The sequence below is a fragment of the Cheilinus undulatus genome, linkage group 15 (genome assembly GCF_018320785.1).
Source record: "Cheilinus undulatus linkage group 15, ASM1832078v1, whole genome shotgun sequence".
NCBI lineage: Eukaryota > Metazoa > Chordata > Actinopteri > Labriformes > Labridae > Cheilinus > Cheilinus undulatus.
In genome coordinates, this window is record NC_054879.1 from 34,448,022 (window position 1) to 34,733,614 (window position 285,593).

At 39.1% G+C, this 285,593-nt stretch overlaps 7 protein-coding genes, 2 long non-coding RNA genes and 1 pseudogene across 16 annotated transcripts; 5 read left to right on the top strand and 5 right to left on the bottom strand.

Moving 5' to 3' along the window:
• The first annotated feature begins 952 nt into the window (after positions 1–952).
• Positions 953–2,788, top strand: LOC121523078. The gene is made up of 3 exons (XR_005993019.1): positions 953–1,106; positions 1,759–1,848; positions 2,185–2,788. It is a non-coding gene; the product is annotated as an uncharacterized LOC121523078 (long non-coding RNA).
• A 3,894-nt stretch (positions 2,789–6,682) lies between these two features.
• Positions 6,683–36,131, top strand: senp7 (SUMO specific peptidase 7). 3 transcript variants are annotated; one of them, XM_041806875.1, is made up of 24 exons: positions 6,683–6,853; positions 7,327–7,421; positions 8,812–8,832; positions 9,936–10,001; positions 10,125–10,225; positions 12,141–12,398; positions 13,918–14,042; positions 14,657–14,775; positions 15,157–15,472; positions 18,122–18,291; positions 20,939–21,073; positions 21,180–21,213; positions 24,912–25,139; positions 27,066–27,514; positions 27,799–27,926; positions 29,093–29,209; positions 29,308–29,424; positions 29,549–29,644; positions 29,741–29,955; positions 30,060–30,106; positions 30,199–30,242; positions 30,415–30,483; positions 31,867–32,017; positions 32,919–36,131. In XM_041806875.1, the coding sequence occupies exons 2-24, from the start codon at positions 7,365–7,367 to the stop codon at positions 33,054–33,056; spliced, it is 3,201 nt and encodes a 1,066-aa protein (XP_041662809.1). In that variant the 5' UTR covers positions 6,683–6,853; positions 7,327–7,364; the 3' UTR covers positions 33,057–36,131. The 3 variants fall into 3 exon arrangements, with proteins under 3 accessions (XP_041662809.1, XP_041662810.1, XP_041662811.1); XM_041806876.1 differs by lacking the exon at positions 8,812–8,832; XM_041806877.1 differs by lacking the exons at positions 8,812–8,832; positions 9,936–10,001.
• Positions 36,132–38,629: 2,498 nt separating this feature from the next.
• On the top strand, positions 38,630–71,819 carry impg2a (interphotoreceptor matrix proteoglycan 2a). The gene is made up of 22 exons (XM_041806373.1): positions 38,630–38,654; positions 40,176–40,406; positions 41,046–41,096; positions 44,232–44,398; positions 44,495–44,520; positions 44,648–44,680; positions 46,896–46,942; positions 47,186–47,277; positions 48,027–48,182; positions 49,106–49,164; positions 49,251–49,271; positions 51,783–51,994; positions 55,116–55,171; positions 57,476–57,656; positions 57,838–58,520; positions 60,323–60,610; positions 60,709–60,928; positions 64,034–64,244; positions 65,454–65,642; positions 68,789–68,990; positions 71,246–71,325; positions 71,757–71,819. Exons 1-22 carry the CDS (start codon positions 38,630–38,632, stop codon positions 71,809–71,811), a joined length of 3,285 nt encoding a protein of 1,094 aa, XP_041662307.1. The 3' UTR covers positions 71,812–71,819.
• A 1,515-nt stretch (positions 71,820–73,334) lies between these two features.
• Positions 73,335–174,101, bottom strand: LOC121522134. The gene is made up of 4 exons (XR_005992951.1): positions 173,789–174,101; positions 154,252–154,333; positions 111,384–111,508; positions 73,335–74,110 (listed from the first exon to the last, which is right to left on the bottom strand). It is a non-coding gene; the product is annotated as an uncharacterized LOC121522134 (long non-coding RNA).
• LOC121522133 (target of Nesh-SH3) lies at positions 125,789–171,405 on the top strand. Of its 3 annotated transcripts, XM_041806247.1 has the most exons (24): positions 125,789–126,061; positions 139,541–139,720; positions 140,584–140,652; positions 140,750–140,882; positions 142,298–142,488; positions 145,425–145,468; positions 146,231–146,279; positions 146,543–146,587; positions 148,225–148,290; positions 148,486–148,608; positions 149,813–152,512; positions 152,872–152,949; positions 153,338–153,526; positions 154,268–154,336; positions 161,471–161,533; positions 162,641–162,763; positions 163,143–163,232; positions 163,374–163,583; positions 165,624–165,729; positions 167,728–167,807; positions 168,392–168,421; positions 168,530–168,688; positions 170,082–170,204; positions 170,297–171,405. In XM_041806247.1, exons 1-24 carry the CDS (start codon positions 125,959–125,961, stop codon positions 170,410–170,412), a joined length of 5,139 nt encoding a protein of 1,712 aa, XP_041662181.1. In that variant the 5' UTR covers positions 125,789–125,958; the 3' UTR covers positions 170,413–171,405. The 3 variants fall into 3 exon arrangements, with proteins under 3 accessions (XP_041662181.1, XP_041662182.1, XP_041662183.1); XM_041806248.1 differs by lacking the exon at positions 146,543–146,587; XM_041806249.1 differs by lacking the exons at positions 149,813–152,512; positions 152,872–152,949.
• A 1,463-nt stretch (positions 174,102–175,564) lies between the features above and the next one.
• On the bottom strand, positions 175,565–201,524 carry tfg (trafficking from ER to golgi regulator). Its single transcript, XM_041807493.1, has 8 exons — positions 201,389–201,524; positions 198,312–198,525; positions 198,112–198,195; positions 191,835–191,981; positions 189,289–189,456; positions 189,046–189,192; positions 176,909–177,001; positions 175,565–176,814 (listed from the first exon to the last, which is right to left on the bottom strand). Exons 2-8 carry the CDS (start codon positions 198,493–198,495, stop codon positions 176,408–176,410), a joined length of 1,230 nt encoding a protein of 409 aa, XP_041663427.1. The 5' UTR covers positions 198,496–198,525; positions 201,389–201,524; the 3' UTR covers positions 175,565–176,407.
• Positions 201,525–202,549: 1,025 nt separating this feature from the next.
• On the bottom strand, positions 202,550–205,380 carry jagn1a (jagunal homolog 1a). Of its 3 annotated transcripts, none has more exons than XM_041807543.1 (3): positions 205,280–205,380; positions 203,597–203,697; positions 202,550–203,477 (listed from the first exon to the last, which is right to left on the bottom strand). In XM_041807543.1, exons 2-3 carry the CDS (start codon positions 203,683–203,685, stop codon positions 203,015–203,017), a joined length of 552 nt encoding a protein of 183 aa, XP_041663477.1. In that variant the 5' UTR covers positions 203,686–203,697; positions 205,280–205,380; the 3' UTR covers positions 202,550–203,014. The 3 variants fall into 3 exon arrangements, with proteins under 3 accessions (XP_041663477.1, XP_041663478.1, XP_041663479.1); XM_041807544.1 differs by having other exon boundaries at positions 203,597–203,700; positions 205,280–205,369; XM_041807545.1 differs by lacking the exon at positions 205,280–205,380 and adding an exon at positions 205,192–205,260 and having other exon boundaries at positions 203,597–203,700.
• Positions 205,381–207,762: 2,382 nt separating this feature from the next.
• On the top strand, positions 207,763–210,961 carry LOC121522284 (gastrula zinc finger protein XlCGF49.1-like). 2 transcript variants are annotated; one of them, XR_005992960.1, is made up of 2 exons: positions 207,763–208,014; positions 209,981–210,116. XR_005992960.1 is itself a non-coding variant. In XM_041806479.1 (2 exons), exons 1-2 carry the CDS (start codon positions 208,936–208,938, stop codon positions 210,724–210,726), a joined length of 765 nt encoding a protein of 254 aa, XP_041662413.1. In that variant the 5' UTR covers positions 208,873–208,935; the 3' UTR covers positions 210,727–210,961. The 2 variants fall into 2 exon arrangements, 1 of the variants encoding a protein (XP_041662413.1); XM_041806479.1 differs by lacking the exon at positions 207,763–208,014 and adding an exon at positions 208,873–208,954 and having other exon boundaries at positions 209,981–210,961.
• A 5,225-nt stretch (positions 210,962–216,186) lies between these two features.
• On the bottom strand, positions 216,187–218,599 carry LOC121522222 (annotated as a pseudogene).
• A 14,513-nt stretch (positions 218,600–233,112) lies between these two features.
• col8a1a (collagen, type VIII, alpha 1a) lies at positions 233,113–235,670 on the bottom strand. Its single transcript, XM_041807649.1, has 2 exons — positions 235,370–235,670; positions 233,113–235,040 (listed from the first exon to the last, which is right to left on the bottom strand). The coding sequence occupies exons 1-2, from the start codon at positions 235,659–235,661 to the stop codon at positions 233,113–233,115; spliced, it is 2,220 nt and encodes a 739-aa protein (XP_041663583.1). The 5' UTR covers positions 235,662–235,670.
• Between the last annotated feature and the right edge of the window lie 49,923 nt (positions 235,671–285,593).

The window sequence follows — 285,593 nt, forward strand, 5'->3', positions numbered from 1 at the left end:
TTTTTGACAGACACTTTCAAATGAACTAAATTGAATACATACTTTGGCCTAATTAAAATATTATTGATTTATTATTTGTATTTCCTTCCATTTTTATGCATTAACAATAAGATCAGCCCCTGCAACCTATACTATACTGCAGTGAGCTAGAAGGAAGCAACTGAGATATTGTAGCTCCATATTTCTGGAGGTTTCTATGTTGTATATCACTGGGTTTGGCAATGATGGCTAATGATGGCTAAGAGATGGATTTCTGTAAAATGGGTTAAACATAAGTCATTCCTGATAAAACAGTTTAAATATGATAATTTTTGAGTGGGTTTAATAGCTTTAGGAATAGAAATCACAAGTTTTCTGAATTTAATAGTCTTTTGGGGACTGTATGGGAAGCTTTGGGGGGCTTGATATGGTCCCAGGGCTGCCGGGTCATGATCATACCACATAGGATTAGACAAAACAGCCAGAATTAAGCATGGACAATCAAAATACCCCAATAACAAACATTTTTATGTGAGTAGAGGAGGCCATACATGAGCATTTCTACATCACAAAGCTTAAATATTAAATGCAGTTCAGTGAGCACACAATGTCAGAAGGGCAATACAAGGCAAAGGTAAGACGGTGAGTTCTTCATCAGTAACTGCAAGTACTTAGTACAAAGTAAAAAAAACTGAATAACACTTATGGTACTTTAAATTGATCTGAAAATTATTGTCCAATTTTATAATTTTCCTCTTCAAAATAAGATTGTATTTGTTGTATATATATATGTTTCTAAATAGCATTATTTTCATGGAGAAACTTCCGTCCCTTTTTCCATTGATTAATCATTTTTCTCGCTTAAAACTTGTGTCTGGTAAGCCACCTCGTTACGTAGTGCCTGCATGCGTTACAGCTCAGCCAATCAGCAACTAGCACGGAGCTACAAGTCCCGCCCCTCGTTTACTGTAGATGTAGACACATTTTGTAACTTCCGGGTTTGCTTTTGTAACAGTTCGAGTGTTGATATTGAAGAACGCAGAACGCTCATAGAGCTTACAGCCAACGACATTATCAGACGGATAGACTAAAGCGGGAAACAACCATGGTGTGACTGCTAATAAAAGGTAAGGTTTTTATTTTGTTTTTGCGTCTAAAAGCCTGAACCCATGCACTGTGAGATACACGGATGTTAATGCTGTCTTTATGTTTCCTTTCTAGCCATCTAGCCCATCTATCTACTTTCATGTAATCTGATTTGTTTTGTGGGAAAAATTGTATCTAATGGCTGCTGAAACTCTGTTTAACCTCTGCCTCCCAACATTGTGGTGGGAGATGTAGTCTATTTTCATTGTATTGTATTTTCATTATTATTGTGTAATACGTCTACATTTAGTCACTAGTTTAAATTTGAGAATCACTTATAATAAACTAAGCCACTGGTGAATTATGTTGGCTTATTCTGAGTTAAGCCAGTGGTTTTAATTTTTTTTTTTTTTTACCCACAGAACACCTTAAATCAAGCCAAAATCTCAAGTTACACTGTATTCACCATCATGTAAAATATCCTCTTTAACATGTGTACCAGTAAATAGAAGGACAGTTTTAATAACATGGTATGGTTACAGCTAGACTTGCCTCAAGGCACACTCATGCCTTAGCTATTGCAGTATTTATCTAAGCTTTTAACTTAATGAAACAGACGTACATGTTTTTGAGGGTTTGCGTGATAAACAACCTTGTTGTAATGTTTCTTACTGTTTCTGTTTCAAATCCCAGCTAGCATCTATGTGGTAAGGAAGATCCGGGCTGCCATTGCTGAGGGGGAGCAAGTGGAAAAGCCCATTATTACACCATGTAGTGCTATAGGTAAGACTGCTACTATTCATACAAAGTTAACAGAAAGACCTCAGAGTTCAAACTCAGGTTGAAAGAGTTAATCCTGTTGGCTTAGAAGAACATGGTTCACTGCTAATATGTTTTGATTGTCATTTACATGTATTTGCATTGTCAGACAACTGTTGAGGTTTTAGAACTATCAGCCACACAACTAAGACAATCACTTTCCATAGCATTATGTCATGCAGCATGACCATGTGATTAGGGGTATTACAGGTAGAGGAGGAGTGCACACGTAAGATTATGAAGAGGCTTTTTACTACTGCACATGTCCCTGACTGACATGGGTTTCTCTTTTCTACTTAGCTGGAATGAAAGCGGGGCATGAGTCAAATGGAAATGCCCAGGCCATCATGCTGAACTCAGGTCCTGATGGAGCTGCAGTTGTAGCAGCAGGCTCGGGGATGTCCTCAGAGACTGCTGTGCAGAAATGCGGCTCCTGACGCTAGAGACCTGGCTGGACACTGGAACTGTGGTCACCTTGGTGGAGAAATACATCACACTTTGCATTTTTACATTTCAGGACAATAATCCTGGATAATTCCATCTATAAATAGGGCAATGTACAGTACATACATGAATCATTATATGTCATACACACATTTTACAGACCCCATTCTACTGCATTCTGGTGTCCATCTGTTACTCAGTAACAAGGGTCCTGCTCCCATTTTTTTATGTGAGCCTACTTCACAGAGAATGCTTTCTGGCAATTCTATTGTCACCTCCGTTTATTGGAGATGCCCATGGCATTAAGATCTTCTTGTAGGTCAGCAACTTCTCTGTTAAAAGGGCCTTTTTTCATGTACCGCAGTTAATGAAGGCTGACTCGTAAACCTCTTTCCAGGGGCTGAGCAGGCCGGATGTCTCTGCTGCCATGTCAATGAAATAAAAAGAGAAATAAAAATCATGTTTGTGTTACCTTTTTTTACCTGCCTAAGAATGTGGTAAGAAGTCTGTAATAAACAACCAAGAAAGATAACCAGTTGATTTTTAAAGGTTTTAGTTGACTAGCATCTTTATTACAAGTAGTAAGAAAATCACAGTTGTTACTTAAAACAGTGATGGCTTAAAGAGTCATGAAAAACACTAGTGCTTTTTACTACAAAGGCAAGTCATATTATTTGCTATATTTTGAGTGTATTTATTTAATATATGAACACTGTCTTTATGTTCATAACAAGTTTTGTTTCCACATATCTGTAAGTCAAAGTAGTAGTAGATCAATATCCAGGTGATGCAAGGATGAACAAAAAGGAACGGCTACTTTTTGTCTACAATAACACAACGCTTCATTTTTTTTCCACATTTTATGTTACAGCCTCATTCCAAAATAGAATAAATTCATTTTTTCCCTCAAAATTCTACACACAACACCCCATAATGACAATGTGAAAAAGTTTTATTTCTAATTTTTGCAAATTTATTAAAAATAAGAAATTAAGACACCACATGCATATAAGTATTCACAGCCTTTGCCACAAAGCTCAAAATTGAGCTCAGGTGCATCCTGTTTCCACTGATCATCCTTGAGATGTTCCTACAGCTTAATTGGAGTCCACCTGGGGTAAATTCAGTTGATTGGACATAATTTGGAAAGGCACACACCTGTCTATATAAGGTCCCACAGGTGACAGTGCATGTCAGAGCACAAACCAAGTATGAAGTCAAAGGAATTGTCTGTAGACCTCCCAGACAGGATTGTATTGAGGCACAAATCTGGGGAAGGGTACAGAAACATTTCTGCTGCTTTGAAGGTCCCAATGAGCACAGTGGCCTCCATCAAGTTTGCCAAAAGGCACGTGAAGGACTTTCAGACCATGAGAACAACATTCTCTGGTCTGATAAGACAAAGATTGAAGTCTTTGTCGTGAATGCCAGGCGTCATGTTTGGAGGAACCCAGGCACCGCTCATCACCAGGTCAATACCACCATCCCTACAGTGAAACATGGTGGTGGCAGCATCATGCTGTGGGGATTTTTTTCAGCGGCAGGAACTGGGAGACTAGTCAGGATTGAGGGAAAGATGAATGCAGCAATGTACAGAGACATCCTGGATGAAAACCTGCTCCAGAGCGCTTTTGACCTCAGACTGAGGCGATGGTTCATCTTTCAGCAGAACAACGACCCTAAGCACACAGCCAAGATATCAAAGGAGTGTCTTCAGGACAACTCTGTGAATGTCCTTGAGTGGCCCAGCCAGAGCCCGGACTTGAATCTGATCGAACATCTCTGGAGAGATCTGAAAACGGCTGTGCACCGACGCTCCCCATCCAACGTGATGGAGCTTGAGAGGTTCTGCAAAGAGGAATGGGTGAAACTGCCCAAAGATAGCTTGTGGTGTCATACTCAAAAAGACTTGAGGCTGTAATTGCTGCTAAAGGTGCATCAACACAGTAGTGAGCAAAGGCTGTGAATACTTATGTACATGTGATGTTTTAGTTTCTTATTTTTAATACATTTGCATAAAAAAAAATAATAATCATATTGTCATTATGGGGTGTTGTGTGTAGAATTTTGAGGAAAGAAATGAATTGATTCCATTTTGGAATGAGGCTGTAACATAAGAAAATGTGGAAAAAGTGAAGCGTTGTGAATACTTTCCAGATGCACTGTATATACATATCCCTTTTTACTGATTGGTCCGATGTAATAAATTATTATTATTACTAATAATGTAATATTTTGAGGTCCTCTTTTTAAACTTTTATTAGCTGTAAGCCACGATCACCAATTTATATATATTTTTTCTAATTAAATTTTCCACAAAATTCTAGAATGAAAGCATGATTTACAGACAGAACAGTGCCATGGGGTGGTACACACGTAAGGCATAAACTTAGTGGTTCATGTCTTGGCTGATGCCACACCATGAGGGGCCATAGTCAGATATCAGTTGTCAGTCACACTAGTAGGCTACTGCTCATCTCCCTGTTTAGTATACAGTATGCAAATTAATACCATTGATCTTTCTTAATAGCAGGTACACTGATGTGAATGAAATCATTTTCTCTTTGCAGACAATATGAAAATTAATTTATACTTTTGGCTTTGCCTGTTTTTCATGTATATTTGAAGTTTGTCTTTTATTTGTTTGGTATCTCCTTGATATGGGCTGGCTTATCCAAGGGGGACTGTGGACACAGGCCCAGGAGCCCATGGGGCCCATATGAGAAACTGAGAAAAAAAAGTTTTTTCAACTTGGACACAGCACAGGCTATGGGATTCAGCCATGCAGGGGACTGATTCAGTTCAGACTATGTGCATGTTTTGCTGCATGCAACTGCTGCACACGTCAGCTCTGGCTTGTGCAGTCAGATTTTATATCAGGTGTGTGTATGCTGCGTGCTGGCTGCATCTCCATGCTGTCACAACTCTGTCTTTCATCATAGTTTTACCTCAATTAATTTCCTTCCTTGATTCATTGTATAGTCGAAATGAGCTGAGAAATGTTCAGAATAAAATAATTCTGTATGAATGTAGCAGGTTTATCCACAGAAATGCTTAACCGGGTTTTTGCTTTGAAACGTTAAAACTGGAAGTGTACTTGTACTGTGTTCCTGTTGCCTGGTATATTCTACTGATGTGGAAACAGAGCATCAGCATTAGCCCAAGTTTAGAGAACAACTTTATTATCCTGGTCCTTTTGTGCTTGTGGTCTTCCGGGTCATCAAGAAACACTTTGCAAACATATTCTACAGATGTGAACCTACAGTATACATCTGTCAGAACAAACTGTGGCTCTGTAACATTTTCCTGTTTATTCTGGCCAGGGAACACATGACTCATGAGAAAATTTGACAAGCCTTCTAGTCTCTAGATCTTGCAGCTGTAAATTTAGAATTTCCCCTTTGTGGGACCAATAAAGAAATATCTTATCATAGATCCAATGATCCTCACGTTTTTTAAACTGGCAAAGAATTTCCTTTCTTAAGACCCCTTAGAAGAAAGCTGCTTCTGTAGGTTGCATTAATATTTTTGATACTGTTCTAAAACACAAATTTTCATAAAATAGCAAAGTATCAAAATCCTGGCAACCTCAAAGAATATACAAATGATCTCTAAGGTTTTTCTAGTAATTTCTAACAGTAATATTTTTCATATTTATGTGTTTTAGAATAACTTGGGATAAAAGTGACTTCTCACGAGTGCAAAAGTTTTTTTGGTTTTGCTCTTGCAGATTATTTCAATCAACAACTGCGAATAGGGTTAACAAAACTGAAATGTGCAGGCAAAAATATACATTTCAGCATCAATTTAAAAACAAGTTTTTGTCCAGCCATACGTCATTTCTACAACTACACAACAGCTAAAGAGACTGTGAGTTATGTTAAAGAGGCTGTACGGATGTGAATATGTTTTGATTTTGGCTTGATCTTAGGCTTACCTCGAAGAAAAAAGTTTGAAAACGACTGGTCTACATAACAGCTCAACGTCTCTGTCATGATTCATTGATACATTTTTTTAAATACAGTCATCCTAAAGGCACAATTCAACCTCGTGACTTAAACATTACGATCTAATAGTGTCTATTTATGGTTTATGTTCAATACTAAATGTGGATGTGCCATGCAAACTTATGGTGTTACACGTTTTGACATATAGGTCTATGAAACGGGGTAACTTAGCTTTGTATGATCCTGTTATGAATTTGAATACTGCACCTATTTCAGTCATTCATTTTACACATATGCATTTTGACTTTAAAATAATAACTTCAGCTACAGCCGATTGTCCAAATTTAACTAGGAACCAATTAACTCCAACTTTTCCCCTTCGATGTATTTTGCTGATGCACGTCCGGTGTCCATCGGATGTTGCTTGGAATATTGAAGCGCCTGTAAAGTACAGAATGGATTCCTCATAAAATGTGTTTCTGTTATGTTTGCAATGCACTGAAGAAAGCGTTTCTTGGGAAATAGCTGTCTAAAACCCTGGTGTCCTGTTTTATTGCAAAGTGAAGCTTTGAAGAAGGGTAAGCATTAGCTCTTCAGTGGTTAGCTAGCATCATGGACAATGTAGCATCGACTAGCTCTGCTAGCTAACGCTAGCGCTCGCGGACCAGGCTTTTCTTCACTTTCTGTTATGTGCAGCCCTTTTACAAAAATTATACTTCATATACAACAAGTTGGACGTCAAAGTGGTGCAACTGAAAACGTTTATACGTGCATGATATCCTGATATCAACAGCCTGCCTTTTGTATTATTATTCAATTCATGAACATTCTGCAGAACTAAATGTTGTATTTTTAAGGATTCATATGAGGGGCTGCGGGTTATGTCCAAGAGTTTGAAGTTCGAGTTTACATCTTCACAAAACTGCATATCATGCCATATTGTTTACATGTCTTTTTTACCAATGATTTGTCACAGCTGGTGAAATACCTACTGCCATTCCTCTTGTTGACTGTTGTCATAACAAAAGCCTTTTTGTAATGTTTTTTGCAGTGTCCACTCCCTGCTGTGCCTTTTCACACCTTTGGATCATGATGGAGCGAAGAAAAGCCTTAACTCTTCCTTTAACTGTTGACAAGGATAACCTGGTAAATCTGAAGGTTTTATTTCTAGTTCAGATTCATGTCATAAATTTTAACTCGTGAGATTTTACTGTGCAGCTTTAATTGCTGGCTTTATTGCTGCCTAGGGATGTAACTATACTCTCCACACCACAGGTTACAGTATACTGGCTTCACAATTCAGTTTTATAAGTATTTTATAATTATTCTTTTGCTTTAAAATCTTTGATAATCAACAAGGTAAACAACAGTTTTCCTTTTAGTTCTCTGTTAATATTCAGAAAACATTTCATATTTGAGGTAAATAATACACATTTTTCTTCTTAAAAGGGACACAGATGATGTCTTTCAAAATCACCTTTTGATTTTTTTATGCTTAAAATATAAGGACTCTAAAAGAAACCCCAGATAAAACTAGTTTCTTTTAAATAAGTTCAACATTAAGGTCTTTATAGTTATGTTGCACAGACAAACATATTTCTTAGAAATGCATGATATTGGATTTTTGCTGATATCCGATATGCTGATTTTACTATATAATTTCTGCCAATAACAATACCGATATTGAAATTATGGCTGAATGATTTGGGAAAAATGTCTAATTGTGACACACCCCACACACACACACACACACACCCCCCCCCCCACACACACACACACACACACACACACACATATTGAGATTAAAATTTGATATACAATTATTTTAAAGTTCTTCATCTTATGTATGTATTTCTCTACCAACAAGCAATAAATCATTCTATATTATAACCAACACAATATTTGGTTGATTAAACTAAGGTGGAACAATTTTGGAAAAAAAAATCTAATTGCTATAATAGTGGATCTTTCTCACTTTAAATGAGAAAAACATATACAAAAACAAGAAAAGTAGGATTTTTGCAAACTAGTCCAGAAAAAAAAGACCCTAGAAAGTCTGCATAATGTGTACAGCCCTAACCAAAATATTGGCAGAAATGTTTATATCTGCTGATACTATTAACTCATTTTTTAAGCTAACATCTGCTTACACAGATATTATGCAAAAAATATCATACAGCCCTAATATTTCTGCATTTTGAATGAATTTAAAGAATAGATTTTCATGTAAGCCTTCATTTTTGTGCAAGCACCATGGGTTGTGATGCCAATTGCTTTTCTAGTCGCATCTTTTCCTATGAAGTGTTATCCTTCTAGCCTTTTTAATTTAACCTGAGTACAGTTTTAGTAAAGAGGACAACAAGGAAGAAGGCACTGATGTGTCACAAGATGACTACAATCAGAAAGATCCAATAAAAAGAACAATGAAATCACAGCATGAAGTTGATTACATGAAAATTGGCTGCCTACATGTAAATCTTTTTTTCCTGATATTTTGAAAAGAAACAAATTTAGTGTTTTCTTGTGTGACATACAGGTAAAAGACACCAGTGTTGAGGTTAGTATGCCTAAATTTGTTGATTTAATTAAATAGGTTTTTAATTGAGTTGCGTGGTATTGTTACATCCCTATTGCTGCCATCATAAACTCTGTGTGATCCAGCTTTGCACCATGGTTGCTTACATGCCAGCCTCCTGCCTGCTGTGTTACTAACGTGTGTTTATTATTGCGCGCTTCATTCTTGAAAAATCATGGCTGCACCATGAGCAGCAACTTGCATATTTCACGTAATCAAACCTGCTACCAGAGAAATGCCTTGCTACAGCCTACTAAAAAAGCTGCTGCAATGCCTACAGTTGTTCTTCTGATTTTTTTCTTTAATCAGCTTCACAGTTGTGAGGCTACTGTGCAGTCTGAAAAAGCACCCAAGTTGATGTTTTTTTATATTGTTGTGTCTGTGCAGTAGTCCCAAACTATAGATATTAAATTTAAATCAACTGAGGAATAGGAATAAAAGAATACCTGAAGCAGTGTTTGGGCACTAGAGTAGCTCAGGGGTTAGGGCAGGCCCTCAAATGCACTGGCTGCAGGATATTCTCTCTCCCCATGTTTCCTCTCTTCAGCTGTCCTATCAAATACAGGCAAAATGCGCCAAAATAAGCTTTAAAATTAGAGGAGATAGTGTTCAAAATAGTTTCTAAATTATTCTAAATTATTACTTCAATTGCCCTTTTCAGTTAATTTTGTATAATGTAGTTTAGCAGCAATAGATAAGCATTTTAGAAACCGCTTACAGCTTCTAATATTAGTACTCCTTGTTTTACTCTTTAAGTATTCTTATTAAGTCTTTTTTTTTTAATGTTGTCTTTTAAGCAGTTGCAAAGGAGAGACCAAAAAAAGATTTTTTCTTTTCTTTTCTTTTCTTTTCTTTTCTTTTCTTTTCTTTTCTTTTCTTTTCTTTTCTTTTCTTTTCCTGTTTGGCTAAGCAGCTGCCCTGCCGCACTTGTGCTTGCAAACACATGGAAAAATAACCTCCACATAGTAAATTACGGATCAGGGACAAGCTTTGCTATCTGCATGTGCTTTATCTTCGCTTACAGCTGTTGTTTTTAGTTCATTTATTTATACAAGCATGGTCACTAACCATCTTATGGATTGTAGATGGAAAACCCACTCAAAATCCCCGTCCAAAGTCTGTCATCAAACTGTGGAAAATTAGAAAGACAGGTACACAAAGTCCTTGCTCTTTGTCTGACAACATGAAACCCAATGTCCTATTGTGGAATAAACAGGGCTTCCTTCTCTGGGTTGTTCTTAACAATTCTCATGCAGCTACATTTCTTCAAACAGGTTTCCTGGACTGCATTTGCGGGATATAAACTCAGACAATGGGATTCACCACATAAAAATGGATCCAAGCTGTTTGAAAACAGCATCGCTGCCATGGAAAGGTAAGTAGGAGAGTTTTAATGAATTAACCTTCTAAGGCTGTTGATTGTAGATTTCCACTCCCAGTCATAAGAATCAGAATTTTCATTTATTGACAAGTATGTTTCAGGGTTCCCACAGATCCTTAAAAGTTCTAAAAAGCATTGATATAGATAAAAACATAAAGGGTGTAAAATCTCTTTAAAAGTCTCATTTTTTACCAGGGGGCTTGAATTTAGGGTATTCTTTGTTTCAGATGTGTCTGAACCACTTACTTTACACTGACTAGTCAGCATCAAATGATATTTGGTGGATTTGTTTGTTCGGGCAACTATTTGCAGCATTTTCCGATGAAAAAGTAGATGGGTAAATGCAGGTTTAAGGATATGTAGCTGCAAGATGAAAATGATACAGGGAATAGTTGGTGAAGGCAAATAAAGATTATCATGAGCTCCATAAATAAAACCACAGTTGGAGCGTTTTTCAAGATTTTTAGCTAATGTCTTTTGTATGTTGTGTGGTCAGTAGAGGTCAGTAGAGCTACAGGATACCAGGATTGTTAAATTTGATATGATACTAGTTAAATTCAAACCTGTTTTGAGTTAATGGCAACAGAAAATGATCTCCTGGACACCAGACTGCTGTGAAGCAGTCATCAGTCCACAGGTCAGGGGACTTAAAGGGGACATATTTTACCCTTTTACGACAAGTTTATATTGTTCTCAGAGGTCCCCAAAACATGCCTGTTAAGTTTGTTGCCCCTGACCACACCCCTCTCAGGAAATGGATGTGGCATTCGGAGTCCTGATGTTACATTCTTACAGACGCTTTTATCCAAAGTTTAGGACCTGACTGGGATTCGAACCATCAATCTCCCAGAGAAAAGTCAGCAGGGTAACCCATTGAGCTATCCAGCATCTCAGCTGGAAGCTGAGAGGAAGATCACGATAGGAGTGTGGAACTTTCTTCCAAGCGGGGAGGGCCAACCAACCCTGGGGGCAGGTGCTAACTACCCATTTGACATCATGAGGGTAAACTCTGAGAGCGGCTTGTTTTAGCACACATTTTCTGAAAGGTGGAGAAAGAGAGGGTTGAAGGGAATGGATTTTTCTGGTATTTGAGGGGATTGTGGACAGGTCAGGGGCACATGTTTTTGTTAGAAAAGCCTGAAAAAGTAATTTTTCCATAATATGTCCCCTTCAAAGAAAACTTGAGGGACCAGGAGACATTGCTGTCTCGCTCATCTGCTCTCTTTCTAACATAGCCTAATGTTTACAAATTCTTACTTAAAAGATGCTCAAGAGAGTTAATAATATTGTGTTTGCTGCCTAGTGAATTAAAGTGTTGGCTGAGCGGAGAGAGGCATGCAGCAGGCAAAAACACACATGAGGTTTAAATATCCTTTCATGTCTGTGGAGAGGTGTTGGTATGTTTCAAACTTCTTTGGAGAGGAACAGCTGTGAAACCGCAACACTGCTTTGTATTACTGACCAGCACTCCCTCTCTTTTGATTGCCCACTGCTGTGCTATCTCTCTCCACTCACAGCAGTTTTGGCTTAAAACTACAAATGCATATCAAGACTTCGGTACTTTCAAATGTAAAGATAATGGATATTTTATTGCTGAAAGCATGGGATATTGAGAAAGTATTAAAATTTTGACAGCCCTAGTGGTCAGTATTTGTTTTGCTCTGCTATTTAAATTGTGTTACTTAAAGGAAGCATTGCTGATAAGCACCAAGGGGAAGCTTATCATTACTATACACATGTCTTATCTTCACTAGGGGGCTTGTTTACCCCTCCCTCTTAATCGGCTGCTTTGAGTAAAGTTTGACCTGCGTTGACAGAGCAGCTGTTAGTCGTAGAAGAATTTAATGTTGCATAAAAGACGCAGTTATAAGAAGGTTGTGAACGGCTGCTTCCCTGTTTTGTCCTTTAGGAGGAAGCCCCGTATCATCCTGAAAGATGTCCTCAAGACAGAACTGGGAAAGGATCATTTAGAAAAGATGAAACGGAGAAGAAAGTTGGAAATTTATGAACCCCAGTCGAGTGTAAGGAGAGAGAGCGGACACAGCAAAGAGAAACCCCTGGCCAGCAGAGAAACAAGGTCCTTTCAGAAGTCTGAGGTCAGGACTCCTAAAAACAACATTTTAACCCCTAAATGCAACAAGAAGACTCCCCCTTCATCATCTCAAAGGTAGGAATACACTCTTAATGAAATGTTAAGAACAACACTTTTTTTTTTACTATGTTCCTAAGAGAAAGACGCTTAGCTTTGCTTAGCTTAGCTTAGCTTAGCTTAGAAGGGCGGCAGTAGCTCATCCTGCAAGGACTTGGTTCATGTCCCAGTCAGACCAAGTCTGGAAATTGTTCTGGTAGCTGGAGATGTGTCAGTTCACTTTCTGAGCATTACTGAGAAGCCTTTGAGCAAGGTACAGAACCCCCAACTACTGGGGTGCTCCTTCATGTCCTGCAGCACCTCACTCTGACATCTCTTCATAAGTGCATGACCAAAGGATTCTGTTTGTGCATGTAAAGGTATTTCAGCCTATGTGTGAAGTATGGTCAATAAAAGAGTATAAGAGTTGAATTTCCCCATTTAGGGATTTATAAAGGATATCTTTTCTTTTTAGAGAACAGGGACGGTGACAGAATATACTTGTGACAGTATAAATTTCACAGAGCTAGGGTTTAAAAACAAAAAAGGCTGCCATTTTTGCAGTTGTTAATGTGCAGGATTAAGCTTGGCCAGAACCAAAGGGCACCAAACCAAACCCCTCCATATTTCTTCTTTGAAGGCCGTCTCAGACGACACGAATTCTGCCAGATATTGGCCCGACTGCAACGTCACAGCTCATCATCAAACAGCCAGTCCAATTATGTGCATCGTGAACGAAAAGCAGTCCTTAAGACGCCCCATGACCATAACTCAACAATCATGTTAGAATTTTTCTTGCATTGCTGTCTAGTTTGACATCCTTACCAATGTTAATGACATGTATCTTGATGCTCACCAATAGGAGAGCATTTGCTCCTTATCTTTCTGTCATCATTTACCAGAGTCATTTACCCACTCTGTCCGTAACAGTTAGTACTTCTGTATCTGTGTCCTGCTGGATTCACGTAAAAGAGGCACCATCTGGCTTGTTGTTGATCCCAGAGGGAAACAAAGTTAAATTTGAGAACAAAAGAACACAGATAGAAGAGGTACAGCCGAGGAGGTACAATATAGATACTTATGCTATCCTCCCCTCCAGGCTCCTGTACAACGTGAAGGCCAAGGTCCCGAGTACCGGGAAGGTGCATGTGTTGGGAGGAGTCAGGAGGAGGGGTAATCATTAGAATGGTGTGATTTTACTTGATGTAATGATGATGATGTGTTCTGAGTGTCTGAGAGTTTGTGATTCTTTATCTCTGTGGAACTCTTTCTGTAGAGCTTGTGTGCGCTGTATGATTGACTTCTCTCTTGCAAGACAATGAATCTTCACAAAGACATTGCTTGACTCAAGATCATTCATTGATCCTCTACTTTTGGTTAAATATCCAGGACAGCAGAAAACTTATTTTTATTTGGAATAATGTACAGTTGTGTTTTAGATGTTGATGTTTTATTATCTAAAAATTCAAACTTTTAAAATGCCTTCAGAGTGTGCTGTAAATGAGTACCAATCTGTGGTGATGAATATGGACATGCTGTTTTTCTTTTCTGTCCTCAGGTCAAGAGTTAGTAGAAGGTCACAGAAAGCTGATGGAGAAGAGGATGGAGATGAAAACAGAGAAATTGAAGGGGTGATGAAAAGCACGGACAATGGGGAGGATGAGAAGTTTGCTGAAGTTGTTGGTATGTAAACATGAAATACAGACACAATAGCTGATCAAATGCTGTGCTCCGTCTTAAATATTTAAAAAATGTTTATTTCACAATGCAGCTTTAAGTTGTCATAGTTAAGGTGGAGAAAATGTCCTAGATAATATATACTTGATATAAATGCTGAAAGAGGGGGTATTATACTTTTCCGATTTTTAAAACATAGATATAAAGTCACAACGTTGGGTTAAAGAGACAGCAGCGAAAACGAAGCGTTTCAGACGGAGGTTAAAATAAGGGTTTTTCAGGACGCCAGTGTGAGAAACGAGAAGTTTTTTGAGCTGTAAACCATGTAAAGCTACTACGTGGGTATCAGAGAGATGATGTAAAGCCTTGAAAAAAGGCATAATACCCCCAGTTTAATTTTTCACAAAAAGCAGCAAACTAAATACTTCATTAAAGGCTTTGGGAGTTTGCAAAAAGATCTGGTTTAGGTGCCTAGTAAGTGCTTTAGGGTTGCTTTGACGTTTTCATTTATGTGACACTTTGAAAGCAGCACGCTGTTACTGTCATGCTTTCCTAGAAGTTGTCTAACTTAAAGGTTCTTTTAGAGAGATTGATGGTAACTGTTGTTCTGTCTTGTACAGACTGCGGGTTGTCGCTAAGCTGGAAGCCTTCAGAGAATCGAGAAACATGTGATGAGTTCTCCCCTGCAAGCATCAAGGACAGGTTAACTGATCCAGAGAAAGAAGGACAACACAGTTTGGTGAGCACAGTACACATCACAGAGAATAAAAAAAACCTAACATCAGGGATTATTGCAAAAAAGCTTCAACAAAACCCATAAACCAATGCCGTTTGTAAACATGGCTGTAACTTTTATTCTTAGTTTTGTGTTTAAGATAAACTAGTCACTTTTCCATGTTATCCAGAATGGTAGTTTCACTAGGTAAGTGAGGTACAGTAGCTCGAAGAAGCTCTGCTTCAACACTGTACACATTTTTTTTTTCTAAAAGCTCATGAAGGATTTCTAAAGAGATGTATATTAGGTACACATCATCACATAATACATAGCCTGCTGGTGAGGTATGAGATGTAAAAAGAACTCACGAAATTCTGTGTGCTGTCCTCTTTGCTGTTTCAATAGAGGAGGAAAAGGAAAGAACCGCTGACCCAGTGCAACGGAACAACCAGCCCAAAACGCCACCGTGAGAGCGTGCTTCGCCTCTCTGGAGAAGATGGAAGAAATCGAGGAATGGGGTCTACACAAATCCGTGCTGAAGAAGAAAGCACAGAAAGCAGAGATCTCGAGAGCGTGGATCAAACTATTGTTCAGTTCACTGTGGGAGGAGAAGATCCGTCAGAAGTTGTGCCCCCGATTGTGACTTGTAATTTGGAGGCCGGAGACATACTTGCAACTACAAACCAGGACAGCGCAACAAAAACCAAGCCTTCTGAACCCAGTGAGTCCTCTTTCAAACACATTAACATTACTTTTCATGCCTTGGATGTTTTGGTAGCTTTTGGGACAGTTAGTTTATCAGGAAATGAAATCGTGTTTATCATGGTTAAATTTTAAGAGATACACTGTGTCATTATGTTGGAAATACATGAGAAGCATCAACATTTTATCAAGTATGCCCAGTGAAACCAGTTTATTAAGAAACATGTAAAAATAATGCAGTCATTTTCTGCGTCTCTCCTTTCACACAGCAGCAGTACCAATCAATCAAGAAATCAGTCAATCTCTATTTGTAAAGCGCCCAAGTTATCCTAAGACACTTTACAAAGAGGGGAGGTCTGGACCGTACTCTTTGATGTTTAAGCTGATTATAGCGTTTTTTCCCATCATTCTATGAGTGTTAATCATCACTTCTCATTATTTTACTCTGATAGAAACAGACCATCTTTTTTAAACTGTATACACATCATATTCACACACTTAAACAGTAAAATTAGGGATGCATGTTTCTTGATTTTTTCATATATTTGATACAAGAATATTTTCAAATTCATTTTAGCTGATACCAATACTGATATACAAATGTAGTTCAGAGCTAAAACTTCAGACCTTAAAACAAACTATAAAATTTCTGGAAGGAAAATGAACAAAGAGAAACAGAATTTTGGAAGAGTCCTGTTTGTGCCAAACTCTATCTGAGAATCATGGAGGCCACTGTGCTCTTGGGAACCTTCAGCGCAGTAGAAATATTTTTTTAGCCTTCTATAGAGATGTATGTCTTTCCAAATCATGCCAAATAAATTTAATTTTACACAATGGGACTCCAACGAGGGTGATGAAACAACAAATAAATAGAAATGGAGGCATCTGAGCTAAATTGCAAGTGTTTTGCAAAGGGTCTGAATACTTCTGGAAAGGGTAGGGTTCAGCAGTGTTTTATTTTCATGCAGCACTCCTTGCAAACCTCATGTGTCATGTCCATGTCATTCGTGCCCTGCTTGGATTTCTAATGTCCTTTCCCTGGTACTGCCATGTTTGTTGTACTTACTTTATCCTGTTCAATGACTGTCACCTGTGCAGACCTCACTGGATGAACAATTGTCCGAATAATTGATTTTATTTTTCCAGTATCATAGACTTAAGTTCATATTAGCAAATAATTTGAAAAAAATGGATACTTGGCAGATGTGAATCGATATAATATTACCATGCAAAATATCCCGAGGTGCTGCATTGATTTTTTTCTCCCACTCCTTGTAAACATGTATACAAAAGTTCTTATTGAAACGCATCATTAGTACACAGGAAAATACCCTGACAAATAATGACCTTATATATCCATATTGTTTGTTTTTAAGAACACCACTTTCCACGTTATTATGCAAATGACATTTTCTCTTATTTTCCTAAATATTACTGCAAATGACAGATTATTTTTTAAGTCATCAGCCGTTACAACATAATTCAGATGTTTTTGAATAAACTTCATAATGATAACCATTATTTAAAAAAAAATAAAAACCTCAAAATGCACTGTTCCACATTATTATGCAAAACAGAGTTTTAAAAGACTTTATAGGTTGTAAAGAACCGAAAATGGTCATTCATTGAATTTGCAGCATTAGGTCATTTTTACTGAAATCAAAAGCTATTTCAATCAAAAACATCTTAACAGGCAAAGTTACATGTTAACATAGGACCCCTTATTTGAATTCACCTTCAATGCTCTTGCATCCATTGAACTTGTGAGTTCTTTACAACCTATAAAATCTTTTAAAACTCTGTTTTGCATAATAATGTGGAACAGTGCATTTTGAGGTTTTTTATTTAAAAAAGAAATGTTATTATTATGAAGTTTGTTCAAAAACATTTGAATTATGCTCTAATGGCTGATGACTTTAAAAAATATTCTTTCATTTGCATTAATATTTAGGGAAAAAAAGAGAAAAAAGTCATTTGCGTAGTAATGTGGAAAGCGATGTACACATACATATATATATATATATATATATATATATATATATATATATATATATATATATATATATATATATATGTTTATATAATATGCATTTATCTATCAGTGTTAATGAGTTTGACCACATCTTGTTAAAAATTAAATGAGGTCATTACCTTGGCTGGCGCTGCACACTTCCACCATGGTACATAGATATGGGGCTAGTAGTTTTCCAGTAATCCTACTAACAAACATACAGCTTGGCAGACAGACAAACAAATATAAACAAAAACAGATCCTAGTAGCGATGCCTCCTGTATGTTTGACCTTATTAACTAGCAGTGAGTGGATTTTTCCAGACCATATGACTCCAGCATTGTGTTTCTGCCCTTGACCGTATGTTTTCTTAGTGGTGTTGGTTTGTTTTGAACCTTTTGTTTTGACTGGTTGTGGGACTGTCCTGCATCTTAGTTCCTATTGTGTTTCCTCTTCAGACACTACCAGATTGTCTTTCCCAGGATTACAACTGCCCTTACTTGCCTTCAAAGCCCATTATACCCCTTTCATGCTGTGTTAATTAATTAAGCACATGCGAGTTCTCAGTAGTGTGCCTGTGTTTAAAAGGAAAAACAAATGCGATTCTTATCCTAAATTTTCACTTAGCCTGATGTGCTCTTCTTGTCTTTGTTTCAGTTGTGCTGTCCAGTGATGATGAGGAGGGCAACGAGGTCCGCCAGCGCCGCAGCTCCACAGTACACACACTGGTCTCTATGAAGGACTCAGTAATGCAGCGACAAACCTCTAAAGAAGCTGTGATGAAACAGCAAGAAGATTCAGAGTTACCTGGCATGCCAGACATGCAGGTTTGCAGAACATGTGCTTTATTTATATTTAATTTTACAAAACGAATTCAGGAATACTTTTGCACTTAACATCTTAGCTGGTGTATTTGTCTTATTTCTGGTTAAAATATCTGTTTACATCTAGAATAAGCCCCGTTCAAAGGACAAGTCCAGATAAACATTTTATTTCAAGATGTTACAAAAAAAACAACTGACTTGCCTGTAATGATTAAAATTGTCAACATAGAAGTTAAAAAAGTATGTTTTTTAAGCAAGATGGATCACATTTTCAAATCATACAAACGTATGTATTTGAATAGACTCAATAACATTAATATTGTAGTATTAGGCAACCTCATTTCTTGTTTTGCTTTGTGTAGTATGTGGTTTTTTTTTTTTTTTTACTGTTTTTGCTCTTAAAGAGTATAACTGGTTGCCAGTGAAGCAAGGAAAAATTAAGTTTCTTGAGATAAGACATTACTGGTACAACTTATTTTAACAAAGCTGGCAAATTAATTTTGCCTGCTGCACTGAAAGACAGTTTTGTTATTACAAGCAACTCAGACCTTAAATTTTCTTGTAGTAATAAGATTTTTATCTAGATTTGTCAGATGAATGTGGCTTATATTAAGTTTATAAAACTGGAAAAATACACTTGCTTGGATTTAAACTTCTTAAGTGTGATCCTCACCATTTAACTGCCTTACATCTTGCATTCTAACACTTCAGTAGTTATACCTGTTCAGCTGCTCATCAGTGAAAAGATTTAATCAGCCAGTCACATGGCAGCGAGCACTGTGTTTAGGCATGTAGACATGGTCTGCATGAATCAAGCATGGGAAGAAGGGTGATTTAAGTGACAGGGTGCTACCTCTGTTTGCTAAAAAGTGGAAAATAAGGCTACAATTTACACAGGTTCAATGGAAGACTAAAAATGTTGCTTGGACTCATGAGTCTTGATATCTTTGAATGATTGAGTCAGAATTTGGTTGAAACAACAGGAAAGACTGCCAGACTGCTAAGAGCCAGAGGTGGAAAGTACACAACTACTGTACTGAAGTAAAAGTGCAGTTATTCTGGTTAAAATTACTTAAGTAGAAGTAAGTCAGGTAAAGACACACCTCTATAATCAAGCAAAATACACAGCAAAATTGCCAGTGTTCATTAAACTCATAAATAGTTAAATTCAAACTGTGAAAGTGTCTTTATTGGTTTACACTACATGAAATTGAACAATACTTTTGAAACAAATATTTTACAATATTACCAGAGCTGCTATAACTATAGAAAATCTGTTGCAAAGAGGGTCTCCTCTGGCAAGACTATAGCAGAGTCATCCTCATAGCAAGCATACTGATGAAGAATACTCACTTTGCATCCCTTAAGGACATCTAAAGTCCAAGGCAGAAACTCTAACTCAGTGGATAACTTCATTCATGGTGCAAATGTGTCTAAAACCAAAAACAACAACAACAATCCCCCAGAAACACTTGACCAAAAAAAATCCCAGTAGTCACCAGCTGTTTTTGAATGTGATGTGTAATCACTGTCAACAGAGGTGGAAAAAGTGCAAGAGTATTGTACTCTGAATAAAAGTCACTTAAGTAAAAGTACTGCTTTCAAAATGTATTCAAATCAGTACACGTGCACAAAAAGCTACTAAATTACAGAAATTTCAGTAAATGCAATTAGTTACTTTCCACACGCTCACAACCATGGTACATTCAAAGTCACTTATATAACCTTTCTTTTACTTTCTGATGCTCACTTTGAACTTCAGATTAAACATATCGACACACTTAAATGCTTTGATTGCTGCCATGTGAAGATATTTACATTAATGAGCAGCTTAGTGGTATATTTAATGAAGTGGATGGTGAATGTTTTTATTAGTAGTATTAAGAAATTGCATCTTGTTATCATAAAATCATCATATCATCATAGTATCATCAATCATCGAGTAATTTGGTGACTTTGATTCTATTTAAATATTAAAAATCGTACATATTGTTTCAACCAACCTATCAGAATGATGTCATTTTTGGTGACTACATTGGTGGTACTCTAAAATCTCTTAAATTTTGAAATGACAAGTTCTGATTGTTGTAAAGTTTAACAGGTGATCAAAAAAAATCTTGGTTATTGTAACAGTAAATGTACCCTCATAAGAGCCGTTATTAAAGCCCTTTGAAAAAAAATGTATGTAAGATTATTCTGGGGGCTAGATGGCAGACACTTGAGTTAAGAGGAGGTTTACACAGGCTTGAACTTACAGGAGCTGAAACAATAAAGTTATTTTAAAAAACAGAACTATTCACCTTTTTCCTGCATCTATCATGATACTGGAAAAACAGATGTTTATACTAAAAGATGCTTTTTTTTGTACAAACAGGCTGCTGGGTCCAGTGCAGTCACCTAAAGTGTAATTCTCAGTGCCACCACTTGATGGCACCAAAGTAGAGAGTTTCAAGTCCTGCACAAATCACCTGGCCATAGCTGCTGCTAATTTAGAAATTAACCAGATAGTTGTAGCTACAGTTTCCATCATATTTCTTGAACTGATTGGTGTCACTCGAGGCCATTGTGCTTTTGTTACCATCTTTATTATGCCTACATTTCCCTGTGTTACTGTCACCCTACACTGTGGCTGTGTTTGTTTGTGTTGCAGGTGCTGAGTGTAATAGTTGACGATCCTCCCGGTTCAGTCTCTGTCACCCCACCTCATGGCCTCTCCCTAATGAATGTGAGCTTCTCCACCCTGCACTGTGGAGGTTACATGGGGAAATCCAATGGAGATGTTATGGTAAGCTGTGTAAACCACACAAAGACACATTTTATTAAAGGTGTCACATTGTGCATTAATATTGCTGCCATCTGTAAACACTTATTTCTTTTTATTTTTTCAACAGATAACAGAGCACAACATCATCCTCCCCCTGACAGGTAATGCACATGCAGTTTGTAACTTTTGTGATGTTCACTCACATATAATCACATTGTTTGTGGAGCGCCTTTGGCCTGTCTTTGACCTTTGGTCTGGGTTGTATTTACTCCGTCCCAAGAGGAAGCCATCTCATCTTGTTTTGGTGATGCAGTCTGCACACCATCCACTCACAGATTACTGGTCTATTTAAGATACTCAAGAGTGTGTGTGTGTTCCTGGATTAGGCCCTCAAGGCTCTGATGCACTTTCACCTCAAGCCCGTGAAATCTCCCCCTCAGGAATCTAAGCTGGTTGTTCTCTGAGATTTGATCTTTGCTGTGTGAGTTGAAATTAGTTGGTTTAGAAATGTCTAGCTTTATCATTTTATACTAAACATTGATTGAAACTTTGCGAAACAGGCTTGAGAAGATGCATGGTTTTGATGCAAGCCTGTCTCTGCAAACTAATCATGAATGAGAAATGCAGGAAGACTTCAGCATTGAGTCTTCATGTTTGAATATTCAAGCAGATATATATCATGTAACTTCACCTTTGGGTAAGATAAGCATGGCGATTGTACAAGCTTGGCATGACAAGGGAGGCTAAGACATGAAAAAAATAAGCGAGTGAGAGACAGAGAGAGGCGTCTCTGACAAACTTCTGTAGTACTTTCGTGCAAACAGGGATATGAATAACCAGGTTTCTCTGTGTGCATGTAAACACAGTATCCCGAATATCATAAAAACCAGGATATGACTCATAACCGGGATACTCAAGTCCATGTAAACACAGTCACTATACCAATAACAAAACTGAATTTTTACAGAAAGTCTCATGTAAAAGTAAAAATGTCAGGATCCTTTTTGCCCAAATTTTCATGAATGAATCCTTTTGTGTTCTTACATTAACAGTAAGGCTATCCAACAATTAGAATTTTAATTGTGAATCATGATTAATCTCGTAATGTATTTTGTTAATCACAGTTAATCTCCCCATTTTGAAATTCCACTCTTTTGCATTTGAAAATATTTTAGTTTCATTGTGGATTCATTGTCTTAAACTAAGAGTAACTGACTTAATGTTTTGATACAGACGTGCTTCTATTTTGGGAAAAAAAATGATAATAATAATAAGAAACTTCAGGTAGCTTGAAGATTATGGTATAAAATTATCCACAGAAAAAGAAACTTGTTATGGATTGATGAGGACATAAGGTAAGGTAAATGTTTGATATCTTAAGGTGTAGATGGCATTTGACTGGATCACTGGGTTGTCTGTGAGTTTTTTTTTTTTTTTTTAAGTAAAATTTGATATTAAGGGGCAGAAGAGGACTGATTTTGTATCACTGTGGCTGCATGGAGACCCTGCAGTGGCCTAACCACAGAGTACTTAAAGGGACAATAAAGCATGTGATTCATTACGATCAAATAGAATTAATGCACTAATTATGGATATTAATTAGTTGCAATTGATGCATTAACTCTAGCAGTCCTGATTGAAATGTGTTCTCTCCATCTCAAAGATAATCTTTACCATATCAATTTTCATCTACTGGGCATATCTTTTTTTTTTTTTTTTTTTTTTTTTTTTTTTAGCCATTTCCTGGTTAAAGAGTCACTAAACTCCAGAGTTTCAACTGAGGTGCATCTACCCTAAAGTAAAAAAAATGTCTTTAGAAGGAAAGGTCTGGGAAGGAGGGAGGATAGAAATGGCAACTCTTTTCTTCCTGCTGTCCCTTATCAGCCACAGCATGTTTTACTTCATACTGCTTTGTAGATTTGATAAGTGGCCAAAACCATTCAAGGCAGACTTACCACAAGTGTGAAACCGTGACGTATAGGCATGTAGAAGACACAACTTTGTATGTTATTAACCAGGGATCGACAGATACTAGTTTTTCAGGGTTGACTGATTGAATGTGGAAAAAGTAAAATTGCACGATTAAAAAAAAAAAAAAAAGAATAGAAATGAACTATTAAGCCTTATCTCTGTCGGCATGAGAAATACCACAGAGCAACAAAGTAGCAGCAGGAACACAGAAAGTGATTCCCTACACTTACTGTGTCAGTGGCATCCTGGCTTAAGTGCTGATTGGCTGGTATTCATGTGAAACCTAGCCAATCAGATTATTCTGTATAAAGGACATTTGATGAGATTGTGGAGAGTGAAAATAAAGCCAGAGGGGAAGACACACCTTGTAGTGGAGCAAAGGTAGCACACTTTTTGATGGATTCAGTTGATTAATTTTTGGTCAAATAAAGTGCAGATACATATAATCTGTTGACCCCTATTATCAGCCTTGTCTGTAGAAAAATGTGGTTTATTTGTGCAACATTACCCATGATCCTAGAGTGTAACAGTGATATCTCTTATCGGCTGATCCTGCCTTTACACGTGAAACTGTCGCGTTCTGTCCATTTCTAGCACTATTAGTGAATTCAGTTGTCGTTTTTCAACCAAAGGCAGTTTAGAAGGGGTCACAAAGATATATAATCACGACCAAGACAAGCAAGTATATTGTAAACCTTGTATTAATAGGGTTTATTTTCTGATCTCAGTCAACAGCATAACATTACCCACGATCCTAGTGTGACAGCAATGTCACTGATTAGCTGATCCTGTCTTTGTGTGAAACTTTCACGGTCCATCCGTACCACTTGTAGTGAATTTAATGGTCCTTTTTCAACAAGTGACAGCTTCAGTGGGGTAACAAGTTATATGATCATGTAGAAAACTTAAACAAGGACTTTTTACATGCCACTAATAATATTCTTTTCAGACATTTATACAAATTTACAGGAATTGGTCTGTCAAGCTCTGCAGACCAACATGCAAAGCAAAATTGTTATTAATATTTTCAACTGAAGTAGGAACACCACTTTATAAATGTTAATGGCTGCTGCTATTCCAACACTTTCATCAAAACCAAATTTCCTTATAAGCCTCAGAATTGATTGTCATAGTATTTGTATCATACACTCTAATGAATATGCTTCAAATAATTTTATATGAACATTACATTGAGTTGTCAAATCTTGTGTTGTATCCTTAAACACCCATATGTCCCAAGGTTGGTGTTACCTTGTATCTCTTGGGGATTACAAAATTATTTTTTTCTTGTAACTGCAGATATTCTTAGAAGCCTCAGATATATCTAACCCTGTTTGTTGTACTAATTGGCAAATGTCAGAAAGCTAAAAAGGGATAAGGGAGAAGAATTCCAACTAGGGTGAACAGTAAAGCCAATCAATCAACGGTCAGTCAGTCAATGGGTCTGTTAATCAGTAAGTCAGTCATTCAATCAGTCTTGAATCGGTCAATCAATCAAACATGCTTAACTTAAATACTAGTAAACTTTGACTGCCAAAGATCTGAGCCTTTCATCCATTTATCTCATCAAAACCTGTATTAAACCTGTATTCTAGAGGCCCTGTCAACCTCATTCCTAGAGTCCGGTTACTTAAGTTGCTTAAGGATATTTTAGGTGTGCCCTGGCATTTCTGACCTTTAAGAAGAAAAAAAATGTTTGTAAGATAAACAGAAAAATGTTTGTAAGATGAACATCACTTGGTTTGGCATACTCTGAAACTGTATTTTAGCTATCCAACAACTGGAGGTCAAGTAGAGAGGAATCAGTCTGTAGTCAGTGAGACTGAATTTGGGATTTGATACCCATTTTCTGATTTTCTGTGCTAACCTGGCATCCTTTTCTCTCCAGACACCAGTGAACAGGTTGAGTTGATGCTGATGTTTAAGCGTGACGATCTGAAGAGGTACAGCATTTGGGAGCACCAAGAACTAGAAGTTGAGGGGCTTTACTTTAGTGATGGAGAAGACCCCTTTCCTGCTGCTTTCCTTCTGTTTTGTGTGTCAGAGAACAGTGCCTCTGATATACAGAGGGACCTCGTCCGGCTGGGTGTCAAACAAGATGGAAACGGAAACAGTGGTGAGAAGACTGACATGCTTTGATTAAAAAAAGGCTTTTTAGTTGAGACTAGTGCACACAAAATTATTTTTAAATCTAAACAGACTTTGAAAGACACAGCACAAGCTAAATGTTGCTAGCTGTTTGCTACCTGCTACATCTATTGCAAGTGCAATTTCAGTCCAACCCCTCTCATTGTCATTTTGATTGTTATGTTTTACAGTTCACAATATATAAACATTTTAGCCGTTGCCACAGCAACTCCTTTGTAACCCTCCATTGTTGACATCCATCTAACCTTTTGCGTCACATGTACTGTTGTTGCATTGCTGTGTTTGTTGTGCTTCCTTATTTTTCTGTTAGCTTGCTTCCTGATCAGTGATTGCTTCAGTCCAATTAACAGTCTACAGAGTGCATGCTCATCTGTCCTCTGTGTTCCCCCAGAACAACAGGATTTCTGATTGTAAATATAAAACGTTTAATTCTAGGAAGCACAATTTGCCCATATTTGATATGCTGATATTCGCAAATTAGTTTTAGCCTATACTGATTTCAGTGATGATATTTTAATGTAGTTCAGACTTAGAAATTCAGTCCTTAAACACACTATTTAAAATTTATTTATTAATTTATTTATATATTTTTTGTTTAACATAACATTGTTAACACTAAACACAATACAAAGACAGAAGCAAAAAGAAAAATAGAAATAAAGAAATACTGTATGGGAGACAGCGTTTTCAATTGCCTCATATTTGTCAGCATAACTTGTAGCATTCTACTTTTTTATTCTTGGACAAGTCTGCCTTATGGTGTACTCTTGATCACCCTATGTGAATAGGTATGAAAACATAGACTGGTGATATATAGCAGAAACCACAAATTAAAAAGTAATTAAGAAGATAAAATAAATAAAATAACTTAAGACTAAATAAATAATAAGAAGGAAAAAGAAAAAAATAGATAAATAAGATAAAAGATAAAAATAAAATAAATAAATAGATAAAAATTAAATTAAAATATATATATATATTACAAAAAAAAAAAACAAAAAAAAACAATGATAGACAAAATAAGAAACTATTTAAAATTTAAGGGTGGATGAATTTCAGTCCTTAAATCACGCTTTAAAGTTAAGGAATGATGGTGAATCAAGAAAAAGACTTCAGCTTATGTAGATTTCTTGCTCCTGAAAAAAAAAAAAAAACTCCAGTAACTTAATAGTTTGTACAGCCAATATTTACAGCTGATATAGGCAGATGTTTATTGCAGAAATATTGGTTGTACATATTAGCAGAAATCTTTATATCTGCAGATGCTGATAATTTACTTTCTTGGATAACATCTGTTGATACCAATAAAATGCGGATTATATCGTGCATCCTTATTTAATTCTTACAAATCTAATTAGGGTGGCCACAATTTTTCCGAGCAGATCAAGGATCACTCTCAAAACACTACACACAACAGAGAAACCTGGACAAATAATCTTAAGAACCATCAGATAATCAGGTCTGATCACATTGTGGTTGAAATTTTGGAATGAGAGACCAAATCAGCCCATTTATCTTGTTGTGTGTTCCTCAGTTTGTGACTTTAATGTAATAGTTGTAGATTTCTCGTACCCAAATTACTGATGTTAAAATCTCAGATTTATTTTTGTGTGTCTTTATTTCAAGTGTTTCCTCTTTAAAAATTCTGTACGTTTTTCCTTGATTATAACCCTCCTCCTCCAGCTCAGCTACTTTTCCTGTATCCTCCAATAAGCTGCCAGACACAATATTTGTCTTTTTGTACAAAATACATTCCCTTTGATCTACTTTAATTTTTTATTTATATTGACACATTTTTTGACATTGCTAAGATTTTTTGACATTTTTCAAAAAGTTCTCAATGGATATATGCTTGAAACGTGATATTGGTATTTCAATTTGTGTATTCCAATAGGTAAGGCGAGTCCCTTCATCCTGATTACTCTCAGAGACCCTCTGGAGGGAATCAAGGAAGCTTTATTGCGGTCTTTCTTGGAAATGGACTGTCTCAAGGGTCTTACAGATCTAAAACCAGTTGTTCCTCAGAGTATAGAGAGCTTCACTGATGACTTTCAGACTCCTGCTCTCACTCTGGATGAAAGCATAGAACTGATTAGTAGGACTGGTCGTGACTCTTACCTGCTCTCTCTGCTGGGTCTGGAGAGCAATGACCCCGGTCTCAACACAGACCGGGATGTTTCACATTGTGATGTGGCTGAAAGCATAGCACAAGTAATCCAGCTGGAGGACAGTTCACAGAAAGAGGAAGCACCAGAGCTGGACACAGTGGCGGACAGCATCACAGGGACAGAACTTAAACCAGAGGAGGAACAGAAGGATCCAGAGCCGGCATCTCCCTCTGATGTAAGTGTTTAACCTTTTGCCTTAGGCACTATATTCCATGGATATGTTTGATGAAGAAGAGTTTCCTTGTTGCCACTGAGTCATATGTTGGCCCAGAAACGTTAAAACTTGTTTTTTTCCAAAGAACAAGAGCAACACTAGAAAATAGTCTGTATATATACATCTGAGGGTAGCACAAACCTCATCTTGAGATCCCTTGAATGTTAATTTTCGTTCTTAGGGTCTTGGTTAGTTTAAAATATCTGGCAACTAAAAATTATGGCAATGAAAATTGTCCTCCACAGAAGAAAAAGGAGAACACCACTCCTGTATACACTCTGTGCCATCGAAGAACCACAGGATCCTACTCCGTGTCTCTTTGTCGACCGGACCCCAGCTGGACTAAATATAAACATCAGGGCATTGCTCGCAGGTATTTACCCTTCATTACCATTTAAGTCTCCTTTCATGCAGCACAGCTGCAATATGGCTCCCACTGTAAATTTATTTCAGCCAATTCACTCAAAATTTAAAATATAATGATGCTCTAATTTAAGTTCATGCCACTGACTGGTTCCCTCCCCAAAACTAAAAAAAAAAAAAAAATAATAAAATAAAAGATCTTTGCAGGGAAAGGTTTGGCACATTTGGTGGCTGCAGCTCAGCAGTAGAGTCAGTTGTTTTTCAACTGGACAGTCCCAGGCTCCAGCAGTCACATACTGTAATGTCCTTGGGCAAGACACAACCCCAAATTGCTCCCACTGTTGCGTCAGTGGTGTGTGTATGTGTATGAATAGGATTAGCTAATACTAGGGGTGTGACAAGACACTTAGCTCATCATATGAGACAAGACGGGATTTGGGTTCATGTGAGTGAGGTAAGGCAAGATATTACACTATTTCCAATCTGGACAACAAATATATGGATATAAAACTAGAATTTTATTCAGTTGAAAATCACTAAAGGCAAAACAACGCAGATCCATTTTGAAATGATTTAGTTGGTAATCCTCTTGCATTGAATCTGCTGAATAGAACTTGAGTTAAATTCCTGATTCCATCTGTTTATCCTATATTGCTGATTAAAAACACACTTGTAGCTCATCTTCACAAATGTATTTCTGACAGTTTCTCATTAAAACTGATTTTTTTTCTCTTGACGTCACATTGGGGCGTTTGATTTACATTCTCAGTTGTCATTTCACTGAACCTTTGCTTCCCTTTAACACATCATAATATAACCTTCTGTCTGCTTAAGTGAGCTAATTAACTTTTATTCTACTGATTTCAACATGGAGTGAAATATTGGCTAAATATCCTCAACTAAGGCTGGCCTTACACCAGAGGACTTTGCTAAAACTTTTGAAAGACTAAAAGACTGACATCTGAGACCCTCTCATTTTGCAAAGACTGTGGGTCACTAACTACAAGACTGCAATATGATTCCTTTTGAGATTATTTCCCATCATGCATCTGGTGGAAATTGCTGGCCAATTTGATGTCCGAATTGAGCTGTTTAGCCAGCTGACTATGCACATCCCTTAAAAGAAGTCTCACCTGTTATGTAAACTGGCTCATTCTTTTTCCCTCTTATGCCAAGGTTGATCCAGTTTCCTCCTCCGCCATTAAAGGGTGGGATCACTGTGACAATGGAGGACCTGCAGTGCCTTGACAGTGGACAGTTCCTCAATGATGTCATCATTGATTTTTACCTCAAGTGAGTTGTACACTGGTAAAGAAAAGGCTTCTTAGATTTAATTCCCTCAAAGTGGAGAAGGGATACAGTTTTGAGCTGACCGTGTGTTTTTTAATTAGATACCTCCTCCAAAACTCCTCTGAGGCTTTAGCTGAGCGCTGCCACATCTTCAGTAGCTTCTTCTACAAACAGCTGACCCGGAGGGACAATGCAAGTGAGGGCGTCACCAATGATACGTAAGTGGAAATTAAAACTACTCCTTCTCTTTTATTTTTTAAATTGCTATTTACTGGAACAACTTAAGGTGTATGTATATAGATGACATGAGAAACACCAGCTTTTGTTTTTGTATGCACCTAGATGTCAGAGACAGAGGCGACACCAACGCGTAAAAACATGGACACGACATGTAGATATCTTCAAAAAGGACTTCTTGTTTGTGCCTGTCAATCAGGAGTGAGTAACACTAAAAGGGATGTGCTGCTGTTATGTTTTTGTTATTCATCAGTAAAATTCACTTCACTTTGTCACTTTGCCCTGTCATCTCTTTAGGGCTCATTGGTATTTAGTCGTCATTTGCTTTCCTGGACTAGAGGAGCCAAAATTGGAGGCATGGAACAGTCTAAACACAAACAATGGAAGTAGCAATGGTGTGGCTGGAGAGTTACAGGACCAAGAGCAGGCTCATGGATCTAAAAGCTTAAATGAAAACAACACAGAGAATCCTCCTACACCGGGCAGCAATGACACTAAGGACACAGGGACAGGTATGTTTGACTGATATCTGTTTACTTTGTTTTCTAACTGATGTACGGTCTGTATTTACTACTTGTTTGCAAATCTGTAGGTAAAAGTTTGTTGATGTTTTTAGAAAAAGCTCCAGAAGAATCCACCAAAGATCAGCCACCTGGTCCAGTGGTAAGAGAGAGATCAGTTCTGTACTCATGAAGAATAAGAACAACGTATTTGAACAGCTTTGTCTCAATTTTATATGTTTGGTTTGTTTAAAGGATTGCACAGAGAAGACCTGCCAGAAGAAAACTGTTTGTAAGAGGTGAGTTAAGCATCAAATCTCAAAGATTGTGTCCATAGCTATTCTTCATGTCAAGATTGAGTCTGTACGCAAAAGGATATTTTACTAAATTAATCTTTAGAAAAACGATTCTTCCTGTGCAATTTATCTGCATGTTCATGCTGATTCATAGTGTACGTTGATGTCTCTACAGGCCGTGTATTCTTATCATGGATTCCCTTAAACTTTCTCTCCATGAACGAGTCTTCAAACTATTAAGAGAGTAAGTACGATACAATCAATCCATCTTTCTGTTGCTGTGTGTAGTTTTTATAAATATGTAAAAATCTTAAAGTGTGAACAGTATCTTGCAGAGGAGTGCAATAATGAGTGGTTCAATAGAAGGATCTACAGACTGTGCAGCATTGACTTCACAGTCTGCATTATACAATGGCTATAAATAGTCTTAACACCTCTCTAAATGGCCCCATTTTTGTGATATTAACGGTGATTCCAAGATATTTGTCTCAGAACTTTTTCTACCTTTAATTCAACCTATTACCTAGACAATTCAAACAAAAATATTGAAGGAGGGATTAATAATAAACGAAAATTAGATAAAAACCAGGTTGCATAAATCTGCACAATCTTGGCTAAAACCTTATTGAAGCACTTTTTAATTTTCCTACTGTATTCAATAGGAATGGGAATCGAGAACCAGTTCCCGTTGAGAATCTGTTTCAATTGGTTCAATCCATCAACATAATTTACATTTTATCTAAACAATGCCCTTATCAATGCCTTACTTGCACATGCCATGAAAACAGTCTCACATGAGGCAGTCAGTGAACAAGAACAGCGAAGTCAAGGACATGAAAAAACATATACTAGGGTATACAGTATTGCAAGGTGTTTAAAAGCACTTGTCGGCGTGCACGCATAAGCACAGCGAGTGGAGCGCACGCCTCTACAGCGCTTAATCTAATACTTTATCAATATGCTTCGAGATCAGATGAGTTTTCTCTCTTTTCTCCATCAGTGACACAGGTGTGCACTCTTTTCCTCCCTCCTCTTCTCCCAGAGGTAGTACGAGAAGTAAGAATCCCAAACTAATATCAGAGGATCTGGGATTGTGAAGCAATGTGCCATTTGCTTTTAAACAGATGACGATTGGACTTGAATATTTTTTATTTTCACGTTGTGCCTCAATGGTGAGTTTCGTCCTGCTGATATTTAACTTTACGACGGGCTTTATAAAAAGTTACAGAATACTGAAGCGCCTAAAACAACCAACAGTCACTGGTTAATTTCATCTACTTTCCCATTAAATGGGTAAATGGGTTCTATTATCACTTTTAAAGCGTGTATTACCACCCATTCCAAGTGGCCAGTCTAAACAGACTAAAACTGTCAAAAGTGTCGCCTCATTTCTCAAAAAAATGATGCACACTGGGCGCAGGTGGCGTAGTGGTTTAAGGTGTGCCCATGTACATGGTCGGCCCCAGGTTCAAATCTGGCCAGTGGCAGTTTCCCCAGCTCGCTCACCCCTTTTTCTGATTCTATCCACTGTCCTCCACTATCAATAAAGGCATAAAAATGTATGCTTACCTAGAAGAAGCACCTAATAAAGGCATTCTTTTAAAGCTCACTTGTATTTGTCCCTCAGATACTTGCAGTCAGAATGGGAAGTACGTCGTGGTTCATCACGTGAATTTGGTCCTGACCAGATGCAAAGCTCACACTGCAAAGTTCCCCTTCAGGACAACAGCAGCGACTGTGGCCTCTACCTTCTGCAGTATGTCGAGAGTTTTTTGAAGGTAAGGAGCTTAATTAGTTATTGCATCTCATCAAAACCCTTCCAGCAGTTGCAGAAGGACTTTCATCTTTCTTCAACACACTTTATTGATGTCTTTTAATTATAAGATATCTGAACTTGCTGCAGCTTATGAGTGTATAGATATGGTGATAACTAAAAATAACTGGGAAAGGGATGATCAGATTTTGGTGTTGTACGATGCAAAAAAATAATGCTTGGTCAGACAAATAACAACAAACGAAATGTAAGATATCACATAAATTATATGTAACTCTGAAATCTGAAGTGAATTTGACAGTTTATGCTCTGCAACATCTGTCAGAAATGTCCTAAACCATTAATGTGGGGTCAGACACTGATGATATTCTGGTCCTCTGTTCTAAGAAAAATGAACAGTTTGTAAGCATTGAAGTAGATCAAAAACCTTGCACTCTGGGGTGCAGGTGGCCGAGTGGTTAAGGCGCGCGCCCCATGTACGCGGACGGCCCGGGCTCGAATCCGGCCCGAGGCTCTTCACTACATGTCTCTCCCCTGCTCTCACCCCTGTTTCCGACTCTATCCACCATCCTCCTCTATCAAATAAAGGCCCAAAAATAAACCTTAAAAAAAAACAAAAAACAAAAAAAACCTTGTACTCTAGTGTTAGCTCTAGGTCTGATCATAAAGCAAAATTGCTCCGTATAATGTATGTGGCATGCCTCTCAATTCTGCATGTTTGGCTTGATGTACATTTATTTATTGTCTGTGTATCACCAATATTAGAGAGGTTACCCAGTGTACTGCAAGGTTAGATAAATTTGTAAGACTGGCTGCTCTTAACTTGTTTTTGTTAATGATCGGTCAGCTATAAGCTTTTTTAAAAATGTGCATAGTAATCGGAAGTTGTCTTCTTCTGCCTCTAGGACCCCGTGGTGCATTTTGACCTCCCTCTACATCTAGAACGCTGGTTCCCACGGCAGCAGGTGCGGAGGAAAAGGGACGATATTAGAGATCTGATACTTCATCTCTTCAGAAAACAAAACCTGAATGCTAACAGATAAACGCACGAAGACACTCTGTTCAGTGCATCACATTCCTGTAGCCATTATAAATCTGCTCATACTGAGTGACGGACATTTCAGAGTGAAATGAAAATACTTCCTTTATACAAGATGCTGTTGTCTATTACCTTAGGGAAATATGTAAACTCTCACCATTCTGTGGGTTCTGTGAGTGAAGAAGAAATTATAGATTGTAATTAACAGGGTGGACTCCTTTCGATAAGAAAGAGTCCCGGATTAGATCAAAACTAGACATGTTGTACACCTCATGTACAATGTTTGTACACCCTCTGGCTTTTTACTGATTGTTTTAATGCTATAATATTTTATAAAAGCATTTTTGTATTTAATTTTTTTTTTACATTGATGTGGAAGAAAAATAATTTAAGCATAAAACAGTAAAACCTAGTTTGAACAGCAGATTGTAAATTGATAAATTGCTTCAGTGGTTTAATTGCTTTGCTAACATTTCAAATTATGTGAGATTGAAAAGTTCAGTCTCATTTAAGGGTTTTCCATTCAAAAGTGGCTTTTAATGCCTCAAATAAATACTCCTTTTTTGGAATTACTAAATCCCTAAAACACTTCATCTTTAACAAAGCCGCATGATGGAGTTTTTTTCTTTAATGACAATGACACCATAAAGTTTTGAAGCTAACATACTTATCGTTAAGCTGTGATTTTCCAGAGTACCAAATTATGGGGGTTAAAGCAGAAAACTTGACTTTTTTTTTTCACCTTTTAAGCCTGGAGATTTTTCAAATTTTAAGAGAAAACCACGCATGATGACAAAATTAACCATTTTGTTCTTATAGTGTGTGGTAGGGAACAAGATAATAAGCACAGCACATCACAAACTAAGAATGCAGCCCCGCTGAACATGTCCAAACTGCAATCAGACGGAACATCCCATCTCTGTTGTCTTCAATTTTTACTTAATTTAGGTGTCTTTTCATTAACAAGTGAACTTCACAAAGTGTAGGTACTAAACAGCAAACCAACATTTAATTTTTGTGGATGTACTTCACATATTGAGAGCAGAAAAGCTGTTTTTTTTGGAAGATTATTTTATGGCTTTATTTAGATTGGACAGCTGAAGCGGGACAGGAAATATGGGGAGAGAGTGGTGGGAAGACATGCACCAAATGATGCAGGGACTGGGAATCAATCCTGCAACCAGTGTTTTGAGGACTGCAGCCTCAATGGGTGCCTACTCTACCCACTGAGCAAAACCAGAGCCCAGAAAAGCTGTTTTAAAAGTGCACATATTCTGGCTTGTGCCTCTGATGCAAGCTATAGGGTGCGAGGCCAGACGTTGTCCACACACATTTTCAAATTAATACACAAAAATGAAACGCTGGTTTGCTGTATAGTGCCTAAACTTTATGGAATTCAGTGTTATAGAAAAAACTCAACAAGTAAGCAATGGAGTTGGGCGGAGCACAGGGCTCCGTCAAATTGCCACTTGGACTTATTCAGTTGGGCTCCACTCTCAAAACTCCAAATCCCACACAGTCAAATACAACTTTAGGGTGAAGAAGCTAGATGTGGCTAGCTGTTAGCTACCTACATCCATTCTGGTAGCAATTTCATCCCGCTCCCACCTTTGTCAATTTGAGTAAAGTATGCTATGCACTAAACATTGTGTTGCCACAAACCAACAAGTTGGTCTGCTTTTCTGACGTCCATTTAACTTCTGCCTCTTGTTTACTATCATGGCTGTGTTTGTTGTGCTTCCTCCTTTGGTCTGATAGGTTATCACTCCGTTCCACCTAACAGTCCTGCTTGTGTCCTCAGAGTTCCACAAGTTTTCTGATTGTAAATATTGGACATGTGAATCATTGAGGATCTCAAATCCATTTCTGCGTCCTCCTAGAAGATCAGAGGGGGAAATACCACTCTTAACACATCACACTCTTTTGGAAAACCTGGAGGGATATTCTTTAGAAACATGCGATACCTGGGCCTTTGCTGTCTTTGGTTTGCAGGGGGGAATCTGACCCAAAATTGCACGATTATCAATGCCAGGCTTAACACTGAAAAGGATTGAAAAAATCTACAGGTAAAAGTTAAGCCAGTCCAATATAATCTAAAAAACATTAAGTGCAGTTTGACAGAGGCTTGTGTTAGCACTTAACATATTGCTAGATAGTATATGTATATGTATAGATATGATGGAACCCCTGAGAGGACGTAAATCCGTTAATTGTATTTTACTCTGTTTTCTCGGGATGAGCTATTTCTGTTATTTTCTCAAGATTCAGTTTTTTAAAAATCTCATTATCTCAGCATAGTAACACTGCATTTCCCTTGTTAAGTTATTTTCAGATCTTTTCTCAGAATTTCAAGAAGGACACTCATTATTGGGAAAACCAGAGTTCTCAGACCAAGACGACGAGATAAACAATTTAAAACTGACATAATGAAATAAAAGAATGGATCAATGTCTACTCAGGACTTCCACAGGATATAAAAATGTGCCTAAACAAGTAAGTATTCCAGTGCCAGATAGGAGACATGATTATGGCTTCCAGTCATTAGTTTTTACACCAATTTGACCTGTTTGCGTTATTTTACTTTCAAATCATGTATCCATGCCTCATATTTCCAAACACCTGATATTAACTGCCTGCTCAAGTAAGCAGAAGACTGAATCACAATATAAGACTAATAAAAGAGTTGGAAGACATTTATTGCCATTTTTATAATGCATATTCTTGCTATTTCTTCTGATGCCAGTTTGGCACTAGGTTTTTTTGTATTTTTGGCATAGCCATTTGTTCGTCCATATTTGACATACTGACATGTAAAAGTTAAGGGGTGCACATGCATTAAGTATATGTACCAATCTGACCTCAAGTTTAAAGCCTGCTTATTGAAGACACATTACAGTCTGTAACTACTGTTGCCTAGGTTTGCTCAGCAAAGATAAATAGCTTTGTAGTTTTTTTCCCTCTTTGTTCATGTTTGTATGTCTTTTTAAACATTTTATGTTTGGAATGTTTTTTAGACATTGTGTTGGACAAATGTACAGGAGCTGAATCCAAAATATCTTTGGTTTCAATGTTGTAATAAATCTTGTAGATCAAATAGCACTTGTTTTTAGTTTTATTTTCACATGGAACCACAAATCTTGATTGTTTCATTATTAAAGCTCAGTACATTTTCTTAAATTTATTACATGATAAATGCCAACTGGACAATACTTTGGGTTGTCCTGACTCTTGACATGCTGACCTAGATGTTTTCATAACAAGATGTGGATTAGAAGTTGGTTACTAAAACAGAGACTGGATGTATGTTGTAAATCAGCAGATTTATTCAGTTTTATGTATTACAAAGTTTTCCTTGGCTGCTCTTCTAAAAACCTTTTTACTACCCTACTGTAAATAATTCTCTCCCTGACCAGAGCAGCCAACTTTCCTCTTTTGGAGCCAAAGGGCTTCATTTGGAAATACTTGTAGTGCACAAAACAATGCTTCTCTGTGTAATCGGTTCAGAGTGTTACATGGTCGGCTTACGTGTGTTTACAGTCTCTGTCTGTCAGATCACCTCACTGTCTGACTGAAAGTAGCCATCCCCCTACCCCCTGCCGGGCGGAAGCTGTTTGAGAACACTCCCACTCACTTGCCAGTTGATTAGGTACACCTAGCCATAATACCTACATTCATTTATATCAGTGAGGGTAGGCTGAGTAAAACAAACATCTCCATAACAGGAACAGCACTGAAGCCTACTCAAAGGGAAAATTACTTATATGAATGTCTCCTTTTAAATATTATTGGAGGAACTTTTATAACGGTTTGTATGATTTAGGTGTACAGCACCTTAAAGAACATCAGTCAGTTGTATATTAACAGTTCCTGTGACATTATAGTAGTTTCTGACATTGTAGGAGAGGAAGGGTATGTATAGAGTGAGGGCTAAACCACTGCCCTCAAGGCTTACTTGGCTTCCCTGTAAAGTGTTCATGATATCAAGGTGCAGGTTAAAGGGATCTTTGCAACTTACAAAGTTGACCTATTCTCACCATCTGCTATGCCCAGGTATTAGGGTCACAATCCTGCACAATATAAAGGGCTGTTAGTATAAGACGTAATTAAAATGACTGGATTTATTTTCTAGCTTCAGTCTGAGCGAGAACTGGTTTATCTTTCCTCTGTCTTTTTCCAGGGATGGCAACATGTCTGTCAATCAAAACATATTTTCAATCATTATATTATATTAAGAAGTTAATTGTCCCCAGAAAATAAATCATAAGGACTACAGTAAGCCCCTGATATTTCTTATAGCGTCAAATAAGGATTGATATGAACTTTTGCTTCTAGACTCACCATGAGATTTTAACTCAGATTTTGAGTGAAACATCATTAGAGAGATGTGAATTGCATTAAATGTTATGACAGTTCTGCTCCTCAGTGGATGCATCTTAACGATTTTCTGCACTAACCTTTAACACTAATTAATTATTTGAATTAAATCAAATGGGATTTTTTTAAAGATATATATATATATATATATTTTATGCCTTTAATTGATAGAACCACTAGGCTATCCGTGCCCAATTTTTTTTCAAGAATGTTTTTGAATAATTTGCAATCAAAAAATATAAATTATGCAAACTATTACCAGATATTCAGTGAATACTTATTTAAGCTGAGGTATGATTTAAATTGCTGGTTTTATTCCCTATCCTTGGTTTGATTTAGCACTGGCTGGCCCCGAAGTGACTTCCTCAAAAAATGGCAAAGACTCTCTTTTGATCCAAACTGAAATTTCTCACTACTAGAACATTCATTCACTTAGACCAGGGGTCGACCGATAATCACCTTGGCTAAATACTGAGGCTGATATTTATCATTTGGCTGATTATCAGTATCTACTTCCTATTTTGCTGATCATTGATAAAACCAAAAAGTGCTTTACTCTGACTCCACTGCAAAGTGGGTCTTCTCCTCTGGCTCGGTTTTCACTCTCCAAGGTCTCACCAAATGACCTGCCCACAACACTATCTGCTGGCTAGATGTCACAGGGGGTGGTGGCCAATCCACACTACAGCCTAGACGGCTCTGATGCAGTGAGTGTATGGCATCACTTCCTGTTTTCCTGCTGCCACTGTTTTGCTCTTGCTGACACAGCTAGTGCTAAATTGTTCATTTTATTTCTTCCTTTTTGATCATGCAAACTTTCTTTTGTCACATTAAGTACATTGGATCATAATAAATACATACTAATTCTAAATATGTCAGGAGAGTCTTTATACGAGTTTAACAATGATGTATACTACAAGTTCAGACATGTTTGAAATTGGGAGATGCCTTCAGTGAATAGACTCAATTGTGGCATTTTTATGAACTTGACGTGGTAGTGAGGTGGACAGCGGGATAGGATACCCCCTATGGAGTCTAGACACTGGTGGTGGTGATGGAAGGAACAGGTTAAGATGATGAATTGACTTCTAAGGAGCAGATTTTTGAAAAGCTTGACCCAGACACCAATGAGAGAACTTGGAAGGAGTGATGAAGGGATACAGGATGCACTGAGAAGCTGGACCTGTACACGGATGAGATGTAATGGAGGTGGCTAGGGTGGATGAAGGTAGCAGTTTTGTTTGCACTGAAACTGACTGCGGAGGAGAAGAGAATTTAAGTTAACAGATGCTGATATCCTGATAACTTTGGCTATTCCCTTTAGTTCAACAAAACCCTTAATTACATCAGTTTATCCAAGCCCATTTCTGGTTTGTTACGGCCAAAAACTGCTGTCATTTTGCAGATTAAATTGTAATATGTCTATAGTGTTTAAAATGTTTATTCTGCACAGGGTCTTAGTCTGTTAAAGTTAAGAAATATCTACAAATGCATCACCACACTACTAATACCAAGAATAAGATGATGATGATATCACTTATTCAGTCAGTTTAATGAACCCTAAGGTTGTTAACCCTCATTACATCCTCCCTTCCTCTCTCTGCCTCTGCTGGTATGTGAAGCATCTACTTAAAGATAAGAACAGAAAGATTTCCCTTTTAAAAACAGGATAAACCGCATAGGGAGTGTTTGGGGTCAGAGGTCGGCTCCACACTAAGCTCTGTGACTCTCACTGTTGTTAATATATGCAAACTGAGAGGATTTCAGTTGCTGCTCCTTAGCTCATCGCTTCGGCTACTGGACCAGCCTGTGTGTAGGATGGGAGGGGAGGGGGCTGGGGGGACTGTGTGTTGGAGATTTCTACAAAATAGCATCAGACATTTTTAAGAAGCTTTCTAGATTATGGAAAGTTATTTGAGCTCATGGGAGCTGCAGGCACATGGGACCACTCATAAACACCCAAAACTGGATGTTTGATACCTTTTTTTGTCAAATTTTGTTGGAAGTTATTTTAATAATTCAACAGGATGAGGACCACATCTTAACTAAATGGCAAATATTTGATTTGCTTGCAGAAAAATGCATGAAAAATATTAAATACTAAATTTTTACTGTCTTAATGCATTACTTTTCTTGTGGTTGAATCTGAGGCCTTTTTTTGCGCCACTCCATCCTTGCATCTTCCACACTAAGCACCCTCTTTTCCCACTGTTGCTCCAGTAACTTCTTGGCGAGCTCTTCTAAAAGGCTTAGAGTAAACAGGATTACAGAGCATTAAAAAATCCCCTACTCTCCGAGAGCCATCTGCCTATCTACCTGACCGAAGAGCTGTCCTTTCAGCACCATGGGATACACCTCCATTCTGCTGCAGAGGAAAGCAGGAAACCAGCATGTTGTAGTTTTGTTAAATAATTTCTGCAAAGGCTTGTGTTGTTTTTTTGCACCTGGAGACTTCTGAACTATGCAAACTTGTAAGAAGCTGTTTGGGTTGCTTTTACATGACTTGAAAGGAAATACCTACCTACTTGATCCTTTTCCAAGTTCTCGGAATTGAGCACAATCACGGATTTAACATGAGGATCGCTTCTTGGAGATGTTTTTTGTACTCTGTTTTGTTTAGTTTTGTGGTAATATTTTTGGACATTAGGACAGGTATGTATAAACTCATACGCTTTGTGCACACAACTCAGTACAATAAAAGTAACATTACAAATCTCAAATTTGCTGTTTTTGTGTTGTGGTATTCCAGATGCAACACAGGAAGGTTCAGCAATGGGTTACCTGAGTCTGCCTTATAGTCAAGAGCAGGAGTTGTATCCAGGTTTTGATCCTGCATCTGATGACAAGATATTCAGTGATGACCTTGCAGTCATCCCCAGACGAAAACGTAACATCTTTTTCCCAAGTGGAATCAAGCTTTGTGCACAAGAGACCGCTGAGCAAGTGGCTGCAAATCATCTGAGCTACTTTTACCTTAGAGGTAAGACTACACTAAGATCTCTGCACATTTAGAAGCATTTATAAAGCAGGAAGTGTTTTCAGCTACAATAAAACATACATGGGTTCATTTAGTGATATTGCCTCTATCTGACCCCTTCTGTGTCACCAGTGTACATGGAATTGCTTTCTCAATTGGCAGTGTCAACCTTTGTTACAAATTACCCCTAAAGGTCCAAGAGCATGTCAGCCGACATCTGTGTGGACACTTGTGACAATTAAGCATTATGAGATTGACTTTTTAAACAGACTGGGGTCGCTTCCAGAGTGATAGATGTTCATCCTTATCCAGGTCAGTTCATATTAATAACAAAAACGTGTAGTCTGAATAACTGATATCTACAGATACGCAAATATTTTGCAGATATTCTATTTATGTTTGGGTGTTCAGATACTTGCCCTAAGAGTGAGAACAGAGCTGATTCCACTGCTATCTTTCGAGGCAAACAGATCGATTGTGAACATTTTTAACAAGTGTAAAAATTAATACAGAAAAAAAGCTGTACTTTCCTCCCCTGCATTCATGTTTACCGTCACGTCATCGGGGCCTACATTTCCCACAATGCACGTGGAACGTTGGTTCTGATGTACGTCAGGTGCGTTATTATGGTTATTATGCTAGTAGTGGCTAATGTAGCTGTTAGCCGGCTAAAGCAGAGGGTGAGCGTCGAGGGTGAGCTAAGTTCTCCCAGCCTTAAAACTTTGCAAAATTGAAATACAGAAAACTGAAGTTACCTTTAATGTAGTCGGGGGGTTTTGTAGCTCCTTCGTGAGCAAGAAAAGGATTTAAACAATAACTTTAAAACCACGTGTAAGCAGGAATTGCTATTATTCTAAATTATTAGCTTTTTTTTTTTTATTTGTTCTACAAAAATTATCACCAATAAGCCTTTTATGCATATATCTGCATTACCTTTTCTTTTTAAAATTGTGGTTTCAAATTAGACCATACATAATTTAAGAATGATTTTTGTTCCTACCTTTGGACTTACTGGAAACTGAATTTAGGCTACATTACATACATTGTCTGTACTTCTTATCACTTTTATCAGGGTTGGAAACAAACAGACAAACATGTAGTCCAATAAATGTAACTGAGTAGCTTTTCTGTATACTTGCACTTTTTTAAAATTCATTTCCGATTCCTTAATTTTACAGGGTTCATGGAGATCCTTAAAAGTAGGACTGTCATGATTAATTGCATTAATCGTGATAAACCACAAGTTAATCTAATAATTAGTGCACCAGTTTTTACAAAAGGGTCTGTAGGTCTGTGCCCAACCAGGGAGTCAAACTTTAGTTTAAGACAGTAGAAAATGATAAAATGACACAAGAACAGTTTAATTGCAAAATAATGGAATATTACAATGCAATATAAAGAGTGTCATTAATCGCAAATAACTGAAACCCTGATAATAATTGCAAATAACGTTTAAATCTTTAAATGTCTTAAATTGGACTTTTTAACTTTAATGCTATAGGTCTTTTTTCAAATGAACTGTTTTACTTAGATGTGTCGTTATCCAGTCTTTGTTCTCTATCTATATGTATTTTTTTGGAGTATATGCTTGTTGATGTAATATAATAAATAACACTATACCGTATATCAGTGATGGGAAACTGGCAGTGTATGGGCCAAATGCGGCCCTCCCCTTCATGCATTGTGGCCCTTAAGGTAATATCAAATATCTAGAAATTGTAGGAATGCAGAAAACATCAAATCTACCATTGAAACATGAAATAATAGACACACTTCTATAATTATGTGTGATTACTGGTGTATGTTAGCAAGAAATTAAAAATATTGTTGGCTTTCATTGTCACTGTTTTTGTATGCATTATTAAATGCACTATAAAAATCTAGATATGTAAAGAAGTTAATCAAATAAATTAAGATATCCACTAACATTTTTCTTCATTGCACCAAAAAAAACCAAACATTATTTTTGCGTCAATTCTGTGTTATGAGGATTAAATTAAGCATTACTAGTGGCATTTGTATGATGAGAGTTTCTTTTGTGAAATTTAAAGTAATTATAAATGTTAAATTGGGAGTATCCCACAGTTTATAACAATTTGACCCTCTGGCAGTGATAATAAAAATAATGTGCCCCTCTTAGTAATCAAAGTGGCCCATTCCTTCCATGTATGATAGAAAAGAGGCATTAAATGTGCCCTAGAACCATCAGGTTTGGTTGGTTATGGCCAAAAAAATGTCTTTGTCCTGTATTAATTGACAGTTCCTCAACAGTGCATTGAACCAGACAATTCAGATCAGTCTGGTGTACAGAGAAATCTCATATGCCTTTCATTATTTACCAAGTGCCTAAAAAAATGTATTAATTTTTCTCAGCTCAGCTGTCTTAAAAAGTCTCAAATTTAGCTAATTGTTAAAAATGTGTAGGAACCCTAATTTTACTTTTACTTTAGTATATTTTTGGGATTGTATTGTTCTTCACTACATTTTAAAAAGCGTCAACTACTGAGTAAAAAATAAGCACTAAAGCCAAAATGAGGAGGCCCAGGCTTTCTGCCAATAACATAAAACTGGTAGTTCAGCTTTGCTAACACATGACGGTCAGTTGCACATTTAGAGAGAATTACTGCACATTTTGTCTCAAAACAGCTGTTGCATTTTACTTTTGGTTGAGTCACACCATATGATGAACAACCTTGTTGGAGATTCATATTCTCTTGTTATTGCACATAAAGGAAAGATCGTATTTAACTTTATGAAATCCTTGGGTATAAATACATTTGGAGTGATCTACTTTTTACCTTTACTTGAATAGAGTTATGGACCCGTACTTTTACTTTTTCTTAAATCAGTTTCAACTGAAGTAACTGAACTTTTACTAGAGTACAGCAGTCTTGTACATCTTCTGACTCTAATTGTTATAGTCTAACCAATAACAAATTAAGAGTATTATAACTTAGTGATACTGCTTTTACATAAGGGTGGAACCTATAGATTTCTTCCCCACCATTAATGATCTTAAGCCTCTCGAGGTTTGTGGTCAGTCTACAAGTGGGCTAGAGTAGTATAAACCTGTTCAAAACAATGTAGTCTCTTGCAAGTAAAAAGCATTACAATTGTGCCCGAGTTGGCAGAAATCATGGTCTCATTCCTGAGCAGCCTAATTTAGACAAAGACTGTTGTTGGTGCCAAGAGACAGTCTGACCTTTTGTCTGCGGAAAGTTGAGGTTTGTTATGTAAGCTAGAGTTGGATTTGGAGGTGACCCCCCCAGTGACTCAGCCTTGATTAGAGGACAAGATTTAGGCGTACCGTGTCTGGGGGTGCTGACGGGATTCACTAAGGACATGCCCTATGTGCAAGGGCCATTGTCCTCAAAGAGGACGGCCTGGGATTTGGTCCAGCCTTTGGCTCATTTCCCAATATCATGTCATTACAAATTTATTTATCCCTGTTTCGGACTCTGTCCACTGCCCTCTATAATAAAGACTTTAAAAGCTACAAAATAAATCCCATCAAAAAAGAAAACCATCGCTTTTCTTCGTCTTTGGATCAAGGCCCAGCAGGCTGACTCAGGACAGGGTTATGTCATGAGGTTAATATGGCAATGGAAGTTCTTCCAACCTCCAGCTATTAATACTAAAGTCTTCTTAAAATTGTTTGTGTTGATTAAGGGTTATGCAATCCCCCTGCTGAAGGTCAAAAAGTTTTTTTTCATAAAAGACGACATTGAATTTGACTCCTCTCTTTAGAGGTTAAATGTCATTCTCAAACCCGTTAGGTTCACCGGGTTTGTATTCTAAGTCGATGGTGTCTTTCTCTGGCTTATTTAGTGTGCCAGGAAACCATATGGGAGGCTTTCAAGATCTTCTGGGACCGCCTGCCAGAGCAAGATGAGTACCAAAGCTGGATGAGCAAGTGCCAGGAGGGTGCAGTCACGGCACAAGATGTTGGCACCTACTTCAGCCAATCAGAGGAGCATCAAGCTCTGGTTAAAAAGGTTAGTGGAGGAATGAAGAATCTGTGAACAGATCCTGATATACTTCGCTGCAGGTGGCCAAGACTGAAACTCACCTGATGTTTTTTCTGTTCTCAGAGAACGGCAGCAGCAGGGTCACGCAGGTAAAAGAAACAAACTGGCACTTTCCTCCAGTGTTTATCCACCATTTTAATCATAAAGTTATGATCTTGTCATTAAGCCTGTGTTTTGTAAATGCGTCACATGGGTCATCTTTCCCACTGTCTGTAGTGAGCCCACCAGGTCATGGCAACATATGTGCAGGTGAGGTTGCCAAAGCTCTCCAACCTTACCTGTTCATATCACGACTTCAGAGTCGTACAGTCATTTGTTTCCTTTGGTTTTTTGGTATATTTTTGTTTTTTAGATTAGAGTTTTACTGTAAACTTGCTTTCAGTCTTTCTAAGTGTAAAAAAACTTGTAATTTCCTTATTTTCTTATTTTCAACAAATCCCATAAAAGGAGAGGCAAAACCAATCACCAACACTGGCCACAGGTTCAGGAATAATGTTACCTTTATTGCAAGTCTGATCAATTACATTAAAATCAGGCGTGTAGAAATACCCCTGATGGCCCTACAAATAACGAGCAATCAAAGCTTCATGTCAAAGGTAACAAAATGTAGCTGGATTGATACTGCAGACTTGTTGCTGCCATCTATAATAATATGATAATATGCAACATTTTATCATTGATATAGAAGATATTAGATATATCCTAATGTATCACTGAGTTATGACTTTCCTCAGTCCTTCAGCCTGTTTATGTTTCATTCTGAGGCTTAAACATGTACTTGGGGACAGTGGAGGTTGGGCCAAAAAAAATTTTGTTTTGGTCTAAGAGAATGGTGTACATCTACCAGTCACTTGCTCTGAAAGTTGCATATTATAGCTTTAAAAGACCAACAGGAGCTAGAAACCTCTAGAATTTAGATCTAATCAATCACAAATTAAAACAGAACTTTGTTTTTCAAATGTGGTTATTCCTTCTCTTGGTGAAAGTTGGATAAAATAGATAAATTTGGAGATATTACTAGCATTTATGTCATTATCGATGGCGTCGTGCCAAAACCTCGTAGCTCCACTATTTGTTCTTTTTTTGTTGTTTTTTTTTAATTGATCAGTGCTATTGGTCACCCTTTTCACCTTGCAGTGGGTTTTAATAAATGTTAAAGCAATAACAAGTGTAAAAATGATGTTGACTATGACCATTCAGTTCTGAATTATTTGTAAAATATGTTTTTCTCATTCCCTGAAAAAGTGGTTATTTTGGAGATAGGAGGTTTTGACGCCAGCATTATTATAGCTTAGCCTAAAAGACAGAAACAGCTAGCTTGGCTTTGTTAAATTCTGGCTCTGCCGGTGAGCTGGCAACCACTAGCCACAAGCATCATAAACAACTTCATTATGTTTTTATAGGGTCAAAAAATACAGTGCGCTTACTACTATGTTTTAAAAGTTATGGTAGGTGGATTTGTTTTATTTTCAGAAAGAACCAAGCTAGCTGTTTTGGCTTGTTCCCAGTCTGTTATCTAATTGGCTGTAGCTTTAATTAGAGAACACAAAAAGTGCTTTAAATCTGATCATCTAACCTTCATGTAGAGAATGGAAAAACACATTTCCAAACCATTCCTTGATGGACAGAAATGCTTTTCACTGACGCTGGGGGAGCTTTATGTGCTTTGGTCAAGTACAACGATGATTGGTTTTGGTATGTTTAGGGGATTTGTTCAGGAAGTAAGAAAACAAAATCCTTCATGTACACTGTAAAACTGGACAAGTTGAAAATACTCAAAATTTTTGTTGAAACTGATTATGTCAAAGTTTTTATGCAGTGGAAACAAGTTTGAGTAATCATTACTTGTACATTTATGTTGGGTTAACTTGACTTTTTAAGCTATCTGTTCTGTGGAAATATCCTACACTTAAAAATTCTGTTCAAATCCAACTCAAAACCTGTTTAAGTAATTTTCATAAAGCTACATTTTCCTCATCCAAAGAAAGCCATATTAAGTGACAGAAACAGAAAGGTGCACACTGAACCAGGAAGTCCTCTTCCATCATGTTCAGTATACCATCCTTTGTATAATATATATGATAGTTGCCCCCACAGGTGAGATTTCTCTGACTGAGTCAATAACTTCACTTATGGTGCAAATGCCCAAAGGCATTCTGGGAATCTCTGCAGATTTAGGGATGACTGTTAAATAATTTGAGTGCAGTTTCCAAAAATATTTAAAGTTACAGAGTGCTGTTTAGTTAAAAGGAAAAATGTGTTCTGTTAACGCAGAAAAATAGAGCTGAAATAGCTGTTTCAGATTTTTTTAGTTAACACACCTCATTTTAACAACCTTCAACTGTTTGGTCTTACAATGTATTTGATGTTCATAATCCTTAAAGCCTGTATGCTCTTTGTTCTCGTGAGAAAGTAGACCTATTTTAAAACCAACATTGTTTAATGTTTTTTTCCTGTCCCTCAGCACTCCAGCACCTGAGGCAGCAAAAACTATTGAGGCCCCTGAGCTTGGTCAGTGTCACACATAAAATATTGTTTAGTTGTCCTTGCATTATCTATATGTTTCCATGGTCACACTCTTACAGTATTCATGTGTCCGTTTGTGCTATAATTAAGGCATTTAAAAAAAAAAGAATCTAATGCGTGAACTTGGTGTGGCCGAATTCTACCTGTGATTTAATTTGGACAACACCAGGAAGCGTAGCATGTGCCAAATGTTAAAGCTCATAACACGTCCTTTTTTCTTTTACCCAGAACCCAAAAAAGAAAAAGAGCTAGAGGATGTCTCAAAGGAGGAAATGGGCGAGCAAGCAAACGACATTGTCCCTGTCCTGGAGGAGAGCTCAGTAGGTGTAATCACAGGTTCTTTAGAGATTGGGAATAGAATATGAGGACTAGTATATTGGTAAATATCTTTTCCAGTTGATCTGATGCTGGCCTCGATATGCCTAAAATATACTTTTAGGAATCGTCTTGTATGGCAGTTAACACACATATTTGATTAAGTAATTTGATAGCCCTCCAACACCCAAGTTTGGTTTGTTTCTTCTCCACATAAATGGCTTTCACAATAATAGTATTAATTGCGTATGGAATGGCTGCCACTAGGGACTACTGTCTAGCAGCCAAAAATATCATTTTGTTGTTAGCTAAGAGTTGAACTTTAGTCAGAGGTAGTGTAAAATAGTGTATTTTAAGTCTGAACTTTTTGAAGTAAAAGGCCAAATGATTTAAGATGTTAAAAACAAAATTTAATTTCAAGAATAAGTGTTTTTTTTTTTTTTTTTTTGCTCTTTGGAAAAAATCAGGATGCTAGCAGTGACTGTGTGTCAAGCTACTGCTGTTGGCTTAGCCTGTTTTTAGGTGTTTGGCTTGGTTTCACATTAGGCTTTCTTTTGTCAGCTGAGTCATGTCATAGATGATGGCAATCAAAGAAGTCCATACATGGCTGGTTATATAGTCTTTAGCTGTAAAATGCGTATATGTAACTTTTATTGCTCTATTTTCAGAGGATTCTTGCTTGCTGGGTCTAAATGTTGCAATCAGTATGAGGAAAAAAACAGTATGAGAACTCTGATATATTTTCTTTGCTTAGCTGGACAATGATATTGCCATACAGCCTCCCACTCCTGCTGCATTGGAGCAGGTGGTGAAGCTCAGCATCCTCCTGACAGGAGAGGTATTCAACAACAACCTGGACGACCCAAGCAGCACCCAGTACCAAACACTCAGCTCACAGCTCGGTGAAAAGGTTTGTCTCTGGCTCCTCCTGCCTCTGTCTGTCTCTCTTTATGGCTCCCTTTAGTGCTACTGTTTCTTGGCTCCAGTCTGTTCTCACTATATCCCCTGGTTTATGGTCTGTGATGGATGCATTGTTAGCTTTTATAACACGCACTTTAGCAGCAGCAGTTAAATCCAAACTGTTGGGCAGGACTTCAGAAACACAGGTTTATGGTATGCATAATGCGTTATAATGTGTCTTGGGGATAGGCAAAGTCTGCCTCATGCACAGGTACTCACTTTTGGAGGCAGCTTAAGGGGTTTTACAGGAACTTGGAAAATTCAGTAAATTTCTGGAGGTACTTTTTTCTGCAAGCGAACTCAACACATGGTTATGGCAGGGCAAAAAGGCACTCAGATAACTTGTAGATAACAACAAGAATATATAACTTTTGTCTATAAAGGAAGACCTCTCTGAATTGTTGGAGGAATATGCTATATGAAAAAAATCGCTATACCTTGAATTACTGTTACACACAAACTCTTGTGCCTTGAAGAGGGTACAAGTCATTGAGGAGGAAGTGAAGCCAAAGGGAGGACAGGAACTGAAGATTCAGGGGTACAGAAGAGGAAGTTGGATGACAAGCTGGGAGGCTAAAGGCCCTGGGGACCACTTTTAATTCTCTAGCTCTAATGGAGTAAACAAACTCGGTCAGGGATTGTCCAAGGCAGGGTACAGGCTATTTATCTGTACTTTACAGTAGCAAAAGTTGACCACAGAGCGTTCGTTGTCCTCTGAATATACAGAGCTTAGCCATAGTGGCTGATAAAAAAAATACTGTAAAAAAAATCTGGGTCCTTTAAAAACAATAATTTAATTGAAATTCCTTGAAAATACAAAACAAAATTGAAGCGGAGAGTAATTTGTAATGCTTGGTTATTTTTTTCTTGCAGATAACAGATGCTTTGGAGGAGCTTCCTGGATTTAAGAGTGTAACGGTGCTCAGCTTTAGGTGAGTCTGATCAAACATCAGGCTTCACACTATAGGTAAAACTGCCTCAGCTTTTTACATTAACACATGCCATCCCTCCTCTTCAGACCTGAGACGGACGTCCAAGGGTGAGTCAAAAGTTCAGTCCTTCAGTGATAATTTGACCTTGAGTAGTTCTCCTAGCCTGCCTTGTAGTTAAATCCTCAGATCCCTATCATCCATTGTTTACATAGACATGTAGGAGTGTGTGTGGTGTCACCTTCATCTCCCACCATGTTTCCCTGCGAGTGTGGGCACGTGCAAAGATGTGTCTCTTGCCTGTGTTAATGGACTTAGTGTGGTCACTCACCTGGTAAGTGGGATCAGGATGGGTTCATCGAGTGAGCAGGTGCTCTTCTATAGAGACGATTATCTGGGCTTTACGACCTCACAGGAGGGATAGAGGAAGAGATGCTGTATGTGTCAGGAGAGCAAAAGAGCAGAATTAAAGAAGTGTAACTAAACGGAGGTGGAGAGGTTAGTGGAGAATGATGTGTTTTTCCTGCCATGCACGACAGGAGTTGGAGGTAGAATTCAAATCCTTAAATTAAGCGAGACCCAGAAGTACTCACAAGTCTTCATTTACATTTTTACGCAGGTTTTATAATTTAAGGAGATGCACTTGATGCTTTCAGGCTGAGTTAAATGAGAAGATTCCAGGTTATCAGAGGACAGACATAGCTTAAAGCCTTGCTTGGTCACTCAAATTGGCCTATCAGCTCTTCTTAAAGTCCATGTAAAGTGATAAAAAAAATCTTTACTTTAAGTTTGTTGTATGACAGGTCACTGTGTTATGAACCACCAGGCCAAATTTCAGTAATGAAAAACATTTCTAAGTTTATAAAATTAAGCCTCAAAATCATAAAAAATGAGGCAGGACGGTGTGGGCATGTCTGTTAAATGAGCTAAAGCCACACCCACTCATGAGAAATATGATCCTCTCAAAAAAAAAAAAAAAACTTCTGATCAGAGCGGAGCTGCCTGGCTCTGTGCTCGAGAAGAGACAGAAGCTCAGGATTCCATGTCATGGGCTCCTATATAAAACCAAGCCAGGAAAGAGGTGAAAGACTTTGTAACGGTTTAAATCCAAAACTCAGTCGCACATAGATCTCAGTGTTTTCACATGTTTACAGCAACCTTATTCCAGCATATCTTGTGTGTTAACACACAAAGTTTGGATTTCACTTTACAGGGACTTTAAGTGTTTAAATGTTGTAGCTGTCTGCTGAAGAGCAAAAGTGATGAAGGTAACTCCATATTGGGCAGTTTAATCTCAAAGATTTATCACATTTTGTAAGATGATAACAAATTTCATATGCAAGGAATTTATCTGCTCAGAATCTGTTTTCTACAGCTGTGGGCTGAATCTTCTTTAAATGCTTCTAATGAAATAAATGGAAATAATCTACTGTAGAAGACAATCAGGGGACACAATTTATCAAATTTATACTAAAGTAGCAGCTGTAGTAAATACGCTTAAATTACAATCCATAGATGCATGCTAAAAGTAATAATAAAGGAGATATTTAAACACATATCCTTTTTGTGTAATTTAACAAACCTTATATACTACATGAATAATTGGTGTGCTGCTTCTAACCACAAATCATGGGACACCACAAAAGTAGAGCTCCATTGTCTGCCACTGTTTATCTGTGAAACTAAATGGGGAAAAATTTGGATCTTAATGAAGCTGACTGTGAGCCGGCATGTGCTCAGTAGTCTGCCAGAAACCCAACAAACTAGGTCAGAGTGGAGGGCTCCCAGCAGTCAAATTTAGGCTGATAAATTGCTTTTTCCATGGCCTGGAATCTGTTGTGAGGTTTTCCATGTTTATTATGATGATATTGATCACTCTGCTGACTCTGCCATTTTTTGGCCTATACAGTGGAGCTCCTGCGTTCCAAGCAGGAGTAAATCTCTTAAGTCATCAGTCATCTGTGAATGCTCAACAATGTTTTTTCAACAGGTTTGACGTTAAATCACATTAAGGCCTCAGTGATTTTCATCGTCTGGGAGAACTAGTTTCTGATCCAGGACTCTATATTTCCTTCATTCTGACTCACACATGTCCACAAGACAAATGTAAAATCTTGTTTAGGTCTGAGTGTGTTGACTAAGAAAAATATCCCCAAATGTGGGTTAGAAAAATTAAGTAGAAACAAGTGTTTCATTGCTCTTGTGGAGCTGCACAGTGACCATAAACAGAAGATAGGAAAAAAGTTATTTTACATGGCTTTTCTCCTTTAATCAATTACTTATTTAGTATTTCATATTTCAGAACAGTGTTTTTGAGAGCAACATTTAACCCATAAAATAATGTTTTTTTTATTATGAGGTGGCAGTGGGGCGGCGGGAAGGATAGGGTGAGACACACTGTGATGTGGCCTCTGTATGTGCCACTGTGTTTGTTTTTTTAAATCAGTGTATGTTGCAAACAAATCTATGATGAAGTTGCAAACAGATAATAGATTGTGTTTTAATAGAACCATTGTCCCAAATGTGACATTTGCAGAGCACTATTTTTATTACATATTATTGCATAAGTATGCCTTTTAAATAACCCAAAGAGTGTAACTTGTTTGTTTGTGTTTATACAGGCAAGATGGTGTGATGGTAGATTTTGCTGTCTCATTGGTGGTGGATGGAAATGGAGCATCCAACGAACAGATGGACTACTTAACACTGCAGTCCAACCTGGTGGAGAATTCCTACCGTGAGGTCATGGAGCTAAAGCGTCCTACAGTCTACACCATAAGCGAGATCAAAAACTTTGTCACTGAAGCCATGCAGCCACCCGAGCTGGAAAGCGGTAAGATGATGGCCAGAGCAGGACTGTCGAATCTTAAAATATTCCCGACACTGTAACAGAACGCACTCATGCCACCATGAGAGCTATTTATTTAATTGGCATGGCAGTGAAGTCATTGGGAAAGCATTGGCAGAGGTAGTGCGTGCAGTGCAGGGAAAACCTCCAAATGTCATATCAAATAGAGACACATTAGATACAGCATTGATATTATTACATGCGCTACACCACTTGAGAAAACATTCCAGGGTTTTAATAGGCTCATCTGTTTCTTATTCGTCTGCTCTTTCTGTCAAAGAGGACAGAGACATATTGATAAAAAGTATCATCTCAAAAGTGGGCCATTTCTAATGGACAAATTACAGAATCATCAGTTATAGGAGCTGTGTATTTATTCAGTGCCACAGCTTAATCCTCAACATTAAATGGTCTGCAGAAGAGACCTGAGAGAAAAGGATATTTGAAATTCAACCTTTTTTAAACTTAACTTTATTCCATACTTTGGCTTAGACCCAGTGGATCTTAGGTAGCGACAGAGAAGAAATTTGATCAGTGATGAGCCAGCAGGATGGGACAGGGTTATGTGTGTGTGGGTTTAATGCTGTTGTATTATACATCACTTCTTATCCTGGTTGGCTGGTCTTATCAATCACAAACCAGGGCAGTGAAATATAAGCAGTGGAATCTCTGTAAAAAACAGATGAGCCACTGAGACTAAAAAAGTATGTTTAAAAAATGATGCAACAGCATCAAAAAACAGAGATCAGGAGCAGTCTACTTAGATTAGGTCAACTTGCAAAAAGTTCTGTCAACCTTACCTTACAATACGATACAATTCAATAAGATGTGATGCTGTACAATACAAGGCAAAATGGTGCGATAAGATATGATCCTATACGATACTATAGGATACCATATGATATGACACAGTGCTTTGTGATAGGCAGTTATGCTATACAGTTGATGTGATACGGTAAGATGTGATGCTGTACAATGCAATGCGATATGGTATGAAATAATACTGTACGATACGGTGTATTGTAAATCACTGCACTATGGTATGGTACGATATTGTACCGTACAATACGATACAATACAGTATGATTCAGTAAGATGTGAATGTTATGATACAATACACCACGGTTAGATACGATATTATACAATACAACACTAGACAGTATGATGTTATGCTGAACAGTCTGATGCAATATGGTATTACACCAATATTACAACAAGATGCTGTACATTATGATGCTGTACAAAGCGATACGATGTGATGCGATCCAGTATGATATGATGTGATGCAATAGGATGCTGTTGTGATAGGATGCTGCTGTATCGCAACATTGATGGGATGGGATTTATACGATGCAATATGATAAAGTGCGATACAATTCGATTCTACACAATATTATGCGATACTATTTGATTCTATACGAAACGATGCAACAGGATTTAATGCCATATGATGCAATGCTACACAACTTAAAACTGCAATATGATGCGATACGATTTGATGCTGTATGATATGATGTGATATGATACAATGCAATGCAATACAATGCTATAGGATACGGTATGGTATGAAACGATGTGATACAATATGATAAGGTACAATACAAGGCTATACAATGTGATATAAGATACTATATGATATGATTCTATACAATATGATTCTATAAGATATGCTGGGATGCAATACGATGTGATATGATAGGATATGATGTTATAAGCTAGGATATGATATGATACAATATATGGTATGATATGATAAGATACTGTAGGAAACAACACATTTCAATGTGATTTAAAACGATTGATATGTCATGATATGTACATTACAATGGTATGCAATATTGTAGTCTTTGTTTAGACCCGAAAATCACTGAGGGCGAGCAGATAAAGGAAAAATGCATGATGAAAAATAAAGAATATAACAAATAAATCAAACATTCTAAAGATATAAAGTACAGTAACAGATAAAAAAGACATTATTCCAATCAGAAATAGATAATCAAAGTCAATCAATACAGGTGAATGATGTGAAACAAAAAGCAATACAAAGTTATTCAGTCTGATGAAAAACAATACAACACACCGATGCAATGCAATACTATGCCATACAAAATCATATGATATTAAACAATATACAGTTCTATTACACAAAACAATATGACACAATATGGTACATTAGGATGCTATAATGGAATAGGATGCAATGTGAAGTGATGTGATGTGATGAGGTGTGGTGCAACATGATATGATACAACAGAATAAAATACTATACCATAGGATACAGTAATATTAAATGCAATAAGATACTATATGATGCAATGCATGCATGTAATGCATACAGTAATATTAAATGCAATAAGATACTATATGATGCAATGCATCATGATTCAGTACAATATAATTCAAAACAATGAATATGATATCATACAAAGCAATGCACTGTGGTATGATATATGATGGAGGTGGAGTTCCCCATTATCTCACAGTCATTTTAGACCCATCATTACACACACTCAAATGTTCCAATAGGGAGCTATGAATCCTTACATCTCTTGGATCACCTGGCTCTATATAGTTGGATAGCTAGTCTTATGCTAGCCCAGGGTTTTCCTCAAAAAGTAAAGAAAATATGGATATAATAATGTCTTGGTTTCTCTTTTCCCTCTGAGATTTTTCTGTCTGCTTGTGGCTATGAGACAATGTGCATCATTGAGTTATGGAGTTTGTGAGCTTTCCTGGATATCAATGCCAGCTGATGCTTTCATTAATGATGGGCTTGGACAAATGATGGCTAAACACTCTCATATGCCTGTCATGTGTGGCTGCAGGGTTACTTAAAGCCACATCTTGTCCTTGTTTTCCCTCTTTGGTGGTGATAGAGAAATTGCCTTGGCCTACAGCGAGCTGCTAATATTCTCTCCAGATTTTGCACTGATTTGTAGATATTTACCCCTAAAGGTGATCCTGTCAAAATGAAGTCAGAGCTGAAAATGTTAACGATTAAAGGGATTCGGTAGACTCCTGCAGGCATGATTGTTTTAGCCATTTGGCTTGTTTGCCTTTTATATGTCAGTTTGAATTAATATTTGTTTCTCGCCTGGTTCCACAGTGTCTGAGGTCCCCGAGTCTTTTAACACCGCAGGAGGAGAAGGGGGAGAAGCTGTGGTGAGTAACAAGTTACCTCCAAAGCACATGACAACAGTCCCTCTCCAGGGCATCCAGCTGCTTTGAGCTCCACTAAGTTGATAATTCACTCATGTTTAAAAAAAGCTGGCAGTTTTAATTTGACTGATGTTGCAATAATGTGTAACTGGCTTGTGATGTTCTCCAGACCCACCTTGATGCAGGTAGAGGATGAGCTCACCAGCTAGGATGAAAGGAGACTTTGAGGATTAGTGTGGCTCTTGCTATAATAATCCACTGCTATTTTGGGTAAAAAGCTACTGGACACTTCGTCTCAGATAGTAAAGGAGAGAGACGGCACATATGAGTTTATGCAGACGAGCAATATCAGCTGACGTCTGTCTTAACGTGTGGGTGTTCTTGTGGTAAACCAAGCTCTTTGATATTAATCAGTGTTTTGGTTGCATTAAATGTGTCTGCTGGTTCACTTCAGTGCTCGCCTTGCTTAAAGATTAATATGACTCATTATTTTTGTTGGGAGGGCTTGGCAAACCTCTCATTAGTAATTGATTTACAGGCAGGAGCTCACAGCTACTATATTTTGGGGAATTTTAAGATTTACTTGGTGTTTGTTCAAGCTTTTATTGAATTGACATTAGAGAAACACAGCCTGTGGTAAGCTGACAACATTATTATAGATTTACAAGTAATTTAAAAAGCCACTATGGTTTTTTTAACCTAGTTTGGACTCATATGATTCATTGATAAACTCAAAAATAATTTTTTCTCACTATGCATATGCGGTGTGGGTACATCTACACAGTAAGCTAATACACTTCTGGAAATTATATCTTGTTTGCAGATGCACAATAGTTTGTGAACGTGGTTTCAGCTTTTCTGCACCTATGACTATGCTGGTAGTGGTTGCTGTAGCAACAGAGTATTTCTCAGACACAATTTGTTAGCAGCAAATTAGTACACAAATAAGGCAGATTATAATTTGATTTCCTTAGCGTGTCTATAAAGAGTAGCTGACAGCACTTGATAGGATTATACCTGCTGTCGTCTTGTAGGTTAACGTCTCAGGTGTTGTCAGGACACTGTGAATTCACTGCTGGGTATGAATAACAATGAATAACAATAGTAGGGATGCACGATATTATTGGTTTGGTATCGGCAGATATTAGCTTAAAAAGGCAAGTATCGGTATTGGCAGATATCAAAATTTCTGCCAATATTTACATCCGATATTTTGCCTGTGTATTTCAGCATACATCAACTGTAAATTTTGTCTATATATACTGGTAAATGAGAGGAGTTTTAGGCTGAACTAATAGACCTATGCCAGTTGAGGTCTTTTTCTTTATTTATCCTCCTTTAAACTTTAAAGTGTTTTAAATGAATAAAGTTTGTTTCCATGGTCATCCTCAAACCTTAAATTGTGTCAAAAGGACTAAAATTTCTTGTCTGAAAGCATAATTAAATATCGTTATTGATATCGGTTAAAATCAACTCTGAAATGTTTAACATTGAGAATTCAACAGTCCAGTTTCTGCTATGTATCAATAAGCAGTAATGATCTGTTTTGGGTTTACAGTATAGTACAGGTAAACTGGTATAAATGTACTAGCAGGGATAAGCTTTCCCTTCTTGCTCAGTAAGTTTTTTTTTTTTTTTTTTTTTTTTTTTAACGCTACTTACAGATAGTCTTACATTTTAGTGGAACCTTGAGTAGCAGGCTTAAAAATGATTTCATCCTCCTACATTCATGTCAGTAGTGAAGATGAGTGATGGTTGGCATGGTATGCCCTCTTAATCTTTTGATCAATTAGGCCAAAATCATTTGGTCTAAAGGTCACTAACTTTGGTCCAGTACCCAAAACTAAGCCTTAAAGACTACAGAGATGCTAAGAAACTAACTTAAAGACTCGAGGAACAGTCTGTTTTACTTAACATTAAGTATTTGTGCTTCCCTGGTGAAAAATAGCCATCAGCATCCACTGACCAAGTCAGCTATTATGAAAGAAAAAGAAGCCCCGATGCTACATAGCTGCATCCTAATAAGCGACCAGTGAAAGTAAATTTGTTGGACTTATAATTGTTTTCATATGTGACTGCTTATCATAATCTGCATTAAAGTCATTTGTTCTTTGCTTTTACATTTTGATAAATGTTTATGTAAAGCATCTTCTTAAAATCATGTCAAACCTGCAGAGCTCTGGCAGGAGTTTTAATTGGCCTGACCTGCAAACTTAAAATAGTGGCACAATAAAAACTCCTGTACCTCAGCTTACTGTGGGAATATTGTGCAAACAGATTAGACAGCAAAGCCTCATTGTAATACAGGTTAAAGCTGCAGATGAGCCACAAGAGGTCATGATCATTAAAGAGGACAACGAAGATGTAAACAAGGAGGATGTCCTCAGGACTCTGCAGGCGACGGCAGAAAATGATGTCATTGTCCTGGAGGAGAGTACAGTGGTGTCTCCTGCTCCTGTCCTGACTACGGCTGCACCGGAAGTTCGCAGTGAGTTGATCTGAAGCACAAGCCACATTCACATGTGAAATTTATACCCCTATGATGGATTAATTGGATTCATTCTTCACAAATGTTTGTCCAGCTCGTAGGCCCTAGATAAAGGTAACAAGTTTATGTAAGAGGACCAGCAAAGAATGACTCGATTCTTCTGTTGCATTTGTTTTTCAAGGTATTGCAGAAGAGGGTCTTTTACTAAAGGAAGGTGTGAATTCCCCTCCAACCAAGGAGATCCCAGATGTGCTCCTGCCCAAACCGCCACTGGAGGTCGAGTCCTCTGGTTCAGGCACAGATGACCTGGTGGCTACCACGGTTGCAAGTACAATCTCTGAAGCAGCAACGGAGAGCGTTGAGATTATTGCTGTGTTAGAAGAGCCAACCGCTGCATTATCAGATGGCGAGGACGAAAATGAGATTGATGAAGAGGAGGCAGAGAATCCTGAAGAGCTTGAGACCATAGAAGAAGGCCTTCCTGCTGTGGTTCCACCTCCTGAGGCTGTAGATGTGGTGAGTGAAGCGCCAGAGCTGAAGCCGCACAGTGAAGTACCTGTCATTGAAGAGAGCGGCATAGACGAAATTACTCACAGGGAAGAAGTAAAGGAAGAGTCTGTACCTGAAGCTCCAGCAGAAGAAGAAAAGGCTGCAGAGGCTCCAGCAATCTCAACAGAGGATCTTACAGAGGATGAGATCATTCTGGTCAACAGTGAGAATACTGAGGTACAAGTGGCAGGCGCTCCAAACCCTCCTCAACCGACTGCGCTTTCTCCAGAGAAAGAGTCACCTTTCACCCGTATCTCTGATGTAAAGCCAATCCCAGAGGGGCAGCCTGACATCATCATCCCTTCAGGGGTGGAGGTAATGGAAACTTTTGTAAGATAGAAGAAAATATGTCAAGTAATACCAAGTCAAACTGAATATTTTATATTCAGTAATGATTAAAAACAAAAGTTAAAGTGAAATACAGCTTTTTTTCAATTTAAGATTTTTGGTACAGGTTTTAGGAGAAGTTACTATGATGCTGAGGTTTGCCATATTAACTCTGGATGTAGCCCTAGCTGCTTAGCAAGTTTTAGCACTACCGCTGTTTGTAGAACATGGACTCCCCTGAACACAAAATAATTCTAAATGACAGAGGTGTTATTTATTATTTCTTTTTTTTAACCACGAAGTCTTTATATTTCACATTTCAATGTCTCTCCTGTTTTGTCTACCATAGTTGATGTCTCTGTCACCATCTAGTTGCATTTACTTGGGGATTAAGTGTTGTTTTTTTTTTAGCTGGACATTCATCTGATTGGCTAACATATCTAGGGCTCTTAATTGGTCAAATGATGCGTGCCAACAAAGTGCATGACTCATGTTTGTAATTACTCTAATTTTAATTTAAATTAATTGCTTCTCAGACAGCCATTATGATAAGTTCATTAGGGACAAGCTTTTTAAATTAGCAATTGCTATAAACTCTGCAGCTCATCAAACTTTTTAAAACTGCCTTGCCCCAATTAGATTAAACTAAATTCAGTTCAGTCACTCATTTTCATATCCTCATTTAGATGAAAATGCAGTTATCCTCATAGCCCTATTGTATAGGTTAATGAGTAAATAAAGTATGGGGGGAAGAGTATGGAAACATCTCATCAGGGCCTAAGCTATAGACATCTGGAGCCTGTGTTTTATGGTAGCAATTGTCTGTCAGCATTTTCATCTTTAGGAGCACCTACTCACAGCAAAAAAAAAAAAAAAAAAATGCTGGATGTCTTTCCAGCTTTTGCCACACAGTGGTTGTTTCACTTCCAGATCAGAAGGGGATCTAGTAATCCCAGCATATGAATATTATCACTGAATCTACAGCACTGAATTTTCTGTTTTTATTACCGTCATAGTAAAAGCAAAGTAAGTAGGTGGTCTTCACCTCCAGTGCTACATTTGTCCTACATTATACATACTTTTTAAAGACTATGTTTTGGATTTTTTGCCTTCATTGGGACAGGACAGCTGGAGATAGACAGGAAATATGGGGAGAGAAAGTGGGGGAAGACATGCGGTAAACATGCACCTGGGCCAGGAATCAACTCTGTGACCCATGTGCCGAGGGCCGCATCCTCTGCACATGTGCACCTGCTCTACCAACCAAGCCAAACCAACACTCTTCCTACATGACAAAATTGAGCAGGTTTACTTAAGATTCACTGGTCTAAATGCAGCATCAAAAGTTTCACATATTCATTCATAAAATATAGTGTAAATGCAAAACTTGACAAAGTTTGCACAAACCTCCCTAACTGCCTCTGTGGTTGCTGAAGTTGAAAATATTACTAATATTTTTAGTGCCCACCCAAACTAATATATTGGTGATAAAAATTACAAACAAGTCAGTCCAGATATGAAGCATTAATGTAATCTGCAATGTATCTGTAGGAAATAAATTAACAATACAATTCTATCATTCTTTTTCTGGGATTGCAGTTTTGACTGAATACTCACACAAGTCAAGACAAAAAAAAGAATAAAGTGATTTATGAGTTTAAACAAATGGAAACATTAGTTTGACTTTGAATGTCTTGTGTTTTAAAGTAGCCCAGAAAGTCAGTTCTGTTGTACCTTTGTTAAAAGTGAACCAAAACATCTAAAATTTGACCCTTTGTTTTATCCCACAGATTCAGACTATTAATGAAATACCTGACGATGCCACTGCAGGAGATCAGGAGTTTGATTTGATTCAGTATGGCTATGGTTTGATTAACCACACAGAGGATGGCAGCACTAGCTTCCCGTTTGGTGTGGCACACGGCACAGATCAAGTCAGTATCGCCATGCCTGCAAACCCTGGACGGGCACTGATGGTTTTCTTCAGCCTAAGGGTGACCAACATGATCTTTTCTGAGGACCTCTTCAACAAGAGCTCTCCAGAATATAAAGCTCTGGAACAACGCTTCTTAGAGCTGGTAAACTCATGCATTATGAACGCAACTTTTAGTACTTTGATTGTGAGGAAGGCTCTAAATTGTAACACCTAAGTCTGACTTTTGTCATTTTCCCTCAGCTCGTTCCCTACCTGCAGTCCAACCTGAGCAACTTTGAGAACCTGGAGATCTTAAACTTCAGGAATGGAAGCATTGTGGTCAACAGTCGGATGAAATTTGGCAAACCTGTGCAACAAGGTGTTACTAGCACTGTTTATCTGATCCTGGAGGACTTCTGTAACACAGCTTACCAGACCATGAACCTGGCCATAGATAAATACTCACTGGATGTGGAGTCAGGTGGGTGCTCTGCCCTTTATGTTTGAAGCTAATTTCTCACATGTCTCAAAAGAATTGTTTGATATTTTGGTACTATGTTGTCACTCCTGGGACTGCGGAAACCTTCTACATCATATGTTTTATTCCTCCAAGTCCAGACATCCTCTAAAATTTATTGAAACACTGACTATGGACTGTTGACCAGATTAATGTAAAATGCATCCCATGCAATGGATAATTGAGACAGTCTGTCTGGTGTGTCTGGTTAGAAACTTGGGATAGTTGATGTTAACTTTAACTAGCAAAGAGACTGTAACTAGGGAAAAAGAACTAGCCTGATTCCATGGATAGATAAAAATAAAATAAGGTAAGAACCCATTGGATTCTAATTTAAACTAAAGGTACAGATGTTAGTGTAGTTTTACTCTTTTCATCTTGATCTTCATGTAAAAGTACTTTTTGGTATAAGTATATACTGACTTTTACCTTGAACAGTGTGAGCAAAGAGCAGTGCTTTGCAAAGAAGCCTGATCAAGTCAGTATCAAAAACGTGAGTGTGTGAAAAGGCTGAGGAAAGCAGCTGTTGAATCCCTCTCGTGACACTTCTCAGTCTTAAGAGGCAAACGGCACGGTCACATCATTAAAGGCTGAGTTAATCATGGCTTCCATGGACAGAGGCCAAGCTAGCATATACCGTTAACCACACTTGGAACTAGCCAGCTGACTGCCGTGTTCAGCTTTGGTTTGACAAAGTTTCTGTTTTTTTGTTATCACTAGAAACATGGATCAGCTGTGGTCCTAACAGGATATATTTTGTGTACTTTATCTATCTTCTTATGTGAGAGAAAGCTTTGCTATATTAGTCAGCTTGTAGTCAGAATTAGAAGATTTAGAGAGATCTATGTTGGTGTTCATAATAATGGCTGGGTTGTCAGAGTCAGACAAAGTTACAGCTAAAACACCATGGTTGGCCACATTAGTGCTACATTTGGTTGGATAGAGGCCTTTGTCTGTTTTTCTGCTTATTTGTATTCGAAAATTCCAAAAAATACTCAATGCATACTATTATTATTGGCAAATATTCATGCTACATGCGTAGATGCTCTAAGTTTATCTTAATGTAATTGATACATACATGCTATTACACTGACATACTCACCTCAAAAGTCAAAAATCTAGAACCTCTTAAATCACTGTTTACCTACATTAGAAATTAAATTAAACATTAAATTTAATAATTTTTCCAAGACACTCGTCATACATTTTGAGAATCTATTGCATTTTCAATCTCCAACCCATTACATAAACACAGTTTAAAAAGGTGCCAACAAAGTCAAGAAAATGCTTGTAGTAGTTCTTATTATGATATGCAAATTAGGTTTATTTGGAATATTTTTAGCCTAGACTAAAAGGAAAAAAAAACCCTGATACCATAAGATAGCTGACACTTGAAGATCTTATCTTTAACTTAAGCTACCTAAAAGTAGTTGTATGGAATGCAGTTAAAGCTATACAGTAGAACAGCTTATATTTAGATTTTAAGAACAAAAATACAAGGTATAATTGCCCATGTTAGGATACTAATATTACTCTTTAATTCTGATTTTAAAGCATAAAACCTCTAAGGTTACTTAACTTAAGACCTTACAGTCTTGCATTTAAGACTTTTTAATACTTTTTAAAAGCCTTGACTAAAATTGACTGATCAACTTTAGTGCTTTTAAAGACCCCACTAATACCCTGTACATGTCTTTTTATTTTTAGCATTTACATACCTGAAAATTATAGTGTATTTTTTGTGGTTTAAGGTACCGGGGGAAATGGCTTACCCTCAGGAATGACTAGGCTTCTGAAAGATTCAGCTAACAGGCCCTCCCTAAATCAGATTTATTCATATTAATGCATGTAACTAATAGAGACGCACAGATACTGATACCAAGTCTAAGTACTGTACTCTAACTCATAAAAGCTGCAGGAACTGTAATCAGGATTATCAGTGAGTACCCAAATATATGTGGTATCAGTATTTGTACATCCCTAAATATGCTCTACATTGACAAATACATGTCTGGCTGTTTAAAAATAGGCAGTCACACACACACATATCACCTACTAGTGCTTTTACAATATTCTTTTTCCACATAGCTAGTCTGGTAGTTAAGGACATGTGTGGATAACTCACAGTTCTTACCTTTTTCAAATGAGGACAATTTCCCTTATGAAGCTGGCTACATTTGATGTAAGCAGCAGTTAATACTGGTGAAATCTGTCGTAAGTTTCAGTGTGCACTAATGTAGTTTTCCATTACTTATATGTAGGATCAACAAGGTTATTACTGACTGTTACAGGCCCTCCTCAGCAGCTGGGCCCCTGAAAACTTTCCCCTTTCCCCACTCTTATGGGCGGCCTCAGATAAACCAAGCAGTGATAGAGTACAGCCTTATATTTAATGTGCAAACATGAAAGTGATGGTTTTTTTAATCTAAACTTGGCAGAAAACATGGAGAGGGAAGTAACAGTTGTTGATTCTTGGTCCAAGCCCCAACCTTGGAGCAAGGACCCTGTTGAAATGCAAGGCATGATTACTTTTAATATTATTTTGTTTTTATATAAACAAACATATTTAACTTATAAATATGAACTGCTCATTTAATGTGTCTCTCTTTAATATATTGATAAAGTTAAGCCCTTTTTCCTTGACTTGACCCCTCATCCTCACCACCCAATTATCTTTAAACCATTTCCCGTGCACATGCACACATGATTACACATAGCCTTTCAAAACCTTCATCACACAAAATATATCGTTAGTCCCTGCCTGTGTTTGTCCTTTCTTGTTTTGTTGTCTAAATTGTTTCCACATTCTTGTTGTGTCATCCTGATGTGTGACTCTGTTGACTGTCATATTAGTCACTTGTCCCGTAATGTTTTGCAACACAAAATTTTAAAAAAGGAACAACAAAACAACTTGGCAGAAATAAAAAGTACTTTTACCTACATTTTGATTTATTCCTAATTAATTACTTGGCATTTTTGAGCTAGGTGTCACATAACTTTGGCAAAAACAAACATTTTCTGCAATTTATCTTAATACTCTAGATTTACACTCCTGTTTTTTCCTTCCAGGTGACAAGGCTGACCCCTGTAAGTTCCAGGCGTGTAACGAGTATGCCGAGTGTAAAGTGAACAAGTGGTCTGGGGAGGCAGAGTGTGTCTGTAACGCCGGCTACTTCAGCATGGACGGCCTTCCCTGTCAGAGTATCTGTGAGCTGCAGACAGACTTTTGCCTCAATGACGGCAAGTGTGACATCATCCCAGGCCAGGGAGCCATCTGCAGGTGGGTAGGGATTAAGGGAAATGATAAGCGTGTGTGTGGGAAGAATGAGTTTGCAGGTTTGCAAGGGAAGTACTTCCCAGAAGACCAAGCAGATTTTCAAACGCATGATTACAGCACATGCAAGAGGCGAGATCTCTAGCCTTGTGTGCTAAAGTGATGTTGCTTAGCTGGATATTAATAAGAGATGCCCAGCTCCATCCAAAACTATTTAAGTTTTGCTTGGCATGATCATTGAGAGTTTTGGGAGTTTTTGCACTATGAATTATAATCACATCCAGCTGCATGGGATAATATATTGCTTTATACCTAGTTTAAGACAAATGAAAAACTAACCATCATAAAATGTTTATTTTTTTGGCCAGTCCAAATATCTCTGGCAGTTGACTATTTTAATTTAATCTATCCCTTTGGCAGTAAATATCCATAATTGAAAACAATGAACGTCGTCTGGGGAGGTTTAATTTATTTGTATTGTGATATATATTGATTTAAGCCCCAGGAAGCATATTATCACATTTTTGTTCAGTGAGATAAAGTTCATTATGTTATGTTGTAGCTCTGTTGAACTCCTTTTATATTGAAAAAGTGCAAAGGCATAATTTTAACTATTTTCTTGTGCATGTTTATTTATCTGTTTTGATGTTCAAACAGACATTTGTCTGAGTAAATCTATAAAATGTGTATAAAAAGATTAGCCAATAATCTAAATAGGACAAGGCTTGTGCTCTGGCTTTGTTACGTGTGGTGCTCTTTGAATGAAATGATTAATGCACAAACGGGAACATGAGCCAAACCACGACAAGCAGTAACCTTTTTTTCACACCCAGAAAACATCTAAATACGTGCAGGCAGCTCCACATGCTCGTAAACTCTTGTTTATTTCACATTGTGAAACTTAAGAGTACGTGATTGCTCCATAGAGACGGGAAAGAAACATCTTAAATGTATTGCACTTATTCCCAAACAAGGATTTTATTTAATGACTGATGCAGAGCATCATCATAAAACATATGTTTTGATTAAGTCAAAAAGAGGATTTTGTAATTTTAAACTCCCTGAATTAATTCAGCACAGAAGACAAGTGATGTAATTTCTCCTAAATATTTAAAAGTGTGTTTTCACAAAAGAATGTTTTTTTGGTCTGTGTACAAGTTTTGAGTGGAATTTGTTTGAAGATATGGCTAATTTTTCTATAATGTGTTGCCTCAGGTGTCGAGTCGGAGAGAACTGGTGGTACAGAGGAGAGCACTGTGAGGAGTATGTTTCTGAGCCACTGGTGGTCGGTATAGCGATCGCCTCTGTGGCTGGATTCCTATTGGTGGCCTCTGGAGTAATCTTCTTCCTTGCAAGGACACTACGGGATCAGTATGACAAGGATGAGTCAGAGGACCCCATAAGGTAACAGCCTAAGAACCAGCTGATACTTTAATATGTAAGTCATAGAAATGAATTACATAATCCAAGAGTCGTCGTGTTAACAGCACAGTATTGAAGACATACCAGTAAGTATACTTGAATTGCAGGTATTGAGGGCATTTAATTTTACTTTTTACCAATAATAAGAGTTTACCAGGTAATATACCACTTAATATAATTCCATCGTTTTTTTAATTCTATTCTTTAGTTACCAGTGAGTGAATGGCATAGTGATACATGAAAAGGAGCATACTAGTTGTTGTTTTCATGACAATTTGTTGTACAGAGAGAAACACTCCCAATATTTTAACATTTTAAACACTGATAAGCTACTTCATTAATCTTTACCTATGAATGCAGATTGGCAAAGGTTTGCTTCAAGAACCTAAGGCATCAAAATTCTGAGCAATCTCTTTTTATCATCAAAGATAATATACATGATCTCCAAGTCATGTATGTTTACAAAAATAAACCACAGAAGACCAGGAATTAGAAAATGCTATCAACAGAAATCTTCTTTGTGAGTTTACCTATTATCTCTAACAGCAGTGGGATTAGTTCTCCTGTGGTTATAAAAAATACACAAGTCAAATGAGGAAAATTTTGAATATATATATATTTTTTTTACCAAAAGGCCACAATAATGTCATCCTCTTTCGTTTGCAACCCAAGTTTGTTCCTGCCACATTAACAACAAGAAAAGCCACTGTATTCATTTGAAAGACAACAGGGGCATAGCTAGGGATTCTGGGCCACCATAAAGGAAATTACACAGGGCCCCCCCTTAGAAAGACAGCCAAACAAAAAATGTGTCATTTTACAAATATCTTTGCATTTCAATGTATTCTTTAACTATAATTTCCCTGTATTAATCAGCAATATTTTTACTGTGGTAAATTTTACTAGTATTATTTCCTTTATGTCAGTCTGTGTTAATCAGCCTATTCCCAAAGTATATACCATTTTAGCTTTCTAACCCCCACATTGGAGAAATGATTATAATACTGTGTATGTATTCCTTCATCACTAATGGTTCTTTATACACCTTACACTGATGTTCTTTACAAGGTAGTCTGCAGAAACCTGCCTCTCTTTATCAGTGAGCTTTTTTGGCCATAATCCTGGGTTGACTGGCAAAAATTTATCTGCACTGCCCCTACTGTCCTTATCTCCATCTTCTGTCCTCTCCTTCTCTCCACAAACTCAGAAAACTTTAATTTTCCCTGCTTTCCTCTCTTCCAACATCCTCTTCTTGGTCTCTGTCCCTACCTTCTTCTCCATCGTCCTCAGCCATGGACTAAACCACTGTGTGCATTCGCCTCTCTTTGAAGTTTCTCTTCAAAGTTACTCTTTGAGTTTTTTTCCCCTAAATCTGCCTCCTTTCTCTTTCTTTTGGGCACCTGAAGTGTTCAGGCGGCATCACTCAGGCAATTTAAAGTCCCTTTTGTTTTATTTTATTCTATTTGACACAAATTTCAGTATGTTAACCAACTATTTTAATCGCTTTTTATTCAATAATGACATTATAAGAAAAAAATCCTTCCAGGTTTCTCAAGCCCCCCCCCCCCCCCTTTACTGTGGGCCCTGGTAATCAATACCCTGAAAGCACTGTTTACTAACTATTAAATAACTGATCAAATTATATATTCCAGTTACAGTATAAAGCATGATTTTTTATGACTGTTTAGATGCAAGACTGTTATTTTATTCATAGCATTAATTTTATTTCAGGTCAGCTAAGCCAAGCTTTACATTTGAAGTAAATTCAAAGTAATACAACATTTAAAAATGCTTTCAAAATCATTAATTAAATAAAGGAAATAGATCAATAAAGAATACACACAACATACACCAGAATCAGTCATTACCCAGAGTTCATGTCCATAGGTGAGGGTTGAAACAAAGATCGACCATTAAATTGAGAACTTTGCCTTCAGGCTCAGCTCCTTCTTCACCATAATGGTCCGGTGCAACGTCTGTAGACACGGCTTAAATCCACCTGTCAATCTCACAGGCCATTCTACCACTACTTATGAACAAGACACTTAAATACTTGAACTCCTTCACTTGAGGCAAGGGATCACTCCCCACCCAGATGGAGCAATCCACCGTTTTCTGGTAGAGAACCATGACCTTTGACTTGGAGGTGCTGACCCTCATCCTGACCACTTCACACTCAGTGACAAACTTCTACAATGCCTGTTGGAGGTCCCCAGCTGAAGAAGCCAACAGAACCACATCATCAGCAAAAAGCAGAGATGATGTGGTTCTGAGGTCCCAGAGCAGGTCTAAAATGTACTCTTTGTTATATTATTTATAAATACCCAACGTTAGTCCAGTATACTTGGCAACATTTAGCAACGTTACAATGGAAAGGAAAAGCTGCCTTTAAACAGGCAGAAAACTCAAGCAGAACCAGACTTATGTTGAACAGCCATGTGCTGAGACTGCTGGGCTTGTAAAATGGCCAGAGAGAGAGATGCAGAAAAAAAGAGTTGGACATAGACAAATGAAACAACACAACAGTAAATAATACAGATTAACAGCTGCAGTGCCAGATAGGTCATTCCTATATTAACATGTTTAACAATAACAACAATAAAATGAGGAGGCATGATACCTTTTCTCTTCTAGTGTAAACAGAAACAATTTAATGCTTTCTGTGTTTGAAGTTTTCTCTTCTCCACAGACTTATTTTTAGATCTGAGGGTCTGGCTGTTTTCTTTGGAAAAGAATGAGTCGAAACATCCCATGACTTTATCCTCAGTGTCTCCTGCAGATGTACAGCAGTGGTGCCACCCCCTCCGTCTGTCCGTCCCCTTAAACCTCCCACTATGATCCTCTCTTTCCTTTTTCCTCTTCTTTCTGCAGACATTAACACACAAAGTAGCTGCTCATTATCCGGCTGTGTGTGCGTGTGGCGTATTTCCAGGAGCACCATGTGGAGAAACACTTTGCTAACTTCAGCTCATTAACTGATCAGAAATGGTGCTAATCTGTTCCCAAAAAGCCTTTAACACCCAAACTATATAGGCTGATGGATCCGAGTCTGAATCCGTGCAGAAGAGCACGGATGCAGCCGAGGGTAATCAGTGTTAACGAGGTAATATTTTGGTGTTGCTTTGCAGGCGAGCCGAGAGTCTACCATCACTGGAGAGGGCAACCAAATACAACCCAATGTATGAGAGTGAGGCTACCACAGGCTACAGCCACTACTACCGCCGCTACCCTGAAGCGCCGGTGTACAGCAGTGCAAGTGCCGAGGCCTCCACTGACTTCAGCAGCGAGGAGATACGACACATCTATGAGAACAGTGAACTGACCAAGGAGGTATGCATCAGCTTGAATACACTGAATGATTCAGTTGGGATGTTTCAGCATTTTAACTCCATTACTTATAAGGGATAACTCAACCCCAGTTGCAGCTGGAGTGCACCCACCTGGAATTAAAAAAAAAAATACCAATAGAACATAAATGTATCAGCATGTACTGCCATCTATGCAACACATAAACTGATTAGCATATTAAGCTAGGCTATTTAGCCATATACAATGACCTGAGAAGAAGCAATGGCACTTCATTACAAGAAGTAGAGGACTTCTTTCCTTCAGAACCTCCTACAGGCCACAACCACTGCATTAAAAGCTGTTCCATTTGAAGGGTTATTAGTGGCAGGATGTGCTGTGGCAGTTAATGCTGTGGACATGGATGAGGTGGGGAAGGATGCCCCTATGGGACATAGAGTACGATTATAATCAAAACACTTCATCTACTGTTAGTTATATTCAATCTAGGCAATTCTGTCACTACAGTTTTCTGAGTTGGTAGACATAGGTTTTATAGGACTGGGTGACAAAGCTGGTACCACATAAGTCATCTGCCTCCACATCAGTTAGTAGAAAAACTGTATTAATACTGTACTGTAATTGCAATACAAAATACTTTGTACACAAATAGCAAGATTTGGACCCAAATTGATAAACAATTCTTAATAACCACTAGCATGGGTTTTTAGCAGAAAAAATGTTTTGGGGTTAAGTTACTCTTAAAAATAACATGGATGCACAATATTTGATTTTTGCCGATATCTCAAATGCAACATTTTCAGATAAATTTATGCCAATACGGATACTGATACCAATATTTAAATGTAGTTCAGACCAAAAACTTCAGTCTTTAAAACCTACTATTCAAAGTTTGAGAATGAACAAATGAACAAAATTCAGTCCTTCAAACAGACTTTAAAGTGAAAGGAATGATGATGAATAAAGAAGACTTCAGCTGACGTGAGTATGTTGGTCCAGCCTAAAAGTCTTACTTATTTGCTCATATGGCCAATATTTACAGCTGATGTTACCTGATTTTTATAGCAAAAATATTGGTTGTAAATAACAGCAGAAATTTTAATAACTACCGATACGATAATTCACTTTCTAAGTTAATATGTGCCAATATTGTGCATCCCTAAGACATAACACCTAAAATTGTCAATAAGTCTGTGTTTGTCAGGTTACGGGGCTAATATAGTGATAAAATCATGAATTAATAAAAGAAGTGATGTCTGACCTAAATCAGTATAAAATGATCATGAATAAGCAAGTCATTTAAGCAAACGGCGACATATAGCATTGGAAATTAAAGTAGGAGAGGAAAAAACTGTTGTTCCTTTAGAGACCACTTGAGGCTGCTTCAAAAACCAAGGAATTCTCACAGAGCAGATTTTAACATGCCCAAATTATATCAGAAATAATTATGTTTAAAGCCTGGTTAGAAAATTATCTTGATCTGAACAGCTAACTTCTTTATGTATGGAGGGAGTTTCTTTTTATAACTCTTACTTTTTGATTGTATCAGGACACGATTTACCAGGAGAGAAGACTTGACTGTAGTTAAATCTTGTTACCAGCCTTGAATGTCAGTCATTCAGTACACCTCTGCATCACGATAAGCCATAAGTTAAAGGAGGCTAAATAAAACAAACATAAAATGACATAACTTAGAGTACGTCCATATTTTATTCAGTCTACGGTCTAAAATGAATGCATTCCATCAATAGGTACATTAGTGTATTATTTTGCCTCATGTTATCATGTAAGATGCATTTAGTATAGAGGTAACCCTGTCAGTCATTTTAATCTATGCTCCACAGCAATGAAGCATTGCATCAGGATCATCATGAGTGACAAATATTAGTTTTTGTAAGGTTTTCAGAGACCTTCTCTTTGGTCTGGCACAATTTGTAACTCCACTCCACAATACACCCCAGTTTTTGCAAACTTATGAGATCAACGTTCCTGAATTTATTAGAAATTTTGTCTCTCATTTAACATAAAGAGCCATAAAGTTCCAAAATGTATTTTTTATGAAAAAGACATGTAAAATTACTCATATCTCCCGCAAATCAATTTTAACTGATATGAATCGTAATCAAGACATTTCAGGATGTAAACTTGAGCCATCATCAGCTGGCATTAGAAAGTCTGTGTATTTACTTGGTGGGTTAAATGATGTCAGCCTTTAGTGTACTGTTAATCTGTAAGTGATGTAATGCTCCTAACCCAACTGCTATCATGTGTTTTTGCAGGAAATCCAGGACAGGATACGTATTATTGAACTTTACGCCAAGGACCGGCAGTTTGCAGATTTCGTACGGCAACATCAAGCGTGAGTGCCTTTTTATTTTTTTTCTTTATACTAATAAGATATAAACACCTGCCAAAGAAACCAGGAGATGAGGAAGGAGGGAAATAAGTTGGAGATACAGAATTCTGGCAATAAAAACGGTGTGGAAACAGATTTATCATCATCTTATATCTTCACCAGAAGGGCCAGGGGTTCACACTGAGACAGGAACCATTAGAGAGAAACAGACATTACTTTGTCTGCCAACTCTTTCTGCCAGCAGTAGCGGTGTGTTTGTATGTGGTGCTTTTTAAGTTGTATCTCACTGTGGATCACCTCTCCAAGTGCCAAGGAGGTCTTTAGTGCCAGACAGACCTGGGTTAAATTGTGTGTTGTTGTTTGTTGAGTAAATAAAGAAACTAATTCACTTAGAAAGATGAAATCCCATTTGTATTTGTTTGTTTGTTGTGCAGCGCCTTGGATACCCGCAGAGAGAGCTCCTCAACACAGGGAGGAACTCTCCAGTGAACAACAAGGTATTAATCTTCTTTAAGCAGTTTGTAGCAAGGCACCAAGAGGGGTTTAGATCTTACAATTCTGAGCCCTCAACCATAACTTAAGTACATAATAAGCACTAAATACAAAGAAATTCAGTGTGAAATGTCATGCATGTTAAAACAACAATAAGCAAGGAATGTCTAACTAGTTATAGAAACCCATGGCAGAAGGTGAACACTGAGCAAAAGGTTAACACTGAGCATAAAAATTCAGCTAATTCAGCTACATTTGCAGAAGGCAGGTGAGGTTATAAACTGTTTTGACTCATAATTTCATGGGAATGAAGTAATATAGAGTAAAAAGACAACCAACATGACAGCTTTATGAAATTAAAAGGAGGGCAAGAATTGTAAGAGCTTTTTATTCTCCTGTCTGTACATTGATTTTAAAGCTACAAGTGGAGAACGTCTAGCAAAGGTTAGAGACTTCAGACAGGTAGAAAAAAACTTTGTAAATTCAAAAAAATCAACATGTAGCCCCTGATTTTCAGCACATTAAATGTTCTTTTAAAAAATAAAATGTTGGTGCCATTTCTTAAGGGCATTGGGCTATTTTTTTTTGGGCATGGATAACTTGAGGTTTTTCAGAGGGTTATTAGGGAAGTCACTGCCAATAATCAAGAAAAAATAATGTGCCAACTCCTTGTAGGGTTACTGTGGTTTTCATGCAAATTGTGTTAGATCTGTCATCGGCAGAGCCAAGTTTTCACCAATTGTGAAAATTGCAGATACCAACATTGATGTTTAAAATAACCTCTTAGTCGTTAGCAGTTACTGAAGCAAAGGTTTTCTCAATATTTCTTCACATAAGGACATTTCCACTCATGTTTGACCACGAAAGCAGATTAGTTTGTCAAACACATCTTAAGTATTTTTTTCATTGTACTCAAAGTATTTGACAATCATCCCTTAAATCTGCATTCCCAGTATGCCTTTGGGCATTAGACACTTTTGTACCAGTTTTTGTCAGTGTTAATTTTGTCTACTAAAACTATGACTAAAAATGCTCACCGACAGTCTTTTTTCCATGACAAAAAATAGACTAACAAAAAAAAGATCTGTGATGACCAAAACTGACAAAAATAAGCTTAGTTTTCATCAAGATGACAACTAGACTAAAATGTAATGTAGTTTTCATCGGACATTCAAAATCCATTTTATTTCTCCACTGTAAATCTGTTGAAAAACAATGTTTTTCAACAGATTTAGAATTTGAATAAATAAATTTCAACATAAGTAAATAAGTAAATTTCAACAGATTTTCAACAGATTGTTTTTCAAAACAAACATCTATAGCTATTCTGCCTCTCAGCTGTAGAAAGCAGGGACCCCAGTATTGGCAGAGTGCATAGAACACAGTACCATCATTTGGTACCAGATTTAGGTAAGAAAATAAATGCTTGGAGTAAAACTAGACTAAAATGTTTTTGCTTTTTTGTCGACTAAAACTAGACAAAAACTAAAAAGAGTAGAAATAACTAAAATGGGACTAAAACTAAATACATTTCATCTAAAGACTAAGACTAAGAGTAAAATTAAAAATAGCTGCCAAAATTAACACTGGACCCTGTGTGGTCTTCTGCTCCTCTATCTACTTCACACGTTGTGCATTCAGAGATGTTTTTCTGCATATACCTTGGTTATTAGTGGTTATTTGAGTTACTGTTGTCTTTCTATGAGCTCAGATCAGTCTTGTCATTGTTTTCTGACATCCAACTACAACTCTAGAGATGGTTGAGCGGAAATCCCAGTAGATCAGCAGTTTGTTAAATACCCAACCCAACAACCATGGCACGTTTGGCATCACTTCAGTCACCTTTCTCCCCTGTTCTGATGCTTTGTTTGAACTTGAGCAGATCATCTTGACCATGTCTATGTGCCTAAATGCATCATTGCTGACAGAAAGTATTTGTGTGAGGTTTTAGGTGGGGAGTTGCTGGGTATTAAGACAAAGTGAAGTCTTTCATCTATAACTAATTAGCAAATGTTGAGAAAGAAGACAATGTAATGATGTTCTGCATACTGACACACTTTTTCTGCTTCACAGAAAAATAACCCTGTATTGTAAAGGTGAAGCTCCTGGTCAAGACTCTCCTCTTGCTCTTGAAACACTCAGAAGTGTTTGCGTTGGACTTGAATGTTGAGCAGACTTTTTATTGCTCCAGACCAACGACCCCTCTCAGTGTCTGGGTTCGTCCCTGCCTGTGTGGGCCGGAGTACTGACGATTCTTCCTCCTTCCTCGGTGCCTTCTCTTGACTGGGTGAGCCCCCTGCAACATCAAGAGACACGTTCACTGTTGTCATATAACGGAAGACTCCCTTTGTAGGGAAAACTGGACCGTATCCTGTTACTTGAAAAGTTGTCAAGACACTTTGAACCAGTCTACAGTAGAACTCATCTTTAGGAGAATCATCAGAACATGTCATAACTGTCTGAACTTTAAATGAAAGAACTTAAGACTGTGAATATGTATATAGTATTACTGTTGGGATGTTTGCTAGGTAAGTTATCCTAAACAGTTTCTTCTACTTATTTTGTCTCTAAGCAGCTCAAATTTACTCTTTAGGTCTTTCCATAGGGACAGTTGGGAGGGCTCCCTTTTAGTCAATGGTGCTATCTTAATTTCAAACACTCTTTGAAATCTAGTTGTAAGTAAATTAAAATTTAAAAGCATTACAGATCAATTTTAAGTATGCTACTTTACATTACTAGACAATTTCAAAGTTGAAGAGAAAATTAGCATTACTTTGCTCATGGAGGGTTGGATGAGAAGATGAATTGAAGTTGTTTTTTCTGTCAGTCAGATCAGATGTGAAGCTATTTTTCAGGAGCATAGCACAGCACCAAGTTGTAGCCTCTGTGGTTAAAAAGTAAAGCCAATGTAGAAATGTGAAAACCGCAGCTCCTCAAGTGTCCACTTGAGGCTTGCTACAGAAGCATGCTAAAATGCCCATTTATCAGCAGTAACCAGCATGTTTACAGCCTGGTTCAAAAAATGATGCAACTTGTTTGGGTTTTAAGAAAGATAAGAGTTATGGATTTTAAAAGGTGTAGATGATAAGAGAGGCTGTTTGTAAAAACAACCAACATGACAGCTTTGTCACTTTTGTCTGTTACTTGATTAGTTTGATACGGAGTTTTCAGTATGGTGGTCTCTGCTGATAAAAAGCCACCTTTACGAACCAAATGGCAATGCCACTTAGACTTCACCCAATACTTTCTAAAGTCTGTGCACAGAGACTGTGAACAGGGTGAATAATCAAATGTCAGCCTGTCAAAAATGAACGAATGTAGTGTGTTCAAGTACACTTCACCAACTTTACTCTTACGTTTCCTTTCAGATTTCTTTCTCCTGTCAACCTGTTGCTTTTGAGCCCCCCCACTTGTATATAAGAAAATTTGAGCCCCTCCAGGACTGACCTGCAGAAAAAAATTCATACATTGCAGTCAAAAAATGACATCAATCTGAATTCTTTTTGTTTATGACAAAACAGCCCTGAACACAAATGTTCCTACCCAAGACCTCTGTATGAAGAAGTCACAAGTGTTTAACTATGATTGTAGTTAGTATGTGCACATCTTAGTGTAACGGTTTAGAGCTGGCAGGGTATCTCACCCCTCTCCCAAATCTCTGGTGCCCCCTAAAGGGGTTCGGGACCCCAGGTTGGAAAGCAAGGCACTAAGAACACTGCATGGAGACATTACATGCGCTCAAATAACTTATTAAAATTAATCCCTCAGTAAAAGTGAACACTTGAACATAAATAAACATGATAAGAACTATACTGACAGAAACCGTGTTAGCAAATAATTTAAAGTTTGACCCACTCTAATTCGGTCAAGATGGAAGATGTGTTTCAACTCTCACTACTGTACATAAAATTATAAAAATAGAAAAGTTTACTGCTTTACTCTCTTCAGCTGAAATAGTTTTACCTCCTGTAGAAGTTTTCCACACACGCTGGGTATAGTTATGTGTGCAACATAACATTACTGTTGAGCTCTCAAGCTGACCAGTAATTCTCATATTATTTAAATAATGCTAGCATAAATGAAACAGCAATGCAATATGTTGTCATGTCAGCTACACTGACAGTCTATGGTACTGACAAATTGACAACAATAATTAAGTGTTAACCACAATGACACTGAAGAGAAAAGGCTTATAGTCCAGTCTTCCATGATATATAGTTGTGTAGATGCAGCTACTGTATACTGTATGTGCTGTTTTACAGCTAGCAGCTTTTCCCATAATCCTTCAGACAAACAAACAGCATCACAGACAGAGCCTCCTAGGTGAAAGTAATTAGAGAGCGTCAGAGCTTTAGGGGCCAAAGCAGACTAATTACAGATTTAACAGATTAATTACGGAGAGTGGGCATATTTGGAAACTTCTAGACAGAGCTTGGCTTGCTGCTTCAGCATGTTTACAGTCTTTGCACTTAGCCAAGCCAAACAGCCATATATAAAATGTAATTCACACATTTAAAAGCAGCATTAACACCTCTATTTAAACCCCTGCCAGAAATAAACAAAAAGGTCACATGTGTCCTCTAAGATGGCCATTTCTAAAGCAGGCATACTCTTCTCATGTATATAAGGGCAGCCTTTCTTGATCCAAACACTGAGTGGGATGTCATTTTTGCTGTCTACTGACATGAAGATGATTTTTTTCCAGCATTTTAAGGTTTTAACCAATCACAAGCTTTTGTTTTGATTTGTAAATAAGAGGTGTCGTAGATGTGAGAAAGTGGAAGCAGTGGAGATGGAGCCAGACAGAGAGCCTGAACTCACTATAAGCTCCTGGATCCTGAAATAAGTGGAAACATGTTTCAATGGAAAATACTGTTGGCCAAGCGTCCTGTGTTTGATCAAATAATCTGAAGTTAAATGTATGTAATTAGATGAAAAGGACAGAAAAAGCAAGATGATGGGAAGACAGCCTCACACCATGTCTCTTGTTGAAAATAAAGTTTACAAGTTATTCTTGAGAAGTGATCCACCCTGTAACTACTTCTTTGGCTGTGATCCTGCTCCTCTGTGTGGAATCTGGAGGGACAAACTGATGTTTTGTTTGGTATCTCATATGTTCATGATCCATGGCCTGCACAGCTGCAGCTAATCTGATCTGTCCTTTGTGTCGGCTAGTTTGACCATTAGAGGTCAGAATCAGACCTGTAGTGCACATCACGTCCTAGCTTCTTGTTTACATTACTACTACTTTGTCTCTGCTCTTCTTTTAGACGTCTAAACAAGTGAAAACCACCAGTGAAGCAGACTCCTGTGACAGTGTTATGCCTTTGCTGTCTGCATATTGAATTTTGTTTTCTATGTACATGTTTTTTTTTTAAATTTCTGCAAGCACTTCTGTTACAAAATTCAATCTGCCACCAAAAGTGGGGGCCAATCTTCCCAAACAGTGTTCTGTCATCATGTAAATACCATTCTAGTTACTACCAGTTGTAGAGTGTAAATTGTGTGTCTGAATTGTTTAAATCCGTGAAAACATCCTTTTTATACTGATAACTGTCATCATTTAACAGTGTTGATATACTGTGCAGCTGTGTATATTACTACTATAAAATGTAATGTGAATAAAGATTAAATGTTTTGTATAAAATACATAGCCTTGTCAAGTGTTGTTTACATTTATTTATGAAGCACTGCAGTGAAATACAATCATATGATACTTCAATGATCAGCCCTCACATTTTATGAATTTAGACTAAGTGTATACTACCTTGATAAGATACAACAGTCAATAAATTTATTGGTATAACACTATGAACATGCTAATAAACTGTAACTGGTTGATTTATTTCTGAATTTTACTTGATTGTTTTAATTTCTATACTTTATAGAAAGCGAGATTCAAAGGTCACATATTTTACATCTTTAAGACAAGTTTATATTAACTTGCATGTGAAGTTTGTTGCTGTAAAAAAACACTCCAGTATTGGATTTTTGCATGTCTAAAAACCCTCCTGTTTCAGCCCTGCTCAGAACGAGCTGTTTCTGTGTGTGTTGCTTTTAATGTTAATGAGCTGTGTGACTCCGCCTCTCTCAGGAAACGGCTTCATGGATGTGGAAAGTGGAACTTTCTTCCAAGCAGGATCTTGGGAACAAGTTAAGCCAACACTGTTGTATGGTGAAATGTCGTAACACTGTTCAATTTCTGTTTGTTCTGTTTGTTTTTAAGAGAAGGACTCTTACTTTAATAGCAACATCATATGTCAAGGTATTCTCCATATGAAGAGTATGTAACATTTTTCTTCACATCGATAAATACTTAAGCATAGATTGTGTTAAAGTTCCTTTTAAGACCTTCTTGTTAACATTGTATTTTGGCCCCCCTTGTGTTCAAGGATGAACCTTTAACTGTGCTTAACTTTACTTGTAAATGCGTAAGTAGTGTTTTCTGACTGAAATTTCATCCCACAGTTAGGAAATAGTTAGTCATTAGAATTTCTGCAATGAAAAATGTGACAATGCATTAAAAACAGGCATGGCACAGTAGTGAAAATCACTGTATGGGCTCAGGAACACTTCCAGAAATTGTCTGTCAACACAGTTTGCCATGCCATCCACAAACACATCTTAGGGCTGTATCATGCAAAAAAAGAAGCCATATGTAAACAGGAATGCCATCTTCTCTGGCCCAAAGCTCATTTAAAATGGATGGAGGCAAAATGGAAAACTGTTCAGTGGTCAGTCAAACTTTGAAATTCTTTTTGGACACCATTGATGATGTGTCCTGCAGACTAAAGAGGACAGGGACCATCCAGCTTGTTGTCAACGTTCATAGCCTGCATCTCTGATGGTATGGGGTTGCATTAGTGCCTATGGCATGGGCAGCTTACACATGTGGAAGGCACAATCACTACTTTGGAAATCATTGCACTCTGTTTTTATTAACATTTTACACGGCGCCCCAACTTTTTTTGAATCGGGGTTGTAGGTAAGACTCCTCATAGGAGCTTTAAGTATTAAAAAAGGGAATCCCTCCACTTCTGCTCACCTTATAATTGACAGACTTGCTCTCACACGGAAATATTGGCTTTTTTCATCTTGGCGTTGGGCCAAGTGTTTAGCCTTGTGCGGATAATCCAAAAAGCAGATTAGCCTCGGCTGTGGATTAGAGGTATGTCTGCGTCCATGGTAGTTACTAAAAGAGTGTAGCCTATATGAGTAATCAGCCTGACTCACTAGTCTCACTAGTCTCACTAGACTCGAATTGGCTGTGTTATTTTACACTTATGCACCGGTGCGATGACATTTTGTAAACATAGCATTGGGCTAATCAAACACAGCGTGCACTTGTACAGAAATAAACTGGATCCAGATGCTGGTTTTATTGTTTGGTATGAGCATTGTTCCAGAGGTTTGGATTATGTTTGCTGTGGTTTGGTGAGGTCACTGGGTGTGCTGGTTGGCCAATGGTTGTGCCATTAAGTGAAATGTAATAGTAGAAAAATCTAAACTGACATGATGGAGCTGGAGGGTGTGCCTGATGGAGGGATTAAAGGAAAATGAAGAGTGACAGCAGCAGCAGCAAGTGGCTGAGTTTGGATCCTGCATGTGTGTGGAGAAAATTCTAACTGTGTATCTCACACAGTGATGTTTTCAGTGTGGAGAAAATTAAAGGGATCCAAGGGGTGGAGGTCATTTTGGACTTGATGGGTTGATGTTTGGAAGGCTGAAAACACTCACAGCTTCAGATTCCCACTTAGAAAACTGGGTGTGCTAATGACATCACAACTGTGTGCAAGCTGCCAGTAAAAAAAGTGAAAACCAATTTATTTGCCGCATACATAGTCAACACACAAGCTGCGACCAATGTTCCCTGTAATTTTTAAGACTCCTGAGCAGAAATTCAACTCCCTGAGCACCTACTTCAGCAACTGTGGGTGACATCATCACCATCAATTTTAGTCCTGTACTGTTCTGACCACCTGATGGCCAACCTCCAGGCCTCTGCCAGTTTCATGTCTAGGCATAGGAATCAAGAACCAGTTCCAGGTGAGAACCAGTTCCAATCAGTTCAATCCATCTACATCATTTAAATTCATCAATGTCTTTCTTTCGTGTGCCTTGAAAAACACAGTCTTGCCAGAGGCAGTCAGCGCAAACAAGAACAGAAAAGACGAGGAACGAGAACGTTAATGTGGCAGACAGTCACAAAACAGGCTACAGGAGCTGAAAATGTAGCTTCATTTCACAAAAAAAATTACACAAAGCCCAACGTGCAACGACTGTCGAACAGTGATTTCATGCAAGCTGCGCATCTTTCACATTGCATTTATTTTTATAAGTCCGATTTAGCCTACTTTTTCCAAAGGAGAATTCACAGGAAGGAATCAATAAGGGAATTAATAAGAAGAATCGACAATGGTATCAATATCAATAAAATCTTATTAATTCCTATCCCTACCCATGCCCCATCTCTCCAGATATCCTTGAAGCTGATGTCTCCATGCAGTCGCCCCCAGCGTCTGGACCAGCCCATCTGGTGCTGGGCACCCAGTCTGCGGGCATGGGAAAGTGTGCCAGGTGCCTGTAAAAGTAAAGCTACAGTTCCCGTATCATGCAGCTGACCATTCCCATCCCCACTTTCCTGGGCATGTCAGCATGAGACACAAGGTCTCACCAATGATATCCAAAAACTAACAAAGAGAAGTCAGTGTTTTCCATACATTAACTTATTTGTGGTGGGCCGCCACAAATAAATTAGGCCCGCCACAAATAGATTCTGGTGCTACCTGTTCACCCTCACTCTGTGAATGTAGCGTGTCGTTAAAATGATTACATGGCGAATATCCTAGTATAAAATATGTGGAAGTTTTGAGCTGCCAGGGTACATTTCTCGCTGGAGTTTCATTTCTCCCATTGTCCCTGAATGCATCTCTCACAGCGGAGAGCTGTCTTTTTCTCCTCTGCCCATCCAGAAAACTCCTGCACATGCAGCCGTGTGTTTTTTTTATATCAGCGGCGAGAGAAGCAAGGGAGAATATGGTAAACAGAGCGGCGTGGCGAGTTAGAGGCCAGTTAGATGCCTTTTAAGATGGACATCGACAACTAGCGCTGGGTCTGCAGTGATGAGCAGTCATTCAACTTTGAAAAGGAAGAGGTCGAACTCATGCGGTATTCGATAGAATACGCCGCAAGATGACTCCGAGATAACGGCAGCGGTAACACAACATGTTGCTAAAGACAGTGTTGTCGAAAAGCCAGGATTTAAAAATCTCATAAAGACATTTAACCGAGAACACAAGATTTGCCTGGGCGTGAACATTTTGCTGAAAACTCCCTGCCAGAGTCGTACAAGTCAGAGAGAAGATGGCCCAGCAGCGGACAAATGTGATCCACTTCTCCACAGCAACGGAGACTTATCTCAGCCTTACAGTTCAAAACACTGACAAGTAGTCAAAATGTTCCCAACTCCAGAGAAGCTTTTCCCCCTATGATCACACAGGAAAGTTTATTGAATAAGGTCTAAAGACGCTCTCGTGTCATGAACTTGTCAGAAACTGGTCCAGCGTTCATCAGCACAGATAACAGATTAATATAATCACAGCTGTGCCTGAATGGTGGACTAGACTGCAGGATTTTGGCCTTTGGCGGCATGCAGGAGTGGTGAGTTTTGTGTAGGTTTGCTTCACCCTTAATGACAGAATAACCATTTTTTTAATCATCAATAGTACACATAACACAGAAAACATCTCAGGACTTTCCATACACTGTAAAAGACAGAGTATTTCATGATTTATGTATTTTTGATTTATCAGTAAAATATTGAGAAAAGTTCATTCAAAACAAAACTGCTAAATTTGACTTTATATTGATTTTTACTTTCTGCATACAATTTTATTAAAAATCCAATAGAACAGTCTATTTTAATCACTAAACTAGTGTCATTTGGGGCGAATTAAATACAGCTGCTGAGAGGCCATTTCAAAATATCACGATATATATCGTGTATCAGGATATAGCAAAAATATATCGGGATATCAATTTTAGGCCATATATATATTTTTTAGGAAGCCCTGTAAAATGAAATGCCTCGAGAAAGGGTGCAAACCTTGCAGGAACAAAATGTAACAAAATTGTTACTCCTTTTGATTTAAGTTACCTACTTTATTTATTCAACCTAATTTCTTATTTATTTAAATAAGCTATGGTATATTTTATTTAAATATATTTATGTTAAGTCAAGTTTATTTGGTGTTTGTTCACATTTGACATTAAATGAAAGTTTTATATTCAAATCCAAATCAAACTCCACGTTTTTTTTTTTTTGTGCACACAAAAAGAAAACATGCGTTTACAGATTAAAAACTACGCATTATAGGTGGCAATTTTTGTTGAAAATTTTAAAAAGCTAGTAAGCGACTGAAGTCAACAGGCTCAATGTGCAGTCATTGGGCTGCTTGGACAGCTTCAGTTGGGACACAGCGTTAGTTGGACTAACATAATAATTAGATCCCTTCTGACAGCACATTAATGTACTGAGTAGCACTGAAAGTCCTCCCCTGTCCTCCCTGATGGTAATAAATCACAGGATTCTTTCAGACCATTTCCCTTTCCTCCTGTGTCTTCCTCAACATCAGCAGGTAATTATACTGATAAGCCTTTTGGGGTGTTACTTGATATCTCAATAGGGCTGCAGCTCATTCCCTCATGTCTGTGCAGACTCTAGTTAAATGTCTTATAAATGTCTGCTGATTTATGGGCAGATGAATGAGTTAGCAGAACGTGCACCCCCAGGCTCCCCCAGCTGGCTGTGAAATGCGCCACAGAAACGACAGAGTTTATCTCCTGTAACCGTGCAGTTCCCTATGAGTGCAGCAGTTTGAAGAATAACAATCTACTTGGAAATAAGTCTTATATGCATTGCTCTGTTGCTCTACAGCTGTTAGGGGGATGTTTTGGTCATGTCAACTTGTCATAATTTAAGACAAATCAGCTTTGATCCAAAACAAGATCTTATGATACATGACAGTTTTGTTGTTGAAATTTTTCATTACTTTCTCTCATTTTTGTTCATTGTGGACGTACTTTTTTGAATCTCTTCCCCGCACCAGTCTGTCTGTCCATCGCTTCTTTTACATCAACAAGGTGTTTTCCTTCTAATCCTGATGTGAACCCATTAATGCCTTCAGTATGTTTTTTTTCTGGGGGTGTGTGTCAGGAAGAGAAGGTCAGAAGAGAAGAGCGAATCAGATCAAAGGAGGAAGAATCCAAAAAAGACACGTGGCTGGATCACTGCCCTCGTTCTGGCCCACGTGTCTCGCCCAGCAGTGTGGTGCTGGGTGACCAGGAGTTCAAAAGTGGTGGGAGCGTGCAGGCCATTGTTAGCTTTTCACAGGTCCTACCGGCCTGGCCGTTAGCACAGGTCAAATCTGAACTCTATTGAACATCCACAGTAGAGCCCTTCTTCATGTGCTGCAGTGAATTAGCGTTTAATAAAAGGGGGTCAGAAGTCACTCGTTCCGTCTGGATTCGCCAGATGTGCTTGGCCCAGGTTGAAGCTGAGTGACCTGAGTCCTGTCATGCACAACAGTCTCTCTCTCCTTTTATAAATAATCTTTTGCAAAACTGACCAGGTTTCTAACGAATTTATAATAATTCTGTTATAAGGGTTTTTAAGTGTCTTTCCCACTCACTTACCCCTATTGCACCAAGTACTCCTTTTAACACTAATTATCTGTCTGTTTTAATCAGAGTTCTGCTGTCAAGGCTGTTGCCAGTCTCTGAATCATACCCTGTTGCTCTCTTTGGTATTATGTTAAATGTTAACTGTCATTCTTGAAAAACATTGGTCTTATCAGGAGGATTTCAGAAGCTCACTACTGTCCTTTAAAAGCAACAAATTGTGTTTTCCCTCTAAGTCAGGGGTGTCGAACTCAATCACAGCAAGTGCCAGGTTCTGGATTTAGGTCTAACCTGAAGGGTCAACATTTAACTATAACTGTCAACCTAATTTTCACCAGTAATAAAATATGAAAAAAACCAGCACTGATGATAAATCATTAGGAAATTAAAAAAAGAAAAAACGATAAATTTGAAGGCTCAAATCTGAGAAAAAAATTCCGACTTATTAGTTCAAAAGATCAGAACACGATATCAAAAATTGAAAAATAATGTTTCTGAAGAGCAAACAGAGAGGAGGAAGTTGAAATCACAAGTTTGAAAGGTCAAAATATGAGATCAAATTTGAAATCATGAGTTTAAAAGTCAAAATATGACTCAGAATTTTAAATTGTAGGTCTGATAGGTCAAAATATGGGATTAAAAAGCCAAATTTAGGAGTTGAAAATGTGGAAGTATGAGCTCAATTTGGACTCGCACCTAGTACCTGGTCTTTTTTGGTATCACTTCTGACAAGGCTCTAAGTGAGCTGAACTAATACTAAAATGTGGAGTCAAGACATTGCTGACTGTTTAGTGGTCCGAGAGTATCGCCACTATGAGCATCACCAGTAGAATGTCCAACTGACCGTTCAACAGGGAAGTATTTGTGGTCCTCTTTTCTTTTTATAGTAAACCTATGATTGGCCATCATAATGTCAATTAAAGTTACACTGATGATATAACACAACACATCTCTACTGTGCCTGATCACAGGACTTTGGTCAAGCTGGACAATTTACTCCTATTTGGCTTTGTTTTTGAGAGCTTTCTTATCTTTTATTGTCAAACACTGGTCAGTATGAATAAAAGTTGCTTTAAAAGGGAAACAGTTATAAATCCTGTTATTTTTAATACCTCACTCTTGTGAGTTTTATTACTGTGGCCTAGAAAATACAGTTCCTATTAAAGTATTCATCCCCTTGGATGTTTTGTCCTTTTATTGATTATACAAATCAATCATGGTCAATTTAATTTGGCTTTTTTTGGATGAATATGTAAAATGAACAAAAAATATGTAGGGTAAAATAAGTGAATGCATATATTAACCCCTTTTAAAGTTACTGATCTGATTTAACAGAGGTCCAGCCAATTGCTGCTAGTAGTCTGAGAATTGGTGAAATGGGACCACCTGACTGCAGTGATTGGTCTCATGTGATTGTAGTATAAAAACACGTGTCTGGAAGGTCCAGTCACTGCTTAATCAGTACTCCTGGCTACCATTATACCATGAAGACAAAAGAACACTCCAAGCAACTTGGAGAAAAGGTTAGTGAAAAGTATAAGTCTGAATGGATACAAAAGCTTCCAAGGCACTGAACATCCCCTAGAGTTCAGTTAGATCCATCACCAAGAAATAAGAGGAGTATGGTACATGCAAGTCTGCCTAGATTAGGCCATCCTCACAAACTAAGTGACTGTGAAAGAAGGAGACAAGTGAGAGAGGCCTAGAACAGGTCGTTTCCACCAAGTGGTCCGGTTCAGTTCTGTGCAGCATGACACGCTTGTTTTTGCGTTTTCATAGAACAAAAGTTGGAAAGGGTCCCAAAAATCAACCCGTACCGTCTTACTTTTCAGCACCCTTCTGTAGTTCCTATTTCCTATTCCTATTTGTCCCAAAAAGGTGGAACTACACACACAAAAATAGGGGATTGCACTGATGTCACTTCAGCGTGACGCAACTGCTTGGCTCCAGGCTGCAAAACACCGAAGTCGGCTCTGTGAGGAGCAGGCGAAAATGGGAGAAAAACGGACTAATATCTGCTTAAATGGGGGATATTTGAAGTCAACAGAGATCCAAACTGTTTCACAGTCTATGGATATTGATATCTGGCCACAAATCAAGTTTCCTGACATTTATCTGGAACACAAAGCAGAGCCTGAAGGCCCACATCAGCCTGGTCTATCTGCCATGGATGTGAAACTAAATTAATGCTGAAGTTTTGTGAATACGAGGCTTTAGATCAGATGATTCTCTGTAGTGAAGATAGTTATTCATCTACTTCTTACTTTAGGTAACTTGCGAAAACATCCCTCTGTGGCTGTTAAACGTTCTTGTAAAACTTCAGGCTGCAGCCTATTTTAAAACAAGATCAACACACCCAGGATTTCTGACTTAATCTTATTTGATTTTAACACCAGTTAAACCTTTAGTTTATTTTCAATACGGCGAATTCTCATGATACAGCTCTAAGCTTTTGTATTATGTCTCATAAACTGTTATAGATCAGATATATTCACATATTAACATACCGTTACAACTCAAAATGTTTCTGTACACATATTCCATTAGCTGAGGATCTGTACTGACTGTGGTTAACATAATTAAGATGTAGTTATTTTTTTAAAAAGCACTTGCAGCTGAAACAAAGCTGTTTAAAGCTTTTTCCCAACTGATTTCTGTCACTCATCCTTTCTTTAACTCTGCGGCTGGACCAGCAGACTCATGGTGACTGAGACTTCACATTCATAGCCTTTACAGCCCGCCCACCAAGTGATGGTACGAGTGTCTGTGGAAACGCAAACTATTTCTTGTTTAGCGTACTGAACCATACCAAACCATGCTCAATCAAACTGGACCACCTGGTGGAAACACCTACGATGTTCTCTGGAGGAGTTACAAGCTTCAGCAGCTGAGATGGAAGAGACTCTACAACTGTGCCGTGTTCTTCACCATTCAAAGCTTTATGATATTGGCGAAGAAAAAGGCACTGTTGAAGAAAACTAATATTTAATCTTGACAAGAGTTTGCTACAAGGCCCGTGGGAGACTCCATGGTCAAGTGCAAAAATTCTTTAGTCTGATGAGGCCAAAATGGTGTTTTTTTGGCCATCAAACAAGACACATCACTACAAATGGACCATCCCCATTGTTAAGCACAGTGGTTGCAGTATCATGCTGTGGGGATGCTTCTTGGTAGCCAGCCTTAGAAGGCTTGTAAAGGTAGAGGGTGAAATGAATGTGGCAGAATATGGGAAAATCCTGGAGGGCAATCTTACTCAGTATGCAAGATCACTACGGCTTGAGAGAGAATTTGCTTTACAACAAGACAATGATGCAAAACAAACTGGAAAAGTTACACAGAAATGGTTTAAAGACAACAAGATGAATGTTCTGGAGTTGCATATTCAAAGCCCAGACCTCAATCCAAAAGAGAATTTGTGGCTGGACTTGAAAAGGGATGGTCATGCCCCGTTCCTGTACAACCTGTTAGAGCCTGAGCAGTTTTGCAGAGAAGAATGGAGTAAAATTGCAGTGTCCAGATGTGCAAGCCTGATTGAGACCAATCCACCAGACTCAGTGATGTGATTGCAGCCAAAGATGCATCTACTAAATACTGACTTGAAAATAGTGAATATTTATGCAGTCTAAAAAGGGAATTAATTTTTTATAGGCCCTTGCTTTTCTGTATCTTATCATTCATACTAGTAAAGAAGCACCAAAAGCAGACTGATCAACATCTACAAAGCAACACAGACTTGTGGTGACTGATTTAACACAATGAGGGGTTGATTTCAATTTGAACTCACACCACCCAAGTTTTCAGCCTGTTCTTCTTCTTACCCTCAAATCCCACATGAAACATAATTTCAGTTTTTTGGCAATTATAAAATAATGTATTGCAGTTTGTGAATGTTTGATTTCTCTTGCTTGCTTTTCAGTCCCAAAGGCTTTTCCCCCTTTGACTCTGAGGCCTTGTGGTTTGTGAGGTAACCTTACTGAGAGTGATTTACACCACACAGATGTTCTGGGACGAGCAGTTATCCTGTTGGGAAGTAGGCTAGAGTGTGCATCTCTCTGTGATGAGTGTAATGCAAATGGCTGTGATACAAAGCTGTCCAAGGTAGTCTGCAGGGGAAACTCTAAACATTCCTTTTGAACTAGATTTTGCCTTTTTTCCTGATTTAAAAAAATCCAGTTCCTTAATAATCGTTATCACAGACAGATAATATTCACACTGGTCCCCGAATCTTTCTGTTTCATGTCCCTTCACTACTACTCACAGACAAAAGGGATGGCGTCTTCTTCCTGTATATGGTCAGTCAATGGTCAAATAGGTGTGTTCCGCTGATACTTCAAATTATAAACCAGAATGTTCTGACACCAAAATAAAGAGCAATCCAACAAAAAGAGAATATTAAAAACTGCTATTACTTCAGTGGTATCCTACTATGACATTTACATGTTTGAATAAAAGTTGACTGTCTTGACAAACTTTGACTTTGGAAAAAAAATGGAAGTGCACAGTACACAAACTTTTACTTCACAAGAGTGCACATGTATGAGAACAGACCCTCATTTATGAATGGAAAAAAAGCCATCCAAACCTACCTGACCCTTTGTGAAAAAATAATTGCCCCCTAATCCTGATGACTGGTTGTGACATCCTTGGTGGCAAAGAGTTTTTTTCACATGGCTGTGGAGAAATGTTGGCCAACTCTTCTTGCAGAATTGTTTTCATTCAGCCACATTTGAATGATTTTGGGCATGAACAGCCTGTGTAAGGTCATGCAACAGTGACTCAGTTCGATTTAAGTCTGACTTTGACTAGGCCACTCCAAAACCTTCATTTTCTTTTTTAAACCATTCAGAGGTGACTTGCTGGTGTGTTTTGGATAATTTTCCTGCTGCATAACACAAGTGCACTTGAGCTTGAGGTCATGAACTGATGGCCAGGCCTTCTCTTCAGGATTTTTACGTAGAAAGCAGAATTCATGGTACCATCAGTAATGGCAAGCCATCCAGGTCCTGAAGCAGCAAAGCAGCCCCAGACCATCACACTATCACCACCATACTGGACTGTTGGTGTGATGTTCTTTTGTGAAACACTGTTTTAGTTTTACGCCAGATGGAATGGGGTGCAAACCTTCTTAAAAGTTCATTTTTCTCCTCAGTCCATAGAACATTTCCCCAAAAGTCTAGGGGATCATCAAAATGCCTAGGCATCCGACTACTCAAAGCACTTTTACATCACAGGTTGCACTCATTCACACCCTTTCATCCTTCATTCATACACTGATAGTAGAGGTGCTATTGAGAATTAGCCATCAGTACTACTAGCTAATCCCAAACACATGCAGTGGGAGCAAATTGGGGTTAAATGTCTTGTACAAGGACACATCAACATGTGACTGCAGGAGTTGGGGATCAACCATTACTTGATCATATATATGTGGTGGCCATTTTAAAAATAGATACTAGACAAAGATGTCTAATATGTAAAATTTAACTAAAGTTAAAATAATCTGGTTAAGGTAGCAGCCAGAAGTAGACACCTCAGTTATCACCACAGCCATGGCGGCTTGCACAGATGACATAAACCACAAATCGGCAATGGATAACATTTATGGTCACACCCCAGTAGAGATAACCAAAATCTACAGTGTTGATTTCAAGTGCAACAGGCTCAGTCTTTACTACAAATTGTTTTTAAATAAAAAATGGTCACTTGGTCCATCTGAAATGTGAAGCCTAATCTTCATTCAGTTACTTTTTTATCATATTGTTCTCATCTGGCATGCACATTTGTGGTTGTCATTCCTTTCAGTTGTTTCTCCTTCACCAAACTAATTTATACTGTACATTCTTCCTTCCTCACAGGAAGACATATGTTCAGATTAAACCTGATGACTTTTAATACCTGAATAGAGCTTAAAGTCAAGAGCAGCTTCTTCTATAATCTATCTTTAATCATGGATAGATTCAGACCAGGTTCTTTGGCAGCAAAACAAACTTATTGGCTATTCATCAGCAAGTATCAGTTGAAAGTTTGGCAGTGGTTGTTCTTCCATTTAGGTTTCTGTTGTTGTGTTTGCAAACACTCACCCTACGGTAATAATCTGAGAGTCTGTGTATACTGAAGCAATGAGGCACTTTTCCCCACTGACATGAAAAAATGGAAATTGAATATTAGCTTTCTCCTTTTTTCCAACTATGTCCCTTCTTTATTATGTAATGGAGTATTTACTCCAAGACATTATTTATGACTGCCTGCACTGGAGCTGTTAAATCAAGTGTGTGAAAAACATGATCACAGCAGAGACCTCAGGGCGGGTCAGGAAAAACAGTTCCTCAGGGGGAAAAAGATGTTGCAGGGAAACCTCCCCTGGCTCATCAATACTTCAGTTAAAGGAAGGGTGAGTGTCTTGGATCAGTTTTTAAGCTCCACTGAGCTTAAAAACTTATGTCTTTCACATTAAGTGGATGTGTGTTATACGTTAGTAGGCGAGAAAATATGATTTTCTACCCCCTTTGATAGATTAATGTTCTCTGTTTATGAAATTGTGATTTTATAGTATTGGTTTTGTGAGATCATCTGAATGTTTTTGCTGTGGTTGCATAACTGCTCCATGGTGTTTAATGAAGAAAGACTGATGTGTCAGAGAGAGCTTCCTCAACACATTAAGACCAAAGTCATAAAAATCTCTCCTTATTTTTTTAAGTGAACTTTAGGGGTTAAGTAATTGTTCTCAATTATCCCTAAGTGTCCTCCCACTGTGTTATTACAGTCAATATGTTTACATGTACATTTGTGATTTCAGTCAATTTTATGCTTTAAGTGAGTCGGTGCACTCTGGTATGCAGTTAACCTGACAAACCAGATGACTGTTTCATTTGTCCATTGCATGAAATTGATTTATTTTATATTCATCAGTAAAACCTCCCATACAAAGTACTTGAGAAAGGCAGGACTTTCAATTTTTCTTTTCAAAAGGTGACAGGACAAATGATCTGTCACATTCATTACAGGCCAATCAGAGCAACAAGAGACTGCAGACATGTGCAGCTTTGGTAAGTGTTGTGAGCTAAGCAGGCTGGCTATCTGAACAATGGAGCTAGTTGGTGGATCAAGCTTATTCCGAGGCCAGTTGAGGGAAATGCAAAAGCATCTTCTATGCAAAAATAAAAGCATTCAGTGTGGTTCTTTGCTCTTCCCTTGTTAAAAAATATGGTCAGTTCTGAGAAAAATGCCATTAGCTACATCCCAGCTAATTGCTACACTGGCGGCAGCCATTGCTACCTGCTTCCAATACAGTTAATCCCCACCTGTAGCTACCACCTTGTTCTCCTCAAATGAAGCTGACTGGTCAGGTCTGTTCTCAGACCTGGCACAATCATTTCAGCTTTGCAAGATGGATCTGCCAGATGACAGACACAGAATCTGGCCAATCCATCAGCTCTGCAAGGTTAGCAGTACTGCCACTTCCAAATTTGACCTCTTGGCATACCGGTACTTTTTTCTGGTGTACCAGTGCCCCAGGCAAGGACTATACAGGAATGGTTTGATGAGTTTGGTGTGGAAGAACTTGACTGACCTGCACAGAGCCCTGACCTCAAACCCATCAAGCACCTATTGGATGAACTGAAACAGAGATGGCAAACCAGGCCTCCAATATTAGTGCCTGACCTCATAAATGCTATAAAGAGTTAAAGGACAAAAATCAAATAATCATTTTAAAAATTGGAAGTGGAGCAGGCACCCAGGTACAGAGACTGCAGTCCTTGATGCACTGGTCGCAGGAATGATTCCTGATCTTGACGCTGTATGGTGCATGCCCCCCTCAAAAACCCCACTCTTAAATTAAAGTATCAGTGTTTATGTAATCAACCACAACTATTGTGATGTCAACCATCTTTGTAAAACGGTTCTACCAGTGATTAATCAGTGATCTGTTGGACAGAATAGACAGGAAATGGACTACCAGCTGTGTGGCAGGGTGAAGAACCTTGTTGCGTAACAGATGAGGAGCAGACAGTTCAGTTTCACAGTGTGCTCCTTTCCTTTAATCTTAGGACACGCTGCTTCCCTGGGCCTCACAGCGGCTACAAAACATGTGGGGCAGTGTCTGTAAAACGCTGACAAAGATCACGTGAAGACCAGCAGCACATAAAAAAGGCCACTACTACTCTTAAGTAATTCGTCTGATTACCTTTTGATATCGTTGGCATGGAAATATTTGCTTTGTTACCTTTGGACAGTTCAGGATGGAAGTTTCACATTGCCTTCAGTCCTAAAGTTAATCCAAAATAAATCAAAATAGGTAATACTAACCTAAGCTTAACTACACTTAAGCTAAAATAGGAGGGGCAAAGCTAATGTAATCTTATTTGCTTCTTGCTCCTGCTAGTTCAAAATCAGAACCAACATAATTATCACACTGCCATGGTACAATGAAATATGCATGGCTTCTCTCTGTGCACTAAAGGAACAATATATATAGTAGACAGAGGAAAACATAAAAACAACGTCAAAACAGTAAACATAAAATTATCCAATAGTCAAAAATACATAAAGTAGATCAATGAGTGGAACAAAATAAAGCTATAAAATGTTAAAGTGTAACAGTAAAAGTCGTGATTATTCATTTAAGTTATGTACAGAATCAAGGTGCATTAAAGCAGCAGTACAACAGATTGTTTGCAGATGAGATGAGATGAGGGATAAAAAAGTGATTTCTACATAGAGAAGCGCTATCAAAATGCCACAGTATTATGTTGTTTATGACTGTATGAACCATTCAAATTGCAGGGGAAAAACCCACACTCTTAAGATCCCCTTGTATCCTTAAAGCAGTAACAAATTTAGGCAATAACGTTTAAAAAGATCATGGAGAAATGGTAGCAGATGTGGACCAAAAACCTCAGTTTCCACAAAGCAATCCAGTTTGGTTCAGTATAGTTTGTCTGCAAAGACCCTGATCCTGTCTGTGTTTCCACAGCTGATGTTAGTCTCTTTTTGATACCCAGATCATTTGGCTCAGCTTAGTAGTAAGAGAAGGTCTTTTGGCTCCCAAACAGCCCTTCATTTGGTATCAGTTTGGCTTTTTAAAGGGATACTTCAACATTTTGGCAAATTTGCCCATTGCCATAATTCCTATAGTCTGAGCAATAGGTTTGTTACCTTTAGTTGTCCGTGCAAGCTATTTTTAGATCAGTGCTGCCGAGTTCGTAGCTGCTGTGCCAACTCAATGGAGACAGACGGTGTTTTTGGCTTTCCCTCATCAAACTCATCAAATACACAATCCAACAACTCAAAAATGCTCTCGTCGACAAGTTGTGACCTGCACATTCACCATACTATGAAATAATAACGTATAATTATGTAACATTACGACACATGAAGCAAATACTCGGAACTACTTTCTGAGTAAACCACTGGGCAAAGTGACACAGAGCAACAGCCATGTCTGGAGTGTAGTTCCGGCTTTGCATTTAGCTTTAAAACATCTCTGTCTAGTAACGTTCCATGATTATTTCATAGCGTGGTGAATGTACAGGTCACAACTTGTCCATGAGAGCGTTTTGGAGTTGTTGGATTGTGTATTTGATGAGTTTGATGAGGGAAAGCCAAAAATACCGTCTGTCTCCATTGAGTTGGCACAGCAGCTCCAAACTCGACAGCGCTGATCTAAAAATAGCTTGCACGGACAACTAAAGGTAACGAACCTATTGCTCAGACTATAGGAATTATGGCAATGGGCGCATCTGCCAAAATGTTAAAGTATCCCTTTAAGCGTGCATTAAGTAACAAAAATAGAAAACAAGAGACTTGTTCTTAAACGGCACCAGCTCCTGTGGTTCACATACAGTCATGGACCAAAGTATTGGCACCCTTGGAACTTTTCCAGAGAAAGAAACATTTCTCCCAGAAATTGTTGCAATTATAAATGTTTTCAGTATACACGTTTATTTCCTTTATGTGCATTGGAACAACACAAAAAGCATAAGAAAAAGCCAAAATTGACATAATTTTACAAAAAACTCAAAACTTTTAAATTCATTTATCAAATTAGCCTGTGCCAGATTTAAGAGTCAGTCAAACTAATAACCAACAATAGAAATTATCTGATGATAACAGCAGCATTCAGGTCCATTTAGAGATTTAATGTTGACTCTCATTCACTTTGATTCCTGACTGGTGTTCTTCACTTTCTGCCCCCCCATCTGACATCATTGGGATCATGCAACTTATAGATGTTTAAGTGATGAATGTGCATTGGCATAGTGAATATTTTTTCGTAGTTTCTGCTGTTTGTTGTGGGGTGTAATGACAGCTTCAGCTCTCAAGTCTATTTGTGGTATATTTCTTAGACCTGAAAAAATGTGGTGTGTTTTGTCATGTAGACACTGATTGCCTTCTCTGTGAGTTGCGTAGTATAGCTGGCATCGAGATTTTAGGAACTTCACTCCCACAACACACTGGGCTGCCTTCACCACCTGATTCAGATCTTTCCTTGCAACAAACAGTGAAGAAGTTATTGAGAATTCTCTGGATGGTAGTCCTTTTGAAATTGAACAGTAGTGTCCATGGGAGCTGGGCCTGTTTCAACTTCCTTAGGAAGAAGACTCACTGTTAGGCCTTTTTGACCAGGTGTGAGGTGCTGAAGATCCACAACTGGACACAGACTCCCAGGAACCTCAGGCTGTCCACTATTTCCACTGCCTCTCCCTGTATGTGGAATGGGACATGGACATTCTGAGTCCTTCTAATGAAGTCAATGATCAGCTCCTTGTTTTGGATGGGTTACATGTTTGGTATATAGACTTGGAAGTGGTACTGACGTTTTCATCAAACTTTTGACCAAAAAGATTTCCCCCTCAGGGTGGTTTAGGACTAGATGTAACAGATGGCTTCACAAATCATAACGTAAAACAGATTTTTCACAGCAGTTACAGCCTTGTTGTGTTTCAGCTGCTTGGTTTGTTTAGCTTGGTACTTCTGTTGATGTATTACTCATCATATCTGTGGTCGACAATGATAATGTTGTGGATACAGAATGCTGTTAGAAGGAAATCACCATTTACCAACTAGTCTGAGCAGGAATAACAACCATAACAATCTGGTTTTAGTAGGAGAATTCATCTACAATCATACTACTTTTATTGTTCCACTTTTCCAGCCAGATCTCAGAGTTTTTCTTTTTTTACGCTGTCTAATGTGATTCCCCTCTTCTTCAGCCTGCTATTCTTGTCATAACCTCTCCTTCAACTTTATTTTCTCTGCTGGTTTTAAAATTCATGTCCAACTGGCTATGTGACATATCTCCGATCTCATGGGCTGTGTGACAACTTAGACGACAGATCTGGATTGACCTCAAGGGATAGGGGGAACCCTCATATCATCAAAAACATGTGCCTGAACTAATCTTAACCTCTGCCGATATTTACGAGTAGGAATTATGTGTTTTTAATTAACTTTCACCTTTAAGACTTTACTAGAATAAGCCATAATGCATGAAAATAATGCAAGAACATAATGCAAATATCTCATCATAGAGAAGCTTAGTTTTTATCTAATTATAAGGGATAGTACAAAGACATTGTAGACCATTTTTGGAAAGAAACAAGGTCATGAACTCCACATATGAAAGTAGAGAAATCACCCATTGTGAGTGTACTGGGAATTATGTGTCAGACTTTCTTGGCGGGGCTCGGTTACTTCCTGGATTGCCAGGAAACTAGAGGAGACTCTAGAACATAACACACGACCACAGATAATCTTTCATAAAACCCAAATTTGGCATTTGACACTTGGATTTATCGATTTTGGATTGCACATAATAAACGGACAACAATCTGCTTTAGTGGCTGGCCAATGGACTGGATTTGGTTAGACACTAAGAAGGGCATAGTAGAAGGTTCTCCCTTTTTTATGCTAGGCTAAGCTAACATAATGTAGCCTCGAATGACTACATGAAATGTGGATGGAGTCCCAGTGATGTAACCTATTGATTCCTGATGCATGTTTTTTGGTTGACCGCTGAGGTTAGCACTACAAGTGGCTATGTCTGTGTCTGACTGAGTGAGTGAGTGAGTGAGTGAGTGACTCTACTTTCAGAGCCATACTATTCAGAGTTGGGTTTGCTTGGACTGAAAGTCGTCAGTAATGGCTGCCTCCACTGTGGTAAGTACATACATACAGTAGCGCTATGAGCAGGGTCTAGTTGTACTGAAAGCCCTCTAATAGCTGCCGCCACTGCTGGAAAGACCTCAGATATAGCTTTCTTTTTACTAGAACTGCACCACATTTCTGTATGACAAAGTATAAAAAGAAACCTATAAGCTTTTAATGTTGGGGAAAAATGTTATCACTCTTCTGCTGATCTGCTTCAGTACGAGTATGTTATAGTTAAGGGAGAAAAGGGTTACTTGTTGTGTGAGTGCTTCTATACAAGGCCTGCTAGTGGAGCGGTTAGCTCAAAATTAGCCACAGCGACGCTTTTGTGAGAAATGGACAGCATTTCTTTATTAAAGCAAACGCATAGAGCAACACGGAAAACTTTCTGCGACAGAAAACAATGTTGTTGCTTTTCTGCTGAACTGCTTGCCACGACTATGTAATAGTTACAGGGAAAGGGTTAGTTGTAGGGAGTGGTTGTGCACAAAGCCTGCTAGTGGAGGGCTTAGCTTGGACTTAGATGCAGCTGCCCTTTTGTCTGGACAAGGTCTCTTTATTAAAACATGCTCAGAGAGCAACACTGAAAACTTTCCATCAAAGAAAATTTTTTATGCCCTACTCTCCGTCTGTTTTGGTATTGATTTCCAGGGCCTGCTAGTGCATTAGCGGTTAGCTCGATGTCGCTCTAGGAACGCCTGGATCACTTTTCTTTCTAAAACCTGAGCAGAGAGCCACACCGAAAGCTTGTCTTGGCAGAGAGGCTGTTTTGTGTGTCTCCTATAGCAATGTGTCCCCTCCCCGCACAAAACAGCACAGAATGAAGGGAGGGTATGTCCTCCTCACGGTTCTGCCAACATAATCGCTGTGACAGACTAGATGTCTCTGTGTTGTGGCCACATGTTTCTGTGTAACCAATCAGATGTGATAAAAGAAAATCAGGAGGAGAGGGAGATGACTGCTCAGGGCTCCGTGTACCACTGAGTCTCCACAGAGAGAGTGAGGGAGAGGGAGAGGACAAAATGTAGCCATATATATTTAAGTAACTAGTAACTATATCTTCCATATGAATAAGGATGATACCACGTTGTGTAACTTTATGTAAAACGTAGTCATTCTTTCAATTCTATTGTTTATCTATTGTCCCCATGTCCCATTTAGAGTTTGAATTTTTATTTTAATAGAAATCACAGACAACTACTCAAACTGTGTTTTATGTTTTTATGTAAAAAATAAATCTTACAGCATACAAAATATTAAAATTTGGAAAAATATAGTTTTATACCAAGCATTATGTAAATTTTTGCTATTCTGAGAATATAAGGATTTAGTCTGACAGTTTTAGGAAAAAAAAATAACACGCCATTAAATCAATCATGGGTCAAAAAAAAAAAATGCTTACTTTCTCTAATTTCACAGCTGAAGTGGTACCAAATGAAGAGCCATTTGGGAGCCAAAAGAGCCGACACTTCTTGCTGAACTGAACCACATGATCCAGATCTCTGAACAGAGCAGGAATTAGGATCCTTCCCTTCTCAACCCACAGACATTAGGGACAGCACAATTACAACCCAACAAAAAGTAACTCTGCCAGAACACAGAATTCAGTCAGGCATTTCAACAGGCATCCCATATACATGCGGTCAGCCATACACTAGGTTTTAACCTAGTCTTTTTTTTTTCCTTTTTTGGGGGGGGGGGTCACAGTATTAGATATTCCCCAAACTAACTTTTGGTCGGACTAGCACCACACAAAGAGGTGGAACTGAGATTGGTCTTTAGCCTCATGGCTAACAGTGACAACTAGTCCACCAGCCAAGGTCTTGGCACACAGGGTCTGTTTTTTCCTGATGCATTCTCAGATCCATTATCTGACAAAAAACGTTACACACTCAAACCTGAGTGTGGTGTGTGTGTGGTGTAGTGTGACCATACCTGATAGAGTTCTTCATATAGCACCAACTTGTGCATCATTGCGCTGTGCAAAGTTGGAGGTGGAGGGCAGCTTTTAAGTACAAACTTTGGTCTTTATCTTTTTTCTCCATGGTTGATATCCACATCGTTGGAAAATCACAGTTATTGGTGATTTTTCAGTATTGATCAAATTGATTACAATTGACAGCCTTTAATAGCCATGAACAGGGTGGGTAATTCCCATTCTTACTCAATGTCACATTCAAGTTAATTAAAAAAATCAAGATATTGTAAAAATAAGGAAAATTAAAATATTTCCATTCATTTCTTTGATTATCAGTATATGTTTGTATGAAAAATTGTGATTTAATTGGCTTTAATTGTTGCAGTAAAAACACATTGCATGCACCATTAAATGCATTAGTTTAAAAAAAGATGGGTAAGTAAAATATACTTGGAAAAAACTACTATTCAACTATTGTATTTATTGCATCATAAAGAATGGTTTAATTTGGCCTACTTTCTGTGTTAACATGTTTATTTAAGCAAAAATATTTGCCTTGCAGTATGACAGCTATATATTTGTTCCTTCTGTTAAATTGAAAGTAATCAAAATAGTTTAACCCTTTGGCAGACTGGCACTGTCGGAAATGACAATAAGAGACGTGTTATTCAAAGTTAAATAACTTTTGAACCATAAACCGTAGCCACTTGCTTGATTTTTTTTTTCTCTGAAGGCCTCCATTGTGCAGTTTTAATGACCTTATCCAGTAACTCCAATATTAAACATCTTTTTATACTTTATACAATCCATTTTTGTATTGTTCCTGCAGGTAGTGGCTAATGCTGTCTTATTTTTTGTTTGTATCCCCAAATGCATTGTGACTGGGCTGTGACAACCAATGGCAGGCTGTTCCATCATCATATAATGTTTTGGCAAAAAGCTTGGCTTCCTCCCCCAAAAATACATTGTGTAGATGGAAGAATATGTCACTCCAAAACCTGTATGTACTTCTCAGTATTAATGGTGCCTTCACAGATGTGCAAGTTACCCATGCCATAGGCACTTATACACCCCCACATCATTACAGATGCTAGCTTTTGAACTTTGCATTCAAAAGAATCCGGATAATTGTTTTCCTCTTTGGACTGGAAGACTTGACAGACATTACTTCCAAAAACAATTTGAATATGTCGTTAAAATGTGGTTTATGCTTTCAGAGTTAGCAGTATGATGAAGACTTTAATTTACTAGTATGCAGCTATTTTGCTCTTAATTAAAATACTGGGTGCCATAATAATTTCATAAAGCATCTATCTCTGTGTTGGTTTTCTAATAGATCAGAGGACTTTCTGCTGTACTCAGGAAGCAACGAGCACCTCCGCCAACTGCTGATCGAAGCAATGCTGATATTTTTTGGTTTCTGGCCAATAGTAAGAGTTGTTCCTGAAAGTCATATGGAAACCAGATGGTGCTTTAACCAAACAATTTCTTCCAAGGCTTCAACCAGTGAGTGTAATCAAGAGATGGTGGCTTACACACCAACCTGTCAAACTTAAGATAAACAGCCCAGTCTTGCATGTTGTATAATGCCTAGCGTAACACAAGGCATCTATGCTTGTGTATGTCACTCAGACCTCTTTGTGTTCAGGTTGTCCTCCATGCTCTGATTGTTGTGGATCTCCCTCTGTTGTTTGTTGACACGCGCTGTGGTTTGTTTGCATCATGCTTCAACGAAAGCTGCCCTCACACATCCAACTGCTAATATAATAAAGGTTGGAGGCAGAATGTGAAGCTACGTGTGTCTGTGTGTGCATGTTCGCATGCGTCTGAGTATGCAGAGTTGGCCAGGTGGATTAAGGAATGTTATGGAAAATTAAAAAAGGCCTGTGAGGGAGAAGGGCCAGTTAGGGTGACATTTGGAAGCAGGGGCAGTTTTTCCAGTCAGTCCATCTTCGTCTGCTAGTCACCTGCTCACAATTAGACCTGGATGTCTTTCCTCCTTTCTCCTGTGTCCGCAACAACCACTGTCCAGACAGGGCCTCTCACTCACAGGTCAAGGACTGGAATCAAAGTAATACTTTGCAGCCAAAAAGCACACTTTCATATCAATGAATTAAGCTCTATGGTTTCACTATCCAGTCACTATCCAGTCCAGTCACTAACTCACAGATGAGATGTCAACTGCCTAAGAGTATCAAGTTAACGTAGCTTTCTTCAAAATCTGAATTTGTTTTACAGCTCTGACAAGGGACAAATAATATTTAAATTAAGTGCAGTCAAAGTCTTAAGGTAACTTTTGCTATTACTAAATGGACAAATCAGGTTGATTATATCTGTACTTTGACAAGAAATGTGGTATTTTTGAGCAATTTCATTAAAGAAACAACACTGCTGAGTATGCAGCCCACACTGCTAAGCATCAGTAAATCCATACGGGTACATCTCAAAAAAATTAGAATATCATGAAAAAGTTCAATATTTTTTGTCACTCTTGTCTGAAAGTGAAAACCATTTATTATATAAACTTGTTACACATAGAGTGAAATATTTCAAGCCTTTATTTCTTGAAATGTTGATGATTATGGCTTACAGATAAGAAAACCCAAAATTCAGTGTCTCAAAAAAATTGAATATTACATAAGATCAATAAAAAAGAATATTTTAAACAGAAATGTCAGGCTTCTGAAAAGTCTTTCTATGCCTTCAGTACTCGGTTCGGTCTCCTTTTGCATGAATTACTGCATCTATGCGGCGTGGCATGGAGGTGATCAGCCTGTGGCACTGCTCAGGTGTAATGGAAGCCCAGGTTGCTTTGATAGCGGCCTTCAGGTCATCTGCATTGTTGGGTCTGGTGTCTCTCATCTTTCTCGATTCTGCCTCTCCACTCTTCAAGGTCCCAAAGTCTGGAGGAAGAGTGGAGAGGCACAGAATCCATGTTGCTTGAAGTTGTGAAGTTTCCACAGTCAGTGATGGTTTGGGCTGCCATGGCATCTGCTGGTGTTGGTCCACTGTGTTTTCTGAAGTCCACAGTCAACGCCAGCAATCTACCAGGACATTTTAGAGCACTTCATGATTCTTTCTGCTGACAAGCTTTATGAAGATGCTGATTTCATTTTCCATCTGGACTTGGCACCTGCCCACAGTGCCAAAGGTACCAAAAGCTGGTTCAATGACCATGGTGTTACTGTGCTTGATTGGCCAGCAAACTGGCCTGATCATTGTCAAGAGAAAGATGAGAGACACCAGACCCAGCAATGCAGATGACCTGTAAGCCATAATCATCAACATTTCATGAAATAAAGGCTTGAAATATTTCACTCTATGTGTAACAAGTTTATATAATATATGGGTTTCACTTTCTGAAATGAGTGACAAAAAATATTGAACTTTTTCATGATATTTTAATTTTTTGAGATGTACCTGTATGCTTCTTTCTGTTTCAGTGCCATCGCCACTGACACAAGTGACTCCATAGCACCAAGCAATAGCTGTTTTGATACACTGACTCCTTAAGTTTTAGACTAAATATGACTTAAATGTTGAACAAAACTTGAATTGCCCTTCATGTCTATATAAAGTGGGGGTAAAGAGTAAAGAAATCCAACCATTATCTTTCTGTTTGTAAAGATGCAAAAATGTTGCTTTTAAATGGTGATCTATTGGGAATAACTCACTTTTGATCCAAGCTCCGAGTGGCCATTTAAGGAACTGCAATTTTTGGCATCTCAGTGCCCATAATTTTACAATTTCTACCCAGCTGTTAAGAAAGTTTTAAAATTGCAGAGTAACTGCCTATAAAGCTTTATGACTAAATACAATACAACACAATAAACCAGCAATACTATCTAATAATAACCTTGCAAATCAGATGGATACGCCTGTTTCCCTGTTTTCACTGGTGAATCCATCTTGCAAAGCTCCCATATGAACCGTTTGGGCCCGGTTAGAGAGTGACAGGACCAATCAGTGATGAGGGGCAGTACTTTCAGGCGCAGCAGAGTCGTGACGTAAACAAGCAGCAGCAAGAGCTGGTGCAGTTATGGAGGAAGAGCTTAGCATGGATGCTGCTAAAGCACCAGTTTTATCAGAACTTGACATTTCTTCGTTTAAAGAAGAACAAAGAACAGCAGTGAGTTGTTTTCTTTTCAAAAACGAAAAAAAGTCCAGCACGTGTTTTGTTACTCTTATTGGCCTGTAGCGATGTGATAGACAGAACATTCATCCATTCACACTCCAAGTTTTTTTCAAATCCTCTGCCTTTTCTCAAATGTTTCCTGTGTGAAACACAGCCATCTGGCGTGTCAGGTTAATCAAATGATTCAACAAATTAAAAGTAGCTTGGATGTTTTTGACTTTACTTTGGTGTGATGTAACACAGCAAAACTGGCTAGTTTCACATAAACCCTAATGTACTGTAAATGTTCTAATAAAGACCAGGACCTTTATTTACTGAAGTGCAGCGTGTATGAGGCCTTTGTAAGGAGGATGCTCATTCACAGGAAGGTCTTTATTTCTAATTCTCAAACAGAAGTATAATTGTTCTCCATAATTGTTATTTTTTGAACACGGGGTCCAGCTGCAGTTTGACTCCCTGTCTTTATTAGAGTGAATATAGTAAATACAGTATGTAGTGCTGCTGAAAAGGGTCAAGGTAGCAAAAAAAGCTTGCTTTGGAAGTAGCCATAATTGACAGAAATGACCAAGCATGTCTTTGTCAAAGTTGACTGTATTTGGGGCACAGGTGGCCTAGTGGTTTAAGGCATGGCCCATGTATGTGGTTGGCCTGGGTTTGAATCCCGTCCATGGCACTTTCCGGCATGTGTCTCTCCGGCTTTCTCATCCCTGCTTCTAATTTTGTCCGCTGTCCTCCTTTTATCAATAAAGGCACGAAAAGCCCCCCTCCCCCTAAAAAAACTGTTTTTACCCACACCGATGAAATCGGCAGGGGGTTATGTAAAGGGTTCGGTATCTTTGTTTCTTTGTTTGTATGTGTACAAGATAACTCGAGAACGGAAAGTCAGATCTTCACCAAACTTTCAGGGAATATTGGGATAGTGACAGGGAATTAGATTTTGGTGATGATCCGCGCACCCGTTCGGTTTTTCTCGGACTTCGAATTTTGAACACCATAGTGATCAATGGGAGCGTGAGCTCCTCGGTGGCGCTGCTTAGGTGTGGGTCTGCTGCCTCAGACGGCCATTCTAGTCTTAATACTAATTTTTCTAACATGACATTATCACAGCCCTGTTTGAAAACTGTAAACTAATGCTGCATAGAAAGCTCTGGCCAAAATGAACTGAGACAGTCTAGTCAAGAAAGGATTTGCTTTTTCCATCACCTGTTGTTCTCACCCTAATCCTGTCATTTCTAAATGCCAAATCCCCTTTTGTTTCTTTAAAATTTGAATTGTAGCTTTCTTAACATTTTAAATTGTGTAACCCGGCTGCTGAAGAGCTCATTGAATTGGTGCACCATGGATTTTGAGATGCATCCCATTAGCTGCTAGGGAAAGAAGGGTAGATTTGAAAGAGTCTACGACTTGCTGGCTGATGTAGTCACTCTTCAAATGCACCCTCTCAATTATGTAGCCCTTGAATTGGGACCTGATCTATATGGCTCTAAGCAGAGTTAGTCTTATATAGAAGTTTTCCAGCTGGCTACAAATCATGTCAACCTACAGATGGAAACATTTCAGTGTACATTTCTTTCTCAGTCAGATGTCTTACTTTACATAAAACATGTTGTCCACATGGTCATCTGAAATGGTCCTACCTTTATAACAATAACATTGATTTAATATTACATAGTGCAAATAAACACCAAAGTAACAATACAGCAGATGCACGATTTACATTGCCATCCTCCTACAACAACTGATACTTAACATGGCGTAATGTTTGAGGTGGAAAAATACTGTATATGGTATATGAAGTTGTATAGACTCAGCTGGACAGTAACAGCTGAAAAAGTAACAATTGGAGACAGTCCAACAACAGATTCAGGGTCTACAGTTCATCTCAACTGTCTGGCAGATGCTCCAGCAGGTATTACCTGAGGCTGGCTGTTTCAAATCCTCTTCCCAGTGGCTGGAAACTATTTTAATGGGAAACACAGGGACGGATAATAAAAAAAAGTTAAGAGTTAGAACTTCCCTCTTCTCCAGGACCAATTAGATGTTGGCCTGCTTCTGTCAGGAAACTTTCAGCAGATTTTCGGGGAATCATAGTTTATTACACCGGCAGCACATCTCCTCATAGTGTAAGGGATATGATCCTTTGAGGGGAACTGAAAGAGATGGTTTTTAGAACAGACCAATATTGACACCTGTAATTGATGTGACATGCACTCATAGTACCCAGTTAGGCTATGAATTGAAGCATTATACAATAATTGCTCTTTGTAAATTGCTGAATATCACGGTAATTTGTATCAAATTAAATGCAATCAGGTATTTGCATGGTCATTACAGACTGGACCTGACTCCTGCCATGGTGAATATCTCCCACATGCTGCAGGTTATTTACACTTCATATACACTTCATTGTAGCACACAGTGTCCAACCTCTGTTAACTGTGGAAGCCTTTCAGGTGTCTTTGCATTCACTGTTCTGCTCTTTTCTGGAAGTATTTGAGCGTTTTTAGATCTCTAATGGTTTTCACTTGTATTCTCGTCTTTTTGACATTTTCCTCGAGCGATGAAAGAACCAAGTCTACGCTGGGGAATGTATTCATGAGAAGTTTAGGAAAACAAAGCCCACACGAAAAACAAAAAGTCAATGTGGATTACATGTGTGATGGAAGTTTATACTTTATTGTCTGGTGGTGAGAGGAAGGCTGATGTGCGGTCAGCATGTGATGTTCTGATAATGTAGCTACAATAATTATGTTTCTTCAACTGATACATCTATGTTTTGTGTACCTTTTACATTTTTGTTACAGTTTTAAGTGTGTGTTAAAGGAACAACTCTGCTTTTTGATTCACCAATGTCAGCCCAAAACAGCTCCTCATTTCTTTTGTGGATGCTGGATGATGAATGGTGTGATTTTGGATGAATACAGAGGAAGTTTGGAAGCTGACTCTTGAATGACAAGAAGGTATACAATTTCTGAAGTATATGGGGTCAAATTGGTGCACAGAACAATAAAAATGACTTGAATTGCTGGTATTTGTTCATGTTAAACTGAGCCCAAAAATAAACAATTTTTGGCAAAAGTCAAATGTACACCCACTTCAAACAACAATGCCTTTAAGAAAGTATAACTCCTAAGAAGCTAAAATATGGTAAGTAATACAATTACAGTGACCTTTGACCTTCAAAATCTAAGCAGTTCCTGTCTGCAGTGACACAGAGGGACACATCACAGGCTGTCTCTCTTTCTCTCCATTATGAGCTATTCAGGCCGTCCCAATCGTAATCAGTGTGATTATAGTTACGCATTTGTCAAAGCATGACGAAACAATGGAATAGCCTGCCACTGCATGTCAAAGCTTGTCACATAGCATCTTGGTATACAAAATGGGATTTACCATTAGCTGCTAGTGGCAGAAAGGATCAAAAATTGAACCAAAATGGAGAAAAAGACATTCAGTATCGGATTTACTACTGTAGATTTAATTTTTTGGATACTCTGGAAAGTCAACCAAGTTCCAGGGTCCCTTGAAAAACTTCCATATGGAATTTGAAAGCACGGCTAGCATCAGTGGAATGACAGAACAGCTGAGGAAAAAAGTAAGAGGCTACAATTTATGGTTCCAAAGTTATTTAACATTTTATAGCTTGTTTCATTTCTTGTTGTATATCACAACTACTTTTTAACACCGTCATACCCTCCCCAAATTCACAGTGCTTCATTCACTCTTTATCAAAATCCTTCAGTTTAAAAAAAAAAAAAAAAAAAAAAAAAAGGTTATAGGGAGACGTTTGCAGGAACTCATGAAAAGATTAACAGGTGAGCAAGTTTATCATGTGCAAACTATTAATGCGCTGCATCCAGCTACAGCAGCAACGCCACGGTTTCAAAAACGTTCAAACTTATTTTTACTGCTTTGGATGTTAAATAGATTAAGTTAGTCAATGCTAATTGATTAATTTAGGCACTGAAGTCCGTAAAGTTTCATAAGCTTACTATAAAGTAAACTCCCAGCAGGATGGAGCTCGGCATTGTTGCACTACGAGGAAGTAATATTAAAGGCCAGTCTTCATCTGTTTAAAAGCACGCTGGATACTACTAAACATTCCCATATCCTATATGATAATAGGTTATTATGTCTCATAATGGCTCTGGAAGGAGTGGAGGTAAGAGAGATGAAAAAAGCGCACGTCTGTGTGGAGAGGAAAAAGAGAGAAACATTGTTTGCACTTTAAACTCACGATACTGTGGATCACATTACAGCCAGCAGTGCACGTAAACACTTTGACTTTAGAGAGGACCGCACCACTATACCAGGGAGCCAGGCCATTGCGCATAGCGCACAAGTTTAAATACGCCGGTATAGCTCTGAGCACCTTCATCATTTGCCAAATTGAAATGAAATCATAAGCAGGATATCATTTATCATGTTAAAGCATCTTCACACACTGGCAGTGGTGCTGCTGGTGGAGGGGGACACATATTTTAAGGCATTTATTTAAAACCCTGCACTCATCTCATTACATGGCGCTTTCTTAATGACGGTAATTGAAACAATACTGTGGCTATTTTTTAATATCCTGGTATACGGTATTACCGCCCATTTCTAATGACAACAGTGGTCTGAGAGGGTTAAAGCATTTTTGAGATATTGCATTCATAAACAACATGTAAACCAGTAACTTTTTCCCTTAAAACTATGACCTCCAAAGTCTTTATGCATAGGCTGCAGTCCTGGACGCAACGGTTGCAATATTGATTCCAGATCCTGGGATGATTTGGTAAATGTATTCTCCCAGTATTTCTCCTGTTTTATGTCCCTCCTTTGCTGTCCTATCATAATAAAAAGCAAAAAGCACCACAATAAGAATAAAAAAACGGTCTTGAGATATTGCGCTCATAATTAAGGGATGAGCATGAGACCCAAAGACATTTATTTATGACGTTTAAAGTTGAATACATTTATTCTTGAGCCAGAGTCGGTGTTTGTCCAAAGTTTGATGAAAATCCCTAAAAGAAGTCTTGAGATTTTCTGCTCCTAAGAAATGGATGAGCATAATGCTCAGGGAACTTAACCTTTGATTTGTGACCCCCAAATTCTAAACAGGTCATCCTCGAGTCAAAGTGGACATTTTTGAACAGTTTGAAAAAAATCCCACAGAGCGTTCTTGAAATATTGCGCTTGCAAGCAAGGGAAGAATGTGTGGCCCCATGAAATTGATCTATGAACTTCGAAATCTGATCAGTTTACTCCCAAATCTTACTGGACATTTGTGCAAAGTTTTAAGCAAACTGTTCAAAGTAGTCTTGAGATATCACACTCACAAGAAAGGCCAAGATGAAGAATTGTACACAAGTACAGACAACTTGAAGACAGAATAATGCCTCTGGTGATGGCTATTGTAAACTGAAGGCATGAAAATAATTTACTGAAAAAATACATTCTCACCCAAAATGTGGAAGAAATAGACTAGTCAAAAATGCTATGATTGTATCACAAATCTTTTGTGACAAACTGCATCTGCAGCAAAGTGAAAGTCCCTGAAAGTTAATTTAAGCAAACTGAAACCAATAGTTTCATGGAATTTAGGAAAATCAATTAAAAAAGCCTTATGGCATGCTGGGAAATGGAAAGTAAAACAGAAGTTAATGGGCTAAAACATGCAAAACCATCAGCATGTCATTGCTTTCTAAGACCAAAGGATTAATCATAACTTAAGAATCATTGCTCTCTGCTCTGGGTTTATGTTGGCTCACTCTCATATTAAGTTTTTCTTCCTTAAAGGTCTTTGGTGGATGGTAAAGTCTTCACAAACGTCTCCCTGCATGTCGGCTTTGACTGTAAAACATTCTGTAATCACACACTTGCATTTCCATTCAGTTGAAGGATTTTTTGCTGCTCTTAGAGCTGTAGGGTGGTGCTGAAAAGTTGTCATTACATGTTGAATATTTTTCAAATGCACCAAGTGACGGTCTTTGTGCCTTTGTGTGGAAAACAATTCTTTTCTGTCTGGTTTCGAGTGTAATCCTCCCCCTGCAGAGGAGAAAATCCTCCATGGGTGTCCATGTGTATGAGAAAGGAGTGTTTTCATCATTTGGGGAGATTAGAAACAGTAAACAACCCCAGGGCAATGGATTGTGACTCTCTCTGTCACTTGAAAGATACTCCCCCATAAATAAATGCTTACAAAAAGTCTTGTCTGTTCTGTGGAAAAGAATAATCCATCAAAGACAAATGGTTTGTGTTTTCTATTCACTCAGAGTCCCATTAACTGAAACTCACAGGTGCTCTGGATTGACCTCTCTCTTTTAATAAGCTGCTTTTCCACTCAGCATGGTGTTGCTCTACTGGACACTGCCTGTTTGGAACTGGTTCCAGCACTTTCTCTGCTTTGTTACTCCATGACTATTCCCTATTTATAGATTACTCAAAAATGCAGAATTCCTACAAAATGAAGCCGCCACGGATTGGCTTCAAGAGCTGCTTGAGTCCACCTATTGTAAGCAGACAGCTCACGTCACACAGGGTTTGTCCAATTCTTTCTACAGTCTATGAGTTTGAGCTGTATTGACCAACGATGTATCGGTAGGATTTGGTGAATGAAGGAAACACAATAGATGGGACATAATCATACCAGCCTCAAATGGCAGAATTTTGATATTGATATATAACAATCTAAATTAACAGATATCACAACAAAAGTACAGCTTACAATATGTACTACAACCCCAATTCCAAAACAGTTGAAGCACTGTGCTAACCTTGCAAAGCAGATGGATACGCCCGTTTCCTTGTTTTTCACTGGCGAATCCATCTTGCAAAGCTCTCATCTGAACCGTTTGGGCCCGGTTAGAAAGTGACAGGACCAATCAGCAATGAAGGGCAGTACTTTCAGGCGCAGCAGAGTCATGACGTAAACAAGCAGCAGGAAGAGCTGGTGCAGTTATGGAGGAAGAGCTTAGCGTGGATGCTGCTAAAACACCAGTTTTATCAGAACTTGACAACATTTCTTTGTTAAAAGAAGAACAAAGAACAGCAGTGAGTTGTTTACTTTTCAAAAACGACAAAAGTCCAGTACTTTCATGTCTATATTCGCCGTGTTTCGCGTTATTCCTCAGTAGCAGCGCATGCACAGCTTGTTAGCGGCTACATCACGTGTTTTGTTGCTCTGATTGGCCTGTAGAGATGTGACAGGCAGAATGTTCACCCAATCATACTCCAAGGATTTTTCAAAACCTCTGCCTTTTCTCAAACGTTTCCTATTGAAACTTTCCCCGATGGATGTGTGAAACAAATCCATCTGGCGTTTCAGGTTAGCACTGTGCAAAATGTCAGTAAAAGCAGAATGCAGTGATTTTCAGATCTCATTAACCTATATATTCACAGTAGAACATTACACATCAGACATCAATGCTGTTGTAATGGATGCAATATGTGGTTAAGCATCGTCTTTTCAAAATATGCAAGGCCTCTCCTCAGAGACATTGTCTGGATTGAGGATATGTTGTACTAAAACCTCTGTATACTTTTCATCATTGACACTGCCTTTCCAGATGTGTCAGCTGCCCACGCCATAGGTACTAATGCAACGACATGCCATCAAAGATACAGCCTTTTCAACTGTGTGCTGATAAGCTGAATGGTCCCTCTCCTCTTTAGTCTGCAGGACTTGGCATCCATGGTTTCCATCTGACCACAGAACAGTTGTCCATTTTACCTCTGACCAATGTACTGAGCTTTAGCCCAGAGAAGATGGCAGCGTTTCTGGATCGTGCTCAAATATGGCTTTTTTTTGCATGATGAAGCTTTAACTTTGCTTTAGTCCACTGTGCTGACAGAAAATGACTTATGGAAGTGTTCCTGAGCCCATGCAGTGATTTCCAGTGCAGAATCAGAATCAGGCCTTTTTTTTATTGCAGTGCTGCCTGAGGACCAGATGATAATGAGCATCCAATATAGAATAATAATAGTATAGTATCTTTTGATTATATGTAATAAAGATACTTCCATCAAATTCAAAATTAGATGATTTTTTCATGAAATGGGAAAATGTCTCACTTTTAAAAAATATGATATGTTGTTTATTTTCTATTGTGAATAAAATATGGGTTAATGAAATTTGCAAATGATTGCATTCTGATTTTATTCAAATTTTGCACAGTGCTCCAGCTTTTTTCAAATTGGGGTTGTAGATTGTTTCCAATATTCTCTAGCTTCCAAGATAGCATACTGGCTTTCAACCACAGTTCAGCAGATGTTGTGCCCGCCTTTTCTGCTGTTTTCTTAATTTTTTCATAATTAGAGATTAGTTAATATGATCTAACAATCCACCACGACTTTAATAGAATCGGCTTAAAAATGCATGTTGTACACCTTGTGTTTTAGCTTGCTGTGAGTAATATTCCATGATTATCCATCTAAACTACAAAGAGAACACCTAAGTTGTAAAAACTGAAATTTCCCTTAAAGTCCATGTGCAGTTAAGATGTACAATGCCCGATTAGTTCTGCCACATGGACACTTTTACCAAGGACATGCTGAATAAAGAGTTCTCTTTTTAGGAGGGACATCTGGAGCTTTTTGGGTGCTTTCCATAAACTTTCATAACAATTTTTTATATGCTGCATATGAAAAAAAAAAACGCTCTTCACTTGTTCTTGTTCACACTGTACAACTAATCATTTTTTTCATACAACTGTTTTCTATGGCTTATACTATCCTATCCTGTCCGCTTCTTCTTCTTTCGTTCCCTCAATCTATCATTTTGTGAATCTTTTGCCAGCGTATGATGCACTCACCAGCTCTGCTTCAGCACAAACCCTCCTCTGTTTCAAATGAAGACAAATAGATGAAACCCTGCCGTCACACCTGCTGAGAGTTATATCTCCTATGAGGTCAAACAAGGACTACAATGTATCCATATAGTGTCTCTTACTTCATCATCTGTCATATGCTGGTTTTCCCTGGTTCAAATCCAAATAAATTCTTATTTTTCTAATCCACATGGGTTTGACAGATAGATTTAGGGATAGAAAAATAGAACGTATGAGCATTTAGTTTCTTCAAAAACGTGTCACTTAGCAGATTTTTAGGCTGTTAGATCATTCACTGTAAAATACAGTGATTGAATTCAGTCCTGTAAGTGTGAAATGATGTGTCGAGGTGACGTGGAGTGGGTGATTATTTTCCACAGCCCAACACACAGGCCTCCCGTTTGCTTTCACCTACACTGAGCTTGGCTGTACTAAATCTGTCCAAATCTCTCCTGTTCCCTCCACTCCGTCTTCCAGCCTGTCTTAGTTTGATCCCATGGTTTATTTGTCTTAATCACTCAGGGGACAAAGGCAGAGCTGAGACTAAAGAATGCATTAGTACAATCATATAACCAAGCCAGGAAAACAAACTCACTTCAATCACGGGCTGTTTCTCCTCCACTTTATGTCTTTATGCTACCAGTTACTTTGATAATTAATCTACCTGTCATAGAGCTACAGCATCTATTTTAGTTTAAGCTCTGAGCTAGTTCAGCATCAATAATTACATCAAGAGGATCGAAAAAGGAAATTAAAAATACACTTTGCCTCAACAAGTGTTACAGTGCTAGAGTTCCACTGCACCAAACTTAAAGACAAGAAAAACAGTAAGACTTGGAGTTGCAAATGACAGGAGTGACAAGGCAGCTTTACTCACTTGGTTACTGCTGGCCAGTGTGTCTTGGTCTCGAAGATGTCCTCCTTTAGTAGCCCACAATGTGCAATCCTCAGATCTTATGAGTGGTGGAGAGAAAGTGGAGGGTGCAATGTCACTGGTTAGCCCTGCAAATGACAAGCATATGATCTTGACTGTGGCATTCTACCAGTGTGGATACATATCTACTAAAACAAGGTAAATTTAAGCCCTTAATCGATCATTTTCCTCTCTATTTTGGCTTAATGTAAAAATACGCGAGCCCTCTATTCTCAAGATTCTCAGCATATGTGATGCAGCACTCATGCAGATGGTCTAAGCCCTTACTAATTAACATACGCGAAAATGGATTTTTGCCGGTATCCACTTTGCCAGTATTTACTGATTTATATCGATACTAATACTTAAATGTTATTCAGACATAAAACACCAGTCCTTTGAACACACTTTAAGGTTTGAGGATGAACGAGACCCATTTTAATCCTTAGAACACACTTTAAAGTTTAAAGAGTAAGGATAAATAAAGGAAAAGACCTCAACTGACATAGATCTGTTGGTCTAGGCTTAAATTCCACTTATTTATTAGTATATATGGCCAAAATTAACAGTTGATATGCTAATATTCACAGCCAAATTATCAGATATAAATATCTGCAGAAATTTTGATATTTGCCAATACCAGTATTTGCCTTTTAGGCTATTATGTCATGATACCGATATCAGGTATCGGGCATCATAAATTTGGGTTGCGAATTCTGTTTCTGTAAACTGAGTTATAGAGGCCACAAAGTTCTCTATCACAGGGGCTAAAAAATGTAGTAATAAGATCGCAAAATGAACAAGGATTCCAATCCACTTTCTAATGGGTCTCGGCACTCAATTCAATGCTATATCTCTAGTTTAAACATCTTAAGACTTAACATATATTCAATATTTGCTCTATAGACCCTGAAGAAAGCAAGAAACATCAAAGAAGTCTGAAGCAAATACAGTACTAATGGGCTGATGAAAGATGAATGCAGAATCAATGCCACCTCACTATCTGGGGCAGAAGTTGTAATGATGTCATCTTGTTGTGTTTGTTTTTTTCTAGAAGGAAAAGTGCATTGCTAAATCTCTGATGAAGAGCAGGTATGGAGTGAAGTTTATTGTGAACAAACACATCTAAACAGTTTATCTGTTGGCTCCTGAGGGCCTCCAGTGTTTGCTCTGCTATGTGCATAGTGACCCATTCTGCAGGAACCTGCATCCAGTACAAGAGTGCCCTGTCATAGCCCGCCAATGTTCCACCATAAAATATTACTACAGAGATGTGTCTTAACCTTAAAACTCAATGCGATGCTGGATTTCTGCTTGATAGGAGGCAAAAGTAAGTGGTTTTCAGTGTGTCCTGTCAGTTCCTGCAAATGACTTTAGCAGAAAGTCCATCTGCAAAGTGATTTTAGTCATAAATGTGTTAGTGTTTTAAATATTGTCAAGGATGCGGCCCCTCTCCTGTTTGACTGGTCTGTGTTTTGCATTTGGATGCTTAATGGACTAGCGGAATCTTCTCAACTGCAGTCCATATTGTAATATTTTAAGGCTGGTTGGTTAATAACACACCTCATTGAACCTCATTTTATTTTTGTTTTGCCATTATTCATTCCTTCCCTTGTATTCACCGACCAGGAAGACTTTATGTTTAAACTTGGGGTAAGCTTTGGGTCATGTAAAAATATTTCCTTACTGTAAGTATGATTAAAAGATACTTATCTTATACTTGCATTCAAATAGTCCTACAGCTAGAGAAATGGGGGTCACCTGAGTACAGGGAATGTGTCTCAACTGATTATAGTATAAATACACCTGTGTCTGGGAGGTTAGAGGTCAGTTTTCCTGGCTACTGTTACACCATGAAGACAAAAGAACAGCCCAAGACGAATTAAATCTGGACTAGAGTTTGACTAGAGTTGTGCTTTTTGGCCATCAGACAAGACACTATGTTTGGCAGACACCAAACACTGCACATCACAACAAACACATCATCTGCACTGTGAAGCGTGACGGTGGCAGCACCATGCTGTGGGGATGCTTCCCAGCAGCCAGCCCTAGAAGACTTGTAAAGGTAGAGGGTAAAATGAGCCCAGAAATCAATCCAATAGAACTTTGTGGCTGGACTTGAATAGGGCTGATCGCTGTACAACCTGACATGCAAGAATGGAGTAAAATTGCAGTGTCCAGATGTGCAAGCTTGATTGAGACCTATCCACACAGACTCAATGCTGTGATTGCAGCCAAACATGCATGCACTTAATACTGACTTGAAGGGGGTGAATATTTATGCAGTCACTTATTTTAATTTTTTTTTTTTTTTCAATTTAATTGGCATTACTTTGTTGAAATATGTCTTCACTTTGACTTTAAAGATTTGTTTTTTTTTTTTTTTTATATTTTTGGGTCAAAGAAGCCAAATTATATTGACCATGATTGATGTATGAAATCAACAACAGGTTAAAACATCCAAGGGGTGAGTTCTCTTAATAGGCATTGTAGTTAATTTGATTGGCAAAACACAGTGATCATTTTTAAACTCTCTGTTTATAGAAAAAAATAAGGAGGTAATATTTGAGTCTCGTGTTTTGGCTGTATTAGAGTTTTGGTGGGCCCCAGATGAGTTCCAGGTTTCAAATTGACCCACGGCTTACTTAAATTTGGAAAAGGCTGTAGAAGACAATATTCAAAAAGTTAAACTTTCTGTTTTACCATAAATGAATAATATATGCAATCTGCATCTTTGTAGTGAAAGATTGTTAAACTCAGTGGGGTAAAAGAACAGAGTAGCAGCAGAGTACAAGGAGTTTAAAATAAGTGGGACTTTGTGAGTACTCTGTTTTTGTGCCTGCATATCAGGGCTGGATTCTTACTTAATGCTTGTGGATTTGTCTAGTATCCTATCTGCTGTCAGCTCTAAGCTGCAGGCCTGATCCTCGCTTGTAATGTGGTTATTTATCTTTCATATGGAGGATCCATCCTGACAAGCGCACTCGCACACTTAAAGCAGGCACACTTGCACAGACAGTGAGTGTGCACGCATACCAACCACAGCACAGAAAATGAGAACCACATTGTGCTTTTGGTTGAGACAAATTTAGAGTGGATAAATTATCTCTTTTCGCTGTCCTCTAGTCCCCCTAAATCCCTCTGCTTCATCATGCACAGCCCTGCAGTCCCCCATTATTTTCCAGCAAGAAAGATTTGCTGATTGCCACATGGCAGTTGGCAACAACACTGGGCTGTCATCACGTTGTGGTTGTGGGTCATATTTGCACAAAGAAATTGCTGGTGCAGGCTTGTGGTGTGAATGCAAATATTTAGAACATACTGAAAAATAATGATGTGTTATGTAGGTTTTTGACTTTTTAAAATTCTTAAGCAGATGTGAAAGGATGCACACATGTTGTTCACCTGTTCTGTGTAAGTGTGCGTAGGAGGATTCTGTCAAGTTATTGAGCATCAACCAAAACAACTGCTACAGTATTTAGTGATGAAATCGTACCCTGGATGGATCCAGGTATTGCTGCAGGTTTGAAATTTAGTACTTAATAGTTTTATCAGCAACATACTAGCAGTGATCAGCTATTGAATACACAAGAAAAGAAGGTGCGCGTGCATTGTGTATGCTTAAGTGAAAGTGAGTGAGCCTGTGACCTCTGAGAAACTCTGTGAACAATATTCCATACATCATATTTTCCACTTTTCTGCAGAATACATAGCACAGCTCTTTTATCTGGCAAGAAAAGCAGACTTACTGTACTACCACACATCCTGACAGGCACATCATAAATTTCCAAAGATGGAGCAGGGTCAGAAGTCGGGAGGTTTTCTCAGCTAATGCACTGGTGTTGAGGTTACATCAAGAAATGTGTTAATATATTGATGACAGAGTGGTGTGACTCCTATAGTGTGGCATGGAGTGTGGTATGAGAAGTATGAGTCGAAGTTTTTTTTTTAAGTCTGTAACATTTTCGACCCCAAACTGCTTTGACCTGGTATGAAAGCTGCTGTAACTAAATAAGCTACTCCATTCATGGCATCAGCAGATTGGAAAAAGAGACTGGAAAAAATCAAAATTATTGTCTTTTTCCATTCTCAAAATCACAACCATTCCAAGTGAGGAAACTTATGCACAGTCGACTGAGCTGTGAAAGACCTTCTGCTCTTGGCTCTGGCTGCAAAAGTTTTCCAATCTCATACACCTAGTACATGGGAGAAATCAAAACGGTGCAAGAGAAAAAATCCTGATCTTTAAACTTTGATATTTATTCTTTCTAAGATGTGGGGAGTGTTTTTCCACCTGGTTAAAGGGGATTATTTTACGGCGAGTGTTGCCACTCTAAGAGAAATCTGACCACTTTCTTTACCATCAGCATTACATATGCACTTACTGATATGTAAGTAAATACATCTCTCAATCTTTTCATCATATTGGAATGTAGGAATGATGATGTGGTGAAATTAAAGCTATAAAATGATGGAAAGGGCTGACAAAGCTTTGATGACAAAAGCAGAGAAAGGACACTGTGTCTGACCCATTCTCTTTTTGGTACAATGGTCACAAGAAGATTTCAGAGCAAGAAAAGGAGGATGACACACTGAATTTAATGATTTTCTAAGTATTTTTGACTCTGCAATAAACAAAAAAAATGACATTGTTAAAGTCAGATATAGTATAGAGGAGGAGCTAGGGTGGAGGAGGGTTGCAAATGCAGCTTGCAGAGGGAGCAGCAAAGCATAGCAAGGCTAGAGCCAATTGCGTGCTGAGAGCAAATCAGCGAGCCGTCAGCTGATGAGGCCTTGCGTGAGATCAGCTGATTTTAAAATATATGGCAGCGCCTGACTCCATGGCCTGCCTGAACTAAAGCTGTACATTCAATTATAGAGATGCAGATGGCCTAGTGGTAAGGTTGCACCCATGTATGCGGGTGGCCTAAGTTGAAGCCCAGCCTATAGCCACTTTCCCACATATCTGCTGCATTTCTTCTCTCTTTAAATAAAGGCACATAAAGCCCAAAAAAAATCTTTAAAAAAAGGACAAAAACTGTTTTTTTTTTTTTTGAAAATATGGTTATAAATCCATATCATTACTTGATGGAGACTGAAAATAATTTAGATGCAATAAGTGAAGGAGATAAAAGGCAAAGAGCTAGAAACTCACCAGCATTCCAAAAAGGATCTTTCTGGTGTTGCTTTTAGCATGCTACCTGCAAAATCAGGGTTGGCTATTGCCTGAAGGACATGGATGATAAGGGCAAGAAGTGTTATGCACTCTGGTAGTCATATGTCTTTCCATTTGGGCCATTTTTTAATATCTCAAGAATGCTTCAAGGGATTTTCTTCAAACTTTGCACAAACATCCACCCTAACTGAAAGAAAAACTGTTTTCGATTTTGGGGGTCATAGGTCTGGATCTTCTGGCCTTGTGTTCATTCCTGGTTTTTGAATGCTGTATATCAAGATAACTTTGAGGAATTATCTTCAACTATATGTGAAAGTGTCCACTTTGCAGTGCTGTGCCTGAACGAGTTCAGTGAACGATCATTTATGAACTCATTCATATTTTGGGCGAATGTGAACTGAACGTACTGTATTTCTGCCTGATGAACGTTATTGTGAACGCGCACATTCTGGCGTTTGTGAATGGCACTCTCTCACAGTTTAACTTTTTAAAGAGAGTGCCAGTATGATTGTATGATTACTTAAAAGAATTTTATGAAAAGGTCAGTGGTGATCAAGGTGAGAAAAATCTTAACTTTTTGTGTAAACTTTGCCCACCGGGTTTCAAGAAGCATCTCTGTACATCAACAACATCAACAGCAAACCTGAAACAGCACATTGAACTAAAGCACCTGGCTAGCCTTTCAAGGTATGTGAAAGTGACTGAATGGATGGCAACAATGGGGAAATGCCAGTATTCTAAGGGTAATAGCTCGCAGAAACATATATATATAAAAAAAAGAACTATGAACTAGTTCATTTTTGGAACTGTGAACTTAGTTCAGAATTTTGAATTATGAACTATGAACCATGAACTGAACTTATTCATTTTAAAATTTGTGAACTGAACTTTTAAATAGTTCATGTAGAAATTGAACTTTCCCAACACTGCCACTCTGACTAAGAATAAACTTATAAGATTTTTGAGGTCACAGCTCAAAGGACAGGTCATTGACCACATGTTCATTCCTTGCTCTGAAACATGATATCCTCAAGAAAACCTTGGGGGACTTCACTCTAACTGTTCACAAATATCCACTCAGACACCTGTATAATATGATTAGACTTTGGAGATCATAGAGCAAAGGCAACAATCTTTGGCTGATGTTAACCCCTGCTTTGAAAGTCCATATCTCTAGAATGCTCCGATGGATTTTCTTCAAACTTTGCACAAATGTCCACTCTGACTCAAGGTTGAACTGAATACATTTCGGAAGTATAAGGGCAAAGTTCACTGTGACAGCAAACCTTTGGAACACAGTGTTTTGGGGATTAATTGTTCCCAAAGTCTCAAATTTGGTAGAAACCTACACTTGGACTTTAAGATGAGCTGATTCAAATTTGGAGGAAAAAAGGTAATGATTTTATGCAGCAATTTGACCTCCATGCACTTAACCAAGTTTATTGCGAAGCATGAACCTAAACCATTAAAAAAATAAGATTTCTATCAATAAAACTACCACAAAAACCATATCCAAGCCCTTCTTTTAGACCCATTAATACACTTTACTGTACATCAGTTGCATACCTCAGGAAGGTTTATTCTACCCACCAGGTTGTTTTTTTGATTACCTCTTTTGAGTCATTTTGCATAGAAAAATGTTTGGGGAAAAAGTTTTAAAATACAGATTTACACTTGGTTCAGGTGTAAAATCGTTAATGAATACAAAATGATACAGTGCAATGAAAACAGACTTAACTAAATTAATAGTATGCAATAAAAATGTGACAAAAATGGCACTAATAACTGAGTTTAGGAAAAATCCAACAGACAATAACATTAGATATTTGTTGAGGAATGCAGAGACAGTAAGTGCTCTGAAATACTTTTATGAGGTAAACATGAAGTCATATTTCAGCCACTTTTTCCACTGTTAACTAATTACATCATCTTGTTGCTTTCTACTCTTCTGCAATAGTTTATTGCCACTGACAGTTTCCCTGAATTCATTTATAATTTCCAATAAAATCTGCTTATAACATGTCTGAGCTATTCTGTTAAAGAAAGCACTAATGTCAGAAATATTCACATCCAATACAATGTTGGATTAATTTGACTTTTTCTGCTAGAATGAACACTTGTCATGCACAAAAATCAACACGTACCAGCAACAGCAGTGTTTCTCCACAGGATTTAAGGAGACTACAACTGAGGACTCCTAATTGGCTGGCGGGGTCCGGGGACATGCTCTCCTTTTTAAGTTTAATGCATCCATGTTGTGCACTTACAGAGGAAATTTGAAAAGGGTTTACCTCTGGAAAATGTTATTCTCTTACAATTTTCTTCCTTTGTTAATTAAATCAGAGGTGTAGCGATTATAATTTGATTGGCCAATTCCAATTTTCATTTTTTTCTGGTCTGACCTGAGGATAAATATATTGGATGATACAGTTAGTCTTTCTATTAAAAAAAACCCTCTTTTTTCACCTTGCCTTTAACGAATTAAAAAAAAAAAAAAAAATTAATAATAATAATAATACTTACTAAAAATACGATTTATTTTGTTAAAAAATCTTCAAAATGGCAGCAGGTCACATAACCATCTTTTAGTTTTACTTAAACTAATCTCCAACAAAAAATTATGCCACAGTCTTTATTTCTTATACTTATGAATTACCCAATCAAAAAATGTTTTGCTCAGCTAGAACAAAAAATCATTTACCTGACTTTCTTACATGCTCTCTGCCTCAGTCAGTGGATGAAGAGGGTTTTAACATGGTTTATATGTTTTAATTGAGGTTTTGTCCCTCAAAATTAGATTACCAGAATTTTTATTAAGTTAACATGCAGCACTACTCCGCCCACGTGTGTGTAAGAGAGACACTGTGGCCCACAGTTTCCACATAGGACGACTGTGCTGCACACCAAAGTGTCATGGGTTTGCTCTGACCGAAGGCGAGTGACCTCGCCTAGTGGAAGTGTGTCTACATGTATCATCCTTTCTGGTAAAAGTCCATGATATTATTGCCTTGCCATTGGGTGAGTACATTAGGAAATTAAAAGGTTAAAGAGGCTCTATGCAAGATTTAGAAAAATATCAGTGTAGCGACACCGCCGGCCATTAGGCAAACTACAACAATATTGTGTTGCTCGTCCACGACGGCATGCTCCTTGCTCATGAACGAGCCTCCAGTTTATCAGTTGATACACACGCAGACCAAGGTGATTTACCGGCATCGTGTATACAGAGGAGGTAAGTAAAGTAACACTTAAAAGTTCCACCAAACAAAAATGAAAATGAATAAAGCATATTTGAACCGCTAGTGCGGACACGGCACAAAGGCTATTAGAAAAGGACGATATTTTCGCGACCATTTCTATGAATGAACAACTTAGCGACTTGGTGCAGCACTGACCAACTTAATTGTCTTTTTACGTGTGATGTGTATTGAATGGGACGCGTTTTAGAGCAGAAGCAACAGGGCTAACACTGCTTAGCTCTGATAATGGTGCCTCGACCATGGATATCAGATAGCTGACCTTATGTATTGAAGATATTTTACAAACTAACTATCAAAACATAAACTCAGTAAGTTAAGTCCAGTGCCAGGAAGCAAGAAAAAGATGAAATATTATCCGGAAAACACTAAATGAGTAACGTGACATTCTCGTTGTTTGGATAGCATCTTTGTAAGCAAGCTAACGTGATGTAGCGTATGATTTATACAACATAAAACACTACACTGTATTTCATAGTCCAGAGTGATGCTTTACCTTTTCCACAGAAAGACGGCCATCTCTGGATCGGTATTATCCCGAGCGCCAAGCGTAGCTCCTATTTCTCAAATGCTCCATTGATATTTATCCTCCATTTCCCCCTGCGTCGGTCACACTCTCTTTTAGCTTGTCGGGCTTCAGCAGATAAAACTGTCTTAGTTTTTTATGTTTTCGAGGAGTTTGTGTGGGTGTTTGGGCTGAGCTAGCCGGTCGTTTACTCGCGGAAGCAGCCTTCTCCATTCAACATGCCGTTGTCAGGTATAAACAGAGCAACGGGGTGCGCGCATTACGTAGTACCCGACGTCACTTCCGTTGAGATTTTGCGGAAAATTCGGCCCAAGTTCTTCACAGAGAAACGACTCCACAGGCTTATACAGGCAAACAAGGAAGATATAAAGAGCCTCATTCTTCACATCCGGATAAAGTGCGCACCATTATATACTCAAAAGTGGGACGTTTTAAAGCAAAAATCTCACATAGAGCCCCTTTAATGTTTGCTTAAAGGATCTGTGGTTTTATGTTAATTCTTTGGCTAAATGTCCTCGAAAGGGAACTTTTCCTCGTCAATGGCGCCGTTGTAGCTCTGTGACCCACTGACCTCAGTGACCCTTTGCTCTCACTACAGGATGCAACGTAATGTTGATGTAATGATGATTTACGATCAGGAGTCTGTGTATTGTGTTGTATTTTGAAAGAACTGGATATATTCTATGACTTCCTGTTTGGAGCTTTCTGATCAACAGGAATTGACGCAGTTTAGCAGCGGCCAGTGAACATAAACCCGCAGCATATCTTGAGCCAAACGAAGTGGAGTGGTGCTCCAGGGACACACTGCTGCCGGACTGGAGCAACGGCTATGGAACTGCTCTGATAGACCAGAGAGGGAGCAATGTGCTCCGCAGAATGACTTGCCAGCGGATTGAGGCACGGACGCTTGTATGCAGATATTGGAGGTGAGATCCTTGCAGACACACAGGTAAATGGATATAAGGTGGAGAGGAAGCTGTGCAGGTCAAGGTCTTTCTCGGTCTGCCGAGCAGACCGACCCAGATTTTGGCTTTATGAAAATGTAACATTGGTGGGGCAAATAAGACTATGGCGATAAAAAAGTTAGAGTACGGTGGAGAAGCGCAAGGTAACTGTAAGTAAGTAAGTAAAGTTTATTTTTATAAACTTGTACATGTAACCATGAACCCCTGATGTTTGTTCAGTTGCACTTCCCAGTGACAAGGTGCCCACCACCATTTAGATGGCAGCAAAAATGAAGCAGTTAATGCTGACCTGGTTTTAGAGACTTTAGATATTCTGAGGATGGATTTTTATCTCCATGGGTAACGTCCTCAATGAAGAGGACATCCTCGATCAACACGGTCAATTTGGCAAACAAAAAGCTTTCCAGCATTATTAGCATTATGACCCTCAGATGTTGAATGCACTTCCACACATGGCTTTTTGTGGTCCGCGGAACAGAAGCATCAGCCTGTCAGCTGTCAGTCAGAGCAATCAATCAGAAACAGATTTTTGTTTTTGATTTACTGAATGACTGTTTTATCGATGGATGCTAGAGCCCCACAGTCAGCTGATCTACATCAAAATCAAACATAGATAAAATGTATAAAAATTGTGGAGTATTTGCAATTGTTTTTTTCAAATGGGAGGAGCCTAGCAACAAGAGATTTTGTCCAGCCAAGTAACAGAAACCAAAGAAGGTGGGGATCTTATATTCATACACTATCTCCATCTCCTTTATCTGTCACCTTTTGCCTACCTAGTACACAGCCTAAACTTCAAGCCACTAAATTCCAGATATTTTCAGGAGGTCTTTTTATTTTCCCTTGTTTTTCTTCATCTGGCTTAATAAAACTGTATTCTAATACACACCTGATGGGAAGGTTAAACCTGAGATGATTGAGAAGAGGAGAAAAGAAGAAAGTTCTTGTAAATCTCTATTCAGTTTTGGACCTCACATGCCCCTGTCCCTCCTATTTTGTCAAAATTCTGGATAATTTCACCACAATGGTCCTGAAACAGTAACTAAAGTGAAACCATGTGAAAAGTTGAAAGGGGAAATCTCTCTTTGATCAGACTGATAAGATTTTATAGACATCTGGAGGTGTCACAGACCAAAAAAAGCTCAAGAATAGTGGTTTAGGGGTAAAAATGAATTGTTTTTAGGCTTAAATATGTTAAATGGTACTTGAAAAAGTGACAACATTAATGCAAGGGTGTAATTATGCACTATGTGATAATATACCCCTATGAAATGGACCACAAGTATAAAAACTGGTTCTCTTAAACTTTTTGATGTGGCTTTCAGGGCAGTTTATGATTCATCTGCATTTAATGAGATTTGGCATGATCAAAGTCGGGGTTCCACTGCATCATTCCATTCAGGGACTTCTTTAGGAGACACACCTCCCCTGGCATCATTTCCTGTCTCGTGTCATGACATGTGCGATCAAATCAACTGCATTGGTGGGTGTGGATGTTGGAGTACACATATGCACGTGCAAGCAGACATGTGTGCGCCTTGCACAAACACATACACGCTCCTTGTCCTTGAGGCCCAGTTCTGGCTGAGACTTTTGGCTGACCAGAACTGAAACTGACTCGAGGAAACACATACACTCAAATTCACACCTAAACAGATGCAAAAACTGAAATCATTGGCTGTAAACAATGATATATTCGACTTCAAAGAAAAGCCTGTGATGCAACGTTGTCAACATGTGTTTGTGATGCATTAAGACATGTCTGAATGCAGGACACATGGTTTAAAATTGCACGTTTCTGTCAGCTTGTCTGCGGTGCACGTGATGTGGTTTTTATCACTGGCAGAAAGAATATTTATAGATAGGATGATGAGAGACATTGTTTCCATGAAATATAATGGGAGCCATACACTGCACACTCATAGCTTTTTGGAAGTAGACAACTTTTATGACTTTTTCAATTACCCTTCAAGTTCTACTCTGTGGGTTGTTTGTTTCTTGTTTACATGAAAGTCCACTTATGCTGGACTGATCCACTGTCAATCCAGGGTTTGCTGAAAGTGGTCCTCTCAAGTTTAACAATTAATTTTGAGCCATATTTTTAATAAAGTTGTTAGGTTTCAAGTTAGTTAGTCAGTTAAAATCAAAAGATAAATAAAAAGATATGCAATATGGAAAAAAATAAAAAAATATTTGATGAGGGCTATGTCCCAATGTGGCAAAACAAACAATTTAACTGCATTTAACTTAAAAAAGACACTTCAATATATGCACAATGTGTGGAGCAAAACACCTCTGCTGCAAAAGAAATTGCATCCAACTGGTATTTTGAAACAATTCAGGTTAAGGAACTATTGCACTGTCTGTGATTTGAAAATTGCACAAGGCCATATTGTGATTCAACCTAATTTGCGATTAACTGCCCAGCCCTTGTTGTTATACCTGAAAAATAACCCTCAACAGCCAACAAATAACTTCATTTCATTTTCTAGCACAAATTACTACCCTATGTTTGTACGGCATACAAAATGCTAAGCTTCTCATGTTTACGTCCGGCCAAGTGCTGAGGGGAAAGCTCTGGCAGGTAGGCAGCTGCCATTAACTGAAGCTACAGTGGCTGCTAGTGGTCGGAGGCGATATTACAGTTTTAAAAAGGCATTTATTTGTGACTTCAGAGGCATGTTTAAGGGAAAAAAAAAGATTATTAGTTTAACTGACTTGTTAATATTGCACCAACTATTCTGAGAATTTAGCTGTTTAGTCAGCTATTCACATAACATATATGGCCTGATGCATCTTCTCTAACACCTTTAATCTACTATTAAAAAATAATAACCACATACCAGTACAGCCAGACATAAATTTTCCAGCAGAAGATTCTCCGACACTTCTTTTACCCATTTCAATACAAACTTTGGGCACTCATAGCAAAAGCAGGTCTTGTGACTGAGTCACAGGGCAAAGGCTATAGCTTCCAGCACTCTTCACATGAGTAAAATCACACAAATCCGATGGAAGCAGGTTTAGTATTGCCTTATAAATAAGGATATGCCAATGTTTTTGCCAACTGATTCTGTCAATGGAAGTTGCAATCGAAAGGCTACCAAGATTGGAAATCTGATCATGCAACTTCAACTTAAACTATCTCTCTAATTTAACAATGTTGATTAAACTGGATGGATCATCATCTGTTTCTTTTCTTGTGGGGTTGTCTCTCAACTGGAATTCCAGGAGTAAGATTCCCCGCCTCCTGCAGCTTCATATCAATGTGCCTTAGAACATGACACTGAACCCTAAGTTGTGCTGTGTCACTATTGCGCTCCAGTCTGATTTCTTGTCACAGTGAATGAGACGGGCTGGTCACTGATATGAAACCAATCGTATTTTGTTTTTTGATATATCACTTGATCTAGTGGCTCTAACTCAGTCAACTTATAAGTTTACCGAGACCTGTGGAAGAGCACAAAATCCATCAGTCAACTGCATACTTTTACTTATATATTTTTCCTTTAGTTTAGAACTAAAAAGAACTTTTGGAGGCAAAACATCTTCAAGAACCTTAATCTTGTCCAACTGCCCACATTTGAAAAAAAAATTTGGATGCTCAGTTTAAAACATTTTTGCAATGTGTTTCCTAATGAGCGTAATGAAGGACACAAGCAGAAATGCATCAGTCTAATAAAGTTGTTCTATAAACTTCAAGTGCTGTTGGAGATTTCGGTTTCCTTTGACTCGTTTTTTTATCCTCCATGCATGCTGAAAGTTACAGAAGTTGATACAGAAAGCCATAATTTGGTTCTACAGTATAAAATGATGAAGACATAATTAATAGCCAAGGTTTAGGAGCAACAGTTTTGTTGAACTGATGAAAGGATAATGAAGAACTGTTAGGCATTTCCAAAAACATAAAGAAACACAGCTGCAGACTTCAGTGTATGAGGGGAGGATTCCTGCAATGCAAGTTATTCAAAAATATGCATATGTTTTCACAAACTGACATCTTTTATATGGCTGGTATAAAAACAAATATAAACTTGAATTTTATGCATCCATGACTATGAAGAACTGGATTTGATAAGTTTCATGCAAAAATTATATCCAGGATATTAAAATTTCATCCCTAGAGTACATGAACTCATACTGTGTGAGACAAGTTAAGAAAGTGAGTCAAAAAGAGCTATAGGACAATGAAAAATGTCACAAGACTGCTGCAGATGGAAAATGGGATTGCTGGGACCACACTGGACTAAGCAGAAAAAACAGATAGAAAAAAAAGAAAGAGAGGGGCAGGAATACTGGATAACTCTCAATCCCTCTTCCACAGAAATTAAAGAGAAAGAAAGGGGAGGGCAATAGAAGTGGGTGTGTCAGCTTTGGTCTGTTCCCTCCCTCCATTATAGAGGTATAGATGGCGCAGGAGCATCAAGAAGTCCAGTCAAGTGAGCTGCACTAGTCCTGAGAGCCAACAGCTCAGAGAAGTAGTCCAGCCACTCCAAAAGCATTTCAGTTACTGAATCTTTCAGCTGCAGCTTCACAGCACAGATTTGACTAAATCATTGCTGAGTGACAAGATCTCATTTCTGTATCACACCTGAGACTCAGAACAGAAGTGAAGATGGGGATGCAGCAACATCCACACAGCTTTCTAATCCTTCTCCTCATCATTTTCATTGCTGGGATAGCCTTCTCTGGCCCCTCGACCCCACGCAGGAGCAGAGGTAGGTGATGCTTGAACTGCAGTCAGTGCACCTGGAGTGATGTTTTTAATGTTGGTCATCTTCCCATAGTAGTGAAAGTGAACATCAGAGTCATTTCTATTCAATGTCAGCCCTGTGAATCACTTGATGTCTTTTCCATCACATCCATCTTTGTTCTTTTTGGCTTCTGCCAAATGCATGCTGGGATATGCTTGGAAGGATAATATGTCACAGACAGAAAGAATAATATTTTGTTCAATGACATCAGGCGAGAGAAATGGTTTTGTAACTTCACTGAGACATCTACTTCCTGAAGAGTATTTTGATTGGTGGATACTATTTAACTCAAGTGATTTGTGACATTATATAAAAGAGCTGTTTTAAAGTTTCTTACACTTTATCAAACTGGCAGATAATACAGCCAACTTTTGTGGTTTGGGCAGATTTTCCTTACAAGTTCTACTGACATAACATTTTGCTGTAATGACAGAGCACCAACACTTTCTCACAGATTTGTTTTCAACATTTACCATACAAAGCAAGCTGTGTCTCCTTGTTGAAGCACTTAAACGTGGTGCAATCACTGATTTTCTGTCAAGAGCAATGTAACATGTTTCAAATGTTGCCCAAAATGAATCCTTTCAAAATTCAAGATTGTGTTCTTTTTTGGAAGATAATTTGTTCCTAATGCATTATAAACAATAAAAATGTTGTAATATTTGCAACTCCATGGGGGAATAACATGTAAAAGGGTATAAAATCTCTAAGTAAAACTATGAAATACGGGGTGCCACAGGGATCAATACTGGGGCCACTTCTTTTTTATTTCTTGAAATTAATGATTTTGTTCATTTCTCTAGTATTCTTTACAAAAAACATTTGCAGATGCTTTTTGAAGCTTCCTGCTGCCAATGTAATGTATAATGTAGTATGTAGATTCAGTGATAGACTCTGTGATCTTATCTCAACTTTATCTCAAGCATAAAACATGAGGAAAAGCAACTATTGAGAGGCAAGAAATCCAAACTAACATACTTTGGCCGCAACTAACGATTATTTCAAGTATCGATTCATTGGATGATTATTTTCCTAATCTATCAATGAATCAATGTACTGACATAGATAAACATTTTTAGATCATACTGATGTCAATAGCCGAGTGACATGCTTTGAATGAAGGACTTTGAATGCTTTGATTGTTTCCTCTGATGAATATTCTATACCAGAAGCGCGAAAGATTTCACCAATGAAGCAGCTTTTTCAATATCTATATGAGGGCAGGCATCAGACTTCAAAGGCTATTGATATTAGAGGCTGAAGGATATGGGACTTTTGGGGCTAATGCCCATACTGATATTGGGGGCTTAAAAAAGCCAATATCTGATATATTGGCCGATAACCGATATTTTGGCCAATATATGAAATTAAAACATTGATATACACAGGATATATATACTGTACATGAACACAAATGTGGACATGTGAATAACCAGTTGCATTTATCTCTGTTTATTTCACGATTTCAAGATGCAACTTAGACGACATTCAAACACTGTATAATAGTCTTACACTATGGCTGTGGACCATATTAGACAGGAAAATGATAAATGGAGAGCCATATTTACATCGTTGTGGCAAATATGCACATATAATATGTTTACACTGTGTTTCTTGATAACCCTGAGGAAAGCCACAAGCTTAAATGTGCCTGTTTTATAAAGTTGTTTTCTAAAGATCTACTATTAGTGAAACTTTCTGTCTCCACACTGATAGAATATGTCACAGGAAAGATAAACACCGTATGAATGTTTTTCTGGTTTGTGCTTTTCAAAGTAAAAGCCTGGTTGAGCATTTCTAAAGAGAAACTCCATTCACTTGTGCAGAATGCTTTTATTTTGAATAGTTCCTGACACACTTCCTCTATACACTGAATGAAGTTGCTTTGAGAGCAGGGAGATGTGGCTGACACGCAGAAAACTCGTGCCCTGTGTGAAAGCCGCACCGGCACATGCAAGCAGCAAAACACGATCCCAGTCTGAAACGAGCGTTAGTCCTCTACTCTGCTGCAGTTGAAATGTGCGAGGACCGGGCTGCCTGTGAGTGCTTAGGGACGGACAGGGGCTGCACCCGCTGCTCAGTGAGAATAGCAACAACGATACGTGCTTTCACGTTAAAGTCTCCAAAACTCTCCAGTCACACCAGAAAATGTTGCTAGATTTGTCACTAGTCGCTTTTTTTGAAAAAGAGTCGCCAGAGAGGTCTGAAAACTTGCTAAATATAGCAACAAAGTTGCTAAGTTGGCAACACTGAGTGAGGGAGAGCTGCTACTGCACTCTGCGTCTGATGGGGAGAGGCCAGGCACTCCGGCTGAGTTCAGCATGGACACACACAGAGCGACAGGAGCAGAGACAATCCCCGCGCAGCAAAAAAAAGTTAATATATCAGCTACATATTGGCCGATGTTGATTAATCTGTGAAAGGCTATTATCGGACCACTGATAAATCGGTTGGGCTCTAACTGATATGATCATTTATTTGTACCTCACTGCCCTGTGGCCACAGTTTATTCTCAGCCTTTCAGGTCAAAGAAATATTGCACCTTCTGCGATTTTAAAATTGTGGCAGGCCATATTGCGATTTAAACTAATTTTTGATTAACTGCCCAGCCCTAATCTCGATCATGGAGAAGGAGCATTGTTGAACATTTTTCTGCATTATTTCCATTAATCATCAGTTTACTATCAGAGAAGTACAAAGCAAAAGTAAAGTTTATTAACGGTCTGGGTGTGACATATAGACAGATCTGTATCAGGTCAAGTGACGCATAATATAACACAACACACAATCGATAAACAAATTTCATTGCCAAAACTTTTAATTATTGATTTTATTGATTTGCTGTTGCAGCCCTATTCTGGAATGAGCTTGAAAGCACCATAAAAATTGTCTTCATTTTTGTGTGTGTGTTATTTTTAATATTAACTTGAGACACCAGCCACTACTAAAATATGTGGATAAAGATTTATACTAAATAGCTTCCCATTTGAAAAAACACACTCAAATGAACTGAAATGAGACTGTAGCTATTTTACATAGCTTTGTCTACATGTACTTAATTACTGTCACCAAACATTTAGGATATTTAGAGTAGCTTTTAGGGTATTCAAGAACTTACGGCTAGTACTAGGTTGCTGGTTGGACGTTAGAATTGTTATTCATATATTGTATATTGATGTCTAGGCCCGTTTGTACAAGCTCCGGACAGCTTCTAGGGAGTCTCATTTCACAAGGACTATTTGATGAGTAAACATGATTGATTGTATCTGCGTTCAATTCATTTTTTGAATAATCTGAAATTGAACAAAGGGCCTTAACATATTAAAAGCTGGAATTTAACTGATATATAGTCTCTAGTCTTGAGCTTCCTGTCAGACGTTCAAATTATCATTAATATCCACATTTCCCTGAAATAAGGAGAGCAGACATTGTAAAACTAGTCTTTTACTGCTCACTGGTTCTAGTTAAAGTGTTTCCAGGTTTGGGGTCATAGGTCTGACTTGTAGACATCCTGATGGGAGGATTTTCCTGGAACTGTGCCCACCAAGCAGACGATCTGATGAGTTTATAAGGTGGATCATAATTTTCATTCCATGCTTCAGGAGAAAGGCTTTCAAAAGTTAACCTATACAGTGTTAATTTCAAGTCACCCAAGTATGCTTTAAATGCCACAGAATCATTTTAATTAATGAACAATAACAAACCAAGTCACTACTTGGAGGTTCATGTTTGAAGATAACCAGTGTCACAGCTCTCACCCCTTACATGGAGTGTTTTCTTTTCCAACATGCCTTCAAGGAAAGCTAACCCTAACCCTGTCTGATTAGGAGTCTCATGAACAGAAAACTTTCCACAAACGTTTTTCCGAGTTGCCTCATTATCTCGCTGCAGGGTCAGTGCACACACTAACACACAAATGCACTGCCACACACTGACCTCTGGCTTTCCCTGCTTCTACTCTTTGCAGGCATGCTCTTTTTGCTTGTTAAACATATGTTAAGTTGTAACTTTAGCAGAATTTTAAACATAGAAACATAGAACATAGAAAAACAGTGTAATCTAAACTGCACTCTCTTGAGATCTTAAAAGTCTGACTGAAGATCTGCAGTTTCTCTTAAGTATAGACACTTTTACCATTTATTTTCAGCTTTTTTGTGCCTTTTTCAATAGATTCGGCTGGTTGATAGAGTCAGAAACAGGGATGAAAGAGTGGGGAATGACATGCAGGAAAGGAGCCACATACCAGACTTGAACCCGGCCATCTGTGTATACTGAGTGCAACCTAAACTCTAGGGCACTTGCACATTATCAGAAAGTCTGACAACCTTAGACCTGGGTGCACTATGAGAACTTGATAGCAGAATTACTGTGAGGTGAACAGACTGGACCTGTTACAAAGAGGCAATTGTGGAGCTTTTGTGTAACTTGTTAACTGAGCTTGGCTTGCAGACAAATCCCAACAGGCAGCTTTAGGAGCTAGATGAAAGGACCTGTGTGCTAGTGTCTGCTTTGGGTGGAGAGTTACACATCTGTGTCTGTTCATCTTGGATCAAAACACAGGTTTAAGAATAATTCATCCCATACAGAGCAGAGGAGTTGTTTGTTTTTCATGTCCTATAGGCTGTAGACATTGCAATAGTCCTTATAGGTGACAGAAGCATCCAATGTTGGATCATTTTCCCAGCCTTTTAATTCCCAGACATGTGGACATACTCTGCTTTGATGCAACTTAAAACATGTGGACTAAGTGTACAGAAGAGATTCTATGTTTGAAAGAGTTCCACTTTTTATACCTCCCTGCTGGGGACAGAGGTTGGGAGGCATTATGTATTTTGGTTGTCCACCCTTTCATCTTAAGAATGCTTTAAAGGAATTACTTCAGATTTTTTACAAATGATCATTCTGACATTGATTAACTGATGTGATTTAGGTAAGGGTCAGTGAGACCTCATGTTAATCCTTTGCTTGTAAATGCAATGACTCAAGAACACTTTGGTATTTTTTCTTTGAAACTTTGCACTAATGTCCACTCTGACTAGAGAAAAAAAAATTTAGATAATTGATGTCTTGTGGCAGAGGTAGAGGCCAATTGACCACATCTCCATCCCTTGCTTGTGCACAAAAATTAAAAATATCTACAAAAATATCTAAAATTCACTTTGAGGTATTCCATTAACCTTTGCACAAATGTTAACTCTGACTCAAGGATGAAGTGGTTGGAAGGAACAAGGTCAACGTCAATTTAACTTCTTGTGAGCAATGTATTTCTAAAATGCAATGAGGGATTTTGCAAAATTTGGCACAAACCTACACTTGAACTTGGGGTTGGATTATCACATTTTGTAGGTCAAAGGTCACTTTGGAGATGCTCAGTGCCTTTGACGTTTGTTTCGATATCCATCTCTTGATTTATAATTTTAAATAACCTTTTCTCTGAACTGCTTGGAGTGTTCTTTTGTCTTCATGGTGTAATAGTAGCCAGGAATACAGATAAACCAGTGACTGGACCTTACAGACACAGTTGTATTTATAGTACAATCACTTGAGACATATTCACTGCACTCAGACGATCCCCATTTCTCTAATTGTAACACTAGCACTGACTGGCTGAACATCTGTCGAATTATGTCATTTTAAATGGGCTGAATTTTTTTTTTTTTTTTTTTAAGTTTATTTTTGGGCCTTCTTGTGCCTTTATTAGATAGAGGAAGGACAGTGGATAGACTCGGAAACAGAGAAGAGAGTGGGGAGAAATGTGGTAAAGGGCCACAGGCCAGATTCAAACCCGGGCCGCCCACGTACATGGATAGCGCCTTAAACCACTCGACCAGTCACTTATTTCTTTAACCTTACATATTTTTTAATTGACATCCCAAAGGATGAGTACTTTTTATAGGCACTGTATACCCTCTTGAAAGCAATGTCTTCTAAAGTGAGTCTACATTTGTTGTTTACCAAATTTGTTTTTGTCTTGTTAAGCGTACGAACACATAGAAACTGTTATATTTTTCACTGTTTCAATTATACCTATTTGATTGATATCTATTCAATGCATCTATATGACTTCTATACACCTCACAAGCTCTGTTATCAAAAAGTGTATTAAAAAATTCACCTACACCATTTAAGAAATAAGATTTCTACCTATTCCACCACCAAGGAAACTACCCCTGCACTTTCACTGTCCTGTATCTTTACTACTGCCAGGCAGTAGTTCTAGCTGTGAAATGGGAAGTATTCAATCACCATCCATCATCAGCACAATAAATGGCTGAAAATTGCCAAACAAAACATGGTTATATCTCATGTACAGATTAATGAGATGGAATGGAGAAAGGAAAGAAGAGAGAAAATTAGATAAGATTTGGAGGACTTCAGGATGTTGAAAGAGTACCAGGTTGATGCTGACACATATAGGACAACAGTGACTGAGTGAAGGAGGAGAAGGATGGGATGGAGCAGCGCCACAGGGGAAGAGAAAACAGCTGTTGCTCCGCTAAACCTGACAGGGGAGAAATATAGAGTGAGAGCGGAGGGACCAGCAGGGCCAGGAGTATAATCCCAGGCAGGGCTTGGCCATACTGGACCTTTAGGTGAGGCCTCTTATGAACCCAAAAGAGATGAGATTGTTCCAGATAGAGCTGGATCAGAGAAGGTGTTCTGAGGGCTGAATTTCAGCAATCTGCAGGCTTCAAATATTCTCATTAGAGCTAATATAGGTCAGATCAGCCGTCCTTTACTCGCCAGCTAAATTATTTCAAACCCTCTGTGCTCTGCCTGGCATGAGGCTCAGAGACATTTTCACACTTCATTGCTTTAAATGAAGGTGACTGTTTCACAAAGGGGCTATAAAACATCTGTCTGTGTCTCCACTGAGCGGGAAGCCAAGACTCCTCTACGTCTCTCCTCTTCCCAAGCAGAAACCTGAGAGGCTAAAACACTGTATGCCAGAGCTGCATGAAATCACACGCCATTCACACACAGAGGGAGGGATAATGTATGTGTGTGTGGCAGGAAGGGTGTTGTCTAGGGGGCGGTTTGATTGATAGTGTGGACATGACACTTTGAGATACATGGGTGTTTTTAAAGCTATTTGTCACACAGATAGTGAGTTTATACCCTCATTAGTCAGGGGATTTACAGTCTGCAGGGCTCAGCTGTGAGGTCCACTCAGTCAAGACAAGACTAACGGACATGGCTTCATTACTGCGTGCCACTTCTATCCATGAAAACTTTCCCATTTTATCTAAAAAAAAAAAAAAAAAAAAGAGGACAAAGAGGCAATTTTTTTGAATTGCATCATGTAAAAATAAAACAAACCCTTTTGTTCTGGAGTTGAGGGCCCAAGCTGGGAATAGGCCTAGGTCAATGCGTCCAACTTGTCATGCCCCATGTTCCAGTTGGAATTTAACCCTATTCATGATTTTTTTCCCCCCTACTGTATATAATGAGACAAAAAAGGCTTTCTTCAGGCTTGTAAAAACAGAAAGCACCATGTCAGGACTAGATAGAGTTCAGAATTAATGTTATCATAGCTAGCACCAGCAGATCAGCTCAACAAACCAGCTGAGGGTAGGGCAGAAGGCAGACTTCCATCCATCCATTTTCTATACTGCGTATCCTGTTGGGGGTGGCAGGTTGGCTGGAGCCTATCCCAGCTGGCATTGGGTGAGAGGTGCGATGGCGCTGACATATAGAGACAGACAACCAGGCACGCTCATGTTCACACCTATGGCCAAAACACCTTAGGAGATTTTATTGAACAAGATCCTCTTATTTCTATCTCATTTTTTCAGTTGCCAGTGGCCCCTACTGTAATTTCCATGTTGATAGCCTTTGTTTGTTTGTGTAGCAGTTATTCAGTTTTGCAGAGAGAGCATTCAATCTACTCTGCATATGGAACTGAGAGTACACTCACACCTCTGTTTGGTCCATTTGAAGCACATTTTGGTGCATTTTGTTGGATACGTTAGTATCATTTGGGATGATGCATGTGCTCAAAGTAACTCAGATGCAGACCAACTAACTGAACTCAGATCTACTTAAAACAGGGACTTTGGTTCCCTGTGACCAGAGTCCAGTTTGCCATAGGTATAAACATGATCCAGTCCAAACAAGGAAGGTGAACAAAAAAGTGGTGCAATGGATGATGAATTTGGCTGCATTGTTCAGAAAAACATGGCTGAAGAAGGGCTCATAGGTTCTTGATTGATATCAAACACATCATTATCTCCATCTTATAGATCAAAATGGTGCCAAATTGTGTTGCTAACTAAAAGTTAACTGACTTAAACTATTAAAACAGCAACAAAGGTGTAACTTCAACCCTGAATTGCTCTGAGTCCATCAAACTCTGTACTTGCATGCAACCCGAGTCTCCTGATTCTGCTATCTGTAGAATTGCTTTTTATTATCTTGTACTTTGACAGATATTTTTACGGGAGGAGCTGGAGAAGATGGACATTTTTTTTGCTTTGAAACAGTCCAGGCATCATGTATCTTCACCTCAAGAAGTAGGTTGTAGCCAAGTTGACCAAAAAAAGACCTGTTTGTTTTGCCAAACTGATATTCTTAGCTCCTGTTTTCTTAAAGGATTTGCTTTAGATATTTCCAGATCAAAAATTCCCATGTTAGTACAAGTGGAAAAGTCTTACAATAACCCCAGTGCACTCTTTCCTTTAACCCAGCCCTCATCATCTGAACGAAGAAAACAGTTGAGCACAGAACAGCTGCTGGTGCTGGAAATCTGTGCTTTTGATAATGTTGGACTGTAAATCATGATGTATCCTTGCCAGAACTGCTCATACTATAAAGATGCATGTTTTAATATTTGTTTTCAAACACACATAAACATATCATGTTGCTCAGCAGCTGTAAGGAAAAGGAGTGTGTCAAGCTGTGTGTCAACCCCATTAACCTACTCCCACATCCAGAGGATCATCTGTCTCTGCTGATACCGCCAACAATGAGCTTCAAGATTGATTTTGGTTCTAATTATCAAGCCAGTAGGACTGCAACCATATAAGGCTGAAAAGGATAGGAAATCTGGTCAAATGTTTATTGAATGACGAAGCATCGTTTACTGCATGATCTGATTTGTTTATTGGCTAACTCTGAGCACAATGATGGATATACTCGTACAGTAATTGTTGCTTAATTCTCAGCATGGCTTGCATGTGTCATAATGTTATAATTGAAAGGAATTAGTCTTCACTGTGAGCTTTACAGTAAATTATTTATAAAGCTGCCACCCACATCAAGGGGAGATTCAAATTTGTGAAACTGTGTCCAAAACCTGTGACTGAATCACTAAAACAGACAGCTGATGTTTATTAAAACCACTGATCTATTGATGGTTGAAACGTGACTTGGAGCATTTTCTTGTCAAAGAAACCTTATGAACTGCTTTGATTGGAACAATGGGCCTCTTATTGGAAAAAAAGCGCTTTTAAGGTCCACAACCACGCCTATGTGACAAGATCCAAGAACTGAAAGAGACCAGACAACACCTACAAATGATGCTAAGCTCTTTGGTTTTGTCTGTTGAGCTTCATACATAGCTTTGGTGCAACTTTGTGGCAATAGCCAGGACCAGAGGCATTATGTTTTCTGGATTGCACATCTCTCTATCCATCTATCTGTGCCATTCTTGAGAACATGATATCTCCAGAACGTTTTCCTTAAAACTTGGCATAAATGTCCACTAATTTGATTCTAGATGCCAAAAAATTAAGTTCACAACTCTTTATTCTGTTCATCCTTTGCTTGTAAACACAATATCAAGAATATTTTTAGAGATTCTTAAAACATTAAAAAAAAAAAAAAAAAAAAAAAAGGCCACTCTGACTTGAGGATGAATTGATATGATTTTGAAGGAGCTCTAGGAGGCAATTCTGGCATCCTCAAAGGAAATATAGGCAGAAACTATACATGGCCTGCCAATTATATAGACTGTTTAGGAAAACATGAACAAAAACAGTATATGCATAATAATATGGAGCACAGTATGCAGTTGTTTGATTTTTGGACTGATTTAAACCTGATTAACCTTCCTGTCCCTTAAAGGATTTTTGTGGTTTGGAAACATAACTGATGCTGGTGTTCGGCCAGAGATGTTAATTAGATGCAATTTTACTCTAAGACCACATCCAACTTTTTAAGTGGCCTTTGGACTCAAATGAGCTGCCAAAATTAATTATCATCCCCTTCTGCTCTGGTAATTGTAGAGCAAGACATCAAGAGAGGTGCTGCATTGCTCACTCAGGCACTCAGTTTGTCATAATGATCATGAACCTTAGTGCTTGTTTTATTCCATTATGTGTCAACAAGATAAAGTAGGTGCAACAATGGGCTTTATTCCTCCCAAGTGATCCATCCATGATTATCAAAGGCATATCATGGATTTAATTATACTTTAGCTACATGTCTTTTGCTGAGGAAGTAAATCTTCAGTGATGTCATGTGCTTGAGTGGGTACGAGTCACAAACAGAGCTGCTCTCATGAAGAATTTATGTTGTAATAACTGATCATTATTTTTCTCTCTGCGTATCCAAACAACAACGCACAACATAACTGTATGGTTAAGCAGTTTTTCTTTGTACTGTTGTAGATTAATGGCACAACTGTGATTGGATCCATTCCTGAAGCTTTATTCCGTTTTCTCTGGAAACACTGATAAGTCTTTACTGTCCCGGTGTGGGCCAAATGGCTGATGACTGGGTGTCATGGGATTGGGCCAGGATTTGCTTGTACTGGAGTTGAAAAGCACACTGCCAGAAGTTTCCTAATGTATCATATACTCTCACCCCCCTTCATTCTGGGCTAATCTCACTTGTGTTTTATCAGAAATATTGATGGGAAAATCAAAACAAATGCCGTTTTGATAGAAAACACATCACTGGAAGAGCATGAGGGTATTTTTCTAATCCAGGGCTTCCCCCTTTCGCTTTCAGTGTCTATTTTGGCGTCTCATAGCTGCTGGCATGTTTCCTCAAGCAAAGTTCCATTATATCATTTAATGCTGAAATATTAACCAAGGACTGTGCTGTTGAGAGTCAAAAGCAGCACAAGTCATAATCCCTACAGCCTTGTTGACTCATTTGACCTCCCAGCAGCTCACTTTTGTTTTTCACTGAGAGGAATATGATTCAAGCCAAGTTAATGGGGATTTAATAGAATTAATGGTTTTTTATCCTTAGTTATGACTTAATTTTATAAGGGCCAAGTGTCTAATAATAAAACACGCTGAAACTGTTAACAAAGAACTCAAATATTATCAAAACAGGCTAAGAATGATAAACATGCTCTTCTTCCTGTTTCACCACTCATCATCAAAGTCTGCACTGTTGTGAACACTTTTTGTTTTACACGTGTAAAGGCCAGCTGACAGACTTAAGTCACGCTTCTGGCAGCGTTTTACTCAGCTTTGTTTTCTGAAGTTTATTAGCATGCCTGCTGAACACTGGTTAATTGATAGCATGCACATTTTTTTGGCTAGCATTGATATGATGAAAGCAAGTGATTAATAGAACAAAAAATGGGTCTGAATGTAACAGGCCTTTATTGATAGGTAGAAGTCGCTCAACTGCACAAGTAGATTTCAACTGTGATTCCAGCTGTTAGTTGGTCACTATCATAACATTTTTTAAGATTAAGTGGTACAATCTGAAATAAAGTCATCAGATATACCAGATTTGATGATCTATCCCCCGCTTATGCTGTCAATATTTTGCAAGCAGCTCTTTCCATGTAATCTCTGCCCTCAAGATCTTAGACCAAGTCAAGCTTTCGTGGTTGCTTTCACCAGAAATAAACAAGCTGTCTTGGCTTTGTTTTATTCCAACCCACCCATTCTTGCCTGTTCTTTTCCAATGCCTGTCCCCAGCCCTGCTGATTAAGACTGTTTTCTGTAGAGGTCAGCTCTGGAAGAAAATGTGAGGTTTCTTGTAAAGTGATGTCAACTTGATAAAATATAAGTTCTGTGTGCCAGCATGATATCATTCCCTTTCGTCTCAACTCAACACAAACCTTCTGTAGCCGTGCTGATGTTTTAATAACTTGTGTTCACACAGTTTAATTCATAGAAAGAGCATTACATTTCAAAACCATCTAACACCTCATATAAAACTTCTATGAAACTTTGATGCCTCTAAGTGGAAGACTCTGCATAGTCATATTATAATCCAGTAGGTACACAACATACTGTAAATGTGAAGGACTTATTCTAGCAATTTTCAGCTCAAAATTATACATTAATCTAATCATGTTTTTCAAATAGAAACATTTTAAAAGGTGCCAGTGTCTTAAAGGTGTCTAAATCAATACTTTTGAGAGAAAAAGTGTTGTAAAAATCATCAGCTGTGTAAAAACTGTTTCTGTACCATAAATGACTGTGAAAAAGATGTCAAAATCACATACTAGAAAAAAATAGGTATGACTTACTGTACTATGTTGGTATCAGATTTAGATACTCATCCCTACCTGCAACAGATTTGCTGTGACTCTATTCACCTCTTGCGTGTCCCTGTGAAGCAATGGACAGCAAAATTGTAAAATGATGGCGTTTCTGTAAAGCTGCCGTTCAACCTGGCAGTCAAATTCAGTTTGGTTTTTATGGTATGCATTCATTTGCATTTTCACTGTCAAAAGCTGGGAAAGACGCAGAAATAACTGATCTATGCCCCTAAGGGATGAAAGAACAGCATGGACAAACACAAAATGCACCATGTTCTGTTGTAATCCGAACGGCTTTCCACCCATATTTTGATATAAACATGCGTTTAGAGGAAACTGCAAAATACCATTTAGCAAATAAAGCTTGTTGGGTACTTGTTAGACTTAAGTGATAACTAAGATGAAGAAATGATGAGCAAGTAATAATGGGTTGTTGGCAAATGAACCAGTTTAAAGAGCCAACCCTTTGTTGGATTACAGGAACAAGCTCCCACATGAGAGCCTGTTTCCTTTTTTCCACTTCTGTTGTTTACTAGACATAAAAAGACAAAATGACACCAAACAAAAAGCTGTTTGGGAGCCAAACTACTGGCTCACTGCTGGCTGAGCCAAATGATGCAGATTTCTAAAAGAGAAGAAGAGGTGAAAGTCCCATCACTACAAGCAAGAGCATTTGCTGTGGAAATGCAAGCCAGACGAGGGTTTACAACACCAAACTGTGCCTAACTGGACTGAACCATACTGGGCTTCTTGGTAGAAACAAACCGTAATTCTCTGAACAAAACCTTGTGAAATAAGTCTTTTTGGAGTGCTTAACGAAATATTTTCAGGTTATTTTTTTCATTAAATTACATATTTTGAAATTGTAGTTGCTGTTTTGTTTTCTGGCCTTCTCATGCTTTATTTTATTAAAAATACAGTTATGTCAAATCAACAAATAGCAGAAAGCTTGGTTTTAATAGAACAACTTTTTTCTCTTGCCTCCCCAGTGAGACGTCAGAACATGAAAGTCCGCATCAACGCCACAGGAGACACCATTGTGATGAAGTTTTTGCGTCCCAACTCTGACACCAAGCTAGAGGGCTACATCCTTGGCTACGGCAGCAGTATGTTCTCCAAACAGTTCATTCAGCTGCCTGAGAATGGACAGCCATATGAGGCCGAGTTTGGTAAGACTGTCAACATAAATATGTTTGCAGAGTTTCTTTCTTTGTGGCTTGAACATCTGTTATACTCCTACGATGCACATGTGAGTTGCATTTTGGCCTTATTAGTCACGGTTAAAAGGGAAAGATGTTTAAGCTCTGGGGATCAATAAATTCTAGTTTGTTCTTTCCAATCTGTAACCTCTGAGGCTGAAAGTCCGTAGAGCCAAGGTGGAAGTGCCAAAAATTCAACTCTGTAAGCCACTTTAAAGTTAAGGTTGACTCATGTTCCCATTCAGGACAAGCCGTTTGGGATATGCATTTTAAATTAGTCACCATTTTAAACCAAAATTAAGGATTAAAATTTTGAATCCATCAATAAATCAAGATTATTCCATGGAACAGCACTTTTATACAACAAAAGATGTAGAATATAAATAAATATTGAATTAATTAAAACAGCGTCTGCAACCCACAATTCATAAAATAACAAAGGCTGAGTGTGTGTCATGTGATATATGGACAACGTTAGCACCTGTTTAGGTGTCCCCTCAGCTAATCTGAGATCCAAACTTTGCAGTTTCTCTGCACTTTTATGAATAGAGATGAATAAAAAGTAGGGTTGTCCTTTGATATTAGCACGAGTTTAATTATTGCACCTCAGTCCATGTGTTTAACCCTGTCTTAATCTCCACTCATTTTTTTTCCTGCATACCCCCAAAGCTGAGAAATCAACACAGAAAATGCTGCATTGTGCCTATGGAGTCTACATTCAAACCATTAAATATGTCTGTGGATTACTGTACTTCACCTTGTCGTTATTAACCCAATTACCCCTTCACAGTGGCTAGCTATGCTTCTCATACAAATTCTATGTTTTCCCCTAGATGCTGAGCCCAAGTACCTTGTAGCTGTGCAGCCCATCCCAACCAATGAGGTGAAAAAGCACTGCACAGGTACAGCATTAGTAAGAAGGTGGCATGGTAAAGTGGACATGCAACACCAGCATGGGATGAAAATGGAGGGAAAAGCTAAATGTTCATTTGTTTTCAGGTAAAGTGGAACTGGAAAAGCCACTACATTTAGTCATTGGGTCAGTAACACCCACTTCGGTCCTCCTGTCCTGGGGAACCCTGCTGAAAACCCCCTATGAAGGCAACATCATGAATGACTGTCTTGAAGATGGGTAAGCTTCCACTTAAACTTAACTGTACACCCTTCACTGTGCACAGGGTCTAGAGATGCCCTGAATGATTTGCCACTGATAAATAACATCCAATTTCATTAAAAATACATGACTCACAGGCAGTGAGCTGCTGTGGAACAGTCATCCTCCTCTACTAAAAGCAGCTGATAAAATCCCCAAACTTGGTCAAAGTCTGGTTATTTAAAAACAGTAACCAAGTGTTGAACTCCTTATTGAAACTGGCTGGATAAAAGCTAATAAGCTAAAAAACGGGCACACACCTCAACATAACTGGGCTGATTTCCAGCCTGACTCCAACTCAAGATTGTGAATATTTAACGTGTTCAAAGTTATGACCAGAAATCCTGTTGTGTGAGGATTACACCGAGGACAGCTGAGCAGGCATAAGCAGGACTGTTACATGAAACAAAGTGATAGCCAATCAGGGAGCAAGCTAACTGGAAGGGAAAGCACAACAAACAAGAAAACAAGGGTTTATACAACAGTAACACATACTTAGGGTTGGGTATCGATTCTTTTTTTATACACTGCCTTAATGGTGCCTGAATCTATACTTTGAAAGAAAGTGTGTGTTGACTACGCAAGATTTGGAGTTTTTAGTAGACTACAAAGCTAAGCAGGCTGACCAACCCTTACCCTAAAACAGCAGCTATAGCAGAACACGAAATCTGATCCATATTAGCATTGGACTTCACTCAAAAACGACTGGTATCAGCAGCAAAAAAAACAAACAAAAAAAAAAACAAAAAAACAAAGGGATTGGTGTATCCCTTGTACTGTCAGAAGCTCAGCCTATGACATCCTACAGAGAAGCAGCTGGTATGAACTCACAGACGTGGCTTTCAGAAAATACTCACACTAATGCATTGAGATTTCCTTTGCTGTCTTTCCATGTCATGTATGGTGGATGAATTGTAATTGTGAGCATGGAAAAAGATGTTGAAGAGATAAGGCACTCAAACTGTAAAACACATAAACATACAGTGGACTTCTGCATGAATTCAAATATAACTACCTTACAGTGAATGACTCCCTGAAGTATCTCAGGTCACACACACATGCTGGAGAGAGAAATTCGCCCACACAACATACGCAACACAATTTCCTCTCCCTTAAAAGAGCTTGAAAAGCCTTTAGAAAGACTTTGATTTGAAATTTTTCCTACATGTTGCTACATAAGCCCTCTTTTGGCCAAAATTAGGTTATTTTCTTAACATAGTGATAGAGTCACTGCCCTTCACAGGAATAGCACTGTCAGGATGATGTATCCTGATTGCAGAAATTGTCAATCAACACTGTCAATCTTCTGATGGAAATTTCTACAGTTACCAGTTTTTCCAACAGTTGAACACTTTTACTGTTTACCAAGTTCTGTTTCTCTGTCTTTGGATCAGACACTACACAGTGCGTTATCGTGAGAGGAACAGGAAGTGGAACTACCAAACCTGCCCAACCAGCGACACCGTAATTGACCATCTGAAGCCCAACGCAGTCTATGAGTTTGGTGTTCAGCCCAATTCAAGGGATGGCACTGGAATGTGGAGCAAACCAGTCATCCACAACATAAGCTCAGGGAACGTGGAGGGTATGTGTGATGTTTTTTTTTTTTTCCCTAATTACTCTCCTCTCATCCCAAATAAAACACAACTTCAGCTTAAGAATTAAAAAAAGACAAGAAACAAAGTATCTGTTGAAACCAATAATCAGGATCGAGAGAAATCCATGCCTTTAATGGATAGTCATGTGTTGACACATGGCAGCAGTTTTAGTTTCATGACATTTATGTTTAAAAATGTGGCTCCACTGGCAGCAGTAAAACATCAAGTATGTGCCTCTGGCCTCAATAGACGACTTAAGTTTTGCCAGTTGCCTAATTTGGAGTTTATATTAAATGAAAGCAGACATCGGTGTTTAAGAAAAACGTTTGCTTATTGTACAGAGTAAATGACCTTCTGAGAAAGTACCACTTTGTACTGCTTCTATTTGACATGTCTTAAACTTCTTAATGATCTATTAAACAATCTCGCCAATATAAGCGGTATTTTACATATTTTACACATTTTTTTTAACACAAGGCTGTGATGATTATGCTGTATTATTTCAACCTTTTGAATCAAGATGATACACTCATTCATCTTTTAAGCATACATGTTCAACTGCTCATCAATGCACATACCTTATCAGCCAATCATGTGACAGAAACCAGTGCATTTAGGCATGTGGACATTGCCAAGAAAACCGCTGAAGTTCAAGCTGAACATTAGAGTGGGGATAAAAGGGATTTAAGTGGCTTGGTTGTTGGTGGTCTTGCAGTCTTTCATGTTGTTTGCCAAATTCTATTATTCAAATGTCACAACCAGGCAACATCTTTCTAGTCTCCCAAATTGCCCAAATTTGGTGAGCCTGTATGAATTGTAGCCTCAGTTTCCTGTTCTTAGCAGAATGTGTGGTCTTCTGCAGATGCAGCCTATCTGCTTCAAGGTTCAATGTGTTGTGCGATCAGAGTAGTGATGGGTGAAAAATGTCACATTTACTAATGCAATCTATTTGCAAAAATAACCTGACAGTCTATGTACAACTTCAGCCCCATTTGTCAAAATAGTGAATAAAAAGAATCAAAATAGTGCTAAACTGCACTGTTCTTATGACATGCTATCAGTACTATCAGTTCATTGTTGTTTACATCAGGTTATGGAGCACTGTGGCAGCCATAAGCAAAGCTACAGGAGCTATTAGTGGCAGACGGCTGTGCTTTAGACAGAGAGTGTGACTTGGATTGTGGGCCTAATCTGATAGAAAATATCAAGAATTAGGTGAACAGATTAGTATTTCTGGTGCCAACTACTAAGAGGTCAGAGTTTAACCATTTAACCTGCTAATCATGCATATCTCTTATTCAGAGATGCAACATGGTTGTAGGTCAGGTCAGGTATGGAAGCATATACCAGAGCTTGCAGCCTATGTTGACTTCCACTGTCACAAAAGGCAGGCAGGCAAAATCCAAAAACAAAAGACGAAGGACCCAAAATGCAGATGAACTCAAAGAAACTGGTTTAATAAAACAAACTAAAGAACTTACACAAAATAAATCCAGGAATCAAAACTAAATCCGAAGGAAGCATGAGGAAAGATCACGGGGAGTACCACGAGGAGTAACAGGCACGAGGAAGACATCTAACGAACCGACACGGACACAGAGAGACACAGAGACTAAATACACAGGGAGTGATTAGACAAAGAGAAACAGGTGAGGATAACGAGACACAGGTGAAACCAGTGAGGGTAATCACAAAGGAGGGAAACTGGAGTAGAAAGCAAAACTGGAATCAAACACAAGGGAAGGCAACTACAAAATAAAACACAAAACATGGAACACTTTACAATACACAAGAACACAGGACCAGGAGAAGAATCAAACACGACACTAGGAGGGAGCAAGGAAGCAAATACAACACAGGGAGCAAAATTAACATGAAGCACATGGAGTAAAAACTAAACATGAAACAGGGAATTAACTAAACATAAAGCACAGGGAGTAAAAACTAAACATGAAACAGGGAATTAACTAAACAAGAAACACAAGGAGTCAAACTAAATACTAGAAACAGGGAATAAACAAAATAGAAACACAGGGAATTACTAAACATGAAACACAGGGAATAAACTGAACACTAGAACATGAAATTATACAGAACAAAATACACAGAAACACAAGGGCTAAAGATAACATCAAAGAAACTAACTAAACACACAGAGAATCATGACATCCACAAGGCATTTGACTCAGTAAGCTGGGATGCCTGTTGAAGGATTCTGGAGCTCCACTGGATCCCACGTTCGCTAGTCCAGCTGATGTCTTCCTTATATTGTTGTAAAGAGAGTGCTGGGGTAGAGACAGAGGTGGGCCTTAGCTCCTATGTTCTTCAGCTCCTCTTCCTGTTTGGATTGGGTGATGGGGCAGATAATGGTGAAAGCAAACTGTGGGGTATCATTTGGTTATGTCCCGGACTTTTCTAATGATGCTGTGATCCTTGCGGAGACTGTACGTTGATGTCCTTGAATTACTCTCTGATTTGTTGATGGTTGTGCTTGAAAATCCCTGTAGGTCATTAGTTTCTGAGATACTTTGACCAGCAGCAAGCAACCATGGCATGTTCAAAGTCACTAAAATCATCTTCCTTTTACATTCTGATGCTTGGTTTGAACATGGTCTTGGCTGTGTCTACATACATTGTTTCCTGCCATTTGATTGGCTGGTCACATGTGATTGGCTGGTCAGATATTTGTATAAATGAGCAGCTGAACAGGTATACCTAATAAAGTGATCAGTGAGTGTATGTACTTGCTTAGTTTGTTCAAAGTAATCTAGTGGAAACTTGTATTGACTGACTTCTGGTGACCTCTTTAAACTTTAAGATCTGATGCTTCAGATCATGCCTGTATTCGACTGTTTTGTTCTTTCATTTTCTGATTTAATTAAATACATACTGATTTATTTTTTCCCTTGTGTCACATTTCTAGAGAAGGCAATCAGGAAAATCTTTAAACGCCCTATCACTTCTGTGGTATGTATGAGACACTTTGAAATCATTATCAAAACATGTGCTTGCCATTTCACTAATACCATGTAATTTTTCCCTAATGATTCATGCATTAGTGTGTTAATGCACAGATAACAGACAGGTTGATTATGTGAAATGAAATCAGTCATAAACTTTGAGACTAGAGTGCTGCACAGGTACACTTCTCAAATGAATATTTTTGGGAACAGGGTGTGTGTTTGGAAGGGGCCGTTTGCTTTCGAGTCAATGTTGTGTACTTTGGTGAGCTTATGCTACTCTCCAGGTTGTTTGCCTCATTAATTTTCCATCCAACTGCAGAATGGAAACAGCACCAGTCCAGCCAGGACCAGTTGAGCCAAGAGAGCAGTCTGTAGCTAGCTAACTTTTGGAGTGGAACAAAACAGGGAGACAAATAAGGAGATGAGAGGGATGGATAGAGGGGCAAATATGACAGTGTTGAAGAGAGTGGAGAGGATAGAGGTGGCACTGATTTACCAACAGTGCAGAGGTTATGTTTCACATTTCCAGCTCTGAACTCGTAAAACATCAGAGCTGCCGCAACACTCACAGAGGGAATTGTTGAATAACAAGGTTCACAACAGGGGTTTCACAAATTAGACATGGAGTAGAGGATCTAAGTGTTATGAAAGAGAGAGAAGGTTCCAAAGACAGAGATTAGACAGAGTTCAAATGCTAATACTGACTTCTTTGTATAATAGCAAAGACTAATGATCAACATCTTCCCTTGTTTTTCTCTGCTTTTAGAAACCTCTAACGACAGGCCAAGTCACCTTTCCCTTTACTCCTCGACATGGTAAGTCAAGAGACCTGTAGCTGTTGGTCAAACTCACTGAATCCTTTTAAATACAGCCACAGAGTTTTTTTTTTTCTTTTTACAAACTATAATTTATCACTGTTTAGCAAAGACTGTTTGAACCTGCTCAGTGAACCCTGTTTAAAGACTCTGGATTGGAGGGATTTTAAGTAGAACTTTGATTTATTGTTTTACAGATGTGACCTCATTGTAGCCAGTCTCATTCTTTTAAACAGAGTATTTCTACTTTGGTTCATTTGCAGGGGCCAAGCACAGTTTTGCAGTTTCAAACTTTGACCAAGATACAGGTGAAAAATTAAGATTGTATGTTTTGAATAATATTTAAAATAATGGAAGATACATTTGAGATTAAATAAAGACTGACTGAGTGTATTTCTACTAGTGATGTTCCAAGGCAAATAATTTCAAATCTGACTGAATGCAAGCCATAACTGCATTCAGTCAACTAGTCTAGTCTGTTCAGTTTATACTGAGCACTGGACTGAGGATTGTGAGCCTGAATTGATAATTACTGTAACCATCAAGTAATTCTCATGCCAGATAACAAGGGCTTGGATCTCACTGTTTAGCCAGCTAATCAGGTGCATCCCTAAATCCTACCTTTTAAGAAATTTTAAAGTTGATTCAAATATGGGCTGCTACTCTAAGATGGCTTTCCAATAGGGGCCCAGTCCAATCAGGGTACACTTGCGCCCAAAATCCAGTTCGCTTTGGTCAGTGTAAATGCAATGAATCACACTCGGGGCCTGGGCCCAGGCCCACTTGAGGAGGTGGTTGCAATTTAAGTGGACCCTGGCATGTTTCGAATTATCAAGTCAACACATGGTCTGATATGACTCAACTTATGGATGACCACAAGTCCTAGTTTGCTAGATGAGTTGCGAAGACAATAAACATCTCCTGTCACTTCAAAAACCACTCTGTCCTTGAAGTACAAGCCTATTTAATCCTCTAAGCTGCAAATAGACATTTAGAAACGAAGAGGGGTTTCGCAAGCATCTTAAAAAGTGATTTAAAAACCATTCATGGTGGCATGATGGATTCTTTTGCCGGCTTAAAACATAAGCAATCTTTGTGGTTGCCATGGTAGCTTCTTCTTCTTTACTCTCCTTGGCAGGTCTGTAAACCAGCTACATGCACACTGCCACTTGCTGTATCAGACTGAGAACAAACCTGAGTGGGCCCGGGCACGGACCAATGTTGGAGCAATTGGGCTGTTGCACGGTTCGAAACAATCGGGCCTTGTATGAAACACTGTAAGCAGTGATGTCAAATGGTTGCATTGCTCTGAGAGTGGAGTGTCACCCTTAAAGTTTTGTTAATATTAACCCAAATTTAGTGAAAAGCAAAATAACAAAGAAGTTAAAGTAATGTAGACTGAAGTGAGTACAATAATCAAGAAGTGGGTGAAAGAACAATGCAACCATTTCACATCACTCTCCAGAGTGGATTAAGCAACCTATATGAACCTATATTTTAGAATTTGTCAAAATGTAGAAATATTAAGTTTTTATTTGTCCAATATATATATTTTGTTTGGTGACTGTGGCTCAGTAGAGTTGGTCATCTCACAATCAGAAGGTTGCAGGTTCAATCCCAGCTCTCAGTCATGATGAACCAGAGTGGGTGTGAATATAACTAAAGTGGAGTAAAGTTTTGAAATATCTTCTAAGCCTTCTCAATACTTTGCACATAAGCCAAAAATTTCGCTTAGTACACAACATTGGAAAAATTGCAGGGTCACTCAGAAATATTCAGTGTTTGGATATGTACTGTTCTTATGCCGAGCAGGATGCTTTGTTTCCTCAATAACACATTTTGTTTTAAAGCTTGAAGATCTGATCTTTACAGGATTCTTTTCAGGTCTATGAAGTTCCATATGTGTGACTTTTGACTTAAATCTCTCCTTCCATGTTCTTGTCAGTTCCCAATAACAGGACCAAGAGCAGAATAACCCTCAGCAGGGACATGTCCCCAAAGACAACTCTTGGTAATTAAACTTCTGCCCCAAAACTGGGTTCAGAAGTCAGAAAAAACACTTTATGCTTGACCACTTGTCTTTCTCCATCACTGTTCTGCAAATCTTAGCCCCTTGTTACACATAGAAGGTAGCTATTCATATATTCTTCAGTACGTACAGTTAAGGAAGTCTCCCAGGTCTAATAATGCACACTATATTTCTCAGCACCAACCACAACTACTACAACCACTACAACTACTACAACTACTACAACTACTACAACGACTAGACAGGAATATCCATCAACCCCTGGATCCACACTACCTGTGGTCACCAAACAGCCAATCGGTAAAAAGACAATAATAGTCATTCTATTTAAAGCTTTGTGGCTTTCATTGTGGCAGTATGCAGTCAAAATCTTGGTCTACGGTGACTTAGTTGCTGTCAGTGCTTCACAGTGCCCTTTGTAATAACCTGCATGAGCAAGAGCAGCATGCTCTCAATCAGCACAGTAGCTAGACCTTCCTGTGGAAACCCATGGTGTCAGCTGATTGGGTGGTAAAGATGGTAAGGTAGGTGGCCATAGCTGCATGCATATTTTTTGAGAAGTGGACCATCTTGGAGGGATTTTTTCAATCCTGAAACATCTCAGAAATGGACACTTTTGTCTCACTGGTCATGTGTCTGGCTGTGTCATTCATTAATCAGTTATTTAACTGATTTCAGCAGTCCGTGTCACCATGTCTGTCTGTCCTCTGTTCATATTATGATTCTCCATCTCTGTTTTAACTGATTACAAACCAGTGACTTTTGCTTTCAATGCAGAGCAGGCAATGGTGTGAAGTCTGCATGATAAAAATGCATGAACCAGACATTAATTTTTCTCCAGCAGGAACCCATGCAGAATTTTTATTTTTGACTTTTCTTGTTTTACTCTCTTGTTTTGCCCCCTAATGAAACATTTTTATGTTTGCAGGCAATTCTTCTAAACAAGGCTAAACTTTCTTCTCTCTCCCTTTCTCTGACTTCCTCTTTCTTTTTTCTGACATTCTTTCACCGGAGAGAACTTCTGATCAGATTGAACAATCAATTTAATATGGTCCATCAAAATGTCTCAGTAAGCAATCAATCAAAAGCTATTAAACCCTAGTGTGTCACAGCTTCTTAGAGGCACAGTAGGATCCAGGACCTGGCAGCTGTGTCTGTCCATAATAACATGGCTGTTACACTGCAAATGCCTCCATATGGTCTGTCCTCCTTTGAAAGATATAAGTGCCAGGTAGAAGCTATTGTGTAACCTTTGCTTTAGTCCAAGATTAGATCTGTGAATTCTCTGGCCAAAAACTACTGGCGCTTTATCTGATCTAAATGTCAGCTTTTCCCTGGCTGCCTTTACATCTTATTTTCATCATTTTCTAGACAGTAAAATAACATTTCTTTTTATTTCATTTGAAAAAGATCCTTTCCTCCTGAAAATTATACCTGAAATTATACTTTATAGCAGTTTTGTGGCTTCACTGCCATATTTCTCTCTCTCTCACAAACCCAACAGGAAGAGACCAGCCCAGATCTCTCTTGCCTCCTTCCCTGGTGACTCCGTTATCTCCCCTTCCAGTCCCCCAGCACAATATGGAGAGACACAGGGATCCTCTGAATCAACCACAAATTCCGTCCCCATCCGAAAATAAACCAGAGCCTCGACCAAACCCCCCACCTCAGCCAGAATATCCACATCTACCACAGCCAAAGGTCCAAACCCCAAAACCTCAACTTAAGAACTGGGCCAAGGCAGAGTCTCAACCACATCCTCATCATAAATTCCAACTCACAGCCCAGGCACAACCACAAACGACATCCCAGCCACAAACGCAGTCCAAACCAACATCCCAGCCCAGAACTTGGGCTAAACCATATTCCCATCCAACATTTCAGAGCATATCTGACTACCAACCCCAACCAGAATTCAAGTCCGTACCAGCGATACCCACTGAACCAAAAGTAACATCCCAGCACATAGCCCAGACAAAACCACAACCCCAACCAGCATCAAAGTTTACTCCCAAGACCAAACCACAGCCCCAACCAACATATCAACCCATACCACTTACCTATCAACATTCTCAACCAGGATCAAAGCCCATACCCCAAGCCAAACATAAACCAACACCCCAACCCATACAGCAGACCATTCTTCACTCACAACCCCATTCAACCTCCAAGCCCCAACACCAGACCAAACCAAGTACAAGACCATCAGCCCAACCCATACCACAGACAATTCTTCAATCACAACCCCATCCAGCATCCAAGCCCATACACCAGACCAAACCAAGAACCAGACCATCAGCCCAACCTATACCACAGACAATTCTTCAATCACAACCCCATCCAGCATCCAAGCCCCAACACCAGACCAAACCAAGCACCAGACCAAAATTCCAACCCATACCACAGACCATTCTTCAATCACAGCCCCATCCAGCAACCAAGCCCATACACCAGACCAAACCAAGAACCACACCAACATCCCAACCCATACCACAGACCATTCTTCAATCACAACCTCATCCAGCATCCAAGCCCATACACCAGACCAAACCAAGCACCACACCAACATCCCAACCCATACCACAGACCATTCTTCAATCACAACCCCATCCAGCATCCAAGCCCATACACCAGACCAAACCAAGCACCACACCAACATCCCAACCCATACCACAGACCATTCTTCACTCACAACCCCATCCAGCATCCAAGCCCATACACCAGACCAAACCAAGTACAAGACCATCAGCCCTACCCATACCACAGACCATTCTTCACTCACAACCCCATCCAGCATCCAAGCCCATACACCAGACCAAACCAAGTACAAGACCATCAGCCCAACCCATACCACAGACAATTCTTCACTCACAACCCCATCCAGCATCCAAGCCCATACACCAGACCAAACCAAGTACAAGACCATCAGCCCAACCCATACCACAGACAATTCTTCACTCACAACCCCATCCAGCATCCAAGCCCATACACCAGACCAAACCAAGCACCAGACCAACATCCCAACCCATACCAGAGATAATTCTTCAATCACAACCCCATCCAGAATCTGACCCCGTATACCAGACCAAATCAAGCACCACATCAACATCCAAACCCATACCACAGACGATTCTTCAATCTCAACCCCACGCAGCATCTGAGCCCGTTCACCAGACCAAACCAAGTGCCGGACCAACATCCCAACCCATACCACAGACGATTCTTCAATCACAACCCCATCTAGCACCCAAGCCCATAAACCAGAGCAGTCTTAATACCAGACCAACATCCCAACCTATACCGCAGCCCTTAGCACAACCACAACCACCGTCAAATCACATACCGCAGATGAAACTAAAACCCAGTCAAACACCCCAACCTTATATCCAGACCCTTCCTCAATCACAGGCTCAGACAAAACCACATTCCCGATCAAAGCCTCAAACCACAACCCAGATCCCTGCTAGATATAAATTTCATCCAACACTTCAGCATACACATCAGATCAATTCACTACCACAACAGAATCCCAAGACCCAGACACAACTAGGAGTTCAAACAACAATCCAGCCCACAATTATAGCGCACCCACTGAACCTTCAACCAACACCTCAGTCTAAGATCCAACAAGCCCTACAGCAGAATAAAATCAAACCCCAACCTCAACCACCATCTACAACTCAGACCCAAAAACAACCTCAATCAAAAAAAGAAGAGACTGAACCAACAACTAAGCAGCCATTGAAGACTGAAATTACACCTAAACATAAGACCGATGTCTCACATCCCAAGCCCAAAAAACAACTGAAACCCGAGGGGCAACCCAAGCCTAAGACACAGGCTGAACCAAAGAGCCAATCCAAGCCCCAACCAACACCTAATCTCAAAAAACAGCCAAAGGTTAAACCACAATCTCAACAAAAGCCACTACCAAGGGCCCAGCAACCTCACACAAAGATTCAGAAATTCCCACAATCCCCCCATCCAAATAAGACCCATACCCAATCTACACCTTATTCTGAACCTGCTCATCAGTCCCAACCTTCACCAAAGGCCCTGTTGAAGTCCAAACCTGATCCTTTACCCAAGCCACACTCTGCATCTAGGTCCCAACAACAACCTCAACCTGGGCCTCAGTTTGAGTCTCAGTCCAGGAGCTACTCTGTTACCACCAAGGCCACCCCAAGGCTGGCTGTTACGACGGGTAAAGACCCTTTACCAACAGCAAGTACTGAAATCTCAACTAAAATAATACTTTAAAAGGGGCATTTGTTAGAAATTTCTGTCTCATCTTATTGATTGATTCAAAGAAATGTGTTAAAAACAGATTGATCTCCTGGTTAAAGTTCAGAACTGTCTGACAAAATGCAACACCATTCCTAATTACAGATATCCTGGTCAATGTAAATACCCTTACTGCATGCAAGGACTTAAAATTGTCACCTTGCATTCACAGAAATAAGGGTAGGATATGCCTCTTTTAAAAGTCAAGAATGTAATCACATGACAGCAATACCTGATTAAAATAATAAATAGATAAATAGTGAGTTTTCTTTCATACAGCTCCTAGTCCACCAGAAGAGGGCAAGCCCCTACCAAGACCTGCCCTGGCTTCAGAGAAGGCTGGTGGTTACAATCAGGGTAAACTCCATAAATTTGTCCCATCTCTGCTCACAAAATCACGTGAAACCCAGTGCTTTCACTTGTCCCTAAAATCATTGGATGATGTCACTGCTTCCCCATCACCATCCCATCTTACCACCCCACACAACCCACCCCATTGTTGTGTCTTCCTCCATGTGTGCTTCCATTTTCAGACCAGCACACTCACCTCACCTGTGCCCACTTACAACCAGAGCAGTCTTGCTAGCTCTCCAAACTCATCTGTGCGTCTCTGTCATTTCATTCATTGTCCAAACTTCATTTTTTTTTTCACTAATCTGCCTTTCATTTGTTCCATCTAGGTAAAGCTGTCAAACTCAGATGTTGATCTTCCCTTAACTCTTCCATTACCTCTCTGCTGATCTAGGTACTGGTGTTGGCAAACCATCCATTGCTGAAGTTCCTCAGTCTCCTATTAGCTCATCAGTTCCTCAAGCAGGAAGAAACGGCACTCTGTCACGCAACCGAGTTCCTCCAAATTCCAATCGTAAAAGTGTCCGACCACTCACTCCATCCAAGACATTCACCTCTTCTCAAAGCTCCAGCTCACCTGGTGGTAATGGATTACTCACTTCACTTTCTCTCTTCTAAAGTGGCTACCTTTTCCTTTCAGCACTTCCTGCTGCAGCTGCACACCTTTTGAAGAAGGCAAACAAATGTATGTCTTCAGACATAAAACAAGGCCTTTGATTGAACAGTAATTAATCAGAGACTTCTTCCTTTCTCCCGGCCTTTCTTGATATTGTGTTCACCTTTTCTTGCCATCCATATGTTCTCCACACTCCACCACATGTGCTCGGTGTGTATTTCACATTTTTACCACAAGCAGCAGCGGTGTCTCAGGGGTCGGGATCGTTAACATGATTTACGGGCCCTCTTGCTGGCCGGGTGGGAAGTCTGGCCCTAGCACTGGCCAGGACACACCACATTTTACACCATCAATGCCAAGCCAAGCACTGTGCAGACGGAACAGCCAACACAGTCAGGCTCTCTGTTTCTCTCTCTCTATCTCCATCAACTACAACATATTTCCCAAAAGACTTTAAGAAGTGTGGAGAAATACAACGTCAAACAATATAATTTATGTTTTGAAGTCATGGCATTTCCATCCAGAACATCTGTAAAACCAGGTTGAAAACACAAACAAATTCCCAGCTTTATCCTCACTGACATCAGACTAGAAGACAATATTAGGAAGGAAGGACAAACCATTTAATCTTTCTGACTTTTTGTTTGGCCTTAGTATATTGGTTGCATGACACAACAGATTTTGTAACTGACCTTTTTCTTCCTTCAGCAATCGGTGGAGCACATCACAGGGGCAATGCTCTTCCTAAACCTCCAGCGTGGCCAAGAGAGAAACCTGGTAAAGACAAACCAAGAAAATTGCAATTCAGTGTTCCTCGCTCACTAACCAAGAGGCACTGTTATGTCCAATCCCAAATGGCCACACTGATCTTTGCTTCCGCAACAATCCTCTCATGCTTTGTGATTTTTAACTAGTCAGAATAATGTTTGTGTCTAGTCATGGGCTGTGTTGTCAAATAAAAACCAGCAAATTCCACTTGACTGAGACTGAAGCCTTATATAATTCTAATTCTGGCCAATAAAGGTCCTTTCCATATTGTTTAGTCTCCACATATGGAGCTGTAATTATGAGCTGGATTGAATTAGTTTGAGAAAAGCTTTTGCCTGCTTGTTGTTAAAGGTGAATGCCCTTTTTCTGGTCAGTCACATTTTTTCCATTCTGCCAAGCAGGCTCAGTTAATTAGTGTAATTAAATTCATCCCAAGTAGTATTACAAACCACGTCTGGACCACATGTATTAATGGTGACGCTCCGCTCACTCCTTTTTGTTTGGAGTTGTGAAGAGAGATTGTGCTTCAGTCCCATGTCACAGCTGGTGTGTGTTATTTCTGGAAACTTGGACAGTTTCAGAGGTCTTCAAGGAGTCACAAGGCTCTCTGGAAGCAACTCTAAGGCGACAAATTTTTATTTTGCCTGCTGCCCTGAACACACCTCTAAGAACAAAACTGGCATTGATGGTTTTTGTTCTTAAAAGCTACAGAGGTTCACCTCACTGATACCATGCATTTAATGAGGTTTACGACTATGCCAAGCATTCAAAGTGTGAAAACATTCTTAATTCTTTTTGTGTCAAAAAGTAGTGAAATATTCAGGCAAAAAAAGTTTTTAAAAGTCACAGACAAACAGGACTTTAAAAAAAGCCTCCTTAAGCTTGGATGAGCCACTTGCGTTTGGTCTGTTTTCACAAAGTGATCCAGTTTGGTTCAGCACACTTTTGCCTTGTTTTAGCATATTAAACTCTGATCTCACCTGTCTTTCCTCGGCTCAGGTGTGTCTTACTACCCTTCAGCCTTGCTCGCTGTGACACAAAATCTGTCTCTTTTAAGAGATCCGGGTCTTTTGGCTCAGCTAAGTAGAGCAGGTTGTTCAGCTCCCAAATGGCTCTTCATTTGGTACCAGTTTGGCTTTGTAAATGTGGATTAAAAAACGACAAAGAATGGAGGAAAGGAAATTATCACTCAAACAGGAGCTAGGCACAGTGGCTCACACTAAAGATATGTTTTGTAGCACAGGCTTGTTCATGAACGGCACATCACCTTGGTCGCTCCTCCCACAGGGTTTATTTAGTTGGTAGTATATCAGTTTCAATTAAAAATCATGCTTGTGACTAAATTATGGGTTTTTTATGTTTAAGGGGCTCAGCTAGCTTCTTAGCTCAGTACAAGACTTCTCTAGACTCGTCTTTCTTCATCTGGCTACATGATGCCAGATGCTAGGAGGTCAGCAGGACTGAGTAATTTGTGATATTGATCGCCTCCATGCCAGATAAATCATTTAAACTGGTAAATTGGGAATTGCTCTATTCCCAATGATTCCAAGTGGTGTTTGCACTACCTAATCTCTGTCTTACTTTAAAGCATTATAGGTTGCATGTGACTGAGAAGATGCTATAGTGGACTTTGTGTGTTTAGGACACAGGCTGTCCATTAAATCAAAGTATGAGTTGCAAAACAACAGCCTCAGTGATGTGAGACTATGGTATTTATTTCTGTGGGAATATTTTCCTGAACTGAAGGGAAAGTTCTCTCTTTTGACTGCATGTGTTTTCACATTTTCATCCAAAAACTAGAAGTTTTTCAACATAAACCAGTTCTCACACAACTGCCTCTGTTTCACATCACAGTACTGAATCTCAGGCTTTCGCACTTCAGAGACTTGACCTGCAGTTTGAAGGGTTTATTATGTGACAGCAAACCAAAAACACCCGTTGTAGGAACCATAGAACTCCAACTACATCATATCACATTCATCACAGACACACAGATGATGTGTATATTGTTGACATCAGATCTTATCACATTACAACATTATGGCTGCCTGGTGAAGAAGCTGTCAGTTCACATACACCAGTCTCTGCTATTTGTATATCTTGAGACTGGCATTTAAATAACTGCATCATCATAATGTGTGACTTGATATATGTGCATATGGTTGCCATTAGATGTCAGTTATACCATGTGAGTCAGAGCTACAGCGGTAGAGTTAATCAGTGACTTGTTGGCAGATTTTGCTTTAGTTTGTCTTGAAAGCCTCAACTCCTTTCTCTTCGTAGTAGATGCCAGAGATCACTGATTTATGCTGACCAGTAAGAGGTCAGTTTTAAGGAGGAAGCATATCCAAGAGAAAAGATTCTGATGTGTTTTGGCCCAAACAATGTAACAATTACAGAATGATGTTAGCAAAAGAACCCTTAATGAATCTTTGAGATAAGAAATGAAAAATAGCCAAGGGAGTGGATTCTCCGATGTGAATGCATTACCTCAAAGCAAGTCAAACATGAAACGTAATAATCATCATGTAACAACCCTCCAAAAGCCTTCCCACATCCGTTAAGATATCACAACAAAGATTAATCACCAGATAAACACACTCCTTAAACAACACTAAATGACAGCAGAACCTTCATGTTAAGACAAGAGAGTTCCATAGCTTGCGCTGTTTGGTTGAGTTTTCTTTGGGAAGTCTTGTTATTCTGTGTGAATACTTTGCCAGTTTACTAAAATCAATTAGTTCCTTTAAGAGTAAGTAAATCCTCAAAGCATTGTTTCAGCTGAAAACCTGAGTACATGGGTATTTAGTAGCGCTTTTGACCAGTTAGGGTCCACATCTAGACATTTTGGTACAAAGTAATTAAATTACATTCGGTGTTAGAAAAAAGCATTGTCACTGCCCTCTACAGGTTAAAATCCAGCCAATGCAACTGAATTCTCTGGCTGATCTGGTTGCAGATGAAATATGATGCCAGTTTTTGTCACCACAAAGTTCAAGCTTACCCACTTTCTCCGCAACTGTTAACTTCAGTAGCAGCTGATAACTAGATTTTACAGTTGACAGCTGACTCTACCATCAGAGGCATCCCTGTGATACTCTATGATTGTTGGTATAGTAGTTTTTTTTAATGGAAGTTTCTATGCAAATAATCTGTCATCCAATTGAACACAAATCATAATTACAGGTACATCTCAAAATATAAGTATATCATGAAAAAGTTCAATATTTTTGTCACTCATTTCAGAAAGTGAAACCCTTATATTATATAGACTCATTACACATAGAGTGAAATATTTCAAGCCTTTATTTCTTGAAATGTTGATGATTATGGCTTACAGATAATGAAAGGTGATTAGGTGTCACATCCTAAATCAGCTAATTAACTCCAAACACCTGCAAAGGTTTCCTGAGCCTTTAAATGGTCTCTCAGTCTGGGTCAGTAGGCTACACAATCATGAGGAAGACTGCAGACTTGACAGATGTCCGGAAGACAGTCACTGACACCCTCCACAAAGCCACAAAAGGTCATTGCTACAGAAGCTTGTTGTTCTCAGAGTGCTGTATCCAAGCACATTCATAGAAAGTTGAGTGGAAGGAAAAAGAGTGGTAGGAAAAGGTGCACCAGCATAAGGGATAACCGCAGCCTTCAGAGGATTGTAAAGCAAATTCCAGTCAAGAGTTTGAGGGAGCTTCACAAGGAGTGGACTGAGGCTGGAGTCAGCACATCAAGAGCCACTACGCACAGATGAATCTTAGACATGGGCTACAAATGTGGCATTCCTCGTGTCAAGCAACTCCTGAACCAGAGACAATGTCAGAAGCGTCTTACCTCGGCTGTGGAGAAAAAGAACTGGACTGTTGCTCAGTGGTCCAAAGTCTTCTTTTCAGATGAAAGTAAATTTTGCATGTCATGTGGAAATCAAGGTCCCAGAGTCTGGAGGAAGAGTGGAGAGGCACAGAATCCACATTGCTCGAATTCCAGTGTGAAGTTTCCACAGTCAGCGCTGATTTGGGCTGCCATGGCATCTGCTGGTGTTGGTCCACTGTGTTTTTTGAAGTCCACAGTCAACGCAGCCATCTACCAGGACTTTTTAGAGCACTTAATGCTTCCTTCTGCTGACAAGCTTTATGGAGATGCTGATTTCATTTTCCAGCAGGACTTCACACCTGCCCACAGTGCCAAAGGTACCAAAAGCTGGTTCAATGACCATGGTGTTACTGTGCTTAATTGGCCAGCAAACTAGCCTGACCTGAACCCCATAGAGAATCTATGGGTTATTGCCAAGAGGAAGATGAGAAACACCAGACCCAACAATGCAGATGACCTGAAGGCTGCTATCAAAGCAACCTGGGCTTCCATTACACCTGAGCAGTGCCACAGGTTGATCGCCTCCATGCCACGCCGCATTGATGCAGTAATTTATGCAAAAGGAGGCCCAACCAAGTATTGAGTGCATAGAAATGAACATACTTTTCAGAAGCCTGACATTTCTGATTAAAATGTCCTTTTTTAAATTGATCTCAGATTCAGATTCAGACAACTTTACCAATCCCAAAGGGCAAATCAGTTTTTGCAGTCTACCCAGACCATACATACATTCACAAACAGCAAACAGAGACAATAATTAATATGTCAGTACATGACAGAGATGCTCACTGACACATCGACCCTCATGTGACCCTTTTAGTAAGCCAGGTAGAGCTACTTTGGGTCACACGCTGTGAAGCGCCCAGGAAGCACCAGAATCTTATGTAATATTCTAAGTTTCTGAGACACTGAATTTTGGGTTTTCATTATCTGTAATCCATAATCATCAACATTTCAAGAAATAAAGGCTTGAAATATTTCACTCCGTGTAATTTCACGTGTAATGAGCCTATATAATATATAGGTATCACTTTATGAAATGAGTGACAAAAAATATTGAACTTTTTCATGATATACTAATTTTTTGAGATGTTCCAGTGTGTTCAGCTGACTATGCAAAAATGAACCGTGATGGTACAAAGTTGTTTTGATTAATGTGCAGTTTGCTGTATCAACTTTCCATTTCAGGACAAAATATCTAGGTGGTAGGGACTGATCTCACTATTAGTGCCTAGAAAAAAACAATCAATTTTAAAGAAAATACAATTGCTATCAAAATAATAATTAATCACAGAAATAGATAGAAAGTTATAGATAGTTAATAGTCAAAAATTAGTGATTCATTTTAGCTTATTTGATGGTCTGGTTCGCACAGCACCTGTTAAGAAAAAAATCTAGCTTTGTACAACTCAGTTGATGACCTCTGGTTTACAGAATATGGCTAATTGTAACAGTTCTAACTCTACAAGCCTTAGATCCTCTTTGCAGGTTAACATTCACATCCCCGTGTTGAATATTGTCACTTACAGGTTCGGTTATTAAACTGGCACTGTCTTTGGACGACTTTATCCACATTTCCAAGATCAATATAGTGATAAATCACTTAGGCCTGGGTGGTATGGCCTAAATATCATATCACGTTTTTTTTCTTGCCTTTGGCTGTAACAGTATTATATCATGGTATTGCAAAATTAAAAAGAGATAATGCTTTAAAATCCAAATTCAGGTATAACAGACACCCTTCTCCCCTTAAAATAACTTTGATGGCACACTCAATTTATGTCCAAGCATAGGAGCACAGAATAATATTTTTTTTAAGTCCCACTAATGTGCAGAGTTTTACGCTGACTTAGCACACTTCTTGATTAGGGTGTTCACAATAAAAGCATTTCAGAAAAACAACAACCCCTGACCTTTATCGTAAAATACTTGACAGAAGTAACATATTTACTATTGATTTAGTTTAGCTTTGGCTGCCGTACCAGCGAGTTTATGCAGCTACAGTTTACAGCTGTTTCTCTAGCCTCATATGACCTCGCAGCCTGGATTGTTGACTCGTTTTGGATTTAAAAAGAAAGTCACAAGTTAAAACACACCTTTAAACAGTTGTTGAAGCTGTTGTAAGATAAATAGCTGCAGCACTGGGCTCAAGACAAACCATGATCAGCCAAAGCAGCATACAGCTTGTGTTAAAGCCCAGGGCAGATTGACAGAGACGGCACACTGACTTTGCTGCGCTTATTTACAGTCATCAAACTTGGAGAGTAAAGAATACAAGTTCTGCCTGTTAACTGTGCTTAGTTACAGCTGCAAGAGTGGGCGACTGGTTGTTACACATAATGCCTGAGCAAAACATGCTAATGACTGGACTTAGCCTGAGCTGTCCGTCACAAATGACTTGCGAGTGCATCACAGCACAACGTAGGCATTTAAACTGATGATGGTGGTGTTGCAAAAATCCATTTCGTGTCAGAAATTTTACGGGTGATGTATTAATAGTGGTTTACTGCTCACCACATACTTGTGATCCTGCAGCAGAGGTGGACAGCACAAAGGAGTGAGTGGCTTTTTTGTTCCCTCCCTGATGTTCTAAAGGTAGATCCCAGTGTAGATGCACCTTAGCTGAAACTCTGGGGTTTAGTTACTCTTTAATGCCTTCAGTCAGACTGATTTGGTTTTCTTCTCATGATGTAGTTTGATCTTTATTTTTTCGGTTGTGAGGAAATTTTGTGAAATACAAGGTTATCAAAGTCCACTGAATACTAATTTGTTTTTTACAGAAAGAGGGTGGGGGTCAAGTTGTATTAAGAGAACATTGGCCATGCTCCCTCATTTTCCTGATTCTGAGTCAACAAGGATTTTTAAATTCCAGAGTTATTCTTAGGGGGATTTCTGGGTAAGTGGTTGAAGTACCACTTTATGGTTTCAAGGTTACTGAACTGACATGGTTTTCATTAGTCATAGACCTTTGTGGTGCTCTGTAGCAGCACGTCACAAAGAAATCACATGCGATCTGCTTGGCTTTTATGTGCTTTATTGTTGTTTGTAATAAGTCTGTTGTTGTATTTTCTTTGTTTTCAGCACACAGAATAACTGCAGTCCTCTGCCTGCTTAATCTATACCAGTCTTTGAGTCTACAAACGCCTCTACTTCTGCATTAACTGACTACACTTGTTTTCAGTTTTGTATCCCCTCCTCAGCGCTGACCACCTGCTCTGTTTCAATGTGGTTGTAAATCTAAAAATGACTCTTGTGTCCCACGGTTTTCTGCAGTGCTGCGTCCATCTATTCCTGTCAACAAGAGACCTAACCTGGTGGGGAAACCTAGTGACCATGGTGAGGAACAGTGAACAGCACTGGCTGCACTGACCACTGGCACTGTTGCACCTTATCCTGTATGCACTAAAGAGCAGGCATGGAGAGGCAGGGCCTACTAGGCTTTGAAGTTGTCAAACTTTTACCACTTCTCTTCCTTTAGATGCAGGACCCATGTAATGTCTTGGTTAACAATGTGTTTTTTTCAGCCATTTAACATTGTCATCCCTGGCTGGAAATAATAAAAACCAAATATATTTTAGAGGTACAGCATGTTATTTCAATGTCTAAATGAGACACCAAAAAAGGGCATTACAAAGCATTAGTATTTGATGCCAAAGGATGGGTTTGTTAATAGGCTTCAGCCAGCAGGAAGAGAGGGAAATGCCCTTATTTGAGGCATTTATTTAAGCATCCGAACCATTGGCAGATATGGCTTGCTTATTTGGTTAACACTTGTTTTCCTTCCTCTCTGTGTTAAAAATGTGGCCATCTTTTGTCTCAGTTGTTTCATTGCCTGACCTAATCTTGTTCAAGTCATGCTTCATTGCCTTGCAGCGTGACATTACTGCTGTTTATTTATTAGTCCCACATGAAACTTATTCAACTATAGTTCTACTACACATATTTTCACATTATCAAGTCTTGCTGCAATGCTTTGGTGCACACATCATGGTCCAAGAACCACGGTCTTCAACTATCTTTTGCCAATACAAAGCTAACAACTTTAAAAAAATGCTATCTATGAATCAGGATGTGTTTACTTAACAAAGCAGCATTCATCTAACACACAACTCAGCTTGAGGTCTTGTTGCAAAGGCGTTTTCCTGGACTCTCTAAGTGTACTTATATGCACAACGGCAGTGTTTGTGTATGTGTCTGTGCACAGCACTAAGCATCTGGGCATCTTTGGTCCCAGAATAAGTATTCTGGCAGACTTTTTTCCTCTTTAAAGACCAAAGAGATTACTCAAGAAGCAAATTCTGATCTTTCGGCAGCAAGGAAAGGCCACTGAGTTGCTCAGTGAGGATAGCCAGAGCAGATGGATCACAACTGTGTATGACTGTGAGTCAGATGATGAGAGTGAAGAGCTGATCTCTCCTCCTCCTCCTCCTGATCTGTCCTTAGATAAACCCATGGACCTGAAACAAGGAGAGAAGGAGTCCATCTTGAAGCCATTCCCGATGGTCACAGCCAAACCGAAGCAAGAGCGCAGACAACAGACAACCACCTCCGCCCCTGCAGTAAACAGTACGACTAAATCAACTTTTAATGCATCTCAGGAGGAAAGCAATGGTTCATTATCATAAAAGCTTTACACCTGCTGGAAAAATCAAGCTACTCCTGAAAAGTTCGAAAAAGTAAAGTGTTTGCCTTTAGTTAATGCGTGCACATGGTCATACTTGGTAGACACTGGCGATGCAGTTTGCAGGTGTGTTGTAGTTTGAGAAAGAATGAAATACAAAATATTAGGAGGCAGACAAAGAGTTGAAGTTCAAGTCAGACCAGGTGCTAGGTGCTGGCTGGTGATTGACCTCAGCCAGAGCTGTAAAAATGAGGACAGAAGAGCTGCCAGAGACCTCTGGCACATGAACCTGAACCCAGCTTCTTGCTTCTGTTTCTTTTTCAGGCAGTCGCTTTGACATAAATGAAAATTCTTCCATATTCAGCACTATGCCTGCGTCTGAGGTAGACATCATGGGCAAGAAGCGCTTCGTCGGTAAGGCTTCTTTGACCAGTTTAATATCGTCACTGTTAATTCTCTAGCAACACTACTCAACAATACTGTATTTAAATAAGCACCAATAGAAAGTTACTCAATTATTTTTTTAATAACTGCTGTCTTTATTGTACCCTTCAGCTCCACATGTGATCTACAAGACAGATAAGAAGCCAGATGAGCCATGCTCCATCACTTCCTCCCTTGCTTACTTCCCTGATGAAGAAGGAGCTGATCAGAATGTGACAGGTCCTCCCCGTGTACCTCCCTCCAATCTCACTGTGGTCACTGTGGAGGGCTGCCCATCTTTCGTCATTCTCGACTGGCAGAAATCTGACAATGAAACTCGAGGTATGACTTACATGAGGGCCCATGTTTTGTAAGGATTTTTGATCTTGTTGAGCACATTTGCAAGCATTTACTGCATAAAAGAGGAGGTATTTTGGCAGCCTTTGGATGTGTCTGAAAGTTGCATCCATGACCACAGGGGGGTAACTCCACTGGTAATCAAAATTGTTGAAGTCTTCTCCATTGCACAGCACTCATTTTGTAAATACTGTTACCTAAGGTTTTCTACTTGATTTCAAATAAACACAAAAACACATGGTGTGACGAGAAGGATGAACATTCAGTGAAGAATCCCCATCACCCCACATTCATTCCAATGTTTCTGCTCTACTTATGTAACCTAGCACATGGCTCTTACTGGCCAAGAAATCTCAAACAGCCTTTTTACCCTTAATACACCCACGTTTTCTAAAAGCCAGCTCCCGGTAAGATAGTAGTAATACTACATACACACGCCCTCTAAGAGGCCCCAAGAACCCAACCATGGAACCAGATGGGCAGCAGGAACCAACAGTTCACTTGGGTTACCAATGAGGCACCTCACTTCACCAAGGTTTTTTGATGTTAGACACCAACATGTAAAGTCTTGACAGTTCAGAGGACCCCCCCCCCCCATGCTAGCTCTCACTCCCCATCACACTTATTGTGGACTGTTGCATCCTTGTGTAGGAAAGTCAAACAAACAAACAAAAACTCATAGTGCCAACATTACAGAAGAGAAAAATAAAGTGAGAAAGAGAATGAGAAAGTAAGTGCCAAGCTAAAAGCCTGTCAAGGTATGACATAACCCCCACCTTTTGAGGCAGTATGCCCTACCTCCCCCTTGTCTCAACTTCATGAGGAAATAAGGTGAGACAAGGGTTGAGAAAGAGGACAGGAGAGGGCTGTGCCAAGCTAAGAAGCCTGCTCAGGCTACAGCTCACCCTCAGCTTACCTTAACTTCATGTGGAAATAAGGAGAGAAGAGGTGAGAAAGAGGACAGGTAGGCAGCCCGATGCTGAGAAGCCTCTTTGGGCAAGAGATCAACCCACCTATTAGGCTGTATGCTCTACCTTCCTGTTGTCTCCTACCTTTGAAGGAAAGAGAGGACAGAAGAGGTCAAAAAGTATAACTGGAGAGCAGTGCCAAGGTAAGATGCCTATTTAGGCTGAAGCTCACTCCCACTGTATTAGGCTGCATACTCTCCCTCCCCCTCATCTCATCTCTAATTTCAGGAGAAAAAGGGGAGAGAAGAGAGAAGATGTGGGAAAGACAATAGGAGGGGAGCTGAGCCTGTTTCAGCTAGAGCTCACCCAAACCATATCAGTCTGTATATTTTACCTCCTGCTTATTGGAGTAGATAAGACTGGAAAAAGAGAATGTGTCAAGCTAAGAAGCCTGTTCAGGCAAAAGTTTACCCCACCTTATTAGGCTGTATGCTCTACCTCCCTGTTGTCTCTTACCTTTGAGGGATAGCTAGGATACAAAAATAAAAAAGATAAGAAAAATAAAAGGAAAGAAGTGTCAAGCTGAGAAGCATGTTCAGGCTCAAGCTCACTCCCACCATATTAGGCTGTATACTGTACCTCCACCTCATCTCTTAACTTTGGAAGAAAAAGAGGAGAGAAGAGGTGAGAAAGATGACAGGAAGGCCTGGGAGCCTGTTTGGGCTCGAGTTCACCCCCACTAGATTGCTCTGTATAAAAAGTTAAATAAAATAAACACCATGGCACCTCATAGTCTGGTTAGAATTTTTACATTCACCACAGCTCCAACTTGTCAACCAAATATGGTTGAATCTGGCCCCATAAAGCCAAGATGGCAAAAGCAAAAAAAAAAAAAAAAAAAAAAAAATCTTTAAAAGATTCAAAGCACTTCTCCTCAAACAAGAGGGTGACTTCACTGTTACTGCAGAAACATCTTCATATATCATAAGTTTAGTTTTGACACAGGAAAATAACTTTGTGGATGCACGATTGCCACATCCATTTTAACCCAAAGCTTATCATCCTGACACAGTTTCTCACATCACTTTCTGTTCTATATCCCTGCTCCTTTTTTCAGAGTATGAAGTTGTATCCACCACTACAGGACCAAAAGGACAGGAGGTGTCTATACTGACAACCAACCAGACACACACAGCTGTGGAAAATCTCATGCCAGAAAGCAGGCAAGTGCCAGCCAAAAACTGGACCCACGGCACATTATTCTCTGGTCATCCAACTAGTCAGGTACTCTTAATGTGTAAGTTTGGGAACCACCCTCAGGCTTCATAACCAGAATTTTCCATATTAAGACACTGCTTCAAGGTCCCACAGTGACTGACCTGCAGTTGTGATAGAAATTCAATAAGTTGGGCTAAGGGAGTGAGCTCTGGGCCCAAAAAAATGAAGCTGGAGTAAATACACCAAAAGCTGGGGTTTCTTAAAATTCTAACTCAGGTTTGTGCCAAAAGTGAGGAACTCCCAGTAGTAATACAGTATCAAAATGCTCAATACTTTAAGTTTACACTGGAAAACACTCTATATAGCTTTAAATCAACTCAGTAAGACTCAACAAGGGCTATTTTTGCTATTTAACCCAAAGTGTTGGATTTGATTCTGGCTAAAGCCATGCATTACAAGTGCTGTGGCTATTTTAAGTGACAGAGGAGGACTCACAGTGCCTATAAAAAGTTTTCACCCTTTAATTGATTTTATAAATCAATCATAGTTAAAATAAGTTAGCTTTTTTGACCAACAAATGCAAAAATACCTCTGTAATGTCAAGGTGACAACAGTTTTCTACAAAGTAATGTCAATTTAATGAAAATATGACATAAAGTTGCTTGGAGTGTTCTTTTGACTTCATGGTGTAATGGTAGCCATGAATACTGATTAGCCAGTGACTGGATCTTCCAGACACAGTTGTCATTATACTACAATTACTTGAGACACACTCACAGCACTCAGGTGATCCATATTTCACTAACTGTGAAACTTCTAGCACCAGTTGGCTGGACATCTGGTGAATTGGGCCAGTAACTTTAAAGGGGGTGAATATTTATGCAATCACTTACTTTACCTTACATATTTTTGTTTAATTGACATTTAATAAATTGGCTTTTACTTCGACCATAAAGTTTTTCTGTCAAAATAAATAAATTAAAAAATTAAAAAATGAATAAAAAAAATAAATAAATATATTGACCATGACTGATCTATAAAATAAATAAAAGGGTAGATCATCCAAGCGATTGAACTTTTTATAGGCACTGTATCGGTATGCAAAGAATTACAACAGCTCATTAAGGTCACTGAACTTGGCCTCTCGAGTAGCCATCCAACAATCTAAATGACCAAGTCTGGTATCAAAAACAAGTTTGCACCTGCAAAAATACAGAACTTCTCACTGTTTTCTTTTTTATTCATGACATGATGCACATCCCTGCCAATTCTGATCAACAAGAAATGATACCATTTTAAAATGGCACCAATGTGCAGCAGAGAGGAAGACTTTTTACTGGTTGATGTAAATGTAAACAATGCAGGTTCCTTCTATAATTGACTCTGCAAATGTTTTGTGAGGAAGGAAATGCAGTCATGATGTGTTTGAGACCTTAAGCATAAACACAATTCATCAGATGAGTAAAACAGAATGTACGCATTACTTTTTGTTTGTTTTAAACAAAACTCCACGGGCACCTCTAACAAATCCTGTATGCTTGCACTACTGGCTGAGTACATTAGTGAGGCTAACCGTAAATCTTACAGAGGACAAGAGTATTAAAAGGCACTGCAACGTACTCTTTCAGCCCATGTGATGACTCACATTTGGTCCGCATATTCAAAATGAATGAAGCGACACAATAGCTGATGAAATTTGGGTGGAGTGGGTCACTGAGTATTTAATTAGATCCCAGCATCTGGAGTCTCAGAATTCACCAGAACCCTCCTCTGGGCTTGGATTTTCTGGCCCAACCACCAGCCAAACTCTTGCCAGGACATCTGAACGCAGCACGTGGAATAGCCATCAGTTCTTTGTATGTGTGTGACCAATTCTTAGCTGTCAAAGGCATAAAAATATAATGTGTCCCAGTTCTGGGATTTTGAGGAATTTAAATTGAAAACTACTCAAAGTTGGAATAACGCCTTTTTGCTTTCTTTTTTTCTGTTCTTTTTTATTTAAGTTATGAATTCAAAGTTACACCAAAGAATGAGCTGGGAACAGGACCCTCCAGTGATCCTGTGTCTTTCAACACTGAATCAGGCAAGTCCTACAAACCCTCCAATTAGAGGAGTCCTCATAAATGCTGATGTGTTTAGACTAACAGAAAAGATTGAACTGGCTGCATGTTGATGCCATTCTGAACATTGTTAATAATCCAAAGAGAGATAACGATTGGTTCGACTCTAAGAAAGCGGGCTTTTAGGCGGTTGTTACTCTAATGATTTCAACATGGCACCAGGATCTGGCTGATTATTCTAGGGACTTTTTAGCTCAACAGATGTCCTCAGAGGATTATTTTAGACATTTCCAAGTTGTGATCAGAGCACTATGAGCAAATGTTGCAGCGGTCACACAGCAGATAAAGCACAGGCCCAGATTTATCAAATTTTGTCTTTAAACTTACAATGACAAAACTTAGAGGAGAGTGCCTTGCATAATTGGCTCCCTGCCCCAGTGCAATCAAAGCACAACTATTGGGACAAAACATTGTAAATACTGTGCCAAATGGGCTCCGGTGCAATTCTGGGTTTGTCTTGCACAATAATTGAAGATTTCTTATGAATTCTGTTCATTTAAGTTGTTTTGAAGATTTTATTCATTGCACCTTTCTCTCATGTTTTTAGCTGATCCACGAGTGAGTGAAAATGTATCAGGTGAATATATTTTCTCTTCCCTTGTAACCTTTTTTATGTTTAAACTCTTTGTATCCTTGTTTAAACAAGTATCATTATGAATCTTTGCTTCCAATGATTTCCTCTCAGGCAAAGATGCCATCTGGACACAGTTCCCTTTTAAATCTGATTCCTACTCCGAATGCAATGGAAAGCAGTACGTGAAGAGAACCTGGTACCGAAAATTTGTTGGCATCCAACTCTGCAACTCCTTGAGATATAAAATCTACCTGAGTGACTCTCTCAATGGTAAATAAAGACTGAAACAATGCTGAACTAGTAGAGCACTCAGACTCGAATGTACTCCACCAAGGCTGAATGTGATATCCAAACCTGCAAATAAAAACCAATAGGTCTGAATCCCCATCATTGTTTATACATTAGGTAACTATAGATCCATGTGCAAATGTAGAGTCAACAGGTGTGTGTGGATTAGTGTGACCTACAGGGTATAAAGTGTTTTGATAAGTTGGATTTCAAGGGGAGGTGTGATGCAAGTAAGCATACACACTATTACTCCGTTAAATGTTAAAGTCTGAGCCAAGACTTACAATTAAGCACCAAAAGTACAAGGTTGGGATCAGACTTTCTTAGACATGCAGAAGTCCAATACTGTAGTGTTTTTTCACAAATAAACTTCATATACATAAAGGGTAGAATATGTCCCCTTTAATGACGACTGTCATACTGCCACAGTACTCTTTAACCCAACGTAAACAATGGTGAACTGATAACACCAATAGTATCTCTTAGGACCAGCGCTATTTTGAAGTAGAAAATGAGAATAAAGTTAACCAGAGGCAGTGTCAGGTTATGCTCACATAAAACTGAAGCACTGAGTGGCATTATTTAGCACAGGAATGTGGATGTGAACCTGCGAAGAGTATCAAGTGCCGGCAGTGCTAGCTTTAGCCACACTCTATTAACCAACTTCACACCATAACAGTGCAAAGTTGGTTTACAGAATGTTTTTACGTGACTTTAGACTAGTCGGCCAAAGGCAATCATAATTAGTATCTGATGTGAAATCACTGGCCTGGGAACATCACTATACAAGCTTAAGTTCATTCACTATTTACTAACATAAACTCTGGTGGCCTTGTGGGTAGGCCACACCCTATATATTGAGGCCTAAGTCCTACAAGCAAGCTGCCCAGGTCCTAGCTCAATCTGTGGCCCCCTTCCTGCTTGCCATTTGTCACTCCATTTTCCTGATTCCCCACTCTATCCACTATAAAAGCATTAGGATCATAAATGCATTAAAAAAACACATAAAGTCCTTGGCAGGGTCGAGTAAGCAGCTGCTTAGGGCCCCTCAGGGGCCGGAAGCAAATTACAAATCACTTTTAAAAACATTATATGTCCAAAATGTCAGCTCTGTGCAAACTTTCCTGTTTATGCTGGATAGCTGTGCTTTAGAAAGTATACTTAGAGGATAGAATATGACCGTAGAAGAACTTGATATTTATGAAACACACCTCTAGGTTATTGTGGGTGGAATGTTGACCAAAAAAATAAGAAAGCTTCTACAAAAAGAACTAGATTTTTATACCTTTGTGAAGCCTGTGGTCTGTGTCTGACAACTTAAATCAAAACAATCTAAAATTTTATCTAAAACCCTCCTTCTATATCCTCTTTATAGGGAAGTTTTACAACATAGGAGATCAGACAGGACATGGTGAGGACCACTGTCAATTTGTAGACTCTTTCCTGGATGGAAGGACTGGCACCCAGATGCTTGCAGACCAGCTACCAAGCAGGCTAGGTACTTTGATAAATAATAAATCATTCTCCCAGCAGATCTTTAATAATGTCCAAACTAATAAAAAAAAAAAAACATCTTTGTCTTTGTAACAGGGTACTTCAGAGCGCTGAGACAGGAGCCTGTGCACTTTGGAGAGATTGGAGGGAAGTCCCATGTTACTTATGTTGGCTGGTATGAGTGCGGTACACCCATTCCTGGGAAATGGTAAGACCCACATGACTGTCAAGGAGGGATAACTTGATTCAGAAGAACAACAACAAGAAGAGGCCCGATAAGGCTTGAAGAGAGGCTGGGCTTTCTTTCATATTACCATGGACACTGTAAATGGGTTTGAACTAAGCCCTCTCTCCCAGGTATGATCCTGTCCAAGACTATTGGGTGTCACAAAACTCCTCAGAGCACATTCGCTACATTGGTCATAATTTCTGTATTAACCAAAGATGCCACAATAGATGAAAGGATGCAGGAGTTTGAGTGAACCAAAATGCTGAATATACAGTAATCACAGAGAAGTTGTTGGGAAGCTGGCTCCCAAAGTGTAATAACTTGTATGATGTTATTTATCAAGGGGATTGTTATTGAAGTTTCTCTGTGTGCTCTGGCTTTTAATATAAGAAAGTTACAATAGTTTCCAATACTTGCATGTCGGTGAGCAGACATGCTGTTCACACACATCTGTATACAGAAAGGTGCCAATCATGCTTTCACTGTACAATTTGACTCTGTAAAATACAGTAAATACAGACATGCAGAATCGACCTTCTGCTGGCCCTAAGGGATTATTAGCAGTTGCAGTTTGCACAGTATTAAACTTTTGTTCATACAGTATATGTATATGATGTCAAATACAATATGTATACCAGGGATAATATAGTTTTGATGCATTTCAGGTAAAAGAAAAACATCTTTAGCGAAATTAATGATCTATTTGAAGCCAAAGCTTGAATCTTTTGTTTGTATGGAGTAACATGGAAGAAAAGTTGTTTGTGTCTTTAATGCTTGTGTAGTCTCAGTCTGTGTTCTAAAAAAATGACATAAAAACACCAAAATCAACTAAGGTTCCATGTTAAATTACATATGCAAATGACATAATTTATGTTTTGTGTTCAAATAACTTCCAAGTGTACATAAAACTATAAATCAATGGAAATTTGTCACCTCTGTCTTGATAGCAGTCGTTTTAAGCACCATGTTTTTTCAGCAATAAATTCTGTTTTTATATTTACTGATTCTGTTTCCATTTGTCTCTACAGTCTTCTCTTGTTAAAGAAAAGTTTGGCATGTCAGAAAACCTTTTAAACAGTCTATCGCTAAAGTTAGACAAGACATTAGATATGCTTGTGTAATTTTAAATATGTGAAGCCACTATCAAGAGTTTCCAAAGGTCATTTTATTTATTCTGTGCAACAAACATCCCAGTGTCTCCCACATGTAGACTACATTGAAGCTGGCTGCCGAGTAACACTGGCTACCAAAGTGTACCTGTAAAACTTTCAGTGATGATGATACGATTTCCATCGTGACTGTGTGCAAAGTAGAGAGGAGAAATAAGTTTACTACATCTCTCCAATAAATTCACAGATCGAGTTGTGATGTCTTAAACAAAAAACAATCATAAAAAACAATCGAACACACACATGTAAGTCATCTGATGTAAAAATGGGCTATCAGTTGAGGCATGCCTAAACAACATGCACACCAACCTGTCAAGCCCCAAAAAGCAGCAACCTCAATGGCCGAAAAACAAGCCAGTATGGAGACATAAAAACTGCAGTTCTTTGAGTATCCTCTTAAGCAGGGGTGTCAAATTCAATCACAGCAGGGGCCAGATTCTGGATTCAGGACTAACCTGAGGGCCTAACAGGGTGACCTTTTTAACCATAAACTGTCAACCTTGTTTCACTGATATTAACATATGTGTGTGTGTGTGTGGGGGGTGGGGGGTATGAAATTAAAAGTATGAAATTAAAAGTCAAAATCCTAAGTTAAGTCCTAATCGTGAGATGCTAAATTGAAAACGTGAAATTAAAACACAAATTAATTTCTTTTCCCACATTCTTGACTTCTCATCTAAATATTTTTACTCCTTACTTTTTCAGATTTTGTGACTTAACAAGGATGTCTTAAATCATTAAGGATAAGTTCACACTTTTATACTCTGCAGACCTCATACTGATGGGCCAGTTATAACAGAAATATGAGATCATCTTGCAGGCCGGATTTAACTGTTCCACGGGCCAGATTTGGCCCCCGGGCCTTGAGTTTGACACCTGTGCTCTAAAGGCTGGCTGCTATGGAACTGAACTGGATGACAAATATACACCCCATGTCAAAATGGCGATTTTACAGTAGAAATACATGTTTATAGCCTGGTTCAAAAATGATTTTAGTCAGACTTGTTAACATCTGATTTTAAAAAGAACATAACTGAGTTATGCATAATAAGGAGCATGGCTGATCTGACTTCAAGGAGTTTCCAGTTGATCTTAACTTATTTTAAGACGGTGGTTTTAAGATGGAAAGGGCCACTGACTGGCCTCAAAAGCCCTGTTTAGTAACCAAATGAATTCCACATTCAGGTGCCATTGATTCTTTTCCACAGTTTACTGTCTAATCATAAGTAATATAATTTAAGTGTCTTTAATGTACAAATAATGAATATTATCAACTGAGCAGGCACACAAAAACAGAGCTACAGAGGGAGTCTGGGTGTGACAAGAAGACACTGTGAGAGGAGAGGTGCAGGTGTGTTCGACCCCTGCCCTGGGACAGCATAGTGCTGTAGGAAACACTGCGTTCAAAGAATACTACTTCTGAAAATAAGGTTTAATCATCTTGGATATAACGGAAGTACACGTTTTAGGCACAAGGTGTGCACAAACAATCCTGTACAACACTATTAAACAAAACATTTTGATCCAAAATTAAACAATGAACAAGTATAAGACTATCATACTCAAGTAACAGTTCAGTTACTTCAGTTAAAATTTACTTGAGTAGAAATACAACTACTGGCATATAAATCTAATCAAATAAAAAGTACATCACTCAAAGTTAAGTCAAAGCACTGAGTAGTTACTTTTGATAACCAAGAGATGTGTAGAGTGCAATATAATCTTTCCCTAAAGTAAAATACAAAAGCTGTTTTGTGTTGAAACGTGGAATCTCTCTGCTACTCCTATGTGTAGTCAAATCCAAAGTACAGGCCAGTTTAGTGTAGTTGCCAGAAAGCTTGGACTTTCCCTTTCTGCTTATTTTTTCTTACTCAGTGCTTGTTTCTTGTTTTTTTTTAAGTTAAAAAAAGTACAATACTTCCTCCAAAATATACTTACGTATAATTCACAATTTTGAAAAGTACTCAAAACAGTAAAAGTACATAAAAAGCTATTTGTGCAAATTAGCAAATGATTAAGCTACCTTCCACTGCTGCAAATACACTGTGAGCTAAAGCAACTCCGTCACTTGTTGAGCTGGGAAATTCTGGTAAAGCACATGTATCAGAATCCTGTAAGCTGAAGCTAGCTAGCTTTAGCCCGAGAGTCACGACTCATATGTCTATGCAGCTCATGACAAAAGTGGCTTACCTTCAGGAAACGTAGTTAACTTACGACGTTGTAGTCGCTTCATCATACAGCCCTCATTTCCAACCTCCTTGTCACATAGAAGTTGTCTATGTGTGGCGATAAACACACACAATCCTCCATGTTAGCATCCTAATGTCTGGAATTAGCAGTCCCAGGAGGTCTCAGCTCTGTCTCTTTTACAGCCATAACAAAAGTACAACACAACACTTAGCGTTTATGCATACACTTAACCAAATGTGGTCGAAATTTGAAGAAACTCATAGTTTACAAACTAAAAAGTTGCTCATGCCGATGCTATCCAAGAAATAAGCGCCCTTAGCCAGTGCGACAACCGTTAAAATCAATTAGCAAAATTCAACGGCCACAACATACGTCACCAAAACGTCATACGCAATTAAAAAAAAAAATCTTACTAGCATCCAAACGACATCAGTCTTTGTTTAAACTTTTTTTCATTAAAAAAAAAGTTTCTCAAAAATAATGTGAGGGGCTGCTATTCATTTTTTTAAAGCAGTGGTTCTCAACTGGTGGGTCGCAAAGCTCTTTCTAGGGTCGCGAATGTATGCCAGGGAAAAAATACACAAAACTCCTTCTACAGAAGCCCTCAGTGGACATACAGTAGTTTCATACATGTATTTTTTTAAGGTTTTCCTATGATCACGAGTAAAATTCTGTATTTTCCTCAAGATTTCTACCTATTTATCTCCTTTTCGTTGGGAAATAAAGCTAGTTTACCCAAGATAACAAGGAAATTCTTAAGAGAAATTACCAAACTTCTATGCTATCTCTGGAAAATGGAGTAAAATAAGATCTATGCATGCAAATGCTTTAGTATTCATGTGCTTTTCTAATGTGTTTGTTCCGTCTTAGTTCAATACCTTTCTGCTATTTAGAACCCAAACATCAACATTTTTTGGCGTGTTCTTATGCCTTCATGGTGTAATGGTAGCCAGGAATACTGACTAACCAGTGACAACTGATTTACCAACATTCATGCAATTAATTATTTTATTTAAATTTGAGTTGTGATTTCTCTTGAGGAGGACTTGGTGGGTCCTGATGCCTGACAAGTTAAGAACCACTGTTTTAAAGGATCTTAGCAAAGTTTTCTCTTTATGCCACATACCCCTTTTGCCAGTATTAGCCTTTTTTTAATCACATGTGACAGCAGTATCAATTATTCTCAGCATAAGATTACAGGCTTCATATATCTTCATTACAAATAATATCTGAGTGGGCTTAAAAAGTTGTTGGTTGAGAGTTTTGCATTCAAGTTATTAACTAAAGTGGTCATGAAATGATACAGTGTGTTTAAAATACAACCTCAGAGTTAATCCTTAACTACACCGCTTATAACACTGCAAATTGTGTCAAAACTGCACTCAGTTTATACTGGCTAAAACCCATCTTAAACGAGTGGTTTCAGCTTTGCACGCGCTGGATGAAGAGCAATCCGACACAGTTCTCTAAATTGTCTTCTATAAATCCCGTGTGCTCAGTTCTTCTCACTCAGTGAGACAGTTTGACACGAACGTTCAACCACATACTCCCCTGCCACATGTCCCAGCCAACCACAACCCACAGGCAGAAAAGCAAAATAGAAATACCAGCATTACCACAGTTTTTCCAGATCAGGGTGGAGGAGAAGAGGAAGAGAGAAGCCAAACTTAACAGAGACATGAACTCAGAAACCACAAAGTGAGTGAGCATTGAGGGAGAGACAGAAGAAACCGACTGCCAAAAGCAACTCAATATCATAACAAAAAGGAGTCCAACTGGGTCTCAATCATTTATTAGGTTAAAGAAAAAAAATGTTACAGTTTATACATAAACAACTAATCTCACTTGAAGGTGGAATTTGATTTATTAGTAAAAACCAGTGATAAGATAAAGAGAAAAAGAGAGGAATAGCAAGCTTTACTGGAGGTGATATTATAAGCTAAAGAGAGTACGCCTTCTTTATGATGGTGGGATCTACACCTCCCATCAGCCATCACTTAGCTAGTGTTCCCAGCATGGGGCAGTTCAATTTCATTGACACATCATTAATACCGACATGGTGGTGAAGTTGATCAAATAAAGAAAAAAAACCTAAATAAACAAGACCAAACAAATAATAAAGGGGTAACTTTTCATTGAGATAGTGTTGTATGGTGCATATATACAGTAAACAACAGGTTGTGATGTCTGTCATTAAAATGTATGAAAAATGCAGAATCTGGATGATGATCTCACTCTCAGATGAAGTGTTACCACGAAAATGAATGATAAACAGTTTGTGCAACAGCCTGTTTTGGTCTCCCAGGTGTGTGCATACAGACTTGTTAAGTTTTTTACAATGACAGATACAAGAGGACAGAGCTGACAGTGGCAGAGAAAAATAACACCAGGAACAAACATCAGGGTCAAAACAGAGTGGTATGTTGGAGAGACAGCATACAAACACTAACCATCAGACTTGGGGAGTTTCTTGTTTCATATTTGGATTGATAATTGAATGAGGGGGGAGGTACAGAGCAGTAGTTTCCTGCACCCACTCCAAACAGTTGGAGCCACAAAGTAGGGAAGGGGTTAAAGGATGTGTCATGTGAGAGGATCAGTAACATCCGCTATCCTCTTTTACCGGTATCCAGGGCCTGGCTGAGTGTAGCCCTGGCCGTAAGGGGGGCGGTTGCGGGCATAGGGGTTAGCAGCTCCTGGTGGAGGGGTGCCTCCCGGAGGTGGGGTGTATCCAGGACGGGGTTGGTACCCTGGGCCTGGCTGGGAGCTGGGTGGCATGTTGTAGTTGGCGGGTTGGGAGGCCTGGGAGGTATAGTTTTGAGGAGGGAAGGCTCCTGGTGGATACTGTTGGGCTGCCTGAGATGGATGAGGCTGCTGCTGCCCTCCCTGGAAGCCTGGAGCTGGGGCTGGAGCTGGAGCGGGTGCAGCAGCCTGGGAGGAGGGGGGAGGGTAGTTCTGAAACTGCTGCTGCTGCTGGGGAGGCTGTGGTGGGCCGGGTTGAGGGGCTCCGGGCTGAGCGTTGTATCCTGCAGAGAGAGGGATGAAGGAGGAGGTTTAAACGCTGTAGAGAAGAGAGCAGCAGCATAGTTCTAACTGAATCACGACTGTCTTTAGTCTTACCAGAGTACTGCATGCTGTACTGCTGCTGTGGTGGGGCACCTGGTTGCTGAGGCGGGTATCCACCTGGAGCCTGGTACTGTGGGTACACTTGACCTGAGGACACAGGAACAAAACTGTTCAAATTAATGATAAATCAAGTACCAAAAATTTGGGGTATGAGATGCACACAATACCAATATTTTCATTTAGAAAGGTGCCTTCCTTTAGATCTATGTAACCAATAAATCACTATAAAATAATGAGACATCAGCGCAAGTGCAGCTGCAACCATCACTCCCTGCACGCAACCCGACACTGTAGAAAATTTGCTACTGTCTTTAATATACTGCAAACTCAGCTTCATTGCTCAAAACTTGCAAGAACACATCAGGACACAAAGCAGGCTAGCAGCAGCAACACTTTTACTGCTTTTCTCCTGGTACTGGTTTGAATGAAAAGCTTTGAAAAAAATCACAGCTATCACTACTGACATGAGTTGAGAGCTCAATTACCATGCCCATAAGCTAGAAGGATAGCAAAACCAACATGATTAAAATAAATGGCACAAGAAAGAGCTACACAGCTGCAAAATGCAAATTGTGGACTTTGCTGAATACAGTGGATATCAAACAGTTTAAACTGTTAATGTTTATGCAAAATTTGTGGAGGAAGATGCATAGTGTTGTATCATTGTGTTGTTCCTTAATCTATTTTTGCAACCTCTAAGTATAGCTGGGCAATATATCAAGTATGCTCAATGTATCGCACCTTTTGCCATGCTTGATGTATAACATGACTATATCTCAAACATCGAGTATAAATTATGTGGAAGTCTTGAGCCGTCAGTAGGCATTTCTTGCTGAGTTTCGCTTCTCCCATTGTCCCTGAACGTTTCTCCCCTACAGCAGAGCACTCACTCTCCCGCCCATCCAGAAAACTCTCATCTGCACACGCACGTTTTTGTATCAGCGGAGGAGAGAAGCATGGGAGAGTGAGGGAAGGAAGTGAACAGAGTGGCAAGGCGGGTTTGCGGCATTTAGCGACGGACAACAGCGCTAGATCTGTCATCTGGCAGTGGTTCAGATTTAGAAAGGAAGAGGTTGAACCAAATGCTATAAATGTTTAAATATGCGGCAAGATAATGTGGAGATAATGACAGCAATAACACAACACGTTGCCAAAGACATGACCCCAGTGTTGTTGAAAAGCCAGGATTTAAAAATCTCAGACAATCCACCCAGAATATGTGATTAACAGAGTGTTTTTTCTGAAAATTCTCTGCAAGAGTCGTATATGTGAGAAAGAAGACGACCCAGCAGCTAGCAAATATGATCCACGTCTCTACAACTAGGGAGACTTATGCCAGCCTAACAGTTCAAAACACCAACAATGAGGAGTTAAAAACTTCCTGCATCTGAACAAGCTTTTTCCCCCCTTTAAATACACATGAGAGCTTCATGAATAAGGTCTAAAGACACTCTCATGTCATGAACTTGTCAGAAACTGGTCTAGCGTTCATCAGCACAGGTAACAGACTAATGTTATCACAGCTGTGGCCCTGAATGGTGGACTAGACTGCAGGGATATGGCCGTGTCATTTTGGGCTGAATTAAACATTACACAGCTACTTAGAGGACATTTTAGATATTGCAATATATAGAGTGTATCACGATATAAATTTAGGGCCACATTGCCCAGCCCTACCTCTAAGCACTACATATTTGTCTTGTTTATATAGATATTGCATTTTGTTGTTACGGGCTAGAAAGAGAAAAATCCTCAAAGAAATCGTGTTTTTAAACTATGTCAAGCCTGGTCTACCATTACAGTTAGCAAGATTTATTTATAGCCCCTGAATACCTGAAAAGAACGCAATCAGGCAGCTTATTAATCTGAAGTTTCTTTTTTTACACTCACATTTCTCTTTTTGTGTCAGGTTCAGCATGCATAAATTAAATAAACATAAATGAACTCCCTGCATTCTCATGAAAACACTTCTACATCTGTGCAGAACATCACAAAACTCCACCAGTGCAAACACCTGCAACCACTTTGACACAACTATTTGTTGAAAAAGTTCCAGTACCCACAAACATCTCTGTAAGCTACATTACAGTGAGTACTGGCTCCCAGCGAGAGGCCAGCATGCAGGTGCCTTAGCTCATGTAAACACATGTCACCATGAAGAAAAGTAAAAGATGCAATCCTTTAAAGTGAAGTTGACATGTTTTTACTGTTGAGATATTAAAGGCAGACAGATTGAAACAGATGTTATTTGTAGCAGTTGTCTGTCCTCTGCTTCACCAGACATGTCTATGTTTGCAGACAGTAACTTCCTGTCACACTTGAAGTGATGGTGACATCATTAAACTGCACTGCCCACACGCACATGTGGAGGACTGTCAGCATCATCCCTGCAACTCAAATCATGTTAATAAGACGCCATAAATAGTGACTCCCTTTTCCAATGAAGCCTGCAGCATGAGGTTATGCTTATTAGAGCAGCACTATGATTGATCATTAATATCTTGCTTGACAGTGATGCCAGTGCAAACCTTTTTTGTGTTTCCAAACATGGAAACTTTTGTTCCTTGTTATTTTAATTTTTCTAACCAAGTTTTCCACTATTTCTCTGAATGTTCTGCAAATATGCAAAGAATTGGCAAAACAGGGTTTTCCCTTTAACGAGGCATGAGTTGTGTTCCCCAGATCTCCTGCCTGACATGTAAGAAATTTGATGAAACATGTAAACCAAAAAGAAAGAAAACATAATGGAGTGCTGCATCAGAGTTTGACTTATTTAACCTTTTTGTGTACATCTAATGCTGATTCTACACTTTTTGAGGGCTCTTATTTTGACATTTTATAAGAGCTTTACACTTTGAGAGATTAACACAAAGGAAGTTGAAGAGAGACAGGGAGTATGTTGACCACATTATTCTGTGCTGTCCAAACACCACAGCACTCTAGAGGGGGAAGAATTGTTTCTGATTATTTGAATAGCTGTTGAATTGTGATTTTTTTTAACAAATCTGAATTTTTATAGGCTATTATATCATTTAAAATTTACCCCCCATTATTTTTACCAGCACCTGGTTGTAATAAGATATTACCACCAGACGGCTGCAATAGCTGTCTGCTAACCACCATAAATTAACAAAAGAAGAATGCAGTCATGTTCTGTGACACAACCTCAATGCTCAGATCATTAATATTAAATAATCTATTTAATTTGGTATTGACAAGAAACAAATACTTTCTTATACAAATTACCACAATGTAATGCTAAATCTGTTTAATTATTAATTGCAATTTCCATCATGTGTCAGCACCAAACTAACAAACTCAGATGTGCATCCTGGTCCATCTGAGAGAAAATTCTAATTAACTTCAAGTAATTGTCAGTGACGTCATACTAATAATGTTTAGGGCTGTAAAATGATCAAAATTATAAATCACAATTAATCTCAGAATTTCTGTTTGTAATTGCAATAAATCATATCCTTTTTAATGGCACTTTAAAATTCCACTATTTTGCATTTAAAACTGTTGTTGTTTCATTTCGGATTTTCTGCTGTCTTAAACTAAGGGTAATGGACTTCTTGTTTGGATACAGAGCTGCTTTCATAGGTAGATCAAAGATTTTAACATGAACTTAACCACAGAAAAAGGAACTTACTATGGACTGAAAAGGAAATACGGGAACAGTAAAAAAGCAAATGTTTGATAACATAAGGTGCAGATGGCTTTTGACTTGTTCACTGAGCTGTGAGTTTATTAAAGTAAAATTAGACTTTAAGGAATAGTGGTGGACTTATTTGCATATCTGTGGCTGAGGGAGACACTGACGTGTCTTAACCAAAGCGTGTTAAAAGTGGCCATAAATCACTGGATTAATTGTGATTAAAAATATAGTGTTCTAATTATGGACTTTAATTAATCATCACTAACGCAATTAAGCTTGACAGCCCTAACAGTTTTCCTTAAAAAAGCACATCCTTACAATTCGCTACATTAATTTAAATCCAAAACATGGACACTATTGTCAAAGTAGAAGAGATCAGGGGAATAGAAAAATAATTTAAATGACTTTACCAGCTTGCATAATATGAGGAAAACATCTGAAATGCACTTTACCAATAGTCAGTATTTAGCAGACTAGGGAATGCTGGATGAATAAACAAAAATTAAAATGTGCATGTCTGAATTTGCACAATACCATTTCTTCTACCACTGCCCTTCCTGAATCCAAAATGAACAATTCCCAGCACGTTGGCAACAAATAATATGAGGTTAGGGCTTAATCTGATTTGTTTAAATTGCATTGAAGATGTCTCAGGATGTACCTGATAGGTCAAATATTCAGAAGCCACTGCATAAATAATACTTTCTTGGTTCTACAATTTCAGAAGTATTTTGCAATATATCATTGCACACTCTCACACTGCAATACCTATGAAAATAATCAATATAGTGCGCTATTAACAAGCAAAGATCAGAAGACACCTGACAGCTAAGTATTTGGCTAAACCCATCCTACCTCCCAAGTGTCTTTTTGAACGCAATGAAGCGATGTGGCAACCATCTGTTACCTCACTGGCAGGCAGCACCTTTATAGTGAACACCATGGTCTTTACTGACGGAGAAGGCATGTGTGTTAAATTGGCTTCTTCGCTCTGTGATCCATCTTGACTTATGTAAGAGTGATGAAGGGATTCATGGCTGTAGCAGCCCTTTAACCTAAAGATACGATTTTACCTCAGTGTAACCATGAGGTCAGCTACAGGCCTGCTGAGTGCTCATGGGACAAAGAAATGATCGGGACCTCAGTGAAAATGCAGCTGCTCTGCTTTGGGAGAAAATCCCCAAGTAAAGACCGAACATTTATTGGAATACAGTTTCATTTGGATCTTACACTGTTAACCTCTACACATGCCTCAATAAGGAAAGTTGAGAACAGGGTTCATTTTTTAACAAATACTTCACACCAAATATGTTTGCCCATCTGATAAAGTCATGCCTCAGGCAAATGTCTACGCCGTTGCTGCTGCATGCATGTTTTTAGTTTCTGTACTGCACAGATGTAATTTATCGCCAAGGTTCTATCAGCAGCTGACAAACAGGTTGAAACTTTAAGAATCTTCTGGATCTTATTAGAAGCATTCTTTTGTTAACAAGAAAAATAAGTTTGCATTGAAAGTAAGCTTAAGGCTACCTTTTAAAAGGCCACACATGCCTCCTTGGCGTAAATCTTAAATGTTATTTTTCAAATTCGTAGACTGGCTGTTCTGATTTGCCTTGAGGCCGTTGTACTGACAAACAGTCTGTAGACATGAGGACAGGGTTGAAGTGGGAGAGCAGCCCAGGCAGAATCTAGTTTAATGATCCAATGCCAACCATCTGCAGCCTTGGACACAAGAAAAATACATGCAGAAAGGAAGTTCTAACTGAAGGATGAGGAGAGGATGAACTGTTTTTTGCTATGGTGATTTTGGAGAATTATCCACCAACCCTGACGCTAGTTTACAAGATGGTATCCAGAAAGTCCTGCCAATAATACCAATACCTTACTGATCTCAGAGAGGGAATTTTAGTGAAAAGGCTTGTTGAACTTTAGCAGGGTTACTGCTTGCTTGCACAGGTGCTTCATTTGAATCCAATCCTACAATATCAAGCAGTTCAACAATGTAATATACTAAACATTAAGTGAGATCTGTCCCCACTTATGAAAAGCTTAAATCTTTGTTGGAAATGAGTGGATGGGATCGCAGCTGATCCATGATATGTTTGATTCACAGCATGTGGTTCAGGCAGCATATGATCCACAATTAATCTGCTGTACAAACAGGAAGTAAATTCAATCTTTGAAACTAGAAAAGCACTCAGAGAGCACACACCTCCGCCATTAGCCCTATCTCCCAATAGTAAAGAATGCTTTAAAAAAAATTCCTGGATCCAGATGGTGACCTGGATCACTCCCAAAATCTGATCAGTTCTACCTTATGCCATTTCTGACATTTCCTGAAAATATCATCAAAATCCGTCCATAACTTCTTGAGTTATGTTGCTAACAAACAAACTAACAAACCCTGCTGATCACATAACCTCCTTGGTGGAGGTAAATATGTTTAACTTAAGCTTTTTATAGATTTGCACACAGAAACCTGATGCAAAGTATTAACATTTCACTGTTTATGGGGACATTTTTAGGAACAGTTCAACTTTCCTCTATTTCCTCTCACTGTGTCTGTGTTTATCATGCAGGTATTAGGTGGTGGCTGTGTGTAACATCAATCCATTTATAATTTTGTTAAAACAGAACCTCTAAGTGTTTAATCAGCTACAATCAAAACCACCTGAGTTAACAAAATAAGACTGAGAATTAAATAAGGTATTAAACGGATGATTGCAAAGTATGAGATCTATTTTTCTACCCTTTATTCCTTGGAACTAGTGTGTGTAAACACAGGGAAGTTAGAGAACTAATTAATTAATTAATCTAATTCAACTGCAATATTGCCTACTGCAATTTTCAAATCGTTGAATTTGCAATAATTCTGTCCTGAAATGTGTGTCAAAACACCAGTTTAATACTTTTTGCAGCAGAGATATTCTGCCCTACACATCATGCAAACATTCAAGTGTCATTTTTCTAATTAGTCAACCAAAAATTCCTGGGTTTTTCTTAATCAAAATAAAAATGATATAAAAATTATCCTTCAATACAACAATTAATATTGAATTTGAGTCAAATTATCACAACTAGATATATCTCATAACTGTTCAGCCTAGTTTAATCTCCTTAACAGTGTTTTGGTTACCATATAGAATGATTTATTGCTTGTGTTTGTTGAAAAATATGTAAGATGAGGAACTTAAAAAATAACTGCATATTAAATCACAATTGCAATGTTGGAGGAAAATCAGTTATATTAATTTCCCAAATTGCTCTGCCTTATAAGACAATTATGTATGTTTATTAAAATCCATGTTGCTGCAGGTTTACCATAATATCTGTCAGTAGGGAAACATTACATAGGACATAAATTTAGGTAAGTCATAACGATTTTGTGTTTTTGCATAATGTCTGCAAAATGGATGGCCATTTTGTTTTCTTCTGTACAGTTTTCAGGAGCAGTTTCTGATTTTGGCCATGTTTGGTAATGTTGTATTGTGTGTACTTATGTATGGCTCTAAGTGTGTTAGGACCCAGGAAGAATAGCCAAAGCTTGTGCTAATTACCTTGACTCCTGTGCATCAAGTGCATATCAAAACAGCAAGCAATATCAATTGAATAAGTCCAATTACATGCAGCACTGAAAAAAAGGTTAAAAATGTCATTATTGTGTCTGCCGCTTCATTCTAGTGCAGCACAATCGCATCCTTTTCAAGATGTCAGGCTAATTGCATAAAAGTGATTAACTCATTTTTGTATTGAACTGTATTTAAAGGTTTACAAAAATGCCTTTAGAGAGTCCTTAAGTTTACAAAAGTGCCACCATTGCCACTATTTCAATTTGTAGAAATGCCTGTATTTAAAAAAAGGACAACCTTTTATAAAATATGAAGTTATTTTGGAAGAAGTTCTATAAAAACTAAGGGTCAACTGATGTTAGCTTTCAGGGATGAAGTTGATACCAATTATCTGTAGAGCATGTGACCAATAACCAATATTTGGAACTAATATGCAATTGTTATGACTACATGTTAAAAAATAAGGCAAATAAACAATTTAGCACTAACTCTGTCAGCAGGAGAAACAGCATAGAGCAACACCGTAGCAGCAGGAAACAGTAAATTATGCCATACACTCTGGGAAGGACATTGAGTGAGATTGTTGTGAGAAACCAAAACCAGAGAAGACACATCTTGCAGTGGAGCCAAAGTAAACTTCAGGTTCTGTTTTTTTAATGCTACGTAATATTTGTATGTTTTGCATTAAGAAATATACTCTTTAAACTATCATTATTCTCTGCATTTTCCTTGATAACCAAGCAAGTAGAGTTATGACATGTATTGTATCGTAATGGCAATCGCAATTCGCAATATTGTCCAGTATAATTGCGATCACACATTATTACGATATTGTGCAGCACCACTTGATTTGCGCGATCTTAAACCACTGTAGTGACCTTGCCACCTGAAGCTATTGAGACATGTAGTGAGGACCTGAACACAACTCTCAGACAGGAAGAAGGACATTTAACTACTTTGATACAGTATAAGAAAATTGAAACCGTATGTCAACTACAATACTTAATATGCAATATTACATGTGTCCCCTCACTTCTTTTAATAATCTTGACAGATGGACTTATTGTAAGCCTTCCACAACAGCATCCACACATCTCAAAAACAAATTCCTTCAAAAAAGTAATGAAAATGGCAAGAGAAAACATGTTGTTGTTCTCCTTGTCCTCATGTCATGGAAAGAAAAAAAAGGAACAACTTCCCTTTGTGCAGACGAACCCCAAGTGTTTACAAGTCCTCCTTCTGGATCAACAAAACTCTTACTGAACTCCAAGGAAAGGCCCTGCACGCTAACAAGGCCAAACCACAAACCACCAGTTAAATGTAGGAAGTCATACCACATGTGTGCTGATCCTTGGTGCTGCAGGTGCAGTCAGGACTCAGGACTTTGTCTGCAAGTGAGAACAAGTTACAGCTCTCATGGTGCAGGAAAAGGCATCTCCTGTGCTTCAGCAGAATACTCATTCAGCTCAGCCAAGCCACAGGCTAAGAACAATCTACTCCACTTTCTGTAATGTGATAAATGATGATACACTAAACCTCTCAGGCTGCACCTGTCTGGACCTTTCTCTGCAACAAAAGGAAGTAGGAGCCAGACACCTCCTTAAATAAGATAATCTGGTAATGGAAATGAACCTGTGCTGTGGAAACAGAGAACTTACCCCCCCCCCCCCAAAATAGATCCCAAAGAGGTACTGTGCTTGGAAAATTAAATAAAATGAGTATTGCTTGTTTTGCCAACAGACAGCCTTGGCCGTTTCTCATTTATCTTCATCTCTGCTTCAGGTTTGAGTCCAACACGTTTGTGTTAAAGATCAAAAACAGAGGAGGGCTGTGATAAGGTCTGCTGAATGTGATAAACTCCATGGATACTCTTGTTTACACAGTGTTGATTCAGATTCCTCAGAGATGAGACTAAAGCATCATTCCTAATTCAGTAAGTATGGCTTCCTCAACAGCAGATTGGATCTAAATACCAAAACAAAACAAGGAGCAAACATCTGCTTACATTCTAGGATTTTAACACTAAGTGTATGTACTTTAGAGGTATAATACAAAAATGTTAATCAACAAAGAGATATGAAATATATATCCATACTAAACTTAATGTAAAATGTAAATGTAAATGTACTAATAGCATTTACAAATACAGACTTTAAGGATAAAACACTCATTGCACTACTAGGTGTTAAAAGCCATCCTGAATAAATAAGTCTTCAGTTTGGATTTGAAGAGGCCCAATTCAGAGACAACATGCATATCAGAAGGGAGATTATTCCAGAGCCTGGGTACAGCAACTGAAAAGGCTTGGTCAACCCAGTGTTTATATTTTGACCTGGGCACTTCCAACAAAAGTTGGTTGGGTGACCTCAAAGTCCTGTTCAAGCCATGTTCCCTAACTGTTAAAATCTCAGATAATTAGGATGGAGCAAGGCCATTTAGAGCTTTAAAAACAAACACTAAAAGTTTAAAATCAATTCTAAACTGGACTGGAAGCCAACGAAAGAAAAAGAGAATGGGAGTAATGTGCTCTCGTCTGGTTTTGTTTGTTAAAAGACGTGCAGCTGCATTTTACACAAGTTGAAGGCGTCTGACTGAGGACTGGGAGATTCTAACATAAAGTGCATTGCAGTAATCCAGCCGGCTGCATATTCATTCATTCATTCAACCTTTATTTAATCTCAAGATGCCATTGAGAGCATGCTCTCATTTGCAATGACGTCAAGAGTACATTAAAACAAAAATGCTCTAAGGGACAGTGGAGGGATGGCTAAAGAAAGGCTATGTTCTGGTCCAAGAGACTGGTGCCAAAGTGTGATATCTACTGGACATCTTCTCTGAAAGCCACATATAATACCTTTAATAAAGGAAAAAAGGGTTTAAAATGACAGCCTTAATGGCACATTCCTAAGTCCTAGCCTGTTACAGCCTGATACCTTTATGAAACAACTGATGATGGGTGTTTGTTCTGTAAAATTCTGTAATAAAATGAATTCTGATGTTCAGCAGAACTGCACTGGCTGTCACTGCTGTAAAGGGCATCATTTTGCAAAAACACAACCATGTGCCTTTAAGAGCCAAGACAAGACTTACAAACACTCATAAAAACAACATGGTTAAAATAATAAAATCTGCAGTTTAATTTTTTTCTCAATTTACTGTCATAAATCTCACAAGTTTTTATGGTTTTTACTGCAGTGCCGCCTATGTGTTGTGTGGTAGGAATTTTTTTTTCATTTTTAGTTTAGAGGGGAAGGTGGCAGCTGGAATGAGGGTTCTCTAGGACAAATGGATGGAAATTAGCTTGTTGCTAAATCTGGTGTTTTTCAAGACTACGTGTTTTGTGCTTGCTTCCTTATACAATACTACTAATAAAAAGACATCTATGAAACACACAGACGTATTTTGATAATGCTCATCTTTTTTAAAGGATGTTAAAAAAAAAAAAAATCTAATTACAGTAAATCTGGAACATAAGCTGCACTGGCATTTAAAGAGCTGTCTGTTTTTAAGAGTGTCTCAGAGAGGAAAAGGTTTAGAATGTTTTCCTGCATGACCATTTCCACTGAATTCAGCAAAGTTCACGACATGTAGTTTCTTTACAGCAGTGTAGCTCTTTACAGTACCTTCTTTTTCACTGTATGAAGCAATTCTACTAGCAACTGCTATAATAAAGAAACTGGAGCACACAAGTCACTTTATGCAGTTTAATAAGGAGCACCTTAACACATCAATTTCCTTTCTTTCAGTTCAAAAACTAGGTCTGAGAGCACCAACCTGCATCTTTTTAAACTGCAAAACAAGAATTGTGTGCTCCACTTTCTTTGATAGTTCTGCCTGTGTTTAGGAGTCCAATGAATCATATTTTAAACATCTCTGGTCCTTTTCTAAAAGCACTGACCACCACCTGTGGATGGGCTGAAGTGCAAGATACCCCTGAATAGTTGTGAAGTACAGACCCACAGCCCTGCTGCACACCTCTGCCAGATGCTTGATGCCCTTAATTGGGAGGCTTATCTATCAAACCAGTACTCCACAAAATTTGTTTATTTAACAGTATACCACAGTGTTATTTAAATGAAAGATTATGGCCTATTTAGGGAGAAAAGCTGATATCTATACCAACATTTTTTTTTAACAATTAAGAGGCCGCTTGCAATACACAATGAATGGGAGTGAATTTTCAACAGCTTCAGGTGCAATATGTAATAGTGGCACCCACAATTATTGGGAAAGATGTTGCATGTCCCAGCTTTTTTTTACTTGGGTATTGGTTGCAGTGATATATAGGACGGAGCACACTTTTCAGATGAAAAAAATATCAAAAGTAAGGTAAAAGACCACCAGATGTTATGCTACATGCAGGGTTGTTTTACATACGTCTTCATATTAAAAAAAACCAATAGGGTTGTAAGTATGGCAAAAACCAGAGAGTCAAGTTTCATATCTCTCTTGCTGTACCAACAACAGAACCAATACTAATAATGCTTAATTAAATCTGGCATTTAAATCAGCTCACACTCTATAAAAACTCACCAGGGGATGTATATTTAGACTTCCTACCCTGGGTTTATCACACACTATGCAGAACTACTCTGGAAAACAAAAGGGCTTGGACTGGTCGTTAAAGGTAGCGTATTACAACTCACTCAACAGGGGGTGACATTTTTATGAGGCTATGTTGGAGGTATTGTAGGATAAATGTCCAATATAACAGCACTGTAATAAAGAGCTTAACAACCCACACTGCAGGGTCTCTTATTCCCTGTAGTCAACACCCAGCCGTGAGTTATTTCTTACAGCAACAAGTACAGTGCATCAGCGTTAATGTGTTTTCTCTATTTTCTCTGTATAACATGGTACGAGTGTGTTTAGGATTTCCTTAGGTTTGTGTGCAAGTCACTCACCATCAATGCTAGTTGGGGGTCCCTGCTGTACTCCAGGATAGGGGGCTTGTGGTTGAGGGGGCACTCCTGGCTGAGGGGCAGCTGACGAGGAGGAGTTGATGCTGTCAGGAGTTCCTGAGCGTTCCTCTGGTGCAGATGCTGGAGGAGCTACAGAGGAAGGCAAACCATAAGGGTGTTTATGTTTTATATGACAGTTAATAACTGAAACATACTGACAAAAACATTAAAGATGAGTCTTCTTACCTGGAGCTTGGTCCTCACTCAGGCCAAAAGCCGAGATGACATTCTTGTTGACTTCGTCCTGGTTTTTCAACGGGTCGAAGGCTGACATACTGGCTGCACTAACTGGAGTGGCCTGTTTCACCGTAGTGTCTGCTGCCACTACTTTGCCTTCACGTCCTTCCACTGATTCTACAAACACACACACAGAAATTGTTTGAGAGCCAGCAGAGACAAAGATGGAATGCAGCAGCACATACATACCACATTTTTACATCATTATCACAAGCATGTAGTATAAGATATAGAACGTTTGGAGTGTTTTTTAAATCATCTGGCCTTAAAAATGAACACTGCCTAAGCCTCAAAACTCCTGGAGTCCACTACTGCATTGACTCTAACAAAATTCACCCATATATCTCAGCTTGAAGCCAGATCGAACACCCCAAATAACCCCAATTTGATCATTTCTGCCAAATTAAAAAGCCGGATTTAATACAAAGGAATACAAACATTCAGGGCACACGTGTTTCTTGCTTACAACTCTGGTTACAGTTATAAAGTTTGTTTTTTTGATTGAAATATGTGTGGGTGTGCGTGACCACAATCAACTGGACTAAATCAGAGTGAATTATAATGAAAGCTACAAATGTAGCATATTATTCCAGACAATACTTCATATGCACAGGTTTATTAAATTACTCCAACAATAACTGACTCTTCTAAACTGTCTCAGTCTGGTGCCAGTATGCCTGTGGGTAATACATTTGAAAATATGGTTATGGTTTTATTTGTTAATGAGGCTGTACAATCCTGATACAAAGGATTAAGAAACAAGGCCTGTGGTTAGAAAAAAAAAAAATCAAACCAGCTGTACCGTATCGAACAGATAGTGGATTTTTGAATACCAGTATCAGTACCAGTTACTTCTAACAGGAAAAAGCAGCACAGAGATTTATACTTCTAGGGTTTAGGTTTTCTCCCAATAACTGAAGTTAAAGTTTGTTCATGCAGCCTGTAGTACACTAAACCAGTGGTTCTCAACCTTTTCAGCCTGTGACCCCCAACAAAATAAAGAGAGACTGCTAACCCCCACTGTACCTGACTGTGGTTGAACACAGGCAGGCACATTCCAGAATAGTCAGGCTGCCCATAAGGGGGATAAATGTGAGAGCTTTCTGGGGACCAGCCAAACTGGGGTACCACGGAGGTCTGCAACATCATGGCCCATTGCAAATTTAAGCTTTGAAATCCATATTTTATTTTCAACCTGAATAATAACAACTCATCAAATAAGAAAATATATTTTCTATACTATATTAGATATATCATATATCTGTATGTCTATCCTGATTGATATTGGTGTCAGCTGAACAGAATTGTAAATATCCCTGTATGGGATATTGGCAAAATTTAATATTGTGCATCCCAAATGGTCAGCAGTTGTCAGCTGTTGTTCTGCTAATTTTAAGTCCTGGTGTCGGCCCAAGATGTGAGCTCATGCTTTTGATTCTAACTTTGATCTTAAAGTACCTCACTTTTATTTAGAAAACTTAGCGTATGGATTAAGTCAGGTCAGGCTTCCTCTTACCAGGGGATTGTATAATCCACATTGCATCTTAACACTTTTCTTCAACTTGACTAGTTAAGTAACTCACAGCTCCATACACATTGACATTAACTCAGCATGCCGGACACAACCATGTAACCTTTAGCGCAGCAAAAGAGCCAGGATGAGACACCTCTTGAAGCAGCAGTGCAAGTTGGAGACAGTGCAAGGAGGAAAATATCAGCATAATGGTTTGTGGTTTAAAACTGGCCTCTGTTGAAAATGTATTTACGTTGTAAAAAAAATCTTTAAAAAAGTGATTTTTGACATTTAAATTAATTCAGATGCATAATAATAAATATTTGCATTTCTGATGTTAATTGCTTCCTTACAGCACCTTTAGAGGATAGCCTTGAAATGTATTAGCATCAGTAATGTCTGATCCTTTCTGCTTTCACATTTTAGAGGATTTTCAAAAACAGTGGAGATAAGTTGATGAGCACCTGTTTTTTTCTACCTAGCTTTATAGCTGACACATCTGGGTGATGGCATCTAGTATTCATTAACATGTAAAGACACAGGCAAGTGTAATAGCGCCACTGTGTTATCTTGCTCTACCGTATTACTCTTCTCTGTTGTATGTTTTGTCGTGTCTTAGACTTCATCTTCATGTGGTGTTTATCAGCAGTTAGAAAATAACAGGCATTATAGACAACTGGACTGGGATGTTGATGCTACTATGTTGACAGCCCTTTTTCTCCATGTAGACATATTAGTTGTATGCTTAATGCATCAAATCTTCTGAACAGTGATGGTTCAACATGAAAATAAATATCATTACAGGCTGACTATCAACTGACAGTTACTTATTTGAGGTAAATCATGGCATAAATAATCTTGATCCAGCACTCTGTGATAATAACGTATTTGCACTGAGCTACTGACGGCGGATTTTTTTGCTCTGCGTTCCAACATTTATGAGACTGGATATATGTGTGTGCATGTGTGTTGGCTATCTTACCACTGTCTGGTGCTGTAGCAGCCACACCAGGCTCTGTAGGAGGCTCCAGGCTGTCCAGGAGATTGTTGACTTTATTCCTGAGCTCAATGAGCTCCCTGCGCAGGTACTTCACCTGGCTGGACTCCAAAGGCCGCGGTTGACCATTCACTGTGGATAATAAGAAATGAAAAGAGAGAAGACCGGCGGGAAAATTAAAGGTATCATGTGTTATTTGTTTGAGGTTTGTCTTTCTCTCTGTCTCTGCACAGCTGATTCCACTTGAGCGTTTGACCTGAAGGGGGATGATGGATAGAACTCGGCTCGTGATCGCTTCAACAGAAGAAAACAATCGCCCTGTCTGTACCATTATTAATGGGGCATTTTTCTACATTACTGAATCTGGATCTCATTAGTTGCATTCGTTTCCCACTTGGGGCAATGTTGTCTTGAACTTGAACTCCTTGTTCACATAGATCTTGAACTACATCTGGGTTAAAGCCATGAGTTCTTAGGAATATCTGGGTCAGACTTTAGAGAAATGTGTCAGCAGTACGGCAGATAACCAAACCACAAGCTGCAGAAAAATCAAAAAGAGATTGTAGAGGAATTATGGCTTCCAAACATTATACAGGGATAAATGATTTTGGTACAAAACATCTATAAAAGCCAAGAACAAACTTTGTTCTTCACTCCATTAGAAATTATTTCAGATCATTAAAATAATATTATAAGTTAAGAATTTATTCAAAATGTAAATAAAGTCCTCAGCAGTAAAACAAGAAATTTATACAGTATCATCTAGGAATACAAAAAAACACACCAAACTGGATTCTGCAGTTCATTCATCTGGAAAAGCTCTTGATTCTACAATGTGAATGTAATGACTGATGATCTGCCTCTATTATATTGGCTCCACAGTGTAAATACCTGGGATTACAGAGATCATTTATCACATGGTTGCTTCCACAAAGCCTTTCACAATAGCATCCCAACTGACAGAGGGAGTGAGAGCTCCATCATCACAACTGATCAGCCAGATAACTAACCAACAATGGAGCTGGACGCTGGGCTAAAAGGGCAGTGGTTTAATGGTTAGGCTAGGATGCATTCATGTGGTTTCAGGCAGATGGCAAACAGGATATCACTTCTACAGGTAGATGGTGATGGTAGGATGACAAAATAAGGACAGGCTGGCAAAGAATACTGCAGTGGTAATGTAAGAAAGTATCATCTTTAAAAGTTAAAGCAAATTAAAGGGATGGTTCAGGGTTTGTTTTAGTGGGGTTGTTTGAGGTACTTACTGATAGCCAGAGGAGATACAACATCATTAAGCACCGCACCCCTTAACAAGACACCTGTTGGAGTGTGTGCATCAAAGCTAGCCTATATTGCTATGCAGACAAGGCGTAGACTGTATGAAGAATTGGACAAACCCTGTGTGTTGTCAGCCATCTGCTTACAATAGGCGGACTCAAACAGCTCTTGTAGCCAATCCGCAGCGGCTTCCATGTTAAAATCGCTGTCTCAACCGAACTTTCACCCACTGAGCTTGACTTCCTGTTAGCTAGCTAGCTAGCATTTTGGTTGACAGAAACGTAGCTTCTGCCTTTTGAGCTATCCGTTAATCAAATAAGACGTGCCAATCAGTCCACAGTGAGGTGTTTCCTAAATATAATCTAAACCAATGTGGTACAAAAAAATTCATCCCCCGTACAGTGAGAGCACATGAACACAATAGCTAATGAGACACCTTCGGTTTTTGAACCAGGCTGTAAACCAGTTTATTTCTAAGGTAAAAACTGGCTTTTTAACAGGTGCTCAGATGGGACTTCCAGTGTTCCTGCAGCCAGCCTCAAGTGGATACTCGCTGTATTGCAATTTTTTGCACTTCCGCATTGGCTTCATTTTTCGGGACCGGAGGTTGCTACTTGACACAAGGTCACTTGTTCCCCTTCATTTATCTAAATTTTGAGGAAAAACTGGGCTAAAAACAATGCTGGGATAAATGTGTGTCATATTGAAAAAAACCTGAGGAATATAGGTTGTGTGCCAAAGTAAACTGGCTTGCCATTGTAAAAGGCAAGTGCTGAGAATCTCTACAAATAACCTAATTATTGGCGTAAACAACCCTGTCTGCACAGCAGTATAGTCGAACTTTAGTGCAGGCACTCCAGCAGGTCTAGTCTCTCCTCGAAGGGGCCCATGCTGACCTTCATCTCCTGTTGCTAACACCTGTTTCAGACCAGGTGTGTGTTTGCTGCGTGATGGCTGCAGCGTGTGTCTGTTCCAGTTCATGTGTTGGCTGTGTCTCACTGCTGTCACAGTCCTGCCTTTCTTCATGAGTTTTACCTCAATTATTCTTCCTACATGTGACTTTATTCATTGTTTAGACTAACTGAGCAAGGGATATTTCAGAATAAAAGCACTTTGTACAAGGGTTTCCCCAGATATGCAAACTCAGGATTTTACTTTGAAAAGCACAAACTGGAGGTGCAATCGTACTGTATTTATGTTCCATGCAACATATTCCACCAATGTGGAAACTGAGAGCTCTAACAACATCTGCTGTTTAGAGAAAAACTGTTTAAACTGTTGCATTTATCAGAGTCATCAGAGAAAAATATATATATTCTACCAATATCAAATATATTTCATGCAAAAATAGGGTAAGAACAGCTATCTATTGATCATTTTGTCTGTTTTTACCCAGAACCATATGCGGTTTACGATAAAAATAGGTGAGTCTTCTGTTCTCAGGATTCTTGATGCATGAGATACAACGCTAATGCAGGCAGTCTAAAAGCCCTGACTTGATCACATGCACAACAAAGAGAAGCTCAAGCCCTGACACTGTCATTACGCAGTTGACATGCACCATGTATTTACTATTGAGTAATGCCTCAAAGAGTTGAGACTTATTGAATATCCCTCACAGAATCAATTTTTTATTAGCTCTTCTTACCCTGAAGTTTTTCTACCTCAGGGCAGGGATGCACTGATCCACCTTTTCTGGTCCCGATACCGATTCCGATACCTGGGCTTTGGGTATCGACCGATAATGATACTGATCAGATACAAGTGTTAAAAGAATAACCTGCATGCCCTACTGTAAGATAATACTGGTAATTGTTTTGGGTTAAAGGTAAAAAAAAATGAGTGCATATAGATTACTGAAGTTAATATTTATTTACACTATAAAGTGTTTAAATGTTTACCAGCAGTTTGGTAAAAACAATGCTTCAGAACTTAGAGAAATTACTATTCAATTGTAAACTTTTATACCCTGTAGATCGGTAATGCAGCAAAAAAACAAAGAAAGTGCATCAGAGGTAACAATCCAGTACAAAACAATTACACAAGTGTTTTTAACCACATACTGTAAACAAAGTGACAATTCTGTGAGAAAATAGTGCAAACAGCCTTGTAAAAAAAGGCTTAGAGCTGGTTGCCTCGATCGGCACTACGGATTGGCCCTTTCCCACCGATACCTGATACCAGGATCGGTATCAATGCATCCCTACTTCAGGGTTCTTACATTCAAGACATTTTCGAGAGTTTTGTGCAAGTGCGATCAGGGCTTCAAATTTCTCATTTTTGGGGGGGCTCATTTGTGTTTATTTTTGCCTTCCTATTTGTTTTCATGCATCATCCAGATAACAATGTTCATCTGCAGTCTACTGCCTGCCTAATTCCATATGAATGCAGTGATACTTCCTGTCATAGAAACAATCTATCTGAATGTCCATTGTTACACAGTCAATCTCTTGGAATCAACAAAATTCCCTACAATTCTCAAGCCTATGACTCACAGCCTAAGGGTCACTCCAACTTCTATAAGCTGTTAAATTTTCAAAATAAACTGTGCTCAGGAATAAAATTTCCATCACAACCATGAAAATTAAAGGATCAGGTCTTCTAGCAGTTCTTTGTCTAACAAATTTCTCTGCGCAAGTTGATAACACTAAACAGAGACACATGGGGTCATGAGGCACAGCGCTGAGACACGAGATTCCAGCTACTCTTGCTCGCCGTGAAAGTCCACACATGTGGGAGAGTATCAGTTCCACGTGAGGTCAAGACATGTAACGATGAGCCAGGACTCAGGTTTGTTTGGGAGGTAGTCCAATTTTTTTCAAGAGGGAGAAAATTCTTACAGATCCTTGGCTAATAATAGCAGCAACAAGATGACAGCTTGACTGGAAACAGAGCAAAGGAACAACATCATGTTGTCATTACAGATTCAAGAGTGAGCGTGTCTCACTGTTTTTCTAACATTGTGTTAGCCATTTGGAGATTTAAAATCTTGTTTGGATGACTGAATTTGTAAGAGACAAGTCCATGGTGTGCTGTGGTTTTGAGTATTTTTTCCAGCTGATATCAATATTTGGATATTATTTCATATTGGAGACTCAAGTTCTTCAAATTTGACTGATTGGTTCTGCTTTGTTTCCAGACTGTTGAATATCCACACTGATTTCATGGTAGAAAGGAGAAAGCTCAAAAATATATGGCAAATTAAATACTGAGACTTCTTTCTGTATTTAAATTAGTAACATTTCAGGGAAACAATAATTACAAATAAAAGTAGCTGCACTGTCTAAACGAAATGGCCTACTAGAAGACAAAATCACTGACATCATCAAATTGCATTATGTTACATTAAGCTAGTGTTTTCTGAATGACCTTTTGAAATGACCCATGGTGACCTTTCTGTCCAAGATGTCAAGTCTGATCAGTAAAGGTGGAAGGGTGGAATTGGTTCAAGACTTTGCTGGGTCTTCAAACGATAGGCGGAATCTGCTAATGAATTAGTAAAATGCGCATATGCATCATTTTATTTCTGAGCCTGGTTGTTCAAAAGGTTTTACCCAGAAAAAAATAATCCAGATTTGGTGATCTGATTTTCTACCAAGGATCACATAATCCAGCTCACTTTTATCCTGGTTGTTCAAAGAAAAACTGAACAGAATCCCCTTTATGGAGGTACAGACCTTTAAGGATTACCAAATCCAGATTATCAGTATGAGGGGGTGTTCACTCACAACAGAGTGCTTAGCCTAAGTTCCAAAACGTTAAAAAAAGACAAATGTAAAGAGACACCCCATTTCAAATATCATGTTAGGGTGAGCAAAACACTAACGTTTCATTTATTTGTGATAGGAGTTGAATAATCAGTGCCAAAATCCACACAAAAAGAAAGATCCTCATACATATGCTCAAAGTTAGATATTCAGTGTTCGTGTTTTGAAATACATCTTATGAGGACATATACTTTAATGTTTTAACCCCTAAATTGCACCAAATTTATTTTGCCACTGAAGCATAACTGCATTCTTGTAAAGAAACACTTTAAAAAAAATTAACCCTTCATGACCTACCATAGAACAAGCCCATGAGTTCTTGAATTAACCAAAAACGATTTTTTAGTTTTAAATAAGAAAAAAAAACTCAACAAAAGCATAGATTTAAAAATATAATAATTTCAAAAAATGGATAAAACAGTGTTCTGATAGCAGCTAGATTAACTGCATATTAATGTTTGAAGAGGATAATTAAAATCCATTAAAGTGTAGTGATCAAATTATACACCATCTACCAATGAGCTACATGTATAGGATATGTAAATATATGGTCACCTTTATTCAGAGTTTCTTGCTGCAGCAGTGATCATAGTCATTCCTTTCTCAAGTCTTAATTATTGCAATTAATCAACTGTAAGTGCAACTAGTAATTTCGGTTATTTATTCTTAACTTGTTTTTGCAGCATGTTGTAACCATACACAAAAAAGCTTCCATCCGATGTATAAAAGTGATAGTAACTATTTCAGAAAAGTGATTAAACTTCATATGGTGCACACCTGAAGTGCTGTAGCTCCAGGACTACTTGATGGCTGTGGACACATTCAAAAGATTAAGATTAGGAACCAGTAAAACTGGCCAGTGAGGGATTTAGTAAATGCATCCATTTGTCACCTGTCTTTTGTTTGCTGAACAAGTGCTTAGAAACACATGGAAATTCCTACTTAAAATAGTCAGAAGGGAGTACAGACAACTTTTATCTGAACAGAGAAAAGCCTAGGTTTTTCGTGTAAAACTTTAACTGGACTGCCCTCCAGTGACCACTTGCTGTAACAGCTGCAGGAAGGATCTTGGACTACACCTTGTCATGATGTCACTATCACATGATTTAAGACTTTAAGCTTCTATGAGCTTTATGTCTAGGCTCCTCAAGGCAAATGTCAAACTCTTAGCAGTGTATATCTAAGCATGGGTAAAAAAAAGAGGATTTATGTCTTACCAAACAAAGTGAGTTTGAGTATTCTACTGCACTGGATGGCAAAAGAGAGGTCAGAGCTATCAAAGATTGTGATGAGGTCATCATCTAGAAATATGAAAAGAGAGAACATAAAAAGAGAGAACATAAACTTGAATGCAAGGGACAGTATTTTAAAGCCAACAGGCCTGATTTCAGGGTGAAATTCTGTTTTTAAAACTTACCTTCGTCCTTGTATTTGATAGTAACCTCATCATTACTCTGCAGCTTTCCCCTGAAGACACGTTGCATCATCAGCACTAGCTCATCATAAGTTATGTCTTCATTATGGATAGGGATACGTCTGATGTCATCACCCAGCTGGGCTTTGATGATAAGCTTTCCGCTCAGGTCCAGCTGGCCGTTCATGATGCCGTCCGACCTCTTCTGCTCCCACCACTGAAAAGGGTCAGAGGAGGGGTAGTCTTAAAAAACAACAAGATTTACTTACATCTCTACAGTCACTCTTTCTTCTGAATAACTGCGTAAAACTAATTTGAATCTATTAGGATTTTGGTAATTACAATACGACATTTTGGACAAGGCAGAGATGTCCTAGCCTTGATTATTTAGTTGTTATCACCAAAGAAAACAGCGCTGGGCAATTAATCAGATTTCATTTTCACAAATTTTGGCTTCCCACAACCATAACAGCAAGAAAATCATGACTGAATGTTTTTGTGTGTCACATGCTGTATTATGCTCATTTTTTATGGCATGTATTCAGTGTTTTAGTGTTTGTTGTTAAATTTTGGCCATGAAATAAATTCTCTTTAATTATTCAGTGTAATCTAATTAAATATCTTTAGACATTTTTTCCACTTCTTTATTTTAATCATTGCTTGTTTTTCCAAAGTGTTAAGAGTGTTTGAGTTCAGTAAATCAATGAGATGCTGATGCTGCAAAAGTCAGAGAGTAATCATGTTAAATTATCGAGGTCTAAAAACCAGTCCAAATAATTGAATAAATATAATTTCTGCCATTATCAAGCAGCCTTAGTAGAAAACATAATATTTAAAAAGCAACAGCTGCAACCAAATGGGGCCGAAATTAGGGTTAGTATTATGTCATCTGCTATGCCCATTACTGAAGAATAGTATAACCATCTTTATAATGTCCAAGACTAAATGAACAACAACATAAGTATATACTTATAGTTATGGTTAAATTGAAGTCTTATTAAATAGTGTGTACATATACCAGTATTGGTTATCGGCACTGACATCAAGCCTAAGTACTTGTGCTCGTACACATAAAACACTGCACTTGGTTTCATTTTAAAGCATGATGTTCTCTTTTCATTATAGGGGCATGTTGCCAGTTTTGTGATATCTTAATATAAATGCAAATAAAAAAGAGGAGAATGAAAAATATGCACTAATAAATTATCAAGAGGAGGGATGAGGTACACTTATGCTATTACTAAGTACTCAAATTTGTACTCAGTATCGGTGATTACCCATATGTAAGTATTTGTACTGTGTCTGGAAAAATGTGCATCCATATTAGAGAAAATTGAGTTAATGAAGATGAAGAATGAATGAATTAAGATGAAGATTTTGTTATGAGTGACAGATACTGTACTCCATAGCATTTCAAAAATTGGTGTTAGCTTTTCATTATGTGATTATGTAGTCAAATTTTGATCCATGTCTGAAGTGTGGCAATATTTAACATAAATTAGAATTAAAAAAAAGGAGAGGAGAACGAAAAACAAGCACTAATAAAACCTCAAGATGAGGGATAATGAACAGTTATGGTATCATTAGGTACTCATATTTGTACTCAGTATTGGTGAATATCCAAATGTAAGTAATCAGACTTGTACTTGTTCTCGTACTCCTCCTCAGACTGGAAAAATGTGGTTTCCATCCAAAGTAGGTTAGAAGGTCAGTGGAAGATTTTATGAGTATAGATAATTAAGTTTAAAAGGGGCTAGCTTTGTTAACAGAACAATCAAATTTCTTTGTTTGAACTGTATCTTGAAGTTTTTGTGTAACACAACTCTCCGAATCTTCGACATCATCTCCATGCAAAGATACTAGATTTCTCACGTTAGTTTATCTTTACTGTAATCTAAAATCACTAACATAATCCAATCAGGACTGCTCCTATGTTGACACATATACAGTTACAGTGAACTGTTGAGTCTAAGGGTCAAACATCACTGAGTGAGGTGGCACAGACTGTCCTGTTATCAGACGTTGTCCTAAAATATTAACCGAATTTGCTGTGTGTTGAAGTGGCTCATCTAGAATATTATAAATCCATAATTTTTATACTTGATAGGTTAAAATTTCTTTACCACAGTATCCTAGATGTTGGGTGTAATTGTGGGGTCACACACCCTTTTACATGAGTTAGCCCTAGCATTGTAATATAAATTAACTTATCTCAGTGATCGTGCCATGCCACCACTGTCTGGATTAACTATGACGTTACTGCTTGGTGCTTTAGGCCTCACAATATACAACAGTGGGTTTAATTCCAGAAATGCTACGGCTTTGGCTCTCCATGCCAGATGAATAATTGGCTGGATGCTAGGGATTGTGAGGTAGCTAACATTTAGCATATACTTATGGTTAATGGGGACGACTGCAAGCTGATTTCCATCAAACTGGTTCTACTACATGAACAATTGGGGCATCGTAATTAAACATTTTAAAACTACAATGACGGAAGGCAAGTCTGGCAAATGTTGGTTGTGAAACGCAGAGTCATCTGACAGCGGCCCATAAACAGCAAACTAATGACTGCTAACGTTTACTGGACCGTTTAATCAATATGACAATAGTGGAAATATAAAGTCCTATGCAGGATTGTGAGTGATAGCATAGTTTATCTCCTGGTGTACAGCTACACCAGTGACAATGAAACCGTTTGCCTTAATTTCACTCATAACAATCGGACGTTAAAAGCAGTTATCTGTGTAACTGGTAATGGGTACATTTCATGAGCATTTACAACTAAGAAAATCAGCAACCTTTTCACAAATTAATGTACTTTTATGTTCCTTCAAAGTCTGAGTAGGTTAGATATCCGCATTTTAATAGTCAACTTACTACGATACAGTCTCGACACCTGTTTGGGCAAGCTAGCCTAGCATTAGCTCACTGCGTAGTGAAAGTAACATTATTAACTAGCTAGCAAGCTAGCTACCTAGCTTGCTAAGCTAGCAAGAGAACACCCAAACAGGGAGAGTATGGAAGCAAAAACTAAGCCGTAATATCCCCGGACCCCGCACAATACCAAGTTTTTTTACCTAAACCAGACGACTTGACCACGCTGTATTTCACAGGTTTCCCCAAACCGTGAAAATCAAATCTGTTAGCTGGCCTAGCTTAACCCGGGTGCCAGCATCAGGAAGTGTCCTCCAAACTGTCAACGTCAACCAGTACGTGGCATTCGTTGTGCGCAGTCGTAGATTGCCCGGAGCAAAGTGCGCTGTCTGACTTACCTAATTCTAGAGATAGTAATAACCTAGAAACAACTACAGTATGAAAACACTTTATCTTCAATTTGTGTGCAATGCCTACTTACACATAAGTATGCTTATACTTGAATTCCATAATAATAAAGTATCTATCTATCTAGCTATCTATCTATCCTGATTCACCTAGGCTCCTAATTAGGCCTTCTGATAGTGAAAGAAATGTACAGAAAAAGAAGAGGAGGCAGTTGGACAGAGATAACTACCTTTATTTTTAACAGTTTAAGTTAATTTTTTAACAAACACATTGTTGAAGACAGCCTTAAAGGGATACTTCAACATTTTGGCAAATTCGCCCATTGCCATAATTCCTGTAGTCTCAGTAATAGGTTCATTTCCTTTAGTTGTCAGTGCAAGGTGTTTCTAGATCTGGGAGGACTGATATACCAGCTGCGCAGCTAACGCTATGGAGACAGACGGTGTTTTTGGCTTTCCCTCATCAAACTCATCAAATACACAATCCAACAACTCCAAGGCGCTCTCGTGGACAAGTCGTGACCTGCACATTCACCATGCTATGAAATAATCATGGAACGTTACGAGATGGAGATGTTTTAAAGATAAATGCAAAGCCGGAACTACCAAGTAACTACGGCACTGCAACAGGTGCGCACTGTGTCACTCTGCCCAGTGGTTTACTCTGGGCGTAGTTCTGAGTATTTGCTTCATGTGTTGTAATGTTACATAATTATATGTTATTATTTCATAGCATGGTGAATGTGCAGGTCACGACTTGTCCACGAGAGCGCTTTGGAGTTGTTGGATTGTGTATTTGATGAGTTTGATGAGGGAAAGCCAAAAACACTGTCTGTCTCCATAGCGTTAGCTGCGCAGCTGGTATATCAGTCCCCCCAGATCTAGAAACAGCTTGCACTGACAACTAAAGGAAATGAACCTATTACTAAGACTACAGGAATTATGGCAATGGGCAAATTTGCCAAAATGTTAAAGTATCCCTTTAATGAAGAAGGCAACAGCAGCACATCTCCAGCAAAAGTAAACTTGTTTTCTTTTGAGAAATAAAGTACACATTTATGAGCAAAACATGTCTGAACATTTATGCATCCACCAGGTTACTGTTGAAGTATACAAATAAACAAAAAATGCCCTGTTCCTCCTGTATAACCTACTGAATGCTTTGGTCATGGTTTAATGTAACCTCTGATGGTGTGTGCTGGACACCCATTAACTATTTTTAAATAAATAAGCACATAAATACATGAATAAATAAAAATGAAAAATATGCAGGTTTAACTTCTAACTTTTACCTATATGTGTCATAGAACATTTGAAGTGAAGGTATAATGTTATGTAATAAATTATGATTTATAAATAGCATTTATAACTCATTATAAATAAAGACAAAAATACAGTTTTGCCCAAAATGTTTCCACTCCATTATTTCTTCTTCTTCTCCTGAGTGGCATCAAACCATGAGTCTAACAGCTTTTTCATGTAATATAACTGCCAGGCATGCACTTGCACAGCAACCACCATGATGAGGTACATAACAGTCACTGCAGAGAAGCCGAAAATAAAGCGATAGGCCTTTCCATGGCGATAGAGCTGCTGTGCTACAGGAAACATCTCCATTCCACCATAAATGAGAGGTGCAACTGAAAAAAGCCCGGCACTGATCATGGATAAGACCAGGTAGCTGATGTTGTTCTTGGGAAGTGAAAAGCTGCTGCATAGTAGAGGAAGAAGGCTGAGCAAATACGGGTACTCCCACTGGTACGGCATGGCCACTGTGTCATGAGACACCAGGTCAAAGTGGCTGACAGTCACCTGTGCCGCCACCAGCAGCCAGACGAGAAGGTGGACAAGGTTTAACTTTCGTATCTCTGACTTTAGGGGAGCACTGTAGAAGATAATAGACAACAGACAAGATGACAAGATGAATTAGTGATGGTTTTTGTTTTTGTTATACAAAGTATTTATATCTACTGACCAGTATCAGAACCAGATGAGGTTACTTACCTCATTTGGTAATGTGGTTTCACTTTTTCTCTGTGTTTAAAGTCAATTCCATTGGTACCAGTAGCTCTGGGTCCAACACGTGATGTCATGATGAAGGAATCCTACTGACAAAGAAAACAGATTTTATGTTCAGAATAAGAAAGAAACATTCTGGTTTATATTTCCTGATTATTTCTCTGCATTTTCACTTGGACCTTAAATGCCTAAAATAGTCCTAAATCAATAATTGTTGTAAAGAGACATGCAACTGTTATTTTTTTTCTTATTTTTGATTCACTTATTTGACACCTATTTGTGATAATTAGAACCTATTAAGTTTAAGAGCTCAGTCTGGTCTTTAAACAGGAATTAATTTTAACTCAACGGGAATTGGAATATCAACACAAATTGCCTAAAAATTCACAGAGACTACCTAAAATTTCTGTGAAATTTTCTTAAACATATTGTTAAAGTTTACCATACAAAGCACCCCAAAATTTCTTAAAATATTCCTCAAATGTTTCAATGAAACTTTATCCCAAAGCCCAAAATTTTAATCAAAAACTCCCCCAAAATTGCATTTTAATTTCTGGAAATTTTCAAAAAATTACCCGATAGAAATATATTCCCTAAGATTCCATGAAAAATGATGGAAAATTCCCCAAAACATGCCAACAAATTCCCTGAAAATTACATTAAATTCTAGAAATTTCAATGGTTACACCCACTCCAAATTCCCAATCAAATCCCAAAATTAAAAAAAAAAAAATCCCAAGTTTCTGAGCAATGCTTTAAGTTGTGAAGCAAAAATTTTCCCAAAAATTCAAATAAAATTCTCGCCATAGTTAGAAATACATTTCCAAAATTAACACAACATGACTGTAAATTCAAAAAAGTCCCCAACACCAAAAAAAAAAAACAAAAAACGTTGTTCCCCCTGAAAATACCCACAAATACTGTGCAAAACTGCAATGAAACAACCAGTGAAACCCTCAAAAATACTTCAAAATTTCCAGGAAGATTTTTGTAGGTTTCCAAGAAATATTCCCAAAAATATCCATGAAAATTCCTGAAAGCTTCATACCAAATCACAGTATCTTAAGTGAATTGTTTAAACTTAAACTGATAGTCCAGACAATTTTCTCTGAAATTGTAGTAGAAAGTATTACTATGTTGAAGGAAAGCCAGGATGTAATGTCCTCAGAGGTGAAGATATCAAAGACAGTTAAAATCAGTAAATACCCTTACTTTAAAGCCATTTAAACCTTGTTTTCTTCACTCTCTGCTTACATCAAACAAATGGTTGCTACATAACAATTAAGGCCATTTGACAATTTAAAGTAGCTCATGTTACATTATAACAATGGACCTAAGGCATGATGAACAAAAGATGCAAAAAGGAAGATTTAGGAGTAAATCCTGACAAAAAAAAATCATCAGCCTTAAGCCACACTGCAGTCTCGGTATTGTACCGTGTTGAAAATGAAACCGTAACCAAATGAAAGCTTTATTTAGATAGATTAGCTGGATTTTTTTTACCGGTACGAGAAAGGCTAACGTGTTAGCTACAGCCGCTAGCTTACCTAATTTAACCTTAGCTCAAAGGAGATACGTACTGTATTTTCTGGTTGTTGTCGTTTCAGCGTTTTAAAAAAATGGCAGAAAATCACAATTAATTAAACTCGGGCTGCTTTCAATGCTTACCGCTGCAAAATCCCTTACAGTTAAGCTGTGCTCCTTGTTTGAATGTGTAATAACAAAAGACGTGATGTATGGATGTTGTAAACAGCTCTGCGCATGCTCCCAGTCAAGACTTCCCCCACCGCAGCATCAGCATCTGTCAGAGCAGCACACAGGCGGATGTAGGCAATTTGACCTCGAGATTGCACTTTTCTTTTATCAGTTTGTCCCGTAATTCATCGGTTTATTTTTCCCCCCGAAATGCACTGTAGTTTAAGGATTTTACTGATGGTTATGAGTGTTATGTGGGGTTGTACGACACATTTTTCCAATATATAAGACAAAGGAGATGCTTTGAGAGCATGGGAGGCCTGCCCAATCGCCATAGCGCACTGATCATCAACTGGCGGCCCGGGGGCCATATCCGCCCCCCAGAAGCTTCCTGTCCGGACCCCGACAAATAATTAAATTCAGAATAAGAGGACAAGAAGATGTTGTGGTTTGAAGCGTACCCTTTGGCTTTAAATATCAGCAGCTGATAAATCCATCCCACAAGCAATTAACACTGAAATTGTTTTAGAATGACCATTTGTTCTGTTTTTACTGAAATTTACAGTCACAGTTAGTAGATATTTAAAATGGGTTAAGGTTGGCAGGAGTGCTGTAAAAATGGCCAGATAAAGTGGTGAAAAGGGGTAAGAGTAGCAAAAATGGATGATAAGTGGCAAAATAGGATGGGAAGTAGCAAAAAGAGACAAAACTTGGCAGGAAAAGTGGTGAAAAGAGGTCAAAATGTGGCAAAAATTGGTAAAATTGGAAAAAGGGGTAAAAAATATCAAAACTTGGTTCCAGATGACAAAAAACATCAGACAAAAAAGTAATTAAAGGAGTTAAAAAGTGGCAAAAATAGAAGAAAAGTGGCAAAAAAGGATAAACAAGTGGCACAAAGGGGATAATAGTTGCAGGAAATGTGGTTTAAATCGGTTAAAGATTTGCAAAAACTGGATTAAGGAGGCAAAATGATCAAAAATAGGTTAAAAGTCGCAAAAAATTGGTTTTAAAGTTGCAAAAAAAATTGAAAAAAGTAATGAAAAGGGATTCAAAAGTGGTAAAAATAGAATAAAATTGGCAAAAATGGATATAAGTGACACAAAAAGGATGTGTCTACAGCTGCAGGTATGAGGCAGAGCCGGTTTTAGTCATTTCAAGGCCCAGGGTAAAGACCACTGTGAGGCCCCTCTCCCTTTAGCTAAAAGCATCAATGATAAGTGAAAAAAAAATTGAAAGTATCTTTTTAATGTTAATAAAGCCACAGAACTACAGTAAATGTCCCAGTGTGAGATTTAAATACCCAGATAGTCAACCATTATTCATCAACTCTTTGAAGAGCATCTCAGAGCTCAAACTAATATTTCAACACAACATTAGACCAGGTGGAACCTGCATAAATAAAAAATATATAACCATTATTAGTAACATCCTTTCCTCTAACACTAAAGATTTTAATGTGGCCTATTGCATCCCATTTAATTACAGAATAATCCAACAATTCACCGTTTCATTTTATTTCCACCATGGATCAGCTGATCTATGATCTTCCTTACATCTCAGGTTTTGGAATGTGGCTCTTACTAAAGTATTTTGATACAATATGGCTCTTGGGTAGAATAAGGTAAGGACCATTGTTATGGACTGTATTCAGACACAGAGAAATATCAGTGGTAGGCAGAAATAAACTAAATTAGTTTGATTTGGAAAGCATGAACAGCCTGAAAGAAGAAAGAGAGGAATATGCCTGATAGAGTGTATAGTGACTATGTGTGTTATTGGGTAAGACCATTTGAAAAGGCTAAGGTGCCACTGCTGTCAGCATTATGGGCATGTGGCTGCTGTCTGTAAAGGACAACGAATTTGCAGAAGATGTGGGAAACATGCATGTTATGAGGAATGTGAAGTACCCGAAGAAAAGGTAATATGTCTACATTGTAAAGGAAATCATTTTCCAGGTTTAGTGAAGTGTCCTAAACAGATAAAGGAAGAGAAAGTGAGTAAAATCTGAGCAGAGAGTGGACTGTCATATGCTGACGCTGTGAGGAGAGTAGAGGGAAGAAAAGAAAAGCGGTGGAGCAAAATGAAGATGTGTGTGAAAAACATGGAGCTGAACAAAATATTTGCATCGACAAAATACATTTCTTGGCTTTCATATCAACGGTGATAAACTGTGCAGCTGAAATTCAAAGGAAAATAATGCTTGAAGCAGCCAGAACTTTTCTGAACATTGTTGACATCACAGGGGAGGAAATGGACCTAACACTGAGGGAAGGAACTGCACACAGCACGACGTAGGAAGAAGTATAAGGGAACTCACTGGGTGGACAATGTAAACAGTAGAAATTGCAAGACACAAATGATCCAGTAGTTGGCGGTAATGCAACGCTACGAATGCAAACAGCCATAAACTCCAATAAGAAGAAGAAGAAGAACCAAGCTAATATGAGCCACAGCGAGCTAAAGGCTTTAACGGATAACGGACCCTGAATGAAAATTTGCCGAGAAAAGTTTTGAAAATGCCGGGAATCCAAACAGTTAGGAGTTTAGTCAAATTCAGACAAACTATGCTTGCCGAAGAGATTTCGGAGCTGTTCGAAAGAAAGCTAGCAGACTATGAGGAGGAAATTTCTCGTTTGAAAGTAGAGAACCAGCGACAACAAAAACGACTGGACGCTGTTTTAACCCCGAAGTCCAGTTACACAGAGCAGGTTTGTTCTCTGTGTTATTGATTAAATATTATTATCAGCTGTATCTGTTGTGTAAGAGTAGTGAATTTGTTAAGCTAACTGGTGTTAGCTAGCAACTTTACTAGCGCCAGCTGTAACCATGACAGTCAGGAAGTACTTCTCATTTCACATTTTGGTATCCTTCCTCCTCCGTTTGCGTCGTTTCCTCATGTCTTAGCTCCACCCAGCGAGGAATTGAAAAAGAGATGCAAGGAGGAGAGAGGAGGCACAACTTAGTGAATGAGAAATCCTTCACTTCACGGCGTCAGTCTGAGTGACGTCAGGTACTGATGATGGGCTGATCAGCTGATTCACCCTCATAGCCCAAACAATAATTTCAAAAATCTTTATTATGACTCACCATAAAAAAATGTTTAAAAAAAATACGATCAAACTAACTCTGGTGCGGACTAAACAACCTGATTCTGGTCCGCTTGAAAACAGGGGGTCTCGGCAAAGCAGACCAACTTGTGAACCAAAGGCAGAAAGTGGCATAAAGCGTGATGATAAACGGATTTATATGTGATTTAATACACTCAAATGCATGTCTGTACCTCGCTTGGCATCTGTGCAGCCATAGCAACAGGTTGTAGTTGGTGCTGATTCATTTGTCTTATGCAAGGAATAGGGATGGGTACCTTTCACATTCGAACTGGTATGGTACAGATTCCCGATACCTGTGAACCGATTCCGATTCACTCATCAATCAATCATGCCTCCGTCCACGCAGAAGCATACGCGTCAAGCACAGGGTCTGTTATGTTATATTTGTGTTTACTGCAAAAAGTTAACAGGGGGTGGCAAATTGTCTTATTCAGCAAAGAAAATAAGCAGTGAGGACGAGCCTGTGGCTCTGTCACTCTTTCAAAATCACTCTGAATCCATCCTGACAGAGCGCTTCATATGGCGCCAGCTGCACCAAGTAAGAGAGATTGAGAGCAACTTTTAGGACGCAGTCACACTAGGCAGTCTGCAATCTCTGTGAGGTGACTAAGCAAACAAACATGTCCCTTTATCTACTATATTTCCATTGTTGATATTTGCATGATACACAGGCCAATCACAGTGTTTAAAGTGAGAATTCAGTGCGAGAGAGAGCGTGAGAGAGGGAGGGGGGTGAACAAGCAGGAAACAGTGTGGCAGTGCTGCAATTTCTGTTCCAAAAATGGTCCGAGTCCCCCGGACTATCAGGTGTGAAAATGACCTTGCTGACTGAATGGCCACCTACCAACTCGCCAGAACACACTCAAAATGTATAAAAATGTAAACGAAATAAGAATAAAGAAATCCTATTTTATGCGTTGTACAGTAAGATAGGCCTGTTGTTGTCATATGCAGACATCATTTTGGTGAAAACCACTTCCTGTTCAAAGACAAGGCTTAGCTTTCCTACTTAGGCTGTTGGTGCATCAGTCATGTGATGTGAATGTGACTGAGGTCAATGATCTCACCGACGCTTCATCATAGGTCTATTCAGAGCCATGTACAGTGTCCAGCCCATATTCATGAAATATGTAATGATGAAAAATTGAAAGTTTGACACCTTAACAGATGGCACCTATGTCTGGAAATAAAGAAGGAGCATGAAGATTTTCTTCATGGCTCTAGATGTGTTTCATATTTTTGATGAGAGGATCCTATTTCTGTGTGGTGGAAGCCCTGTCTCTAAAACTAGCTACATTATCAATGAAATATCAAGGAAATGTCTGTGAGTTTTGTAGGAACTGAGAAATGAGTCTGCCAGGAGTTTTATATTCCTCACATCCAAGCCCCTGTTGCAATTTCTAAAATGCAAGGAAAACAATGTTATACTTTGAAATGACTTCCAAACACCCACTCATTTACAAAATGTACTACACATCCCTACTCTGCAGAACGTAGAGCTATTACTGATTTACTGTTACAGTGACTATATTCAGGAAGCTGTGTGTTTGATTTTTCTCCACAGATGTCCAGCAGCTGATTGTGAGAAAAGAAGAGTTTCTCCATAGGCAGCAGAAGAGGAGCTCCAGTCTGAACCAGGAGGAGTCACCAGAACCAGCACACATTTGTAAAAGAAAGTGTCAAACAAAACAGCATGTCAGAGTCCACACAGGGGAGAAACCGTTTGGTTGTTCAGTTTGTGGTAAAAGATTTTTTCAATCAGGATTTCTAAAGAGACACCTGAGTGTCCACACAGGTGAGAAACCATTTAGCTGTTCAGTTTGTGGTAAAAGATTTTCACTACAAGGAAATCAAAAGACCCACTCGATTGTTCACACAGGGGAGAAACCATTTAGCTGTTCAGTTTGTGGTCAAAGATTTTCACAACAAGGCTATCTAAAGACCCACTCTAGTGTCCACACAGGGGAGAAACCATTTAGCTGTTCAGTTTGTGGTCAAAGATTTTCACAACAAGGCTATCTAAAGACCCACTCTAGTGTCCACACAGGGGAGAAACCATTTAGCTGTTCAGTTTGTGGTAAAAGTTTTTCTCAACAAGGAATTCTAAAGAGACACTTGAGTGTCCACGCAGAAGAGAAACCATTTAGCTGTTCAGTTTGTGGTAAAGGATTTTCACAACAAGGCCATCTAACGACCCACTCGAGAATCCATACAGGGGAGAAACCATTTAGCTGTTCAGTTTGCGGTAAAAGATTTTGCCAACAAGGACTTCTAAAGAGACCCTTGAGTGTCCACACAGGGGAGAAATAATTCCGTGGTTCCTTTTTGTTAAAATGTTTGTGATCAAAGGGTCACAAATCCAGTGCATTTCAAAAATCACAAGTGTGTTGCCATGAGCAGTGGAAATCCAGAATAAGATGTTTGTCATTTCATCTTTCTAAGGCCGGCCACACCAGATGATTTTTTAATCTGAAACGATTTTAAAACCGTCGGAGACCACAGACTTCAGGACAATTTCCAAAGATTTTTTATCTTTAATCCTCTGAACGCACACACTAGACGACTCAGCCAGATTGTCAGATCACTAGAGACCACACACACCTGCCGACCTGCCTATGACCTAGCGTGGTCACATGACTTCAGAAAAAACAAACACGGATTACTGTCAATACCGTCTTGCTGTCTCTCCACAACAGGCTGCCCTGGCATGCGTTACAGGTGCAGCAACAATCATAAAACAAGGGAAAAACTCAGGATGAAATCCTGGCTGGAATTAAGGTACCATTGTGTTTATGGTTGTGAGTGGTGAAAGTACGTATGATTCGTCTGGTGATGCTACTCGGTGTGCTCGCTGTCATTGGTCGTTGTGAGTACTCTGTCAGCGGCACTACGACCTGAAATTGTTGTTTGATATTTGCGATTCCGGGTTTGGGAGGCTACAACGCGATTTGGAGCAGTAAATTAATTGTGTTGACACCACACACATGCAGACTGCTCAGACAAATAATCATTTGCAACGAGGCTCCAGTCGGCATACACCCCCACGATTGTCGGGGAGGCAAATCTTGCCCCAAATCGGGCTAAAGATCCTGTAGTGTGTGGCCAGCCTAAGTAAGAGGAAGCATCTCAGTGATTGAAATTCTGCTTTTATTCCCGTATTTTATTTTTGTTTCCACCTCTTAGCTCTGTTAAATGTTAAGTGTTGAATTCATTGAGGATTAATGTTGGATCTTCATCACTATCATAACAAAGACTTCTGCTCTGTCTTTAATGTTTCTTGGGATAATATTTGTTATAAAATGGAGCTGTGTAAAGATATATTTGTTTGACTGATTGATGCTAGTTTCTTTTGTTCTATTTTGTTTTTTCTCTCATTTCCCTGTTCCCTGGTACTGAAATAGTTTTTTTTGATAAATATTAAGTTAAAGTCCATTTAAAGAAATGTTTGAATCTATTTAAGCATAGACTAAACCATTGGCATGTCTTTATTTATAAGGCTTTACTAAATCTGCTTCCATCATATTTGTGTGATCTTATTCATGTGAAATGTTCTGGAAGTTACAGTTTTCGCTCTTTGACTCAGTCACAACACTTGTTTTTGCTCTCTGTTCCCAAAATCCGTCTTGAAATGGGTAAAAGGAGTTTCAGGTATGCGGCTCCTGCAGCCTGGAATCTACTGCAGGAGACTATGTCTAGGGGAGCTGGTCTCTTTAAATCTTTTTAAAAGTAGATTGAAGACATTGGAGGATGATGCTTCAAGTTTTAGATGTTTTGACTAATGACTTTGTGCTCTGTCATTTGCGATTTGTTTGACCTTTGTTTATAACTGTTATATTTTATGTCTGTAACTCTGTTCATTGTGCTGCTGCCTTTATTGGCCAGGACACTCTTGTAAATGAGATTTCTGATCTCAGTGAGGTTTTCCTGGTTAATTGAATTAAAAATATTCTATTTATACACTTTTTCTTTTGGAATAAAGTTGGACTAAACATGCAACTAGATTTACTCTATCTCTATGTGACTACATGATGGACTTAGACCTCTAGAAAGTTTTTTGAACCTTCAGGGCGAGGCTTTATTGGGCAGGGCCAGAGTGGAGTCACACTGCTTTCTGACATTAACACACTGTTCTTAAACTTCCCCATTACTGTGCTTTAACAATGAGAAAAAATAATGAAAAAGGTATTTGGCTCGAAATGTTCCAATTAATTTAAAACAGTCTCATATTATGTGCTAGCTGAATCCACTGATGTTAAATTTGTCTTCATTCTTGATGAAAAATGCGATTTGAAAGGGAAAGGTCAATATGAATTTTTTCAGTCTTGAAGTAAGATAAGTCAGGGATCTTCTCAAGAAAAACCTTTAGTATCTTGATTACTTTAATAGTTTTCCCCAGTCTCATGGGTTACATCTAATAATCTCTTTTTTGTGTACTACAGGAGACCTTTGTCAGAATCATCACATAGTCCAAGTGGAATGCTCATGCTAGTCCACTATTTTAGAACCTGCACTTGTTGAATGTAGGTGATGTGATGAGATTTCAGTAAGCTGTTAGGGTTAGGTGCAGATTTTAAGTTTATGGTGTCAAGTCCATAAAAAAACACTACATTGAAACTAGTTAAGTCATACCATGTGTCATTGGTGGTTGCACCACAGAGACTAAAAGAAAGAAAGGCTGACTTTGGCTTCTTTCAAACTCAGGTTCCAGGAATCAGCTCCCACCACTGTTGTGACTGGTCAAATCACGATTTAGCCAGGTGTCCTGGTTGGAAGATTTATTAAAGTCTTCACAGGGTGTACAACAGTACATGTAGGAAATTATGTGCACATGTGTGTATGTTTATGTGTGTGTGGTTTCTATAGGAAAAGACAAGATAAATACAGATACAGGCGTCAAAAATGACAGTCATGAAATAACTTGAAATATTACACACAAAGGCACTTTAGCGGGAGAAGATAGCAAAGCATCACACATGAACTGAAGCTAACAGTGCACACTCTTTTAATTAGTCATCTAGACATCAAAGCTAATGAACTTAACTCTATAGACCTTGATTTCCACATGACATGCAAAATGTACTTTCATCTGAAAAAAGGACTTTAGACCACTGAGCAACAGTCCAGTTCTTTTTCTCCACAGCCCAGTTAAGACAGTTCTGACGGCTCTGATTCAGGATTGACTTGACACGAGGAATGCCACATTCGTAGTCCATGTCTAGGATTGGTCTGTGCGTAGTGGCTCTTGACGCGCTGACTCCAGCCTCAGTTCACTCCTTGTGAAGCTCCCCCAAATTCTTGAATGGATTTTGCTTGACAATCCTCTGAAGGCTGCGGTTATCCCTTATGCTGGTGCACCTTTTCCTACCAGACTTTTTCCTACCACTCAACTTTCTATGAATATGCTTGGAGACAGCACTCTGAGAACAACCAGCTTCTTTAACAATGACCTTTTGTGGCTCACCCTCCTTGTGGAGGGTGTCAGTGACTGTCTTCTGGACATCTGTCAAGTCTACAGTCTTCCCCATGATTGTGTAGCCTACTGACCCAGACTGAGAGACCATTTAAAGGCTCAGGAAACTTTTGCAGGTGTTTGGAGTTAATTAGCTGATTAGGATGTGACACCATGACTTTCCAATACTGAACTTTTTCCCAATATTCTAATTTTCTGAGACACTGAATTTTGGGTTGTCATTATCTGTAAGCCATATTCATCAAATTTTCAAGAAATAAAGGCTTGAAATATTTCACTCTATGTGTGGTTAGTCTATATATAATATATGGGTTTCACTCTCTGAAATGAGTGACTTACCTTGTGGACACTTACAAAAAAGATCCCAAATAGTAAAACGCCGATAAAGCTGTACATAAAAAAACTGGATGATCATAACCAGAGATGAATAAAATCACAATAACCCTAAATTGAAAATTTTATTTATGAATAAAATAAGAAATAGAATAAAATGTAACAATGATTGTGTTGATACTCATAATCATAAAATAATAAAATGACAAAAAAAAGTGAATTGATCAGTTGATAAATGCATTATTTGGTCAGCAATCATCTTCGGATCCAAACTCACAAAGTGTGAGTTCATCTGTCAGAGTGTGAGCTCCTGTTTGTGATCTAGCTGTGTTCCTACCTCTGTTTTCAAGCAAAACTATATGATGACGTCACACGTAACCAAGCCAACGTGAGCCAGAGTTAGAGGCTTTAACGGATAACGGATCCTGGAGGAAAATCTGCCGAGAGAAGTTGTGAGATGTCGGAAATCCAAGCAGTGAGGAGTTTGGTCAAATTCAGACTAAATGTGCTTAACGACGACATTTTGGAGCTGTTTGAAAGAAAGCTAGCAGACTATGAGGAGGAAATTTCTCGTTTGAAAGTAGAGAACCAGCGACAACAAAAACGACTGGACGCTGTTTTTAACCCCGAAGTCCAGTTACACAGAGCAGGTTTATTCCCTTTATTATTGGTTAAATATTATTAATCAGCTGTATCTGTTGTTTGGTATGAGAGTAGTGACTCTGTTAAGCTAACTGGTGTTAGCTAGCAACTTTACTAGCGCCAGTTGTAACCATGACAGTCAGGAAGTCGTTGATCAGAAAGTCACCAGTAAAGTCGGTCACCAGTTAAAAAGAAACACCAATAATTTGATAAATGTGATGTTTAGTGAAAACATTGATGATGGTGATCAGTGAAAAAGATGAAGGATGTGCTTAAAGTGTCAGTTTAATTGTATTTCTCGGTGTGCTGACATAAAGAAGGTAGAATATGCTAACCGTTAAAACCGTTGAAAAGACGTTAAAGTGGTTTAAAATGAGAGTCTTCACAACATCTAGTAAATGGTGAAAAACATGTCAAGAGTTGGGCATACTAGATTTGGTTGCAAGGGTGGAAAGTGGAAAAGAAAATTGTACTCAGGTAAAAAAAAAAGAGGAGTTACAAAACATGCCTCAAGTAGGTAAACATTTAGTGCTCTATAAATCTGCTCAGGTGAAAAGTAATTCATTTAAGTTTACTAACAGTACTGAGTATTTAGTAGGTATTTTTTCTGAGGGAGTTGTAAAGCAAAATATGATTTTTTTCTTAATTAGAAAAGTAAGAAAATATTAGGTTTTAACCATAATTTTCAGTTAGCAGGTACATATTTTGATTCAATTGCAGTGCAGCTGCAAATTCTGGATAGAATGGGAAAACTTTGGTTCAGTCCCATTTCCAACTTTGTCTCCTACCCCACATTTTCAGTGCTTTACCCTCAGGGTTTCTGCAGATCCTAGAAAAGTCTTAAAAATTTCACATCTGAAATTTAAGGCCACAAAACATCTGAGATTTTACCAGTGAGAGATGTTACATTTTCATAATTGTCTTCCGCCACAAATTGTTCCATAAATTTTCTCCATAATTCAGGGTATTCTGTGTTGGATGTTCTACATTTCCTGGGTGAGGACCCCAGACCCCTCTCTGATTTTATGTGACACCCTGTGATTAGATAAAGTCTGTACTGTTCTCGAACACTTGCCAAGTTGTGTAACATCCTGGCTATGGTTGCCTACTTAAAAATCCTTGCAGCCCACCTTCATTTTTAACCGGTTTTCCCTTACAAGAAAACAAACAAAGAAAAAAAACATTATTCTACTTTTTAAGAATGAAACTGTTTTGAATCAGATCAGCAGACCTAATAAAATGTCTTATGGCAACATCAGACACCCTCACCCAGGCGACCCAGCTGCGGTTGATCAGGCCGCGGCTTCTGTTCAGGTGGCATTCTCCTATCTCCATGGATCTCTCCTCCGGATCAAGAGCCACCTCGAGGCTTTCTCAGCTGCTTCGGTGATGTTCATGATGGCTCTGGTCCTTGCTCTTCCTGTAATGCCCAGTGCACTGAGGGCTTTGTGGAGTGAGTGCCCTGCAAATCCTCTGCAGCCTACTTCAATGGGCATACATCTCGCCTTCCAGCCCTGCTCTCGACAGCTGATGACCAGATGGCCGTATTTGGTCATCTTCCTCTCATGTGCTTCTCCCAAGAAGTCCTCCTAGGGCGCTGTTGGCTCCATGATGACAACATTCTTTGTGCTCTCTGAGACCAGGTCGATATCCGACCTTCGGGTGGTGCTGATGATGTGCTGGGGGAATTTCAGCTGTTTGTCCAGATCCACTGTGAACTGCCAGTCCCCGGCTGTCACCAGGATCCCTGCCGCCTCCCTCTTCTGTCCTGCCCTTGGCTGTTCCCCTGCCTTGACAGAGGTCATTGTGCAGGTGTTGTTGGTCACTCAGCTACAGCTGCTAATACCCTTGCTGATGGCTTCTGCAATAAGTTTCAGCACCTGGTTGTGGCGCCAGGTGTAGCGCCCTTCTCTGAGTGCTGTTGGGCAATAGCTCAGTATGTGCTCCAACCTTCCCCTTGCTGAGCACAGTGGGCAGTTTGGGGTCTCCACTTTTCCCCAGTTGAAGAGGTTAGCTGGCCTAGGCAGAACATCGTAAACAGCCCAAATCAGGAAGGTGATGCGGTGTGGCTCAGTTTGCTAGAGGTCAGACCAAGTGGCTTTCCGGTCCATGGCCTGCTCCCACCTGGTCCGGGCCCCCTGCTGCCTCAGACCAGCCGCTCTGCTCGTCCTTCCTTCCTTCCTCCACTGCAACCCTCACCTCCTCCTGGATCTGCCTCCGCTTCTCCTTCCCCTTGCTCTCCTTGCATGGAGGTGTTGTTGGGACCAATCCCAAGCCTGCTCTACCATGGGTCACCACCCCCACCAGATCTTAATGGCGCAGTCGTGACTCTGCATCCACAACTGCAGACTGGGCACTCCACTTCCTGCCGGTTCTCACCTCCACTCCTGTCTGGGCCACCTTCGGGTCACTCGAGTCTCTATACATCAGTACCTCTCGTGTCCCTGTAACCTTGAACTCTTCTTCCAAAGACTTCAGGGGCAACCGGAGCTTTGTGGTGCTCCCATAGAGGGTGATGTTGCCTAGGCTTCTAGGCAACCTCAACCATCTCCTAAGACAAGTGCTCACCTTCCTCTTTAAGGTCTCCACGGTGGACATAGGGACCTCATAGACAAGCAGCGGCCAGAGTATCCTTGGCAAAATACCACGCTGGTATGTCCACGCTTTGAATTTGCCTGAGAGGCCAGATCTGTCGACTGATCTTAACCAGTTGTCCAGTTCCTGGAAGCTGGACTGCACCGAACAGGAGTCCCTGAAGCTGCTGTCGCACACCTTGCCCAAGCTCTTCACCGGTTTCTCTAAAACTGTTGTTATCAATGACCCTTCAATGTTGAAATGGAACCTGGTAGTTAGTGTGCCATAAATTGTCAAATTTGGGTATGAATGTACAAAAAATGTGTTTGTATAACTTTCCAGCAGTTAAAGTTGTTCTGTTTACATTACCTTAAGTGGTAGGTGTATTTTATTTTATATATGTTTATCAAACCAGAACGAAAGTCATTATATTATTTCTCATTTGCTTTGAGGTTTGTTTTGATTAGAGTTTCCCGATCTCCCAACTGTGTGTGAAGTGGACAGGGTTTGCTACAAAAGTAAATTTAATCCTTAGGTTTCATTTTCACTTTATTGTTCATCAGGACTGGTACGCCTCGTCGGTTTACAACCTAACTAAGGTCTAACTACTTTTGTAACCATCAAGCAAATGCGCGGGCGTTTGTTGTATGTGTGTGCAATAAACGTAAAAGGAGAGACCTGAGTTGTATCCGCCGTACCTGTTCTGATAACCCTTCCAGAGGGGAGTTTGTTAAGCTATAGCAGGTAGCTTAGTAAAAGTCTGGACAGTTGTAAACCGCCTTCGGAGCCGTGCCAAGGAGTACACGGACCCCGAGCGGAAAACGGCCATAGTTGAGGACCAGCGCCAGGACAAGGGACTCGGAGTTGGAGTCAAAAAGGCCACACCAACGGGGGAGCCGAAGCCACGAGCTAACGGGACCGTTAATGGGCTGAACAATCTCCACAACCGCAGGTAAAGCTGTGTGGATAGTAAAAACTGCAAAGCTGAAAAAACGTCCGTTTCTGAGCTGAAGTACTGCTAAGTTACTATGCTAAAGGAGGCTAACGTTGCTTAGAGTTACCGCTGACAGAAACGTGACCGTGGATGCAACGCGGCTGCCCGCTGTGAGTGATAACAGGCAAAAGGTGGTAGCACTTGTAAGGAGCCGTTCGAGGACGAACCATTCGTTTCGAACGAATCTTTTGATCGAACGATTCGAATCTTTTGAACAATTCGAATCCTTTGAACGATTCTTTTTGTTGCTGAAGTAATTCAAGTGATTCGGTTCATTTGGAGGGAACAAAATGGCAGAAGACAAGCCAGATCTAGAGAGTTTAAAGCGGAGGCGTTCAAATGCACAACGGAACTTCACGACACGGATAAACCGCCTTAGTGTCTTAGCTGGCCGTTTACGTGAGGTTGATTTGTCAGAAGAGTTAACAAAAATGAAAGACGATTATGTTAAACTCCTCGATGCCAGTAATGACTATATTGACACACTGGGCCAGGTAGACCAATCAGACGACGACAGTGAGTCGCGGGATGCCCTGGCAAAGAGAGAAGCCAACGAGCTAAAATTCCTTGAAGCTGAGAGCATGATCATGGAAATGCTGTGGTCCAAGTATGCAGCACCAGACATAGACACTCTCGTAACACAGTTCAAGTCTGCTTTTGATCGGGCTGAGGCATTTGGGAAGGATAAAATAGTACCATGGTCGCAGCAAGGGGTCGAAAGTAGTAAGCTGGATAGAAAACTCCATGAACTCAGTGACACTGTGTATCCCTGGAGAGACTATCGACCGCACGGAAAGGACAAATGGATGCTCTTTTTGTCATTGAAAGAGGACAAGGAGCAACAGATGGATGAGTGGACATGCCGACGGGAGAGTGAGCAAGATAGAAGGGGCAGTCTTGAGCATGATGATGGTGGTGACAGTGACGGAGGTGAGACGGAAGAGGATAAAGATGTGGAAGGTGATAATGCAGTCGATGGGCATGTCAAATCAGCTAGTGATAGCCTTATAGCCGCTGATAACATCACTTTTACCCAACCAGTAACCCTCGCTGTTGCTACCCCAACTGTTACCACTGAATCCACTGTTGTCGCTCCACCCATTGACAGGCAGGGAACTGTATACGTTACAAGCCTGCCGTCCATTTTGGCTAACAGAGCAAGCATCAATACCAGCTGCCCTAAAGTTACTACCGTCAGTAGTCAGCCTCTAGGCAGGCATGTAGCAACCGCCGTGCTAAGTACACCCCAGCAGGCATTACGACCCACCATGCAGTCACAACAACCTGACAGTGGACTTAATGTCAGCTTTGCTTCACCTCCGACCCTCACCAGCACGCCACAACTGCTGAGCGTTCCTGCTCCGCCCGTCAATCTTAGCATGGGACAAGGGAGTAGTGTGTCGCACAGTGGCTTAGGTGCGTATGCAGGGGGGGTTGACAGCTCTCAGTGGGCCCGACCTAAGATTAGGCTCACACCAATAAGTTTGCCTAAGTTCTCCGGGGACAGGAGGGACTATTGGCGCTGGAAGGCTGAATGGGAGAGTATCCAGGCACAAGCAGAACCTACGGGATCACCAGAATGCAAAAAACTTCATTTGCTAGACAGTTTAGATGAAGCTGTGAAAAATAAACTCAGACTGTTACGTTGCAGAAATTCAAACGATATCTTCAGGGAACTAGAAAACCATTATGGTGATAAAGGGCAAACAGCAGAGGAGATCGTGCTAGAGCTACAGTCCCGACCTGCTGTAAAGAATCACCAGCCACGAGAGACATTAGAGTTGATCCTAGCAGTGGAGAGGGCAGCCTTGGACCTCACAGATCTGGGCTGTGTAGATGCTATACAGAACCAGTTGGTGATTCGGTCTTTAGAGAGCAAACTCCCTGATACCATGAAAAGAGAGTGGCTCATGTATGTAAGAAACCCTGATAACAATGTCCAACCAGGAAACCGTTTCGACAGGCTCTTGCTGTTCTTGGAAGACCAAAAGTCGTTACTTGTGAGGTTGGAGCAATTGCTACCCAGCAAGCCATGGCCTACTAACACTCCTGAGAGGCCAAGCTACCGGGAGAAGCTGGGTGACAGAAGGAGGGAAAAGAAGTCATTCACTAAGACTACAGCAAGTGAAGTCAAAAGAGACTCCCAGCAAATACTATGTGCTGTGTGTGGTGATGAAGAACATGGAGGGAGGCTCTTCCGCTGTAAAACTTTCAAGAAAGCTAATCTGTCGGAGAAGAAAGCCCAGGTGAAAAAAGTAAAGGCATGTGCGAAGTGCCTGGCTGTTCATGGGATCGACGGAACCTGCACTCCAAAGTACCTCTGTCGCAAGGAAGAGTGTAAAAGGGGCGACACTCCGGCGGATCACCACTATTTCCTCTGTCCTAAGGCACCTACAAAGAAGGACCCTGTTAAGAGGGAGAATAAAGTGGAGGAAAGGAAAGGACCTCGTGGTCCAACTGAGGAGCAAGAGGCTGTGTTTGCTGAGTTAGGACTAACTCCCCACCAGCTAGAAGCTGTCCGCAAAGCCTGTACAAACAAAGCAGCGTCGCAAGTATGTTCTGACAAGAGTCTGATAGAACAAAGTGGCTTAAGGGAGTATCCAGTCCTCATGATGCTCGTGCCTGTCACAACAAAGAGAGGAGACAGCCTTGGAGCCTTGGTCGATCTTGCCTCTGATACAAATTACATCACGCATCAGGCTGCTGAAAGACTCGGACTGACCGGTGAACCGGTCTCACTTGTCGTGTATGGTGTCGGCACGATGAAGGTGAAAGTCGATACGAAAAGATATCTTGTGACAATAAAGGTGTGGACCTCACGAGGGACCTTGAAACTCCACGAGATGATCTGCTATGGGATGGAAGACATTGCTAAAGTTGATCGAGTGGTGACATCGAAACGGCTGGAACAGTTTTTCCCAGAAGTTAAGCCGGGAGAACTGGCCCGCCCCGGAAAGATCGACCTACTGATCAGTACTCGAGAAGGCCGATTAGCTCCTCAAAGGCTGCAAAGGGCCGGCGACCTGGTACTGTGGGACGGTCCTCTGGGCAAGACTGTGAGTGGTGTGCATCCTGACCTCTTTGAAGAAGTGGAGGTGACCACATGGCGCTCAAAGACACATTTCGCTCACTCCATGAGGACAGTAGCTGTCAAAGTCGAAGAACATTTCCCGTCACACTTGGGAAGCCAACTGGGACAAGAAAGCAGCGTGGAAGTCCGAATGACAGCAGCGTGCAATAAAGAGGTCCTTGAGTGGCTAAAATGGGATAGCATCGGAGCTGCCTGTAACCCAGCTTGCGGGGGGTGTCGCTGTGGAAAGTGTCCACCGGGAGGGAAGGAGATGTCCCTCGCCGATGAGAAGGAGCTGGAGATAATAAGAGCAGGCCTGACCTTCCAAGAGAGTGACGCCCACAGCAACCAGCCACACTGGGATGCAAAGTACCCCTGGAAGGAAGACCCAGTCTCTCTTCCCAACAACCGTAAGGCTGTGGAAGCAACATTCTTGAGGACCGAGAAGCGGCTCATGAAGGACCCCATGTGGAGAGAGGCCTACATGAGACAAGTCCACGAGATGGTGAAGAGGGGGGCTGCTATTAAACTCACCAAGGACGTGCTGGACAGCTGGAAGGGTGCCACGTGGTGGGTGAGCCACCTGACTGCACCAAACCCCCACTCAGTGACTACGCCAGTTCGTCTCGTTTGGAATAGCAGCCAGGAGTTCAAAGGAGTGAGCATGAACAGCATTTTGCTCAAAGGTCCAGATGTTCTCAATCCCATCAGAGCGGTGCTCCTCAGATTCCGAGAAGGGGAACATGCAGCCATTGGGGACATCACTAAGATGTATAATTCAGTATGGCTAGAGGAGCAAGAAGTTCATGTGCACCGATTCCTGTGGAGAGACTCACCAGAAGATGAAATTGAGGACTATGCAGTTGTGAGAGTAAACATGGGAGACAAACCAGCGGGATGCATCGCGCAAGTAGCCATGAGAGAGACCGCAAGGTTGCCCCAGTTCTCTGACTTGGAGGAGGAAAGAAGAGTTATTGAGGAAGACTCCTACGTTGATGACCTTCTCACGTCCCACAACGACCCACAGTGCCTAGACAAGATCCTAGAAGGAGTGGAGAGGATACTCAAAGCAGGAGGCTTCTTCCTCAAGCCCTGGGTCCGGTCCGGTCAAAGTGGGAGGCAAGACGGGACAGAGTATAGGCCAGTGACTCTGATGTTGCCCAACCAGCTCGGGGTGGAAGATAACAAAGCCCTGGGGGTTGGCTACCTCGTGCAAGAGGACAAACTCTTTGTGATGGTCTCCATTAACTTCTCCAGAAGGAAGAAGAAAATGAGAACTGAGATTGACCTCACTGAACAGGAAGTGGAAGTGAGGACACCAAACCCACTGACTCGTCGTGTTTTACTGAGCCAGATCGCTGGGCTGTATGACCCAATCGGCCTAGCGACACCTGTGAAACAGAAAGGAGTTATCCTTGTGAGAAGAGCCTTCCAGGAAGCTGGCAAGCTTACTAAAGACACCTGGGATGAACCCATTTCTGATGAACTGCGGAGGAAAGCGATTGAACTGTTTAAGGAGTACACTCGCCTGAGTAGCATCAAGTTTCACAGAAGCCTTACACCCTCCGGCTGGAGGGGTAAGCCCTGGGGGATCACGTTTTCTGATGGAAGTTGTGAGTCCTATGGCGCTGTGCTATATTTGAGATGGGAGACGTCAGATGGTGTGGTCACACGGTTGGTGGAGTCTAAGGCCAAGTTGGCTCCCCTCGACCAGAAAGGTGACGCGGTCAAGGCTGAGGTCTGTGGGGCTGTCTTCGCCACACGCCTAAAGGGGTACATGTTGAAACATGGGCGGTTGGACGTGGAGAAATGGTACCATTTCATTGACAGTCAGACGGTTCTGGGAGCCATCCAGAGAGAGAGCTATGGATTCCAGACGTTCTTTGCTAACCGAATTGGAGAGATTCGGAAGGCTGGGCCCATAGCTGACTGGTGGTGGATCCCAGGTGAACTCAACATCGCTGATCTAATCACAAGGGGAAGCCCCCCTGAACGGCTTGATGAAACCTCTGTGTGGCAGAAAGGTCCCATGTTCCTGTCTGGTCCAGTTGAAGATTGGCCCATGAAGTCTGCCTCAGAAGTGGCAGCTAATGCTAGGGAGACAGTGAGTAAACTCCAGAGAAAGGCTTTTTCGGCAGTTCTCACCAGAACTCAAGCCAAGAAGTTGTTGAGCCTCAACAATCCTGATGGTGAAGACTCAGTGGTCACGGATGGAGTTAGTGAGGCTCCAGAATCATCAGGAAGTGGGTCGAAACTGACCTCAGTTGAGACCAGGGAAACGGAGACGCTGTGGGGAGCTATGCTCATAGACTTAGTGGATCCAACTAGGTATAGTTCTCTAGCTAAGCTCTGTAGGGTGGTCAGTTATGTCCGCAGAGCTGTGAAGAGGTGGTTGGCCCATGTAGGGAGGGCCTCCATGCCAGTAAAGTGGGAGGCGGTACTAACAGTGAGAGAACTTGAAACTGCATTCCAAGACCTGTGCCTAGCCGCCCAGAAGGGAGTTGCGTTTCCTTTGACGACACTAAACAGACTTGTTGTCAGCAAAGATGAAGCTTCAGGGCTCTTGCGATGCCATGGTAGAGTCCAGGCCATTACACAGGGAGGGACAGGTGTGCCCCTGATTCCCTACAGTGCATGGATCAGTATCCTTCTCACACGAGAGGCCCACAAAGCTAACCATGAAGGTGTTGCTGGCACCCTCCTCCGGGTGAGGTCCAAAGCATGGTCGGTGCAGGGACCAAGGATCGCCAGAAACATCATTGACTCCTGCATGCACTGCCGAAAGACCAAGGCGAAGATGTGCAAGCAGGTGATGAGTGAACTTCCCCTCGAACGAACTGAACCAGCCGCACCTTTTGAGTTTACGACTCTGGATCTCTTCGCACGTCGTTAGGGACACTGTAAAACGAAGACACAAGATGAAAGTGTGGGGTGTGGTGTTCAGCTGTATGGCTTCGAGAGCAGTGCATGCAGACATTGTGGTAGATCTGTCAACGGAAGGATTCCTGAAAGCGTACCAGCGCTTTACAGCTCTCAGGGGTCACCCTAGAAAGCTTTGGTCAGATCAAGGGACTAACTTTGTGGGCGCCAGGCCAGTGTTACAGGAGCTGTATGAATTCCTAAGTAACATCAATAAGGATCAGATCCAGGAGAACGCACTAGCTGCAGGTACCGACTGGAAATGGGTGTTTCATCCAGCAGACTCTCCCCATCGAAATGGGGCAGCTGAAGCAGCAGTCCGCGTACTCAAGAGAGCATTTAGCAGCATTGGCGAAGAAGGTATCCTGACAGCACTGGAGTTTCAGACTCTCCTCTACCTGGCTGCTAACCTGTCAAACGAGAGGCCAATCGGTGCCAGGGCTCAGGTACAAGATGAGACTGTGGAAGTCATCACTCCCAACTCTCTTCTGCTTGGTCGAGCAGGTCCCAGTGGAGACTGCCGGGGGTTTGAGTACCCGACTTACCCCTTCGTGCGTCTGAGAGCGATCCAGATCGAGGTCGACAAGTTCTGGAAGCGGTGGAGCCAGCTGGCAGGCCCCGGCCTCTTCGTCCACAAAGTGGCATGCTCCTGCTAGGAACGTTGCAGCAGGGGACCTGGTGTGGTTAGCTGACCAGAACGCGCTTAGAGGTCGGTTCAGGCTGGGTCGAGTCGTGGAGGTCTGTCCTGATGTGAAGGGGATAGTGCGAGACGTGAGGGTGAGGACATGCCAAAGCTGTCCAGTTTCCAGTGGACAGTCCAAAAGAAGCCGAAGTGTGGGGGACTACCCCACCACTATCCTCCACAGGGATGTTAGGAGACTGGTGGTTCTGCTACCAGTGGAGGAACAAGCCATGGATCCCCACCACGTGGTGTGTTTCGGTAATGGATCCCCACCGCGTGGTGTGTTTCGGTAATGGATCAAGACCCCCCCACCACCATCCCTCTTAGGGGTAGTGGTGTGTTTCGGTAATGGATCAAGACCCCCCCACCACCATCCCTCCTAGGGGTAGTGGTGTGTTTCGGTGAAGGATTCCACAATGTCATCAAGGACAATGTGTGTTGTTTGTGGGCATGGGAACTGCTTTGTGCTTACAGTTTTTCGTATTAAGACATGGCATGTTCATCTTTAAAAATGCGGTGTTATGTGCCTGGTTATGGGTTGAACTTTATATCTAAGAGCTTGTTTGACTGGTTATGGTGGCCTACTTGGATTCTAGAATCAGTAGACCAAGTGGGAGGTGTATAACTTTCCAGCAGTTAAAGTTGTTCTGTTTACATTACCTTAAGTGGTAGGTGTATTTTATTTTATATATGTTTATCAAACCAGAACGAAAGTCATTATATTATTTCTCATTTGCTTTGAGGTTTGTTTTGATTAGAGTTTCCCGATCTCCCAACTGTGTGTGAAGTGGACAGGGTTTGCTACAAAAGTAAATTTAATCCTTAGGTTTCATTTTCACTTTATTGTTCATCAGGACTGGTACGCCTCGTCGGTGAGTGACTATATGCTAGTATTGCTAGTGTCTCAAACAGGGATTAATGCCACATGAGCGATTGTAAACTTACCTTGGTTAATTCTGGTTTTTGTTTGTGTTTACATTGCAGGTTTACAACCTAACTAAGGTCTAACTACTTTTGTAACCATCAAGCAAATGCGCGGGCGTTTGTTGTATGTGTGTGCAATAAACGTAAAAGGAGAGACCTGAGTTGTATCCGCCGTACCTGTTCTGATAACCCTTCCAGAGGGGAGTTTGTTAAGCTATAGCAGGTAGCTTAGTAAAAGTCTGGACAGTGTTTGTCTGATACCACGTGACATTTCATAAGATATCTAAGGGCATTTGGGGGCATTATTTGGCTTTCACCCAAAAAATTGTTAATGTTTTAAATGTGAAGGAACTTAGAGTATTTTTAGTGTTTTGGGAATCTCTAATTATTTTAAAGATAATTTTCCAAGAACTCTCCAACTTTTAGTGGAAATTGTGTCTATACCTGGCATTAACAAGTTGTTGTCCATTACAAGAAAAGGGACTAGACTATGTCTCTTCATGAACGACAGCATTTCTTACTGACCAAATGGCCACCGACCAACTGGCCCAAACACACTCAAAATGTATAAAAATGTAAACAAAAATAGAGAAAAGAAATCCATATTTGATTCATTGTACAACAAGATAGGCCTGTTGTTTTCATATGCAGACAGGCATCATTTCTGGTGAAAACTACTTCCTGTTCAAAGACAAGGCTTAGCTTTCCTACTTATGAGGTTTTACTGATCCCAAACAAGAGCAAGAAACCTAGAATGCACTCCAGACAAACGCTCAAGTCTCAGGAGGTTAAGGCTGTTGGTGCATCAGTCAGATGAAGTCAGACTTCATCATAGGTCTATTCAGAGCCATGTACAGTGTCCAGCCCATATTCATGAAATATGTAATGATGAAAAATGGAAAGTTTGACACCTTAACAGATGGCACCTATGTCTTGTAATAAAGAAGGGGCGTTTTGTGATAAAAAATTTTCTTCATGGCTCTAGATGTATTTCCCATTAAGTTATAACTGTAATAGGCATATTTTTGATGAGAGGATCCTATTTCTGTGTGGTGGAAGCCCCGTCTCTAAAACCAGCTACATCATCAATGAAATATCAAGGGAATGTCTGTGAGTTTTGTAGGAACTGAGAAATGAGTCTTCCAGGAGTTTTGTATTACTCACATCCAAGCCCCTGTTGTAATTTCTAAAATGCAAGGAAAAAATGTTATTACTTTGAAATGACTTCCAAACATCCACTCATTTACAAAATGTACTACACATCCCAACTATGCACAACATAGAGCTATTACTGATTTACTGTTACAGTGACTATATTCAGGAAGCTGTGTGTTTGATTTTTCTCCACAGATGTCCAGCAGCTGATTGTGAGAAAAGAAGAGTTTCTCCATAGGCAGCAGAAGAGGAGCTCCAGTCTGAACCAGGAGGAGTCACCAGAACCGGCACACATTAAAGAGGAACAGGAGGAACAGTGGATCAGTCAGGAGAGAGCGCAGCTTGAAGGAGCAGAGGAGCCTGATGCCAAAGCGTGCACGTTGAATTGTTTTTCTGTGAAGAGTGAAGAAGAGGATGGAGAGAAACCTCAATCCCCTCAGTATGATGACAACCAAGGTGACGAAAAGAGAGACACGGAAGGAGAGGACTGTAGAGGATCAGAAGCCGACAGAGACTTTAATCCAGACTCTGATTTACAGCCAGTTACTCCTGACAAGACCTCACAGCTTTCTGGATCTGAGACTGATGACGGTAGTGATTGGGGGGACCGTGATGGATCTCAGGAAGGTTTAATTTATCTACAAGATGATGACACAGCTGTAAGTGCTAAAAAATCAAAGAGTGGAAGTGCATCAGTTACCTCCTCCAAATGTGCTCATAACTTTCGACAGAAGAAAAAAGGGCAGAAAAACAAAGAAACTAACACAGGAGAGAAACCATTTAGTTCTTCATTTTGTAAAAGAAAGTGTCAAACAAAACAGCATGTCAGAGTCCACACAGGGGAGAAACCATTTAGCTGTTCAGTTTGTGGTAAAGGATTTTCACAACATGGAAGTCTAAAGACCCACTTGAGGGTCCACACAGGGGAGAAACCATTTAGCTGTTCAGTTTGTGGTAAAAGATTTTCACAGCAAGGAAATCTAAAGACTCACTCCAGGGTCCACACAGGGGAGAAACCATTTAGCTGTTCAGTTTGTGGTAACAGAATTTCACAACAAGGCTATCTAAAGACTCACTTGAGGGTCCACACAGGGGAGAAACCATTTAGCTGTTCAGTTTGTGGTAAAAGATTTTCACAGCAAGGAAATCTAAAGACTCACTCGAGGGTCCACACAGGGGAGAAACCATTTAGCTGTTCAGTTTGTGGTAAAAGATTCTCACAACAAGGAAATCTAAAGAGACACTCGAGGGTCCACACAGGGGAGAAATAATTTAGTGGTTTCTTTAAGTTAAAATGTTTGTGTTTAAAGGGTCACAAATCTAGAGCATTTCAAAAATCACAAGTGTGTTGCCATGAGCAGTGGAAATCCAGAATAAAATGTTTGTCATTTCATCTTTCTAGCTCAGAAGAAGCATCTCAGTGATTGAAATTCGGCTTTTATTCCTGTATTTTATTTTTGTTTCCACCTCTTAGCTCTGTTAAATGTTAAATGTTGAGTTCATTGAGGATTAATGTTGGATCTTCATCACTTTTATACACAAAGACTTCTGCTCTGTCTTTAATGTTTAATGGGATAATATTTGTTATAAAATGGAGCTGTGCAAAGGTATATTTGTTTGACTGGTTGATGCTTGTTTCTTTTGTTCTTTTTTTTTTCTTTCATTTCCCTGTTTGTATTTGCTTTTTAAAGGTACTGAAATAGTCGTTCATAAATAATAAGTTAAAGTCCATGTAAAGCAAAGTTTGAACCTATTCTATACTCTATCTGTTGGAATAAAGTTGGACTAATAATGCAACTAGATTTAGAACTCTATGTGACTTCATGATGGACTTAGACCTCTAGAAAGTTTTTTGAACCTTCAGGGCGAGGCTTTATTGGGCAGGGCCAGAGTGGAGTCACACTGCTTTCTGACATTAACACACTGTCCTTAAACTTCCCCATAACTGTTCATTAACAACAAGGAGAAATGATGAAAAAGGTATTTGGCTCAAAATGTTCCAATTAATTTAAAACAGTCTCATATTATGTGCTAGCTGAATCCACTGATGTTAAATTTGTCTTCATCCTTGATGAAACGTGATTTGAAAGGGAAAGTTCAATATAAATTTGTTCAGCCTTGAAGTAAGATAAGTCAGGGATCTTCTCAAGAAAAAACTTTAGTATCTTGATTACTTTAATAGTTTTCCCCAGTGTCATGAGTTACATCTAACCAGTCTCTTTTTTGTGTATTACAGGAGAACTTTGTCAGAATCATCACATAGTCCAAGTGGAATGCTCATGCTAGTCCACTATTTTAGAACCTGCACTTGTTAAATATAGGTGATGTGATGAGACTTCAGTAAGCTGTTAGGGTTAGGTGCAGATTTTAAGTTTATGGTGTCAAGTCCATAAAAAAACACTACATTGAAACTAGTTAAGTCATACCTTGTGTCATTGATGGTTGCACCACAGAGACTAAAAGAAAGAAAGGCTGACTTTGGCTTCTTTCAAACTCAGGTTCCAGGAATCAGCTCCCACCACTGTTGTGACTGGTCAAATCACGATTGAGCCAGGTGTCCTGGTTGGAAGATTTATTAAAGTCTTCACAGGGTGTACAACAGTACATGTAGGAAATTATGTGCACATGTGTGTATGTTTATGTGTGTGTGATTTCTATAGGAAAAGACAAGATAAATACAGATACAGGCGTCAAAAATGACAGTCATGAAATAACTTGAAATATTACACACAAAGGCTTAAGTGAGAGAAAATAGAACTGAAGCTAACAGTGCACACTCTTTTAATTGTTCATCAAGACATCAAAGCTAACGAACTTAGCTCTAAGAGCTTTGTGACCTCAAGCGTGGGACCATGACAGTTGCCACCTTTGCAATAGGATGGTTTGTGAAATGTCATCCCGACTGGGATATTCCACAGTCAATTATAAGTGATATTATTAGAAAGTGGAAGCGTTTAGGAACAACGGCAACTCAGTCGTGAACTGGAAGACCACAGAAAATCACAGAGCAGGATCAATGTCTGCTAAAAGTTGCCATCACTCAGCTTATCCCATAGCTGAAGAGTTCTGAACTTCCACTGGCATTAATATAAGCACAAAAACTATGTGGTAGGGACTTCACAGAAGCCACACATCACCAAGTCCAATGCCAAGCATCCAATTCGGTGGTGTAAAGCACACTTGACTGTTGAGCAGTGGAAACATGTTATGTGTTGTGAGTGACGAATCATGCTTCTCTGTTTGGCAGTCAGATGGCCAGTCTGAGTTTGGCGGAAGCTGGGAGAACTACATCGTGCAAGCTGTGAAGTTTGGTGGAGGAGTGATAATGGTATGGGGCTGTTATTCAGGGACAAGGCTCTTTATCTCCATTGATGGGCAGTCTTAATGGTTGATCATACCAAAACACTTTGGATAATGCTATGCTTCTACTTTGTCCCAACAGTTTGTGGAAGGACCTTTAATATGCCAACATGACTATGCCCCAGTGCACAAAGCAAGGGCTATAAAGACATGGTTTGATGAGTTTGGTGTGGAAAAACTTGACTGGCCAGTTCAGAGCCCTGACCCCAACCCGATCAAGCACCTTTGGGATAAAGTGGAATAGACTAGCAAACTGTTAACCCGACACGCCAGATGGATGTGTTTCACACATCCATCTGGGAAAGCTTCAATAGGAAACATATGAGAAAAGGCAGAGGCTTTGAAAAAACTTGGAGTGTGATTGGATGAACATTCTGTCTATTACATCTCTATTACATCTCAAACGGTTCAGATGGGAGCTTTGCAAGATGGATTTGCCAGTGAGAAACATGGAAACGGATGTATCCATCTGCTCTGCAAGGTTAGCAAACTGTGCCTTCTCATCCGACATTATTGCCTGACTTCATAAATGCACTACAGAATTAAAGGGCACGAATTCCACAAAACACTCTGCAATCTTGTGTAAAGCCTTCCAAGAACAGAAGAGGCTGTTCTAGATGCAAAAGAGGGACCGACTCCATATTAAACTACATGTATTTCAATACAATGCCATTATAGTCCCTGTTGGTGTAATGGTCAGGTGGCCAAATACATTTGTCTATGTAGTGTTCATTGTTAAGAGCCTTTTTAGAAAGTTAAAGCTTAACCTATCAATGCTACTTAGTCAAATTTTAAATCTTGCCTTGTATAATCCATTTCACATGTACCTCATCAATATGCAGCTCTCAGAAATATCACCAGCAAACCAGGCGACTACTGCATGACTTACAATGCAGCAGTGATGTCACAAGCCCCAGTGCTGCATTTAATCAGGCATTGGCTGAATCAAATAAATTTGATCTCCCTCTCATAAGCTGAGAAAGTAACACAACAATAGTTTAATTTAAACAATTTTTATTAAGAAAAACAGACAATAATAACAAACACAAAACATAAAGACATATCTTTGGTTATGACAATTTTAGCACCATGGTAAAAGGAGAAATACACTTTTTGTCTCTTAGTTTCATGTTTTATGTCCTGTCATTTCAGGGATATCAGAAAATAAAATAATAAATTATTAACAGTTATGAGCTGCTGCAACATTTTCTGTGTCCATGAGCTGCTGTACATTTGTTTTGTGTTCCCTATAAATCTTGCAGCAAGACAATGACTAAGAGCATAGAGGATGCTGTGGAACCTCCAGACTTTGTACAAGCAGAGGAACTTTATATCAGCAAAGTATCATGATTGAAGTGTTTTATTCCAAACATCCCTGCTGGAAATTATTTCATAACCAGAACTGACTGGATCCCTTTGTATCCCATGTGAAATAAAGTGTTGGACAACTGTGCATGTTGACTCTTCCTGTTTATTAAAAGGGACGTATCCCTGCATGATTTTGCCACCTAAGCTTAAGACATAGAGATGTCCACTCTCCTGGATATTGTGGCACAAAGTTTTATTAAGTATATGGAGTGGTTTTCATACTCATGAGCAACATGACGTGTCTGACCTTTATATGTTTGCAGGGAAAAAAACTACATTAGCCTACATGCAAACATTAAACCATACAATTAACATTACATTCTTGTTCTTTTTATCTCACTCACCAGAACAATTGTCTGCCAGCAACATTTATTATACATGTGATTATTCTTACAGCCCTAGTTTTATGCTCCCGTACATGCATGACTTTCTATTACAGTACCCTCTAAACAACACAGGCATCTTTTAGTCCACTGAGAGCCTGAGACATCCATTCAAAATAAAGATAAGATTGAACTCCTTGTCGAAAACAGTCACCTGCAGGTTGCATGGCCAGAAATACATTCACTCCTAATATGTGACTAATTTGCTTCAATACAAAGTAATTCTACATGATGCCCTTTATTAATGGCAATGCACTTGAGTGTTTATACAAAGTTATGGATGCAAAAAGTAACTCCTCAAAACAGAAATGCCTTTGTGTTTCTACCTGAAATTCATATTCTCCATCACACCGGGTAGCTGCCTGTTTTATTGGGGAGCATTATGCAGTTACTTATCTTTTCCTTTGCAACCATTTCACATGTTCACATCATTTATTGTGTGAGTTTATTTTTATATATAGTGACCCTTATGGGTTTAGGCACTTTTCTTTACATATAGTACATCCTCGACCATCTTGGTTTGTTCTTCAACTGCCCTCTTAAAAATCATTCTCTTAAATTGTCAAAGCTTTCAAAGAAAACCTTTCATTACATCTCTCCCAAACATATGACTCCAAGGCTGTACATGCAAAGTGTCATGCCTTAGATTTTCCTCATGCTATTCCATTTATACGTCTCATCTCTGCTGAAGGTGTCTAAATTTGTTGACTTTCGATTAAGAGACTGCATGGCTTACGTGGTTTATGATCATGTTTGTTTCTCCCAAATATATGCTTACACTTTCTATTCACTGAAGCCTGTCCCTCCCTGCAGTTTGTGGTTTTACATCGGATATAACAAATACCCGGAAAAGGACGAGTGCACATACTGCCCAGCATAAAGTCCTGATGCCTGATCTGAGGGCAGCTGAATATACACAGTGTCCCCAGGTTGTAGAGGTAATACTGCACTCCCTGATGCTTGATCCAGGAATCCCTTCTTGTATTCATCATATGTATACATCACTGGCTCGTTGTTCCTCATCAAGGCCACCCACACGTTAGCACCTTTACAATGAATGTGGTAAGCAAAGTAGTAAATACCAGGCATGTCACAGGTGAAGATTCCTGTCTCGGGGTTGTAGTTTTGGCGGCCATTGTACAGAAGCTTTTCAAAGACAACTGGAGTGCCCACTGGTGGAAAAGGGGTCGTTATTATAGCTGTAAATGCTGGCATTTCCAAACCACTGGGACCCATTACTTCTGCACCATTGCCTCCATACTTGCCCATTTTACCATAACTACCAGCCTTCACACCATCTAATCCAGGGCCCATCTGAGAAAGCACTCCAGCCATTTCAGGAGATTCTCCAGGTGGGCCTGGAGGTCCAGGAGGACCAGGCTGACCTGGTTGCCCGGGGGATCCTGATGGACCCTCTTTACCTGGAGGTCCTATGGGACCAGTAGGACCTGGAATGCCCTCACCAGCAACACCTGGTGGACCAGGAAGACCAATATCTCCCTTCAGCCCTGGAAGACCAGGAGGCCCTATTGGTCCTGCTGCACCATCCATTCCAGGGATTCCTTTAGGGCCTTGGGGTCCTACTTCACCAGGTATTCCGTTTTGTCCTTTTAGCCCAGGAGGTCCTGAGGGGCCAGGGTTACCAGGTAGACCTTTGTGTCCATTTTCTCCTTTGGGACCACTTGGTCCAGGGGGACCTCTTGGACCAGGCTCCCCTTGCTCTCCAGGAAGACCATCCTTACCAGGTAGCCCAGGTGCACCCTGTTCCCCCTGAGCTCCGTCAAGACCTTTTGGTCCTCCTTCTCCACAGTCTCCTTTTGGGCCAGGTACACCTGCACCTCCTGGGGGTCCCATGGGGCCAGGGGGACCTGGTGGGCCATTGGGTCCAGGGGGTCCAAGCATACCAGGAAGTCCTCCGTGGCCCTTGTCTCCTTTTGGTCCTGGAACTCCAGGTGGACCACCCATACCTTTATCACCCTTTGGCCCTGGAAGACCTGGTTTACCAAATCCTGGAAGTCCTGGTTTTCCTGGCAAACCTGGGGGTCCTGGATGACCTTTTACACCTGGCATGCCTGGCTGCCCTGGCAGACCATTTTGACCTGGCTTCCCTTGACCAGGTAAACCCGGTGGACCAGGTTGTCCTCCATCACCAGGTGGTCCAGCTGGTCCTGGCTCTCCGGGATGGCCTTTCTCTCCTGGTGGTCCCTGTGGCCCAGGTGCCCCATTCAAACCTGGCTTTCCAAAACCAGGCAGCCCTCTTGGACCAGCTGGGCCTGGGGGCCCTGGGAAGCCTTTATGGCCAGGTTGGCCAGGCAGACCCATCCCTTTGTCTCCTTTGGGTCCAGGTAATCCTGGTAGTCCTGGAAGTCCTTTGTGCCCTGGCTCACCTTTCAACCCTGGTTGGCCAGGTAATCCCTGTACCCCTGGCTTACCTATTCCTGGCAGGCCAGGTGGTCCTGGGGGACCCTGAGGCCCTGGTTGTCCAGCTGGCCCTTCTTCACCCCTTGGACCCATTTCTCCTTGGGGTCCAGGCTCCCCATTTATCCCTGGCTTGCCCTGTAGCCCTGGCAAACCTGGTTTTCCAACAGCCGGTACTCCTGGTGGACCAGGAGGTCCAGGTCTTCCTGCAGGTCCTGGTTGTCCATTTCCTGGAGGTCCAGGAGGTCCTGCTGGACCCTCAGGGCCAGGGGGTCCAGCTGGGCCTGGCTCTCCTTGGGGAATTCCCTCTGCTCCACTTGGAATCGTCTGACCTTTGAGTAAAGACGTAAACATCCAATCAGACAGATACATTTGAAAATATTTACACTTCCCATTCTTCCCATTCTCTTTAAATAACTTGATCCTGTTTCCTCTTATTAGATGGTAATGCCAGTAATGATGGTTACAATGTATTTGAATTACTAACCATGCATGGTAATCGTCTGATCATTTCAACGTTAGTAATAGGAGCTATGATGAACATAAGTTAAGTAATTATGTGTCTTGTATTATTACTTTTTTGTGTCACGTGTTCAGCATTTGACTTTTTGTTTTCTGAGGATTGTGTGTTTACAAAAATTAACTTGACTGATTTTCTCACCTTTGTCTTGACCACCATTATAGCCGCCTCCTTTGCGGGGATTTTCTTTGCCTTTGTGCATTGGCATCTGGGGTAGCTCCTTCCTGTAGTTGGGATACTGCATGTAAGGCACCTCTTTGCCAAGGTACTGCTGTTGAGGATAGCCTTCCTTGCCCATTCCCATGTGTTGAAGGTGATGCTGATATGGTGGCTGAGGGTGTTGCTTGTGCCCATAGTATGCCCCGGCGCTCACATAGGTGAATACTGTGAGCTGTAGCAGTGCCAGGGTGAGGGGGTTAGGGAGGGGAGGCATGGCCAAAGCCTGTAAGAAAGGTAAAAATGACAAATATGAGGGAAAGCTACATCAGATCTGTATTTTATTTCTGTGCATCAGTAAGCAGAAACAGCTCCCACTGCTGTGGTAGCTTCCTTGAAGTTACACAGGTCTCCAACATCATTACAAATTCTTGTGGAACAAGAGGACATGCTTTGTCTCCCTCTGCTGGACATATTTTTGAACTACATCCTGGTGTATTGTACAGTGGTGTGTCAGTTGAACTTTGTGACATTGTCAGCTGAGAATCAGAAAGCTTAAATTATCTTATTCAATAGCATTTCTTCATGCATGGCCTTGTGCAACTATTCTCTAAGTCAATCATCAAAAATGTGCTCAATAGGGTTTCTCTGAGTGTTTTACAGCCTAAATACATCAACTACTTAGCCTTGACCCTTTGCTTTACTTTAAAGAAATACATAAAAGGCCACTGAGCATGATCATGCAGAATGTTGATTAGAATTATTGCAGCAAAGGGGAATTTTCAGCATCAGATAGAGCTCTTTCAGCTGTTTCCTGTTTTGGGGTGTAGACAGTTAAATGACTCTATGAATGACACTCAAATATTTATTTGACCCTACTTTGATTGCAGGGACTTTTCACACAAAATGACATAGAGAAAAGTATGTTAAAGCTTTCATAACATCAACATCTGGAAATGCTGATATAATACAGGCACAATCAGTTTGACGATTAGTAAAAGGTAGGCACTTGCCAGGGGCCTCATGCTCCAAGGGACCTCTTATAGTTCTACTCATTGTAGCATTAAATATGAGCCATGTGTTTTAAATGAGTTTTAATGACTTATGAGTGTAATATGTGATATAAATAAGGAGCTAAAACAATGAATAAATAGCATCAAATCAGGGGTTGACAAGTATTCTTATTCAGGGCCAATACCATTTATTAGTAGTTTATAAGACCAATTTCTGATATCTGGAATGTGATATGCATCTGTTAGGACCTTCAGAATGAACATCATGTGGCAAAAGTAAAATTGCCCAACCCCTATCAGCATTAGAAATGGCACAAAGCTGCACAGTAGCAAAAGGAAAACAGGAAGTGATACAGTCTCCTTACTTTGTCAGTGAGTGAAATTGGCTAGAAGTCATGTGGCATTTAGCCACATAAAGCCAGAGGGGAAGACACAATTTGCAGTGGAACCAAAAGTAGGTAGTAGTTATTTTGAAAAAGACCCTGGGGAGGCCCCTTGTCTCTAGTCTAAGCCCCTGAAAAATACAGTTTAGTGCAGTGATCATCAACTGGTGGCCCGGGGGCCACATTGGGCCCCCTGCATCTTCCCATCCTGCCCCCAGAACATTATCTAATTCAAAACATGCAAAACATACATGGAGGTATTTCGGGTATCTTTTGTGTCATTGTTATAAACCTCCTCCAGCTACTAAAACAACTCCAAAAACAATTGAGATTGAAAAGGTTAATCAAGAGTGACTTTGTATTTCATCCATTTATCAGAAATCCTCTGTCAGCCATTATCAGCAAATATAATGCATGTAAAACTTGTATCCATCCGTTTATTCTTGTTTAAAAAAAACTGCTGTTTTCTGTGAGAACTTTCCCCTTAACCATATCCATCATATTAGCACTGAACCAAACGATAGACAACATAATAGCCATAGAAATATTCAGATAGAATGTCTCCGTCACCTCCTTGGGTGCTATAAAGGGACTGATCTCACTGTTTGAGCCTTAAAATTGTGTTAATTTAAAAGAAAATTAAAATAAACAAACAGCAATATTTTAATTTGACCATTTTAAAAACTTCTTTTGTTATTTGAAAGTTCGGCCCTCAAAGTGTGTGTTTAGGAAAAAGCTTGCCCTTGTGCAAATATGCTTGATGACCCCTGGTTTAGTGGAACAGTCCCCTCCACCTTTTTTTTTTTTATCACACATTAAAAAATGCCATCTATTAATTTGATTTTCACTCCATGGCAAGTTCCTTTTTTTCTGTTGTTAGTTTGATATCACTGTCCTGATCTAAAATAAAAGCAGTGAAGCAAAACAAACAACTTTGGTATTAAAAAAGAGATACTTCAAAATATTTTTAACACTGACTATGATTGCTTCACCTAACTGGGGAAGGGCCACATGTTGGTCTTTGCATGTGGCCTCAAAATGACTAAAACCATCCATATTCATGCATACTTCAAGTTCAAATGGTTATAAAATCTTATTTTTTTGATACAACATACTGATGAATGGGGGGGGGGGGGTGTTGCTTGAATAAGTTGGCAGGCATAAGTTGCCCTTTCACATGCACAAGCTTTGAAAAAAATGCATGTATGATGGGTTGTCCACAAGAGGGAGCCCTATTAAATATCCCACAGCACAGCAGCTCCTGTGTCTAAATTAGAGTGATTCCTTTGGGCTTCAGGATCAAATCTTCTTCCATGCATAGATATAGTTATGAGTTTTTTCAGCCACCTCCCACTGATCAAATCATGGTGCTCACTTGCACTGATGGTTGTATATGAGAATACTTATCACATCTGCAGTATCAAATCAGGCATTGACACAATAATAATCCCAAGACAAAATAAAGAAATTAAAAAACAAACAACCTTAGTGAAAAATATCTTTAGGAACCTGCCGAACCCAGAAGAACAATGAGTAAGACAAAAAAACGTCAAAGAATCCTCCCAGATTAAATCATCTAAGGAAGAATTCCTTTACTGAAGGTGCCTGTCTGATCTCTCCTCCTCTCCTTTTCTAATTTTCAAATGCTTGCTTAGATACATTACTAGATTTTGGAGGTTTTCTACTACAAGGAGGGATTTATTGTTGTTGATTTTGCTGCTGCTCTGGAATAAAACAGAACATCTTATGTCTTTGCTCTGTCCTTCATATGCACGCTATCTGACAGGATCTCATATTGCTTGTTTTTTGCAGCTGTCAAATTTACAACTCCCAGTGAATATTTGCCATGGAAATTATCAGGAGAAGACAGTGTCATTGGTGTACAAGCTTGATGTCCACCCTGTGTCAGTTGTGCTTTTTTAAGAGGTACTTATTAAGAGTCTATTTTATAACCAATGAAAATCTCCTCACAGGAGCTTTAAAGGCGTGGTGTGTAAAGTTAGGAATATTAGTGACAGCTAGCAGATAATTCTAGACTGGGGCATTCATTTCTCTGGTGGAAACTGTGGCATTCAGTTGAGTATGAAAACATGTTTCTGTCATTATGTTCTTTCTGTGGTACTACAGAAACATGCAAAATACAAAAATCCAAGGGCACCATTGAAGGGATCCTCCCTACATGTGGATAAAAGGCTTATTCTGAGTTAATTAAAAAACATTCAGGTGAGAGAACACTAATTTAGATATACCTACTTGTAAATATTCTTCATTTTACCAAGTTTGGAGACATGGAGCAGGAAAATGTAGAACATAATACTTCCTTGAAGCTGCCTCCACAGAGTCAATCTGTTCAAATGAGCTATTCTCTACAAAAGCCTTTTTCATCTTACTTTCAGTCTTCTCATATACTGCCACACTTCTCATCCAGGTTAAACTGCAGTCCAAGCCTTAGTTTTTATCTCCCCTGATTCACATCCTAAACCACATCCTCAGTGTCCACTCCATCATTGGCCCTTTGGATCTTTAGCGCTCTCTGACCTTTTCTCAGTCGGCTGGTGATTTTGACATGGCCATGCCACTGTCTCCCTGATGAGAGCTGGCCTTTGAAAGGAGCAACCCTAGTTTCCACGGCGACAGAGGCCAGACATGCCAAAGAGGCCACTGAGGAATGCCAATGTGTTTTTCCCAACAACTATTTTTGCCCAGAGAGTGGAAGTTGTGGTATTTTCCCAGTACTCTGATCCAATGGTTTTTCAATTTTTTTTTTTTTTGCCAGGGGCACACCCAAGATAAAGCCAAAATTTCAAGGCACACCTAATCCCTGTCTATACAAAATTGCCAATTTAAAACAGGTTAAAGTAAATCGAACGTACAGCGTTTGTTCAGCCAGGCCACAGAGTCAATCACTGCTGTATAACTGAGATCAGCTTATCTAACGCAAGCCCTCATCAGCTGATGGCCAGCTGATCTGCTTTGAAGCACGCTATTGGCTAATCGCACTGATGATGCCATATTTGAACTGCTCTAACCTGGCTATGCTGCTCCCCCTCCACCCCAGCTCCTCCTTTCCAGAACAGCCACATATGAATAACAGCAATAAGTGCACATTTACAACTGCTAATAAAGAAATCCGCAAATCATGTGTGTGTCTTGACAAAGTGGTCCTGACTGAACTTAAGTTATTGTATAGTTACAGTAATTATGTACAGTTGTACAAATTGTTACGGCACACCAAGACTTGGCTCGTGTGCCTTGCCACGCAATTTGAGAACCACTGCTCTAATCAGTGATACCAATCTAGGAGGCCTTAAGAAAACAGAAAATACAAGGTCTGAGCAGAACTTGAGCATTATGTCTTTCTATCCTAAGTATGAAACTCTGTTAAGATTTTAAAGTGAACATCTGTGACAAGACTGACTTTAAATAAACAAGATAGATACGAGAAACATACTGTGGCTAATAGAAGAGTAACAAAGTTAATAGTTTGAACTGTACTGTACAGAGGGAAAATGAATACAATAGCTTCATTAAGAGAGGGACACAGAAACTCCTTGCAAAAGTTGTGCATGATAGTAAATGCAGGATGCTAAAGCAGATGAAAGGCCTTAATGATCTAGTATCAGGATATGGCGGTCAGAGAGCAGAGATGCATCAATCCTGTCTAGATTTATGTCACATAAAGTTGCTCTTTCTATTTGTTCCTCACAATAAAATTATTTATTTCCCAACAATTGCACTTTTTCATAAATCCCTTAAAGCTCCTGTGAGGAGCGTTTGAGTTTCACAAATGTTGGTGCCCCCTCTGGACAAAGTTGAACCTCTTAACTCTGATCTTGTCCTGTATATGTCTGAGTGTTTTTAAAGGAGAACCTCATTCTGGTGTGTTAAAAATCAACCACATTTCCGTGCATCTATACTGCACTTTAACTCACTTCAAAGGACACAGCTAAAAGCATTACAAATATTATCAAGAAATGTTCAGTCTTTCAGATGTTTCTTTTTCTCATGCAAGTCACATAGACCTTGTACATTTGACATCACAAATCCCTTTTGCTGGATGGCAAAAGGGATTTGTTACTTACAGGATGCCAGTGTTGAATAAATATGCCCACAGATTCCCTGTGGTAATCTGTGTAGTGCACATTTTGTGCAAGGAAAGTTCAGAATGCTTGAATGTCAGTTTTAGATCCACGCAACCTATTCTATGAAGCTTAAAAACATCAGATTCCATTGCAACATCTCATTCACAGCACAAGCACTGATTGGGCCAGTGCTAACACTAACAAACACTGGTGTTATGGTTTAAAACATGACCATGTTTATCGGTGACTTTGATGTTGAAACAGAAAGAGAACGTTTCATTGTGTACTCCACTGAGAATATTCTTATGACTTGAGGTGCCACAAAAGATGTATTCATGTGGACAGCTGCATCAAGGCTGTTCTATGCTGCAAGATCACTGCCTGGTCGCACAGAAATGTCTCTCAGTTTGGTCGTCATGAGTTCCTCTGCTTTTGAGCACCATCAAGGGGACTCACATGTGACAGTCACTGATGTTTGTTCTAAGTAGGTAAATTATTTTGTGTTTCTTTCTGTTACGTTTGTGGCCCCATATATAATGATCAACTCCAATATATTTGTCGACTTAAAGGTAAAGTAGCTTATTGTGAACGCCAGTAATTCCACTGTCCCCTGTAGTAACTGACATCATAGTAGTCAGGTGTCTGCAAGTGGTCAAAATATATTCCTAATCGAGGTGTTGGACTTACTGTACTTTCACATACAGTACTGGGTCAACATTTTAGGTGTGTTTTGGCCTAGAATTAAGGCTGAAATAAGGCAGCAAATAAGCCACCTGAGGGCACCATCAGGCGGAAAGGAGGATTGACACAACCCTCATCATGCTCTGGATGTCCTTGCATATTACCAGGGACAAGGGAAAATAATCTGTTGAGAAATAACAAAGTCCACACCTTTAAGGCAGAGGTGAGTGAGCATGGCCTAGGGCAGTGTTTCCCAACCATTTTTCCTTGGAGACCCCCCCACAAGTACCTATAAAAAGCGGCGTAGTGACACACTACCGCCAAAAATTGACACAGATTTTACATTTTTTTAACTGATAAAACCCTAAAAGAGGCCTATGCATGCTTTTTTTTTTTTTTAAATCAAAAGACCATTGTCCAAACTACTCAATAACTGTTTTATGATGTGTTTTTTCTTTAATTTAATTTGGGGCCTTTTCATGCCTTTATTTGATAGAGGAAGGACAGTGGATAGACTCCAAAATGGGGAAAAGAGTGGGGAGAGACATGCGGTAAAGGGCTACAAGCCAGATTCAACTGGCCGCTTGCGTACATGGGTATTGCCTTAAACCACTCGACCATCTGCACGCCCATCATGTTTTTAGTCAGTATTTGCAAATCTAATTTTGGCAGCCATAGAGCAGACAAAGCCTCATGCCCCCACTAAGATCTATAGAGGAACCGCACACCCTGAACTGGTTGTCAGTGAATCACAGGGATGACATATATGGATAAAAAAGAAGTCACACTCACACCTGTGGGAAGTGAAGGTCACAAGTTAACATAGCAGGCATGTCCTTGGATTTTGGGAGGAAGCTGAGGTATCTGGAGTGAACCCACACATGCAAAGGAAGAACGTACAAACATCATACCCAAAGGGCCAGTCTGAAAGGGATTTGAACCAGAAACCTCCTGTGAGGAGAGAGTGCTAACCACTGCACAACCGTACCATCCAAGTAAAGGAATATTGCCACACTTAAAATACCACATTTTACATCTGTTTAATTTTCAGATAGAAATGTAAAAAAATGGATGTAACCTTTATCATTTACTTACGTTGTTTACACATAAAAGGGTTTTGACTTGTTTTGGTGCTGAAACAATCAACAGTCAAACAAACAGTAAAAGGCTATAAAAACGACAGTATTTCTTATGACAGGGAACAGATAGAATAAAAATATATATTAAAATGTAAATAACACAGAATACACACAAGAAATGGAGGGGCTGTTCAGCCTTAAAGCCATATATTTGACCATTTTTACAGCCGTTAAGGAAAGTCAGAGCTCAGCTTTGGTATGTTGGTATTTCCCAGTCTGTTTGTGTGTTTGAGCATGTGCCTGCTCTCATATGTGTTTTTAAAGGTTTGGAAATACTTTGACAAAACTTGCGACCACAGATCAGAGGAACCACACAACGAGGGTCTGTTCAGTGTCACATAGCAGCACCGTGATGTTGTCATAGTGACTGAAGAGTGATGGAAACACCTCCTGTCTTTACCTGCTGTGCTTCTCTCTGACACTTTATCCTACAGAACTGTTACATACAGAATGACTTGTTCACACAACCAATCACTTAACCAGCTATTTCACATGTTAACATCAGTGCAGAATAAAACAGAGACAGACGCAGCTGCAGTGTCATCCATGACAGACATGATGATGAAAACAAATGTGCCGCAGCTGTGATGAGTGATGATGTGTGGGTAACATGTTGTGAGCTGTTTCTCATGTTTTTTAGATTTACAGATTTAATTTTTCACACACAGGTGTAAAATAATTTGGCCCACCAGTGATGACTCTCTGACAAGCAGCCATTTGTAACAGAGAGCAAATAGCAGAAACAACCATGTTCTACATTTTCATGTCAGGGAGATGTCACCCAGGTGTGATACACCCTTTTTTTTTTACTTCTTTTCCAGGCAGAAAAATAGCTGCATTTTGTTCCAGTCACTCCTTCAAACAGAAAGCTTTAAACTTGTTTTTTGGAAGAAAAATCAGACCATTTGGATGTTTTTTTTTGTTTGTTTGTTTTTTTTGCTGGATGTTTCAGGAACGTGCATAAAAAGAGAAACATGAATAAATGGGTTTACATTTCCAATTTCCACTTTAAATTCATTTTTTTTATTGAACAATAAATGTGTAAGGTAGCACAGCCATGAAGCTTTCTGAGGCTGCTTTTGCAATCAATGTTGCTTTGAGTCAAACCTAACAACATCCTGCTCACATAATGTTTTAAGATTGTAGTGTAGACAATATCCATCAGTATAGTTTAGTATGATAGTGCATGTTAAGGGGAAGGTGGTTAGATTTTGGTCATGAGGCCTTGTATCCAGTCCATTCCAAACCAAATGGATTAGATTGGATCAGATGAGGCTAAGTGTATTATTTTCCCAGATGGCGGCGCAAATGATAATGTCACTTTAAACCATAAAAGTCAAGCAAAGTCTGGAACCAAAGGAAAAGTTTGGGGGTCAAATAAAAAAGTATTAAACTTTTTGGATGTTGGTGCATGTTTATTTCTGCAGCAGGAAGCTGCACCTGTAAGCACCCCACACATACAGAAAGGGCTCCTGGGGCCCAGCCAACTGGGGGTCCTATGGAGGTGAATAAAATTACAGTCCATAATAAAGTTAATTTCTGATTACATGAATAATAACCACTCTTATCAAAACAACAAAAAATAATTTTATTTATTAAGAACAAAAAAGCATTTTCAAAATGTAAACCCTTTGTCGCAAAACAGAATTACCTTTTTTTTGGTAAACACTACGGACAAACTAAACCATTAGAAAAAAAAAAGGCCAGATTTCATAGCAGAGATATAAGCTGCAAAAATGTCAGGATACTATAGAACAGTGGTTCACCGCTGGTCTAGCCCCAGGACCCACCAGTCTCTCTCATGACAAATCGTCAATCTTGCAGAGATCTTGAGAAATAATGTCATTGTCATAAGAAAAATACCAATAGTCAGTGAACAAAAAGGAGATAAATTCATTGAAATATTGACAAAACATTTAAATTTACCCAATTTCACAGTAAAACAGGGTACAATAAAAGGTATTTATGCACGTCCACTAAGGACTTCGGGAGTTTTTCCCACCGTTTCTTACAGACACCTATTCGTGACCCACTGAAAACCGCTCTGCGACCCACTATTGGGACTCGACCCAACCAGCTGAGAACCACTGCCATAGAATAAAGTAGTTGGAACTGAAATAACTTTAAGTGAAGATAATCAAACAATTGCAAAAAAAAAAGAAAAAAGGCAAAAAATGGCATAAAGGGCTAAAGTGGAAAAAAGGCTAAATGAGGCATAAATGGGATAAAGCAGCAAATGTGAGTTAAGAGAGGAAAAAAGGGGCAAAAATTGGTGGGAAAATGATAAAAAGTTGCTAAAAAGGGGACTAAAATGGATTACAAATGGAAAATAGGTTAAAAGTAGCAAAAAGGAGCAAAATGGGCTGCAAAAGTTGTGAAAGGGGGTTAGAAATAGCACAAATTTGCTTCAAGTGGCAAAAATTGACGTAATGTGGAAACAAATGTGGCAAAATGGGTGGAGACAGTGTTGCAAATGGGGTTAAAAAGAGGCACAAATAAATAATTTTAGTATCAGAAACCACACACTTTTCAGCTCCACAATGAAGTAACCGTTAGCCTGGACGCTAGCACCATAGTGCAACTGAATCAACACATATGTATTAATATCATTACTAAATCACAACTGGGGAGGGCCTATTCACAGGGTTTTTCAGGGGTCAAGTCAATTCTGTAGGCAGGCTTGGCAGCAACAGTGACAACCATGACCTTAAAGATACACACGTAGCTTCCAAGGACCATCCCTAAAGCCATGCCACTCCCTCTGACAAAAGACACTGTCAACAACTAGGACAAATTTACAATGAATGCTGTAACACCAATATATACAAGACAATTGCCAATGTCTACAAGCAGATAGACCTATACATATGTGTGGTTTGCACATTGATTGCTGAACATCTGCTGCCAAAGTCGTGTGTGTGTGGTTATACACCACGGAGCTCACAGCTTGCCCTGTCTGTGTCTGACAGTCTCAAAAATAAGCAAGACATCAGTCTTTACATGTAATGTTTATGTATGTGCTTCTGTTTCCCCCTGCTACCTCCAGATGTCCATACTTTGACCAGCCTTTTACAGAACAGAAACAAAAAAAAAGTCCACCAGGAATGAGAGGACTCGTGCATCAAGTATCAGTAAAATGATGTGTTTGCTGAGTCAACCATCATCCTGTGGAGGCTGGGGTGTCCACCTGTGTGGTTTATACAAGCTGTGATATTTTAAAATTAAAAGAGGAACAGCTGTGCAAATGTTCAGAGATTTGGGCTATCAAAACAGTAGGCTCATATGAAAATCAACCAGTTACATCACGCTTTTAAACCAGTAAAAATGCGTACGACTGAAGATGGCCTTTGTACAAGACAAAATACATTTACATTTTGAATTTAAAATCTTTAAACAGTTAAACATGATGATATACTCCAACTATTAAAAATAAATTCATACATGTTATAGCCTAAAAAGTACATAGACTAGGCCTACTGTTAGTCATAAAATTAATCTACGTAATGACGTCACAGCAACGGACGCGTTAACCATTAACCTGCTTAAAAACCCAACTTTGCTGTTTGAGCGTTTTTGATGGATTTTGTCATATTTGTAAGAGATTGACATCTTTTCGGGGCAGAAAAAAAAATAATAACAACAGTTTGTTAGTTAGGTGACTACTATTGTTGGTCTTCACAAGCCTTAATTAGCAGCTTACAAACCAGCTGCGTCACTTTTGACAGGAAAAGCTAACGATTGACAAATTGCTAACTCCAACCACAGTTAAGCTAATGTACTGGGGACACTTTTTTTTCGCCAAACATGAAGATAAAGCGCACTGTGAAGAGTAAAATGAAGAAAGGAGCACTTGAAGGAGCTTCTTTCACACTGTAAGTACCGTCATGGACCGAAAATAAGCTAATTTTTGTGCCCATGTTAATGATAGTTAAAGATAGCAGGAGTACCTTGCCACTGTTGTCTTCGGTAGGAGCTAGTTAGAAGAATTATGCGGATCATTTTGTTTTCCCCCTAACTGTTTAAGAATTGAGTGAATTCAAATATGCGGTTGTGTAACTTCTAGTTGTTTGTGAATACTTTTGTTTACTATGTATGTTTTGTTAACTATTGGTGCTCTTACTGAAGGTACTTCTGCCTTTTCCTTTTCTTTATTGGTGCTGCCAATCTGGTAATAATTGGACTGTACTGGACAATATTGCGATTTTTGACGGTGCCTATGATGTAATAGTTAAATGATATCATCAGTTTACTTGCTTTGTTATCAAGAAAAATGCTGAGAATTATAATCATTTAGAAGTGTGTATTTCTTAACCCAAAAAATACCAATATAAAGTAGTATAAGTATTAAGTATTAAGTATTTGAAGTACTGTTCAAAATAACTTAATATTTGCAACAGAAAAAAGTTAAGGTTTTCCTTTTTCGAAAATAAATGTACTTCTACAGGCATGATTGTAAACGGTAAGGCCATTATGCAAGAATTTTTGTAAACCTCTCAAGTACTAAAATAATGGCAGCCTCTTATGCGATTAGGTAATCAGAAAGTCTGACATTGCGATTGCGATTCTGTTTAGATTAATTGTTCAGCACTAGTAGCTATCATTATTATTGTTGGTATGTGAAAATCATAAGCCCCATAAAACCATAATTGGTACAAAACAGGTATATAGTCTGTTCAACCCTTGACAGGTTTCTTAAAAAGTATTAAAAGTTGATAAATCAACTTAGACAAAATTAAGGCTTTAAGAAGAATTAAGAAGTCTTAAATGCAAGAATGTGATGTTTTACTTTTTATAGTACTCTAAAGTAGTTGTAGGCTTAAAAATGTTTAAAATCGGAATGAAAGAGTATTATCATTATTTTTCTTTTTTTCAAACCGAGAGGTTTGGTTTTCTAATTTTTTTTTTTTTTTTTTTTTTTTTTTTTAGCTTGAATTACAGTGCAAAACTTGTAAAAATGTACTTTTAGGTTGTAGTGTAACTACTTCTGGCTGGATAAGTTAAAAAAAAAAAAAGACATTTCATTCAGCTACCTTATGGTAACATTTGTTTTGTCATAGTCTTATCTCAAAAATTTCCAAGAAAGACTAATTTACATACTACCATTGGAAATACTAAAGCATTTTCTTTTCTGTTTCGTCACAATTTTGTCTTACTGTCTGCACAAACATTTCCAAAATGTGTTGTTAATGTAATGGGGGAGCAAGTGAAGATGCCATAATATTAAAATGTATGAAGAGTTTATTGAAAAATGTCTTAAAAGTATTCCGTTTAATTTAGGATTTACTGTATATACCATACATGAGCATTGCCACATTTTAGATGAGAAATTCATGAGGATCTTTTTTATTCATTAATTAATGAATGATATTGTTTTACAATAATGGTTGAGAAATACTACTACTTCTACTATAATAATCTTTAGGCTATTTATAGAGCATGATTCAAAACAAAGCTTCAAAGTGCTTTCCAAGCAGCAAAGACAACAAAGCAGTCAAAACACAAGTAAAATCAGGCAGCAAATTGGGTACAGGTAAAAAAGCTCAAAGCACATTAAAATAAAATATAATAAGATAAATAAAAACAGGTAGCTTAATAGTAAAGATAAATCATATATAAATTGTATATAAATCATATACATATTATATTTATTCTTTAGTAAAAGTGTGACTGCTGAATCCTATTACCAAATGCTTCTGATGTTGAACAAAGGCCAAAAGAGAAGGCACCTTCTATCGGTCGAGAAGGAGTACTGCATTATTTCTATTAACACGTTTTTAAGATGGTTCATATTTGTATTAATTTTCAATTATATTAATCGCTATTGTTACATCTCTGTAACCTCCAGTAATGCGGAAGAGGACCGTTGGATTGTTCAGAGCAGATGGTCATGGAAACGCAGGCAATTGGTTTCTTGGGTTTTTAATGCATACGCAAACAAGAGAAGGCCATTAAAGACAGGACAACCTACTCAGACAGCTAAAGGTGTGTGCCAGATCCCCTCTCAGGGCACTTTGTAATCCCTCCACTCATTCATTAGTCTGAGGTGGAAATATTAGCTTTATGTCTCCAGACACATCTGTCTATTCTCTCTCCCCCGTCAGATCACACTTCTCACGTCTCCTTTTCTTCCTGTCTCCTGTGTGAACAGAGCGATGCCTGTTCTGCACCATCTTCGCCGTCTGCCTCAGTTCTCTCAGTTTGCCCTTGCTGGCCCTTTCCTTCCTTTGGGAACATCCTGATCCATTGACCTGAAGCCTCTCAGTGACCTTGCAGACCACGGTGAATGTCACAGGGCGAGACTGAGTGTCTCTTTCAACCACCTTGCTAACAGAGCACGGAAAGCCGCTGCAGAAAAGTCCACTTGTGCTGAGATGTGAAAGGTACTTATCACATTCTGGGCAAAGAAAAATGTCCATTTAATCTTATGGTGTTTCGAGTGTTTCTACACTCCCTAATGTATTTACCTTCCTTGTGCTTTATGTTTATGCCTGTAGAAAGAAAACATTACAGCATTTAGCACCTAAACTGTTCTCTTACTCAGCTAAATTAGCTCTCTCAGTTGCTCTTTCGGCACATAACAAGCTGCCTGACCAAAGCTGGTGTTTAATTCCCCTGAACATGTCTGGCAAACCACTTTGCCTTCCTCCCTGCACCGCAAAAACCATTTACAAATTTAACCTTAAGCCAGCGGTACTCATGCACTCCATCTTGGGAAGTGGCCTCACGTTGTGGTTTCTCAGTGAAAGGAAAAAACATTTGCAGCTCCTCAGCTCCCTAAACACAGCTTTTATCGCAAAGCACACCTCGTAAAATTAACACCTCCTCAAGTCACGCTGCAAACGTCCTCATTCAAACAAACCCTGTACACAAACCAGAGGAACACAGCAGCTCCACACTCACACAGACATGCACATACTCGGCCACAGCTGTGCAGCTAAATGACCAAAGTGTTTACTTCTCTCCCTCTCCTCTTTATTCTTGCTTTCAATTGGGCCTTTTTGTCCAGTGCATTCCTGAAGTTTGCTGAATGATGTGTACAGCAGGGTACAATAATGTATGCACACAAATACACAAATACAAGCACACATCCATTTGAAAGGTTACTACTTGTGCACAGCACCAGAATTGTTAAGGTTGTCTTCTAATGTAGCACTGAGAGGTCACAGCAGGGGCCATACACTGATTTTATACCTTGATGGAATTTAAAGACAAATGGATAAAGGAAGAAGTGGAAGAAATGGGGAAACTTTATCAATTCTAACCCTTACTGAAGCAGTCAAAATGATACATTTATGATCAGCACTTTGGGAAAAAGAAGAAATGCTTCAACTTTTTAGAAACAGTTCCCCACCACACAATTTGGCAATTTAAGCAGATACCAACTAACATGCACCCTTATCCTGCTAGGTTGTTGACAAAACAAGCCTGATTATTCTCTAGTAAACCTCCAATAACTTAAAAACCAGGACAACATTCTAGCTTTTTCTGAGAAGACTGGCAGATCTGTGTAGATGCTACATAAAAGCACTAAATCCACACAACAAGGGATCAAACTACTTTTACACCATTCTCCTAGACGAAAACACCTAAAGAATTGAGATCTTTTCAGAAAGCCTGTATTTGACAGGCAGAACTGTACAGATAGCTTGAAATAGTTTTATAATAAACAAGTGATGTGCTTAGCAGGGCTGGTCAATTAATGGATTTCAATTTCAATCACGGTTTTGGCTTCCCATGATTATAAAATCAAGAAAATCATGATTCGTTCTTTCATTTTGGCCTTAGAAGTATCTACTTTTTCGTTATTGTTATCACATAGCATTATTTTTATATGTTTGTTATGTTTCTTTCCACTCATTTACTTTCCTCTCACTTTTGTTCACAACGTTAAGGGCATCTTGGTTGGATAAATCAATGTGATGCAGACATTGATTAATTAAATTAATGAGCAATCATATTCATAACTGTGATCTCAGTAACAATCAAAATAATTGGGATTATGATTTCTGCCATAATCAAGAAGCCCCAGTGCTTATCTTACTCATTAGTATTAATCCTGCAAAAGGCTAAGCTGATAAGCATAAATTAATCTGTTTTCAGTCTCAGTTTATGAGCAGTCTAATAAGTTTTTATTTTTTGAATATTTTTGTCATGGGGATACTTCTGAATATCACTAAGTTGAAAATGAGTGCATACTTAAGTCAGGGAATGATTTTAAGTGATTGACAATGCACCAATCAGACAATGTAGTTTATCCGGTGAGAGCATCAAGAAGTCCAGAAATCAGGCAAAAGAGACAAAGCTGCTCAGAGAAAACTCACTGTTTGCTCGGGAGCTTTTTCTCACCTAACTGCTGCTTTGCCCTCATCACATACATCCGACAGTTTGGCTTCAGCTTTCTGCATACACACATGCAAACCAAACGCTTGAACGCATATTTGCCTTCAGCACAGGCTTTCTCTCACAGACGGATGTACAGCTCATACTTCACCTCTCTGGGGCCTTAGCTGGAGAAAGCAGACTACAGAAAGGATGCTGACAGCTTTGGAGACAGTTCTCTGGGCTTAGGGTTATTCTGACTGCTTCTCTCCCTGATGGTGATGTGCGGAAATCTGGCTCAATTCAGATCTTAACACCATATTTATAAGGCCTATTAGATCCTGTAGCAACTCAAAGTAGCTAGAAGTGGCATAAAACGGTTTTTAAAAAAGTTTTTCAAACTTTTGTAGTTTAAAAGTTTAAAATGTAATACAGCAGCAGCCTAAAGCAGATGGCAATGGCTAATGTGTTTTAATAATAATAAAGGTTTTGGACTTTACAGAATGATTAACATTACGTTCATTTGTCTACCTAACTCTGTTTATTAGTTATTTTTAAATGATTTTAAAAAAGTTTCAAACATGTCTGTGTAAATCTTAAATTAAAACATGATGCTAAAAAGAAACCATTCCATTACTATAGACTACATAAAGGAGTCATTTCTAGTATTTTAAAAGTTTGCACTCTGGGATTATTTCTCTACCCATTAAAATACTTTCAATGGCTTAAGATACATTTAAAATAAACCAAAAATGACTCAATAAAGGTGTAACTGGTGCTAAATATAAAGTAAAAATGAATTTACAGTTCAAGCAAGCAAGCAATCATTCAACATTATTGAGCAATTTTTAGGCAGATCTACAAGAAAATTATATAATAAATCCCATATTTTAGAAGATTATGATTTAATAACCAGGAAACTCAGGAAAATTGAGAGTAGCACAGTGCTTTGAATTCATTACACAATGCTTTTAAGGCAACAACAATCTTTCAAGACATTACTTAACAAAATAATTCAATAAATCCAGTAACTAAACCAATTTTAATAAGTCAGTGCTTACCGTTGTGGGTAGCCTTTTATGGGGAAATAATCACTGCAGTCAGACAAACAGAACAAAAAGCAGGCGGACAGACAACCACACAGAAGGAACCCTGGGATATGTGCACATAAGAGGCGCACACCTTGTAGACACAGCTTATATCTGCTGGAGGGTGGAGCCATGTGGGTGGGTGGGAGACAGAGTGGAAGGGAGGGATGGAGACTAACTTGACTGAGAGTGGCAAAAGCGCCCAATGGATGACAATGATAAACAGGAATGTTTCCCTCATTACTGTAGTGATGTACTGTGTGCTGTAAAAAGCATAGCACTTCATTATAGAGGCCAGACACAGTGGAGCTTTTTGTTTAAAATCACCTGTCCTGGCACTCACCTGGGAAAAACCATAGCATAGATGTGGATAAATGCACCGTTACACACGCTTGAACAGAAAAACATCATAATCATCCCTTAAGTTAAACATTAAAAGCACACAATTTGTACAGTAATTTTACAATAGACGTACTGTGTTTATTCAAACAAAATAAAAAAACAATTTTATAAGCTGATTACAGTATGTAGTGAGGCTTACTTGTATTTCAGTTTAACGTCAGCTACATCACTGAGAAAAAAATCTGAAAAAATATAAATATAATATAAAAAAATTGGTATTTCTTTTAAAAGCATGTAACAAAACAATAAAAAACAGTTGTTTTAAGATACATTAAGCATAGACTTTATGGAGCAAATGAAGCCCCCCATTTGAAACAAAGGGAGAATTGTAAAATGGTCATTAATCTGCAGAGTTAATTTGAAATAAACAACCAATAGTTTTGCCTTGATGAAAAGATAAGCCCAGTGAAGAGACCCCCTGGTCAGTTATGCCTCCTGGTTCCACTTATAAGATACATTACCCAAATGGTCCCTAGATTCTACAGCATTGAACAGACCCAGAGTCCATTACATGCAAGGTCAAGATAGAGACATTGCCAGTGATACCTACATTACTACATGGCCCCCAACCCAGCTAATCAAACTGGTGAGCATCAAGAGCCGGGGCATCACCAGGGTTGTCAAGAGGGAAGCTCTCACAGGTGTGTCATTTGATCAGTTCCACAATATCTCAGGGGAGACTGGACATTGAGCTCCAGTGTCCCAGAGCCAGCCTCCTCTCTGCTAGCTTCACCACCCAACATACCAACATGGAGACCTCCTTTGTATTATCTGCCCTACCACATGGCCATCACAGCCAAAACAACACTGCTATCTTCAACAGACCCAGGCCCTAGATGCACAATGTTATTGGCAAGATATTGCTGTATTTTACTTTAAAAAGTTAATTATTGTTTTGGCAGATATAATCATTTCTGCTGATATTTACAACCAATATATTGGCTCTAAATATCGTCTTTCAATATTGGCCATTTGTTCAAATACATTTGTAAAGTTTGAGGCTAAAACCAAAAGACCTACACCAGCTGAAGTCTATTTCTTTGTTTTTTCCTCTGTTCCTTTAACTTTTAAGTGTTTTCTTAGGTCGAAAATTAGTTTCTTTGTTTATCCTTAAACTTTAAACTCTGTTTTAAGGACAGGTGCTTTGAATTAAATGTATATACTGGCACTGACATTGGTATCGGCTCCATAATTGTGCATTTCTACCAGGCTCTGTACATGCAAGCTTGAAGTAATAAAAATGCTGGTCCTACACTCACTAGCCCATGGCAACGATAATTGCCAACACAAACAAGACAACCAGTCCTGGTGCCAGAACCACAGACAAAAGTATAATTTGAGAACTTAGAAGGAGGATTGGGGAGACAGAGCCGGGGTGAGGTGCCAGGACCACGGCTGGCTCTCACACCCTCTATTGCCCTCTCTTACCCTACCTTAACTCCCCAAAAGAGGGGATGAGGGGTTGTTATTGACCTTTATTTTTGCCCCTGATTTGCATTATCCCTCATAATCCAAATCCAGAGACTTGTTGTTCTGCTTCATCTGACATCTCATTAAGGCCTCCCCAAACTCTGTCCCTATACCTCCTGCTCTCCCAGCAATGCTGACAATGTTCTAGGTTCATAAACCTCAGTTGATGATGTCCGCTTCAGTCTAACCATGACAAATGTGGATAATGGAGTCCCATATGGAAAGGTCCATATTTTTTGCCCTTTTTATTATTTGGTGTATTTTATTGGACCACAGATATTTTATTTATCAGTAAACTGACCAGTAATTCAGGTTCTGGAAAGCAACATTTCAATTGTTTAACCAACCAGTTATTCAAATCCCTAGCCTGGGGCTTTGAAAAAAACAACCTCCCAGGGCTGATTGTTGTGGAAACTAAAAAGAGCAACAAAAGTAGCATACCAGTCAAAAATATGTGAATTATGGAGCTTCTTTTCTAATTGAGCTAACACAAGCATTACCTAGAATCATTGTTAGCTAACACAAGCATTAGCAAAGGATCTAGCATTTGTTTAAACCAAGCTTCTTTCTAGCTATGCACCATAAGCTAGCTGTAGACACCAGACATTAAGCAAAAGCCTTACTGTAGGACTAGAGAATTGCATTTCAAATGACCCACGTCCTTCATTTAAAAATGCATTATTGAATATTATTTAATTTTAGGTTAAGTACACAAAATGAAATGCTACTACTTATTTGTTAATTATAGGTTGTTTGCAATCACGTGATCCTGAATGCCTCTTGGGGGTCAGTAAGTGGGGAACAACCCTAAGGAATGAAGGAGTATGGAGGAGAGTTAGCACTTTAAAGCTTTAAATGGACGTGTACGCTGCAGTTGTCATCAGAAAATGTATACATATATTAAGTACGATCCCAACACTCGACAAAAAAGGGATTTTCCCCACAGTTTAACCACTTTACCTGGCGCAGAGTTGATCAATATCACAAATAACTTAGTCCTGCAGACCTGAAAGCGTCGAGTGTCATCTACCCAGATGAAGGGAGTCAGGAGTCTTGTGAAGTCTTGTACTGAGCTAATAGGCTGTACCCCTATAACATAAAAATCCCTCATTTTGTTATAAAAAGTATTTTTAATTGAATCGGTGAGATACTATCATGAATAAACCTTGTGGGGTGACCAACAGAGTGATGAGCCTGTGGTACAAAACAGCTCTTTTGTGAGCCAGGGTGGCTAGTTTCTGTTTGAATGCCATTTTCCTTTCCTCTATCTTTGCAGTTATTTAATCCACATTTAAAAAGCCAAACAGTTCCCAAATGGAGAGTCATTTGGGAGCCACTGCTCCACTGAGCTGAGCCAAATGATCTGGATGTAAAATAGACTGATTACCCATCAGAACAAGCAAGTCTGGTGGCTCATCAGCTGAAGAAACACAGGTGAAATCAGGGCTTAATGTGCTAAACCATGACAAAACTGTACTAAACCAGACCGCTTTGCGAAAACTGTACACAAGTGTTTTGTGACACTGCTTGTTCAGGGTTTAGACGGGGGCTTTTTAAAATTCCTACCTGCTGCCGTTCTCCATGAGTTTTTAGAAATTTTTAATTTTTCCTGAATATTTTACTAATTTCAGGTAGTAGCCGAAGAATAAAGAATGAATAAAGAATTTTGCTCTTTGAACGCTTGGCTTAGTTGTGAACAGCTCAAAACATGACCTTTTTGGTAGTATTGCTCTATGCAGAAATCACTACTTCCCCCACTAGGGGAGTCTAAAGTCATCTGCATCGAACCTATTGAAGTATTCAGCTGTAACCCAGGGTGGATTCAAAATGACAACCAGCACTGTATGATCTAGTAAAAGTCATACTGAAGTGCATCTTTGTAACTACTATGTTGGTTAATTAAATTCTTTGGTAGCATACTTTTTTTTTTTTTTTGTTCGTATTCTGTTATTCACTCAAGGACTTCCTTCATCGCCTGGTTTTGTACACTGCAATAAAACAAGTTTATTACTTTGGGTTTTAATAACATAAGAATCATCATTGCTCACAAAGTAACATCTGGCTTTGTCAACAAGCATAGGGAAAAATAACATCCTTGCTTGTACACCTGTCATAGCAACAGTGTGAAATATTTAACCAGTATTAAACATGGCTGATGACGACCTTGAGGAAGCCTTTAGTCACAGCCCAGGGCTAAAAATACTCTTTTTCTCAGAGGTTCTTTGTTGGGTGTGATGGCAGACACTTTCCAGGGCAGGTTTGACACCTGTCTACAACAACCTGACGTGTCCAGCCACTACCTTTTACACGGCACATGTTCATACAGCATGACCGTCTGCACTGTACCACCACTGTGACTGTTTGTTTTCTCTATTATTTCCTTTGCGTCAATCGCTGTGCTTTTTGCTCATGTGATCTTAGATACAGAACAGAGCCCTGCAGTATGTCCAGTTAGAGGGTGACTTAACGTGTGTGTATATGAGGCACTGTGGGTGCGTGTGGTTCTAAAGTGACACAGTGGTGTAAAAGGGCGGATGTTCTGCAGCATCTCCAGCAGTTTAGTGCCAGCTTAGTCAGCTTCATGCTTTTGGTTTGACTCTCTTACTCAGGATTGTCTGTTTTTTTTTTGTTTTTTTTGGGACGATGTGATTATGGTCTTTGTGCAACATAATGTTTGGTTTCTACGTTGTGTGAATGCAACAGAGTTAGAATCAGCATAGCTTGTAATTGTTCCCTAACCCACCCACTCAAACACCAAACTCATATAGATGCAATAAATGCAACACACACACACAGGCACACACTTTGAGTTGCAGTGTGAAAGGTACACGATAGCCAGGGGGTAATGAGTTGTGTGTGTTTGCCCTTGTGCTTCAATTCTCTTCCTGTTCCATTAATGAAGCCCCAATGGGCCTCACAACTGCCTTCAACCAGCCGGCCTGCACCTGTTGTACTGAGGGCTGCTTTGAGAAAAAGGAGACCTATATGCACAGGTTAAGTCTTGTTATCTGCTTTAACACCTGCCTCTTCATTCCTCGCAATTGTCATTGCTATTTTGTAACTTTTATGCTTTTGTTAATAAGTTTATTGGACAGTGAAAAGAGTAATCAATAAAGGATAGAAAGTGAGCGATGATATGCAGCAAAGTTGGAGTCAAACCCAGATAGTTTGAGGGTTTTACCAAGTTCACATGGAGAAAGCAACCTTATCATTAGGCCAATGTCATAACTAATAAAAAACACGTTTAAGTCAACACCATTTTAACAATATCATTAAAGGTGGAAAAATCAGTATTTTTACACTTGGTGATAGACAAAATTACTGAATGAGTTAATCCTTAAAACAACCTGATCTCTGGTTTCACTTTTATGGTTCACTTTTAATGACCAATAAAAGCTCATCTTGCAAAGCCCCAATCTGAAACGATTGTGCCCAGTCTGAGAACGGACTGGACTAATCAGTGTCATTTGAAGAGAGCAAGGAGGTAACTATGGGCAGGGTTTAGTTGAACTGGTCTGGAAGCCAGTATCAAAGGCTGCAGCCAGTTTAGCAGTGAGTTCAGATGTCACTACAGGATGGCAACAGTTTTATCAGAACAATCAGACAACTTGTATTTCTGCCTTTTTTACCTTTTGTGCAGTGCTTCAGACAGTGTGAGGAGCTGTAGAGTAAGTTGTTGCAAAATACTAACCAACAGGCTTTCCTATAAAACTGAACTAATGCACATATTTCTAAAGATGTGTTGATAGTGTACTTGTTGAAATTAACAATTTAATATCTCATGTTTAAACAAGTTTAATAATAATTCAAAATATTATATGAACATGAAGATATACAGTAGTATAGTTTGTCTGGGCCTGGGGATAAAAAGCATGTGTTGGCCCTCCCAGGGACCAGACTGACACATGATGCTATTTATTGCTGTATATAAATGAATGAAATAAGTGTATGGTTTCTGACTGAATGCACATACTTAGCAAATGTCTCAGAATTTTCACACATGCATATTTAATGTACACTTACCCCAAACTGCCTGAGTTCATACTATAGTGTGTCTTTGTTTTCCCACCAGCTGGCACGCCGCCTCTGCACCCTGAGAAACTTTATGATGCATATTATGCATGACATTGTCCAGAGCAGCCGATGAGAGTTACATTGGGTATTTGCTTGGTATTCCCTTGGAGCACCACTTAGTCTCTGAATGAAAGCATTTATTTGGTCTTTTATAAATATGGCTTATCAATAGTCCAAACAAGTAGACATGGCAGGCAGAGTGGCATTTAGTCAAGAAGATATAGTATGCATGTCAGTTTTTAGAAATATCTGAAGTGTTTTATGTGTCTTAAGGAGCAATCTGTGCCAAGTCTGTCATATATCACTGTCAGTCCATAGCTCTTAGGTTCATACTTTCACAGACAATTTTCTATGACCTCCTTTCTTCAAACTGTGTGTGCTTCTCTGTTGTGAATGCAGGAACATGGCATTCAGAGGCATACATGGTCCCAACTATTCACTGTATCTGCTTAAGTGCAGCATGGCAACTGTAGATGCTTATTTTAACATTTGCACAGCTGTGAGTTTACATTTTACAGTCATAAAGCAGAGACAATCAGCACATCACCACAGTAACTTGCCGTTAAGAATCTGTTTTTAACAGTTTAGGAGTTGCCACCCAATAGCTCTGTCACATATTCAGATGACTTTATGGCATCTGAGTTTGTAGAGCCTTCACATTCCTGACTCCTTCTCTCTTCACCATGAGGCAATCTGGGAATTTGCAGTGCAAACAGGCGTAAACATCTGAAAGTGTCCATGTCACTTTGTGCGTAGGGACAGAGCGCTGTGGAATTTAGACCTGCAAGAAAGCACCCAAAAAGAAAAAAAAACAACAAAAAACTAGTGATACATTAAAAAATCTCGTCACCAACTTAAGAATGACGTGTTGTAAAATACACAAGTTATGAGTCTACATCTTATTTTCAAAAAATCACCAATAGAGCTGGGCAATTAATCGAAAAATAATTGAACCCAACATTTAAAGCCTCTAACCGACATAAACCTGCCTTGGCAATTATTTCAATATTTTCCCCTTTTCTTGGAAAAATGTGACTTTTTACGAAAAACATTTTCATTACAGCTGATGTGTTTTAATTTCAAATGTTTCAAAAAAATAACCATAAATTGTTTATCTGTCCAATTATCTGTTAATTGTGATTTTGATTTTTGCCATAATCGCCCAGCCCTAATCACCAAACCACATCATTACCTAAATGGAAACTTAAAATATTTATGACCTTCTTGCCAGATTCTGATCTCACGCTGAGATAATATTTACCTCCCCATGATGTCACCAGTGGCATCCAGCTGCTTCAGGATTCCTTCAGCTGAGAGCAAGTAAATCAGTGTTATCGTACAATGCTTTTGACAAGTTTGAGATCTGCGCCTTTGTTTCAAGAGTTTTACAATTTTGAACTTTTGCCCCAGTGCACAGAACAGTGAACCTTGACCTTCCTTCTCTGACCCAGTAGGTCACACTTAACAAACCCCAAACACACAAACAATAGTGGACAGAACCCCCAAAAATGCAAACTACGTCAGCAATGCTTGCATGGACCTTCACACAGCTGCCCTCTGCATTAGTCTCAACCCTATTATCTTAAATCCAGCCAAGGTAGAAGTTTTGGATGCATCAGATTAACATTTTAGACTTTCATGGTGATTCCACAAATTAGTTAACTGATCCAGAAACTTGTCCTTTTTGACACCAGCAGGTCAACCTTGTTTTGTCCTTGTGCTGATTACAAAGCATCGTCATTTTGCCTAAACTTCAATAATAAAAATAGTAAAAAAAATGCTACTTGTACTGTTATGGGTAATCTTAGCAACTTGACTTTTAAACCAATAATCTCAAACCTTACGAAGTAGTTTGCCAGGTTATATTATGTGGTCTTGGATTCTGCAGCAAATCCTTAAAAATCCCTAAACAATGGAAAAACTTGGGGTGTACATGGGATGAAATAATTTGATGTAGTGATTTTTACAAATACAATTGTTCAAACTAATGCTAGTGTGTCTATTTACCTTAGGCCGTCCACACACTACAGGATTTTAAGCCCGATTTGGGGCAAGATTTGCCTCCCCCGACGATCGTAGGGGGCGTATCCCAAGCGGCGCCTCGTCGCAAACAATAATTTGGTATCAACAAAAGCAGTGTTGTTTGCTCAAAGTGATATTTTCTTTTAGATATCCCCAAAACAGTTGAGTATTCAAATATCCAAAATTCATATTATATAATTCTTTCTGACTACATGGCTGCCTCTCTTTTAGATTTAGTGCTGGTCTACAGTGTCTTTGAAGTTAGTACTGTCAGGTTAATCATCATCATCAGGTCAAGATGGCCATACTGTCTCAGCCTTCAGCCCACACCTGCTATGCTCAGGGTGGGTATTTCTTGTTTTTTGCCCCCTTAGCATGGGTCTAGCAATAAATCACGGACTTTAAGAGTCCCCTGTGTCACTTCAAAAATGCCCCTCTCAACACCAGCAAGAGCCAGAGGTTTGTTATTCAGTTTTTTAAGAAAACAACCTCGTTTCAAGCGCAGTGGGGCTCCCAGGACTTGTATAACCCCCCCCTCCCTCTCTCACAAACCTCCACCATATGAAACAAAATGCACACTGTGGAGTTTGAGAAGTGAGGCATTCCACTGAGGTCAAAATCCCATAACCTTTACTTTATCTCAAAATAATCTTCCATCTGTCATGTGTACAGTACTTGAATTTACAGTAGAATTTGGTTTAAGCACCACAAAAAATGACTGAAAGAACACCCATTTTATCTAAGTCTTCTCCCAAGTGGAATACAAAGCGTGATGGATACACAACCAGAGGCTCCCATGTCCCAGACGCAGCCGCCATGACCAGACATTTTGACTTCAACACTCAAGTCTCCTCTCAGTCTACTCAGGGAATCTGGCTAACAGTACAGATAAAACACAAAAACTGTAGGTACAATCATGTATTTAACCCATTGTACATGTATCCAGTCCTGTAAGTGGGTAGTGGGCTTATTTAGCTTTATGAGTTTGCTGTGAACATATCTGCGGTCTACATACTCCCCCGCCTACAGCTGGTCCTGCACTGAGACAAGTCTTCACACAGCAGTGTTTCAGCAAAGACCCCATACACATACACAGATGTTCACACATGCACTGTCTCTCATTTAGCATGTGGCGTGTAGACTCATTTCTATAGTCTACACCCCATATGTTAAAAAACACATACTGTAGCCAGCCCACAATCCTTTGCCTTAATCAGCAGGTTGTAACATTAGTTTCTCACTTGAGGTTATGGTGACATCACTCCATCCAAGAAAGGCGAGCAAACCATTTACAAGTTGTGAGGTGACTTAGGAGAGAGCTTTTGATTTGGTTGCTTTATTAATGGTGGGTAGCTTAGCTGTTATTTTTGCCCTTTCATTCATTTTGCATTACATGACAGAATGAACTGACCATAATGGACAAGTAGGCACACTTATACAGGTACATCTCAAAAAATGAGAATATGATGAAAAAGTTCATTATTTTTTGCCGCTCATTTCAGAAAGTGAAACCCATATATTATATAGACTCATTACACATAGAGTGAAATATTTCAAGCCTTTATTTCTTGAAATGTTGATGATTATAGCTTGGAGATAATGAAAACCCAAAATTAAGTGTCTCAGAAAATTAGAATATGACATAAGATCAATAAAAAAGGATATTTTAAACAGAAATGTCAGGCTTCTGAAAAGTATGTTCATTTCTATGCACTCAATACTTGGTTGGGCCTCCTTTTGCATGAATTACTGCATCAATGCAGCATGGCATGGAGGCGATCAGCCTGTGGCACTGCTCAGGTGTAATGGAAGCCCAGGTTGCTTTGATAGCGGCCTTCAGGTCCACTGCATTGTTGGGTCTGGTGTCTCTCATCTTTCTCTTGACAATACCCCATAGATTCTCTATGGGGTTCAGGTCAGGCCAGTTTGCTTGCCAATCAAGCACAGTAACAACATGGTCATTGAACCAGCTTTTGGTACCTTTGGCAGTGTGGGCAGGTGTCAAGTCCTGCTGGAAAGAAATAAAGGCTTGAAACATTTCACCCTATGTGTAATGAGTCTATATAATATATGGGTTTCGCTTTCTGAAATGAATGACAAAAATACTGTCTAATTTTTGGAGATGTACCTGTAGACAATGAACTTCTTCAGTTCAATGGTTTTTAGTTCCATATTATAGACTCATGGCTCAAAAGGGCCAAAAAATGAAGTTGTATGTTTTGTTGAGCATGAGCCACAGCTCCATAAGCAACACGCTTCCTGCGCCACACAGCCTCAACCTTCGTCTGCCACACAGCCTCAACCTTCCTGTGCCACACAGCCTCAACCTTCCTGTGCCACAGAGCCTCAGTCTTCCTGTGCAACAGAGCCTCAACCTTCCTGTGCCACAGAGCCTCAGTCTTCCTGTGCCACAGAGCCTCAGTCTTCCTTTGCAACAGAGCCTCAGTCTTCCTGTGCCACAGAACCTCAGTCTTCCTGTGCCACAGAGCCTCAACCTTCCTGTGCCACAGAGCCTCAACCTTCCTGTGCCACAGAGCCTCAGTCTTACTGTGCAACAGAGCCTCAGTCTTCCTGTGCCACAGAGCCTCAGTCTTCCTGTGCCACAGAGCCTCAGTCTTCCTGTGCCACAGAGCCTCAGTCTTCCTGTGTCCCAGAGTCTCAGCCACCCTTCCCTGTTCCAACAGACCGCATCTGCCCCCTGTCCCAGCAGGGTGCCTCCTCTCCCAACTGAGTGCCTCCTACCTGCCATCCCTGTTAGCATCTCTGGATGCTAGTTGCAGAGTGGGGGTGGGGGGTCACCCAGGCTCTCCTGGTTCCCCATCAGTTGTTCCTGATATCCTGGCTCCTAATCCTCAGTGCCTGTACCCTTGCTTGCAGCCCTGCTGGAGACCAGTCCTAGTTTTCTGTAGGAGGTCCTGTCGGATGGCCTGCCACCTCCTGATCCTGGTTTCCTGTCAGCGGTCCTGGAGCTATTGCTCCTGTTTTCTTGTTGGAGGTCCTGCCGACTCTCACTCCTGGTTTTCCCTCAGAGGTCCCGTTGAATCTTGCTCCTGGCCTTCTGTCAGAGGTCCCGCCAACTCTCGCTCCTCTTTTTTTATCAGAGGCTTAGTCGATTCTTGCTCCTTGTTTTACATATGAAATAATGCAGACTCTTGACCATGGTTTCCTTTAGGGGTCTTGCCTTACCTTTCCTACTCCTCTGGTGTGCCTCCAGGCCACCTGCTGTATCTGTCCTGTTCCCCTGGTGAGTCTTGAAGCTGCTTGCTGGATCTGTCCTGCTCACCTAGTGGGCACCCAGGTGGGCCTCCAGTCCTGTCCAAGCCATCCAGTTGAGCCCCCTTGCCCATCTGGTTGACAAAATAAAAGCATTGATTGAAAATGCAGGCCATTTACGATGTAGCTGTAGTAATATTATGACTATAGACATATTTCTGCAAATTTACATATTTTTTACACTTTACAATTATGATGTAAACATGGGACACTTTTAACACTGTCATCAATCACACATTTTTGCAATGTTAATTCACAGAATGACATTGATTTTGATTAAGGGCACAGTTCACCTTTCCATTTCAAAAAGTCTTGCTTTAATAATGCCCTGCTATTTTAACCCCTGTACACTGGATTTGTTATTGGAGGAAATCTTTATGGGAATGTTAAGTCACACCTGTGGGATAATCCAAAACACCCTACAGTCACACATATGTACTGACCCCCCCAGACTCCTCCATCACACTATGGTACGACTGCCTGTTCTTACACATCCACAAGTTGGCAAACAGACAGAATCGTATAAGTAATATACTGTCAGACATGTCTGAAGGAGACAGACAGTCTGTAGATTCCAGTCATGTCTGATTTACTGTTACTGTGTGGGAGAAGAAGTGAGTGATAGATATATTTTTAGCAGTAGAGAAGGGAAGAAGTGGCAAACTACATGGCATGGAAAGAGAAGGTGGTTCTGGCAGATCTGTTTTCCATTTTCTTTAACTGTTGTTCCCATATTTGGATATTTTCATATCAACAGTGTTAAGTGTCTTTTATTTGTGATTAAAAACTGCTCTTCTCCCTGACTTTTCCTTGCTCTACAAAAAATGATTTGTTTAACTGGGTACAGCCCCAGTCAAAGTGTCCAAGCCAGGCAGCGACGGAGCGTCTTGCTAAGCCTACCTTTATTGCAATGCAGCTTTTTTGAATTGAGGAGTCCATTCAAAACTGAATTACACAAGGTAAATTTACTCAACAGTATACCAACATTTTTGTTTCATGGGTGAATTTTATAACCTTGCAAAGCAGATGGACATGCCCGTTTCCTTGTTTTTCACTGGCAAATCCATCTTGCAAAGCTCCCATCTGAACCGTTTGGGCCCGGTTAAAAAGTGACAGGACCAATCAGTGGCCAGGGGCAGTACTTTCAGGCGCAGCAGAGTCGTGACGTTAACAAGCAGCAGCAAGAGCTGGTGCAGTTATGAGGAAGAGCTTAGCGTGGATGCTGCTGAAGCGCCAGTTTCATCAGAACTTCACAACATTTCTTTGTTAAAAGAAAAACAAAGAACAGCAGTGAGTTGTTTTCAAAAATGACAAAAGTCGAATACTTACATGTCTATAGTCGCCGTGTTTCGCATTATTCCTCAGTAGCTGCACATGTGCAGCTCAGTAGCAGCTATGTCATGTGTTTTGTTGCTCTGATTGGCCCGTAGAGATGTGACAGACAGAATGTTCACCCAATCATTCTCAGAGTTTTTTTCAAAGCCTCTGCCTTTTCTCAAACGTTTCCTATTAAAGCTTTCCCAGATGGATGTGTGAAACACATCCATCTGGTGTGTCAGGTTATGAATTTCATATATTAAGGGAGAAAAGATGTTACAAACAATGCCTCTCAGCCTTACACTGGTGCAGGCTCCCAAAATGCTTTGTGCGCTGTGCACGACTGCTTGTGTCCACTCTCGTTGCAAAGTCAGAAGACCGTGGCACTTTTTAAACAGCTTTTCTTCTTCAGTGTGTGAAAGTCATCTATGAAATAACATAATTAGTTTATTCATTAATGCAATTTCATTGGAAAGACTCCTGAATTTTAAACTGCACATAAACAATGGACGTGGGTCTAGCTGAGTGGTCTGTTGCATCGTGACTTGGACGCCTTCAGTTGGCACATTTTTTCATCTCATCTCGATTTCATCATCATTTATTTGAATTAATGTTTTATTCTCCATTAACTGACAGGGTAATGTATTTAACCATAAACACAGGTGTTTGCTGAAAGGCATTGTGGGTAGGGTATTCTTCAGTGAGGTGTTAGTATGTGTGGAATGCTCATAGGACTCATTGTTGACCTGGGACAAACAGATAGCATGCTGGGATACAGCATATGGGGACAGAACAGCTCTGGCCTCCTCAGTTCACCATGTGTGGTGTTAAAGTAAAGCAAGCAATATTTCAATTTAGTCAAAGACTGGAGTTATACCGGGGAAAAACAAGAATCTATAAGAAGTGAAGTTAAAGAAGCTCTTCTTGTAATGGATTGGTTTATCATTGTAGACAAACTGATTTAAACAAAATCCCAGATTATAATTGTGATGATAGATGCATCTCAAATAAAGATAATGCACGAAAACAGCCAAAACACACCATTCATCTGTTTTCTGTAGTAATACTTACTAGGGCTGGGACAATATCCCCTATGTTCTCATACGACTTTATCACAATTGGCTGGTTACTGATTTGATTGATATTGCGATTGTTAAGTTCTGGGATTCACTATGAGTTTTGACACTTTAGTAGTATTCATAGTTACAATTATCTTTTCCTTTTTAAACCAAAGCAGTGATCAAATCAAACTACAGGAGAGAAAATATGATTAATATTTCCAAAAACAATGCACATCGTATGTCATTCAGTTAGTCTTTGCTTTTCTTTCTATCTACCAAACACTCAGCTGCAACATCCAGGCAATCTGTTTCCACAAATTCACTCTCTCTGTGATCATCTGACAGGGATTTGTTTTCTTTGTTTCAGGTTGACAAGCCTTTCCCCATCTACTATATGATTGGATGCCTGGTATAGTGACATCAGCATTTTGTTTAACAGTTTTTACTGAGATACTTCAGTAGTAGAACTCAGAGCAGTTGAATAAATTCCAAACAACCAAGTAAACATGCACATTTTATTTGGAGTCGCAGATTTCATAAAAACTGAAACAAAACAAAACCTATTAAAGCTCTGAAAAGATTTTAAAAGACATCCAACCATTTACAAACATTTTAGTATGCAACAGTTTCAGTAGTGGCTGTGTATCTGTTGTGTCACATCAATTCAGTGCTGGTATATTAGTACACCTAACTTCTAAAGCAGGGAATGGATCTTGATGTGGCAACCTGTTGGACAAGCTGAAATGTTTTTCTGCTGAAACATGAGTTGAAATGTTGCCAGTGTGAGAGTCTTGCACCAATCATATAATAGAAAGCCCCCAGACCATTGATATTAGGATTTTTTCAGACGCCAGTATTGATATCAGCCTTAATTTTGACAATCAGGGCATCTTTTGCATACAGACATGATAACTTGCTAATGCTCCTCAAGTCAGGATGGAACCGTTTAACCATTTTCACATTGGCTCTTCTTTTGCAGCAGATGTGACTTCCCAATTATTGATCAAGGAAAAAAACACAATCTTTTAAATTTTCCTATAAAAATCATGGTACTTTGATGAATTAATGTCCAATGATTCAATTCAGTTTCACTGTATGAAGTAAGAGTGCCACTTGCAGACAGTGCAACCAAATTGTATACAAAACATAACATTTACAGCCTCCAAAGAACCAACCTGCCATTCATGGTGTCTATCAACTGCTGGCTTGTCACAAATGCACTATTTAATGTTCACCTTGTGACTGAAAACATGTTGAAATAATCTGTATAATGGCTATAAATGTTGGCACAAATGGTAGAAGGCCAGAACAGTTCATGTATGGTCCATAGTCCCGATTGGCCCATATATTAAGGCACACTACTCTGTTATTCCACCATACACGCATGGTTGCCATCATAAATGTCAAACTGAAGACTCTGACATGGCAGACAAACATGCCAGTAGTAAAATGCTTGACAGAAATGCCGCTCCAAATTGTATATATGCAAAACTGTGACATGGAACAGTCACGGTATGTTTGCACCAATTTGTTTGTGTAAATTTTACTCATATAAACTTGACATTGACATTTATTTTCTGACAAAAGATCCTGTGTCCACTTATTTTTGGGCTGGCAGCACCCATTTTCTACACAAAACCAAAGCAGTCTAATGTTGTGAGTGGTCATAAAAAAGCCTTTGGCACTGGCTGATTATTTTGCTACCCTTACAGCAGTTTCAGTATGGAATTGTTCAACTTTGAACTCTCCTGCATCCATCAGTGTTATTTTCCTCACCAAACAATCAAAACAAGATGGGGTCCATGTAAAACCAAGTCTCATCCCCAAGACTGTTAATATCTGCGTCTATTGCTGAACTATTGGCCGGCTGATTGAATCGATGGGCTGATCAATCAGCTGGCCCTACTGATGAATACACTTTTTTATTGTAAAGGACACCAAGTCTCCCCGGGTCTTACCTGGTAATCATGTAAAACAAGACAAATCCCTTCAAAATAATGAGGATCCAAACCCTGCTCTAACATAGTATAATGGATCACAGACATTAGAGTGCATAACAAACTCCATACTTTTGAGATCTTATTGAATAATGTGAAAAAATGCCATTCTCTACCTCGGACATGTAATGTTGCTGGACCGACTTAGTATTTTATTGAGTTTTTTTAGAGCTGCTAGACTGAAGACAGCAGTGCGATGTCCTGAAATTATAGATTTTCAATGCAGACGTGGGCCATTTTGAGTTTTCTTAGTGGCTATGGCCTTTTAAGGTCTTGAATTTATTGACATCGCAAAAAGCAGATGTTTGATATCATAATGTTAAAGGTGATGTCAGTTGATTATTGACAGTATTATAGAGGAGGACAGGCGCTCCCCATGTGCATTGGTGACCTGGGTTCAGGTCCGGCCTGTGACTCCTTTCCCGCATGTCTCTCCCCCACTCTCTCATCCCTGTTTCAGACTCTGTCCACTGTCTTCCTCTATAAATAAAAGCACAAAAAATGCCCCAAAAATATTCATTGAAGAAGAGAGAAATTTTCCCCAGAGGGATTTGTCATTGTCAGCTGATGAAACAATCATTGCAGATGGGTTTACAAAATTAAACAATTACAAACAAAATAGCAGAATGGGAAGAATGACAATATAGCAGTCATGGGAATGTTAGATCCCCATACTCTCCATATCAGTTAATCTTGGTATTAAACCAACTTTTAGTACAAAAGAGATTTTGGGATAACCATTCTTAACTCATATGTAGCTAAAAGCCTCTTTACTTCTCAGGTTCTTTAAACAGTTGTTTCTGTTCTCTTCTGTTTTACCGTGAAAACTCACCACCAAAGCCAAACTGTCTGTGCTGTCTGAGTCTCAGAGAAGAACATACAGAAAAACTACAGTATTCATACAGAGATGAACCACAGAGGCATCAAAACAGTCAAGCAGCTGCTGTCTTCACCACAAAGATATATCATTGATTTTAATAAATTTATGGAGATTTTAAAAAATGGATGCACAAATATAGATAATAGCCTGATCAAATTCCAGTTATCAAATTCACAGAGAGACATGTCCTCAAGCTTTTGTGTAGCAACACATATGTAGACATCGGACCACACACACTCTCTCAAAAACATACAAATTCAAAGAAGTTCCATATACAGTATAGAGGTGAGTCAGACCTCCTTTTAGTTGACTGTAGGACCTCAGAAAAGCACAGATATTTGAGTTTATTTTCTGTGCCTTGGAAGGTAAAACAACCATAAAAGGTGCCTCTCTTCATCTATTAAAATCGTAGCAGGACTCATAACACAACCAATTTCCCAAAACAAATATATTCCATTCTCCTGGTAAAGCCAGTTAAACTCATTGCCTTTATGGTTAAACCCTATCCTAAATGAATGAATTTTTGGGCCCAGTCTCAAGAAGATGAAACCTTATTGTGTGTTTGAATAATGAAATAATTGGGTTTGGAAAGGTTTACATAAGGTGCTCATGCAGAATGAAAAAGAAAATACACAGCACCTGGTCAAGGAATGTGTCCAAAATGCCACGAGAGGATCCTGGTCAGTCCTACAGAGGTAGCCCAGTTCTGGTCCAAGTTTCACAGCCACAAGAAGTGCTTTGGGCCTTGAACCAAGACTACATTTTGCACACCACTTAAAAACAGAGGAAAAACCACAAGTTTAGAAAATCTGCTCCACTTTCAGAAGCCTCAAATTCAACTCCTGTCACTGAGTCAAACCAAAACCACAGCTCATATAATGCTTACATTATAATCCCTCGATTATATACTTCAAATCTATGCATTATGGCACACTAAGAGACCAGAAAACCAGAAACACATGCCCAGTGTAATGTAATCCAATGTAACAAGAAAAAAGACAACATCAATGATTACCATAAGGTTAAATTTAAACCCTTAGTGGCATCAAACATTTAAAATTATGTATTTAACATAAGTAAGTAAGTATTAAAGGCTTGCTTGTTTTCCCATGAGACGTAATTATAATATGAAGTCTATTTTTATTATTACACACCTAATTGTAAGTAAAACACAAACAGAGGCTGCATCTAGAACTGAACTGATTCATCCTCAATTTAATCTACTTAACTTCTGTTTGAACTTTAAAGTATGGAATATCTGACTGTGTATATGTTGAGTACTTTTCAGAAAGACAAATTCCTGTCATCAGCTGTGTCCCAATTCAGGGGCTGCATCCATTGAAGGGTGCATTTAACAGACCCTCCAGGAATTTGTGATGTTGCGATCGCAACTATTAACGCAAATTCAACCAATCCCCATGAATTCTACGTGGCGCTGCAATTTTGTCCGATCACCGCGACTTTCCCGCAAATTTGACCAATCACCTTAGCCCCCTTTCACCCACCCCCTCTACGTGACTTATACGTCATCATATTCACTTCCTTGTTGACGGTTGACAAGATGAAGACATGTGTGACGCAAAATGCTCACATTTACCAACAAATATCACCGCCAAAGTTCATGCAAGTCAGTTTCCAGATGTGTTACATGAAAGTGGAGGTAAACTATTCTGCACTGCCTGCAATATTGCGGTGGAACACAAACAAAAGTCGTTGCTCGACAGACACTTTTCAACCGCAAAACATGCAAGGAGAATGGCTGAAACTCGGAGTGGACAGAGAAGACGAGTCACAATGACAGAGGCTGTTGCATCCAGAACAATAGCAGGAGCTGAAGGATCAAGGTAAGCGTGGATGTACTCTTTATGGAAATATTAGTGCAGAAAAAATAACTATTGTGGAGGCATGCTTGTCTTTCTGTGTATCATCTATTGTGTGTGTGTGTGTGTGTGTGTGTGTGTGAGCGAGAGAGTGCGAGTGAAAGAGTTAAAAACGAGCTCACACATAAAAATCGTCACTCAACTTGGTGTTAATCTTTATTTTTACTCCAAGGTGTAAGATAGAATGTAACCCATGTTTGACTGCTCTGTATCTGTCTCTCTGTGTGCCTGTCGGTCTCTGTGTGTGCCTGTCTGTGTGTCAGATGTCACTCAATGATGCAGAGCATTCTGTGTGGGAAATATCATGCATTAATCTTATAGTGGCCATAGTAGGGTATTATTTTTTTAAACTCAACTTTTCAACAGTTTTATCACATGTTATTTTGACATAAATATGTGTCCCAACACATGCGTGAAGATTGGGTTGCAACATGGATTGCTGTAGTCAATATTCCCCTCTATAAGAGTGACCACCCTGCAATGAGAAGATTTTTAAAAGAAAAGGTAGTCATTGGAGGAGCAATCCCTGGATTTCATCAGCTTCAAGAAAAATACCTTGGTGCAGTTTACCAGAAAGAAAAAGAGGCATTTAAAACACATCTTGCACAAACCTGTTGCTGTGATATTTGATGAGACTCCAGATGTAGAGGGGGGATGTGTATTGAACATCCTCATTGCACCCCTGGAAAAGGATGAATCTGGGAAGATCCTGGCCTACCTTGCAGACACTATCTTCCTAGAGGAGCGCAACCATTCATTCTCTGTTTCTGTGGTTAAATGTCTGCAAGCATACTGCATTGCCAATGAGAATGTGATTGCATTTGATAAAGACAATGCAGCGTACATGAAGAAAGAATATACAGCAGCACTGCAGTCTTTGTTCCCAAACTCACTACACATTATGTGCATGGCACACATAATGAACCTCATAGGTTGTGCCTTTCGCAAGCCTTTTGACCAGCTGAACCTGTTTATGCTGAGCTTCTCACAGATGTTTTATCAAGCTGGCTCCCGCAAGAGAAGATTCCTTCAGTTCAGTCATGAACTGAAGGAATCTTCTCTTGCAGGAGAAGATTCCTTCAGTTCATGACTGAAGGAATCTTCTCCCGCAAGAGAAGATTCCTTCAGTTCATGACTAAAAAACTCCCAACTGGCAGAAAGGCAACCATGGCTCCAAATCCATGTGCTAAAAGGTGGAACTCTTGGTTCAGTGCAGTTCAGTACCATTCAGAGCACTTTGGATTATACAAGGAATTCATAGAGATGGAAATTAATGTGAGATTGTTTTTCCTATTTATTTTCAAAGTCTTTTAAATACCTAACATGCTATCTGACCCATGCACATTTTAACTTTCATGCACACACAAACTCAAAAGTATTTTTTCACAACAACCATGTCCATCAGTTTATTTGTGCTTTACTCTAGGCCAATGCATTAAAACTAATGCCAATTTTGTTTTTATATTCACAGATTTGTGGCAGAAGCACACCACAGTCTGTGGAACGGCTCCATGAAATGCTACAAAATGCAGACATGGCTCAAAGTCTGCAGGTCCAGATCAGCATCATGGCAGACAAGTGCAAAGTTATTGTTCAACTCTTGGACATCTTTCAGAGCAGAAGGCCGATTACCACCAAGATTTTTGACTACCTCAAAGACCTGCAGATGAACTTTGAGCTACAGATTGAAGCCTGTAACAGCTACTTTGAAGGACTCGATCTCTCCTTTGCTATCAAGACACATCCTCGGCATAGTGGAACAGGCATACAACAATGCAGAAGAGAAGCTCAGCAAGTACACGTCAGATGGACAACCTGCTATCAAATTCCTTGAGGAAGTCAGTGTTTGACCCACGGCACACTTCCTTTATGAGTGACAGTGTTTCTAGCTACAAACACATCCCAGGCTTCAGTGCTGTCCCCAAAGATGAGCTGGGGGCCTACTTCACCTGTCTAGGCCCAGCAGCACTCAGAGCTTCAGTTTGTGGAGTAGTTGATCTTGATGTGTTTTGGGATGGACTGCAGGAGAGACTTCCTGTGCTCAGTTTCTTGGCGAAAAGATACAAAGATGTCATCATAAACTCAGCAGATGCTGAACGAAGCAACAGCATCTACAAGCTGGTGTTATCAAGCTGAAGGAGACTGATTTCTAACAGTAACCTCAAAGCTTTGGTCTTCTTGTACCACAACCAACGACTTAACAGTGGAGCTTTTGAAAGAGACGAACTGGAGATAGATTCAGAAGAAGACATGGAGGGCGTTTGGGTGGCTTTCTGTATTTTGTCTTTCAAGGGAGACATGGAAAATACTTATGCAGCTTTCAGGTTTTTTTTTTCATTTTGAGAGGAAATTGAGGACATTTAGGGGACTTTCGGGAAATGTTAAGAAAGACATCAAAGATATTTAAGTATATTTCAGGATTTTTCTCATTCACTGACTAACCCTCATTTGTGGTTGTTCATGACTCTGTGCTGAGTTAGTTAAGTTGTGAATTCTAACAAAATACGTTTGTTTTCAGCACCTGTTAGCATGGATGAATATTTCTACTTGTACAAGCAGATATAGACCAAAGTTCTGACAATTCTTGGAATTCTGATGCACAGTTCCTTTTCTGATGAGCACAAGCCTAATGTGAATTTCAGGGTTACTTTGCTTGTGTGCTGTTTGATTCTGGTTCTATGACATGAACAGATTGCACTTTTTATTTTGCATTTTTTGTGTTGCACTTTCTTAAATAGAATCTTATACAAAACTTACAAATGTACTTATTTTATCATCTATTTTTGTGAAGCATGTACCTAAGGAACATGTTTGGCAGTGTTACTGACATTTTTTGGTGGTCTTTGCACTTGAAACACTTGTGGCTTTTTGCAAATAAAGCGTATTTTGTTTAAATCATTGCAACCAGGAGCTTTTTAAGGCTTAAAACTCAGAAAAGACTGGTCTAGCTAATTTGCAAATGTCCTTGTTCCTGTGGTGTTAATGAAAGAACCCTCAAATTATCGCAACTTTCACCGCAATTTTTTAGTAAAGCTGCAACAATCACAAAAAAAAAAAAAAAAGCCTGTGAAATCCTGGAGGGACTGATTTAAAGACTGATTTTGACACGGTGGTGTCTGTCCCATGTTGATGGCTACTTCAGTTGCAGCTGGCAAGGATCCCCCTGAAATGAAATGGTCCTATCTTTGTTTGGCATGGTTGCCATTAGAGACAGACATTTGATTATTTGGAGGAAAAATCTTGCATAGAAAAGATTGAAAAAAAAAACCCCCATTAATTTTAAATTTACATCAGAAAGAATGTTAAACGTGTACAAAAATCAGATAATGAAAAACATTAAAAATCAAATAGAGGGTTTGGAATGGTTGGTGTGCTAGCTGATATTAGCATCTTCTAGCCTGCTGATGTTCTATTTGCAACATTTCAGTCAATCATAGGGCATTAAATGCAAAATTAGTTCATTCACTTTGAGGAAATAACTGAAATAAAGTTTAAGTTGAAAGAATTTAATAGTGGGTAAAAACAGTTGTCAAACTTGAGTGATAATTGCCTAACATCAGTTTGTGATTGTCTGTTAAAAATTTATAGAAGATGAAAAAGGAGGTGGTTAAACTGTCACTTCTGATAAGGGCGGAATGGCAGTGTGTAGTTTGGGACAACACTACCCTGTTGAGATTAGTGTTGCGTACCAGACTTAATGGGACAGTGTGTAATATTTAGCCTGGTAGCTTTTTGTAAAGCAAACTTAGTAGAAATGGAACGTAATATATACAAGTAGGCTTCTATAATTAAGCTTGTTTTATTTTTATTAACATAGAATAAAAAATGGGCAGGGTTCCCTCCATGGTCTCTGCCATCTTGGATTTTTGCATTTTGTATGCATTTTGTTAGTTATAGTAGCCATTTTAGAAGATTGTTTCTTCTGGAGGAGTCCAGGCTGTACAACCTTTAACTGTGCTGACAGAAAAAAAAAAATAAAGGACAGTCAGATGTCTGGAAAAATTTTAAAGAAAGAAAGAAAGGAAGGAGAGGAAAATTACAGAATTACAGAGTCACTGTGCTAAGTTACGAACAAAGACTGTAATTTCAGATGAAGAAAATATCCGATGACATCTGAATGACAGCCATTTGGTTACTGAAGGGGGTTTTTGAAGTCAACATCTGCCATATTGAAAATGCTGTCTCAGGGAAACTGGGAAACAAAAAAAAAAAAAAAAGATGAAGTTGTATACTTCTTAAATACCCTCCCCCCTTTCTGTGGGCCTAAAATAAATTAACTGTATGTTTTTTAAGATAGATAAAAAAGATAGTGAGAAAAGATTTAAAAAAAATAGAAAAGAAGTGATGACACCTTTTTTAAGGGAACGTTTAAATGCCCATTTGAAAATGTCATATTCTTCATTTTTCCTCATTCTTCACAAAAATATAGATTTTCAAAATGTATTTTATACCTGCTTTACCTATCAGTTTTGCATCATTTTAATTTTGTAATGCATCCATTGTCTATTTTTAGGCGTTTTTGCCCTTAAATAAGAATGAATAAGCTCCTTGTGCAGTTGTTTATTAGTGTGTATTCCCAGTGAGCCAAAATGACACCCATCATTTACAGTCTAAGTCTGTGAATGATTATTTAGTCTTCTTTTAAAAAGGGGCTTCTTCCCAAAGTTCCCATTGAAACTAAAGAAAATCCTCCAAGTTAAACGCCATCTGTGCACAGGGTCTGATTACTGCTGTTGGTATGCCCTCCATAAAATGTCTATTTGTATGAAGAGCTTTGTAGGAAGGGGAATGTGTGTTGTATGTACATATGTGGACTGTCCCACAGGAGGGTGCTGTGATGTGAACGCACACAGTAGTTCATACAACAGTAGACCACCAGCCATGATCTCCCATAAGGCTGCAGACAGGAAACAGAGACTGACTCATCACGTCAGGCCTGTTTATTTGAAGGAACAAAAAATATGGAACAAACCGCAAGATAGAAAACCACATTTCCTTCCTCGTTTTAAAACCGCAGACAAGCGCAGACCCTTAGATACCTAAACCGTACGGCTCCTCTGCCTGACTGCAGCGATGATAGATGAAGGCTGACACAACGCTCATATGTGCTCATCTATACACTCAGACACATGCACACAAACAAAAGACACATGTATGGAAAACATGAGGAGAGTGAGTAACACATACACAGAGCTTCTCCTGTCTGAAAAACCAGAGCTGCATGACTGTTGAAACATAAATGTCACAAACAGTCGTGTGGATGACAACATCAACAAGATGTCTTGTTTTTCTGTGCATGTTGTAAAATCTCCTTTTCAGTTTGTTCACATAGGCATTTATAAAAAAAGAGATTGTTTAATGAAATGTATTCGGTATCTTACCAGTATAAGAAGCATACACATATTTGTTTCTTTAAAATACATTTAAAATACAGAAATACTTTGATATGAATACTGCATTAGCAATTATATATAAGTTTATTGATCCTCATTGACTTGAACTAAGTTGTCACCACACAAACGATTGGATTTTTGCTGATATCAGATTTGCCGATATTTACAAAATCATTCTTGCCAATACCATTTTTGATATCAATACCAGTAGTTCAGGCCTAGAATTTCCTCCTTATAAACCACTTTAAAGTTTAGGGAATGAGGATGATCAAAGAAAGACTAAAGCTGACAAGGTTCTGTTGATCCTGCTTAAAACTCCACAAACATAATTGTACATGTGGTCGATATTTACTGCTGTTACATTTTCATATCTGCTGATATGATAATTGACTTTCTAAGCCTGTATCTGCTGATACCAGCATCATACTGATAAAATTGTGCATCCCTAGTAACTGTTGTTATCAAAAGTCAAATTAATGAAAGAAATTAGGCTGCATCACACGATATACATAATTATTAATCTGTATTTCTATTTTGTTTCTTTTAAATTCTTCAATAAGACTGTTCATTTAAAAGTACTTTTTGATATGATGTATACATCAATATGTTACCACCAAAAGCTGCTGCACACTCTTGATTACAAATACTTGATACTGATCAGTATAATCATTACCACATATTGGGTGGCTAGGACTTATATATTTTTTGCAGTGTCATGTAACAGATGTCAGTGTTGTCTGATTTTTATTAAAATCACAACCAGTCAATCAGTGTTGGGTATTTTATTTTTGGAAGTATTCACTCTCATTATGGTACAGTATCACAGCCATAAAAAGTAACTAATTACATTACTGCTGTACATACTGAGACACGTAATGCATTACGGTAGAATTGGCGGTTTGAGATTATACCGTATCCCAGGTATTTGAAAATATCCACAGTGTTGCTTGCACTATCATCTTGAAGATGGTGCTGTGTAATAAGCACATGTTTGTTATAAATTTCATAATATGTGTCTGTATCCACTAGCAGCATCGTTTAGCAGCATCGTTGCCAGTGTGTTAAGATGCTTTAAACATGATTAATGAAATCCTTCTGATGATTTCGAGCCAATTTGGCAAATAAATGTGCACATATACTCCTCTGCAGCAGATCATGGCACCAGGCTCTGGTCTTCCCTGATGCCTAACTGTTAAATATGCATCACTGACTGTAATGTTTGAGAATTTGAGTTTAAAAACACCTTAATTCTTCTTTCTGTGTGTAGATCAGCGATGAGAGATGATGATAATAATAATAATCACAGGTGATGTGTGCTGCAGTGGAAAAGTCAAGCCCAATTAAACCATCAACAGTTTTTAAAAACATTTAAAACTTACCTTAACCCCTTTTTATGTGAAATGTAGATGAGGTTATCGATGCTTGTTGGTTATTTTAGGCTGTAACTTTTTATGAGCTCAAGTGAAATTGTGGCACGGTGGAGCTCACCATGTTGCACAATGTGGAAAAAAATATAACTAAAGCCAGTCTTTGACTGTTTAAAGGAAATGCAACTTCACATTTGTAGTCACTATTTGATAATTGTTGTGGATTATCATACTCATGTTTCCTCTTAATGATGAGGGAAAAGAGAGCATAGGATGACTCTTAACTCTCAGCCTTACAAGTGGAAAAAGAGACATGGTAACCTTTTCAGCTCTTTATTATGCTCACAGTTTGACAGAAAACTGGGCAGAAGAGTACAGTTCTTAATGAAAACAATGCAACAGGAGTCAGGTGTTACCCCAGTCTTGCTGACAAGCATATAGCACATTTGTAGGCTGATTACTTTGCAGACTCGGGTACTCAAATGTTTCTTCCCATGGTTTTTGAAGGATCCATTGGGTGCATCCTGCATGGCCCATTAAATACCAATATTTATTGTGCTCCATTTGAAAATACGTTTAAAACAAGTGTCAGATGTTACTTATACTATTTGGCATACAGAGCACTCAGCTGTGTCATTTGAAGGCTGCAGCCCCTGAAATGAGACATAACATCTTCCACTATTTAGAGTCCCCGCATGTTATTCAACCTTTGTGCCTTTCCTGTTTCTGAATATGACATTATTGTCATTAATGTGGGTTTTATTTTCTTTCATACATTTTCTTTAATGAATACTCAAAAGTCTGACTATGTTTCCTTCCTCTAAAACAAAACTGATATTAATCAAGTGTAACTTTCCCTTTGAGTTTATGTTTGTAAATCTTTTAGCTGAAATTGAATGAAGTACATAGATACATTAAGATTTAAAGGTCCCTGAGGAATCAATATGTAAAGTGTACTGACACAGTTTAGTCTGTGAGATTTCAACTTACTTGCTCTTTACACTGACCTCTAGTGGAGAAATCTTATAGTGCCTGAAATCTCAGCTGTGTGATCGGTTAAAATAAAGGAATTTCAGTATCTTCATCGTCACTGATTTGCTCTGTATTGTAATTCCAGATCATTGGAATTGTGTATTTTGACCCATAGTGAAGGTTCAGTGTAAACCAGGGAGGGTCCTGTGTTGAGAGCACCCTCGGGTTGGAGTCACCATGGAAACTCCTGACCCCGTGGTCACTGTCAGCACCTCAGCTGAATTCTTTAAAGTCCAGGCCTCACTTTACAGCTGAGTGTGTTAGAATACCAATCAAGTTTCACCCACATCTGTTGACCCTTTCATGCTGACCTGTCGAGAACAGCTACGTGCTGCTGATACTTCAGACATTCAGAGGAAATTCCATTAATTTCCCTCAAAAACAGATCAATACCTTCTATAACCTTGGGCCTTACGGTATTTACTTGATGTCCATTTCTTTGCTCATGAGGCAACTTAAGCCTCAAGATGCCATTGATTTTTCAAACATTTAATTATTATGCTCTATTTCTGCTTAGTGTCTAATGTTATAGACTGCCTGTTTTTGGGTGTTATCAGTTTAACCATCTGTAAGCTATAATTTGTGGTTGAATGGTTGGTTAACAATAAAAGACTTTTTTGTGTTTACTTCCACAGAAATGTCATTGAGAAGTTCACATGCAGGCTCTAGAAAGATACCAGGGGCAGGAAAGAGGGGAAAAGGCCATGTAATTAGAGGAAAGTTCAGTACCTTCTGTAACGTAAATACTTAAAACAAAACTTGTCCTAAATTAATTCTAAAGTTTTAATTTAAAGAGTCAAAACCTGATCGTATGTTGGTAAAAGTTTTTGTACACGAATACTCCTCTTTGTGCAAATACTTGACTCCCAGCAGAACAGAGCAGGTCATCTTGACAGTTGAATTTTTTGCCTTTAAAACTCTGGACTGAATGATGATGGTATGCAGATGTAAGAGTATGTATGTAAATTATATTCTGTGGGAATGTCAGGATATGGAAGGGCTCAGGCTGTGGTGGCTCGATTAAACAAAAATGGCCAGGGTCCCGCTTAAAGTCTGATTGGCTACTTTAGATACCAACCCAAGTAATATATTAACTAGGACCGAAAGATTTAAGGAAAAAAACTATGACTCTTGCTGTGATATAGATTGCAGCACAAAAAAGTACATTATTTCAAATAAATGTAGTGACTTCATGAAGGATTAAATATGGAAAATTAACCTGTAAATCAAACCATTATGATTTAATAGATTTATATCTATGTCTATTTTTATCTTAGGCTTTCACAGTATGAGAAAAAATATGATGTGCAATAATTTTCAACATTACGATTAGGATATGAAGTGCAATAAATACAACAAATGTAAATTAGCTTTGGCTGCTTGCAGCATTTTTCCTTTAAATCCAAAATAAATCCAAAGAGCATGTTTTACCACTAAATTAGCACCAGATGATTTTAAGGTTGTGAAAGCTAGCATTAGCTTTACCAGACTGAACCACAGTTGCATGAGATTATGGCCTCCATTCAACTGGTAAAATACGTATGAAGAGTGGGAAATGAATTCTTGTTGCCATTGATTCTTTTTTCTTTTTTCAATTTCAATAATTCAGGTTTTGCAACATGTTTATTGTGAGTATTTTAATAAAAATAAAATAAGGATTCATTGTGCAGCCCTGATATCAACTATTTCAGTTGCCCTTTTATTAGATTTCTTTGCATTTCAATGTTGCACATTTGGAGTAATGGATCAACTTCTTTACTGTGATTAATCACAATGAAAAAGAAAATGTATTAGTAGACAACACTACAACACATACCATGGCACGGTTTGTTGTAAGAGTACTGTGGTACCAAGTTTTTAAAGGAATAAGCAGAATTGTTTCTGCAAAATGACTCATTGCTCTTGTTTTAATAAAGAAGTGTGTCTGATGTCTGATTAAACTACCTCTTTTCTACAGGTATATCCGAGCTAACTGCTACCATGAGGGTAGCTGTTGTATACCACATACCAGTTTACAGTAATAAAAAGGTTTTTGTGTCAATAATGGGGATTCTAGCTCTGACATTGGCTCGATTTTGTCATGTCACCCACGTTTAGTACTTTGAAGCTTGTGAGTATTGTTTCCTAATCTGACTGTTTTAAAGACCTGGTTCAGCAGGTACAGACATGATCCAGGTATTTGATGACTAACTCTCACTGTCTGTTTTTCCCCTAAAGGACTTTGTAAAAACCTTATCAAATCCTCCAAGATAGGATACTTAACTGCCAACTACTGCATCATTTTTGATTATGGTTGAAAGTTGTGGCTAACATTGAAAAAAAAACATGATAGGAGGTTGCCCTTAGTTCACTTCGGCTGCAATCTGGACTGCATAAATTGACATCATATGAAATAAATGCATTAAAAACAATTGGATTGAGAGGAAGTTTTAGATCTGTGATGTGAGAGTTCTCCTTCAATGTTAAATGTTGTGGTTTCCAACTTGTTGTACTGCTCTCTGACCACCGAGTGGCATAGTATCATTAAGCAGTTCTTACAGTGGACAGCAGGGCTGTCTTTCTAGGAAAATATGCAGCCTTCCAGCAGAGGTCCTCACTGGAACAGTTCATCACAGTCAATATTAAGATCAGGGTTAAAACTCCCCTTTAGTAAGAATAAAGAAATAATTTGTTTAGAAATCCCTGATTGATGTATGACAACACAAGACAACACTGTATAGAATGACCTGAAAATCAAGCAAGAACAATCTTATGTGTGAAAAAGTGAGTCGTGTTTGAAGTAATAATAGTTATGAACTTGTCTGTTCATTAAATTTGCAGTGTCATTAACAATTTAATCCACAATTTGATGAAACTGAGCACAGTGATGTGACCTTATGATCACTATCTGTTTTTTAAGTGGTTGATATTTGGCAGCAAAAACTCAGTGTTTGGTTGAGGAGAATCAATCAGGCTAAGGTATCAGTTTGGAATAATGGAATAAGATCAAAGAAATTGTATTAGTTGTAAAGTACTGTGCAGAGCTTTTAGGTATGTTTGAGCCAAAAATTGAGAATGAAGTAAGGTGTGTAATGCCCAATGAAGGCATCATTGGGCAGTAAGGAGAATTGACACAAGGTAGTGCTCTGGATGTCCTTGTATAACACCAGGGGCATGAGGAAATAACCTGTTAATAAAAATAACATCAACACGTTTAGGGCGGAGTAAGGGATGGATGTGGAGAATAAGCCCACCCTAGGGCAGTGCTTCTCAAAGTGTGGGGCGTGCCCCACTGGTAGGGAATGGAGGCATGACAGGTGGGGTGCAACACATGGGAGGAAATATTCAATTTAATGCGTCTTTCTTTCTTGACAATAAAAATCATTCACTCGAAACAAAACACCCACACACAATAGCCTACATGTAGCTGATATTAAAAGAACAATGAATTATTAAACAGCATTAGATAGGCAAGAAAATCTAACCTGGAACTAAAGTGCAAAACTAATGATTGACGTCAGCATGTTAATTGCAGCGGAACAAAACAAACTTTCACACAACAAGGCAGCAGGCTGCTCTGAGCAATATGGATAGATTTGACAGTTACTTCAAAGAACACGGCCTTAGGTGGGAAAACTGTGTGGGCATTTGCTTCGATGGCACACAGACCATGGCAGGGACAAGAAACGGACCACAGGCACTCATCAAGAGGGTTGCGCCAGATGTGCACTGGATGCACTGTGTCATCCATAGAGCAGCGCTGGTGTCAAGGAAGCTCAGTGCTGAACTAAACGTTCTGACAGAGGTTGTGGGAATTGTAAATTTCATCAAATTTTAATTGAAATTGTAAATTTCATCAAAACCCCCCCTTTGAAAAGATGTGCAGTGGAAAACAGGCTCATTGCAGCCACTAATGCAGGAAAAAAAATCACTTGCTTACCTGCCTTGACAAATGGATTTGCTTTGTTGTTTTGTGTTGCTTTTTTGCATAGATTGCAAATTGCTGAAACAGTGTTTCATTATTTTCTGTACTTTGGCTACTGTACTTTAACTTTTGGTTTTTGATGCAAGTGATTGCAAAACTGCACTTTTATTTTCTCTTTTTGAACTTTGTGTTATTTGATGTCATTGATTTTTGATTTGTTATGAAATATGACATTACTTTGTGTTAGTTCAATAAATTTAAAAATGGTTAATTTGTCAGGATTTTTGTTGGGGCGATCAGGACAGGTGGGGCTTGAAAATTCCCTCTTGTTCAAAGTGGGGAATGACCAAAAAAGTTTGAGAAGCACTGCCCTAGGGGATCTTCTAGGTAGTAGGGCTGCCACGAGGTCCTCGTTGTGCTGTGGATGCCCCAAGGGCGTATCACCAGGGGTGAAAAGGCCCAGACAGAAGAAATGCCATTGAGCTTGACCTTGGCTGCAGAGCGATACATCCTTATGGACATGTGTCGAGCTTGACTCTGGCTGCCTTCACCATGTTTCCAGCCCCGGGCTGTGGTAAATCAGGCCTTGGGATGATTCCATAGCGCCCTACAGGCCTTAAACATATGCACACGACTGTATGTTGGCTAAGGGCTTCTGTAAATTACATCATTGGGTTCTGGGATCCTGACAAGGATCATACAAGTATTCATATCATTCAAAAACCATCTTCATAAATATGCTATTTAAACAGGCATAATACTATGGAAGCCCTAAGAGGACATGCAGCCATACTACTTTAATTTTATTGTTTTCCTGTGTTATCATTAAAATGTCAGTAGTTTCCTCAAGATCTCAATCTTGATTGAGACATCTCAGGATAACAAAGGTGTTTTTCTTGTGATAAACCAAGCTGAGATTTTTTTTAACCCCTTAAAGCCTGAAAACACAAGTTATAGCCATAAAATTTTCATTTTTTTGAAATGAAATGTTTATTTCACATTCTCCTGAAATATTAAAAAAAATCCAAATTTCAATAAAATTTAAAACATATTTTTTTGTACATCATTTGATACTTTAGGTGTTTTTTGTAACTGATAATCCACTTGAGGGCTTTTTTTAAAAATAATTTTTCAGATTGTTTTCAGAAGTTTTTTTTTTTGTAATTTATAATCATATTGATTAGATAAAGGTATCATAAAGGTATGTATCAAATATGCGACAACAGGCTTTAAGGGGTTAAATATTGTCGAAGGGGTATTTTGGTATTTTTGAAACTGTGATGTATAAGCTACTAGGTAATAGCAACCTGGCATTATCCTCCAGAGATTTTAGTGTGTTTTGTCCCTTTAAGCAGATTGTGCTGGGGTGACTGGCAGCACACCAGACGGGTACAGCTGCTCGGAATAATTTAGTGAGTTAAGATAAAAATGTTCCAAAAACGACGCTGTCTCAAATGTACACTATTTTTATTCTTTTTCTTTTTGGGATACAATTCGAGCAAAATATAGTCAGATTTCTATACAACACCCATACCATACCCAGAACAAATGTACACTATTTTTAAAAATATTTTGAAGTGTTTTATTTTTCGACCAGAAAGCCTATGTGCTGGCACTTTTTGCAATGCAGCCTTTGTCTCAAGTCAAAACTGTGCTTCTTTAGTTTTGTTTTAGCTCAGTTTGTTGTTGTCTTTGTTGAAGTCACAGACCCAAACAGCTAATCTGGAGAATGCAATACACTGAGGTGGAAGAGCACATAGTAGTATTTGTTGGACCATTTTAACCCCAAACTAGCTAAATTATGCAGAGCAACTGTACCTGTCTGTAGTGCTTTAAAGGGGACATATTTTACCCTTTTAAGACAAGTTTATATTGCTCTCAGAGGTCCCCAAAACATGCCCGTGAAGTTTGTTGCTGAAAAAACACTCCAGAATAGGATTTTTGCATGTCTGAAAAGCCCTTTGTTTCAGTCCTTCTCAGAAAAGGCTGTTTCTGTGGCTTTAAATGATAATTAGCTGTCTGACTCCGCCCCTGACCACACCCCTCTCAGGAAATGGATGTGGCACTCCTGATGTTACATTGTTACAGATGCTTTTATCTGAAGTTAAGGACCTGACTGGGATTTGAACCATCAATCTCCCAGACTATAGTCAGCAGGGTATCCCACTGAGCTATCCAGCATCTCAGCTGGCAACTTAGAGGAAGATCAGGAGAGGAGGACAGAACTTTCCTACAAGCAGGGAGGGCCAATCAAACCTGGGGGCGGGTGCTTACTCCCCATGTGACATCATGAGGGTAAAGTCTGAGAATGGCTTGTTATAGTACACATTTTCTGAAAGGTGGAGAAAGACAGGGTGGAAGAGAATGGATTTTTCTGGTTTTTGGGGGGACTGTGGACAGGCCAGGGCCCATATTTTGTTAGAAAAGCCTGAAAAAGTGATATTTGCATAATATGTCCCCTTTAAAGCCTAGATTACTTGGGTGCAATACAGTCTACTTTAGGGTAGACTGTATTGCCAAGTATTTGAACATGTTGCGAGAATGTTGTTCAGGTGACTGCCTCGATGAGCCTGCCTCAGTGCATATGTGTAAAAAAGAAACACAAAGGGGAGTATGAAACAGAAACAGTTACGCGAAGGGTGTGTGTGGGAGAGAATGGAGAAATGGACAATTTCAGCATGAGTGACTATCTGGCTGTCTCTCTAAACATTACACTCACTTACACCCTCATGGACATCTGCCTCCAGTCTGCACAAAGAGATGTAGAAACACATTCTGACACACTGAACACACACACAGCAGCTCATCCATCCAGAATTAAAAACTCTGAATCATCGGACAAATTACTCACTGGCTGCAGGCTAAAAACTGTGTTTGTTGCTACATGTTACCATTGGTTACTCCTACAGTTGCATCACATCCAAACTATTTACCAAGAGGGGGTGTAATATAGAACAATAATATGTGAATATTTCTTCCCATTAATGTACTGCTGGGATGTTCGTCTGTAGCCTGGGCGTATGACATGTGTCACAAAGTCATTTATCAGCCATAAATAACATATTAACATTTTCTCTTTCATAAATTCCACAACTGAGTACGCTCAAATGCTTGAGTTTTGAGAGAAAAGTCAAGAAGGGACACTTAAATGGAATAATAAAGGATGGGTGTGTAGGAGACAACATGTTTATTAGCTTACACATATCATAATAATTGATGGAATGGCTTAGTTATTGGAAACACAAGTCATAGCATAAGTGAGTGACCTACCACACAATGGTTAGGCTGATTCACTACAGATGGAAAGCCACCTTTTGTTAAACTTCCTTTTTTTTATTGAATGTATTTTTAAAAAAACATTTCATATGTTTGGTTGACTATAGCAACCAACAATATCAATAATGTTTCTTTTTATTGAGTAAAGTACAGTTG

What these genes read in the sequence shown, in the direction of transcription:
- col8a1a (XM_041807649.1), bottom strand. Translation starts at nt 235,661, where the DNA reads ATGCCTCCCCTCCCTAACCCCCTCACCCTGGCACTGCTACAGCTCACA. An exon ending in TAATGGTGGTCAAGACAAAG is followed by an intron (nt 235,041 to 235,369) that starts GTGAGAAAATCA and finishes CTTTACTCAAAG; the next exon opens with GTCAGACGATTCCAAGTGGA.
- tfg (XM_041807493.1), bottom strand. Translation starts at nt 198,495, where the DNA reads ATGAACGGCCAGCTGGACCTGAGCGGAAAGCTTATCATCAAAGCCCAG. An exon ending in TATCAAATACAAGGACGAAG is followed by an intron (nt 198,196 to 198,311) that starts GTAAGTTTTAAA and finishes TCATATTTCTAG; the next exon opens with ATGATGACCTCATCACAATC. An exon ending in ACCCCCAACTAGCATTGATG is followed by an intron (nt 177,002 to 189,045) that starts GTGAGTGACTTG and finishes CTGTGTCCTCAG; the next exon opens with GTCAAGTGTACCCACAGTAC.
- impg2a (XM_041806373.1), top strand. Translation starts at nt 38,630, where the DNA reads ATGGAGGTGGCTAGGGTGGATGAAG. An exon ending in CCTGAGACGGACGTCCAAGG is followed by an intron (nt 49,272 to 51,782) that starts GTGAGTCAAAAG and finishes GTGTTTATACAG; the next exon opens with GCAAGATGGTGTGATGGTAG. An exon ending in CTCACTGGATGTGGAGTCAG is followed by an intron (nt 60,929 to 64,033) that starts GTGGGTGCTCTG and finishes TTTTCCTTCCAG; the next exon opens with GTGACAAGGCTGACCCCTGT.
- LOC121522133 (XM_041806247.1), top strand. Translation starts at nt 125,959, where the DNA reads ATGGGGATGCAGCAACATCCACACAGCTTTCTAATCCTTCTCCTCATC. An exon ending in AAGCTCAGGGAACGTGGAGG is followed by an intron (nt 142,489 to 145,424) that starts GTATGTGTGATG and finishes TCACATTTCTAG; the next exon opens with AGAAGGCAATCAGGAAAATC. An exon ending in AACGCCCTATCACTTCTGTG is followed by an intron (nt 145,469 to 146,230) that starts GTATGTATGAGA and finishes CTCTGCTTTTAG; the next exon opens with AAACCTCTAACGACAGGCCA.
- jagn1a (XM_041807543.1), bottom strand. Translation starts at nt 203,685, where the DNA reads ATGACATCACGTGTTGGACCCAGAGCTACTGGTACCAATGGAATTGAC. An exon ending in AAACCACATTACCAAATGAG is followed by an intron (nt 203,478 to 203,596) that starts GTAAGTAACCTC and finishes TATCTTCTACAG; the next exon opens with TGCTCCCCTAAAGTCAGAGA.
- senp7 (XM_041806875.1), top strand. Translation starts at nt 7,365, where the DNA reads ATGATGGAGCGAAGAAAAGCCTTAACTCTTCCTTTAACTGTTGACAAG. An exon ending in CTGTTGACAAGGATAACCTG is followed by an intron (nt 7,422 to 8,811) that starts GTAAATCTGAAG and finishes TGTGACATACAG; the next exon opens with GTAAAAGACACCAGTGTTGA. An exon ending in GTGGAAAATTAGAAAGACAG is followed by an intron (nt 10,002 to 10,124) that starts GTACACAAAGTC and finishes TTCTTCAAACAG; the next exon opens with GTTTCCTGGACTGCATTTGC.